Genomic DNA, 253,464 nt, shown 5'->3' with positions numbered 1-253,464 from the left:
CAGGCTATAAAATAAAAGAGGAAGGTGGGACAGAGGTGCAGAGCCACCTTCCAACGCAGATGATGATGATGAACGGCTTTTAAAAGAGAGAAGAAGGGGAATGTGAAAACAAAGCATGAAGATGGATGAGAAGAGAAAGCACGTCAAGGTGCTCCGCTTCTCAGGAACCTTCAAGGAGCTGAGATGTGTGCGTGGGGGGGGAATGAGTGATCCTACACAGCCCACAGGCACCCCTGGGGACTTGTTACAGAGCACGGTCGTACTTACAGAGACCTTCAGCCAAAACTAACTACCTGGACGGCAATTCTTAATTTTTAAACACACAAAAAGCTTTTCTCACAGCAGACCAAAACGCAACTCCTCCTGTCAACGGCCAGCCCGGAATTGCTGCAGCCTAAAGCAAAGTCTCAGCCCCGCTCATAAAGGTGTTATGTCACCTTTTCTTGACTCTAAAATAAAATACTCCTCTCCTTGGGGATCCCCACAAGGGAGTAGGGAGTCCCCTTTCACTTCTAGGACGTTGACACTTGAAGGTTTATTGCTCATTTATTTCCCACTCAGCAAAGCAAAGTTACGAGGCACTCGGGTTTAACTCAAGCTCTTCTGGTCCACGAGGAAATTCTGCATTTATTTCTGGTTTATGACCAAAAGATAAACACTCCAGAATTTCCTTTCTCACGCCTCTTTGGAAGTCGTGTGAAGATTTGTTCCAAGCACATCTTCTGCAAGGAATCACAACCTTTCGATGTCGGTTTCCAAATGGCACCACTCCAAAAAGCCAGAACCAGAGCAGGCAGCACTGGGTTCCCCAGATCCTTCCAGGAAAAAAGTACGGTGCTGTGAAGGGCCCAGGGAACAGCACGGACCTACCTGGAGAAGCTCCACAGGGCCAGGAGCTGCCTGGTTATTTTTTTTTCCTTTTTTCTCTTTAATGTATCAAAACAACCAAAAAAAGAGAACTAGCCAGAGGGGCACCAGAGCCTAAGCACTATCACTGTTTTACACAGATGTTTGGTGCGCTCAGAGCAATTGATCCCAACAAAAGTGATTATGCAGAGTAAGTGGAAAAAGAGCTGGCTATAAAGAGGTGCAGGTGTGACCCAAACTGCTCTGAATCAGCTAAACTGATCGAGCATCACCCTGGCTTTAGATCAGTTCAGGGGCAAACCCCTGAAGACCCTGCTGCAGCACCTTGGGTTTGCTTTAGGAACAGCAAATTCACCGAAAGAAGCCGTTTTTGTGTTAAAACGAGTTATCTGCAGATCACTCCCAGTGTTTTACGGCACAATTTGCAATCTGATTTTCTGCTACAGTGTGCTGCTGGGCACCTGTGCCGCTGTGCTCAGCCTTGGGGGAGGATTTCCTGCAGCACAGGAGAGAAGCAGCAGAGAGCACGGCAACTGGGCGAGGTTTGCCTTTGAGCAGCTGGCAGGCAGAGATGAAGTTAAGCCTCATGGGCACTTGGTACCAGCAGATCCCAAAGCATTTGGGGATCTCCCAGGCTCGCTCCCAGATGTTGTGCGTGATTTCTGAGTGGCCTCCCTGCCAGGTTCAGCCCAGAGCAGCACATCTTGACTCCTTAACCCCCTTTGCTTTTCCTTTCTGTGAAAAGAAGAGGATGGAAAGAAAACAGACAGCACTCCAGGAGCTCCCTGGCGGACAACCAGCTGCGGGTCAACTCCTGCAGCCATCGGTAAGAAACAGCCCCGCAGCCCCAGCACAAAGATGGATTAAAACACAGAAATCTAGGGATTTAGGCAGATGTGGAGGCAGGTGAAAGCTGTGTTCAATCCCCAGGGGAATTTGAAGCTGAGGACTTCAAATGCAAAGCCTGAGTGACAAAACTGAAAGATGAACAACAGCACCTGATGTTGGTAGGTTTCAACCAAGGTGTTTCATTTACAGGGATGCCTGAGGAGAGGAGTGTAATCCATAAGCTTCATTAAATTAATTATGATTAAATCGGTTCAGAAATCAATGTCTTCTGACCATCAGCTTAAGTGCCTTGAAGCCCCCAGAGGTTTGCATCCCTCTTACCACCTCCAGCATCTCCTAAGCAGCTGCACAGCTCCAGACCTTACAAGGCTCTTTCAGGCTACGGCTTGCTTCCAGGTGTGTCCTTTTCCTCTGGATGAATGCAACCCATCCAGAAAATTTCTGTAAAGACCATTTTATCAACCTGTACCTGAGATTATTTTAATAATCTACCTGAGATTACTTTACCCTTCTCTTTGCATTCTTCCACTGGATTCTTCCTCCAAGGTGCAAACCTTTTCTCTGCAACTTTCAGGCACTTCACAGCTTTGCTCCCTCCTTGACAATCAGCTCCCTTTGCTCTCCAGAGAGCTGACGCTGCTTCCAAGCAGCCCGTGATGCCCATCCCTGTGTCCATATTTACTGGGGGCTGAGGGAGTGTCCAGATGAGAGTGCCTCAGCCCACTTGTATGGTTGGGAAGAGGTCATGGATGTGTGTCCACCCCCCAATAAATGCCTTCATAGAACCATAGGACAGCTTGGGTTGGAAGGGACCTTAAAGCCCACCCAGTCCCAGCCCCCTGCCATGGGCAGGGACACCTCCCACCAGCCCAGGTTGCCCAAAGCCCCATCCAGCCTGGCCTTGAGCACCTCCAGGGATGGGGCAGCCACAGCTTCTCTGGGCAGCCTGTGCCAGGGCCTCACCACCCTCTGAGGGAAGAATTTCCTCCTAACATCTAAAATCTTCATTCTTTTAGTTTAAAACCATTCCCCCTTGTCTTGTCATTATCTGATTGAGCAAAGAGTCACTCTCCATCTTTTTATAAGCCTCCTTCGAGTACTGAAAGGCCGCAGTGAGGTCTCCCAGAGCCTTCTGTTCCCCAGGCCGCACACCCCCAGTCCCCTCAGCCTTCCCAGGAGAGCTGCTCCAGCCCCTGCCCACCCTCATGGCCCTCCTCTGGCCCCGCTCTCCCAGCCCCACACCCTCCCTGGACGCTGCACTCCAGGTGGGGCCTCACGAGGGCAGAGCAGAGGGGCACAATCCGCTCCCTGCCCTGCTGCCCACACTGCTGGCTGCTGCCCGGCTTTTTGGCCACCACAGCCCCAGATCCCTCTCCTCGGGGCTGCTCTCAGTGAGCTCTTCTCCCAGTCTGTGCTCATGGCTAGGATTGCCCCGGCCCAGGTGCAGCACCTGCACTTGGCCTTGTTGAGCCTCACTGGGTTCACGTGGGGCCACTTCTCCAGCCTGCCCAGGTCCCTCTTTGCTGTAGTGCCAGGTAACTTGTGCTGGGCTTACTTGGCAAAGGTTTGGTAGCAGGGGGCTGCAGGGGTGGCCTCTGTGAGCAGAGCCCAGCAGCTGCCCTGTGTCAGATCAGAGCCAGCTCCAGACGGCTCCAAAGGGACCTGCTGCTGGCCAGAGCTGAGCCAGGGAGCAACACTGGGTGGGCCTCTGGGAGAGCAGAGTGAAGAAAGGGAGAAAAAAAAAAAACACGGGCAGTGCAGCAGGAGGGCAGGAGGTGCTCCAGGCAGGCAGCAGCAGTTCCCCTGCGGCCTGTGGAGAGGCCCCTGGTGGAGCAGGCTGTCCCCCTGCAGCCCGTGGGTCCCACATGGAGCAGATCTCCACGCTGCAGCCCCCCCATGGGTGGAGGAGCCCCCGGTGGAGCAGGTGGATGTGGCCTGGAGGAGGCTGCAGCCCATGGAGAGCCCCCGCAGGAGCAGGGGGCTGGGGGTGCCAGGAGGTGGTTTTAGTCTCTCACTGCTCTAGCCTGTTAGTGAGAGGCAATAAATCTTATTAATGTCCCTATGCTGAGTTTCTGTTTTGCCCATGACAGTAATTGGTGAGCAATCTCCCTGCCCTTATCTCCAGCCACGAGCTTTTTCCATCATATTTTCTCCCCGTTCTGTCGAGAAGCAGGAGTGAGAGAGCGGTGAGGCGGTGCCACGCTGCCCATCGGTGTGAAAGCACCACGACTGCAAATGCTTACGTTGCTGCTAAGTGGGTTTGGGGAAGCTCCACAAGCAGCACCTGCCTGCTCTGCGACGTTTCCGTGCTCTGAAGCTCTGCAGAGGCTGCAGGCAATCCCAGGATGTCCCTGTGAAAGCAACAGAAAATGCCCTAGCTTCTGCCTCTGCCATAAAACCAAGGACGCTGAGGACCCTCCCAAGCCCTTTCTTCCCCTAATGCTCTGTTCCCTCTATGTATTTTCTCTTCACTGAGTTGGTCTGAATCCCTTTTGCAGCTGTTGGTGAGAAACAAGAGCTCTTCTCAGGAGCTCGTGACAGCCAGACTCCATTTTCTTTTCATTTCCTTCTTTTCAGATGCTTCCTGCCCCACGAAATGCGTATGCGTGCGAGGAGCCGGCTGTCTCCAGCTGGAAATGTCAAACGCAGTTCACCTGAGTTGGGGCTCTGGGAATGCTGCATTTGTTTCTAAAGAGAAGAACAAAACTGAATTCTTTCCTCCTTGTCACTGAAGCACGGGGCCAAACAGCCAAAGGAATCACATAAGAAGGAAAAATGATGTTATGCATTGGGGAAAAATTCAAGCCACCACACGCTCCAGATACCTCCCTCTCCCGTGCCCACACTCCAGCATCTGCTCTATCAAAGTAGCAGGCACTTGTCTTTTCCAAGCTATTTCTACAGGTTCTGTTTGTGCAGTAGCCAGGCCGTTATCTGTACCGGAGTTAGACAAATATCGCCTTAAAATAAAACACCTGGCCAATGTTTGCCATTATCCCAGCCGTTTCTCTTGCCATGCCACTGTGGGAGACATATTCATACCCTTTCCTGAGCCGTAGTTTGTAAGGTGAAATCCCATCCTGACGTTTTAATAGGATATCACTGAGTGTTTGCGATTTAAAAGTGGGTTTGTGTTCGTCAGCATCACAGCTTCAAGGCACCGTAGCAATGCCCCAGTGGATTCTTGTGCTCTTTTCACTGCACATGTGCACATGTCTGTATGCACACGCAAAAATTTGAAGGAACCTTAGGCCTTCAAATGCTTAAATGCGTGCTTAAACGAGATGCAGAAGGTTAGTATGGCTTGGTGAAACAAGTGTTCATTCCTCAGCTCCTGAATAAATACGTTCTGGGCAACTAAATCTGTGGCTACTGCAGACAGCCAGTGCATGGGCATGTGGGATTAGCTCACATAAGCCTGGGACTCACCTCCATACATCCAGAGAGCCAGAGCTCCCAGGTTCACATCCCATCGGGGCGCCAAGCCGTGGCTGAGCTGCCCATAAGCAAGACCCTATCCCCTAAAAGATGCGTGCAGCTCCTTCTTAAAGCAAAGCTTTGGCATGAAGAGACTGCCATCTTGCTAGATGGCATTAGCTTCCTCTTGTTTTAATTAATGGCATTAATTCCTGGTCGTTTGCTTACTTGATGTAATTTTAATGATTAGATTAACAGATATTTCTTCATCCCCAGCAGACTGATGAGGCTGCAGGGTGCGTCTGGTTTTGCCCGACAGCAGCGCAAAAGCTTTCTCCTAATGAGCTGTCAAAATCTGTATCAGCAGCAGAAACTCCTTCCCCACGGCTTGCGGAGATGAAAGAGAAGCTTGTTCTATTTGCACGATGCAAACAAACAGCAGGCATCTCCTATAGGAACTGAAGGGCCTGTCTGTGTTCCTGTGATGTTCAACAGCTCACTTTGATAAAACTTTCCAAGAAGAGGGCTTGGTGGTGGTGGTGGTTTGATTGCTTTTTGTTTTTAAATCCAGAAGGCCAATCAAGGGTCCTGAGGGAGCTACCGGAGATAAACAGACCCCAAATGGCACAAATTGAACACAGGATGCTCTTCCAAGGGACTCCCTTCTTACTAATCCTGAAACAGATGATCATCTTCCCTGTAGATAATTACACCACAGCTAAGACTCTGGGGTCAGTGCAACGTCACCTGCATTAAGAGAGTTAATAGCAGTGCAAGAAACCACGCTTAAGGATCTAAAACCTGTAATGCAGAGATGCAGAGATGCTGCAAAGCAGGTGACTGGGAGGCAGGAATAACTTTTCTCTCCAAATCAACCCCAAAATGTATGTAAGCAGGTGGCAATGAGGACCCTGGAAACTTTCACAATGAGGGTGTCAAAATATTTTGGTGGTGATACAAGAAGCAACAGAAAAAGCCAGGAAAAGAGCTCAGGAAATGCCAAGGAAACACAGAAAACATTACATTGCGTGGCTATTACACAGAAAGACAGAAGAATAAAATCCTTAAGCTCATGAAACAAGACAATTGCATGCTTTTGTAGCACTGAAGACATGGCGCTATTCATTCACAGGCAGAAACATGTCAGAGGTCCAAGAACCCAAGTGACATGACAATCAGAAGTGACAGCTTCCAAAGGATGTTTTGAAAGACAAAGCTTTAGGAGCAGGCTTTCTGTCACCCACCAGATCTAAACACAAAGTAGTGGCATTTTCTTTGAGTCCAGTGACGGGAGAGCATCGCCAGATGCCCGCAGAGCAGGCTGCATGGTGCCTCTCACGCACTGCATCTGGAGAAGGCCGATTGCTGGCGCCTCGCTGTGACTCGGGGCCAGGCCATGCAGCACACACGGCCGGGGAGCTCCCGGGAGCTCCTTCCAGCCTGGCTGACCCACCCAAGCACGCAGCGAGCGGCAGCCTCCTGCAAAGCTAAACAAACACCACTGAACTCTGAAACTCTGCTTTTGGCCGCTGGATAAGGCAGCCAGGATTGTTATTTTTGCAGAGGCATGAAGCATTATGGCAGGCTTTGGCTTCTTCTCGCTTCCCCTCTCCTGCTTCCATAGCAGCGCACAAACACTTAAGAGGGTGAAGTACCACATACAACTAAGCCACATTTGAGCTAAGTACAAAGGAACTAAACATGGCCCTTGCTCAAGGACCCACAAACATAACTTTGAGGGGGAGAAGACTTCCGCAACCATTTTTTAGCTGTAGTTTTCCTGGTAGAGTCCAAAAATTGAGGCAAGAACTTCTGAGACAGGGTGATACTGTTTCTCCGCTGAGGCCCAGCATCTTCAGTGTGGGGAAGGACCTCCATGAAATGTTTCCATATTTAACTTTCCTGGAAAGGTCAAAATTAGCTGCATTTTCAGATTTTCCAGAGGAAAAAAAAAAAAATATATATATATATATATATATATATATATTTTAAACAGAGTTCCCAGGGATTAAAACAAACAAACCAACAACTCTGCACCCTTGAATCCCATGTGCTTTGCCAGAGAAAAAGAATGGAAAACCCAAGTAGTAAACTAATTAAGGGGCATTAACATCACCTCAGCCATGCCTTAGATTTGCTTTCCAGTACCTTATCTGCTCTTCACCTCTCCACATCATTGTCAAAAAAAATTTAACTCAAAGAAACGAGACAAAAAGTCTGGGTGGGCATCTTTTGTGGATACTGAAAGCCCGCACAGAAAGTCCTTCTGAACAACCTCTCTTTGAGAGTTGTTTCCTGGAAAATGGTTTTATTATTTAATTTTTAATGACTGCAATGTATAAATGATTCTCTGCATTTTCTTCCCTCCAGACTCTGTCCACATCCCTTCTGGGACCATAAGACTTTATGTACTTTTAACTGATATCTCAACCACTTTCAGGGATGCACTCACGTTTCCTTCACAAACCAATGACTGTTTCTTTATAACTGTATATTTTTGGAATGAAGTAACTCCCTTGTATTAAGTTACAAAATTTCAAAGCTACTACATACTGTTGCCCCTTTTGGAATCAATAAGGATTATCCAGCTAATTACAAGTCATTTTCCCTATAATAGAAAAGATGCTAAATATGAAGTCTGGGTTGATTCTAATTTAATTTCCACTAATGTGTTAGCCCATGAACAAAGGCAGGCAGCTCCTGTAAAAGCAGCTCATCCTCCAGGAGCCCAATACCACCAGTACCTGATATCCAAGAAGGATATATTCTCTCAAATCAATGTTGCAACCCTCTTGGGTTTCTCTTTGCACCCTTCTCTCTCTGGGGCCTTGGTTAGTCCAAGTAACAACCCCAGATTGTTCCCCTGTGCTCAGCTCTGGTGAGGCTGCACCTGGAGTGCTGTGTTCAGCTTTGGGCCCCTCACTACAAGAAGGACATCGAGGCCCTGGAGCGTGTCCAGAGCAGGGCTACGAAGCTGGTGAAGGGCCTGGAGCACAAGTCCTGTGAGGAGCAGCTGAGGGAGCTGGGGGTGTTTGGGCTGGGGAAGAGGAGGCTCAGGGGAGACCTCATTGCTCTCTGCAGCTGCCTGAAAGGAAGGGGTGGGGAGCTGGGGGTCGGCCTCTGCTCACAGGTAACCAGTGACAGGACCAGAGGGAATGGCCTCAAGCTGTGCCAGGGGAGGTTCAGGTTGGCAATGAGGAGACATTTCTGCTCAGAAAGAGCAGTCAGGCACTGGGACGGGTTGCCCAAGGAGGTGGTGGAGTCACCGTCCCTGGGGGTGTTCAAGGCTGGACGTGGTGCTTGGGGACGCGGCACTACTGAGGAACGAGCGACAAAAACAGACGCGATTTTCCACCAACACCTTTATTAAGGTGCAAGAGGCTCCCCATTCGCACCCCAAGCCCCTTTCGGACGTCAAAACCCCTTTGGGTGCCATCACCGCCCTTTCCACCACACTCCTCCCCTCCGCCTCCATCCCGCCCCCTGCTCGCCATTAGCCGCGGTGCCCGCCCGTCAGCCGCGGTTGCCATGGCGGCCCCGAGGGAGGGGCCATGGCGGCCGGCCGGGGGGGCACGGAGCGGGCGGCACCGGCACCGATGCACGGAGCGGAGGAGGCGGCGGGGGCGGCCGGGGGGCCGCGGGCGAGGGCGGCGAGCACACAGACCGACAGCATGGCCGGTGAGCGGGGCTGCACGGCAGCACGGCCGGTGTGGAGGCTCAGCCCGGGGGGTGTGTGTGTGTGGAGGGGGCGTGCGCTGCGGGCGGCGAGGGGGGGCTCGCAAAATGGCTGCCCGCGCTGTGGGGCTGCGGGGTGAGCCCTACAGCCGGCACCAAGCCCTACAGCCCGGCCACATCCCGCGGGAGAGGCCTTTCTGCCTCCCCTGTAGGAGCTGTGGGGTTCCTGGTGCTGCCCTTCCCGGTTTGCTAACCCCTCTTGGGGGTGCTGTGTGTGGCTCCAGGGAGCGGGACCCCAAATCTGTGGGGGTAAAGTCGCACCCCTGGCGGGTGAGAGGGGCTCGGTGGGGGGCTGAGGGCTTGGGGCACCTCCAGGAAGCACACCCTGCCCGCCTGGCTTTGTGCTCAGCAGCAAAGAGCCTCACTGTAGTTGCTTTAAATTCTTCCATCTTCAAAAGTCCCCTGCTACCTCCTTCAAAAGGTCCCTAAGGTACCTGCCACCTCCCTCAGAAGTCCCCCGTGACACCTGCTCCCTTCATCAAAAGTCCCCAAAGGTCCCTGCTACCTTCTTCAGAAGCCCCCTGAGGTCCCTGCTACCTCCTTCAGCAGTCCCAAAAGTTTCCAGGCCGCTTTAACCAACCTTCTCTTCACTCTGTTGAACTTCAGGGAACCTTTAGCCTTGTAGATGAATAAAGATGTGGAGACATTTCCATGATACCTCTGACCACAGTTCTTTGCTTTTCCATCCCGATATCTTCCTGCTTCTCATTATACGTTTATGTCATTTCACAACATAAACGTATAACCAGCACATTCCTCGGTTTGTTTCCCTTGTGTACAACGTGTCACACTCAGACTAGGTCCAAAAAACACCAAACAATAGTTCGGACTTGTTTCCATTGTATTTTATTTAAAATCTACTCTGTCTGGAAAATTGCAGTCCAATTTAGTAGACATGGTGGTAGACGTGAGTTGACGCGAATTGTGCTGCTTGCTGTAGCTTGCAACAAGAATGAACCCAAATACCCATTTAAGAAAACAAAACCTGCTTGTTTAAATGCAAGTTGGCAGACCTACCTTTAACGTTTGTTTGTAGTATGAGTGAGGAGAAATCTTCACATGCACCTTGCTAGCAAGCATGCCTGATGGGGCTGGCTGGGTGCCCCTTGCAGTGTTTGTGGGGTAGCAGAGCCAGGCAGCCTAAGGAGGCAGCGTGGCATCGGATGGTGCTGCTGACAGGATTAGATCTGCTTTCCAAAATCCCTAGTCATCTTGTTCTTCCTCCTGAGTGAGAAAATGCTGCAGAAATACTGTCTGAAAGTGGTGTGCCTTTTCATGGGTTGCGTATGTTTGTCTGCCATCCTAAATGTTTGGGTTCACAGCCATATCATTAAACTAACCCTCTCCACCAAAACAGTCTTAGTATCTGATTATATCTCTTCTATGCTAAAAGTACTTCAATAAATGCTTTTCCTTCGTTCTGTTCTTGCATCTGCCTTTTCCTCTTCTGCAAAAATGCCATCAGCATTTGTGGGAAAGGGTAAAAATGAAAATGATACCGTTATCAAGCAGCACTCATGAGACCTGCGGAGGAATGTGTGCTCATTACAGCTCTGCACGCACCCCTGGCATAGGCACTGGAGCTTTTTCCATGACTTAATGAACTTCTTGCCAAGCGTGAGGCACAGCAGCTTTCTGGTGTAAGAGTTAGTGAGCCCTGCAGCGCTTCCTCCTCTGTTTGTGGGACGCTCGGTGGTGCTGAGTGCTGGGTCTCACAGGGCACTGTCCCCGTTTTGAGTAGGTGCGACCCCAAATAGCACAACGTGGTCAGTTAGGAAGGGTTCTCTGCTGCCTCTCCGGTTATTCAGTTGGAACTGACAGCCTGAGTAAGAGGCTTTTTTTTCTTTTTTGGTGAAAATCTAACCCAAATTTAAGCAGACCATAAGAATTGAGAAGCGGGTTTCTCCCTAGCTGGTATAGCTGAATGATTACACAATGCCTCATCCGCCCTGGCAGAGGGTGTCAGTGTAAGACCATGATGGTGCTCGGATGGTTTTGCTCTCTGTGCGCCGAGCCCGAAGTTGAATCACAAGATCAGTCTCAGATTTCTGTCAGCATGTGTGATTCACTTGGGCACACGCAGTTCTGTGGGATCTGATCTTTGTTTTTTGCCCTTTGCTTGCAAGTAGGATTAACTCACTGAATTACTGTGAAAGTTTCTTTACGTCCTCATCGTACAAATCCGATCTCTGCATCCAGGTGCAAGCACCCTGAGTTGACATCAACCCTCCCGAAGAGGACAGCGTGGATTCAGATGTTGTAACAGCAGAAGTGGTTGATAAAATAGCTTCTGTAGTAGCTGAGGTGGAAAATACTGTTCAAAACTTTTATTTGTGTCCGTGGAAAGGTTTTGGTTCACCTTCCAGCTCAGTTAGAACATGCTGGTGGTTGTGAGATGTGTATATTAAGCCCCTGAAGATGATGAGAGCCCTCATTGTAAACAAAGTCTTGCTGCATGTCGGCTTTCAACACTTCCATATCATTACACAGAAAGGAAACTTGAAAGCTTAGGTTATGAAAAGTGAGGGGATTTTTAAAACACAGAACTTGTGCCGGTTTTGTTTTTCCTTTCTAGAAGCTTGGATGTTTCTGAAAGAACTAGGATCTCAGAACTTAAAGGTAAAGAGAGACAAGATACTGCTCAGCTCCCTGGTCACATCTTGCCTCTTCTAGCTCTGGCTGTATTCTTCCAGGCATATCCTAATTTAGGAAGGAAACGTGGAGTCCGGTGTGCCACCTTGGAAGGGTTGCTGACATCTCTTCAGCATCCCTTGTGTATCTTAGTCATTAAAACATTATATTTTCTTTATGCTCTTTAATAAATATTATTTTTTTTCTTCTAATGACAGGTCAAATACCAAGGCTTTCCAAGGTCAATCTTTTTACTTTGTTCAGTCTCTGGATGGAGCTCTTTCCTTCAGCCGAACAACAGAAGAAGTCGCAGGTAAAAATGTCAAGGCTTACTGTTAATTGGTCTTTCTGAACAGATGCTAATAGCTCCTGCAGTGAGTTAACTAAATTGTTCTTTATATTATCGATGAAAGGAGGAAAAAAAAAGAGGTGATAGTTGTCTTCAAATATTTCTCAGAATTAGAAGAAAACCCAGTGTAGGGAGAAAAATAGCAAAACAGTTAAATAACGTTTTGTTTTTGAAAAATAAATTGAAAGGCAAGATCTATCCCCAACAGGTGAAACAATCAGTAAAAGCTGCTGGAGAACTTTGAAAAGCATTACACCAGAAGTATGGCATATACTGTGCATTTCCTACTTTATACTAATTATAACTTTAAGATCAGTGTGGCTGCTGATGTAGAGAGAATATTTAAAATGACCACGGTGATGATTGTAGAAGAGTTTTCTCACACAGTGGAGGTGCACAGAACTATTTTAAACAGTTGTTGATAAAAACTTTTAGGTGACTACATTAGTGACAAAAGAAATCATCCTTGAGAATGGGTCTCATACCTAGCTGCCAGTTGCATGTCAAAGTACAGGGGTATTTTCAGGGTGTCCTGGAACAGGGGTTTCCATTTGTAACCAGAGTTCTTATGATGTTCCTTAAAATGATTACTGCTTCGTGCAGAGCAGACCCATGTGCTAAGATCATGTATCAACCAGGACAAGAAAAGACAGGAAAATAATCTGAGTGACAATTAGACCTAATTTTCAGAGTTTAGTGTTGTATGTCCCAGACTAGATTGCTGTCTTTGTGAAAGAGGGAGAGACGAACACTATACAGACTTCAAATGCAGTTTCAGATTTAGTAATGCAGTTAGGAATGGGACATGGGTTATACGTAGGGCTTTGGTACAGCCTCATCTCTGTAACTGCAAAGAAATTGAATAATTTACAGACAAGTGTTCTGGTAGCAGCTGGACTGCATAATGAGATCTGTTTCACCAGCTTCATCAAAATAGCCAGCATTCAGTTTCCTCACAGCACATGGGAATCCAGATGTAAGAGCTCTTGTCTGTGATATGCAGACGTTTTCCATGGAAACTTCTTTAGAACCATGATTTATTTCTATAAATGGAGACTGAAATAAAACTAGAGAAGCAACTGGATCCCAGGATGATCAAGGTTAAGAACGAATTTAAACTCATCAACCCTTTTAGATGCTGAATGATTCAGAGGGGATTTCAGTTATAGTTGACTGAATTCTCTGTGCATCTCCTGGGTTTTGTAGTGAGCAAAACAACAACCAACAAATTCAGAAATTTACAACAGGCCTTGATATGAAGTTTGGCAGGGGCACAGCGCTCAGATATTAAAAGACTCATGTAGGAACCACCACTGTTTAGTGAAAATATAACAGATTTATTTAATGGTTGATATCAAATTTGTACTGAGGAGGAGTATGCTTTGTTCCTGGTTGATTAGAGTTACCCAAGGAAGAGCTGTAATATCCCAGTGGGCTTGATGCTAAAAATAATTATTATAATAATGATAATAATAATAATGCATTTTTTTTCTGTAGGTAAAGAAGAGTGGGCTAGTTGTGGTGAAAAACATGACGATTATTGGTCTTCATTGTTCCAGTACAGACTTGCACGCTGGCCAGATTGCACTCATTAAACACGGATCAAGACTTAAAAACTGTGATCTGTATTTTTCCAGAAAACCGTGTTCGACTTGTTTAAAAATGATTGTAAACGGTAAGCAACGACTGCCTGATAGCAGGGGGAAGAGTTACCCTTGCGATTGGTGGTATCAGAAAGCCTGTTTTCTCTTTGGATTGTCACAGATGTGAGTGCTGGTTGCTAACTTGTGTAAGCCTGCGCTGAAATTTGCCACAATCTGCAAACGGTATTGAATGTGCATTCCCTGAAGGTCAAGGTACTAAGTGTTTGCTAATGAGACCCCGTTTGTTTGTGCGACTAACACTGGTGATGGTTCTCTCTCCTGTGGGATGCAGCATGGAGATTCTCACATACCTGTTGTACTTCCCAAGAACGACCCAAAGTCTGATTACTAGGGATTCCTGCATTTTTTCCTTGCCCTCTTGTTGCATGTTAGTGGCAACGCTGTATTTTTGAGCAGAAATCACGGGAAGTACTTTAAGGCTTCCTTTTTTCCAAGTGAGATAAAAGCAGGTCAGATAATTCTCTTCCTGCAATGGGATCTGCTGGTACAGCCCATCTGTAAGTTTTGGGTTTGGATCTCAGGAGCAGCTTCTCTTAGTGCTAACTTTTTGTGTGTGGTGGTAACGTATCTGTCGTAGGCAAGATGTAAACTTAGGCTGCCACAAAGAACTTAGGAAGTTCCAATTTTTGTCTGTGGCCTGGTTATCAAGTTGGATAAGCTCTTGACAGTGACATCTGGTAGCATTCTTCCTGCCCAGACACCTTAAGCACCACTTGGGGTCTTGAAGGAGTAAAAACAGGGTTAGGCAATAGTGTGTTGACTATAAGGTTTGTGTTGCACTCTACTTAAGTGGCTCCTTTTGCTGCATTATCTTCTCTTGCAGCTGGGGTGAACAGGATTTCCTACTGGCCTGCCGATCCTGAAATCAGCTTGCAGAACGAGGCTTCCAATCCCATGACGACTGACGATGCAAAGCTAGATGCCAAAGCGGTGGAACGCCTCAAGTCCAATAGTCGTGCTCGGGTGTGCGTGCTGCTTCAGCCCTTAGTATGCTACATGGTGCAGTTCATTGAAGAAACTTCCACCAAGTTGGATTTTATTCAAAAAATTGCAAAATCGCAGCCTGACTTTAATACTGACTTTTACACCGCGTGTAGGCAAGAGAAAATAAAGGAGTACGAAAGCTTATTCCTGATTTCAAATGAGGAAACACACAAGCAAATACTGATGACAATAGGGCTGGAGAACCTCTGTGAAAATCCCTACTTCAGCAACCTCAGGCAAAACATGAAGGATCTCGTCTTGGTCTTGGCCACAGTGGCTGCCAGCGTCCCTGTCTTCGGTTGCTTTGGGTTTTACAGCACGGACTCGCAGCCAGCAAATGAAACTCACCATCAGGGTTTGCCCCAAGAAATTGCAAGGCACTGCATGATACAAGCCCGGCTACTCGCGTACCGCACAGGTGAGTTCTCACAGTAGTGGCAGAGGACCGGGTCTCGTGAGCAGAGTGAGTTCCTGATTTCAGTCTAGTTTCCTCCAAATACTTCCTTGAGCAAGCTGCTGAATTGGCGCGTGCTTCCGTTCCTACACCCGTGAGGCAGGAGCAGCAGCAGCCGTAGAAACTCCACGGGGGAACATCGTACTAGGTGTGAAAGCACTGAGCTTTTCCAAGAGAAAAATCAATGCAGGGATCTCACATGCCCACTAGCAAAGCCTGCCAACACCTGTCTGAAAATGCAGCACAATGGCTTTTAAATTCTTCTTTAAGTAGCTCTTTTTACAGACATTTCAGAAGACTGTCCCCAAAGTTTAAGCATATTGCGTACACTTCTTCAGAAAAGAGCAATGGAATAATACATCCTTGAGTAGGGCATTAAATACTAAATGTTAAATTTCCTAGTTTAGTTTTATTAGTGAAATTGGTTATATATCTGACAGGGGTGTTCTCTGCAAAGCTTCTGGGGTTTTGTTACACAAGCTTTTGGGGTGAGGCATAGTTTGGGACTGCCTTGTGATGCATATTAATTTTGTTGGGTACGTTATTCTGTCTGTGTAGCAAGGCAGCAAACTGGAAAGTTCTTCCAGAGATTTCTTAATATAAAGACTTAAAATTTGATGATACTCCTTAGCGATTTGTTTTTTAACCCAGGTAGAATAATTACCTTTTTAAATCATTGTAAAAAATAAATAGTACGTACTTAAAGCAAAACTAATCCCCGTCAGGTCAGATGCTGAATGTGCCTTTTGACTTTTTCAAATCTTCTAGTTTCAAATCTTGTTATTTTTATCAAGGGTGAGTCTTCACATTTTGGAACTTTACTAGGATTTTTTTGTTTGGTTGGCTGTTGGTTTTTTGTTTGTTTGTTTTGGTTTTGGTTACTGCTCACAACTGTAGTTACCAACAGTTGCAGAGGAGATTGGGTTTTTAGAAGTAATTCAGAGGTTGCATGGAACCAGCTGTGAGGTTTTTGTACAGTTGCTTAGAGACCAAGATAGACTGACCAAGCTTGACTACCTGTTGAGTACCTTGGTGCAGCAAACTTCAGTTTTATCTCTGCTTTTCATCCTGAACTCATGTTTGTTTTTAGAGCAAACACTTATTCCACATTAATCCCGTAATGAAGCACTAATTCTCTATGAAATTAAAATCAGTAGCAACCCTCCTGCTTGACATTACCATGCAGATGCATATAACAAAAGCAAGATCAAAAGATATTTTCTATGCTGGGTTACTATGTATCAATAACTAATAAATGTGTAGAATATAAATAAAGTCAGCCCTCATAAAACCTATATTTGGCAGGAGAAAACCCTTTTTGAGTGATTGTGTGTGGTAGTGATACCAAGGGTGATGGAAAATTGTTAATTGAAACAGTGTAATCTACAGTATTCATCACGAGAAGCCTGAAATATATATTTTTTTGACCTTGATACGTTGTTTTAAATGGTCAAGACTCTCCTTAATACCGACTGGGGAAGGTTTAAAAGATCCATAAAAGTCTTCCAAGTCATGTAATGGAAAGTTCTGTTCCAGATTTCCCATGGTAGTGATAGGAAACATCCCCCAAAAATCTGAGTGTTAACATTTTGCCTCTCAATTGGGTATAAAATAAAGCTCATTTTGATAGGAGTTCAGACTACAGAACTGTAAATGTAGGGAGTGGCAGCAGTTAAGTAATAAATATGAGAAGTGGTTTTATTGGGTTTCTAAGATCATTGTGCCTGTCTGCATGGATTCTTGGCACATTTTTTTACTGATACACATATATTGGTTGCTACTCAGCATTTGTGGACAGATGTACTTGGCAAAGCCTTAGAAAGGCTGGCCTTGCACTTCGAGCACACCCAGCATTGCCAGTAGACTCGTGTGACTTTGCAGCTCTCACTCTTTCCGCATTCTTTTCTCCTGTCCACAAAACAATGAAGGTAATTCCTTACTCTAGGACATCATATATTAATGTGTACGTAACGTAGAAGTACCTTATTTGTTACTCACTGCTAAAATGTTGTGTTTTAGAGGATCATAAGACAGGAGTTGGAGCTATTATTTGGGCAGAAGAAAAATCAGTAAGTATTGCACAAGCTGCCTCTTCTTGCACTCATCATTCATACGCTTGTATCTGCCTTGAGCTTGTTATTTTACTTTGAAAAATGCACCTGTGTATAAACACACGTACATGTAGGGTGCTATAGAAAGCTTGCCCTTCTCGTTGTTTGGTAACTAAGCTAAAGATTTTTCACTGCTATCCTGTCAAGATGAAGGAAAGTGATAAAGCACCACAGAAAGAAAACCCTGCCACAATGTTTCTGCCTGACTTTTTAGTGTGCTTGCTTCCCTAGTTGTTGTCAAATACTCCAGGTGTTCCAGCTATGAAGCTTTTTCCCAGCTGTCTGCTCTCCTCTGTTGGAGAGGTCTCACAGCAATCATAGCCTGGGGATATTTGATGCAGTTGAACTGCTGTACTGACTTCAGCAGGTTCCCTTTTGAATCAACGCAATATTTTCCTGCAAATACCATTAAAGTGCTTTTTCCCATCTAAATATATCAATTTTATTTCTTTTTGTCTCTCATTACACATGTTACCAGTCCAGAAAGCCTTGTTCTTCATGGAACTGCAACATATTCTTCTAACATCTTTTTTTTTGTTTGTTTGTTTGGTTTTTGTTTTGTTTTTGTTTTGTTTTGTTTTTTACCACTTCAGTCATCAAGTGCTTATTGCAGTTTTGTTTCTTGTTCTTATTTCAATCACTGATTGCTACCTTGCTACTTTGTCCACCCACTGGTCGATGCATCAGTTCACAGGCAGGTGAAACGGTCCCTGGCACATCAAGGACTGGCTCCACCTTTCTTTAATTTTGCACATTGCAGTCTTAATGACTAAATCCTTCAGACTCCTTGTTCCTTGATAAAAGGAACGCCTGGTGCAGTGTGTTGTCCGTGGCGTTGCAGTTTGCCTGTGTGGCTCCCGTGGAGCTTAATGGAAAAGCTCCATGGAGCTAGCAGGAGCTGCGTTTTCTTTTATCAGCTGTAACTTGGCATGAGCTGATAATATTTGCATACTAAACAAAATGGGAAAGCATATATTGCACAACTATTTGACTGAGTACTGGGTCGAAACGTCACCAAATGTGCTGATTTGCTTGCTGTTGCAGAGAAGCTGTGATGGAACAGGAGCAATGTATTTTGTAGGCTGTGGTTACAACGCCTTTCCCGTTGGGTCCGAATATGCCGATTTTCCACACATGGACGACAAACAAAAAGATCGGGAGATCAGAAAGTTCAGATACATTATACACGCTGAGCAGAACGCCTTGACGTTCAGGTAACGGGTTTGATTTTACAACAGGAAAGAAAGGAAGAGTTCAGAAACAATTCCATGACAAAAGCAGGATGTCATTGTGATAAAGTGTGGGTTGTGGTCACAGTCTTGTCGTATGCCTATGATGCAGAACTTGGGTGTGCACAGGCACAGCTCTGGGGTTGCTGCAGACAGAATCCAAGTGGACTTTGTTTCAAAAGGATATTCACCACGATGATTCACAGAAGGATATTCACATGCTCAATATGTGGCAGATACACGTCACTGTCTCTGGTTCCTGCCAGGACCATGCTATAAACTGAACTATGGAAGCGTGGCAATTGTTGAGGCTTCCAACATGATCTGAAATACGCATGGAAATGCAGGAGGGGTGTTTCATTCACTGGTAGTAAAAACGAACCAGATGTCACTGTGTACCCATGCACACGACCACAAATTAGCTGCTTCTGTGTGTAGATACTAACACAACCCTTCTTTACTTGTTCCTGTTGTCACCATCCAAAACTCTCAAGCTGTAACTTCTGAAATTCTGTTCTCTGCCTCTTTGTAGGTGCCGAGAAATAAAGCCAGATGAGAGAAGCATGATATTTGTGACCAAATGTCCTTGCGATGAATGTGTCCCGTTAATCAAAGGGGCTGGCATCAAGCAAATCTATGCAGGAGATGTTGATGCTGGCAAAAAGAAAGCAGACATATCGTATATGAAGTTTGGTGAGCTTGAGGGTGTAACCAAATTTACCGTAAGTGTCTCGACGTACTGCATGCTACAAATACAGGGAGGGAGGGCAGCGGGAGCGGTCAGCTGCAGCCAGGGTGGAGGAGTGTTTCCTTGTGCTGCTGAATCATGTGCGAGTGCAATCGAGAGGTTGCTGTGGCAGGCCTCCTGGGAGGAGCGCTGTGCCATCTGCCAGATGGCGAGGCCGAGGGCGCCTGTTTTCTGGGAGGTAATTTCCTTCCAGATCGCCCTCTGACTTGTTGCTGCTGATCGATGTGGTGTCTTAACGCTCTGAAGTCCTCCTCGAGCCCTCTCACAGGCGGACAGCTGGCGTGGGAGATGGCTGTGTGCTTTGGTAGGCTCTGCCAGCAGCTCCTGGAAGAGCTGTGCTGGGTTTTGGAGGTGGATAATGCACCTGTGCTCAGGGTGCTCACCGTGCCAAGCTGCAGCACTGGTGGTTTGCTTCCCCTTCTCAAGGGAATAAATGGCCACACGGCCCTTAACACCTCTTCCTCCTCAAAGGAGGCGTGTGTTTGAGGGGGAACCCTTCTTTCCTCACCTCACAGTGGAGGGCTGGAGGGTACTTCTTCCTCCCCTTGCTCTTTCATCTGTCTTCTGGAATAAGTAAACTTTTTCTTCTTCTTTTACCAGTGGCAACTAAATCCATTTCACGCTAATGCCCTTGAATTCCATGATCCCATGACCAGGGAAAGTAAGTGGGTTTTTATTTTCATTAATGTGTTTTATGACTGAAATAGTAAGCGAGATCAAGTTTTAAACAAACCTGAATTCCTCTGGGGATTGATTTCAGTTAGTTAAATTTTGCTGCGAACACTGCTCTGACCTTCTTGAGTAGATGAACTAATGGTAAGTTAAAAATATGAGCTGGTTTTAGCAAATGCTTGGCACTCGCATGCGGTACAAAATCTCGTAATGCTATTATTAGGAACAGCAATATGCTCTTCTGCACTGAGATCGTTTCAGACTACTTTATCATGTTTTATATTGTTTTCTGTGAAGACTTTAAGGGACCTGGTGTGCCTTTTTTTTTTTTTTTTTTTTTTAAGAGTTGGACTATTCTAAGTCATTTAAATATGCTGTGCAAGACATTCCAGTGCTTATCTTACTATGAAGCAGAATCTACATCAGTGTTTTCCAATGAATATTTATTTATATGCTTTTTTTCTTCAGTTTTTGTTAGTTTTGATGGTAGCTGGGGCACAGGTCACAAAATCCTCGTCTACCTGCACCCCTTTAGAACTGGAGCTGACACCTTCTGAAAACAGGGATTAGATGAGAGGTGCACTGAGGCCTTGTTGTGCTACAGAAGGGGCCTACCTCTTGCACCTACTGCCAGCCACCAGTCCTTAAAATGTTTCTCAGTCAGAGGGGACAATAATGTGGAAAAATAAGCTAAATAATTTGTGTGCCTCAAGCAGAAAGATGTGGAGCATAAAGATAGGGAGCTGGTAGTTGCTCAAAGCATTGAGTACCATGCTGGGAGCATTATCAAGACTGCAGGTGGTTTTTGTAGCACATGAATAGCCACCACCTAGAAGCTAATTCCTAACATAGTGAGCTAGGTTAGTGAAGTCTTTCTGTTAGCTATTTCCTTATGGGTCACGGCAAGGAATGGGGAGGGAAGGTTCAGGGTGGTGTTTATGGCATTACTAATAACTGCCTAATGTCAGGGCGTGTTTGTCCCTCTCTCTGCTAATGGCTTTCAGCTGGAGATTCATCCTGTGGTACTTCTGTTTGACAACCTTTAGCAGGCTTCATTTTTCTAACAATGTTTTCTTTAGGATGGTATGCTCACGGTTTCAACACTAAACTGTTTGAATTTGCTCTCTTTCCGTAATAGGTTTCTCTTGCTATGATTATTGCATGATCCCTATATGGGACCCAGTGTCATTCCAGTGTACTTGTACCTGTTGAGTATTTAGACTATGCTTACTATTGTATTAACATATTTACCTTTTCTTTTTCCTTTAGATGGAGTCCAGAAAACAAAATCAGTAGATGACCAGCAGCACCAAAACAAGAAACTGTGTCTTGGTCACTATTGAATAATTCAGCACTTCTGCAGTCTTGCTCTTTATTTTTTATAATGCAGCCTGTTTGCACTTTCAAATAACAAAGAGTTTTATTTATTGTTTGGAAGGTGATTTTTAGAATAAGTTTATTTATGATGTCTTAAATGTTTTACAGAATTACCTGAAGGTCTTTTTAATTTACAAGTTCCTGGGGAAAAAAAATGCTGCTTGTATTTTCTATGAAAGTAATCGGGTGGCAAATCATTGTCAATGCATAAAAAAATACTGAAGGTTCATTGGTGGTAGGTTGGAGGAGTAATAAAAGAGTTATCTCCTTGCTTGGTGTATGGATTGAGGGGATGAATTTCTACATGCTGGGTTATCAGAATGCAGAAATAAGTAGAATACTCAAGGGAATCTCCTAGAAAATGGCAGATAAATCATCGCTAGTAATTATTCCTAGTCCCTGAAAGTGGCTTTTGCCTCTCAGTCAGCTTGTATGGTGGAGACACTGCCACTGGGATGGAAATGGTTGCTAGATGAGTGATTTGGAGATGAAGCTTGTCTCTCAAACATAACTTCTTCCAGCTACCATAGCAGCACGGCTGGTTTGTTCTGTGGTACTTGTGCTGCTGCTGTGTTCTGCGTGCTTCCTCAAGTGCATCTGAATTAATCTAGACCTAGACTAGGTTTTCTTTTTCCCAGCTTCTGGATACAGGCCTGAAAAATTTTGGCTGTACGTGTATCGCTGGCCCGGGCGTACTATGTGAAGATTGCTGGTGTTTAGTTTTTGTTAAGTTTCTCTAACGGGCATCTAGGACTCGAGGCACGGATAAAGAGCCAGAGGTCCTGTTGTTCCTTAGACAGGGTGATCTGTACCAGTGGAACAGGCCAGATCTTTTCAGGTGCCAGTCTCTTCACTGTCTACATGAGGAGGTGATGTTAAAATAGCTGGTTTCATGCAGCCTTGTGTTGTTGCTACCTTTGAGGGGTGCTGTGTAGGGAACAGATAACTGGAATAGGGAGTTTTTACCCCTAGAACCTTTTGAGAGGTCGCTCTCCCTACTCTCAGCTGTTTGCTGCTATGAATGTGACCTCTAGCTGCTGTAGCAGATGTCCCAGGACTTTCTGTTCACTCCTCTGCTGAGCTCTCAAGTACAAATGCCTTAAACCTTTTTCATGCTGCTACTGGTAAGACGTGCAAACAGCCTCATCCCAGTTCTTCCACGCATCTTGTCTGTCTTTGTTGCCCTCCTCAAAACCCTGAAAGGGGAATCACGTTCTAAGATGCTGCTGCAGTTTCTGGTTTTACTTGTAGGCTTTGGATAGCAAAGCTGTGATTAGACAGTGCGCATAGTGGCATTAACGTGGCATTAATAAGAGGTAGTTTGCTCACACCCAGTCTGGATACGGCTCCCATATTTTAAGGTTCAGTTCTTGGTGCTCGGAACTGCACCGAGGAGCTGTGGTTCCTCACAGCCCACATTGTAACTCCATACCAGAACAGGGCAGTGCTTACTGTGTATCCTCTTACTGCCATGACAATTTGCTCTCACTGAAGCTGGAGAAGCTGCTGTTTCCTTCAGTCTGGTTAAACTGAAGACCACTCTGCGGCTGCTGGAGGAGTGAGGTGCATGCTGTTAGCAGCAGAAATCTCACCAGGCAAGTGTTTGACATGCACCACTGCTGCCCTGCTGAGCAGGGTGTGTACAGCTTCATTTCCCAGGAGCAGAAAGCGCTACTGAAAGAGGAAAATACAACCCTGTTTGTCAACTGAAGGAAGGAAGGAAGGTGAAATCCATTTTTTTGCATCATACTGAAAAGAAGTGTGTTTGCACTTGCTCATGAGGAAGTAACTGAACTGCTGCTTCACTAGAACTGAATTACCACCAGGTCTTCTGGTCTAAAATGCAGAACTGGGATCCTGACCTTAGTTTAGGGCCAGGAGATCTCGCTGCAAGAGGTCTGTGCCTCACCTATCAGATGCAGAGTGCAGTGTAGATCCAGTTTTCAGACCGGGGATTAAGTTACTGTTCTGGGTGTTGTACAAACCTCAGAAATAGTTCTAGTTTGTTTTTTTTTCCTCTCATCAAGGAATACAGTTCCATTGCTTGCAACTTCCATATGAGGTTAAAATTGGGTAATGTTGGTGTTTCATAAGCAAGATTGTCTTTATAGTCAGTTTTAAATCATGAATATTTTTACTTTGGCATATTTTTTCTTTCCACTTCTTGTAAGCATCTTGTGTTAGAGTAATTACTCTTGGCTTTTCCTACAGATTGGAAGAACACTGTCCAGATTAAAGTAAAAAAAATCCACTCTATTCCCTGAAACTTTGTTTCTATAATCCATTGGCAGTGCTTTGCTACTTGAGGTAGAGGCAGGGGAAAAAAACAGGTGCAGATTTAAGGCCCCTTCATGTTTATACTGATCAGTCAACTGGTATCAAAGTAGGTAAAGAAGTCTGTATCTGTGCAGGAAAAGCTGAAATTGAAAAGTCCCCAAAAGGTTGTAGGTGGCCTGGGTGCAAGGAGAGGTAAATCAAGATACCCATCAAATATCCTACATTGCATTAAATAACTACACTGCGGTGAATGCTGCTGGTAGCCTGTACTTCATGAGGAGTTAAGATTTTACCTTTACTTTTTATTGATTTTTTTTAAAAAAGTTATTTTTGTACAAAGCTTTCCGTGAAACTTGGAGCTGCTTTTAAGGCTGAAGGCTTGGAAGTCGGACTGTCTGTCATGCCGTCTTTCTGCAAATCCCTCCAGGGGTTCACAGATTTCTCTGATTATCGGTTAAAAACTACTTTACTTCTTGCTGGGATTGCAAAGTAGTGTCTTTATCCTGACCACTAGGAAGAATGTGAGCGGGGTTTCTCTCAGCCCCCAGACCCTGTAGGTGCTGCCGTGCACATCATCTGCTTACCTGAGAGAGGCATGGGAGGACTGGGCATCTCCTGCAGTGCTTGTCTTGCAAATGAACTCTAGGGTGTTTGTTTCTTACTTAAAAAGAAAACTGTATTTAAAATTACCAAATCTAGAAGTTATATATTTTATATGTATGTATGAAATTTCCATTATGCATTTTGGGTCTCTTCCGTCCATGCCGGAGCAGTCGTTTCAATTGCAGGTATTAACTACCAGTAGCAATTTGGCTTCTTGACTGAGAGTTACAGAGCTCCTCTGTTAATTATTTGCCTTACAGCAAAACGTGTTTTCGGCTAATAAATTCAGTAAGTACTGAAGTGTATTTTTAAGTGCTTTGGTGTATTAGAAACACTACAGAGTGCTTTGAAACGCGCACGCCCTTTACTGGCTGGGCGCTGTGCTTGCTCCTGCAGTCACAGTTCTTTGTGGAGCTGCATCGCCACCCTCTGCTCTGCCTGCAGACCTCGTCCCAGCCTCAGCCTGCCTCCTGCCAGCATTAAAGGACATTAATCCCATCCTTGGGAGAGTAAGAGCTGCCGCGGGGAGTTGCTTGGCTGGAGGAGATGGAAGAGGGCATGGCTCTGAGCATCCAGAAGCACAGTGGGTCCCGTGACAGTGGGAGCGTGACAAAACGCTCCCTAGAAACTCAGAGCACCGCTGTCTGCCTCTGGGGCGTGTTGGAGACGAAACCCTGTGGCAGCAAGGAGCTGCTCCACCAAATTTCTGGTGGGGCCCGGCGCAGCCAGCAGAGGGCAGCGCCCGCGGGGCCTCGCAGCGCGGTGAGGCCGGGCCCGGAGCCTACCCAGGGCCGCGGCTCCGCGGGCACCGCCAGCGGCCCGGCCCGGCCCGGTAGGGGGGCGGGCGGAGCTTTGCCGTGCACGGTGCTGCAGACACCCCAAATAAATCCTCCACGGCTCCCCATTCAGACAGCGAAAGGCGAAGGTGTGCTGGGACTCGTCGCAAAAGCCGTAGATGTGATGAGGGAAGAAGTGAGGCTGGCGCGGCCGCCACACAGGCTGAGCCGTGTTTGGGCTAGGGAGAGACACGCAGAGGGAAGGGCTGAGCACGGCTCTTCCCTGCGGTGTTTTGTGGCGTGGCATTTATCTCCTGCGTGCTGACAAGGATGGGTTTGTACCTGAAATTTTCCGCTTCGTTTTGCCAAGGAACTGGACTCCTCCTCATCGCGGGATGGTGTCCCACAGGTCCCAGGACCACTGAACTCCCACCACCATTGAAGGGATCATTTCTGTCTGTTCCAGCCATAACACAGCCGGTTACGTCTGCACCATGCCGCTCACTGCAGCTAGAGAGGCTCATTGACACAAACAAAGCCTTCATGGTCTGCCTGTGTTTTTCCTTTACCTTCATTGCTCAATTATCTTTCCTTTAGCTCTGGTGAGGTCACCTCACTCCTTTGCCAGTAAGCTTTCCCCCAGGGCAGCTAAATTTCTAACTTGGCGAAAAAAAAAAAAAAATAAAAGGTTAAAGAAGCCTGGAGGAACCATGAAGTATTTCAAAAGCTTTAGCAAAAGCCAGGCCTTGGGGATGTGTCTCATGAAGGCCAGCATTGATACATTTTCCTCCTTCCCAGTGGCCTTTCAGAAAGGCCTGAAAGATGTCTTTAAAACAGCACGTGTGCCAGGACATTCACCTGCCCACAGCCAAGCGTGGGGCAAGGCAGATTTATCAGGAGGAAGCAAAAACCAGCAGAAGCTCCTGGCTGCGTGGCTGGAAGGGGCACTACCCAGAGAGCTGGGCTTGTTGAACAGACTGATGTCTCCCTCCCTTGCCTGACATCCCCTGGGAAGCGTGGCTTTCAGTCCTGTCCCTGTTGTCTCCTTCCTTTCCCCTTTTGACAGGCAGCACGAGCCACTGCGGCCAGCCCACAACACGAACCTGCTCCATCCCATGAGCTAATTGCGGCTCTGCCCTTGACACTCCTTGGGGCGCAAGGCGAGGCCCTCTGCGAATATCATTTTTCCCCACGCCCAGCTTTAAAGCAGGGAGGCTCCCGCTTGCCCTACACGCAGAGCCGGCGGGCATCTGACCGCCTCCCTGACGTTTTGTTTGCTCCCTGCCCAGGCAGGGCCGTGCCGCCTGCTGAAACGCTCACCCCGGCTGCGTGTTTGCGCAGGGCTCCGAGCAGATGCAATGGGCTCGGCTTTGACGAGGGCATTTATTTTTTTTAATCCCTTCCAAGCCCTTGTCAAGCCAGCTGCGCCACGGAGTGCAGTGCTGTGTGTTAGTGGAGGTACCCGGCAATTTGGAAATAAAGGGCCTCTGTTGGGAAGAGTTGAGCAAGGCGCTTTCGTGGCCCACAGGACGTGTTCCTGTCATCTGTGTGCCCTCAGAAGAAACGCTCCATTCATCGGCAGCCTGCTAGCTCTCCCCAGGAGAGCTGCACTGGCCAGTTGGTGTTTTTTTGTTTCTTTAACTACAAGGAGCTGGGCGATGGTGCTGTGATTAAACTGGCTCCTGTCGTACTGCCTGCAGCCAAAGGGCTTTGCTCCTACCCGTAAGCTTGGTGGTGAGCTGCTGGTTCTGCTTCTAAAACCTCAACGTGCTGGGGGTGCCTGGCCCCAGCACACGGCTCAGGGGGTGTTAGCGCCAGGGCAACCCCCTCTGGGTGATCTTGACGATGGAAGAGGTGATTTTTGTCGTGGCTTTGCAAAGCCACTCACAGCATGCGCCACAGGAAAGGGTTTTGGTGGTTTCCTTGGTTTTCCTCCTGTCACATTCCTGGAAAGAGGAGCCAGCAGGAGGCAGGCCTGAGGCACAGGACCACGAGTCAGGAGGGCTGGCTGACACAGATACCAACTGGCCAGTTCAGATCTGTCACAGCTGCGAAACAGGCCTCATCCCATCCCTATCAGATTTTTCTTTGCAGCACAAGCTGCCCGAATCCTGGGACAGAAAATGACGCTTCAGAGATTCCTGGCACCCTGCTGTGTCAAGGAAGGCTTCGCGTGCAGGAGCGGACGCGGCCTGTTGGCAGGGATTCACTCGTAAAACCCAACCCCCCCGATGCTGGGTGGGGACTGGGTTTGTTTGAGAGGCTGCAGCCCACGCTTCCTCCAGCATCCTTCCCTCCCTGGACAGCCATCGTCTTCCCCATCCTCACACTGCTGAACGTTGTCCTGCAGCCACGCAGCTCCCCCAGGTGCTAATTTCAGAGAAATCGTCGAGTTCCTGGTGGGAGCAGCTGCCGAGGCAGAAGAGGAGCCTTGGCTGAATGAGCTGAAGGAAATGGGAATTTCTATCTTTACTTCGGAGTTGTATTAGAAAAGACCTCATTTGCATTTAATTAGGGATGCGTTCCCACCAGCTGTGAAATATTATTGTGGTGCCTCGTTTCATCTTCACCAATTCTTTTTCTTCTTTGAAGGAGCTACGCAAGCTGAGCTTGGGGAAGACTCAATTAACTAGGGCGCATTGGCAACATTTGCTTCGGGAGCAGCTTTTTTTTTTTTATGACAAGCCACACGGAGCCTGACACATCACTTCACTGCAAGCCCACCCCTTTTCCTCTCTCATTCAGCTGCATGTACAAACACACACACCTTTTCCACAAGCCCTCCTTGCCCCTTACTCCTGGGTAAGGCTGACGCTATGGGCACCTCTGCACAGGTCCCACTCACGCTGTCACACGGAGGCATTCCCCACAAACACACCGTTAGGCACTTTTTCCAAGCGCAGGCTGGAAGCCTGATGCTCTGCAACTCCAGAGGCTGAGGCAATGGCCACGTGCCTCTGCGTTAATCCAGCCCTGGAGACGGGTCCCACCCTTCAGCTTCGGGCTCCAGATCTCAGAGGATCAGAGCAGCTAGCTCCGAGGACTGCTGCTCTGGAGATACTCCCTTATCAAGCAGCGAGCATTCCTCTGATAGCACCGGGGGTGAAGGCCACAGGCAGGCGAAGCTGAACGGCAGCCTGGGCTGCCAGGCCCCCTGCCAGCAAGGGCTGCAGTTGTGATGCTCGCAGCAGGGATGGATGAGCTCTGAAGAAAGTGCTCATCTGTCTCTCTCCGTCTGCTGAAACCGCTTGGCAAAGGAGAGAGGGAATTTAGCACCGCGCAGTGCCGCTATCCCGAAAGGCAAGAGGGAAAAAAATAACAAATAGAAATAACGGGTAATCAGTAATCATGCCTTTAATAGCTTGTAAATATTTTCTTTTTAAATTCCAGGCAACTAAGATGTACATTTTTTGTGTATATCTGACATCTGAAAAAAATAAAATAAACCAAAAAAGTGACTCTACAATCTGTTCAGTTTCATTTCTTTTCTAAAGCGCATAAATTAAAGTATCAGTCACCCGAATATACAACCGCTTTACGAAGGAAAAAGTCTTGTTCTGTTTTTACAGTTCAGTTTCACCTTTTTACCTGAAGCGTTAGCTATAGCTTTAGCTAGGTAACTGCCTCACAACAAACAGGAAAACTCAGAACTTAGGCTGTCAAGAAAAACTCAAGAACTTTCCACTCCCTGCTCTCAAACTCCACTTCCCAATAAAGCATCAGAGTAACATTTTCATTTCCCCCACTAGAATACAAAAGACACCCAAAAAACTGTTCAAACACACCTGGGAAACACTGTTTGGACCGCAGAGCTTATTAAACTTAAAACGTGAGCAGTGCAATGATTTCCCTTCTGAAACCTGCCACGGAACCCGAATTCACACCTGAATGAACAAGGACAGAAAACACCAGCCACGAAGCAGCCTGAGGTGCCTGGGGATGCTAAACCTGATTTAGGTACCCAATAAATGCTCTCAGCTTTGAGAGCACGTGCAGCCCCCGAATGGCTCCAGGGGCCACTTAGGTGGCTCAGGCTGAGGCCATTTATAATCGGGAGCCTTCTTTTCAACACCCAGATGTAAAAATCTTGGCCAAAGCACTCCCAGCACCAGGAAGCACGAAGGACCAGCCCGTGACCCACGGCAGTGCCAGGGCTCAACGCTTGGTGGGGTTCAACCACACAGCTCTGGCCATCACGCACTGAGACTGGGGACAGGCTTCTTGCTGGGTTTAGTAGGAGCAGGAGCATTTTATTAGCAATGCCACACGGGCCCTGACAGAGGGAGGGGCTGCTCTTGCCTTCCTCCCACTGGTGACTACATGGTCCATCAGTCTGGCCATGAACCAGAGGGAAGAGCCTGTGCCCTAGCACCAGGTAGATCATGTGCAGGAAAACAGGAGGCTGGCAGAAACAGCTCAGCTGGCTGATGTCTTCGTCCACTTCCCTAGCGCAGACTGAATAGAAAACCTCTGATCTAGGGTAAAGAAAAACTTAAAGATGAAAGAACACAAAAATGAAGCGAAAATGTGAGCGTTTAATCTCCCGCTGTTTTGACTAAAGAACGGAATCTCTAACTGCAGTTAACTCCAGAGACAAATGTACTCTTTCACAGTCTTGTGTGTGTGCAGCACTAAACCAAAGTCACAACTACAGGTGCAAAGGAAGAGCATTAGTCCTCAGAAGACCTACTTTGTGCACTCACCAACAGCTCAGGTTTGCCGATAAAGTTAAGCAAAATAGGTTCGTCCTCCTTGAGCACAAACAGAGAAATCTGTCAAACCAGCTTCTATTACAAACAAGTTCTAAACTGACATAAATAATTATAGTCTTGATTAAAAATAATATATTATTCTAGGTTTTGTATTTATTTTTTTTTTTAGTTTCCATGTAAAACCCCTATACTCCTGACATCTAGGAACAAAGACAAAATTAAAAAAAAAAAAAACAACACAACAAAAACAGGCACTTGTGCCTTCTCAAGCACTATCGTGGTGTTTAAGGGACACGGAGGAACTTAACAGATGAGATTAATGCCTACAGTGGAAAACGAGTGGAGTTCTTCAAGCTGTTGGCTTTTTCAAGTCTCGGATTTGCTTAATCAGGTAGTTCTTCTCATCAGTGAACTGTTCGTCATCCGTCCTTTCTTTCTGGAAATTGCTCAGAAACTCAATTAGCTTGGGTTGGTTTTTCAACAGGATCTCCACGATGGGCTGTGTTTTGTTTGGACTGGCCACAAAAACCTAACATGCAAACAAAACCAGGCACGGCAGAGAGAGAAAAGAGAAAGAGAGAGAGGAACAATCAGTCACACACAATATTGCCACAAGTTATTCTCTTGTCCCAGTGCACGGGGAGAGGAGTTACAAACATGTTGGTTCAACAGCAACCTGAGCAAAGCCGTGCCTGCGTGTGGCATCGTTTCCCCTTATTTTTGCTTCTTTGTTGATCAAGTATTTGATTGCAAACGCAGCTGTTGAGAGCGGGCTATCAATTCCCAGCCTCTCCCACACGCAGCACTTACTACGCATAAATTAATTATCAGGAGAACGGAAAGGCTTTGTGTCAGGTCTGATATCATTTCCATACTAAACCAGGCCTAAAATTAGACCTGCCAGCTTTGTTTTGGTTTGGGAGACACGTCAGAGGCTTCGCTTCCCCCGGCCTAATCCATCCACAGGAGCGTGGAAATTTACAGCAGCAGGCGCAGCAGCGCCGGGGCGCATCCAGCTCCGGAGCAGGGAGGTGATGTGAGGCTCAGATGCTCACCAGTCCCGTGGGCTTACTGGTCTTGTCACGCAGCGACTTTAAAGGCTAAGCCTAGCTGTGCCTTGGTTTTTCCTCTTGTAAAACCTAAAACCTCCAGCCCCGGCCTTCCAACTGCAAACACAACCCCACATGCTGTTTCTTTAACATTTTCTCTACCTTACGCAGGAAACTCCAAGCCAGCGGTGATGGGCTCTGCCCAGGGAGCTCAGGACACCACAGAGAGTGGGGCTGTGAGGCCACCAGGCAGAGGGAACACATACATTGCACCCCCTGGCCACCACAGGAGGAGTTCCCACATCTGGCTTGGGCCGAGGTTGCCATGGCTGGTCAAACAAAACAGCGCCTGAGCGCTTGTGCAACGACATAAATAACTCGAGTTATTCTCTACCCGACAAGAAGAAATTAAGGATGGACAGGACTGGAAAGCGGCCAGTTTCCCTCCGAGCCTGTTCAAACCAGAGTAAAAACAAACATCTGCTGACAGCGCTGAATGGCATTTTGTCCGGCCGAGCGCTCGGCCCAGCCCCGGGGCTGCTGGCTCCAGACCTGGGGCTCCTCTGCAGGTTTCTCCTCCCTGCGATTTTGGCCACGTGAAAAGCTGGGATACATCATGTAATCACGGTGTTACGTGAGGGGGAACACGCACACACCGTGCTCTGTGTGGCCAGGCCACGGTCCCTGTGGTGGTGGAACATCCCCAGTTATTCACGCCCCCTGCACAGGCCTCTACATCACCTTTCTTTGATTACCTTGAGCTATCATCTTAAATATATATATATTTACATATATATGTGTATTTATGCCTACATGCCACCCTAAAAATTCACAACAGTAGCACCCATAGCCCGAACTCTTCAAGAGTCCCTTCAGAGCAGCCACCCTACGATAACAGCTTTCCTGCACGATGCTCCAAGCCTTCAAAACGTAACACCTTGCCAGGGACACATATTTGCGAGCCCATGGGGTGTCCAATTCCCAGCTCTCATTATGCTTGATGGACTGTCAGTAGCTAATTATTCTATCACTGCCTGCTACATTTGAAAGCAATACCCCTTCCCTTGCAAATAACTTCGATATTCTGCTACCGCTCCATTGTTTCCCCTCAGTCTGAGAAACAAAGGGTTTGGGAATGTAAATCTGAATGTACTTGACAGCTTTCCACTCTGTGCCTTATCTAGGGAATATGGATCTTGAAGTCTCATGGGTATGAGTGCTTGGCTCTGGCTGAGACTGCGGCAGCTCACGCTCTCAGCTCCAGCAGCCCCACGCGCTGACCCACAGGAGGCCATCGTGCTGATCCTTCTAGGGCTTGGGGACGTGGTAAGCCCCAAGTCCTGTGGACCAGCTTCCTTTGAGAAAAGCAGAACATGAGCCTGAAGGCCGGGATGAGGAAAACATCCATTACAAAGCTTTGCTGCAAGGTTTTCATTCCGGAGTTCGGTTCCTCCTCTGTGACCTTTTGGGATGTATTACAGAAGGCCTGATCCTGAAGGGCATCTCCATGAAGGAAGGTGAAGGACATCTTCCTTCAGCAAGCATTAGGCCTCGTTACAAAGATAATGAAAGGCTGACTCTCAAAAATCAACAAATCTGCATAATTCTTCTCGTAAAAACCCATCTGGTCAGCAAACATAACAAAGGTTTTGGCGATAAACCTAGTAAATGCCAGCATTTCGTGCTGGTTCTGCAACTGGTATTACCGTAGTAAATAATTAAAGGATCTAGTTTAATAGAAGACATCACATCCTGTTTATCTTCCGGCTCGATTATTTATAGATTATTATCATCCCCTTGCAAAACTGTCAGACTGAACATCCAAACAAAGATCATCTTGACTGCCAGTCTTGCTCATTGTCAAAAGGGACTCGTAAAGAGAGAACGTTAAAGGCCCAGAAAATTCCTGAAATGTTATTCAATGCTTCAGCTAAGCAAACAAAATAAGTTCTGCAAGTATCAACTGATCAGATCCACAAAAGGCCAGGATTAGGACCACCAGAACATTTTGTGGTTAAAAAAGAGCGCCCCGTATTCACAAGTCTCTTTTGCAGCTCTCTGTAAATAGAAATCATTGCTAATGCTAGCTGGAACATTTTTACTGAAATGAATTTTAACTTCAGCTAAAACACTTCACAGAAAGTCCGTTTCACCCATGGTTTTACTATAAAAGATTGTGTGTCCTAGAGTACACTTAATTCTGATATATGAGAGAGAGAGACCCAAAATAAAGAGAGCACTTGTATTAAAATTCCTACTCTAAAAATAGCCGTTTCAGCACAGTTCCGTTTTGTGAATATTTTTAAAAGGCCTGGAATGAAAATCAACTCAGAAAAAGTTGCCCAAATTTGCCTCTTGCTCTCTTCTGCATTAAAAGTCATACACTGTGTTGTTGTTTTTTTTTTTTTTTCCACCCCAAACAAATACCAAAATCGCTTGATTAGAGAATCTGACCTTGTTTCCTTACAATTAATGACCAGCAACCACCATCTTCTGGGACTCCAGCAGAACAGGGCTTGGATACCCTGAATATTTTAAGACTTCATTTGGGGTCAAGCACAATCTTACCGTGGCAGGAAACTGCAGACAGAAGTGCCTCACGGTTCACGTTGCTTGTACTGTCATGCTTTGCATTTCTTGCCCTACAAACTCTCCAGCTTAATAGGCGGAGAGGACAGACACATCCACACACACTTGGGTTCAGCTTCCTATCAAGAGGAAGCTGTCAGTACGGTCAAATTATCTGAGACCATTTGCAGAGCGAGAGGTTGCTCTGCAATGCGCAGGGAAGAGAACGGAAAAATTAAGCTAAGGTCACAAAACACAGTGTACCCGGTCTATTTTTAGTTTTAAACAGTAAAATATATCTTGCTAAATGTCTGCTTAAGAACAAGAAAGTTACATAATCCTGATTCACCACTCCGGGGTGTTTTCCTCAAAATAAGCTAATTTGTTTACGTGACAGCCAAGAGGGCTCGTTATTAGCTTTTATTTGTAAATGCATTAGGTCAAAGGATGACCTGCTCTGCGTTCATGTAAAGCTGTGCTCTCCCCTTCAGGCAAGCTGACAACAGGCTCCACTAAAAACTGTCACAAATCCACCATGGGAGGATTACATTCCTAACATGTGGTCCTCGAAGTGTGGATGCTCAAGGCTGAGAAATCAGGGCAGAGGAGACTGGTGACTGTCAAAGCCCACAGCTCTGGGTCCCCACTGGAACATCTCTGGGGGAGAAGGGAAGAGGTGGGGTGTGTATTTGCTTTTCCTAATGATTAAATGCTGGCTAATCCTCATGCATACACTGTGTGGGACACCCAGCTTTACAAAGTGCCCTTAGGATGATGCTGCAAGGCAGAAACTCCACCTTGTTCAGGCAAATGGAACAGGAGGAGGAAGCCAGGAGGAAGATCAAGCATCTCCTGGGAGGAAAATGGAAGCAGGTACTACAAGAAGGCACTCTGGTTGGCCTCGATTTCCCATGGAAAGCATTCTGGATGAGCAAATGTTCCCAGAGCTCAAAGGGTGTTGTCAGCCATCAAACACTCCTGCAAAATATTTGTGTGCATGAGGTGCTCATCATTTTAGTCTCTGCCTTACAGTTTTGGATCCTGAATAATAAGAAATTGCCTCCAGACCCGAGAGTTATATGCCTTTCTGGGGGTTGGCTGGGGCATGGGGAAAGTTGAAACCTGAGCGCTTACAAAACAAGCACTTTTTCATTTCAGATGTGTCTAACTGGTGAAACATCTCACTCAGGTAATTTAAACCCCAATCTTTTGGCAGCTGAGACAGAGCAGCGAGTATCTGCTTCTCAGCAGGCCTTTGATTTCAAGTAACTGTGGTTAGTCTGCTGTAATTTCAACCAGGGTTTTTTCAACCAGAGGTGTTTTGCAAGCTCATTTTAAAAATGCAGACACAGTTTAAAATTTATGAGATTAAAAGCTGAGGACCAGATTCTTCTCCCAGTTACATTAGTACAGCATTATTACAGCTGACAAGAGAATTGGGTTCGGGGACAGTAACCCAGAAAGAGCAGGCAGGGACACACTGCAGAGCAGGGCACAAGAAAGGAGAAATGTTTTTCCCTCTTCTCTTGAATATCTAAGGATTTCCTTTATTAATTCTCCAGAAGTTAGAGTAAAAAGTGAAATCAGAGGAAAACACCCTTCTCTGGCCTTCTCTACCAAGCTGGTTCACAACAGGATTTCCTATAATATATCCTATACCTCCCCTGCCCACCTGGGAGAAGCTGAATGCTTCCAGATAACCCATGCCCTCAGTGAGGACCTAGCAGAGGAGCTTTGCTGAGCTTCTAGAGTTGCTCTGGTGTGCTGCTGCTAGGGATAAAGAAGCAATTTCCAGCTGATCAGCTGCTGCTCCAAGCCTGCAGTTCCCACACAACGAAATTTATGGATATGAGCTAGAGTAAGGCACCACTTAAATGCTGCTGATGGGTACTACTGAAAAAAAACATCAACATCCCATGGAGGATAGCATCTGAGGACAGAGTTTGGTGCTTTGAACTGAAGAGACACAGCTTTATCATCACGCACTGTTTATTTTGCCGGGCACCTGAAGGCCTCAGCATTACATCCACGTGGCAGCAGTTGTGGTTGAGCAAGGCTGAGCCTACAAAACCTGCACTCTAACGGGAAATGGGACACGGCCTGGTGGTAAAGGAAAAGAAGGAAGGAATGGGAAGGAGCAACATCAACACAGTTGCACAATGGAATCCTTACAAATTACTCAAAATCCTTTCAAATGCTTCTTACAGTAAGTAAAATCAGCTGTTCCCAAGGCCCAGGCCATGCCTATCATTAGTACAGGACCAGCAATTCATCTGTTTCATACACAGAAAGCTGGCATTTGTTCACAGAGTGGCAAGCAGACCCCAATCCTCTGATCCCTTCCCTCCACAGGCATCTCAAAGGCTGCAAGTGTTCTGAGCCTGACTGCTCTCTTATCTTGGAGCCACAGACCTCCTGATAAGGAGGAAGAGGAGGAGAAGTTGCTCACAGTGGTTCTGCTGATGACGGAGGAAGTGAGCAAGGGAACAGCTTACCAAGCTGCTTATTTCAGAGAGGGATTTTTTTTTTTTTATCTTAATCCTCCTTGAGACTCTTTTTTTTTTTTTTTGGTAAATGAAAAGCATTTTGGAGAAGCTGTACATCCTCTAAACCTCCATGCCAAAGACCTGAAAGCTTCTTGCTAAATGAGAGATGGCAGAACTACAGAACTCAACAAGCCATCCTGAATTTGTGGAGGGTGATCTGTGATCTGGTATCTTCCCTAACCATCTTGGGGAAGACTGTCCTCACACACTCCCCTCTTCTGAAAATTATTAGCAGCTCTATTTGCATAGTTTGAAATGAATACAGTATCTCCAAATTAAAGGTAGCCTTCCACAGTAACAATTCAATTCACCTCTGATTGAGAGCAGAGCTCTTTTTTTTGAGAGGAAAACAGTAAACTATTCACCTGTTAACATTAATCAGTGAAAAAGAGGATGCTAGATGGGTCTTGTAATTGTTTAAGACTGTGCTAATGATCAGTGCAAAAGGAAGGAAGGATTAAACTTATTTCAAGCTCAGATCTATCAAATCTTTTCAATACCTTTAAAAGCAAATTGTGTTCACATTGATGCACAGTGCTAGCACTGCCTACTTTTGGTCTTAATGTAGAGTTGTAAGACACTGTTGTTGTTTTGTGTTTTGTTTTTTTTTTGGTTGGTTGGTTGTTTTTGTTTGTTTGTTTTAATATACTTACCCAGAATCACACAGTAAAATACCTAAGAGCTGAGGAAAGGACCCTAGATAATATCTAGGAACTGTGTATTTTGGTATGTTACCATCCACCTCACCCCTGTGTGAGGGACTACCCTCAGCCCAAACTGAAATGATGCTGCATTAGATCTCACCTGAAAGTGAGACAAAACAGACAGAGGCTGTGTGATAGAGAGGTTTTCAATAAGGATGTTCTCAAACAACTGAGACAACTGTAAACCCTACCCTTTAGCCTTATTTTTGAGGCATTTCTCTTGCCCTCTTTGAAAGATACTTTTCTGAGCAGAAAAGAAAGTCTGCCATCTGCACAGCTCCCGCTAGCTCACCTTGAACACGTGGAATGCTTCAAATTGAATGTTGGGGCTTTTATCTCGCAGCAAGTTCATCATCAGCTTCAGATTCTCTGGTTTGCTGATGTATTTTGTCATGATGGCAAAGTTGTGTCGGTCCAGAATCAGTTCACCCAGAAGCTATAGAGAAAATTACACAAAACAAACAAACAAACAAAAGGTTATCACTTGATTATTGAAGGCAAAGAAAGCAACAGCATATGTTAATGTTTGTCTTAAGAGTTTTTGATGTCAATACATTAAAAAAAAACAAACAAACTAGACTTGTGCTCACGTAGTAAGTTACTTAATGCCCATTTTCCAAACATTACAGAAAAGGTTACCACATACGGACTGAATGTAATAGGAGCTGGTGTGAGCCAGCTGGGACAGAAGCAAATGTAGTGCAACTGTCCCACAAAGACACCTTTAATTTCTCTCAGACTTTATGTTAACACATCTATTTGGTCCCATCTGCATTCCATATCAGACGTGGTGCTGCGGTGGCCAGAAGCAATGAACAAACAGGGGCCATGATGTTACTCTCAAGTCCATTTTAACTTATGTTCTGAATTGAAGTACAAATTTGAGGTCAGAGGAAAAACGATGGTGCTTGTTGCATAGGAACAGTCCAATGCTTCCATAGAGATCCAGGAAATAAAATTCACAGCAAGCTCTTGTGCATTGTATGAAAAGCGTCCCCAGACATTCATTTCTTTTTTGTTAGACATTACATGATTACTTCATTGCCATATATGCATTTAGATATTTTTCATAACACAAATTACAAATTTTGAAGGGAAGTGCTGAAAAGTGTTGCTTTACCTTCAAAGATTGTCTCTTTGTTACGTAATTCTCAGAATTGATGAGTTTTTCATAATCCTCAAAGATCTAGAGTAAAAAGAAAACAAATGCATTCAATTCATGCCCATCCTTCCTTCTTGTCCTTCCACCCCGGAGGAGCAGCAGAGGCAGCAGCAGTGCCACCCTCTCACACCTCACCACAATGGCAGGCCAAGCTCTTGTGGCCTTTTTTCTCTGCTTGCTAGCACGTAGTGAATTAATGCCCAGTAATACTCATCTGCCAAATGCTACACGGAGCGATACCACATATGGACTGGATGTAACAGAAGGTAGCATGAGCCAGCTCGCACAGAAGTCAGCCAGTGCCTGTGCAGCCTTCTTTTACGAGAGAGTAAATCTGCTGCTGGGACGCGTGGCTGTGTTTTACTTTTACTTGCAATTTAATGCAGCAGCCCAAACTGGTGACAGTGCATCCCATACTGGCATGTGCCAAAAGCTCTTTGTGAGCTGCCCCCTGCCTTCAACACCATCACTCATTAAAGTGCTTTGCAGAATGAGGATCACCAGAAGCATGTTGGCTTTTTGCAGGTGGTAAAAGAAATTTGGAGGTCAAGAAGATGTTCATTAACCAAACAAGCAAAATAAACCCACCACTGTCCTAGAATCATCAAAAAAAAAAAAAAATCCTAATGCCCAATATTTATTCTTCAAATTTTAAACCTTCAGTAAGCGTAGAAGGGAGCCTGTTCCACTGTAGTCCTGTAGTACTAACAGAGGAAAGATGAGCAGAAACACTAAATTTGCTCCAGCTAAGCTGCATGTGTGACTCAGCAATAATCAGCCTGATCTTTATTTAACCTTCTTGGTAACTCTAGAATGAAAGAAATAGTCATCGGCCTTTTTACTTTGGCAATTAAATAAAGAATACCTGAGGTAACACAAGAACATAACCTCTAGCCTCGTTCCATTATCCGTATCAGACCAATTTCAGTTGATTCCAGTGGAATTTTTTTGACTGATATTTGATTCAAAATGGAGTCAAAAAGTCAAAGTGAAAAATGGCAACAAACCAAGGGACTAATTGATTTAGGATGGTAAGGAGAATAGTGGCATCTCTGTCTCCCACTTAGGTGCATGTAATTTTCAGCAACACTAAAACTTCTCCTCTGTCCCAGAGTATTGCAAGTTGCACTGCTATGGCCCTACCAATGCTGGAATACCACAAAACTGTTTAGAAATGTAAACACTTTTCCCCATGGTCTACCTAAATACTGTTTGTGGCTCCATTCACCTATGAGGAGATACAGTATGGATATGAATAAAACTTGTTTTTAAACTTTGAGTTCTCCTGAAAACTTGGCACCTGTCCCCTGTGGATGTGAGCTGTGCGGATACCTGTATTTCAAACACCACATTTAGTAAAAGCAATGCTTAGTTTTGCAATCCTGTGTGACTGTTTTATGTGGAGCATGAAATCCTCCACTACTGAAAGCACGCTTCTTCTAGCTAAGCATGACGAGATTTTATAGAGTTCTTCTGTCATTTGTACTTACTGTATCGTAGTTTTGTTCCAGAAATTCTGCTACCAGCAACTTGTGTCTTGTTAACAGGTCCTGGAAAAGAGCAGAGAAAGGTTCCCTTAGAGAGTTTGCCCATTCAATTGTCCCTTTATTCTCTAATATGTTTTAGTATTTTTTTTTAGCACTTCATCTTTCAGGACATATTTCCAACATGATTTCCATAAACAAAAAGCATTTAAAAATTATGCTGCATGGAATTCAGCTGTGTGTTTATTAGCATTTTATGGAGAATTCATTCGGTGTGAACAGAATCAACACAAAGCCATTCCAAAGCTCTTTATATTCCTTCTTCCTCCCACCCTTTACCCTTATGTTTTATGGTCATTGTGCACAGTACTTACAATAAACTGGGGTGAGGGAAAGGAGGAAAGTAAAACAACCCTTTATGAAGGGATCAGCTTAGATCCCACAACCAAAAAGGATCTCCATTCTGACCCATAACTGGAAAATTATGAAGTTTTACCGATTGTTATTGCTCATCTCCACTGAATGTAAAAAGGCAATCTCAAATTCAGCTTCTCAAATCTCAAATTCAACTCCAGGTTCCCTCCACGTCCATTCCATCCCCAAAATGGGAGGCCTCAGGTAGACGGGACGCATTCCTGCTGTTTTTCTGCCTAAGGTGGGCTTCCCAACACAAGCAGCAGCGGAGACCTTTTAGACAGCCGAAGCTGCACAGCAGGCATCCCGTCCCAAAAGGTGGCTAACCAATTCAAATGGGAGCACCCTCTCTCTCAGAATGGGAATGCTGCTGGTGCTCAGCAGCAGAGATGCAAATGTTCGGCTCCAGATGAAATCAAGTCTCTTTACTGCATGAATAGCTGTAACTGAAGTGGCCAGTTTGAGGCATTTAAGTTTAATTTGTATCTTTTTTTCCTCTTTTAAAACATAACGCTGATGACAATAAATGCCTGATGAGGTCCATTCAAGTTGCTATTTTTTCAGTGAATCACTTTCTGGTATCTTTTTCATCATCTTTTCCTTGGTTTCGTTAACCACCGTCAGAAACCTAAACAGCCTTGTGTAGTGGGTTTACGTTGCAAGGTTTTGGTAGCAGGGAGCCATAGGGGTGGTTTCTGTGAGAAAAATCTAGAAGCTGTCCCATGTTTGGGAAGGGCCCCATTGTTTTCCAGATCCGAGCCAATAAGCGATGTTGTTTTGCGCCTCTGTGAGAGCATATTTAAGACAGGGAAAAAACGCTGCGCCACACAGCAGCCGGGAGAGTCAAGGGAGTGAGGAACAGCCTTTCAGGTGCCAAGGTCAGTGTAGAAGGAGGGGGAGAGGTGCTCCAGGCGCCGGAGCAGAAGTCCCCTGCGGCCTGTAGTGAGGACCATGGTGAAGCAGGATGTCCCCCTGCAGCCCATGGAGTACCACGGTGGAGCAGGGTTCCACGCTGCAGCCCGTGGAGGAGACCACGGTGGAGCAGGTGGCCCTGCACCGACGGAGGCTGCCGCCTGTGGAAGACCCCTGCCGGAGCAGATTCCGGGCCGGACCTGTAGCCCGTGGAGAGGAGCCCACGCAGGAGCAGGTGACCTGGCAGGAGCTGCTGCCCGTAGGGGAGCCAGGTTGGAGCAGTTTTCTCCTGAGGGATGGACCCCGTGGTACGGACCCATATCTGGAGCAGTTCTGGAAGAGCTGCTACCTGTGGGAAGCCCACGCTGGGTCAGTTCATCAAGGACTGCATCCCGTGGGTGGGACCCCACAGCACAGGGGACGAGAGTGACCGAGAAGGAGCGGCAGAGAAGAAGTGCTGTAGACTGACCGTAACCCTCATTCCCCCGTTCCCCTGCGCCGCTCGGGGGGAGGAGATGGAAGAGGGTGGATGGGGGGAAGGTGCTTTTGTTTTTTTTTCCCTTTGTTTTCTCACTTCTCTCGCTTGTTAGTTGTAGGCAATAAATCTTACTATCTCCTTATGCCGAGTCTGTTTTGCCCGTTACAATAATTATTGCGTGATTTTCTCGTCCTTATCTCAATCCTTGAGCCCTTTTCACATATTTTCTCCCCATTCCTCTTTGAGGAGGGGGAGTGAGAGAGCGGCTGTGGTGGAGCTCGGCTGCCCACTCGAGCGGAACCACGACACCTTGTTGAAGTAGATGCACCGCCACATCCTCTACAGCATCACAAATAAAATGAATTCTTTACATACTAATCCTTTAATTTATTTTTACCATCAATTATAAGAGGAAAGCAGGGTACATTATGCTTTAATACATCCCTTTATTTAGCAGGATTGCAATGATACCGGTTTGAAAGGCTGAGCACAACAAATGTGGCTCACAAGCTTTGATGCAGGGCACTTAGGAGGCAAGTACAACATTTTTCAATAGGGGGCACAAACGGAATGTAATCCAAAGTGAGTTTTTCATAGAAAATCACAAGACAGTGTGGAGCAGCAGTATTCAATCAGCACTCTTTCCACCCTCTCCTGGTACCCTCTGCAGCTGACTCTCTAAATACAAGCTGTTTTCCTCTGCATTTTTAGCAGCTCTGTTTCCCCTCTGCTGCGCACCTGGCTGAATTTAATTAAGAAGCACATCTCAAGTTCATCAAAAATTCCAATACTTTCCTACTATAAATATCCTCAGACTTTAATGCACATTTAATTAAACCCTCCTCTGGTGCGTAGACTATCCAAGGCTTCCAGCTCTCAACAAGACACCCTGGTGGCAACACTGCAAACCCAAAACAGGGGAAGCAGAACTGAAAACACTGAGTTCAGTAATCCAGCCAGTAAGCAATCATAGACAGCACTTATTTATATGGCATTAGAAATGAGTTAGCTCCACATTTCATGATTCAATTGCTTCCATATCACTTCTTGCTGTTCCAGGTATTTTAGAGTAATAGTCAGAGGATGAGATGAACAGCTGGTTTATTTCCAGAACTGGCCATGTCTCAGGTGCTAAAAGGTAATTTTAGAAAAATGCAGTTTTATAGATTGCTCCAAGCACTTTATGAGGTGATTTCTCACCTGTGAACTGCCCTCTCACTCCTCTCTTTCCAAAGCACGTGAGGATGTAGAATCCTATTTTTAAATCCTGCTAAAAATACGCTTGGCTCACAGGGGGGCAGAAATAAGCTCCACAGCTGTAGATCCATGAAGGTCAATCAATCCCTCTTGCCTTGGGAGGGTCACAGCAGTCTGTAGCCCCTATTGCAGCTGAAGTGACCCATGTCCACATCCTGCCTCCTGGTTGGGGTAAAAACCATCCCCAACACTCAACCACATGTTCTGCTGTCATGCTCAGAGCAGCACCTGGGCAAATGATGCAAATCTCTCCTGTCAGGCTGGGAACAGAGTCCAAGAACACTTTTCCTGACCAGAGACAAAAACTCCTCCAAAGATAGGGTAAAACTCCAGAGATGGAGGATTTAAATAGTGCAGATGTGGCTCAGCATTTTACTACAGTCCTATACACATACTTTTATTTGTCTCGATTTCTGTGCTACTTCCACTTTCATAACATTTACCAAATGAACACAAAGGCAGCACAACTTAAAACAACTGAAAGATACTGCTATCAATTAGTGGGTGGTTTGAATTTTGAATCCTGCTCCATTCATTACTTGAGAATGCAACACTTTCCATCCTGCAAGTCTCTACCCCACTCAATAGGTAAGTGAAAACTGAGGCCGGGTCTCAGCATGTGTTAACCTGCTGAGCTAAGATTTCTTACAGTTGTTCCCAAGATCTATCTAATCATATTTCTAATTAGCTCTGAGAATGAAGAATGAACAAAATGAACTACTCGTTTCTATGACAGCAAAGAACCCAATAATAAAGGGGGAAAAACAAACAAACAAACAAACAAAAAGAGTTTTATCTATATTTAGATGATTCTTTACCTGAAAATAATTTTCTCATTTAATTATTTTTCAGAAATTAACCAGTTTTCCCTGTATATTTTGGCTCAACAAGTATATTAGCATGTTCCACAAAAGATGATAGTCACATACAAATTCAAAGAAATTTGGCAAGCTTCACCCAACTTCATTTTTAGTACAAAACACAGACTCTGTGAAGAGCGTAGGCCACCTGGATCCCAGCACTCAATCCTGCAGCAACAGGCAAATCCCACCTACTGCTTTTGGACCATTTCTGCTGCACTGAAGGGACCAACAGAGCATCACCGACAGCCACAGACTTACCAGGAGGCCAAAGCAGGAAATGGCAGCTGGCTCCTTTTAGCCTTCCCTCATGTTCTCCATAACAAACTTATTTGTCACTTGCAAGTAGGAAGGTGGTAAAGATTTAATTGTGACTAGAAGTGTTTCATGACTTTTTTCCTTTATCTTACCTTTCAAATCGTTCAATGTTACCAGTCTCAAATCAAAAGACAGAAGTCCCTGTACCACCACACAAAACTAGGGCCACTGTAGTGTCAAGGCCTTCTTCAAACACGCACCTTTGCAGTGCTTGTACCTAAGACCTCTTAGCACAATGGTCCTTACACTGAACCATGGGCCACAAGTGTAAGCACACAGACGTGTAAAAATAACCAAGGGCACAGCATTAGTCTAAAGAAACTGCCAGACTCAGAAGGCTCAGCAAAAATTACAGGATTTCAAAAGTGAACTAAATGATTCCTTCTATTCACTGCTTGTGGTTGTGATGGGTAGTGGTTTTACTCAAGGGGAAGGTTAGAAAGAGATGAAAGGTTATGTGGTCTACGATAACTGTACATAATGCATGATTAATTTGAGCTTTAAATGGTTGTATTAAAGGCCTCAGGGTATCAAGATGAAGAACATCAGTGAAATGTAAATCTGTATTGAACTAAAGTCTTTGCAGACTCAATCGCTGCTGTGACTCCTTTTACAAACTGACCAAGGACTAATTATATCTTTTACTGAACAATAAGAAAGCCAGTTTAAAGGCAATATAATATTCAATGATCACTACTGATGCAATGCCATTTTTGACTCAACACCAATGTGCAGGTATCAAATAACTTACCTTGAATGTAGCAAAGGCATCAGAAGCTATATCAAACGTTGACATTTCCACATATTTGAAGAAGTCTCTGAATTGTTCCGAAAAAAGTATGATTTTGGCTAACGGTTCATGCCGGATACACTCTCTCAGCATAATTCCACAGCGTAAGGCAATGTTTGGGGATTCGTATCTGGAGAATGGAAGGAAACAAAAAAGATCAAACCATAGAAGACCAAAAACAAGCAGGCGATTTTATAGCAATAGGGAAATTTGTAGCACAGGAAATATGTGCCAGAGAGGGTCCAGCACAGGCACAGTGTGTCCCTGAACCAGAGCAACTTCAGGACTGCAGCTCATAATGCCAGAGCTGCCAGCATTTCCCACTCCTCACCTCTGTCTTTACAAGCCAATGCACATTTCAGTGTAAATGTGCATTACACCTCCTCTCTGTGAAGACTGTGGGGAGTGCCTAAGGTTTCAACAGAACTCCTTCACCCTTCTTTCATTTATGAGAAAGCAAAGCCCATAAAATACAATAATCTCCCTTTTCAGATGTAATTCTGAGCTGCTTGGTTTATCCAAGAAAAATACAGCACCTCATGGCCACCCAGCAACTCCCACTCTTCTAGAGAATGTCACTCTCAAATATTAATGCCTAATGAGGAAGGTAAGAAGAGTTTAATCTTTCCTGCAGTTTGGGAGGAATTTTGCTCAATCCCCCCTCTGCAGAGGCAAAGGGTTTGCTCAGGAGTTGAATATTTGTTCCTCAAGTTACAATCCCATTACGGCACATGCATAGTCACAGAGAGGAGCCAGCACACCTCGCAGTCTTGGGAAGGGAGGCAGAGGGGAGGGAATTCAGATCATCTTCTATTTCTATAAAGTCTTGATGTCTTTAAAGTTGGAGTTAATCCAAAACAAAGCTGTTAGAAACACAATTTGGAGAAAAAAAGAAAAAAGAAAAAAAAAAAAAAAAGCAATCTAACAGTCAGGAAGGAATTGAAGTGAACCTCTTCCAACAATATTTAGTCATGTGAAAGTGATGAAATCCAAGGGGACAGAAAGCACACACTGTTTCAATAAGCTGGTTATACTATATCAGAACTGTGTATTATCACCCAGAGCTTATCAGCATCATTTTTCCTTTTCACAATTAATTCCCAGCACTAGGCCAAAAAAAAAAAAAGAAAAGAAAAGAAAAAAGAAAAGAAAAGAAAAGAAAAGACAAAATGCCATCTGTGCTGTGAGTGAGTGGGCCCTCAAATTTACCACCAGCATGCAATTTAAAAGAATTGTAGTGTTTTGAGAGCATACCAGAGCTGCATACTTCAACCTGATGTCAACAATAGTTGGCTTAATGAAAAATGAACCACTATGCCAAAAAGGCAAATGAAACTTCCCACCCTCACAAGTAAATGCACGTGGTCAAGCCCCTGTTTGTTTCCTTCTGGGGAGCATTTGCAACCATGAACTTGAAAGCCTTTAGACAACAGGCGTACCACTTTCAGTTAAGGCACACCTCTCCTCTACTCCATTAACAAGAACACTAATTTTCAAGCAGAAAGAGGCGGAGCTGCTCCTACGAGAGCAGCCAGGAAAGTATTTAACACTTGGCTAAGGAATATTTTGTTTGGAATAAAAGCAAATTACATTGTTTCCAGCACAATAACTTCTTAAAACACCAGCATCAACAGAATCATTCTTAGTCAAATGCTCCATTATCTGGAGCTGGGTCATGGACCTTTGACTGTTCACATAAGCGAGGGAAGTTGGGTTTGGCTCCTGGAGTATGCCTGGAAGAAGCTTATAGGCTGCCCAGTCATAACCAACACGTTATCTGCACCCACATTTACATGCAAGCCATCAGGCAGAAATGATGGAGATGTATTTCAAAAAAAAAAAATAGAGTTCTGCTATGATTAGCTTACAACCTAAAGAAACGCCCACATACTGACCACTGGGGACAATCAGAAAGGGAAATCATAGACTTGAGATATTTCAAAACACTTATTGTGGAGGCTAAAAGAGGCATGACTGAGAGCAGAGATGCACTGTGGAGCAAAGAGAATTCTTCTTCTGTGGCTAGTGCAGAAGATGGTACAAGATATGGATGCATGGGAAGGAGATTACGAGGACATCAAGCCTGGAAGACAAAAGGTCTTGACAGCCAGATACACTCTGATCTTCTTTTACACTAACTTCTGTAGCTTGAGTTTATCTTAACTCAAGGAACTGTGCAACTTTAGACAACAAACTATTAAAGCTTTACCTGCACTATCATATGAAGGGATCAACACAGATCTGGGCAGTGACTGAGCACTATTGCATGCATCGTGATATGTATATTCACAAAAGGTCCTATAAATGTGTAACTTATGAGAAACGATGAAAACAGTGCCACAAACATAAAGTCTGCTATCATCACTGTACTAGAAAGGAGAAATATTTAAAATTATAAAGGACCAAAGGAAAAATATTTTAAATTATAAAGGAACAAAGGAAAAATATTTTAAATTATAAAGGACCAAAGGACTCTATATACCAAACATTGTATTCATCTAAAATCCTATTCATACACAGAGCCTGCTCATAGAGAAGATACCATAAAGGCAAGTATTCATGCAGAAGCAAAGTCAATTCACTTACAAAAACAAAAACAAAAAACAGTAGTAAGTAGTGAATTATGTGCTACATGTTTTTTCTGAAACCGAGAATCCAGGAGGGAGTAGCCAACAAGTAAAATGAAGCCTAAAAGGTAGGAACAATTATCTCAAACTGGCAGTGCCACTGGAGTATTAGGCAGGAAATACTGGGAGGGAGCCCTGATTCAGGATCCTTCCCACTCAACAGAGCTCACATTATGCAATGAAAAAGCAACCTTTTGTTGATACTGTTGGGAACTGACTGTCAGGGGGCAGAGGAAATTTTGCATCCAATACAAGTAAAACAATGACAAGCCTTCACAATAGTCCCGGGCTGTTTCTTTTACGGTCATGGTTGGAATATTTTTTTTCTCTCTGAGTAATGTCATATAACAAACACTAAAAGGCACAAGCGTGCCAAATCCACTTTCCTTTAAGCAGATTTCAGTTTCATATATATTCACCTAGTATTAAATAAATATGAAAACATGTCCTCAAGTCACATTTTCAAGTGGGGGTGTTTACCACTAAGTACTCACAATTCACTGGGCACAAGCACCACGCACTGCCTGCACCCAGCAAGCTGCTTGTAAGGAAACCTACCCTTACTTTAGGTATGTATTTGAAGTACTGTTTTTCTAGGCAGCCCTGGCAGTGGACCTGTGTGGGTTAGGTAAGGCAGAAGGGTATCAGACATTATTACACAGCAACTTCTCAGATACCATTAGTGCTCAGTGACCGTCTTCTGGAGTACTGCTGAAGAATTTGATAGCACTTTCATAGGAAAAACTTGTAAAATGGCAATTCTTTTACAGTGCAGTGCTGTAGGGAGATGGCCAAGACATTAAGAAGGAGCCAGAGACACAAACTAACACGGACACACTGCTGCACCCACCTCAGAAAAGGACGTCACTGATGCCACTTAAATACATCCACTGGCTCAGGTCACCCTCAGTGACATGTCCATCAGCAGCACATATGCATAACGTGAAATTTTTACTATCATTTTAATATTCCTGGTTGCTACAGATGCCAAGGAATATCTGGGACGTGGTCCAAAAATATTTTCTAACTTTAAATAAAGCCGAGACATATGGCAGAGATGCACACGCAATGTGCAAAAACAAAATGAGCGAAAAGGAGAGAAGGAAATCTGAAAGTCAGGAAAGGGAAGAAACTGATTGCATCTATGTATGAAATTGAAAACAGTTGTACAACTTAACAATGACTGAGAGAATTATCAACACTGTTTTGAAATAAATAGTTTGAGGTTTATATAAATGTTGAATTTTAATGAACAAATGAAAACAAAATCCATTTAACTAGCTTACTGGCTTCCTTTCCAAAGATGCTGGTGCTTAGTAACACAAAACAAGCCAGAGTTTCAAAATTAAAGCAAAACCACAATGAATCACAATACTTGTAAGAGAAAGACTTAGGTCAGAAGAGCGACCTGCCCTGGTTCCCCACCACCCTGCTGGTGGGAAGAGCAGTGGATCCAGACCAGGACCTCGTGTTATCAGAGCAAACAAGAGTTTTGACACCACATTCAATGACAGGCTCCGACTCCTTTAAATCCCTGGTAGAAATTAGTTCACTCGATTACTTGTCTTTTCCTGCTCAGCTGCACTGGAACGTCGCCAGTTTTGAGGCAAATAGCTGGTTTAGAGGAATCAGGCTCCAGACGTGCCTATTTCCCCCGACTCCAAGGGAGGCCGGGATCACTCACTCAGGTCTGTCCTTGGCAGAGGGGAAGGCTGGCTGGAAGGGATTTTACCCCTGGGGCTGCATTCCTGTTATGCACAAATCTTAGATAGGGCTTAAGTATTTTCCTAACACCGATTGCAGAGCGAATGGCTAAAACACCAATCTAAAGCCTCAAGAGCAAGAAACACATTAAAAAATATACATATTCTTGTAAGTACCATTAGTTTAAAAGGCCTATACCATATTTTTCAAATGGTTGTTACTAGTATAACCAGGTAACTGCTGTGAGAGTCCTCGTTGTTTCATATTGGTCAGCTAATGAATGCACTTATTTCAACATTAGCTCTTTAATCCCAATGACATATATTCTTCTTTCCTTAGAGAAAAAAAAAAAAAAAAAACAAAATCCTAAGGCCAAAAGAAAACCACAGAAAACAGTAGACTAAGTGTTGGAAAAGCAGATATTCTTGCTAAATGGGAGGCACTTTTGGCCAAGCAAAGGGGACAGAAACCTCAAGACTTTAAGGCCAACATTTGTGCGTTCTTGAATGCAACTACAGCTGATGTCTTCTCCATGCTTCTCCCCCTCCCTGGCCAGCTTACCTTGGGAAACACCAGCTGAGCACTTATTCCCTCATAGGTTAAAAAAAAAAGAAAAAAAAAAGATTTACTACTGAAAGACATGGAGTTCATTAGTGACTTAATTTAAAGTTGAAATTCACATGTGGCTACAAGCATTCGAGAAGTCTGTCCCACAGACACAACTATGCATTTTTGCTTCTCTGTGTTCTGCCACATGGTGGTCCAGCATTTGACTGCAGTTATTTATAGGGAGCAGTGTAACTCCCCTCCTGCAACGCAAAAGGGTCTAAATGAAATTCAGCAGTTGTCAACAATACTACATAAGAGTTCAGGGCAAGAACTGAAGTCACATGTCACATGGTGAGCAGTCAAAAACAAGCAGCACATAATTAGTCCAACATGACGTTTGGTGAAGAAATAATGGCTCAATAAAATAATCCAGTTATTAAAAAGTGTACATTCATGTAGAAAGAAAGTCAATATAAAAGAAACAAAAGAAATCTGGAACAAAGTCTGAAAATCCTTTCTTTTTAAAAAAAATAAATAAATAAAAGTGAGACAGTAGATCAATTGCAATGCCAGTATGTTCCAGGCAATGCTCTTTAATGAAAATCAAAGTCAAATGAAAGCACCCACCCTTTTAGAAGCATGAATAGGATATGTGGATGGGCGCTAATGTATTCCACAGTAGGGCTGCGTGTGCCAATTTGTCTTCTCAAGATGTTGTTAAATATCTGGGAAACGTCCTTTTTGCCCTGTTAAAGAAGCAAAACATATCTTCAACTGTAAAAGCATGAGTAAATGACCATTCACTATAATATCCATTTAAAGCAGAAATGAAATTTAAAACAAAAACAAGTCTGTCTCCTTTTGGGGCCCCCCATAGTCCCACCACATCACACTTGCACTTTTCTCTATGCCACAAGAAGGTTTCCTCCCTTGGGTGGCTCTGAAGAATACTTAATCCCACACACACCCATTTATACCTTTTTTTTTTTTTTTCTTCTCTAGATGAAGATGTGTACCCTCTTTATTCTGTTGAGCAACTCCCTGGCTATTTCATGTAACAACATTAAAAATAATGAAGCAAACAAGTACCCTGAGCCAAATGTGCTTTTGCAGTGTGTATTATTGCTCCCATAGCCTCCAAATATAAGTTGTCAAGCTAGAAGCTGGTACAATGAAACACAGCCTGGCTTTCTAAAGCTGAAGATTTTCATTATTTGGATGTCATCAATGCAAATGCAACTGCAGTCTTGAAAAAATCAGGGTTAAATTTAAAACTGTACCCCTTATTTAACCATGCAGAATGAAATAATTGCTATTGATAAGAAGGCTGTGTCACATACATGTCCCAGCTTCATTCACAGCTAAGATGGGAAGGATCTTTAACTTTGTCCTAAATTTCTCCTCTCTCTAGGCCTACACACATCTGTACAATCATCTTTTGTCTTTGCATACTTCCCCGTGCAGATAACTTTGCGGAAGGCCCTTCCAGATTGTGCTCTATCCAGCTACAGAGCTTGCCAACGCATCTTGCTTTCTAAGTCCTCTTCCCCCCCACCGCTTTCTCTCCCCTGGCCGCAGGAGACAAATTGATGGGTGCAATTAATAGAGGGGAGAGACCGCCGTGCTAATGGCCAGTAACCAAGGCACTGAGCAAACAGCAGGTCACTATGCACAGGGCGAGCTCAAGCAAAAGGTTGCTTATAATCTCGACACGCTCATTGATCTGTCTTGAGAGGACAAACATTCCTTGGCGAAGGAATTATTGAATGTTTTAAGCCAAGGCACAGACAGTTTCACACAGAGAGAAATTCCCTGGTTTCACCTCTGCAAATAAATCACTGCTGAGAAACACAAAATATTCTGCTTCCCTACTCGTTCCAACCCAGCTGGCCTGGGGACTCAGGGACTCGGGGAATTAAATATGAGGATCAAATCAGACCAGGCCAATCCACCTGCCTTTGTCTGCAGCACTTCTGACCTCTGGACATTCTCTTAATGAAGCTAATTCTTTATAAAGATGCCCCATTCTCCCTATCTTCACAACACCCATAACAGATGTCTGGAATCCTGCGATCCCCAGCGACTTCAGCAGTTACTCCAACATGAAAGCAATCCAGAAAGAGAAGAGCTGTCGAAAGGGGAGAGATAAAAAATGGCCCCAAATTAAGTGATTCTTTCTGCTATGCCAAATTTTATACTAGTTACTTAATGCTAGGTGTACTACAGCATTATGTCCAACAGCAGCATATTTTCCAGAGACCAGTGATCAGGAAAGAAGCTGGTCTCTCCGAATTCTTCTCAGGAAAACAGAGGCAGATAGAAGGAAACCAAGGCAGACTTCCCTCACCATCAGACATCCATAAAAATTGTAGGAATGCTTTTGCAATGCTTCTCACTTGGATCTGCAATTCCAGTTTGCCTTATAATGAAATACATATGACAACTGAAGCAAAAGATAAGGCAGCATGGAGAGCACGACGGCTAGACGAGAACAAATTAACAAAGAAAAACCTCAGAAGATGCCATCATATGAATAACAAATTGCATAATACTACATCTACTGCAGTTTACCTCCTATCTCAAGATAAAGTGAGAGAAACCGTCCAATGTTGCCAGTCCTGGGCTTGTGGCTATTTACTGTCCTTTTTATGGGCTTTACAGCTTGTAAACCATTAGGCTTCTATGCAGTTAGTAATATCTTTATTTTGTTTTTAAATAGACTTCTTTGGAACGCACCTTTGCCTCAACTCTTCAAAGTTCAACAATAAATTTCACGTTCTAAATTTGCAAAAATCTACCCAGTCTGATCTTGATTCTGGGCTCCTGCTCAAACCCAACTTTAGTGCTTCTTAACAGTATTATCAACAAAATTATATAGAACCAAAGAATCATCAAGGTTGGAAAAGCCCTCCAAGGTCATCTGGTCCAACCATCCCCTACCACCAGTGTCACCCACTAAACCACGTTCCCAGGCACCACGTCCAGCCTTTCCTTGAACACCCCCAGGGACGGTGACTCCACCACCTCCCTGGGCAACCCATTCAAATGCCTAACTAAAATCATATTGTTTCTTGAGTGGCAGAAGCAATAAACCTCTGTTTTTTATAGATGTGTGATGGAGATACGGAAGGACATGACAATGCCCTCTATACACACACATATACCCCTGCCACGTGCTGCAAAGCATACTGGCAGATGAAACACAAATGAGACAGGCAGGACTTCAGTCTGTGCTTCTGCCTTTTGCTAGGTGGGGGCATTAGCTCCCATTTCTCTCTTCTAAACAGCCAGCAAGTTTCACAAAGTCTTTGAAATCACATCTTCAAAGGCTAGTTCAACTACGCAAAAATTAAGTTCAAAGTGGCCAGCAGGTTCAACAATTTTGGGGATGGCAAGGGGTAGTGAGGAGAAGAAAGGGAGTCAGGACAAAATAAAGTAATTTACATAAATATTATCTCCTTCAGAAATCAGATTTTCAGGTATTGGTTATTTTAATTTCTACCATGACATACAGATCAAAAACCTAACTTGCATGTTAAAAAGTGTTTACATTGCTTGTTTAATGAAGAAACCTAAATATCAGCTGTGGACAATATAACAAAATAAGCAGAAAAGTTGAAACTAAAAATGTCTATGGGAATTTAAAGACAAGGCAGCATATTCTCTTACTACCCTCTTATTCAATGATATTTCATTTCTACTGGTTTACTAAAGAGTATGTTGAATAGTTTTGCTAAATGACTGAACAGGTTTTATCATAGAAAAATCTGTTTTTCAATAAAAGCTATTTAGGATTTTTTTTACTAACAGATTTCTTTTTTTTTGCCTGACAAAAAAATGCAGATGATCAGGCAACTGAAAAAAATCCAGTAGTTTCCCTTCTCTGTTGTATTTGCTAACAGTATCTTCTCTTCCCTCCCTCTCATTTTCTTCAAAAATATATAAATATAAAATACATGTATTTTTTTGGGTTATGGTTTTGCGTGGATTTTTTTTTGTACTTAAGGCATCTAACAGTTACTGGGGAAAGATGACAGCTGAAAAGATCTGAAGAAATTCTAGCATAAAAAATCTCCTGAACTCAAGACCTTAAGAAGAGTGAGAGAACTTCACTAGCAACAACATTTCAACACCTACTGGAAAATCAATCAGTCCCTTGAATGCTGGCTTTACTGGGGACAGGAGGAAGAGGAGGCAAAAGCAACCATAAAACTCCCATCGTTCCTCCTTTTCATTCATTTTCAAAATGGAAAGCGAAATGAAGTAACAACAAATGACTTCAATAATGGGATAACTCTTACAGAAGAAAGTAAATGTCACAAAAGGTGACTCTGAAAGCATCAGGTGATCTCTCCAAGGAGCTGCTTTTTAAAATTCAAAATCAACCCTGCCCTACACACTGTCCTGGCTTCAGACCTTAGTGGAAGAGGTTTGATTTCTGGGAACCAGGGATTTCGATCTGCTGGGAGATCCTCAGACACTTCTGACAATTCATCAGTGCCAGCGAACCATAGAAAATGCACAGAAGCCCTCAGAGGCCAGTATCCCAGCTGACCTTGGACCACAGAAATACTGTAATGTCCTGGCAGTGATGAAGTTTCTTCCCTGACCATATTAGCTAAAGTTCAGTTAAAAGGGTTTATATTTATTCTGAATTGCTGTAATCTGTTTTTACTAAAACTCTTCTTCTCCTTAATTATACGGAACTTCAGTTATCTTAATTCTACTAAATTCTTAGCTTTAACAACAGAACTGGCCATAAATTCCATGGACTATATAATTATATAATATTTATTTATTTTCTGTTGAAAAATAATATATATATTCTTTTCTTCTTTAATCAAAAAAAAAAAATGTAAGTGGGGGCAATCCAATTTACCTTGCCACCTGCTGGCAGTTTTCAACACCTTTTTCTACTCTTTTCCTTTCAACTAAACTACCTTAATTTTTTCAGTCTTTTTCATAAGAGACTTTCCCATGTTTACAATTATTTTCACTCCATGTCACTGAAACCCTTCTCAAATCAGACACACTTCAGAGATAGTGATTGACTCCTGCTGCAGTCTCCCAAAGTAAGAGGTTAATAATCACTGCAGCGTGCAAGGTCATAAACAGTATTCTCATCATCATTTCCTATCTTGTTCGGATTCACGCAGTAATATTTCTTTCTTGTTTATAAAAAAAAAAACGAAAAGGTTAAATCAGATGCACTGCATATACTTCTAGTATATGAACACATCTGTCAGTATACTGAACAACCTACAACTACCTTCCTCAGCGTGGGAGAAACGGTGCAACCATGTGTCAAGTGCAATAAAATTATTTAGGCTTCAGAAAAACACAGCTATCATCACAGCCAACACTGAGACCAGGGAGATAAGGTTTATGTACTTTGACCCACCTCAAAATCTATCAGCTGCAGGTTGGCAATAAGCGTCACCAGAAGGCCACTGTTGTACAATTCTTGTGCCAGCTGAGCCACTACTTCTGTAGGCGGCTCCTTGTCCGTGGTCCCACACAGAATTTCCTTCATTGCTTGCAGGGATTTTGACACTTCCTCTGATGCCTGTTGACCAACAGACAAGGGTTTGGTTTGGTTTTGTAAAGAAAGTAAGAAAATCAGATTGTTTTAAATTTAAAAAGACGAACAGTTCAAAACAAAAGCTTCTAACTGCACCTGTGATGATCACAGCTCTTTAATACTCTGTTGTAATTCCCAAGGCTGCAATGCCCACACCAGATCCTGCAGGCCTTACACTACACATAGATATATTCAACTTAAACATGGCATACTGTCACTTCCAGGCCATGGGCATGAAATAGAGTCAGAAATACAGTTACCAACCCATGATATCAAGATCCTTTGTGAGTGCTCCCCCAAAGAAGCGGGGAGCAGCTCCGCTACCACTCCTGCAGTGGGCTCCCTCAAGACTTGTGGGGCGAGAGGCACAAAACTGGGGCACCTGGAGGCTATGTTGCCCCCATCCAGAACTGCTTGCTGATGGCCTGTCCTGGCTCCTAACAGCCAACCTAAATAACCCCTGTAACCCTGCCAGCCTTATGTTGCCACCACCTATTTCTCCTCGTCACGTATGCTCCAAGCCAGCATCTTCAGCAAGGGATTTATCTGAAGAGTGCACAGGCACTTCAGGTTCAGGTTGGGAAATTATTTAGCAGCTTAACTTGCTTTCAGTAAAGCTCCACAGCTGGCTCCCAACAAACCAAGTCTTTCATTTTTACCCCCACCTAGTGTATACTAATTCAATGCAAAGTTTCAAATACCGAATGTATAAAAAAAATAATCAAGAACTGTCTTATGAAATATTTGGAAGATAAAGCTTACAACAGAGAAAAATGAAGGAGAAAAGCACAAAACCAGGTAACAGCTCAGTGTTGGTGGCAGTCAGCTGGTTTCAATGAGATGTGAATTACAACATCCCAGTTTCAAAGGGGAAGCAACCATCGGTCGCAGCGAGGTAGCTCTGTCCTCACAGCCTCCTCCTTTCCATCCTGTATAAGTAAAGGCTCCTTGGAGCAAAGGCTTGATTCGTGAGCATGTGTTTGCTTTAAATCCTACCTGCTGTAGCCACTGGGCTGTGCAGGCAATAGCTCCTTCTGGGTCAGGGTATATTTAATACACGCATGACCAGCAGCCAGCACATATATAAGGCTGGTTGGATTTATATTTTTTTTTGGCAGGGTGTGGTAAGCAAGTAAAGGAGAGGTTTGAAAACAAAGATGGTGAAAGTTTCCGAAGCTAGGACAGCATTTTATGTCTAAATTGCAAAACACTTATTTGAAACGAGTGTTTCAGTAGCTAAGCAGGAAAAAAATACAAAACAATACACAGAGAAAAAAACAAAAACAAAAACAAAAAAACAGTCATTTGTAAAAGCTAATTGGACATTAATGGATGTTCAAAGCCAGATCGATAATTTCAATACGTCTCTCACATAAACTGAAAGGGAAAATGTCATGCTTCCAAATGTCACCACATCAATCTCCATAAAACAACCCCGCAGTGCTCAGGAGAAACATCTCCCAAGTGCTGCTGATCTCCAAACACTTCAATATTGACTTACATCACAGAATTTATTCACGTTAGTATAAACTGAAAAAAAAAGCCACCTTCACATCACATCTACCTGGATGATTCAAGGTAGATGATCCATTTTGGACAGCAGAAAGCATCTCCCCCAGTCTGTCTGTACCTATTCACAGTTTTCTAGTTTAGACAGGCCAGCATGAGTGGCATGTAAATGAGTATGACTATGTGGTAACTTTAACCACAGCAGAAGTCTTTTTTGTTCCTTAATGCAGTTCAGTAGAAGAGCCTATTTTTATCACAAACACTAGTGGTATGTCACTAGAGATATCCCACAGAGTACAGATGGGATTAACAACGGGGGTGCTATCTTGTAAACTAAAGCTCTAAATCTTTATAAGAACTGTGCAAATATTTTCATACCAAAGGAAAATCCATACGTTTTTGGCTTTTCACCCATTCTTCTTGGTAGGGTGTGAATATCTCTGGCATTCTGTGGGTAAAAAAATTAATACCTCTCCTTTAAAGCATAAGTAGTCCTTTCTGATGTGTAGAAAAAGCCTGCAATACTCTGCTTTTTGTTTTGTTCTCAAAATGAGGCCAAAAAGTAAAGTGCTGAAGGAGAAAGAAACGACAGAACATCGTAGTGTTGATGGGCACAACGGGGCCCAAATGGAGCTGTGTTTCTCTGATCAATCTGCCATCCCATCCACTCACCTTTTTTGCTTTTGTACGTGCAATTTACATTTCATATTTAACTTCCTCCTTCTTTATATCCTCTGGATATTCTGTGGTTTGACATTCAAGCCTCTACCAAAAGCTATGGTCAAATCGAAGGACTGCTCTTCTACCTCTATCCCTTATAATCTACCTGTAGCAAAATCATAGTCCCAAGCACAGATTTGTGAATTAACAGCCACTTCCACTCTCCACTTTGACATTTCCACTTAATCTTACTATTTTTTTTAGAATAATACCCTAAGTAGATAAGCACTGTGTCTGGGATGGAAACTTGCGCAAGACTCTGAAGAAAAAGTCATTCCAAGATCCAAAGATCCCAGATTTGTCCAAAAGAAACAATAAAGCCAAATATATTCACTTGAATACATTGAACATAAATGACAACAGAAACATAGCTACAGAACTTCTCATACAAAGCCAGACTGGTCCTGACCTTTTTAAAGAAAACATGAAAAAAACACTAACCAGCAAAACCCTCAGCAAGACGTTCTTCCCCCCAGCAATGCCACAAACATAAATTTTGTGACAAAAGGAGAGATTTGATAGAAAAACTGAAGTCTACTATGCCATATGTACTGCAATTTACCTTATATCAGTGGCAACAACAACAAAAATCAAGTACTGCAGCTGTCACTTCAGAAGTCCCAGAGCAAAAGAAAAGGTTTCATGAAACTTGTAAGGATGTTACCCATTTTCCTCATTCTTGTAACTAAGCACAATCAGTTTTTCAGAACTATTAGATCATTCTCCTCTAGGCATGAGTCCTGTACATCATGATTGAACTTATTTCTTTATATTTTAGAGATGTTGGTGTGGGAGTATAGGAAAGAGAGAGAGACAACTGAACACAAGTCCTAAGCTTATATACTTATCGCATGCAAGTGTCAAAAGTGGCATGTGCTGAACTTTGGACAAATAAGTTGCAGACAGGAACAACAAAGAAAAAATTAAATGCAAGCTGATTCCCAGCATGTGCATCAATTTAATGGTTGTGTTGCTGTCACTGCACAGGCATCAGGATCTCAACCTACTAAGCAAATTGAAGGCTTCTAGTCTTAATTTCTGCCATGCAAGCACCACTGTCATCTCAGTTCACAACATCCAAACTTGGGAGGATCCAGTGCCACTCCAGAACATTGTAAACTTCAGTGTGGGTACATGGACAAGCCATGAGTGAGTTACAGGACTGATTTGCAATAACTATGTAAAGGAGATGAAGGAGAGCACAACCTGTACTGACCTGTGCAGTGAAGGCAAGTTTTCCAGCAATGGCCATTTCTTCTCTACTTTGGCCCAACATAGGACTAACAAGTTGTTTTTTTTTCCAGCAAAAAATAACTTATTACTCATACAGCATAGTTTTCTGTGACCAGCAACTCACAGGAAGTTTGAGAGTCCATTTAGAAATAAAATGTTTTGTGTAAATATTGAAACATAACAGCTCTTGCTTTGATCAGCCTACTAACCTTACTGGGCTGTCTAATGGGCAATAGCCTTAGAGATGGAGAACTGACAGAAGAGATAAGCATACATTAATTCTCTAAGTTAAATTATAAACATGCTCAACCTCTCCTGTTGATAAAGCTGGGGTTTTGTCAGCATTAATGTGTCTTTCCAAACCTATCAACAGCTTCAGCAGTGAGACCTGGAAACTTATGTGTTGAAGATGCTTGGTCTTAAGCTTGCTTCCCTTGTAGAATGAAGCCTTGTTGTTGTTGACTTAACAGGACCACAACATAAAGAAGCTCATGAACAAATGATTCCCTGAAATTCTATAGGGAAAAAAAAGTCTTCCTCTCCTTTCTTCAAGATCTCAAGACTTTCTCTCCTATCTACAGCTTAACAGAAGTCTGAAGACCAGGTGACTTTGTTGCAGAGGTTCACTCCTTATTTCAGAATGGGTAATGCTACTATGCCTATAATTAAATATTTCAGTGCTCCAGTGTTATGAAACACGTTAATTTTCCTTTGCCACAGAACTAATACTGGGTTCTTCAGTCTAACTTGCTTTGCCAGATCTAGAAGACTATTTCTTAGTTTTACCTATTTTGGACTGATCTCTGTGGGAAGGCCAAAGTGAGTAACAATGTTCTTAGGACAACAGTTTAACAGGCTTGGAAAAGCTGGGAATGCTGCCTGAAAAGTTACATATTTATCTATATTTTACAGTTATACAAGACACTGCAATAAGGAGCGCCTTGTGTTTTTCATTAAGGGATTATGAAGAAATCCTACAGGTCTTAAAATTTTTCTGTTCTTGTAAAATCTTCCAGGGAGATTTTAAAGGGTAGCGTGAAAGGTTAAAACTAAAGTCTTATCCGTTGTTCATGCAGAAAGCTGAATTTTTATTCCTGTAATCACGTAATTATGTATTTTCCATACTCAAAGGGTAAGCTGTCTTATCTGTAACTGCTTGTGCATAATATAGAAAAAAAAAAAAAAAGCAAGTCTTCCGCTTCAGAAACAAAAACTTCACGAAGGCAGTTTTTGAAAAAAAAAAAAAAACAAAGCACATCACAGCAATGTTTTATCAGGAATCCCTAATTTTAACAACTTTAATTTCTAGCCCTTCCAATATGGCTAATAGAAATTACCTCTGCTTACAAACCTTGCCCTTTGCTTTTTCTTTGCTATTTACACCAATTTCACTTTTATCCTAAACATGTCCTATTATGCATTTGTGATCCAGATCTGTTATGCTTGTCAAAGAGGCAGATGGATCTCCCATTGTGCAATGTGTGCTTGCAGCCCAGAAACCAACCATATCCTGGGCTGCATCAAAAGAAGTATGGCCAGCAGGGCGAGGGAAATGATTCTCCCCCTCTGCTCTGCTCTCATAAGACCACTTCTGGAGTGCTGCATCCAGGTCTGGGCCAAACAGCACAAAAAGAACATAGAAGTATTAGAGAGAGTCCACAGGAGTGCCATGAAGATCATCAGAGGGCTGGAGCACCTCTCCTATGAAGACAGGCTGAGGGAGTTAGGGTTGTTCAAGCCTGGAGAAGAAAAGGCTCCAGGGAGACCTTACAGTGGCCTTCCAGAACCTAAGGGGCCTCTGCGAGAAAGCTGGGGAGGGACTCTTTGCCAGTGGAGTGACAGGACATGGAGTTATGGCTTTAAACTAAACGAGGGTAGGGTTTAGATTAGATATTTAGAAGAAATCCTTTACTATGAGGGTGGTGAGACCCTGGCACAGGTTGCCCAGAGAAACTGTGGATGCATCCCTGGAAGTGTTCAAGGCCAGGCTGGATGGGGCTTTGGGCAACCTGGTCTGGTGGGAGGTGTCCCTGCCCATGGCAGGGGGTTGGAATAGGTGATCATTACGGTCCCTTCCAACCTAAACCCTTCTGTGAATGTAGATTCACTGCATCTTTTTACTCCTCTTCAAGGAAGAATACAAAAACCACAAGGGGAAAAAGCATCAGGCCTTGAATTAATCATCAGTCTGAGCTGCTCCTCTACCTGAAATGCAACTTTCAATGCTATCAGTGGATTGTCTCTGTGTTACCTGCTTTACAGGCAGGTCAGAGGTTTCACACATATGTACCTATGTTACAGGTCAGAATGGCCTATTCTTACAGGGACTCAACATAACATTCATGACCAACTGTAACAGCATAATGGAGAATTCAGGAACATCTGAACTGACTTACTCTTGATGCGATTTCAAGCTAAAAGGATATACAGGAAGAAACTGTAGACTTCAGCAGAACGTTTTGGATCAGGAAGCTGAATTCTGACATTTAGCAAAACATTATGGCCTTTTACTCAAGGAGGCTGGCAAGGACAACCTAGTAAAGCAGGCACAATAATTAAAGTTCTAAGAGGCAATATGATTACATGAAAGAGATAGGGTCGCCCCACCTGGACATAAATTCCTTTCCCATTGTTAATCCTGCACTTAAGGCAGAACTAAAGGTTGTAAGGTGCTTAGAAATGGAAAAGAAAACGGAAGAGACAAGCTTTAAGCTCTCAGCACTAGCGCCTGATAGTATCTAGAGTTTCTCCCACCTCTAAGAGCAACAACAGGCCTTGGCAGAATGGGGAAGCTGAAACAAAACATGCCACAAAGTCCCAGGGCATGTGAATTTTGTGCAGAGTTAGAAGGAAGGGGCGCCAAGCCCTTCTTATCTTATTCGCTTTGTTTCAGTGTACAGCAATGAAGTCAAAGGCAATTTTGCAACTGGCTTTGGCAGCTGCAGAATCGAGTCCACTGGTATTAGCATTTGTGATAGTCATCCAATCGCTTGTCCATGCAAATGCACATCCTGTCCTCTGCATGCACATCATCTTACACACAGCTTCCCCGTTGCCCTATCAGTGCAGGAGGAAGATGAAAATGCTCTGGTAATGGCTTCATTGGTCCTAAATAAGACAGCAGGAAACATTTAAAAAAAAAAAAAATGTTAAAAATTTCCATAAGACTCTTAACTGTAGCTGTATTAAAATGCTGCTGTCCTGACCCTTCTGAAGAGCAGTGAATGTGTTACAGCACATGGAGATGAAATGGAGGTCAGATTACACTGACCTGAACAGGCAGTCTCGTTAGAAAAAATGTAAGTGAAAGGGGAAGAAACTAGATGCTTTGAGTTATTTTACATCTAGCTTTACTATATTGCTGAATACCAATTAAAAATGCTGAAGCCTGTGGCTCTGCCTGTCAGAAACCACTCAATGCAGAGCCCTGGATGAGCTCTAACTCATCGGGTTTTTAGGGTCCATGACAAACCCAAGGCTTGAACCAGCTACCAAAAACTGCAAATCTTTCAGGACAACTAGGCCAAGCCCAGACAGCTTAGGGCCAAGCACACAGAAGTCTAGGCCAAGTTTCAACCAACCCCAGATCCGCTTCCCATCCTGAATTAAAAGCATGTGACACTTGGAAGGCTTTTGTTGAAGCGTGGGTTCAGAAAATGTTACCAAACCTGTAGGCACTGCAGATGGCACTGAGTCAGGGCTGCCACACCCCAGCGTGTTTGGTTAGCAGCAAGAGCGGGATGTTTTCAGGGACATGCCTCGGGGACATCTTGTGTGCAACCTGAAGGGCTTTACACTGACCAGACTTGTGGCTGAACACAAGGCTTCAAGGAGATGAGATGTCACCCTCTTTTTTTGTGAGATGGATCAAGCATCTGCTCCATTAATGTCATTTTACAATATCCATCGACAAAATACACAACAGCATTCATGGTAATATATTAACTAGTATGTCACCGGTTGTCTTTCCTTAGGTTCAACAATTGTGCTGACCTCTGTGCTGCTATCAGGGTTTCTCTTCCGTGCTCCCTGTTTACGCACGTCCTCTGATACAGCAGTCTGTGCCAGAAAGTGGGAAGAGGTACAGGGTCTAAACCCCAAAGGCTTCCTTTCCTAGGTTGTTCAATATTTCCTTGCTTTTCTAGTTAATTCCAGAATGGATATTTCTCATTAAATACAAGCAAGTTTGATTCAACATGACTGAGAATAACTTTTCATGAGATTTATAGAATTCTGTAATAACATATAATTAATTGTTCTTCACTGCATCAAAGTCTGAACGTGATGTCAGCAACTGTACATGTCATAGGAATACCTCATTTATTGCAGATGTTGGAAAAGGAGGATGCTTCACAAGGAAGGCTTTAGTATGCTTTTCAGCTGTCTTAGCCTACTTAATCCTGTAATTGTTACATTTGCTTTTCCATTGCTGCAATACCTTCTATAAAGTAGATGCTATTAAAAAATCAAAGAAAAAATAAGGTGTTAGAAAAAGCACTTCACAGAAAGAGGAGCCATGCGTGGTAGCACTTCTCGACCTGTGCTATCAGCTTTCAGAATGCAGCTTAGAAAATGGCAAAGCTTTAAACACACATGCAAGCAAACAAAAATAAAACACCCATAAAATAAAAACTAAGGAAGGAGCATTCCAACTTGGCCTACTTTTCAGTTGGGAATGTTTAAAGAGCATTATGGCAACACTGCACACATTAATGGATTAAAAAAATATGTGGAAGAACTGGGTCAAACTCAATCCTTATCTAAGGAGACAGATGCTAGTCCAGTCAATAGCTCAGTCAAAGTCTGAATGGGCCCTATTCTACGACTAACAATAAGCATCATTAAGAAAGAGGGCAAACTTCTGTATATTATGTGTGTATGAGGAAATGTATCTCGGAGAAGACATATAATTGCCTTTACACTTCCAAGTAGCCCTATCTATCAAGTTGTGTCTTTGCCCCTCTTCCCATTACTCAAAAAGTCTTCCCCAGTTTGCTGACAGGCTCCTTCTACCTGAGCACTGCAGAGCTTGGGAGGAACGATCATTTCTGCATTATTTAAAAATAGCCCCTCCAGAGCACAGATGGCTCCTGCTGAAAGTTGCACGAGGCTTTATTTGAACTGTCAGCCTCGTACAGCCCCAGCCCATGGCATTTTCACCTCATACTTAAGATTCTCAGCTCAGGAAAGGGAATGGGGAAGTTCTCCTCCAGGCTTGCAGTTACTTAGGCCTCGCCACTCTTCTCTGTCAATTCGAAGTTTATTAGCAGCTTTTAGCTGTCTCAGCCCACATGCCACATTTGCTGTACTACAATAACAACTGAACTGTCACAGGATACATCTTGTTTAAGTATCTGAGGCAAGTTCTAGTTGGAAGCAGTTTTGCAAGCAAGCAACGCCAGGGATGCTGTGGAGTGGCATTCCTGCTAGTCCTGGGAACCTCAATTTTATGATGAGGCACAGTGGCACCTCTCCAGTTTTCTCAGAAATCTGAAAAAATGGGAGAGCCCTGACCCCCAAAACTTATTTGTTCATAGGCCCACGGGGTCTAAAAATCCTTGGGCAGCTTTTGGATATCAAGGGTCTGTGGGTCTTGCAGGAAGGAGACAGAACTCTGGGTCCTTTTATCAAAGTTTAAGACTCTTCCTTTGGAACATAAATCAGAGAGAAATTTCAACATCTTACAAGCCTCTGAAGAGCACAGAGTACAGTATTATACTTTTTCTTTGCTCTTGTTTTCATTAAATTTTCTATAATCATATTTAAGACAAAACAACGTTATCCATTAGTATAGTTTGAGTGAGTAAATTTTGAAAACTTGTGCACCATTGAAAGTGCCACCACCTTTTCTTTCCCAATTCAAAATCCAACCAGTATTCAAACACAGGTCTACTGAGCCCACAAACCCTGTATGTCTAGTAAGAGACATTATAGTGACTGTTTTAGCAAGAATTACTTTCCCTAACATTTTTTAAACTTATCATTGTCACAGCACTGAAAATATTTCCTTACGGTTTACCTTCCTGAACTCAGAAACATTAATCAGGCTACCTTCATTAGCAAGTAGGATGCATTTTAGAGCAGCTCATTGCAATGCTTCGGATGCATGGTAGCATTACTGATGAACCTCTGATCTTCTCCTCCAAAGGGAGAAAGGCCCTTTGTGCTTCCTCTGCATCGGAGCACAAGGTCCTGATCCAACAAGCCATGTTGGCATGTGTGTAAATGCCATCCAAAGCAGGGCTGCTTTCTTGACTTAATGTCTTGAAGCTGAAGTAACACCTTGTCCCCCCCCTCCTCTCTCAACCTAGAGAAAAATGATGTATGCGTGGCAGGGGGGACATGGACAGAGTCACCAGGCTGAACATTTCCCTGATCCTGACACCTCTCATGGTCACACGAACGCCAGCCAGGCACAACCAGTAGGTGAGACAAGTGGGCTGTGCAAGGACAGCAGAATGCTCCCCTCAAAGACAGCATGGACTCGTCAGTTAAGCTGGCTGCCAAAGTGGATCAAAGTGGATCAAAGCACACAGGATCATTCAGATGAACACAATTCACAGAATTCACAGTTTAGGAGAGTCTGCCAGATTAGGACTTTTAGATATTTTAAATGGCCTGTTTGCATCCCATTCAATCACATGTAGAATAAGCATCATTAGTAAATTCACAAGCTGTCTCCACCCTAAACAGCTAGGGGAAATCTCCCACATCTTCCACTTTGTGAGGAAAACACACACCAGCTGTTATGAGTTTAATGAAAAAATTACATTCAGTTCTCCATTTTCTAAGAAGTCTGAATTTCTCCTACTTTGTCACTAACATCCAAAATAAAATAATAATAAAAAAAAAAAAACACCACCAAAACCCAGCTCAAAACCACAATTCAGAAGAGTCATACTGCAAAGCAAATCAAAAAGAAACCTGAGTCTAGAGCTTCTGCTTTGAATGTCATCTTTAATCAGGTTCTGAAGAATGAATTCAGAAGGGGAGGACAGACACTGCCGATTTATTTATTTATTTAAGTTTTAGTTCAGAGTCAAATTCTCCCAGTGCTTTTTCAGTTAACTGAAGGTATTTCAGCATGAGACATCAAATACCAGAGGCCTCACTGAAATCCACGTGACTGATGTTACATAATTAACATGCTCCGAGCTACTTGCTTTGAACCTAAAAGTTTCCAGAGAATTTCACTTTGGATGCAGAGGCAACTGTGCTTACCTTGTACTTTTGGCTCATTCTAACACAAACTCCTGTGCAAGGTGGGAGGAGGACAACATGCAGACACAAACATCAGCTGCAGAAGAACTGTGCTAATGCAAAATTGTCAGCTACTTCTGCTCCACTGTCACTCAGATCTAATCCAAAAGTAGTTTGTTATTAATTAAAATCATGTTCTATAGTGGGGTGTGCCTTCTTAACTGGTCATTGAGTAGTAGAGTAGTAAAAATAATTCAGGTCTGTATCACAGAGATAAAGGACAGCAGTAATATTATCAAAAACCCAGCACTATAATTAGAATACAAAGAAGCAGAGCACATTTAGGAAGTACTGATACAGTGAGACCTCATACATACAGGTTTGATGCTTTATGTGAACAATGTTCATCAGAAGTAAGTTTTGCTCTGGGGGTACCTACACATTAATTGGCAGTCTCATTCGTTATCCTGCTAGAATAATTAATAGGATAATAACTTTCAAATAGTCCTCCATGCTGCTTTGCTAGATGCATTGCTATTCAAAGTAGTAGATCTTTTTGGATAAGGCTTCTGGATCTCAATGTTTTCTTTTTGACCCCCAGATCTGTTGTCCTCTACTTATGCAAGCTCACTGGTTTCAGTAGAACTGTTCAAACATAAAGCTACTTACATGTGGAAGTGCTTGCAGAATCAGGGCAGTGAGCGAACACAATTTCATTCCCTTCATTCTGCAGTTTCCCCAGCATAAAACCCTTATCAGTTGTCTACAACATTACCTCATACCTTGTCTGTTTTTTTTTCTTGTTTTTCCAATATGGCCATGTTTTCTTTCAGAATTTTCACAATCTCAGCAGGATTTTTGTGCGATTTACTAAACAAAGGCATGTTTTTTCTTCACCTGGATTTCTTCTTTCAGTATAGAAGAGGACTGCCTTAAACCAAATGAGAAACAAAAATAGCTTTTAAGGTTTATACAAAAAAAAAATGCAATAAAAACACACAAACATTATGAACAATAAAAGGTTATGCCTCAGTCACTATATTTTGCTTCAGCTAAGCAGGTAAAAGTCCTCAGATAGTCATTGCAGGTTCATTGGGAATTCAACAACCAACATTAGCATGTGGAAAACTACCCAGCACCTATGCAGGAGCTGGATGCTTCCTAAAGCCTCAGACCTACAGTTCAGTGCTCCACTGAGTCTGTATGCATACATCCAACATATTTTGGACAATGAATATCTGGCAGACTCCTAGATTTCTGATACTGGTTTCTTTCAAGCTTTACCAGTTCCAATGCGATGCACAGTAACTAACTTTAGACCCCAGCACACTAAAAACATCCTTTGTTTAAAACATTGCAAAAAGCTTATCAGCCATCACTCATTCTTCTTCAGCTGCTTTTCTTTTTTGGTCTAAAGGTTCTTGATACGAAGCAGTTTAGGCTACTCCCTAAGTCTGACAGACTTCAAGAATCCATCAGTACCCGTGGGTCAGATCTCACTTATGTAAAGCATTGCCTGAATTAAGTAAGAAATAGAGGATCAGGCCCAAACATGGACACATGTTTTCCTGACATTTAAATGAAAGACTGAGCATTTCAATGAAAATGTTTGCTTGTTTAATTTAAAGCATTCCTCCTCTGGATGGCTGGAAAGGCAAACACTAAACCACTGTATTTATACATGGAAGAAACCAAGTAGCTTAGTTTATGATCCTACAAAGCATTCAGTGGTAAACTCCCATAGCTCTGGCTTAGAGTCTGATACAAAGATCTACTGAAGTCAGCAGACAGACTATGGATGTGCTCTGGTTAGGCCAGTAACACTTTACAGGGAGAGCACAGCCCTATTCTCCATTTCAGCTTGTACAACATGAAGAGGAGGAAAAAAAAAGGCCAAAATAAGCTCATATTTTCATCTCTTCCCACAACAAAAGACAGCCATTGTCATCAACCCTTCTCTCACACATTTGTAAGATTAGCTGTGAAAGCACAAATACATACACAAATCACTTCCATTTCCTTGTTCTTTTTCAACTCTTACGATAAAAAAGCTTTATCCAAGCAGTTTTAAAGGAGAGAATTAAATTAGTACAATACACGACATATATTTTTAAAAAAACAGAACTGTGCAATGACTTCCCAGTAGTCCCAAATGAACGCGATCCTCTTGTGCTCTGTTGTTACTACCAAAAAACTTCAGAGTCTAACATGAAGTATGATCCCACTCGTGCCATATATCCATATTTTATTAATCCCAAAATTCCTATGGAACTAATACTTCGATTACATATACATTCTTTTACAAATATAAATAGCAATCACATAAAACAGTCAAGTATAAAATTCAAACCACAGAGGAGTATTAAAAAAAAAGCTATACAGATTCTGTCCTAACATCTTATTAAAAACATTTCAAAATATTTGCAGATTATCTTTACAAGAACAGTTTCTATGACACAAAGGAAATATTTTTAAATATCATCTTTGAACCAAAAGTTCCTTAATAATGTCAAGAGTACATGAATTTGTATATAGATTCTCAGTTGTTGCTAGGTTAGTTTCACAGAAATATTTTCATGTTCAAGTTCTGAAAGCTCTCCTCCTTCAGATTTCCATTTTCAAACTCATGGTTTGGTTCAAACTAATTTTTATTTTTGCAGTTTTGGCTACATAACCTTCAATACTTGGCTGAGCTCTCAGCTAAGGAGTCAAAACGAGCGCTTAGCGCTGCTCCCATCGAGCTCAAAACTGTGATTTTTGGCAGCAGCATCCGATTAGCAACAGAGCAGAGTCACACCTCAACTTGCCAACGTGCAAGACTGAAGGCTGGGTATACTCGTGACTAACTCATTTGGGCATGTTCAGCTACACACAAGCACCGGAAAAGACTGGGCCTCTCACCAGTTAGCTTACTTCATACTTGTAGGCAAAGGCAGTATTATACAATAAATTTGTTTGTAAGCTGCTAGCAAGTGCCAAGCACCCTATAACCACCTCACACGTTCTGCAGTCAGATTAGTTCTTCATGACATAGCTACAAAAGGGCCTAAATCTGCATGTTTTTATTACCCATGAAGACAAGGCACGAGGATATGAAGATGTAAGAGAGATTTGGAGAGCAGGAGCTTAGCTGGCATGCTGCATTTAAAAAAAAAGAAAAAAAATAATCACCAAGGTGTGGTAGGTTTATTCAGATTGCTTAAGACATCCTTTCATCTTCCCCTCTGGCAGGTCTCCACACAAGGAAAAGCAAAGGGGAAGATATTTTGATTTTTTTTTTTTTTTTTTTTTAATTGAGGCAGTCATAACCTACATGTTCTGAGATTTAAGAAAATTAAGTCCACACTTCTAACTGATTTTGGCAACGAATTACAAGCATGTCCCCCCAAAAAAGTAACTTACATAGCTGTCTAAAGTCCAGTGTATTTAAATAATCACTGATGCTGCCAAAACACCCCAGTAGCCAGGCTAGCACTTTTCCTCTGTATGGTTCATCTAACTATTGAGTAACCACAGCACTGCTCAGTGACAAATGATCATTCCTATTCATCTCATAGCCTACCACTGTCCTAATCACAACAGCAAAATTTCTGATAATATGGCAGGAAGGGACTCAAGAGACTGTTTAGTTCATCCCTCCGCTAAGCAGAGCCAAGTCTCTGCTTCACTTCATTTATCAGTCTTACATACAAAGCAAAACATCCACTGCTTGCAAGTGGAGGGAGATATGGAGAAAAAGGGGAAATTATGGCTGTTTGGATTTACCCCTTTTCAGGACATGGGTTTTAATCCATATCAGCATCTGGCAAGAGATGCTCCATCACTCCAGAGAACACTGGCAGCTGCAGGTTACAGTCAGATTCAAGTCCCTTTGGCTTTTCCACATAGGAATGTCTTAGGGGCACATGCTGTTCACAATTACAGACAGAAGCAAGTGCTGGTAGAAGTGCTTTGCTGACATTTGGAAGCTGTACAACTTCGTCTTAGTCTAGCTATTCCACAGGGCACATGGCAAAACGAGGACTCCTTACTTCCAGATTTGTTTCTCATGACTGGATTCTCCAGCATCTAAGAAAGCATTACATTAGCTCCTGCAGCTGCAGCACTTCTGCCCTGTCCTCTTCTTTATACCAACTCTCTGTTCTCCAAACTTTACTTGGAAGCTTTTCTCTTCAGTAGATGTACTAATCTGGTTTAAATTCCCTATTCCCTTTATTGCTTATTGTCATTTTGGGATTTTTTTCTGGAACTCAGTATTTTCAAGACATCTATCCCTTGGTCAAAGTTACTTGAAATTGGTTCCAAAGTTGCAATGGGAAGAGAAGTAGAAAGAGATAGACACTGTGACCATGCAAAGCTTTGTTTTTTTCAAGAAACCAGTCTAAAAATAATTGAAATATGAAGATGAATGAGAACTGAAAAGAAGGTAATACAAGCTTACTAGAAGTAGCTCATACTACAAACCATTATTAATAAAGGATATTTTTAGACAAAGAAAATACAGTAGACCCCATACATCTGACATAGAAATATGCTAAATTGAACATAATAGAAAAACTAGAAAGAAAATTACCATGTAAGTAGAGATTGATCCTCTGAGAAAGCAACAGTAATTTGGGGACTGAACTTTATTTAGAGAGGCATTGCAACTGAGATCCTACCAACAAACTGTGATGACTCAAAATGTGAAGACATCATCAATACTGAAGAAGACTGGAATATCACTGCTTGCAAAACTGGAGAGCCTGACATAATAAATGTCATAAATAATAAATTGATAGACTAACATAATAAAATGGGATAAAAAACAAGAGTAGAAAGTATCAGATAATGCAGAACGGGAGAACAGACAGAAGAATATCTGCTTCAAGATGAGGACTACCATAAGAAATGACAGACACCTGGGGACAACACTGGTATTTTACAGACAGAAGAAAGACAAACACAAATCTGCAATGAATTAAGGAAGTAATTTCCAGTAGAAAGACAAAAGACATTCATGTCTGTACAATGTCTTGATGAAACTTCAGATGGAACTTCAACGTACACAAAACCAAACACCCAAAGTCAAATAAAATCAACGGGGTAAGCCTAGAAGAAAAATACAGGGAGGCTCAAGAAGTTATTTCAGTTAAAATAATAATAACATGTTATTTGTGCACAAGCAAGTGGCTGTAATCTGCCAATGAATAAACGTAAGCTAAAAATGTAAAGTTTTCTAACCATTGGAGCTCTGAGATTTGGAAATAACTTGCTCCAACAGGCACACCACAGAGCATCTGTTCATAAATTTTTGACACTGTTGTCTGGCAGCAAGGGACAGAGCTGAATGAGCCCCTTTCTTTCCTACTTTCTAGGAATAACCATTCGATGGAAAACGTTTTCAACAGCATATGTTTTTATAACATGAGAAATCCATTGTAGTCACTTCTGAATTCCTACCAGGGAACAGCCAACTTCTGAAGCGTTAGTTGGGATGATGTTATTTCACCGGTACTCTTGCAAGAGGCTTATGAGGCAAAGGAAAGAAACAGCTGTATCTCACCGGCCTGACTCTCACAGCCTCCAAAGTTGTCTCTCCCATTCACAGGGGAAATGCCCTGGCAGCACTGAACAAGGATTTGTGGTTTCCAAAGTCTGCTGTTGCCATCAGTATAAACACAGCAATTCAGCCTCCAGTGCTGTGGAATCCAACACTTTTTACGAGGTTTACCTTTATAAAAATACTTTCAGAGTATGCTTGTTAGTGGGAGAAAAAAAAGGCATCGATTTTATTTCAGATAAGTGGCAGAAACACCAAAGGACGATTTTAAAGCAACACTTCCTAAATGTTTAGCTGTGCCTGTTCAATTCTGATAAAAGAAAAAATGTATTTCACACAGACCAAAGCAGTAAGTTGAATCCAGAGGTATATAAGGCTTACAAGAAGAGAGATCTAAGATATTCAGCAGCCTGTCACAGATAACATAACATCCCTTTATACTCAGAGCATGCTTGCCCTCAGAGGCCTCCAACTCTGCAAACATTTAATTAAGACTGAAAACACAATTCCAAAACTGCTTTATACATGCTGTTACTCCCTCCCCTCTGCAAAGGGAGAAGCTGAAGCACAGAAAGATCAGAAGACTTACAAAAGGCCACATTTAAAACATAAAAATTAAAAATCAGTGGCTTTGCCAGGAATGAAACCTAGATCATCTGACACCAAAGCCTACCAGTCTTCAAAATCTCTCTTCTGCTAATTTATCTGCCCATAAAGGGAATGCACTGAAAAATAAAATCACTGCAATTTGAGCTCTCTGATACAGCTATAAAGCACACTAATAGATCTAGTTCTGTTTATAGGCCCACTCCCTGAATTCTTTGCTCTATCATATGCTTTCTTGAAAGATTACAGCACAGCTGAGCTTGTAAGAGCAATGAGGGGAAAATGCAGCCAGCAACATCACTCTACTCATCAGCCAATCCCACTATAAAGTGACTCAGTTAAGTAGCTCAACAACAAACACTTCCTCCTGCCCACAAAGGCAAGAATGAGAGCATGTGATCCTGTTAGTGCATTCTTCTCAGATGTTACTCTGGACAAGCAATTTGCTACTCAAAAATGAATGAGAGAATAATTTCCCTTCCCTTAAGTATCAGACATCTGTCTTCTCTTAGTTCCTAACCTTCATCTGCTTATTTATCAGAATAAAAATATTTCAGTAACTCGTACTGAGTGAGACTTTCTTCTGTGGAAAAAGAGGCTTCATTTTCCATTTACTTCAGTGTGCCTAAGCCCCCATGTATTTTGGGCATGAATCAGCAGACTTTCTTCATAATTTTGCCCAATCAGTTTCTATATAGTGAAAGAGATGCTTTATTCCCTCTTCATTTCTCCCTCCCACAATATTTGGGAAGGCTGTGGCAATTACAGAGTCAAGAACTCAACGCAGGAAATAGAAGACTTTTGATCACCTGGACAAATCTGAGCTGTCCTCCCCGTGCAGTCCCCTCACACAATCCACGTTTCATTTGGCAGGCAGAAGGAATCGGGGCTACACGAGTAACTTCTCTTGAAAACCCTCAACAAGTTGCAGATTTTGAAAGGTGCATTGCAAAGCAGACAAAAGATAAACAGATGAAAGGAGAGGGCAGTTTTGTGTCAGGCTGAATGAGTGCTGTCTCTGCTTGGCAACAAAATGATTCCAAAACCTCAGGAATTTACTCATAATAAGCCTCGCTGTTGGCTACTTGTTGAATTCCCAGTCTTGAAAGCACTTGGCACAAAGATGGATATTGGCTGAAACTTTACCTGGAACCTACAAAACCTTGCGGTAATGCTTTCTGCTTTCCCCACAAACACCTCTTCTAACAGGTGGTAAGCATCCTGAAGATCAGACCGAAAATCACTAGGCAGTTCTGCCCTTAACCTGCCTACCTCTATAGAATACAAATGAGAATAATAACAACACTATTGAGCAACTACATGATATTATTATGAAACTGAAGGCACCCATGGCGATGCTCAACTCAAGTGGTGTGTTAAAGCTCTGTAGAAGCACTTGAAGAAATTAATAATTGTATTTTCAATTGCATGTCCATTCAATAAAGAACAGAACAAAACAAAAAGATATAGTCTTTCAAATGCTGAATAGCTATCAGGTCACTGAGGCCACAGTTTCATGAGCTCTCTGCTCCCTGACAGCGCCATCCTGCTCCAGATCTATTCACACACCTACAGCACAACCTCTGCCAGACTCGTACAGTTGTTGGCTGGGCCATGTGGTAAGCCAGATCAGGGAACAGATGCAGGTGAACAAAAAATAGCCTGGTGGGGAAAAAAAAGAAAAGGTCAGAACTGGTTTCCAATCCAGTTCTCCACATGGTCTTACAAACAGCCCTACTAGCACAAGATGGGAAAGAGGGGATGGAAAGAGGCCAGAGAGGCAGGGCTTCTGCTGAAGTGCTGAAGCAGACACCACAGCTCAGATGCTCATCAACCAAACCCAGAAAGATATGATGGAAAAGGAGGTGTAAATGCCTGATTATATAAATCAAGACTGAAACTTTATGAAAGTATCCTGAGTAGGATAGAGAGAACAGACTACATCGGTACAGAAAAATGCCAGAATTAAAGTTAGGGACTTTTTGAGCGTTTGACTTTGCTATCTAGCATCCTTCTAGTGCAGCAAATCCTGTGCTAATACATCTATCATTAGAAAATATTTATTATAAAACAGTGTTTGCACACAGCAATCTTGGGTAACATTCAGATTCTAAAGCCATGCAAAAATTGCATCCTGTAGTACCATACTCATACTTGCATCAATCATTTTTGTATCACACAGACTCTCCCACTGATGCTAACAAACTAGCCAGAAGTAGCATTTATATTAAATAAAACTAGAAAGATAAGAAAGCAGCAGATCTTACAGCCACTAAGTTTGACAGGATTGATGAAAAGAATATTTGCGATCCCTATTGCCATTTATCAACGTGGGAGTCTTTCAAAGCTAAAAAATTAAGAATTCAAGTCTATGCCTAACTGTAGTCCATAGAAAAAAACTCCCACAAGCTCAGATGTGCAGAAAGACATCTCTTAACTAACGTCTCTGAAGTACATACAATCCTAAGATAACAGCCCTTAACAGCTTTACAATTACTTAAGTGAAAGGGAAACCAAGTTACATTTCCATTTCTAGTATTAATAACTGTAGAAATAATGGAAAATGGTAATATAATTTAAAGAACATAGGCAGCAGCCAAGAGGGAATATACTTCCTGTAAATCCATTAGTGAGGAACATTAATACCAGTTTTCTTTATGCTCCATAACTGTGTTACCCCTCTAAACAGCAATGACTTGAGCAAGCCCGATCATTAAAATAGTTCTTTGTAGTGGTAATTTCGCCTTACTGCTAAAATTAGTCCAAGAAAGAGTCGTCGTTCAGGACAACTTCCCTAAAGCTCAGTGAAAGTTCTGCCTGAATAAAGACCTGAGGAACAGCCCCTTTCACGGAGTTAGAGTTTCAGGTTGAGAAGACCCACCGCCGATGAATAGCGAGATGGTTAATTTACATACGCAGTTTCTTGTGACACTTCACACACACGCTCATCTTACATGCATCCCTAGCAGCTCCGGGGTTTCTTATGCAAGTGGCTGTGCTCTCATTCCTCTGCATCTCCAGAGCAAGCCCGCAGCTGCAGGCAGTCAGCGGAGAGGAGCAAAGAGAAATGATATATTGCAGATATTTTATTTTTGGAAACCGCACTGTAAATAAACCCATTTCCAGAGATATTCCATGGACACGGAGTGTTTGGCCACGGAGCCAGCGCCTTATGTAACAGAAGGCGTATTGTTTAGGATTGCCTTCTTTAAAAAGCCACTCCTGGTAACACAGTTTACAAAGCTATAAAAAGCTAACAGCGTAACTATAGAGAATAAATAAATGAGACGTTTTATTAGGGAAAACGCTATTGCTAACTAGAAAAAAAAAAAAAAAAAAAGAAAGTTCTGTCGGATTACTTAACTTTATGTAATTCCAGCGAGACCATCTCGGCCGATACTTACTGCGTGCAGGCGGCCAGGCGTGCCTAAGCGGCGAAGCGCAGCTCCATGGCGAGGTGCTGAAGACAGCTCTCTGCCAGCGCGGCCAGCCAGAGGTGCTTCTCAGTTATCTCCCATTTAATGGCAGCTTCTCCTTCTTGCTGACACGTGGCGGAGAAAGCAGCTTCCAGAAGCCAGCCTCTCCTGCCGAGCCACCGTTACCCTCTGCAAAAGCGTTAGCAGCAATGAACAGCCAAGCATGCACACGCATGCACACACACACACACACACGCGCACTCAAAGCAGCTGTAAATTTCCACTCCCCTTTCCCTTTTCAGCCGGGCTCCTTCATGTGCCAGGGGCAGTTCTGCTTCTGGTCCGACTAGCTCCGTGTCCGGGTGTGCATTTTTCCCACCGCCCTCCCCTGCTTCCCACTCCCTGGCTCGCCTTTCTCACGGGCTCACTCCCCTCCTCCGTCCCTTCCCTCTCTCCACGTCAGAGGAATGCGTGTAAAGCAGAAGAACACGTATCTAGCCCCGCCGAGAGATGTCTCTGGGGTTAAAGGAAGAGATGCAACAATTTCACATCGCTCCTGTAAGTTTCCATTCCCCTCCGAAGTCTTTCCGTGGATGGGAGGCATCTTGGACGGGTCCACTCACGTGGCAGGGGCTGCTGGAATTAAATTATTCACCTTGCCTTCCCGCTGAGAATGCAAATAAGGGAGCCCAACAATGGTTTGTTGTTACAAGATAATAACAAAACCAACATGCTAGCGCACGGGATCTTGCAGCAGGAGGAGTCCTGCCCAGAGGAGCCGAAGTTGCTGCTGTTTCCTGCCTGGCTGCGTATTGTAACGCCAGGATCAGAACACTTTTTCACATAACACTGAGCTGGGGGGGTGGAAATCTCCAGTATACTCTAAGCAAAACTTCAGAAAATGCATTAGCCTAAAGCATTTTTTCCAAGGGCTAACTTCATCCAATTAAAATATCCCCAAAGAAGCACTACCAGCTATTACCAAGCACACAAACGCAGCAAAATGCAATTAAAGGAATTGTTAATGCTTCGTTTTTCGCTCTCAGCAGCTACTCCTCGGTGAGTGCCACATCTATCCAGAGGGAACTGCAAGTGGCTTTCCCCCCCAGCTGTCTAACACGCATCAAGAAACGAAAGGCAAAAGGCTTTACCAGGCACCATTAGCACTGCAGGATGTTGAAATCCATCCTCACGCAGACCTCAGCCAAGCCCCAGCACGGGTGAGAAGCGAGCGTGTATTTATGCTGAGGTCACCATCTCGGGGTGGGATTTCACCTCCTGTCCCCTCTTTCCTTAGAGTTAAGTCCAGCCAAAGTTATCAAAAATAATTCTGTATATTACAACATTTGCTTGAGGAAGCTAAACTCAGCCCCCACCGTGGGCCAGCGTCACAGAGCTTAATTTAGGGCTCACCTGTGGCAGCTATTCACAGCTCTACATTACAGACAACAACAAAAAAGCATGAGAAACAACTCAGAGAGGTGTTTTGGAGGAGCACAGATGAAACATCAGCCTTTTAAAAGGCTAACATCTTTTCCTAGCAATCGTAGTTCCTAACCAAGGCAAACAAGTACCAAAAAGCATCCCTTTGAAGAGGAAAGCATCAGCAACATGCCTGACTTCAATCCTTCTTCTATTTTAGGCAGAAGCAGTCTCTGCTCCCTGAACCTTGCTGAGCCACCTTCAGATTCATGCCTTCACGTCTCTGTAAAGCATGTTGTGATTTGTGCTTGTGCCTTATAAAACACATCATCGGGACACGTCACCCCCCCTGGTTTTGGGCAGCCCTGAGCAGCACTGGAAACGTATTAGCGCTGCTTTCCTTGCACCCAAAAAAGCTGCTGCAAGTGACACCAAGTGGCAATTTTTGCTCTAAACCAGGACTGAAATATTCCTCCAACGTGGGATTAAAGGCTTTGTGTTAGGGGGTGTGGCGTGGTCAGGCTTCCTCTCGAGGCCACGAGCAGAGAGCTGAGCAAGTGATGCTGCCAACACCAAACTCGAGATGAGATGGAGAGGCCTCTGAAGCACAGAGGGCACGTGAACAACCAGCACAGGCTGTGGTTTGTTGCACTCCTGAACAAAATTGGCCTTAGGCACTACCTGACAGGAGCCTGCCCTCCAGCCAAGCCATCCCACAGCACCAGGCTCTGCTGCCAGCTTGGCGGGGAAGGGAACGGGGCGATACACCATACAGCACCCCGGCACCTTACATCAACCATGGTGTTGACCCTGTGTGTTTGCTATTTATTTTCAATCGGGATACCACAGCCTTTGAGTAAACAGCACAGCTAAAGTCAAACGATAAGAGCTCTGCCCTTGGGCTACAACAGAAGGTACCGGCTCTTCCTAAGGAAACACACAAACCTAAGCATGTTATGTCATTAGTTTCCACTGTTTACTTTTCTTTTAAAGGGAATAACTTTTTTTTTTTTCTTCTTTTTCTCCCCTTTATCTGAACTCTCCCGTGGGAAATTATACCATTTACATACTGCATCCATCAACATTTTAACAGGTAAAGATACCTCTGCATCTACCTGAAACTGCTTGAATAATCACCAAAAGGCCATTTTAGTTGCACGCTACAAGGCCCCACTGGATAACCATGCATCACTAAGTTAACAGAAGTATTCACAGCACATTCTGAGTAAGCAGTGAGCTATAAACATAAAAACATTATCTAGAAAATAAACTATTACCTGTTTTTAACTATATATGTCTGTTTTCATGTTTCCAAGGAGTAAATTGAATATGTACTCAATTTACAGATCAGCTTTGTCTGTCTCCTACCTGAGGAAATACTTTTTGACTTGAATAGGAGCTTTCTACAAGTGGGGGAGTAAGACACATGCCTGCCACCACCTTTGCATTGCAGCTGAGGGAGAAAACTCAAAGAAGGCTGTCTAAAGGGGCAGGGAAAAAATTCTCTCTGCTTTTCCAATTCTGTTTAATCATCAGTGCACTTAACTCTCGGATGACAGGAAAAGGCCTTGCACCATCCTACGTGAATTAAGCTATAATTACTTAATGCTCTTACCTGATCTTTTTTTTTTCCCCTCTCCAAGATGTTATTAAATATTTCAAAAGAAATAATGTTTTCTTCAGCTCGTGCTTTGTAGCCATCTACATCATCTAGAATGATGTAATTAGTCAACTACTCCTTATAATCTCAAGATACACTAAAAAACAATCTCTGTGCACTGCTAAGGGACTCCAGCCTCCACATATTTAAATTCCATTATATTTGTTTCCTTTAAAGTGAAAAGAGATCTTAGGCAAATTTATGGCTAGAGTACTTTTGAGAAATGCTTGCCCTTGTTTTCTTAAGTTGAAATTATGCCGTCTAATGAAGACCAAAGGGGGAAGAAAAAAAAAAAACACATTTCATTATTCCTACCCTTTCCATTTATTTTCTAAAATGGAAAAGAGAAGTTATGCAGCTTGAACAATGAGTGTGGTAGCAATAAATTACAGAGGCAGATGATAAACATGTAGTACATGTATATTAATTCTGCTCATTTAATCACCCACTTACAGTCTGTCTACCTCCTCCAAGATTACTTCCAGCATTCCAAAGCCCTAAGCAGCCTCAGATGACGACCAAAAAATCCCTTTCTTCCCCCAAAATTGCTCAGTGCCAAGGCACTGGGTAAACCCAAATGGAATTCTACACAGCAACTGGTTTAGTTGTATAATACCACGTATCAAGAAGGGAAACTTTTAAATACTAAAAAAAGATTCCTCCTCCCCCAAACCTAAAAACTAAAGAAACCCACCCACGGGATTTCTTCCTACTCTTACAGATCCCAAGATACTGAAATTGTGGCAGTTTTTTCAGGTGGGTAGGGAGGGAGAGGACTAAAAACAAATCACTTATATTGTTATCTGCCCTATAAAGATGCTACCCTTTAACTCAAGGCATTTAACTTTACAATAAAGCAATATGACAAGTGTGTCCAATAACACTTTCAAAACCCCATAAGGGAGATTTTGCAGTAACTTCATGCTTGTATACTGTTCTAAAAGCCTGCAGATGATCATTTTTCTCAGATCCCCTGTAATGTGGCCATTCCAAATTAATGCCATTAAAACTCTTCTTCATCTAGTCTCCCTCCAATACACATACACACAAACACCCACACTTTGTCTCTCTCCTATAATACTGGGGGGAGAGCAGCTCAGGACTGATCCCCCAAAAACAGACACCTGCACAGAAAGACAAGTTAACATCTGGCTGCTCATCCAGATACAAAACAAGGTAAAAAGGGACACGATATGTGAAAACAGATGGTTTTTCTTAAGCCAGTCTATGCCATAGCTGTGTTTTAGCTGAAATAAACAGCAAGGGTTACCTGGGTGCTTTTGTACCAGCTATTTCTGAAAGTGAAAATGTCTTCAACGTTTTGCCCCCTCTTCTTCTTCCTGGCTCCCTCTAGCGACCTTTAGCACATACTGCCTTTTCTTCCTGCTTCGTTTAATGCAAATAAAAACAAATGCTAGAGTGATTGTTGGTTTGTTTCGATTTTGAAATACCTGCACTAAATCTTATAAAGTGCTCATAAGTTTTTACTGAACATATAATTCCCATGAACTTCACTCCAGCATCACACAACCAACACTGGCCTTTCTACCAGAAATGACACCTTTTATGTATGAAACACTTAATGTATGTGCCAGCATATTTAAAATTTTACTCCTTCTAAAGCCATCCATCAGCTCCATCCTTTCATCTAACTAGAGAAAAAGAGCAAAAATGAATCCCTTTCCTTGTGCATCTTCCCCCCAAACAAGAATTACGACCCTAAACACTTATAAAATGTCACATTCCTTATCTGTTGTGTCCCAATATAAAACATATTTAAGGATGATAATTACACTCCCACTTTTATGAATGGACAACATTACCTTGAGGGACAGCGAGCACACAACAACATCAGGATTTTTACTTGTGGACTTGAACAAAAAGTAGCCCTCCAAAAATCAGTAGCTTCCTGAAGAGCTAAGCAGGTTACTTTTAATGTAATTGCTGCCTTCACCCCTACAAACTGCTTCTATCCCATCATTGTATATTCAGTCACTTCAGCAGCCATTTTTGTTAGTTTTTTAAAGAAGTCAGTGGTTATTCCATTTATAGAACTAAAAATGGGAGGAGGGTAGCCTGAAATGGTGCTTTGCAATGAAAATATTAGACAGATGAACTGATCTTTGATGACAATAATTATACGTAATGTGTGGCTCTGTTTCTAAGAGGAGAGGACAGATTGAGAAAATAAAAAATGGATGAAGACTTTTCCTCTATTGACCACCTCTACAGAAGCCTAAGGCATTTGTCATTAGATGCTCTCAAGATGATTTGCAAACAAACAAAATTAAGGTTAATTTAAACCAAAAGTTAAATGCTCCCATGAGTAATATCCACTTTTGTATGAGGAAACTGAGCTGGCTCTGAGCAAACACAGACAGATGTGCACTCTGAAGTATATTTTTAAAGAATGTCAGTAGATAGGAACCGGAGCCATCATTCTGGATCAGACAAAGCTCCATCAACTCCCATGTCGAAGAGCAGCTGAGGCCAAGCACAAAATACAAAAAGAAACATGTACCAAAAGAAAGACCATCCTACTCTTCCAGCTTCTGGCAATTAGCACCTTAGAGATTTCCTGAAGCATCATCCAAAATCACCAGGCTAAATAGCTACAAATGGCTCCATAGCCACTCACTTTAGAGTTCAAACCAGCAAGTATTATTCTCGGGAGATTGTGAAATCGTATCTGTAATACTTATATTCCTCAGACTGAGCAGCCAAGAGAGCTGAGACAGCTATTCTCTCTGGATGAGAGATCAAACAAGAAATCAGCAAGATCGGTGATTTACTGCGTTCCACTCAATTATTTCTTTAGGGCAGCAAAGCCAGAATTTACCCACAGAACCACTATTTTTCAAGTGATTGCCTCAAATAAGAGAATAAATACTACCAGAAAGCCCAATACAGAGGCAGGGTGTTGTACCGATGAAGAAATGAGTTCAGACTACAGAAACCAAGAGTCAGTTCCTATTTGTGTCACACATTTCTGTGTGAACTTGGGAAGGCCATTTAGTCTCCCTATGGGAAAACAAATGCATTAAAGAACGTAAGATGCTTTGACACTATAGTGATAGAAACCAAATAAACATACTAGGGAGTATGCGGCTTGCTGTGCCCTTTTCTGGCAGATAGGTATGATAGCCCTACATCACTAGAAACTATATCCACAGATGGAACAAACTTCTGAGACTCTTCTCAAACTAAGAATCCTACAAGAGCAGACGGGCTAAACCCAAAACGGAATAATTCTAGGCTGAAAGTCTAAATCCGCTGCTTTCAGATGAAGAATTACTTTTTTCCCCCCCAGTGTCAGACAATAAAATCTAAGCATCACAATAATTCATGAAAAATAAGGCTGCTATTTTTAAGCAAGAATTGATCTGAATTGGCTTGCCCAAAGTCACGCAAGAATATTTCTGGCAGCCAACAGTTTTTCCTCCGGACAAAAGTGAACCTAGGTCTTCTCACATCTTTGCTCATTACCAGATCCTGTCCTACAATAACGGCAATTTAAAATATTGGATCAGAATAGGAAACCGCAAGAACAATTCACCAAGCTCAAGTTACACACAGAGTCGTTGTCCCCACAAGTACCCCAAAGTCCTTCCTCTTGAGAAACAATTAAAGTGTACTCATCACTTAGCAGACTAAATATATTTGCCCCCGTATAACAGATAGACAGTCAGTCATGCAACACTGGATGCTTGCCCTTTCTGGCCCACAGGAAGGATCGCAACACAACTATAACGGGATCATCCCCCGTTACGTGATGAATGGTCCCTGTTGTCACAAATCCCCTGACACTGATTTTAGTCACGTATTCTTCTGGTCCCAGGATGGAGCACTCCAATACCTCTCCAGAAAGCTATGTAGACCATTCTGGCAAAAAGTTTACTCTACTGAGCCAATTAACCTTTCGAGTATTCTATGTAATTCAATAACATTAAGCCCCACTGGGGAAAACTTAACCATATACATTCCCACCCTCCAAAAAAGCCATCCACTGTTCTCCCTGTCTGTGTTGCCCAACAACAGACACTACAAATGAATTATTATGCCAAGCACATACAACCACAAAGCGCCCAATTAAGGCTTGAGTTCCTTTATTTTTAATTAACAAAACAGGGTCATTCCTAGAATTCCTTAAGTGGAAGCAGGCCCAATGAATGTTGGCATTTTTAGTGCAAGAAGCCTGGCCTGAACAAGAGTTGACATGCAGCAGAGTGCTTGTCTTCAGAATAATCCCTGTTTTGGAGGGAGAGCAGCTGAGGCACCTGGGCGTGCTTTGATTCAACTCTGCTCCTGGGCAGCCTTCACAGTGAGGACCCCTGACACGCTCTGGACACTTGGAAGAAAATAACTCACCGCATGGCATTAATGGCAATCTCTAGATACATAAGTTGCATCAGGTCAAATGCAGTGATGGACATCTTCTTGGCAAACATCAGTCGTCTGCATCTCTCTCAATGAAATCTGACAGCTCCTTCTTCCTCAGCATACAAATCTACACTTCCAAGTATTGTTATGCCCTCTGGAAACACTTCAAGCAATGGCAGTTTTCTCATGATAATGGTACTGTACATACCTGCTTTCATCCTACAGAAACAACTTAAACATTTTATACTCTGAATGGTTATTTTCTTTTCAGAATCCAATCACAAAATAATTACCTGCCATGAAAATCTACACTTTGGAAGGGTAAAAGGCTGCTACTGTTCGATACAAATAATAATAATTATGATTAGCACTGAAAGGAATGAGGTGTACCCACTCACAAATAAAAAAGGAGTCTCAAGCTATATCAGCCCAGGAATGAGAAGTTATCCAGCATCTTAGGAAAAAAAAAAAAAAAAGACAAAACAAAACAAAACCACCACCAAAAAAAAATGCATTATATAACTTATCTGAGCCTGAATATCCACAGAACACATTTTCTAATATCAAACGTGCCTTCAGGAACTCAATTCTCTCTCACATGACATTCCTCAGTGTCATTTCCAAGCCTAATGTCACAAGGAGACAAAATATCGTCTACCAAATTGAGCAGAGATTCCCAAACCCAAGGAGTTGGAACTGAAAGCTCCAACTGTAGTGAGAGTATGACAGCTAAGTCCTGAAACCACTTCTTCAAAGGCAGCAGTGCTCGTAAGGACATCAAATTATGTCCTGCATTATGGTCGGGTTTGAAGTTTCCATCTAAGCACAAGTAAAAAGAAAAGGGTTATTTTCTGGGAGTACAGAATCCCGTGAGAAGGTCATGTAGTGAGAGCCACACCACTTTAACTTTCCATGACCACAGCAAGGCAGTCTCTACAAGCTGTCATCATGGGATGAAATTACTTTCACAAGCACAAGAACTTCCATTGAAAGATTTCAGCACACAAAAGACCTGTATCCAAACAGCTGCATATTAGCCAAGTAACTAAAGACATAGACATAAGCTACTTAATACCTCATTGTTCAACACAGCAACACCACCGTCTATTTCTAAATTCTTCTATTTAAAAAGTAGTAAAGATGACATGGTCAGGAACTTTAAAATTAACACATAATGATAACCTGGGACAATTTACAGAGAACTGGCTGTCCTTCCAAAATTGCAGAGTTCCAATGCTTCCTGGAGACTTACAAAATAAGACACTATTTGGAGAAAAAAGGAGTTTGAAACAGCGTTTTGGTTCCCCTCTTGTCAAAACAAGAAACAAATAATACTACTAGCAAAAAAAAAAAAAAAAAACACCCAACAACTGAATATCACAAAATTGTATCTGAATTCCACCATTCTTCATCAAAGTGTAACATTTTCAGGAGTCAATTTCCTAGACAGCAGATCAAACCCTTAACCTTATATACTAGACTTTTTATAATGCCTGTTTTCTATTAATCATATTGAACAGCAGTTGCTACATCTCAATACTTAAGTTCTTGGACAGCTTTACATTTGCCATTTAAAAAAAAATATTTTCTTCAGTCTCCATAGATTTGTAATAAAAATTTTCAAGTGTTCTTTCAGACTTTATTACTGTAAGATGAAGGATTTGCTCATTGTTATATGATTATCTCTAATATTCAGTTTCATTTTTCCTACAGATGTACGTAACAGTTCTGCCTTTTCAGCATCACTGTCGACAACTTCAGCACATCCATCAGCCATATGTCACTGCTCTTTTTCTTCCTGGTATTTTTAGAACAGCTCCTTAATTAGCCCCAAGAAGCTCCAAAGAAAATCTAGAGAGTTGTCTTTAATCATTTAAACATGAAAAATAAGTAATTTATACTCTTTCCTACAAACTGGCTGCTGCCCTTGAACCACTTCTAAATCAAGATGGGACTCCTCCATTTCTTCCACCACCTTTTAGCATTCAGTTTTGCACATTCCAGCTAGCCACGTGTTCTCACACTTTTTCCCCTCCACTTTGAGAAAGCTCTCGCAAGCTCTCTTAGAAATGTATTAGGGATGTAACAGCAGAGCATGCAGAACTGAAGATTTGTTTAGTCCCTCATGTTTTGCAGCTTCAAAGACAGGAATGGCACGTAGCTTAGCAGCCATCTTCTCCCATGACCTTATGAACTGTGACGAGAGAAGACAGTCGGTTCACAGGATGGAGAGTTCAATGACAGGGAGGAAAAACAATGGGCAGAATCTCTGCGCGTGTTTTCTTAGCATTTAACTCCTTCCCAAGAAACTAGAATAGCATGAGGGTATCTTGGGAAATCCTCTGGTAATATTTTCCTTTCCCTGACAAAAGAGGGGTGAACACAGATGAATCGTCGGGGCATGTATCTTCTTATATTAATGCTGGTTTTTTGAAGGGAAAACCTTTTCTAAAAAGAGAATGAACTAGCAAGCCAGTTTGATCTCAGAGTTCATTCAAACCTCAGCACCTTTGACCAGAAGCATTTTGCCTTTTACTTTCGTATTTTGCCCAAGGCTGTGTGCAATGCTTGCAGTAGAGGAGTACAAATGTCTCAGGCAGTTACAGACCTAAATACATATTGTGATGTAAAAGACACAAGACCTATTAATGGCTTGCAGATGAAGAGGATTAGGAGCAAAGGTCAACACAATTTCTATGTAATGGGCTTCTATTCAGAAGGTTCAGCCTTACTTAGCTAATTTGCTAAGTTACATGAACCGTTTTGTCAAAAAAAGAAAAGAACAGTTTTCCCAGAGACTGATTATAGGATACACACAACATATTTGCTTTAACAGATATTTACAAGCACCCCACAGCTCTGCCCTCAGCCTATGAAGTTCAATTTGGTGCATTATTTGTAACAATAAATAAACCAGATATTGCAGAGATCTCCTGTATCCAAAAGCAGCAGGTAGTCAATGACCACTTGGAATTGGTAGCCTTTAGCTTATTTGCAGAAGTGAAAGAGCTGTTTGATGCTGATCTGTAGGAAATGAGAGTGCACAATTAAAAAGGTACACCTGATGAGGGAAAGCTGATACAGCCACGCCTCCCAGATGATAAAAGACAAAGGCATAACAAAGAGCTGAATGTTACATGTGCTAAGAACACTACAGCTGCTGGAAGTGAATTCTCATTCCACATTATCTCATTCTCTCCATATTCAGTAATCTCCAGTGCTCTTACTTAAAAAGTCACACAAAATGTCTTTCCAACACTTCAGAGCAAGCAAACTGTATTCTCTGATGCAATAAAAAGTTGCATAAAAATTCGCACATCCTTTTTTTTCTCACGTGCTTTTGTGCTGGATTGACAAGGGGGCTTTAACAAAGATCAGCCAACCCAAAAGCTATCATATAACTGGCCCCACATTTCAAAGTCCGGTTTTGCAGCATTGCTTCTTGATTATCTATCAGTGTGTGTGTGGGGGGGCGGGAGTGTTAAAAACACAAAACAAAACATACCTGCTTGTTTAACACCTTCTTTCATCTAAATTAGGGCCTCTTGTAACAGGAAAGACAAGGCACAAACATCACTATCAGAGGTTAGTTTGTTAGTTTGTTTTATACTGTAAAATAAACTGAAGATGTAATTTCACAATTATGTTGTTCTAACACCATATGGCTGCCAATCTATTGTCTAGCACCACTCAATTTTTTATTGTTTATTTAAAAAAAAATGATGTCATCTTCATGCAGTCCAAGTTTGTTTTGGTACTGTTTCATAACAAATACTATATTTATTCTCTTCTGTGAAAGGAGTGCCAAATTCATACATTACAATTACTTAAGTTCAGCCAGCTGGCACACTGCTGGAAATGTGAAGGATGTTTCTTAGGCGAAAGGGTTGTAAAGGTTTGGATCCACAGTTTACTTTGTCTACCCAGGGCTGCTGAAAGAATGCCCTTACACATTTTCACTCCCAAAAGAAGCCCACCCACCTCTGCTGTTCATAAACTGAAGGGTTTTGGGCCTGGCACAACCTCGAGTTTGAAGATTATGACAGTTCTGCTGTGAAATGAAGACCAACCACAGTAACTTGGATGCAGTAAGTGTTCTGCACATACCACCACGCTGCTCATACTAAAGTAGCTGCACACTTTAAGCAGGGATAAGTGACAGAGTCAATAAAGACAGAAAGCAATTGGTCTATCTCCAGATGCTAATTTTTGCCCCTTGACCATCCGCAATTCCCTAACAGAAGCCGAAATATCAAGTGGCCGCACAGTGAATTAGACGAGGGAAATTTATTCAGATAGAAAGTAGCTGAGACAAGCACGTAACTTCTTCTAAACCCCAACCAGTTCCTTGAGCCTGTTTCACTAAGCAGCCACACAAATGAATAAGGGAAGACTGAGTGGCACAGTGAGAGAATTGATTTTTTTTTTTAATAATGCTGAATTTAAGTGTCCAGTGGACTGTGAATTCCCTGACCCTTCTCCATAATGCTTTCTACCACAGAGAAGCACAATATTAATAGGACAATACTGCTTCCCAAGCTTGCTCCTGCTGTTCTCCACACCTTACTGCCACTTTTCAAACCTCTACCAGTACAAAATGAAGCCGAAACAACTGTTGATGCAGCACAGTGAACTGTATCAGGAAAAAGAAAAACAATAATCAAAGGTTTTCTTCAGCTAAATCAGTTTTCCCACAGGAGGTTGGGACTGAGGACTATTTAGTCCAGAATGTTTTTTTAAGAGCCCCAATGCTGAACCTCTATAGTAGTCTGCACCTTGACATGTATTTACATCATTTTCTATGGTTGCAGTCAAATTTCTTTTAGCATACTTAAAAATTTGCACATTTCAGTTTTATCTGAAACTGGTTACTCCATCTACGCACAATAATTACTTATCTTTTGCTATGTGACTCATTTTGATAAGTTTTGTTATGTCAGGTACAACTCTATGTCAGGCACTCACTGCTGTGTGTTTGCATAGCTGTTACCAGGATCAGAGCTAACCTATCAATCACTTGGCATCACAAAGACAGCTTACAACTTACTCTTCACTTTGCTTTAAAAAAGCAAAGGCAAAACAAATGTTGTGGTGCACCCTCTAATACATCTTTGAATAGTGTGAACACTGCAAATTCACTATATCTGGAAGATTGCTTAGAAAATTTTGTCTGCTACGTCCTAAGGAAAATATTTTGTGCACATACTTTAATTTGCATGCAAACCCACAAAGGCAATCGGTAGGGTCAGAATATTTTACAACCACTAGCTTTACTTTAGAAAATAGCAGTGAAAACTTATTTCAGATAAATATATAGTTATCTTCTCATAAAGAAATGAAGATAAAAAGATTTTGGGGCATCCACTTATTTTAGAATCCTTTCATGTACATCTACAGCCTGGTTTCCAATGACTGCAGGCCCTTTCAATTCAAGCACAACCATAATCACAGGCTCTCAGGGCTCTTCAGTCATCCCAGTCACTGAAAATTGGAGAACACAGTTTTAGACCTCATGTCTTGATTAAGGAATTGTAAGGGAGCTGTGGCACAGCAAAGACAACGCAAGCTGCTTGATTTCATCCAGCATTATCTAATATTTAAACCAGTCCCTTATTACTGCGTTCACACAACTATCTGGAATCAATGCTGGCAGTCGATACTGAGACTGTAAGACAGAAATGTATCTAAAAAAGAACACATTCCTACTACATAAACAGTCCATAAAGATGAAATCCATTACATTACCAGTGTCCAAACGCAGACCTTGAAGGATATGCCAGCTCGTGGATGGTTAAGAGTTTCAGCAGATTGGGCCAGGCTCCAAAATCCTCAAACTAGTTGGTAATTAACAGACATCTAGGTCCTCCACATGAAAGAAGGCTATTGTTTAAATGGTGACACAATTTTTTCCTTTCCGTTTCATAGCCAGTCTCTGTGTTTTAAGATTCCCTTAGGACAGTAACAATCTATGATTTTAGAAGTTCCACTTTTCAAATAGACAGTTTTTCTGACTTTTAATCGTCAAGAATGAGAATATCCTTAGAACACAGGTAGAACAAAATCATTTTACAGGCTTGGTGGCTTCTCTGAGACTCTAATCTGCCTTTTCTTTGGTTAAATAGTTGGAAAAATTAATATCCAGATAACCTAATAATACATAAAACCTAAGGTATCTACAAAAGCAACAGGTACAAAACGTAGCCCTATGGGCCTGTAAACAGTCTGCAATAAGTCCAATTAGTAAGCAAAGTACTTGCAAAGAATATTAGTATGCATCTCCATAAATAATGATGTGTTGCAGCCAGACTTCTAGGATAAGCTGAAGGATGCTCCACTGAACATGTTTTGTGAAGAAGCAATGATCTGCATAAAATTATGATCTGCTCTGTGATCCATTATCTTTGCCAAAATGGATTAGATGGGTGAAAAATAAAGGACTATATATAATCCGGATTTAAACTAATCAATGTAATAGAAGAGAATGCTATGTTAAAGTTACATTTTGAAAGAATGAGGTGTGGTTATCTATGCTTGCTTACTAGGGAGCAAGTTAAATCACAAAGGATAACAGGAGGATGTAGCAGAGGAGCAGGTAATAGCACTCAACTGATATGAAAATACTTTAAGAAGAAAAGCATCATGAAAACAGAGACAATCCAGATGGAAAAGGACAAAAAAAGTAAATGAGAATTATGAAACATAAAACCATCCGCGAAGAAATGGTTCATTATGGGCCAACTTCATCTCCTCCCATTCAAAGGAGCCCTTTATGGTCTGCCTGCCTATGCAATCACTCATCTTACTTCCCTAAATATGTCAAGAACTACATAACACAGAAGTGAAATTAAGCAGCTCAACAAATTATACCATTCACTTGCAGAGTCAACCCTTTCATTATCATCTTAACAAAAGCGTTAAGAAGTGCACAAGCACATGGAACAGGCTGTCCTCACCTTTATATGCAGTTAGTCCATCCAGGTGTAGGCTGTAAAAGCTGGTGGCAGAGTCCCCAGAAGCTTATGCTGCTGCTAGAGGAGTGCTGTGGGCAGGTCTCCAGGATGTCAGATCAGCATCACTTGTGAGCTTCTGCCACCTAAAAAGTTTGGGAAGAACTGAGCTTACCTGCTCAGCAGTAGGATTTGCTGCTGTGTTGTAGAGTAACTTACAGCACTAGATGAAAGAGAAAATGAGGGAATTCAGATTACTTCACAAAATTGCCTCCTTATAGTCTTAAAGCCAGGCATATTTCTATTGCCTTTTGCATCAACTAAGATGCATATTGTATGACTAATTTCTCATTTGTCTGAGAAGTATGCAGTCGTGCTTCTGACTTCTGTCACTCCCAATTCCTAGCTAAAAGCTTTTGAGTGCTGCTAGTGCTTTACAGGGAGTAACACCGATAACAGCATTGTATCTTCACACATAACTGACAGGTATTGGGCAAAAGAGCCCATTGTGGCAGATGGAATAACCTCTAGCAGATTGCTCAGAGCAAAGGGAATGCTTTTCTTAGCATTGTGTTATAACTCCATTTTACTTGCTTCCAACTAAAATTATTCCCAGATTTCTAATACTTGCATTTCAATGAGTGATATCTGAATAAACCCTTGAGCTTATCTGCTGCTGGTGACTGTGAAGCATATGGCAACTATGTCATCATAAAAAAAACATTAACTTCCTAAGCACATCAGGCAAGCAGACATATATAGTCCCGCTAGCCAAGCATAAATATGATTATTTAATAACACTCATTGTTTATGAGATTGCTGTACCATCCCCATTTTGCTGATTAATGCTTACCACAGTTTCAAAACATGTATACAAGCATTAGAGGCCATTTTGGAGACACTTATGTAAGGAAGGAAAACTTTATGAGGAAATCATCTTTTAAAATAACTTGTCATTAACACAACTGCTATGATGCTTGGCTTCATATTCTCTGCATTTGGTGTATTCCTCATATACAATTCGTAATGCCGCAAGCGTTTCGTAATGTTCAGTAGTCACTCGGACATGTATGTACACCAATAATTCAGTAAAATAAAATTAATCTGCAATCATCAGCTTGTAAAGCAGTATACCCCAGAGGCAAGGAAAGCTTGTGCTAAATTTTAGAACAAACTATTACAGGGCAGAAATCTCTCTTTTTAAAATGTCAACGACTATTTTTATTTGGAGATCCATCAGCACACTAGCAATGCTGAGCCACCCTGTTCCCAACGATGTTTTTGTTAGTTGTCTCATTTCTCTCTACACAGCACTCATGGGCTCATCGGGGAACTTCAAACACAGCCACATATGCAGGCATGCCTGTGTAAACATTTAAAAGGTTTTACAGAAGTACAAAGCAGATGCTGAACATCAAAATCTTCTGGAAGATCCCAAATCTAACTGGAGCGCCAAGTCACATAAACAGAGCATTCCGCACAGACAGCTTACGTTTCTATTCTCTACCCCAATTGGAGAAATACTTTTAATAACATCCATGGGACTGGATGCACTTTGACAGGGATTTGAACATGTTAAGTTCGGTTCTGTAATTTAAAGTGGTGACCAGGAAAAAAAAAGGTAAGAAAAAGTGGCAGTGACAAAGAGCACAGCACTATGGTACCTTTCACTAGCACATGTTCAGCACTTAAACAACAAAAATAAATAAAAGAACCGCATCCACAGCTCCTAAAAAATAAAAAAAATATGGAATAAAAAGAAAGAAATGGGTAATTATAGCCTCTGTAAAAAAAAAAAAAAAAAAAAGAACAAACTTGCATTGCCACAATGCAAATACATTCAGGGCAATGCAAGCTTCTGAATTTGGTTGCTCTGCATCAAAACGGTATCGATGAGGAAGCAGCAGCAACCAGCAACGGCAAACAACAGGGGCCAGCAGTAAAGTAACGCAGTCATTAACCAAATCTCTTAATTTATTATCTGGGCTGGAAGTAAAAGCTCAACACCCCTCCCCCCCCCCCCAGGCACCCTGCCCACCCCGGGCAGGCCACGCCCACACCCAAGATGGCGGCCGCACCTCCCACCTCTACCCCCTCCTTCCGCCCTCTCCTCTAGCGCGGTCCCCATTGGCCGAGGCCGGCTGCGCGCACGCGCAGTAGCGAGGAGGCGTCACCTCGGCGCCCTCCTTCCGTCATTACGATGGGGAGGGGCGCCCCCTAGCGGCCGCAGGCAGGCGGGACGGCTGAGGGGAAGGAGGAGGAGGAGGATGAGGAGGGGGAGGAGGAAGGCGCCGGCATCGCTTCGGCGGGGCCCCCGGCGGGCTCTGAGGGGGGTTTGTGCCAGCGGAGCAGCGCCGTGAGCTCCTCCAGCCCTAACGGTTCTATGGTCTGCTCCTGTGCCAGCCCTCGGCTGCCCCCCGCAGGAGGAAGAGGAGGAGGAGAAGGAGGAGGAGGAGGAGGGGAGGAAGGCTCGAGCAGCCCCAGCGGGCGCGAGGCGGCAGAAGTAAGCCTTAAATCAACACACGCGGGCTCCCACAGCCCCTGGGCACGGCCCGTGAGGAGGAACACGGCACCTTCTGCGGCGTCCTGCCTGGCCTGACTGATCCCTGCTCTGGGTTGCGTCTGTTGGGAAGCTGATTCGGTTCATTTTTTGCCCAAAACAGCCGGCTTTCTTCCCAAATAAACTGGTGTAGCTGTGGTACAGCTGCAGTGACAACATTAATTAAAAAAAAAATATATATATATATATGAGCTAAGGGGAAGCAGATGGGTTTTAGGTTCAGCTGAAGGTGTTGGATCGTGTGGGCCGCCTCATGGCAGCTTGGTGTTTTAGGGGTGATGAGTTAAAAAAAAAAAAAAAAAGAAAAAAAAAAAAAAGGGCCTGGCCGCTTATTTCCTGTGAATGTGCTTCTGCTGGGTTGTGGTGCGTGGCTTTGGAAGCGGGGTGGCTGTGCCACCACAGGCTGGGTGCCCAGGGAGGTGGGGGAGGCACCGTCCCTGGGGGTGTTCAGGGAGAGGCTGGACGTGGTGCTTGGGGACGTGGTTTAGTGGTGACACTGGTGGCAGGGGGATGGTTGGACCAGATGGTCATGGAGGGCTTTTTCCACCCTTTATGCTTCTCTAATCCTTTCTCCCACAGTGTTCTCGCTGTTTCCCGCTGTAGGTATCCACTTGGATAACTTTTGAAAAAGTACCGACAAACGTTTTCATTTCTTATCTGAGCTCTCATGTGTCCATTCTGCACCTCTTGCAGTGCTGTTCAGCTGCCTTGAAGAGGAGAATCGTACCGGTGCCAGGGAAGAGACAAATGAAGGTAGTGTAATTGTGACTTATGGAGAGAGAGGGGGAGGTGGAATATATTTAGCACCGCTTCTAGTATGAAAATGGTATGTGGGTGACAACAGTTTTACCTTTCATGGTGTATAAATAAGATGTGTGTGAGTCCTACAGGTAATTCATAGGGATTATTCACCCAAGTATTTTTCTGGTAGCTGGCATAAGGAGCCCTGGCTTTGGCTTCTGTTTTCCTGCTCTAACATCTGGCTGCTCCCACACGATGCTGGGGGGGAAAAAAAAAAAAAAAAAGAGATGGCCACAAAGATCCTATAGAAGGGAAAAGAAAATCCCTCTAGAAACACCCTAAGTCAGCTTTGGAAGTATTGCCACCAGATGTCAGTGCACACCCTGAGTCACCAGCTGGTGAGACCAGTTTGAAGGCTGACAAAGCAAACCCATCCTGTGTATGGTTGTTCCCTGTCCTTCTAAATGGTGTGGACATATTTTTTTTTTTATTATTATTATTTTTTTGTGAAAACTATACCATGAGCTTCACATGCGGTGTCTCCATGCACAACCAAGTTTTTGCTGCTGGAGTTTCAGAGCACTTTGAAGAGAAAGCAGAGCACTTTTGAGAGCCCTTTTCCAGAGCATTTCCAAGGTGAATGACTCGAGCATGACGTGTAGTAGTGGTACAGGCTGTTTGCTGTTGGCCTACACAAGATGAGAACTGGCCCAGAAATGAAGGACTCTGTTCTGTCACCCATCCTCTGAAGTGCTCTGCCCACCAGTGCTATCCAGATACGATAACCACATTGCTGTGTCTGAAAACAGATAAGACATAATGGCAGCGGTTTAAATTTGCAACGGTGGAACTTTTTACTGGTATTTTACTGGCATTTCTGAGTGTGGTTTTTTTTTTTTTTAACAGGGGTATTACATACACTTGTTTCTCAGGACTTTAAATTTGTGATACTGTTGTGCACGGCAAAAGGGTGGGAATGGCCCAGGGCGCGCTTTGGTTCTTGGAGCAGTAAAGTGGGATTCCAAGAGGCACTGTGGCCTTTTTCGTAGTGAGACTTTGCTCTTTCCACCTTTTTTTAGTGAATATAAAAACTTGCTAAATAGTGTTGAGAGTTAGTGCCAGATCAATCATTTTGCAAATAAAGTACTTTGTAAGTTCCTGATTATATTTAACGTTAAGCTTTTAATTGCTGTTGACATCAGCAGCTGGTGGCTGCTGACAGAAGATTGTTACTTTCTTGGCTTTGTCATGATGCTTCTGAGGGTAACCACTGGCTCTCTACTGACATAGTGTTGCTCAGTTTCTGTTATACTTTGCAATGGAAGTCGTTCTCTGATAAGAAAAAATGAAAAAATACTTTGCAAGCTTTACAAGAAAGGCAGATCTCATTACAGTTGGGGTGGTATCACAGGTCTGCTAGCCAAAACTTGCCATCTTGAAAGCAGACGATAAACCTAGGATGGTGACAGTGGGTTCTTGAAATGGAATGGGAAGACAGTTTTATTTACTCTTTTGTGCTTGCTATTCAAAGATGAGAAATGTTAACCACAACGGAGAGCACATGTCATTTTCTAGCATGGTCTGGTGACACACTGAATCATATTCTCTTTTTAGTGTCCTTGCCAAAGACGTACTAATACTTTAATAACAGCTTTCATGAATAGGCTGAGTACCACAAATACGTATGCTTGGAAGAGAAGAGGTGTGATGAATCAGGTTTTAATCAGTGGTTTAATTTTTTAAAAAATTATTTTAGCAAAGCATTCTTTTAAATATTTCTAATGGAGGTATGATATAAGTGGAATATTAATTATTGCAACTAATGCAACTTGGTAAGCAAAATTTATCAAAACTGCTTTTATCTGAGAATATGTTCAGCATTTTTTCCCCTAGAAAGCTTCCTGAAGAGACAATCAGGATAATCATCCTATGTAGATAAGGAAGAAAAGAAAAATTTTTCTTTAAAGAAAAATTTGGATTTTTTTTTTTTTTTTTTTAGTAATATGTTCATTCAGTTGAAAATATTTTCCTTTGACACTTCTATGAATTTAATTGATGACTAATTTACAGTGGAACTAATTTGTTAGTATTTGGAGAAAGGCTTCCAGAGCACCCTTTGTAGACATGCTTGAAAAATTATTTGAAGGAGCTTCATGGACCATCAGAATTTACTCCAGTTCATCACTAGGTGATTTCTGTTTTGTTTTCGTGATTAGGTTAGGAATAGACTTTCAAATTAAAAATAAAAATAAAAATAAAAATCCCACTGAAATGCTTTTGAGCCTTTGAAAAAATGATTGAGCTACTCTTATTTTTAGACTTTCTGGGAGCTGTACAAACTTGTAAATGGAAATTTGTATTTCAGGTGATGTGAAGGCATTTTGGACCCAGCTGGGAAATAGAAGAGTAGACATCATATTTGAGCAGGTGCAAGAAGTCCTGCTGCTGCTAAAGGAAAAGATCAAGAACGGAACTGCCACAAACCAAGGTTTGAAACCCTTGTAATGGTTCAGCAGGACTGCAACTGAGCTGTAGTTTCATTTCAGTAGTAGTAGTTTCATTGTAGCTTCATTTCAGATGCATTTTGCCATATAATTGTTTTGCCCATGTGCTTTTTTGAATTATTTTTTTGTGTGTGTGCATGCAGAACCGGAATGTTTGTTCTTGAGAAGTAATGAAATATCTCCAGTGCCTTGTGCTTTGTTCATCTTCAAAAGTTTTAGCCTTTAAGGCTGATTCAGTGAATTGAATGGGTTTGTAGTGAGTTGATAATCTTTTAAGTACTACTTCATGTTGGAGAAACTGGTAACAGTAATGCATTATAAGATTGTTCTTGATTTTCGTGGAAATAAGTTTTCTTTATCTGTATCAAAATCAGGAGTTTGGTAAGTCTGGAGCAGTACACAGGCGTTTTTGTTTGTTTTCTTTTGTTTTTAACTGGTCTATTTAACTTAGTAATTATTTAATTTTTATTTACATCGGTGATTTAATAATCTGTGCAGTTTACTGTTGCTTCTATGCAAGAAAATGCACAGCAGTGTGAGACGCTTTTAAACTCTGCATTTTGGTGCTTGCTCTAAATTGGTGCTGTGTTTTTTTTGTGTGTGTGAACTCGCGTTCCTGTCTTGATTTTTGGGAGGAAATATTCCAGAATTGCAGAGCTAAAAGTTGACCTTTAATCCCCAGATGATGCAATGAGTCTGTAATGTACTTAAATTTGTACATTCTATGCTTTGTTCTGTAAAGATTCCAAACTAAATTGTTAATATGGATTTTCCTGTCGTTTCTGTCAGCCTGTGATATTTATTGCACGGAGCAACAGGTTGAGACAGAGCAAGTCACTGCTATTGTGTTTTTATAATCGCCCAGCAATTTATGAGTTGCATTAATTTGTCCTGACAAGATCCAGCCCTTTTTTGGTGGGAGATAACTAACCCAGTAACAATGTAAAGAGAGAAACTTTTAGTAATTTATATTTACATCTATTTTTGCCTCTGGAGGCTCCAGGACTTTGTGTGTTTAAAAGCATTCCAGCAGCTTTCCACAAGGCAGAGGATGTCCAGTTCTGGTTCACAATTACTGATAGGAGCTGTGACTTCATTCCAGCTTCTCGATGTGTGAATTAGGATGCATCGTGCTAGGGCTGCAGTGCAAAAAGTTTCCAATAGTCTGAGTGTTGCAATGCTCCAGATTAACACAGGAAATGACGTTTCTGGAGGACTTAAGCCTTCTTTCCCCTTTTAGCTGTCTCTATTATCGTTGTCCTTACACTTCACATCTGATTTTTTTTTTTTTGTTTTACATAGAATGCTGGCAGGCTTGGGCACTGGTGAACGAAGCTAATCTAGGGGATCTTTTAACTTCGACAAGTGGTATGTGCATCTTGATTGCATTTATTTGTTGTGTGGCTTTAATTTCTTTTGTTTCACTTACCAGGAGTTCATTTCCTGGTTTCGAAATGAATAAAATAGATCTCAGAAGCCCCTTGGCATTGCAAACAGAGAAAAAACTAAATCGTGGCATCCTTTTACCTCAAATAGTGAAGAAAAATCTGTGTGTTTCGTATCTCTGTTATCTCCATGCACTTTGAAAGCTGCTTGGGAGATTTTAATGCACAAATCATGTGGTGGCTGGGGAAAAGGGGGAAAATCTTTGCAATGCATTTCTGTCTCAAATCTGTCAATGCACACCAATTTAGATTACCGATGTTTGTTTGTATTCCATGTTTTTTCAGCAAGCGAAGCAGTTGATGGAGATGGTGCGCAGGAAATCGAACCTAAATCGAATCAACTTCTTACAGATGCCAGAACTGCAAACTCTGCAGGAGGTTCTCAAAGGTCAGTGTGTTTATTTAATACTTCCAATTTAGCAAAGCTCATTATTCTACGTGTCTTTATTGCACTTGACAGGGTATTTAATCTCACTCTGGTATCTATACATTCATTGATTTAAAATCAATTTTGAATCCTGACAATTTTCAAAGTAAAAATATGTTTAACTTGGCCTACGTGGCCAAGATGGCTTTCATGGTCAAAACCTGAGCTTTTGAGTAGACTTGGTTAATGTACCACACGAGAACCTTCCAGAATCAGAGTATTTAGTTCTGAATGAAGTTCCATGAGCATTTCCAGGGCTACAAGGGCTGGGACTCAAAAGTTTTGAGTTCAGTTCTCAAGGTTTCAGACTCTGGATCGTTAGGCAAATGAGTCTTTGTAGTTGTGCTTAGGTAGTAGCTGGAAGATGGAGACAAAGGTACTGTTCTTGTGGTTTCTTAATTCTTTTTTATAAATGTTGTTTCTGTCTTCTAGTATGTAAGCTGTTTCGGGGCAGGAGCTGCTGCTGTCCTTTATTTGGGATGGCACCGTGTGTCTCCATATGGTGTCAGGCCACGTTACACAATGCAAACAGTCACTCAGTGAAACCCTGGGCCTTCCAGCAGTGGGCTATTACTTTCCTACAGTAATAATGCTAAACCACAAGAAGATGAATTGTTTTACTGGTTGTCTGAGATGCCATTTTGTCTTTTTTTCCTTTGAAATAGCAAAAAGGAGAAGATGGAAAAATCGGATTCAGGGGGCGAAGAAGCATCTGGTGAAATTGGACGTGTCCCTTCAAGCCCCCAGTATCAGAACCACAAGTGCTCAAGCGCGTGTCTCACCAACAGAGCAGCAAGCGCCTACAAGGGTGAAAATCCTCTGCAGATCCCCATCCTGCTGCACTTCCAAAGACGCCACGCAAAAGCAGACTGCCTTTCGAAGTCGCTGGACGTGAATTACAAAGCTCCCTGTGGCAGGAGTCTGAGAAGCTTTCAGGATGTGCAGAATTACCTGTTTGAAACAGAATGCAATTTCTTATTTATTGACCACTTCTCTTTCAACACCTACGTACTGCTGGGCAGGAACACTGTAAATCCCAAACCCCTCGTGTATGACTTCGATATCAGCAATGGAGCCGAGTCTGTGCCCGTCTCCTTCTGTAACGATATCGACTGCGCGCGGTTACCTTATTTTAAATACCGGAGGGCGTCGTGGCCCCGTGGGTATTACCTCAACAATTTATCCACCATGTTCCTTGATTCGTGTGACTGCACAGACGGCTGCATTGACAGGTGAGTGCAACAATCGAATCCCAGGCAAACAATGGGGAAAACATTTGGGATCTTATCAACGTGTGTAAATACCTGAGGTGTGGGAGGCAGAGGGATTTGGCCAACCTCTTTTCAGTGGTTTGCGGGGACAGGACAAGGAGTAATGATCACAAAATGGAGCCCAGGAAGTTCCACACCAACATGAGAAAGAACTTCTGCACGGTGAGAGTGACGGAGCACTAGGACAGGCTGCCCAGGGGGGCTGTGGAGTCTCCTTCTCTGGGGATATTCAAGGCCCATCTGGACGCCTACCTGGGCAGCCTGCTCTAGGGAACCTGCTTTGGCAGGGGGGTTGGACACGATGATCTCTCAAGCTCCCTTCTAACCCCGTCAATTCTGTGCTGGGATATCTGCAGTATTTGTCTTGTGCTCTGCATGAACTGAAACAACTGGGGCTTTGTTTCATCCAGAACTGGGGTGCTCCTGCCTGCCCAGCATCTGTTGTAGGAAAAGAATCGATCGAGAGAAGGATTATGTTCCTTTACGTTTCCTCCCAGATGGGCAGTGCTTCTTCAAGTGGAGCTGGAAGGCAGATCTCTCAGCTTTGGGAAAGGAGTAGGGACGGGAAAGTTGGAATTTTCTATCAGAAACTGCCACAGTTTTAGCAGTAACACTGCCCACTTTCCTGTGGGGTATTTGCCCACTTCCCTGAAAGGTGTTTGTCTTTAACCTGATCTCTGCCTGGAGGTGTTACCTTCTCCTTGAATCCATTTTGTGTTTTTGATAGCTGGGGCAGTTGCTGGTACTGGGTGTGCAGTAGATTAATGAAGCTGCAGAAATTCAAATTACGTAGAGCAGTGGGGACCAGCTAGCACACAGCATGCTCCTGCTGTGTGCTGAACTTCCCCAGGAGCTGAGACACAGAGTAAGAGTCTTTGGATTTGTCATAAGGTGTGAGAGTCAGCATTACTGCTGGAGTTCTGCAATGGGCACTAAGGAATTCTTCACTTTGGGGGGGCTGGAGTGGGAGGAAGGTGATGAAGTAGTGGTGAACAGACCAGGATGCCGTGCCAGAGCAGGTCGTTCTCATTCCTTCATTCAATCAATTTAACCAAGTCCTGTTTGTAATTAAAAATAATAAAACAAGATGTTTGTGCATATAGTCAAGTGCATTTTAAATGATGTAAACTTGATTTACAGTGCTTCAAATGGATTCTGTTTTACTTCTAGGTCAAAATGCGCGTGCCTACAGCTAACTGCAAGAGGCTGTCATAAAGCTTCTCTGTCTCCAAGTACTAAAACGTCTCGTGGATACAGTTATAAAAGACTGGAAGGGCCTGTTCCCAGTGGGTAAGAAAGAACTGTTAATTACTATTTTATTTGTATACCCTTGTTTTACTCCTGTAGTGTTTCTGGATTACTGAAACCTTCTCTTTTTGTCCCACTGTTACTGGCAGGTCAGGATGGTTTGGACAGAAATAATGAATGACTTGAGTAACGATGGGGAAAAACACTTTGGTACTGCACATGACTACAGCTTTTTTTACAGTGCTCTGTGTGTGTGCACAGGTGATGGAGGAAACAAGTTATTGTTCCCAATAATATTGTTCCTTTTTCAGTTGTTGTTGCTGTGCAGCGTTGACTTATGGTTGGGGTACAGGATTAAATCTGCCAGTGAACCTAGAAACAGATGGAAAAAAGCACAGTTGTGATTTATTCTAGTGGCATTTATTTAAATCCAAAAACTCCTGACACAGTGATGTCTCAGAAGATAGGTTGTCTTTGCTAAAATCTGCTCAGGCACAGAATGAGATACTTCATAAAGATTTCTTCATCTGTGTGACTTGCTACTTTTGTAAAATAAGAAAGTATTTATTTTTCTCATGTCCTTATAAAAAAAAAAATCTGTCTGACTCTTAAAATCGATGAATTGGTAGTCATGAACTTCAGAGCACTGCACCATCAGTTTTAGCCAGGGTCTGTCTTTTCGTTCAACTGCCTCATTATTTAGTGCTCAGGAGGGAAATTTATAATGCCAGCTGTGCTTTGGTAACGCATTCTTTTACGTTGTGCTTTCTTTTGTTTTCTCTGGACAGAATTTATGAGTGTAGCGTGTCGTGCAGGTGTGACAAGATGATGTGTCAGAACAGAGTGGTGCAGCATGGCATTCAAGTTCGCCTGCAGGTGTTCAACACGGAGAAGAAGGGTTGGGGCGTCCGCTGCCTGGATGATATCGACAAGGGGACGTTTGTTTGTACTTACTCAGGTAACAGAAGGTGACCTAGGGAAGATTTATAGCATAATTCTCCCTCCCCTGTGGCCTGTGCTCTGGAATTTCTTTGAGAACCCAACAGGGAAATAGAGTGTTGGAAAAGAAGTGAGCCAGTATGATCTTAACTTGCAGGTGATCAAATGGACAGAAGAACTTTGAAGAACTCTGCAAAGTAATGGTGCCAGACAGATTCAAAAGGTTCTGGAGCAAAGCCCATCTCAGACTTGATTTTTTTTCTCTTCGTGGGTCTGTGCATCCTATGCCAGGGCTAGTTTTCTTTCAGTATAAATGCATTCATATTTTGCTTTTCAAAATAATGCCTTTGGTATAAGTTAGAACTGATACAGTGTGACCCATCTTAGCAAAGAAACACTTTTAAAAAATGTCATTTTTATTCCAGGCAGATTAATGAGCAGAGCCGAAGCTCAAGTATTGGGAGGTGCCAGTCAAGACAAAAAAGAGGAGAGTGCCGTGAATGACAGCAGGCACGGCTTTTTTTCCAAAAAAAGGAAACTTGACAGTAGTTGCTCAGATTCTGAGATTGAACTAGTGCAGACTGGCAAGGATCATGTTCTTGAGAAGCAGGAGTCTTCGTCTCAGACTGTGGATAATGAAGATGAATCATCTGAGTAAGTTTACCAAAGGAAATGTAAGAATAACAAAATCATTATCATTATGCTAATGTGTAAAGAGTGAAGTGATTACAAAATATTTGATGACACCAAAGGATTTGATAACAAATTAGCCACTAACTGTCCTGTGCTTTGCTCTCAATTTCTAAACCTCTTGTTCTTTGTAACATAACCTGGCCTGCTGGTTTTAACCTTTTCTGTAAGGAGTCTGACAGCACACTTCTTGCATAATTTACTGCAAAAGGAATTCTAATCCTGTTTTCAATTCATGGTCTCAGCCTGTCAAGACTCCTAAAATAAAATTACAGCAAAATAACATGTGGCTTTGTCAATAGCATGCTGTAGTCTTTTCAGAAAGAAGCGGGGAGCTCGTCTTCTTAAATTTTGTTCCTTGCTTTGCCACACTCCTTTGTAAACTGTTTCTTTTTTACTGCCCAGAAATGATTGCAAACACTTGCTTATTTCATGAGAAAAGATAAAAGCCTTAAAAAATATCTGCCACTTTATTCTCAGTTGCATTTCATTATCTTGTAAACCTAATGAATTAATAGTTTTGTAAACTACATAATTATCGGTGATCTGTTTTTTACTTCTACTGACTGCTTCCCTTCTAAATTGTAGGGCAGCATGATATTAAGTTTGTTTTTACTCCACTGTTGCCTTAAAATCTCATTTTTACTCTTAGGAAAGGAAATAATGTTTCACATGGGGGCTATATAAAAGTGTGACACACAAAGAATTTGCTATTCCAGCTCCTGAAAGAAAACAAAACTCGATTTGCTGACCTGAAAAAACTTTTGAGAGGATATCAGTGGGCTAAGGCCTACATGTCATTCACCCAAGCAAGTTGCTTTTAAAAGGGTGAGCAGTGTAATCATAATATTAAAATATCACAACTTATGGCTATTGCAGCTTCTGAATTTACAAAGGGGTTTAAATCTTAAGAAAGACTTCCAGAATAGCATTTTGTGGCCATTATTAGTAGACCAAAGAAGTATGATGTTTTTTCATTGCAAGAAAATGCATGTAAATATTTGAGTTTGAAAAACTTACTGAGTAGGAGCTGTTACCTATTGCTACATGCTGTGTGGATACTCAGATTAGGTTGAAGCTGATATTTTCTACTGCACTCTAAATATAATCAAAGTAAACGTGACTTCTGATGTTTTAAGTACATATGGCAAAGACTGCTTCCCATCCTTCCTCAACCTTCTCCTGATGTGAAAGAGCAAAGTCCTGTTGTGCGAGAGTATTTTCTCTATCTGCCATATATTGATTCCCTCTCTCTATCTTTTGTCCCCATGTCTTTTTTGTTTCCCTGTTTGGAAGCTACAGCGTCAAAACTGTTGAAAGCGATGGCAGGAAAAAAGCAAAACTCTCCCTGTAGGTGCTGTGTTCTGAGGTGATTTGGTATAATAGTTAACAGAAAACTTGGTTCTTAGGAATACTGAAGGAGTGTGTAAAAGCAGCTGCTTCTCTCTCAAAAAAAAGTGTGCTGAGCTGTTTTTTATAAACACTTGAGAACTTAACCCAGATCATCAAAAAGCAGCTGGGGTGAAAGTAAGACTGCAAGTCCTGGTGTGGTCTGCTGTTAATGTGCTAGAGACTGTTGGAGAAATGCGTGGTGTGAGCGTTACTTATTCTCATGTTGTCTTTTGTGATTTCCTTTTGAACTTTCTGCAAAGAGTTCACCCAAGGAATTCGAGTGTGGCAGCGGTGAGAAGGCCTGGAACGAGAATAGCTGTTGTTCATAATCACCAGCTACAAATGGTAATAATAAGAAGTGGCTTTAAAAGAGGGATTTTTTTTTCACTGTGCTGAATATATGCATCAACTTTGACCTTTTCATCTTACACACTTAAATTCTACCAAACTTCCTTTGCGAGATTGTCACGCTGTGAGCTAAGCTGGAAGGTGTACCCCATCCTTTCTCCAATATCATCCCTTCAACATCTTCACTGAGACGGGCGCTAATTACATCCCTCCTTGCTCCATTCTCACCCTTCACTCTGGTGCTCCAGCCACGAGTCTCAATAAATGATTCTCCATCTCCCATTGCAGCTAATTGCAGGGTTAGGGGAGGCAAAGTGCTAATATTTTTGTGATGTCTCCCTCAAAAGTGATGCAGCAGGAAAAGAAGGGAATAAAATCTCACGAGTTGGATGGAGTTTGTTCAGTGGCATAGCTGGGAGGATCTCATCTGCCCCGGGGTGTCAAGTGTTGCCTGTAAATACTTGCAAAGGAAGGAAGCTGGTGTGAACTTATTCTGCAGGTTCCATTGCACATGATGATTGCATGCAAAAATGTGGCAGTTCTGTGCATTTTGGTGCTCCCATAACTGATTGCCTTTTTGTGCTGGGAGGCGAGAAATCTTGCCACTTCTGTTTCATTAAAACCACGTAAAAAGCATATTTGGGCTTTGGTTCGGCAGCTTATACCAAGACATTTAAACCCTGGAGAGATTGTTTGCACTTATTTAAATAATGTAAATATGATATTGAATGAGGAGTTCCTTCCAGGTTATTCTGAAGGGTGACTTGAAATTAAGATACGTGTTGCATTTCAGGAAATGTTTGGACCTTTGGAACTCAGTCGTAGCCATGGAGGTTTGAAACTTAAGTCCTAAAATCCTTTTGTTATCCTGTGTTGACCCAGAGTTGCATACAGCAACGGTTCGTCACAGCCTTTTCACTTATTTTTTATTCTGTTTAAAGGAAGTTGATACACTGGTGCACAGTGCCAGCTCAGACGAAGACAATAGTTCTCAGCCTCATCAGTCAAGCAAAGCAAAACTAACCAGTGGAGCAAAGAAAGGAAAAAGTAGGTTTGCGGAGCTGTAAATACTGCACTCTTAGCGTGCTTGTAAGCTGTGGGCTTGGCATGTGTGGAGGCCTGTTCGCAGGGTAGGGTGGCGATGTCCACGTAGTGCTTGGGCTGTCTTAACGGAGCTCGGCAGTACAGAAATTATTGTCGTACCCACTGCGTGTACCAGGCAACAGAACTGGAAAAGGATGTAAGGGGGAGGGTGGGGGCGCTCAGCCTTGGAGACGATGTGAAACTGATGCTGTTTGCACACGCATCTTGTTTCTGTCCTAATTCCAGTTTGTGATTCTCCCAGGAATGAAATTAAGGAGAATGATCTCTTCTGCATGACATTTTATCATCGGTTTGGAGTGGGATTTGAGAAGAAGGGAGAGACCCAAGTCACTCGCAGGAGCCTTGGGCAAGTGCTTCAGGCACTGCAACGAGAAACAGTAATTGCAGGAGAAGTGATGAAAGGTGTGGAAAAAAGCAGTTACGTTAAGGCTTTGTAGCAAATAGGAAGGAAGCTGAATGTATTTTGGACAACAAAGAAAGCTGGGTGGATAAGAGGCCAGGGCCAAACAAGGGAAAGGCTTTTGCTTCAAAGCAATACTGAAAAATAACTTAAATTTAACTTCCACGTCCATTGACAGGATCCAGCCAGCAGCAGAAGGAAGACCACGCGATGAAAGCTGGACGGACAGAGCCTGCTGACACGGACAGTGCTGAATGCAAAAAGAAGAGTCTGTCTCTGCAGGGTGTTGCTTGCGGCAAGTCGGATGTGCTGAATGACACACGTGTTAGGAGGCCATCCAAAAGTGTTGCCCAAAAAGCTAAGCACAGCGAGGAGAATCGCAGGCAGTCAAAACAAGGCACGTCTTGCGAGGAGGCTGACGGTGATGGGTCGCTTCTGAACGCTAACGAAGGAAATATTTATATTCTGGATGCCACGAAAGAAGGGAACGTGGGTCGTTTTCTTAACGTAAGTAAGAACTTGCACGTGTTGTCCTACTTGCCTCAGCATAAATAAATAAATGATGGATTTGCGTGAGTTGGAAGGCTTTTGCAACAAAATCTGTCCTGACGTAACCCAAATGCGTGGTGGGTGCGTGTGAGGGCAGCTTGTGGTGCTCCCTGCACTCTGAAGTGACAGAACAGCAGGTAGGCTCCTGCCAGCTGTGACTGCTTCTGTGAGATAATGCATGGCACACGTGAGCTGTAGGTTTTGGCACCACCAGGTTCCACAGCGAAATATTTCCAAGTAGTGAGTGATAGCTGTTTCCTGAATTTTAGTATAGCACCTCTTTTTTTGGGGGGAAAGGGGTTGTCCAGGGATCAAATGGCACTTTTTAGTGAACTACCAGCCTTCTCCCAGCCCCATTTCTTGTTCCCAAAGCATTGTAAATTCAGGCTTATGCTGATTTAAGGTAAGTGTTGGGATTTTGTAGGAAACTTCTCTATAGTTCAGTCACAGGTGAAGGAAGTGGTCGGTCGTGCTTGGTTAGTAAGTCTCTGAACTTTGACTTTTCAAGAAATAGCAATGAATTCCAACAAAAGCCCAACCAAGGTGAATGTTTTTATACACACATCTGCATGTGCTCAGCAAGTGATTTATTCCTCCACTGGCATGGGTGTGTATCTCCTTGGAAAACCTTGCGTATACTTGAGCATTTCCTCGTTGCAGAGGCAGTATGGTGGTAAGATTGGCATAGCTCATCTCGCTGACACCTTCCTTCTTCACCCATCGCCATACCTGTGTTCCTACGTGCACCTGAATGACCTTTAGCATCTCATTTCATCTTTTAATTGCTCCCCGACTGCCATCGAGATACATCTGTCATGTACTGGTTATTTGTGGTACGTCCCAAATCAAAGATGGTTTCTCACCACAAATTGCTGGAGGACAGCTTGGTAAATGACCTCGAATTTTCTGGGCAAAGGTACTTGCATGATATGATGGAGATTAAAAATAAATAAATAAAAATTAAATTAAAGAGGTATAGTTAAAGCAAAAAAGTAGTGGTAGTGGCATTGAATAATAGAGACTGTGTTGACTGGAAAAGGGGAGGAAGGAACTACCCATAGCAGTTACATACTTGACATAAACCAGGTCTTTTGGCCAAGGACCGGGTGACTTACTCTTTCTAATTCCTATATTCTGTTTCACAGCACAGCTGCTGCCCAAATCTGTTTGCACAGAGCGTGTTTGTAGAGACTCACAACAGAAGTTTTCCATGGGTGGCTTTCTTCACAAACAGGTGATTTCTATTATTTTTTGAAATGTAATTTTTTTTTCAAGGCATTAGGGAAGAAAACAGTGCTTAATTATTAAGAAACAGTTGCACGCTAAGGGTGCAGACATTTAGATCATGAAACTGTAGAACTACTTTCTTACTATTCACTAAAGACTGAAGGAATACAGTTGTTTCAGTGCAAACTGAATAAAAATAACTCATTAGCAATAATCAACGTGAAGCATGGAAATGACTTTTGATGCATCCATTTTGGTTATTGTCATCTTCAGTGGAAAAATAGGTTAAACCTATTTTTCATGGTTCTTTAGAAAGCCAAAATTCGTTGGTCTCAGTGTTGTGCCTCAAAGAATGCCCAGTAGAGCTGTGTCCCAGAGGGCAGGGTTGGAGTCTGTGGGTTTTTAAGGCTGATGCACCTCCTCTGTGGGCCCAACAAGCTGACTCCAGACCTTCTCTTCACGGCTATCAAGAGAAGCTGGGTTCTGTGTACTCCAATGTGTCTTGGGGAGGTGGCAGTAAAGTCCTCAGGTGGAAACTTCCTCTGAAAGACAAAAAAATGAAAAATATGGCCATCTCCTCCTGGATGGCAGAGAGCTGGCACCAGTGAGATGAAAGAAGGAGGAGGGCTTCCAAGAGCTCTGAAGGCAATGTTGCTGAAATATATCAGGAAAAAGAAAAAGATTCTGGTTTAGCTAGAATCTTTCTTCACAGAATCACAGAATCACAGAATTTCTAGGTTGGAAGAGACCTCAAGATCATCGAGTCCAACCTCTGACCTAACGCTAACAGTCCCCACTAAACCATTTCCCTAAGCTCTACATCTAAACGTCTTTTGAAGACTTCCAGGGATGGTGACTCCACCACTTCCCTGGGCAGCCTGTTCCAATGAACTTCTTGCTTGGGTACTCAATAAAAAACGTGTAGTGGGGATTGAGGCCAGTGGATAGAGGTGGTAGCGGTCAGCAGAAGACGCTTAGGGAAGGCGATTGTTGAAGGAATGCTCCCTTGGCTTGTCCTCCGGCTTTCTGGCAATCACCCCTTTGCAACTTCTCTACGTTAAGGGCTCCATCTGGACCATTGAGCTTAATTTTATATCTTCTGTGAACTTTCCCAGTCACCTTTTTATTTCTTTTACGTCTCTGGCTTCCAGAACATCTTGAGGTTAACAAGTCCCAGATCGCAGTTACGCTTCACTTGGAAAGTCCTCACTTTGTTTGTTCTCAGCCTGCTGCCTGGCAGTTCACTGGGCTTCACTTATATCTTACCCTCTGAGAAACATCAGAGAATTACTCTCTTGTTTGTAATACTCATATTTTATTGTATTTTCCACTTGATTGTGCCTCAGCATCTTAGTATTTAACTTGGCATTTGTTTGGGACAGTGAATTTCCAATATTTGCAATCGCCTCTCTCATACACTTGTCATAGGGGCTGGTTCTTGAGGATCATGGGTTTGACTTTGAGTCTTAGGGTTTGGGCACGTAAATGATGCAGTTGCATTAAAATGTAGTTTATCACACCAAAGATGATCCCCTTCATCCTCAGTACACCTAGAGATCTATTTGAACCACAGAGATGGGCTGTATATAGTAAAAGGAACAAAGCTGCCTGTGCCAGGGACTCCTTATAGCTCTTGGTTCTCTCCAAGCTGCACGCGTGGTGCTTTTGCCCCACGCACTTTTTGGGGTTTGTGTGTGGTGACAACTGGTGAACGCAGCCCTGTTTCACTTAATTCAAATGAACTGACCAAATATTTTACTTCGTAGGCACGTGAAAGCTGGAACCGAACTCACGTGGGATTATGGTTATGAAGCTGGAAGCCTGCCAGAGACGGAGATTTCCTGCCAGTGTGGAGTTCAGATGTGCAGGAAAAAAACCTTATAGGTCAAGCTTTTCTACTGTCAGCGCTTCGTGTACCTGGACATTTATGTGCTGGGAGGGACTACACAGCGAACAGTGCACTTAAACAAACCTGTGGTGCTAACTATTGAACAAAAATGTCTTTTATCTGATTGTTTTTTAAACGTAGTTATTTTTCATTTTTATGGTTTACAGGAATAGAAATATCTGTCTTAAAACCAGGCATCAGACGTTTCTTAGATTATTTCTGTGCTCCTCATCTTTCCCCTCCTCTCTTTTCATTCGCAAGCTGGAGGAACGCATGCTTCCTTATAGGCTGAAAGAGAAACATGATCGGTGCAGAGCAAGGGTTAGTTGATGTTTTCCTGGGCCTTTCTGCAGTGATGAGTCCCAAAAGTCCCAAATTCCAGCGAAGGTCCCAAAACTGCTCACAATATTCAAGGTGCTGCCTCAACAGAGCTGTATACAAGGGGACAGTCACTTCCCTGTGAGTGTTTTTCTGCTGGGCAGCTTTCCAGCCACCCTTCCCCAAGCTGCTGTGTGGGGTTGTTGTGACCCAAGCACAGGACCAGGCACTTAACATTCTTAAATGCCACGCATATAATGATGTTCCTGAAAAAGAGCAAGGCAGGTGTGTGCCTTCTGAATATTATTGGAGCCTTGTGCAAAGAAAGGGGAGTTTAAGCTGGTGCTAGAATTCATCTTAAATTCCTGAATTTCAGAAGCTTGAATTGTCTCGTTGTTAGAATACTCTGGAGGCCATGCATGGCTGATCACATATAATTTCTGTTGCTATTTGCTCAGCCATTAGCAGTTTTGTTTTTTATTTTGTCAGTGGATTTCCTGGTTTACTGGCTCCAGAGCAGGGCTGAAACTGGCTCCCTGGCCTGTGGGGCAGCATACCAAACAGCAGCATGGCCTATATCCCAAGGTAGAGGGGCTGGATAGGTGTAATATCTTGGCCTTATAGTGAGGAGGAAGGAGGGAAGGGAAATTTGTAGTGGATTTTCTTCAACTTGAGAAATGCCAGATAGGGAGAGAGGCTCCGTCCCTTCCCTCACCTCACGGTGAGGGAGCGCTGGGACAGGCTGCCCAGGGAGGTTGTGGGGTCTCCTTGTCTGGAGCCACCTTTGGGACTCCCTGCCAGCCCTGTGCCCTCAGGAGGAGGATTTGGGGTGGAGGCAGGGATGGGGCCTCACCCCCCTCACAGGGACTGGCGGGGGCGGGACTCGAACCCGCGGCCCCAGCGCCTCCCCGCCCACGTGACCTGCCTCACCCCGTTCTACCCCCTCCCACCGCGCCGCCGAGCGCGAGCATGGCAGCGCGCATGCGCGGCGCTCCGGCTGGGCCCGCCCGCTTCCCCTCCCTTCCCCCTCCCCCGCGCGGAAGCGGCCGCTGGTGCGGGCCGGCCCTGAACCCCCGCGGTAAGTACCACCGGGCAGCCGGGGGGGGGGGAGGGAAGGGGGCACGGGGGCGCCTCCACGCCCTGCGGGGGGGGGGATGCCCGGCAGCGCTACCCACCCCCCCCCCCACGCGCAGGGCGGCGGTGGGCGAGCCCGGCTGCCTGAGGGGAGCGCGGGGCCGAGAGGGGCTGGGGGGGAGGGGGGGTCTGTGCCCCTCGGCAGCCCTGAGGGGGAATGGAGCCCCAAATAACGGATCACCTGCTCCAACCGTCCCCCTGCCACCAGTGTCACCACTAACCCATGTCCCCAAGCACCACGTCCAGCCTTTCCTTGAGCACCCCCAGGGGCCGTGACCCCACCACCTCCCTGGGCAACCCGTCCCAGTGCCTGACTGCTCTTTCTGAGCAGAAATGTCTCCTCATTGCCAGCCTGAACCTCCCCTGGCACAGCTTGAGGCCATTCCCTCTGGTCCTGTCACTGGTCGACCCCCAGCTCCCCACCCCTTCCTTTCAGGCAGCTGCAGAGAGCAATGAGGTCTCCCCTGAGCCTCCTCTTCCCCAGACCAATCCCCCCAGCTCCCTCAGCCGCTCCTCACAGGCCTTGTGCTCCAGGCCCCTCACCAGCTCCATAGCTATTCTGCCCCAGCAGACCATGCTTTATTTAAATACTGCACAACCTCCGTCCTTCTGGGAGCTCCCAGTTCCACTTCAGGCAGTCCCCCTCCAGTGCTGGGAGCCCCCAGCATCTTGGAAGGGGTGAGAGCTGAGGGCTGGTGAGGAGCCCTCCTGTCATCCGTACCACGTGTCTACCTTTCAAAGAAAATACCATTTTCACGCCTTATACCCATTAAAATATTCCCCCTGTATCAAATAAAAGGTGAAGGGGAAGATGGATTTCTGTGGTTTTACTCTGAAATCCTTGTGCTCTCCTCACGCTGCTACAGAGGTGTTGGGTGATCTGTGCCCCTGGCTCCTGTATAATGTGAGCTTGTGAGCCTGCAAGGATGCTTTCAGAGTCAATTCTGGAGAGGAAATGCTAAACAAATGAGTAAAGTTTCAGTAAGGTGTGCTTGGAAGTTGCACAGTCACCCTTTTTCATCCCCCTTTTACTTTCTGTTTCATTTACTGCTTTCTCTCAGGTTGCCATTGTGGCAAGGCTGACAGGGCGTGTTGGTAGGAAATGGCACAGGGTTAGAGAAGCATCCTGAGACACGTGGCTGCTTAATTCCCGTGACTGCTTCCCCTCCACCTTCTGTTTTACAGCTTTATCCCCTCCTCCATTAGCGGAGGGCAGTGGAAGAGCCCGTGGCTCTCACAGATGAATTAGTTGCCTTACTTTGTGTGAAAGTTGCAGCAGGACTCTAAGTCATTCGACTGTAAAATAAAGGCTGAGAAAATCCAGCACTGATAAGTGGAAGACGATGAGTGTGTCAGATCGACAAACGTAACGCTGCCCTCCGTACCGACTGTCAGATACCACGCAGGAAAGAGGTCTGAGGTCTGCAATACCTTATCCTACAGCGGGGACAGCTCCATGCCCAGAAGCAGTCCGATATGTGAATTATTAAGAATTTTTCAGAAAAAAAAAATGAATACAGAGAGCTGCTCTTGAGCTATTGCAGGAGTAGAAAAGAGACTGCAAAGTGATGAAGGTGATCAAAGATGTGGAACAGCTCCTGCACAAGGAATAACTAAATAGTTTCAGAGTCTTGAACATGAAAAAGAGGCAGCAGGAGACAGAATAACAGGCTTGTGCTATCATGGGTGTTACCGGAGGAGCTGAGTGAGGAACAATGATTTCTTGCCCCTTCTCGCACATACCTGGGGTGTCAAAAAGTGAGTGGTTATTCAGGCAAAACGGAATTAAACTGAAACTGGAACCATGCCCTTAGCCTTTCCCTCCTTACTTAGGAGCAGCCAGCTGGATCCACAGCCCCAGTTAGCTCTTTATCCTATTCCTGATGGTAATCAGTAGCCAAAACCTAGGGAAGAGCACAGGGACAAAGCAAAAGTGTAGTTGGGGGCGGGATACTGAGCTGAATGGGGCACTGGATTCAGGCTGGCTGCTCGTGCAGTGAGGAGCAGCTGAGAGCTGTCCTGTTGCTTCAGGGGCCTGGCAAAGGCCCTGGAGTAACCCAGGGGTTGACCTTGACCTGGTCCTTGGTTATCTTTCAGCAGCAAGATTCCTCCGCAGAGCCTGGAAGAGCACCAGGGACTGCAGGCTCCAGCTTCAGCACCTTCCTCACCGGCTTCCCGGGGACAGATCCTCTGACTGGGCCTGAGCAGGGCCTATGTATGCATCAATTCCAGGTACTGACCTGCTGCAGGGAGCTCTGCCCGACCTGGGGGGCCAACCGTTCAAACCCTGGCTTATCCCACTCTAGTTCTAATATTTCTGTACATTTCCATTTGTTTCTGTTGCATTTATTTAATGCCTAACCTTTGAGGCTGATGTTATGATGCTCGTTGTTCAGATTGGACAGTGGAAATCGATCCCTACCCCACCTTGCTTACAAGATAGAGAAGGATGTGGGGAAAAACAGATGTGTGTGGAGGCAAAGTGGCTTGCCTGAGATGAAGTCAAGTTTCTGTGGCAGAGCCAGGGGAAAAAAATCCCCTTATACTCTGATGTTCTCCTCCCTTGAGAGCATCTCCTCCATTTTATGGAAGGGAGGTGGAACCAGGGAAGACAGAAGTTGGCTGTTGAAAGCCACAGAAATATGTGCAAGATTTGCTGGGCTGTGAGATTTCCTCCCTGTCTTGTACTTGGGCCTTACTCTAGTGACAGAGAAGCAGCAATTTAACTCCAAATCTTCTTATTTCTTAAAAGTAAACACAGACTTTTCTTACTCTTATCCCACAGGCTTTTGGGCTGTCAGAGGTGACGTCTCCGGCGTTTGGAGTATCACGCCTAGAGGGAGAGGGAAACTGAAGATTTCTGCAGTGGGCTTGCGCAGAAACCACAGACAAAGTAAAGCTTCTGCTATTAATGCGTGGAGGGATGCCCTAAATTCCTGGTGGGGGGTGGGGTTAAAGGCTTTTTCAGCACCATTTAGGCTGTTTTGGGAACGAAGTAGGAGTTTTGTGTTGAGGGCATGACTTGCTGGCCTGCTCATGGGGCTGTCGTTGGAGCATGGAGGTGAACAAGCTCGACAGTTCTTCCGTTAGCTCTGTGCCTTCTGCCATGACTTGTTAGTGACTGTTATAAATCGCTCAGTCCCAAAATAGGATTATAATCAAAGTTTACAATTTATTAAAGGAATAGAGGTAAGCAAACAGCGCTGGGTGTGTCAGGAGTCTCTGCTCCACCAGGACGCACCCCAGTTACATCAAGTAGCTGATTTTTATGCTCCTAGGCTAATACATATTCATTACTACTTCTAAAAAAAAATGGGTTATCATAATTAGCTTCCGCGATCCAAACCCTCCTACTGGAGCACGCACATCAGTCTCCGGTGGTCCCCCTGGGGGTCTCTGGGGGTCTTTCATGCTGAAGGCTCGTAGTCTTCCTCTCAGATTCTTTTTCTTCTCCTTCCCCTTTGTACTCCTTGGCAGCACGTCAAAAGCCTACACAGCGTCCCCTGCAAGTTTTGTCTCCCAGCCGTCCTTCGGCTTCTTTCTTTCTTCTCCTTAATCTCCTGGCCACCTGGCCAGATATCAGGGGCTTGCAGTGTCCCGTTCAGAAGCCATAACAGTCACTCGTTGTTAGCAGTTGTTCTGAAACCCCCAAACATCAGAGACTTCAAAGAAAGAGCACACAAACACAAATAGCTCTCTACTGACACTCCACGTGTTGTTAAAACACTCCCCACGGGCCATTCACAGGGACACTCCAGTCACATCTACGGCAGTGCTAAATCAACCACAAAGAAGGCAAAAAGGCTGTAACTGTTAGGAATAAGAGTTCGGAATAACAACAGCAAATAGGCTCGTGGATTTGAGGAAGATTTCCGAAGATTTGATAAATTGACTATAATGAGGGGGAGACACATCTGTGGAAGAATTAAATTGCCAGTGCAGGACCCAGAGACAGACAGAACTGCTCTCTGTTGACACAAATTGTTAAAATATTCCTTTGCAAGGTGCAAGAACTCTATACATTAACCATTCTGTTTTTCTTAGAGTTGTGGTTATACACGGGTATGTAAGACAGAAGATCACATTCATCATACCATGTGGCCCTAGCACTGTTCCATACTGACACGAATCAGATGAACGTATCTCACAGTGACTTTTCAAGGGCAAACAAACCCTTTTTCCCCTTGCTCTAACTGCTGGGAGCCTGTTTCCCACCACCTCTTGTCCCAAGAGCAGGCTTTGCACATCCTGGCTGCAAAGAACCAGGCTTCAGGGGCTGCAGGTGAAGGAGCAGCTCGAGCTCAAGAGCTCACGAGCTCTGCTTTCCTCTGCTCACCCTGCCTGGCATAAGACAACCACGTCAGTCGCTTTGTGTTTCCTCCCAGCCTTCCTGCTCTAGGTGCTTTCCAGATAATGGCGAAGATGGTGAGAAGGACGTGTGCGTTCTGCTCGGAGGGGGAGTCTGGCTCCATCATGTACATTGCCGAAGAGCAAAACATTGCAGCTCATCGGGATTGTTTGGTGAGTGGTTTTTTTTTGGTTGGTCACTATGCAAAGGAAACGGAGAAGCACAAAAGTAAAAGTCTCCGCTGCCTGTTGATTTTTTTGTAACTTGACAATGGCTTTTTGGGTCTCTCCTTTTTTGTTTCGGTTGAGACATAAAATAGTCTTCATGATATTCTGCAGCTTGACTGTGGAAAGTTTGGCTTCAAACATAACAACAAAAATAGGTACATTGCTAGGCAAGAGGGGGCAAGGGAAATAACGCTGGATTTGTGGTAGAGTGCACAAAATTTGTGAAAGTGGAATGCTTTTCATTGCTGCCTCATAGTTGTACAAACAGCCCAAAGTGGCTATTGTGTGTTACCTGGTAAGAATCCAGACCTACAGGTCTGGTTCGCGCTGGAATGAGGCCCAGTCGCTTTCCTGAAACAGGCACAAACTTGCTTCTCCTCACAAATTTCTCTTTGTCAGTGTCACTGGGTACCCAGCAAACCGAAGTGCTGGGGGAGAGTAGAATTGCCACGATGGGCAAAAGGGCGCGTTGCACGTGCTTGATGTCTGTAGGAAACTCAGCTAAGTAATGACCTGGGAGAAAAATGGCTTCTAAATTCAAAGGCTGGTTACCCAAACCAATCTGAAAAGCCGTGGAAAAACAACGGGGACCGGTCAGGGTTTTGGAGAGGGGTAGGGCCTGGCTGCAACAGCTTGAAGTGTCGATCTCTGGTGTTTCCTTCTGCCTGTTCCTGGTCAACCTGAGTTCTAGATACATGCAGTTGGTAGGAATCGATGGACTTGAGACACCGAATTGAGTGAACCATGTAAAAATAAAAATGTCTGTTAAGCTCTGAGTGATCTTAGAACACATTCACTTATTTATTTGGCTGTCAAAATGTCTCTCCTTTGTTCTGGCATTTTATTGAAGCTGGCTCTTGGTGTGCAGAACCAGTTACAGATCTCATATTCTCCCTTCAGGGAGAGTTGCTTAGTGCAGGAGGGGCGTCCGCTCCTTTCTGGCTTTCACTGTTCCAGCCTTATCCTCACGGGTTTTATGTTTACATCCTTATTTTTCTTCAGATTATTCAACAATCCTTCAAAAACATGACTATTTTACTGCGTTACTTGGCTGTTTTGTTGGGAAATGTTTTTTATTAGGGCTCTAAACTTGGTTAAATGTTGGAACTCTTGGTTTGGTTTGTTGTTTTTTTTTAACCCAACAACTTGACGAATGTGCCTGCTTTAGGACGAGCACCCTGTTTGGCTTCTCCCAGCTATCACCTTCTGAGCAGGCAGACTGTGGTTGCCAGTTGATAGAAGTTGTTCAAGGTGTGGAGGTTTGTCAGCCAAGCAGCTGCTGCGCCTTACTCTGGGCAGCCTGGAGCTTTCTTTGTTCACTCTTCTTACAAATTCACCTTCTCACCTCGTCACCTTTCCTTGGTTCAGCTTCAGGTTAGGTGAAAATGTGCAAGACCAGATGTACCCTGCCCTTCTTTTCTCTGTGATATATTGATGACCACGTCTCTCTGTTAATCCTTAACGTCGTCTCTTTGTCTCTAGCTATTTTCCTCAGGATTTGTGGAATCTGAAGAGTATAACCCAGAGAATCTGGACATCAGGTTTGACGTGGAATCGGTATTGAACGAACTCAAGAGAGGAAAGCGCCTGGTAAGGCAGTTTCTTTCGGAATCTGCACTTAGTCCTGCCCCGTAGCATGCACCCTGCCACCCTTCAGTACCGAGCTGTTTGGTCAGTTTTATGTTTGAAAAAAAAAGAAAAGCAGAAAAATACTTGGAAGTTACAAATCTGGAAGTTACAGATTTAGAGTTACAAACATTGATGGGACGTTACACTTATTGAAGTTTAGTTCTTTTGTTGTTGTTGCTAATTGGATTTTTTTTTTTCTGGCGCTTTTTTCCTAAGATAAAAGAGTAAGAAGAGACTTTCCAAAGAGACTAAGCTAGTGCCAGAAACAAAATGATGCATTTTGTAAGTGTGAAGGGAAACACCTTCTTTTTTTAGCAGAAGGGAGGTTATTTATATGAGGTTTTCTTGTTGGTTTTGTACTCGGCTCCCCTTCTTCCTGGATGGAAGTCTTTTCTTTATGAAGTTCGTCTAGGGAACATTTTACAGTCATGGAAACAAGCAGTTGTGGAAAACCATGCCCTGGTTGTTATGGGGGACCTGAACCACCCCAATATTTGCTGGGGAGACAGCACAGCTCAGAACAAACGGCCCAGGAGGTCACTGCCGAACACTGCAGATAATTTTGTGATTCTGGAGGTAGGTGAGCCAGCAAGGAGAGGGGTGCTGCTGCTCCTGGCACTCACAGAGATGGTCTAGTTGGAAACGGGAAGGTTGTGGGCAGTCTTGGCTGCACTAATTGGAGGAATCCCCTGGGATGGGGCTCAGCACAACGTCCTCCAAGCTCAGGATCAGCACGTCCCTACAGGAAAGAAGCTGAGCGAGGAGGGCTGTGTGGATGGGCAAGGAGCTCTTGGGGAAAACTGAAGAAGAAAGTGGACGTGATGGGGAAGAAGGGACAGACCGCTTGGGTGGCATAGGGGAACGCTGTCAGAGAATGCAGGGATGCAATGAGGAAGGCCAAGGCCTGGTTAGAATTAGATTTAGCAAGAGACAGCAAGGACAACAAGAAGGGCTTCCTCAAATACAGCAGCAGCAAAAGGAAGACTGAGGAAAACGTGAGTGTGCTGCTACATGAGGCGGGTGACAGCAGGTACAGAGAAGCTGGGGTTACTGAATGCCTTCTTTGCTTCAGTCTTCACTGCTAAGGCTGCCCCTACGCACTGCTGAGCCCAGAAACGAGAAAAAATCTGGAGAGAAGACTTTCCCCTGGTTGAAGAGGATTGGGCTAGAGGTTATTTGGGCGAGCTGCACACCCACAGATCTATTGGCCTGGGTGGGATGTACCCGACGGTGCTGAGGGAACAGGCAGGCGTTATCACTAAGCCTGTCATCTTGGAAAGGTCTTGGGGAACAGGAGAGGTGCCTGACGATCTCTGGAGGTCCCTTCCAACCTCAGCCATTCTGTGGTTCCGTGAACATAAAGATGAGCACCCACTCCAATGGGCATTGGAATAACTTGATCAAACTTGGGATAAGAGATGAAAGTCGCCCAGTTCCCTCCCGTGGCTCTTTGCCCTGCTTCATTTGGGAAATAGAGGTAAAATACCAGAAAGGTGACTGAAACGCTGGACGAGGTGGGAGTTTGCTGCTGCGAACCCGCCCGATGCCTTCCGCAGAGGAGGCTCACGGTGAAATATTTGATCTCCCTACGCTTGTTTTGTAAGCCTCCTTTTGTTTTTTCAGTAGCTATCTGAGATGCTTGCCTGCTAACCATCGTTTTATCGTAGGTGTGCAACTTCTGCCGCAAGAAAGGAGCCACGGTGGGGTGCGAGGAGAGGGCCTGTCGCAGGAGCTACCACTACTTCTGCGCGCTCTGCGACGACGCAGCGATAGAAACCGACGAAGTGAACGGAGTCTACCGGTACTTAGCCAAGTCTTTTCTAACCCCTTATCCTCCCGGTTTTGGTTTTATTGCTAGGAAGAGAGACTTAAACTGTCAAATTTTTAGCTCCTTATTTTTAGAAAAGAAGTAGGTTCTCTTCCAAGCGTTGAAGAGACTGAGCTGAAAGACCACTAGACCAAAACTGAGGAAGCCTGGCTTTACTGGCCACCTAGCTAGTCTTCAAGGAGAAAGATTTTTATTAAACTTCAAATGAATGATTGAAATTCTCAATTTCTCTTGCCTCAGAAGCTTCAGTAAAGGTGCTCTCAGCACAGACCAGGCTGTCGTGCTTCTGGATCTGTTCATGTTAGACCAATGCTAGCAACTTCCCATCCACGTGCTAGCAGAGAAGTCTGTATTCCCATCCAAGATCTTCTTACATTTCAAGTACGTTGCTAGCATTAACACCATTAAACAGATTTTAAGTAAATTTCCTGCCCTCGGACTGCTTACATTGCTGATAGCAGACAGAAAAAGTTGTTCAGAGGAAGGAATGATAATCTGCAGAGGAAAGGGGTTGAGAAAGTAGGACTCCAAAAGGAATGAGGAAGTTAGAGGAAGGGTCTGAGGCCCGTAGACACAACCCAGAGCATTCACTGCTGGGTAAGGCCAAAGAGGTCACAAGCTACGTTAGTCTTAGATTAATCTGGTAGACTGTCAAATCCTTAGTAGCCCAAGATGGGCTCTTTTGTACCCAAAGCTCTTAAAAGTCTTGGCTGCTTTGGTAGGGCTCTCACTCTGACATAAACAGATCTTTCTGTAGGGATGTAGGGCCAGCTCTGTAGGAAGATGTGTTCAGTGAGTGTTTGTAGAGTTCCCTGGAGCCTGCAAAGCTGAAGGAAAGTAGATGGAAAGGCAGGAACTTGTGTGATCGCAGAATAAAGGGCTCATCGTAGTGCTTTAGGAGCACCTTGGGCTTAAGCGTATCTAAAAGAAAGAGAATTCCTTCTGTGGGGGAGAGCTGGTGTTTTTAAATGAATTGCCATCACTGAGATCAGCAGCAGTGGTTATCAGAGCAAACAGCAGAATAAAAAGGAGAAGGCGTGCAGTGCTTTGCAAAAGGCAGGTCATAGCACAGGTGGGGAAACGAGCACCATTTCCAGTGCCACCTCTCAAAAATTATGGTAGGGAAACCAGAAATTCAGGTACGTAAGTAATGTGCCTCCAGTATGGAGTTTTCTGACTAAATTCTTAAGCATTTATATATCTTTTTCGTGCATCAAAATGAATTTAATGCAGAAACCACTGGCTTGTCAAGGAAATAGACTACTTTTGTAAGGCCAGCACTTCTATTTTTTTAACAAAAATGCCGTTCCCTTTATAAACTGCTTCTAAATACTTGAGCTTTAGTCTTGGCAAATAGAGATTGGTAATGAAGAGATCAACTAAACCACACTCTTGACAAGGCAATTCTGTTTAAAAAGTGATTTGGGATCCTTCTGTAAGAAAGGCATCTTAGAGAAGCTGGTTTATGTTCTCTACACATTACAGTATCCAAAGACAGGGAGGATTTCCAGCTCTGTTTGTTGCATTTTACCTCTTCCAAGAAATTCAAATTGCTCTCCTAAAAAAGGAGGAAATATTCCCATCTCGTGTATAGAGTACTCGGGGATTTTATCTTGACAGCATTGATTGAAACAAGTTACTGAATGAGATCAGAGTACCCCAGATCAAACGCTGTCCTGGTGTTTGGCAGCCAAAATGCACCTGATGTGATTTACACCATCCAAACACAGCAGAACACCAAACAAAATTGAACACCAAAGCTTTGAATTAGCAGTTGTGAGCCTGCTGAGGCTCCAAAAGTAAAACCAGGAGCTTGTGCATGTGTGAAGCTTCGCAGAGGGTGCTCTCCCAAGTGGATAATGCTGAACAACCGCCCTGAGAGTTTTTTAGACCATCTTTCGATTTACATTTACTGAATAGAGGGGAAAATATTTGTTGAAATCAGTCAGCGTTACTCTGTTTACGTATTTATTAATCCTGTCTCTCTTTTTCTTAAAACCGAACTTAAATTGTAGAGTGTTCTGCCCAAAACATGACCCAGGCAATAGGACCAATCACTATGGTGAGTTTCTTTGATGGCTTCCTTGATTTTTAACTGTTTTAAAAGTTTGTATCCTACCGTTGGTAACTCGTTTGAACAAAACAAATGTTATTCCACCCTTCTATCGAGCGGTGGACTTCGAATCTTGCAGGAGGGGTTTGGCTGAAATCCAGGGGTACGGGCAGAAAGCAAGAAGGGTTTTTGAATTAGGAAATGTTGGTGTTTGAGCATCCCCAAATCCCCTCCGAACCTGACACGGAGCTGATCCTTTGTGGAGTTATTCTGTAGGTAGGCCCAAGCAGCTCTTAAAAACGAGTGTGAAACGGGAGGCTCAAGCTAACGAGGGGTGCAATTAGCAAAGCGAGGGCTGTTACAGGAGTGCTCGCCCTGGGATTTGTGCCTGCAGTCGTGTTGAAATGTTCACACTTGCATCTTCCGTACCCGCTGCGGTACGTGGCAAACCCAGCCTTTCATTCTGAAGGATCCCAAAGAGCTTTTTAAGTGCAACCGAAGGGTTATGCGCTCCCTGCTTAAAGCTTGCTTCCTCTGCTGGAGAAATGCAGTTTGATTTGGCTGTCCTGGTGCTTGCAGGCTGAGGCAGCTGGGAATCACCGAATGGACCATGTGGGTTCGGGTCTGAGTTAGCCAAATGCGGGTGCTCGAAATGGGGTGGGTCCTAGAGGAGCCTTTGCTTCCAGATCGCATTTAGCTCAGTCAGCTGAGCAGTAACACCAACTCTGGCTGACCGTTTTGGGGGTCTGGCTCCACCCTAACACCCCCTAAGGGCCAGCTGGGGCGGTTGTTGGTTTCCAACGTGACATGAGCCCAGCCCTGCAGACCACCTGGGGCAGGCTAAGCCAAGACTGGGCTGTGTGGGAACAGGAGCTGGTGTAAGAGGGCTGTTTCTCTGGGCACGTTTTCCCTGGTAGCCTGGAGAAAGCTACGAGACAACATCCCCTTGTTCTCCATACCTGCACCAGCAGTTCCTAGCTCGCTCCAAAAGAGGCCGCCCGGCTTTATTTTGGGTGCTGTGGCAGCCTACCATTTCCTTTCAGGCCATGAAAATAGCGAATGTAAAGCACTGGCTCCCTCACCCTCACAGAAAGGGGAAAAAAAGAACTTGTGACAACCTTTTCTGCGCCCGCAGTAACATCCCATTCCTAAGGTGATTTCTAAACAGGAATTAACTTTCTGTGCATTACCCAAGGCATGGAGGGGGGCGTGCAAACCCCCTGAATTTAAAACCCTCTGGCTTTTGGTGGCTGTGCTCTTCTCCAGCTTTCTCTGCCCCCTGGCTTGTGCTCCTTGCCAGTTTTCCTTCTCTGCTTGGGAGGCTGCAGCTATTGTCAGCAGCCGCCAGTTACGGAGTTGGAAGGAGCCGGCTGCGTGCGGATAGAGGGCAGACTGAAAGCAGAGATCTCCATGCAACGCCAATAAAAGGGCTTTGTAGCTGAAATAATAAAAGCTCACGAGTAGAATCGTGTCCTATGAGGAGCTCCTGAGGTTATCCACGAGGTAGATGTAGCAAAGAAACATTAATGCTGCTTGTATGCCTGTGGGACACCTGAAATAACTCCTTGTGGAGCCTTAGTTCTGAGAGTGTATTGACAGAAACAAGGATTGATGGGGAGAAAAGTCGTCTTTCATGAATTTATCACGTTTTGCCTTAAGTTCTTACCATGCAGAGGTGCTGCTGCTGCCAGGGAGGGTCCGTTCCCTCTGCAACAGCCAAAAATCTTACGTTATAATCTGGGGTTTGCTTTGTAACGGGTTTAAAAGACAGCGATGTCCTAATGCTGTGGTGATTTGCGCTTCCTGGTGATTCAGGCTTGTCCGTTTTCTTAGATGGACATAAAATGGATTCCACTGAAAAATCAGGGATTTGGGAAAGCCGAAATGTATTCTTGTGTGGCTGCCCAAAGTGCCTGAGCTCTGTAGCCTGCTGGGGAAGGGGAGAGCTTCAGCTGTGTGAAATTGTCGGCCTAAGGCTGACGTGTAGTGACCTCGCTGTCTCTTGGTTTGCAGATGCAGCTAGTAAGAGGAAAAGGCACGCACTGAAGTCTTCCACCATCACGGAACAAATGGTAACTCCGGATTTCGGTAGCTCTAAAACAAATCCACATCTGCCACAGCAAAGGGCTTCAGTGAAGTATTTTTGGCAGTGTATTAAGGAGGAGACTTTCTCACAGAGGCGGTGACTTTTCCTTCGCAGCTGCCTGGTTTTGATCTTGTTGTTTGGTCAGAACAAAGCCATTTGCGTTCCAAGCTGCTTCTGGCAGAGCCAGCGCTGCCCTCAGGCTGCCTGGCACAAGTGTGATGGGAGCTTCTGAAGCAGTGGCTGTGCTCTTGACATGCCAGAAGGAGCTTTTTTGAGGAAATCAGGCCAAACACTGCAAATAAAGAAGCTGGGGGGTTCCGTGTGTGTTTAGGCACTGCAGGATAAACTGCTTGCCCTTGTCGGAGTGGTGCAGCTCTTACACTGGCAGGGATTTGTAGTAGAGATAAGAATCATTTGTGGTACTGAGGTATGATTTGGAGCAGCAGAGGATGACTGCATCCCATCCAAAGGAAGAGAAAAATATTCCTCCTCTCCTCTCAGATCATTTTTAGTATTATATCTGGCCTGGAGAATTAGGTGTCACTTAGGCTGGGAGTCAGCAGCAGCCATCAGGTAACATCTGTGCTGTTTGCATACACGGTGTGAGGGCAGTCATAGTAATTGGGCAGGGTGATACCCTTCAGGGTGGGCTTTTCTGAGGAGATTTTGCTTTGAAATGATTTTTGCTTCCCTTTTTAAAATCCTGAATGTCTGGAGAGGAGTGTTGTTAAGCGTGTGGGGAAGCTGACTTTACTCACAGAAATACGGGCTGCTTTTTCTCTCTGCTGATGTGGAGTTAAGACACTGCAAATGGAGCAGGAAATGTCCCTAGGATGCAAAAATGCGTTGTTTTGATTTTCTTCCAGAGCACAGACAAAACAGCAGAAGAGAACAGACTACGAATATTAAAAAGAAAAAACAGCAGGCACAAAGGTGGGACCGGCTTCCCGGACAAGCTGCGTGATACCGCGACCTGTTGTGGCGATGCTCGGAGCTTGGGGGTGTTAGGGAGCACTGCTGTTGAAAACGGCCCTTTTTAGGATTTCCCTGAGACAAATGGCCCGGTATTCTGGCAACAGAGCAAGAGCCTGGTTTGCAGAACAGCCATGCGGGTTTTAATTGCCCAGCAGGGTGTTCGGAGCGCCTTGAGCAAGAGCCTTCTGGCTCCCTGGGCAGGAACCAGGCTGTGTAAACGCTGCTGCAGCTGCTGCTGCCCCTGCCTGCTGTTTTGTGTTCCCTTTCAGTCCCAGGCGTGCGCAGGTTGGCTAACACAACGTGTAACGGTGAGATCTGTTGATGGCTCGAGCCATCCTTCAGCTCCGCAGTGTGTGTTACCCCGAAGTCCTGCTGTAATTGCTGCTCAGAGTTACACTGCTGCTCAGAAGTTTAGAAAACTTGAAAAATGTTGTTTTTAATGGAGGCTGGTGGATTCCTCTGAGCAGTCTGGCAGCTTTTTGCTTTTGGATAGCCCGCTGAATTCCCACAGTGGTCCACAGGGGCTCCCTACTGAAACCTGTCGCTGAGCTGCTGTTCTGAGATGAAATAAAAATACCCATTTCCTTAGCAATAAAAATCTGACAAAGCAGCACCATAAAATGGACTGTAACAAAGTCACAGAAATACATGAGGTTAATGCCTGGATCGCTCGCAGTAAATGTAACCTCAATTCTCTTACCAAGTCCAGTATTGGCTCACTTCTTGCGCTGTTTTCTGTCCTTTAGCCTGCTCGGTCCATGGTGTGGTCCAGAGGATCTGAAGAAGAAAAATAATAATAAAAAAAAAAAAAAAAAAAAAAAAGCAAAGCAAATTATCTGCTTTTCCACACCAGGGGTTATTAGGTGCTTTAGGAGTGATGCATTTGGAGTTGGGGAGGCAAAGTTTTAATTTCTGAAGTGAGTGGGTGAAGCCCACGCAGCTGTGCTCGGGCCCCCTCGTGCCTAAGAGTGCGTGTGCTCTGTTTTCCCAGTCCGAATAGACTTCCTCAGGAAATGCAAGCAAGCCGGGCTGCTGGATGACATCTTTGAAGAAATGCTGGACACACTGCACTTGGCACAGGAGAAGCTGATGGATGACAACACTTCGGAAACAGGTACGGGGCTTTCTGAAGCCACCTTTTAGCCACTGGCGTAAGCACAGACCTCTGCTCCCAGGCTCTGAAGGAGGGAGCAGTTACAAAGAGAACAGGAAGGGTTTTTTTTATCTGGATTGTAAGGAAGGACTATCTGCCTGTTTAAATCTGCGCTCTTTTGAGGGAAAAATCCTTGAGTATGAATGTTTCAGCACTTTGGGTGATTGCTTAAAACTTCAATGTCAAATGTTAGCTTGTATTTGTTTTTTTGGGAACTGTTTGTATGAAACACTTTGTTCTTGGAGGATTGTATAATAATCCTACTTTGTTCTCAGAACAAAGTAATTAAAGAAAAAAGAAACAAACCTTCCTCTCCTGTTGTCCTCCCAGCTTTACACAGTTTTGAACAATGCTTTTGGTTAAGCAATGCTAATTTTTGCAAATAACTGAAGCACGTGCATGGAAAGTGAAAGCTCACACCTGGCCAAATCTCTGTCGTGAGCAGCTTGGGTGTCGCGGTGCTAGGGGCAGTAGTGAAGTCCAGGACACGTTGGGGTTTCAGAGCACCTCAACGTTAGGCAAACCTCTAATGGTCATGCAAACTGTGGGCTTCCAGTGAGATGAAACACAGAATGCCTCACTTAGGAAACGGAGGCATAAATCTGGGGTGGCAGTGAACGTGAAACACTGAGAGCCGTGTCTCGTGAAAACAGTTGTACAGAACTAGAAGTGATACAGACATGAGTGTCTTTATCTTAAAATCTTGAGCAATTGCTGTAATTAATTACTGTTTTGTGCTGCACTTAGCGTTGGGCAGTGCGTGAACTCAAGTGTTCTGTAAACCTTTACTCTGTGGTATCCTCTCCTCTTCCAGAGTATGAAGAGACAGTGATGTCACTCTTCGACTGCGGACTGTTTGAAAACATCCTGACCAATATTCATTCAGGTACGTGAGGTGAGCTGTCAGAACAGCAGCACTCGGTATGGTTTGGGGCACTGACATTGTTCTGAGGATATGGATAAAATCACAGAACCATAGAATGTCCCAAAGTGGAAGGGGCCTGATGCACCCCAGGGTACGGTTGGCCCTCCTGGCTGCCAGGGCACGCTGCTGGCTCCTGTTCAGCTTGCTGGGACCACAACCCCCAGAGCCCTTTCTGTGGGGCTGCGTTAACAGGATTTTCCCCTCATGAACCCTTGTCACCAGTGACCGTGTTGTCATTCAAATCATTTTAAATCAACTCCCAGAACGATCTTCACAATTTTAAATGATCACAAAGTGACTGTTTTACAATCGAGCACTACAAACAGAGCTTGCCTGGAACTGAAGGCAATTTTGATAGGTTTTGGAAAGGGAGGTGGGAACGCTCAAAGAAGGCAATGGAAACGTGCAGGAGCAGTCACTGGGGAGCACCAGAGCGGAAGGAAACTGTAGGGCATGAACTCAAGCCTCAGCTGCTTAAGCAGCATTACAACTTTTTAGTTGTCATGTCCCAACTACAGCCAGGTGGATCTCTTCTTACACCTTTCTGACTTTCAGCAGAAGTTAGAACAAGGCTGATAGCTGTTCAGAGAGGGAAGTGAGAGCAAGTCAGCTAACACTGAAGTTCGGTGCTCGAAGCTGGTGTTTGCTGTTTCCCCTCGTTTCCTCTTTGCTTGCCTGCAGGAAGCCAGGCTCCTCCCTCGTCTCCTGTTCTTCCTTTTGAATTCCTCTTCTGGAGTGGGAGTGCTGCTGTTTGCAGTTCCCTCAGTGCAAGGTTCTGGCAGTGCCTCATCAGAGGGGAACTGATGCGTGGCTGCTCGTAATCCCTGGTGTGACAAGACCTTAGGTCACACTTGCTTCTTGCACAGCTGCATCGATTATTTCATCCTTCTCTCAGCTTACAGGAGAAATTCTGGTGCTGGCATCTGGGTACAGCCCTGTGGTTCTGCTGTGTGGAAGCTGTCCCCCTTCCAGCTCCCTGCTGCTTCAGCAGCTCAGTTCTTCCTGAACCACACACTTCTCTGATACAATCGAGGCTACTTTTAATTTCAAGGTCAATATTGAAAACACATTGAAGCTGGTTCCAAACCTCACCCAGGAGGAGCCAACCTCTCCCATCCTTCTCCCCAGTCTGTATTCCAAGCTCTAGCTACTAAGCGTCTGCCACAGTGGATGAAGTCTGGAACTAAATTTAGTTGTCAGGACTCCTACAGATACTAGAAACAGGCATTCTCTCCCTTTAGGTTCTCTCTTCAGCGATGTAAAAGGTCTCCAGTCTGTTACCTGCCTTCTTGGGGAAGCGCTCCCGTACACCACTCGTTCTCATCATTGAGATCTTTCTCTGGGCTATTTCTGTTTTTGCCGTATCCCTTTGGAATGAGAGAACTGGAGCTGAGGGCTTCCACCTGTGCTTCACCCCTAAGTTGAACACAGTAACGCAGTGCTCACAGTTGTTTGTTTTTCTCCAAGATATTTTCTCCATCTCTCACTTCTAGCACCTAGCCAGAAACAGGTGCATTAAATGCTCCTAAATTGTGTTTTTGAGAAACTAGCTGGTGACTTCTGTTGTCCAAACCGTCCCTTTTTAAGCTTAACATTTGGTTGACTAAAATCCATTGGGTTTCTAGATTTGCTTTATGTACTTCAGGGACGTTAATTTAAAACATTTAAAATGCATGTTTATGGAAAGTGTCCCTGTGCTGTGTGCTCTGAAAAGTTGTTAGGAACGCAATGAACTGGCTTGTAGCTTTTTATTTGGTGGCTAACATTGTAACGCAGCTGGTTTTGAGATACAGTAGGATGGAAAACAAATGCTGTGCCTCTGTGACTTCCAGCCTGTGTTTTCTTTTGCCACTGCAATTCTTTGTCTCCCCACGTGTTAGTGAAGAGACAAGGGCGCAGAATGTGAAGCTGAGGATTTGGCTTCTGAATATTTGCATATAAAAATAAATAAAAGCTTTTATCCCTTTTTTTTCTGTAATAGGGACAGAGGAAAAAATCCAGGAGCTTCTAGAAAGCAGGAAACGACTGGATCACCAGATTGAGCTACTGCAGGATTTAAAAGAAGCCGTCCTTCCCCCCCAGGAGAGCACTGCCAGTACCTCCAGTACAGCGTCTGAATAACCCGTGGCTCTCTGTAATGGTGTCAATACTGAGAATTTTCTAAGGATAGAAAACATAGAGCACGTCAGGTCAGTGTGTAAGTGATTTCCTTTCCTCCCCAAAGTTAGGGACACAAGCAAAGACTGGGTGTTTTACTCATTTTTTATACCTCACTGTTGCAATAACTTTAAGTTGTCCCTTTCTTTAAATTTTATTGTGGATATACACCAAATTTAGCTCTTTTGAAGCTGAAGAGAATCCCTTCCCCCAGGACTTTCTTTCCTCAAAGACAAGGGAGCATCAGCTGCCAGAGAACACACTTCAAAGTCACTTTACTTGCAGCAGCCCTCTTCTGCCTGTGGGAGGTGGCTGCATCACTGTCTGCATATAGACGGTGCTGTTTTAAGAACCACAGTGCTGCTTTGGCTTGCCAAAGAAGATAAATTAGCAGAAGTTGCACTCAAAGACACCTTCTGAATTAGAAAGAGGAGTTTTTTTAAATTGAGCATACATTAAGCAGTCAATGAGGACTTAGAGCTGCTGTAATGACAAGGGTAAAATGGTGTTTGCAAGCAGGCCGGCAAGGGCTGGCTGCCATGCTCCAATCAAAATGGAAACGGATCTCAATCAGAGGGACTGTCTCTTCCTTTCTCCATTAAGGAAGGCTGTAACTTCTGTGTTTTAGCTGAAAAGCTACTATATTAAAAGTATTTGAATACAGAAAAGCATTGTTTAGCTACAAAAGGGTAACTTAATAAAACTTTTTTAAGAAAGCTGTGTCTTTAGGACTGTCTGTTATTAGGAAACCAAGATGTAAATTCACCAATACAGGAATGAAGTAAAAGCTCACGTGACTTAGACCAATTCTTTTTCCCTTCATGCTGCAGCAATCTGGATTACTGACAAGGACATTTGCATACTTTGCTCTTCCCCCTGCCACCCTCACTATCCAGACCTTTAGTCTAGAGCTTGCAGTCCAGAACAAGTTGTTTATTAAGAACAATTTCTGACACATGTGGAAGCATTTCTTCACATGCCCCTTGGCTGAGCTCTTACTGTCATGCAGTAGGAGATCCCTGGCCTCTATCAGCGCTGCAGAACTCCAGGCTCTGCAAGAAGAAGAAGATCTGTGGTTAATCTCATCCTAAACTTTACACTTTAAGTTCTAGTTCTCTGTTCTTCCCTGCATTGAGGGGGGAAGATGTGACACCTTTAAAGAACAGAAAGAGTAGCAGGTATGTTTATGTAGTCACTGTGAGGTTACAGGCTCAGCATTTCACATATGGACTCAGCATAAAGCAATCAGATACAGACTGTAAAACCCTCGGGACTACATTAGTACCTACAAATAAGGTTGCTGCATTTGGAAATTGGGATTACAGGTATTGGTCAAGCACAGTCAGATCAGTAAAAAACAGTAATAGGTGGTGGTGGGAGGACAGAGTAAGAGCAGAGTACTGGCAAGGAGGAAGGGATCAGAAACAACACTTACTGTTTACTCTTTGCATTACCTCACCAACTCTAAGTTTACTGTTTTTTTAAGCTGGGGTCTGGGGTTGTTCCTGGTACTTGCCTGTGCTGACTCACATGCATGGTCTGGGAGGATCATGGTGTTTTTGTTCAAATCAACATACGTGCTGCACGTAACACAAAAACTTGACATTTTCTTCAAAGAAGTTGGCTATTGAACATGTACAAAAAAGTGAATTTTATTACATTTGGTTTAAATTTATACAATACTTAAACAAAAAACAAGCTTTCAGAACAGTGTGCCCCTTTCCCTCCAAGGGAACCAACGCAGTCCGACATCAAAGAGGGAAACCTTCCATTAATCATTATAAACATTGCTTGAACAGATTACGAAGTATACATTACAACTCGTAGTAAGACAAGATAGAGCTTTACTTCGGATTCAGTCTGCTAGGTACCCCTTTCTTCAGGGTTCCTGCTGCAGGCTTTGAGGATCCGTCATTTTTGCACGCTTTTCTCAGCACCGAATGCGCGTGGTTAATGACACACAGCAAATGGCGATGTCATTCACGATCATGCAGCTGCAATAAAAGATATCCATGCCATTTGCTTCTTCATAATCCCGGGGAGTTAAATGATTTCAGTGACATCGTTCAGTGGCTCATAATCCCAAAAGGCCAGTGCCTCAAGTGGTAAATTGAAAATATTAACAGGTAGCTCTACACGTGTGATTACCTCACCTAAAAGTCCCTACGAACACCTGGTGTCCTCTGCACACGGCAGTCTTTCTGTCTGAAACCTTGCACTGGTTCCACCATCCAGATTTTCTAAATGCAAGTGAGTATTTTGCTTAACATTTTAACAGCTCACTCTTGAGCACAGACAATTTTTTTTTTTTTTTTTTTGCTGTGGCCTTCCACAGCTCCTGGTGCAAGAGGCCACTAACACTTGCTTCTTCCACCTGTGCAGTTACACCAACCCGTGGTAACCACAGAAAACCCTACAAACACCCGTAACTTACAGCCTTGATTCAGTTCCTAAAGGCTCCGCATTTACTGGCTTTAGCAATGAATTCCTTTAGCAGGGGACCATCCATTTGCCAAAATGCTGTAGTTTGTGTCACGTCTGTCAAATGATTGACACAAAATTTAAAGCAGAATTCCTCTAAGTCCTAAACAGAAAAAAAAAAAAGAAAGAAGTCTCATTATCTTTCTTCCATGACAGAAAGTTACATTCAGTCAGGCACTGATGCCTTTCTAAGCTTTATTTTTTACAGAGAACCAGACAAATAGATTAACCCAGTGGCTTTCAACCTCCCCTCTCCCAGTGTCACTACGTAAATGCAACAAGAGAAGAGTAATTCTACTCACATAACATGGCTACAAAGACAGTTTGGTTCTCCCTATATAGCTGCAGTCCCGAGAGGCAGCTATTCTGAGCAATACATGTATGAATTTTTCAAGTTTCCCAGCCTGAAAAGTTCCATCTATATTCACTGACAAGTATTAAAACCCAGTACAAATAGATTTTAGGGTAATGCAATACATAACCAGGACAGTGGATTAAGAGAACTCGGCTCTTCCATTCCACATTATGAACTCCAGTCTCCATACAAGCCTGCTTGACTTCCTATTTAATTTATGACTTGTATAAAACCTTGAAGTGCATTCACCCGGCTCAATGGAAGTGGCCACTGGGTAGTCCTAAAGCAAAGGGTAGGCTGAAGGCCTTTCTGTGCATTAGAAACAGACCCAGGTTACAAATGTGTTTCACACACATCCCAAAAATGATTCAAAAGAAACACACTGCAGTACAACGCAGCAGAGCAAATTATTGCAGAAAGAGGGCTCTGGGTATGAGCCCACTGGGCAGTGCCTTCCCTTTAAGGATTACAAAGGCCTCACAGGCACCATCATTGCACCCGCATGACGTCAAAGACAAAGGATGTCCAAAAACCAAGAGAATGCAGTTGCCAATAATATAACATTGCCCAAAGAACGCTTCCGCTCAGATTATTTGTTTCCAGCTCCGCTGTTGAGGAGGAAACCTATTTTTGTGGTGCAGAGCTGAGTGAGCTGCAGTACGGAAGATGCCACGGCCTTTCCAGAACAGCAACTCCCCAGCCTGCTCTACTTCCTTGAGCACTTCATAAATTCATGGAGCTAGTGCTTCACACACCAGAACACAGCTTTCCTTAGCTTTGGCTGCTCAGCAGACTGGGCGCTGCCGTAGGGCATAAAAGTTTGCAGAGCTTTTAAGCCACATGAGGTATGAAAGACTGATTAGTGTTCATATTGTCACTTAAAAGTAATTATTGAAAGCTAGAGCCACTGCGTGCCAGTGAGTTCTTGACACAACAGTGATGTAAAAATATGTCCTGGCCTAAAACCAGGCTTTCTGAAGCTGCAGATCTTGACTTGTATGGCATCTGTGCAATGAAAAGAAGACAAGCTTATTAGAACTGAACACTGAGGGTTTTCTTTGTTTCTTTTTAAGAACAGAAGGAACTGGCATTTCAAACAAAACTACATCATACGCATTCCAATATTTTGCACTGCTTTATTAAAAACTCAAATACCAAGTCAACGCAACAGAAGCATACAGTAAACAGTAATATTGTATTATTGATATGAAACTCTGGAAAGTTTAAAACTCAATATTAAGAGCTATGAATTTTATTTGCAGATGGATGCACTCCCAGCAAGCTGTACTTAATATAGACTTAAGTGAAAAAAGGTACAATGTACATCCAATGATTATTTTTAAACTTACAGTAAGAAGCCAAACCTGAACTAGTTTTAGCCACTTCAATCCAGTCAATCACCAAAGGAAAGTACAGGAGAGTTTCATGGCATGGGGGTGTTTTAAATCAGTGAAGTGGGTTCTTCTAACTGTTGTCTTCCAGACACACAGTCCCGTGAATGAACTACATCAGCCAAGCAGTTTCAAACCCTGACCTACCATTACTACATTCTTTTTAACTTTTCTTTTTTTAACTAAAAAGTTAAAAATAAAAATATAGAAAAAAAACTATAAAAAACATCTCAGCACCACCCATTCTCTCCGCATTTGGGCCATCCATTCTCATTTCACTTCCAGCTTCATTTAGCTAGTAAGGTACAGCCACGGCTCAGTAATTGGATTTCTTCTACCCTTTACAGGCACAATCAGTGATATACTGAAGACCCTTTGCACAAACAATCTTCCGTAAGGCTAAAATATAGAAAGCTTCCTATTTTCCATGAACTCCCACCAATGAAATCTTTATTCACAGTGGTGCCTGAATTATGACTTCAGCTCTAGGGCAGCCCTTCAGATAAGGAACATCAAACTAGCAACAAACTATTAGGCTCTGAAGTAAGTTAGAGCATGATAGATATTAAGTGCAAGAAAAAGCACCGTATTCATTTTCCGATTACTAAAACTGCTTTAAAGTAGCAAGTTGAAACCAACCAGGCTGAAAATATGATGCGCAGATACTATTTCAAACACAAAAGGCTGAAGAAATCCCTGGAATATCTATTTGATCACAAAACTGCACATATTAGTGATCTAGTTTTGAAGTCAGACATCCGGCAGGAAAGTTTTGCTACCCTTTCTCCCATTTCACAGACTTTCTCCATCTTCAAAGTGTACTAGGTCCATAAAAGAATTCTTATCCTGCCATTTCATCAACATTCTTTAAGGACTGAAAGTGTATTTGACTGTAGTTAAACAAGTAAAAAAATAAACCAAAACCACACACCAAAACCCCAAACCTACCATCATGACATCACACACAACCCACAACATTACAGAACTGCTTTCCATAACATTGTGATTTTTGCTTTGTTTTTAAACCTTTCCCTTGTTTAAGATTTAGCATTTTAACCTTCCCTTTTTTTCCTCCGTCACCCTCCCCCCCCCAGAAATAATAACTCACGAAGCTTGGCATAGCATGATGACCTCTTACCGTGTATTAAGCAACACAAACATTCATAGATAGTGAGTCTTTGTGTGTGACTTAAATCATTTTTTGATATCTGTGTACTAGTTCACTTTCCCAGTAACAGTTTATGGGAGGGGGGTTAAAAAAAAGATATAAAACCTGTATTTGCAATGAAACTCCTAATTCCAATGTCAACATTGTTAAACTCTGAGAATGGCAGACAGCATTATCTGCTAGCAGGTTAGAGAGTTTATATAAAAACATGACTGACTGCTTTCCTCCAGATTAGGGTCAGAAAGCAGCCACCTATTTAAGAAACTGAACTTTGGAAGTTTACCTCTGCATCGTATCTGACAGCAGCAGAGAGCAATGAAAAAGCGTTTTCCACAGTAATTCCTCTCTTGATAATATGTTGACACAGTTTTTTCAGTCTATTTTCACAGTACGAAGTAGCCAAATCCAGAAGTCCTGCAATTACAATGCCATCATATTAGTCACATTAGCCTTTTCAACAATTCATATCTCTGGGTACAGGTTTTGTCTCTATTCTGCGTGCAGTAACATGTTTTTTGCAAGTAGGTCACTATTCAGAAGTGTATTTTATCACCACATGGGAAGAAAGGCCTTCTAGTACTGCACGCCACAATCCTGTTAACCTCTGTAAACACACAAGCTGTTCCGCTGCTTTGCATACCTAAATGTTTGAGTGGAACTGTTGCAAAACAGGCACAGCACGAGCAAAAAATTACCACTATAAAAATCTGTGCGTGAATTACAGCTTGTTCTTCGCTCTGCTCCCCAAGTTTCCTTCATTACATCCACACAGATTCTTTCATATTATCCAATAACTGGTTCAAATCAGTAATAACCACAAGTATTCTAACCCAGCGTTTCTCTCCCAGCTAATAAAACTGCTCACGGTTTATTTCTTAATATGTATCACTTCTTTAAAGACAGCTTATTTAATCACCAGTAAAAAGCATTACAGGCAGGACTAGAAGCCCCCATTAACACATTTATTCTTCATTCCCCTCCTCAGTTTGCCTGGAGGCTGCTGTCTAACACGATCAGACCACGAGCAATACCTATCGCGTCTTCAGGCGGAAGGTCAACACAGTCTGTGTACAAGTACTCCAGGAAGGCACGATACACAGGGTAGGAAAACTGGTCAATTTCTATCACTTCCTTCATATCCTCATTCCAGTACGACTGGAACATGGTTCTGAAGTGTTCGCACCTAGGAGACAGAGACATCATCTGGAGCAGCTGTATGTGCACATGAATGTTACATTACAGTCCCCCTGAACTATGTATCTGGGGCACTCTACAACAGCCCAAAAAATTTTACCATACCCCATCACAGCAAACGGTCCACATTTTGGTTTTGGTGCTTTGTTATGCATCAAGATAAAACTCTAACTTGACCTATGCTACAAAACCATGGGTGTATTCATTGCAGACTAGTTTAACATGACTTATTATTCTCAGAATAACATATAGGCTCAGTGAAGACTAAATAGGGACCATTTTAAGGCAGAATTTTGATTTAACTCCTTCCATAATCATTGGAAGTGGTTACAGACACACAGATAATGCATTGCAGGTTTAGGGTCCCTCCCCACCACTTCCTTCCTTCCCTCCCCTCACACGGAACACAGTTTTTGTGTTTAAACAAGAGCTGTGGAACATGACCTCTACCTGATTTTCAGAACAGCTTTGTGAACGTGGATGTACTTCCCATCGACACGGAACTTCAGGTCTGAGGTTTCTGGGCTGTCAAATTCTCTCCTCAGAGACTCTGCTACTGTTAAGTAGTCTTCCTGCTCTGGAGAAACAATTTTTAAACAAACAAATCATGTCAAGCATCTTAAACAGAACACACGCGTCACTGTAATTAAAGCTTGCTGCTCAAGTAACAGCACATGAAGGAAAATAGGGTCAGGACCAGGGTTCCACTGGGTGAATCTGGAAGAATGACTGCCTCCATTACCCTTTTCTGCTGGCAAGGACAACTTCCCAACAGCTCCACGCAGCAGTGGTCAGCAGTCCTTGTTCCAGCTCATTACCCAGGACCCAAAGTACCTGGAGAACTTGCTTTCTCACTCTCCACATGGAGATCACCAACGAAATCACCAGCCTTCCGGTAGCTCAGGGCTATTGCCAGGTCAGCACCACTGCCTGGATTACCCTGAGAGAGACCAGTCTGCAAACTGGTGGGAAACAGAGTCTAGAGCATCACCCACAGCTCACTTGAGACAGTGCACAACTGACGTAGCATGACCCAAGCCTGAAGAGTAAGAAAACGTCACCAGTTGGCCACTTCTGTGCTGTCAGAGTAGACTCCGTGTTAGTGAGCCCTGGTAAAGACCTTAACAAAAAACCTGCAGGCTACCTCAGTTTGTCAGCCAATTATGACAGCACAAAATCCAACAGCAGTGCTACAAGAAGAGAGACTGTAGCAAAAACGCAGATCTGTGTCTACTATCAAAGACACAGGACTTCTGCAATTTTGGAAGTGCATTAAAACTGTGATTACAGCTCTTTGACAGTTCTTAACGTTAAGGCCAGAGAGGTCCTGTTCTGTCTCTCTAGAAATCCTAGATTTGCAGCACAAGCTGGCTAAGACTTGTAGTAAAGCAAGAACTCCAAAGTTTTAGGAAACTTAACTTTAACCCACTATTTAATGGTTTTGTTGATGCATCTCACAAGTGAGTTTCAACATACAGCCTCTAAGCAGCATAACATGAGAAAGAGGGAAAAAAAGGCAGTTCCAAAAGGCAGTTCCACTCTGATGGGATGTGGCCTGTCTCCTGCATCCTTCAGGACTGCAGATTGTTCATCCATATACAACACCACTGCTCTTCACCATTAGGAGCAGTTAAATTAGCTGGCACTTTATATACACACACACAGTTAAAACAAATTGCTTTAACAGACAAGTTATGTTTCTGCCAAAAAAATCCTTTGTGAATGATCCATGCAGAATGAACCAAACTGGCATCTCATCAGAGGTGAACAAACCATGCTCCAATCCCCCTTCACCTGCTCATGTGACTTTCTTCTAGGTCATCAGCTTATTTTAAGCTATGCTGATGATCAACTTTCACCCCAAATACCTTAAATTCATTCCTCAAAGAAGGCTGCAGATTTGAACTTCACCACAAACAATTCTGAGTGGCAGGTTTTTTGTTGTTGTTTGGTTTTGGCAGAGCCAACATCACTGAAGTAGAACAATAACCTTTATGCAGAGTTATCTCCCTCTCACTAAGAAAAAACTGTCAGAAGAAAAATATTGTTGTTTTTTTTTTTTTGAACCTATAAAAGAGATGGAAAAGATATATAGGATGGAGATTGAAACTGTCCCTAGAATTAATGCTTTTGATGTAAATATTCAATAATTAGGATTATCAGGTTAAGGGATGAATAATCCCTGAAGGCCAATAAGAATTAAAATACAGAAACAAGACTCAATTACCTTGTTATGATCAATCTGGGAATACCTCATAAAAATTAAGGAATTGAAAGTGAGTAAGTCTGGGAAGATGCCATTTAAAGAGCCTTCACTACTATCTAAAGACAATAGACCAAAACAATCATCACACCTCTAAGGGCACGAGTGACACACATTCCCTAGGATTAGAGAATTGAAGAAGTAGAGGAAAACAAAAACAAACAAGACTTGGATTTACCCTGAGGCAGATCATTTCAAGCTAATCTCTCTCTGGTAAAATTTTCCAGTTTTCCCCTACAGATGAGATGCTGTTATCTGGACCCTTATACTTGTGAAAACAAGCTAAATGAGAAGTTACAATGGAAGAGACCAATTAGGAGAGGAATTCTGAGCTACAGACAGAAAAGCCACATGCAAAGATAAAAAGTCTGAGTTTGGAAGAAAGTTACTTAAGATCTAATCCCTCCCCAGCACTGGCTCTCTACAGGAACTACCTAAGTTTGGATTTGTCGTCATCATGGAGACAGATTAGACGGCCCAGATGATCTTCAGGACTGAAGTGGAAGATCTAAGACAAAAACCAATAAGCACGATGTGCAAGCTAAGCACTTGATGGCATATTTTGGGTCAAGTAAGAATTAGCAGCATGTGGATCAAAGATAACCAAGAAAAATGGCTTGGGCATATGAGCTGGCCATAGACACTGCCTCACGCAGGGTAATTCAAGGCTGCATAAACAACAGAATTCGAAAAGAGAAAATGGTATTAGGATCTTGTTATACGCAATTACTTACAGGTCTGATTGGCTTTGAGGAATATCAAGCTAAATCAGCTTAAGAAATCATCTCACAGAAAGGACACCTTGAATCCTGTCATTTTACTTCCTTAACAAGAAACACAAAGAGATTTGGTCTTCCATGTTCATATTGGAAGAGTAATTACTAAGAAGGAAAAACTAAAGACAACACCTAGAACTCAAAGTTACTAGAAACCAAAGAAACAAAAGTCAGGAGCAGCATTCCAAGTAGAAATAATTTTAAGAATAAGAAGTTAAATTTGATGATCTAGGAGTCCTTCCCTGTCCTGAGGCCAAACAATATAAACAAAGGAAATGCACAATATTCATAGTACAGTGGTACAACAGGGCTCTCTAGTTGTCTGCAAAAAAAATTAACACTGTTCCAAATCCTTGGTTGAAGTTGACTTTTTCTTCAGAATAAAAAAAAAAAATAACCAAAACAAAGAAAATCATGAAGACCCTAGCTAGAAGAGCTAGTTTGAATTGCCAGTTCTCCTAAAAGCAAGAACCATCCTGCCATAGAAGTGGTATGCTGTACTTAGCACTATACACATGCACAGAGACTATAATATGAAAGCACATTTTATAAGAATAATTAAACCAAAGTTCTTTGGCTTCATCTCAAAACTTGTTCTCACCTACTGACAGAAGACGCCACATAACAGCAGGGGTAGCAAAGCAAGCAAACACATCGTCAGTGCAGGAAAAGTGAGTGAGGTGGGGAAGGACCACAGACTGGCCGCGGCACTGGCCCCACATGTACACCTGGCCGCTCTGGGTTCTGGCAGCCGAAATGTGAGCAGAGTGGCAGGCTGCGATCTCCACAACCCTGTGAACAGAAGAAATCTTGTAAGACACTTACAGGTATGGAACCAAGTGACCTCTCAAATGCTGCACCAAAATAACAGCAAGTAAGCTATGTATCTACACTCTGGTACTTCTTTATCATGCGAGAGTGTGATTCTGTTTGAACAGATCAATATTTAAGAATTGCAATGACGTTTTCACAGTACTTGTAGGTTTTACTGTAATCAGGTATTGCTTTGATAATGTCATTTTCTGTTGTCATTTCTCCTTTTCTCCTATAACCGTAAGAAGGAAAAAGTCTACCCCACCTTTAAAACCTATCAGATACTTATTCTCCTTAATAAATGCTTATGGAACTTAAAGCTTCCAGCTAGGGAACAGTCTGCAAAGCTACGACTGTGATTATAACAGAGCATTTTACAGAACTTCTTTCAAACGGGTGTAAAAATTTCTCTCATTTTGAGATTAAAGTCCCATGTATTTTTCAATAAACACAATGCTTCTGCCCCTCCTTTAATATGTTTTTTCTACATAGGCAGAAATTAATCAACCAAGTTTCTGACTTTGTATTTTGCTGTTAATTTCATCTCATCAATGCTGAAGCTGTTTGGAACATCATTTTTGCTTGGACAAAGTTTCACGTGAGGAGAGGTGAATACACACACTTAACTCCTCATTCCTGAAGATCTATCATTACTTTTTATGTAAAATCCTCCCTCCCTCTCTCCCCACCCCAAAGATCCTTAAAATACTAGAGCTATTGATGCAGACTTACCTATTTTGTTCTCCCATTGTCCACGCAATCCCTACCTCACTATCTGAAGCATTACAAGAACCAAGAAGAGCCACATTCTGTTAAAAAGACTGCCAAGATGCTTCCAGTGTCCCTGTACAGATACTAAGCAAAATTCTGGAGAAGTTCCAGAGTTAACTCTAAAGTAAAAGCTATGCTTTCCTGGTTTTCCCCACGTGTTTAAAAAGAGAGGATTCCAGGCTTCTGTGTGCTTTGTGTTTATATTTAGTAAATGAACAAACAACACAGATCAAGCACGACAAATGTCTTTCCAACCAGTCTAAGTGCATACATATAAAAATGCTTATTCCCTCACAGAACAGTTATCTCTATCTCTAAGCAACACTGAGATCTTCTACCATCGCTGCATGAAACATCATAAAGTCATGATTTTACAGGCAACTTACATTTCATTATAGCTATCCAGCAATACGAAAGCGTTCCTCTCCGAATTTTCTTCCCTCAGCAGAACAGATTTTTTTTTAAGAATAACTATACTATACTTGATATGTAGAGCTAAGTGTACAGCACATTAAGTACATACTCATCAAAATTCAGAAGTCTACCTTCATAACTATGCCTCCAAGCTAACGCAAAGCTAAGTTTAGAAGGTCCTTTTAAACGATATGTGCAAAATTCTTTAAAATAACATGGAATGCCATCTCCCAAGGAACTGTCAGATACATTATGCATAAATGTCAGAATAGTTATAGAAATGAAAGGACCAAGAGAAGCATTAATATGCTTCATGGGAAATGTCAGCTCACCCACTTAATAGCACTGTTTCCAAGGGAGTCAAGTCAAGCAAGATGAGTAGAAGTTCAACTGCCTTATCTCTCCCTTGGACTCCAAGCAGAAGTTCAGTGATATTCTCTCTCTCCTTCAGTCACTGAACAACTGCCACTTTTATTAGAATTGTACGTGAAGTCAGATGTGGGATTATAAATGCAACAATTCCCCTTATTTCACTCAAGAAATAAGTCATTAAGAAAGTTGAGCCATTGCAAGTATACACATTTCCCTTCTAGTATTTGAAAAAACATAACTTCATTTCACTTTCCTAGTGTCACTTCTTCTACAGACAAGGCAGCCTTGCCTTGGTGGTTTCTACCATGACAGTTTCTTTTGTTATTCCAACTCCACACCTCCCTTCCCCCCAGCCATTTATAAACCCTTAAGTGATCTCAGCGCTGTGCAGCTTTTCATTTAATGCTAAACACAAAGAACAGGAAAAAATAGGAATGACTTCCCAGAAAGACACTTCAGATCTATAAAATGACATCTTTCATGAATTTTCTATTAATATAAAACTGGAAACGGAGTAGAAAAAACAGCCACAAGTGTTTCCTAGTTAAAAGGAGATTATAACGGGTAGACAAGGGTGAATCTTCTACAAGTCTGGAAAACTAAGAGGATATATACATGTTATCTAAGAAACTGCTAACTGCTACCACTGATGAGTGGTACTGTCTACCCATAGCTCTAGCAATCTTGCAAATTGAGTTCTGTTTCTATGGTTTGCCGTTACCCAGAAAGCCTTTCAGAAAATTTTTTGTCATGTGTCACTCCTCCTCCCACCACCCCTTTAATGTGGGCCTCAATACAGCTTACAAGCTTGGCTTATTGATTTTATAGATCAAAAGTTTTGATCGCAGGAATCATATTTAGAATAGCCTAATGGTCATTCATTATTTTCAGTGTCAGGTAAGTATAAAATGTTTACATTCAATCATCATTAGCAAAAAGCACTCAGTCTATAGTAAACAGTAAGTTACCATCCTTTCCTGAAATTTTACCATTATCAATAAAAATACAGCCCACCAAACCCCAAATTCACATGCTTCCAACACTATAGACTGAGTAACACACACCCAGACATATCAACCCGGAAACAGCTTCAGGAAGATTACCTTTCTTTTTCCATCATGATCTGCAGTGGACTGAGCTGGTTACTTTTATTGCCAGTTCCCAGCTGCCCATAAGTGTTAGCTCCCCAGGCATAGAGCAAACCCTCATCTGATAGTGCTAGAGTGTGTGCATAGCCACAGACAATCTGAAAGTAGATATATAAGCATTACTACTGAACAAAAAAAAAGATTAGACACAATTATTGCACACATACCTTAATGTAGCTGATGTTAAGATACTCCAGCCATTCTTTATTTAGCACTAGAATGTGTTATTTCTCATACTTAAAGCTTGCATCTTTACTAGCTTTAAGAAAGCAGTAAGAACTGGAAAACTCACAGTTTCAACTTAATTAATTTAGCATTTGTTGGTTACTCCTCCTAAAGGATTTACGGTATGGACTAAACATATATAAAATGTAGTAAGTCTTTTCCTACAGGAATTGCCAATTTATTTTTTGAATCTCAATTTTGTAATATTCTATAGAAATCCTGCTAAGCTTCCCCAGACTTTACTTGCTTTCAGCTGCAGACTCCTCACACAAAGAACAGTGAACTTCATTATCAACTCTGAAATAATTTGGGAATTTGATATTCACTATATAAGCTTTGAGAGCTGCAGTTCTAAAGCTAACAGAGCCCTTAACCTGTTCAACCTTGCAAAAAAAGTTGTTTTTTTAAATGAAATGAAAACCACTGACTGTCATCAGCCCTGCCTAAAGAGCTGATTAGAATACTGATGTAGAATCTAATTTGAACATCTTAGTTTTCTTGCTCTCCTTTTTATTTTTATTTTTTTTTAATTTGCCTAGGATATTTCATTCACTTTGTAACAAAAATGCAATTTTTATCCATAGCATAATTTTCTTAGTCACACTAGCCAAATTAAATTCATTCAGATTTACAAAAGCAAATGCTTCACAGCTTACTTGTAGTTTTATAAGCCTAACATAGTCTGAAGGAGCCACATACATTCAGTATTGAAACTGTGAAATCTAGAAGCTGGTATAGATTCCAAAGACACAGTTTTAACAGATGCTAGAAACGTAAATGCATTCTCTGTTTCTGCATTAGACATACCTGGAGTATACACACACCGTGTAATGCTGCCACTCTGCACGGTGTTAGCTGGTTGCCATTGTTTCCAAGACCTAGCTGACCATTACCATTGTAACCCCAGCCATAAACCTGATTGCAAAAAAAGAAAACAAAATTAAGCCACCACTCTAGAAGTCCAGAATATTTAAGACTTAGTATTAAGCACAAGTCCAAATCACACAGATTTTTAAAAAACTATACACTATTTCAAGAGATATAAAGACTGAAAGATATTAAGTACACTGCAACGATCAACTCTATTCAACTTCACTCCTGTGCTTTTAAAATAAGCTTTCTAAAATATATTCATCTTTGAATTACTAAAACTTTTGCAATCAAATTTACAATGCACCAAGAATGTGTCAACGTTTTCAGTTGACTTTTTTTTTTTTTTAATAAAAGCTATTCTAACCAGCTGATCATCTATCAGATTAATTTAAGTTGAAGCCCCCAGTTTAGCTCCAATTTTTCCTTTAGCTCTGCTATGGTAGACAAATCAAGACAGAAATAGATACAATGAAAGCTCATCTCAACCTCAGGGACCTTTACAGTCCCTCCTGTCACAAGAAAATACTATATGCTCCAAGTGTGGTGTGCTACAGTAAATTTGAGGTTACAGTTCATACCTAGAGGCAAGTTCAAATCATAAATTTCTTATGTGGAATGGAACAGTTGCACAATACTAGGGCAATGTTCGAAAGCTTGCTTTGTTTTTGTAGCTGGCAGTTCAGCAATGTGCTCGAGAACCAGGATCATTCATTGTATTCTTGCAGAAAGATTAACTACTTCTTTGTGCAGCTTTCAAAAATCTAATCAAGACGTATGTTCAAAAACCTACTGAAATATATTGAAATAATGCTTAATGACTCATGCTTAATACAACTGTTAAAATTCTTGCAGATACAGACCCAGTAAAGATCTTTTTAATAGTCTTTACCATAAGAAGCAAGGTTTACTGCAAAGACAGGATCTCCAGTTAATAGCATAGTTTCCCTAAGGCGGTCTCACAGTAGTTACCAATACATACTAACTTGAGTAATCTGTATCAGCACTTACTCTGTACTCAGACATTAACCTCTTTAATTTAAGAGGAAAGAGAATGTGAGCACACAGCAATGCTTACCTCGCCATTGTTTACTATAGCCATGGAGGAGGTCTGACCACAAGCGATGGAAACTACCATTTTACCCTGTAAACAGTTTGAAACTCTACGAGGAGTTGGCTGGTTTGCTGTAGATCCAGATCCAACTTGACCACAGTTGTTATAGCCCCAAGCATATAGCTGTCCATAAAAACAAAGAAAAGAAAAAATAGTTTAAGCCTTAAGAATAGTAATGACAGCAATAAGTTATAATCTTATTATAGTCAGGATGAGATTACATAAGCTGTCCTATTTAACTAACTAAAATGCTTAAAATAATTTTCAATAGTTGAAAATTAATGAAGAGCAATAGGACTGACCTGGGAAACATGACCATAGCACTTTCTCAGCTTCCAACTACAGAACTGGAGCCTCTGACTACAGGCAACACAAGGAATGTACTTCCATATAAAACATAAGTTGAACTAGAAGACAGTACAGTGAGTGGACTTCCTTCATGCTTGTGTGAAGGTGGGAAAACAAATGCAAGCACAAGTGTTATTTGATATGGAAGTACCTGCTTTTAAGGTATTTCATTCTCTTTAGAAAACTCTAATCTAGGTTATTGTGGTGTAATGACCACACCAACACCAGAGTCTGTTTAGGGATCAGTAACTTCAACTACCATTTTATCAAGGACAGGCTCCCTTATAGTTCTGCATCAACTCTACAAGTGGTACTTTCCCATCCCACTAACTGTTCACTGGTTAACAACTTTGCCCATCAACAGCTAACATTTAGCACCTTCCATATCTTCATGGTCGGAGAACAAGCAGTTTGAGACAGCAAGGTGTCTCCTGGATCACACTTCTTTGTTCCTTCTAACTTTATGTTCCTCATCTAACTTTATGTTCCATCATCACGAGTCCAACATTATCACCAACCACGGGGCCCCCTGGTGATACTCCCACAGGTTACAGCCTGTTAGCCACAGGTTATATGCCTCCTATCTTTCTATCTTTCAAGAGTTGTTAGTGGCTAGTTTTTATCAGCCCATGTTTCACAGTAACAAAAAACTTTGTCACACAATGGCATTAAAAAAAAAAGTAGCATCTCCAACACTTCAACACTTGCCAGTGGCAAACAACTAATAAATAATATATATATATAGTTTGTTATTAGTTGTTGTATATTGTTGTATGTTGTAGTATATCTATATATCTATATAGATATATATACACACACACACATATATGTTTTTCATCTGAAAGTCCAAAAGACAAGAAAGTAGTTTGCTGTAAAAAAGTTTATAGCTTTGCATTTTCAGTTCCTTCAGTACTTGCTATATATATACACCCATACATACTGCCATGACATTAAAACTGTTTCAGATAGTTTAACTCCTGACAATTAAAGTTTGTGCTCCTGGAAATACCTGCCACAGATGTGCCAGTCAAGTGAAAGCTCGCTGACAGAGATACCCTTAAAGTCTGCATATCCTAGGGTGCCAGTTTACCACAACACCAAGCCAAAATTCAGACATCAGAAACAAACAAAAACCAACCTTCCCTCCCACCCTCACCTCCCAAAAAAACATCCCACAATTCATTTGCCATGTCTAACATGAAAAGAAAAAACACCATTCCTTTGTTTTTTGTTACTTGTATTTGCCAGGTCATCATCCCTACTGAATACCCAACAAGGGTTATAACTACTTTGATCTATAAAATGTATTTTAATAACAGGAAAACAAAATAAGGCAAAGTTAACTCAGAAGGTAGGTCAAAATGCCGAACAGTTTATGAGTTTCCTCTTTCAGAGGAGCATGAATGTCTTAATGATTTTTTTTGTTTGCATTGCATTAAACTTGGATTGACCCAACCATACAAATCAATTATGCCAAGTATTTCCGCGACTACTTCCAAATTCACTGCCTCTCTAAAGGTCCAGATCAAGTCACACGGCTTTCTGCAGCCCAATGTTTCCGTAAATAAAACTCCACTTAAAAACATTTCACCGCTTTCAATGTAATTAATTTTGAAACAGATAAAACCTCCCAGCACAAACATGCTAAGATACTGCAAAGTACACAAGGGATGGATTTATAGTACATTAACTAGCCACCACAGCTAGCCAGCTGCAAATATCAGCTCCATGGTAAATACAAAGAAGCTTCCCCTCTTCCACTGAGATTTCAAGCATGTTATATTTATTAACAAAGACAGCACGGCCGTTGCAGGCAGCTACCACACAGCAGCTGACAACACTAGTTAAACTAATACATGAATATTCTTGCCTTCCCACACAAAATAAAATTTGATCATTTCACCATTTGTCATCAAACATGACAGCATGAAGATCTTTCCAAAGCACAGGCTCCCTTGCAGAGATACAACGCAGACTAATAAAACTAACCCAGTGTCTCTTTTCTACCCTCAAAACACCGGTTACTGACTGCACTGACCAACGCAGTATGACTCCATACCGCACCATAGCACTGATGTGCTCCTATTACCAGCACAGAAAGAATTGTTTCCATTTTCCTGCTTAGGAAGGTTCCAAAATTAGCTTTTTCTTTTTCCATAAGAAAGGAGCTGAACCAGGCTTTCTCCCATGCAGTAACATACTTGCAATCAGACACAGGCATTGGTCAAATCTGACTGACTGGAAACCAGCCGAACGTGTTTCCCATGACACATAGCCTTAAACCACATGAAGAAATAGCACCAAGCAGATTTGGGATATAAAACAAATGCTCTTTCAGTAGCTATACACAAAAGTATTCAGAGATGTGCAAGGCAACATTCTTTCCTCCATACCAGTGTGGAAATCACAAAGACTGCAGGAAACAGACTAAAGGCTAACCAGAATACAAACAACTCAATATACCCCTTAAATATTAGATTTGCAAAGCAAGCAGTAATCCCAGGTTTGGCACCTTACACTTGGAAGTGGCACAGCTTTCTGGACTCAAAGAGACATGCAACAAATGAAAGATAAACATTTACTAGCCTAACATTCCTCCAATTTGTTCAGGGTTATTTTCAAGTCTGCTCTGAAGAAAACGACGCCCTAGCTTGAGGCAGCAGTAGAAAAGGTTATCTTGTAAGTACGCTGTAGAGAGAGCTTCAGACTGCTGTTACCTGCAGTATTCGTTCAAGAAGGAAATGAAGAGATTTGAACAGGTTACAACTTACATCCCCATCAGCGGATAACGCCATGGAATGATGCGAGCCACAGGCTACTTCCACCACTCTCTTTATTAACAGATTTGTGCAGACTTGAACAGGAGTAATGCCCTGGTTGGTTGCGCCATTCCCAAGCTGGCTGTAACCATTATGTCCCCACGCATATACTTCACCATCTGCAAAAAAACATTCAAGTTTGGGATAAAAATCACAGATTCCAAGGGAATTATGATAAACAGAATTCTACGAATGTAGAGAAGGACAACTTGAAAGTAAAAGGGCAAAAAGAAAAGTGAAAGAATCCTCTTATTACAGGAATCCTTCACATGCTGAAAGATTACGTACCTTGCGTGCAACTATTATGTATCACAGTATGACCAGATTACTGAAGAAATACAGGAAAGTGCACAGGTAAGACCAAGTATAAGATCAAGACCATAAATGGTATTGTAAAACTCTACAGAGTTGCAACATAACAGAGGTATAAAGGAAACTTACAGTAGTTATTGCAGAATACACGTGGCTCCACCTAAGACCAATGAGGACCCCTTAGTGTGCATTACCCAATTAGAAAATTCATGCAATTGCCTCTTAATGCATTCTTGTTAAGTTACAGATTAAAGTTCTGCTTAGCTTATGATTCCCTATTAAACACTGATTTTCTACCTTCAGTACAAAGTAGAACATGTGGTCCACTTCCGTAACTGAGACTGGAAATCTTCTTTCCACATAAGGCTTCTAATTTCTTTGGTACTATCGTGCTCTGATTATCTCCAGTTCCCAAGCAATTACTGCAGTTCAGTCCAAAAACAAACACCTGAAGAACAGAGGAAGACTGATTTCAAGTGAAGTGACATATATGCAGCTATGCACAGATGGGGCGATATCCAGGCCTTCATAAAAACACAGCAAAGTTTTGCCATGGACTCTTCAGAATCAAAGACTTCACTCATGGAAGTTAACAAGCTCAGGTGTGAGCACCAGGACACTTAGGAATTAACTAACAAGTCTGAATGCTTCAGATCTGTGCTGGCCTGAAAGGAACTACACTATAAAAAGTACACAACTATGAAACTGGAACACTACTGTCTTTTAAACATGGATTGTAAAGAGCAGCTATAGTTATACTACAGGGGACTCAATCCTAAATACTCCATCTCTATTATCCCCATAAAAGACTTAAAAAAAAAAAAAAGTTATAAATTAAATCCAACGTGTTTTGAAATACATGAAATTTATGCGGTGCTTCTACCAAGTGATTAACTTAAATACTCTGCAGACTGTGAAACCAGCTAATTGGGAGTATCTGTTCCATTTTCTTACGGCCTTACCTCGTCGTTGTGCGTTATGTATATAGCCTCGTTGGCTGATGTACCAAATACACATGCTTTCCGAATAGATGCTATTTCTTGAGGTGACAGTAAGGTAAATATTGGCCACTTTCCCACATCCACCATGATGTTACTGTGTCTCATGAAGTTTCTACAAGTAAGATGACAACGCTGTAAGAAAAAAATCTTATCAAGAGATGTATTTTACACTTTCATCAACAGGAAGATAATCTCCTTTAAATGAAGAGATGTTCATCAGTGTCTCAGAGCGTAATATTCTCTTCCGTATGAAGTATGTAATTATATTTACATGTATGAAGGTGAACAAATAGCAAGTCACTGGGACAGGACATCAGAAGACATCAGAAGCAGGACAATCAGAACATTCTTTCCTTAACTGGGTATGTAAGGAAACTGCATTCAGTAGTACTGAACAACCACCATTATGCAAGCAAAAATAAAGTTTGTGATACAACAAATACCCCCCCGGTGGCAGAGTGGATATCAGAATTTCAGCTGGCATTCCTGCATGTACTACATACAGAAGTTGTTGAAGTGTATGCAAATAAACAAAGGTAGGACTGTTGGGCATATGAACCAAAGATGTTTCATCTTGTGTAATCAAAAATTGCTGTTACAGTCAAAAAAAACTGTTTGAGAGGCCATGAAAGCACAAAGTTAACTTACTACTTTGTACTGTTAAGCAGTGAAAAAATTGAAAAAAGTGATTAAATGGAATTGTCATCATTCGTTACCTAAAAACAAGCTGGACCACATTAAATGCTAGAAGGAGATGACTGTAGATAGACATCATGGCTCAGTGAACATACATGTGTATAATCCATCCTTACACAATGCTCCCTCTTCCCAGTTTCCTCAGGAAAATTGCACCAGCTCAAGAACAAAGCTGCCAATCACCATGACCTACAGAGCTTATTGAGGCCTTCAATCCTGCACATAAAAATTGCAACCACTTAGAGCCTCAAGGGATTCTGCCACTGACGATCTAAAAATCCTTTTTCAGGGTCATCAGCAAGTTTCCTGAAATCCAGAAAGCTCTCAGTGGAGAAACCCACAGAATGTCAGTAGCGTGATGCAAATCACAATAAACCACCATAAAATGGAGGCCAAGAGATTGATCAACAATAAAAAACACAGCTCTATCCAGGTGCAATCCTCTCCAAAATTCAGGTCTTTCCTTTTCATTTATTTGCTCCAGCTGCTTTTGTTTCTGATGCTTGGTTCTCAGAACTGGGCTGACAACCAAGGCAAAGTTTCAGAAACAGTTTCAGTTCAGTTTCTTTATTCAAGACCAGCAGTCAATCCTGCAATGCAAGATGTTCAGCGCAGTGTTCTCTCACATTGTCTTTGTTCATTTTGTTTGGTTGGTTTGGAAGGAGAGGGGTAATTATTATTAGAAACAAAAGAAGTTTGTGAAATGCCGAGATCAGTGGAGGTATGAGTAGGAAAAAGTAAACAAAAACCTGACTTTGTGTCCTTATCGAGTTTAACTTTGCTCCAACAACTCCAGCTCTGCTCTCTAGGTACCCACCTCTCACTAAGAGCGTAACTTCACTTTACATTTCACAGCTGAAGCAAGTCTTGAAAACACCTGGAGCCTCCAGATGGTACATTCCTAATAAATGTGTCTGTAGAGCAGCATTTGAAAATCTACTTGATCACATCACCTTCTACACAGATTTGAATGCATTTAAGCCTTTTTAATTTCTAGTCCAGTAAGAAACTCAGATGAACTAGCTGTTAAGCTTTGTCGTCTCACTTTGGCAAAGGTTTAAATTAATTTTTAGCATAATGTTACATAAATACAGCATTTTTAAATACAGCAATGTCTTGTTCTTCTGAGCTTACCAAGTTCTGACTTGGTCCATTCTGACCGTACCTACATAATTTGCCCCACTTAACACTCAACAAGGCCAAATGCATCATGGAAAAAAATATTTTCTTCATTGAAGTTCTTTTTAACACATGCTGTCCATTTAAGGCAGGAATACAAAGCATTATTTTGGTGGATAACATCCTAGTAAATAACATCAAAGTTTTACGGCACAGTTAGAACCTCTGCTGCTGTAGAGGTAGCCAGATTAAAATGTGCTCCTTTATCTCTCCCTTTCTGACCTTTGCACTAGGTGTTTAATCCACTTGACTTATTTTCCATGACTACATGATTCAATTAACCACTCCTCTTCAAGGAGATTTTTCCACTCGCTTCTGAAATCTAGGGTGAGTTATACTGTACTGCCCACATCTCAAAGCTCAGCTGGGGACCTTGTCAGACAAACTCATACCATTATATAAAAAAGAAGCTTTCAAGACTTGCCAGACTGAAGACATGAGCAGTGAACTCTACCCACAGATGACGAACCTCAGGATTTCTGAAGGTATAACACTCCTTTCATACATTCATAGAATCATTAAGGTTGGAAAAGACCTCCTTTATCTATAAAAATGTTGTACATCTGCAATTTAAATATACCTGAAATGCAGCTTAAAAATACAGGTCTATAATGGGAAAAAAAGTATTTGGGGAATATACATGTGTATACAGTACAACACATCAATAAAATAACTGTGTTATCAGAACAGAAGCCCAGTTAGTTTTACCATCCTTTAAGACCTACTACACGCTTTTCAAAAGGATACACCTCACAACGAGCTTCTCACAGCTCACAATCAAGCCTTCATTCCTGTCCAACAGTTGTGAGAGGGAAAAAGTGCCCGTGGAGCTTCTTCTGGGCATCTCCTTGCTGTGAAAGGCTGATCTAGGAGACTTCAGCTGTGCTGTGACACAAAGGGACGCAGCGCCCGTCCTTCACTCACCTTCCTGTACTACATCAGCACGAGAGCTAAGTTTATTATTTACTGCTGCTGATAGTCACGTAGAGGCCTGGAGCCCCCTATACCACATACCCTGCAGAAACTGCACCTTAATGGAAAGTTTAAGTGCAATGGAGTAGCAAAGTACCACCTGGAATCCAAAGTACTCAAGCTATTTTAGTCTCTACACAAATAGCTCTCTCAATATATTAACTCACAAGCTATCATTTAGATTCCGTATACAACACGGCAGCAGCATTTCCAAGGAATACCTGTACACACCAACACCTAGATTAAAATTCATATTCCTGAGAACTTTGCAATTAAAAGCCTTGTAAGTATAGACATCAAACTTAAACTTGGTGCTCCGGGGCAGGTAACTGCTCTGTGAAACACTCTGTACCACTGCTCTTAAACGTCTTTTCACTTCTACTGCATGAGCCAGTGCTAACCAATACACCCCACGGCTTTACCTAAGGTTTGTAGCTCACTACTGCAGAAGCAACCAGCAGAGGGAGCTTGTGTCAACACCAGCTCCTCTAACTACTTTGACATCTTTGAAATTACCCAACAATATCGGTATACAAACAGGAACAGAAACAAAGATGTTTGTTTGAATTTCAGTGATGCTAAAAATAAGCAAGAAAGGATGACTTGCAGAGAAGGAAACTGAACTGGCCACGCAGTGTGGAAAAGAAATTTAACTCCAAGGCATCAGCAGCACTGGGGGAGGGGAGGGTGGGAATCCAGGTCCGCTGACAACAAAAAAGCCCCATGCTTTCAGAAACAGAAGCCCTTCAAATATTCTACGCTAAACTGCTGCCTGTGCATTCAGCATCTCACTGGGCTGCTTTCTAAAGAAACAATGTGCAGGCTGATTCTGAGCAGTACATGCATGCACGCACAAATCCCTGCCTGAAAAAGAAAACAAAAAACAACCAAACAAAAAACAAAACAGAAGACAATGTTTACAAAGTGTTTTGTTTTGTTTTTTAAATGGTGTTAGACAAAGTTTTACAAAGTTCAGCTAAACAAACCCATGCTGGAAAGAACAGTAACCTAGCAAAAATGTCCTACCGGGAAAACAGAACCAGTTGTCATTGCAACAAAAAACTCGAGTTAGCTACTCATCCCCTTATGGTAAAGATTATTTGAACACAATTGTACGTTTGTTTCACTCTTTCCTCTAGCTCCAATTTTGCAGCTGATTTTAGCTGGGCAGACTTAATTCCTGCGCAGAAAGAAATCGCAGGCTCAGGCCTTAATTTCCCCTCCTGGTCTACAGGAATCAAACTGCAGCGCGAACACAAAAGCTGGAATGTCTAGTTCAAGAAAAACAAAAAAGAGGGATTAAGTTCACTGATCTTTTCAAGTACACCCCAATTAAGAAACCATCAAATCACAGACATACAGGCAGTCTTCCCTATGCTTTCTCCTTTTTTTTTTTTTTTTTTTTTTTAAGAAAAAAGCTCGTATTTCAGTATTGAGAAAGAACAGGGAAACAATACATAACTACTGATGTTAATCAGATGCAGAAACGAAGTGACTTTCTCCCTGCCAACAAAAAGACATTACATTCCCTGAAATCATGTGCCTCAACTTACTTTCCTAAGACCTTACATAAGGCAAGATTCTTATGACAATATGCCCAAACCTCCGCATGCTGGTGATTTATTTTTAGATGCCTTTTATGCGCAATACAGGGAAAGACAAACATCCTAATGCAAGCTCTGCGAAGCACTCCTCCTGTTCGCTTTGAGCGGCTGGCTGGAAGGAGATAACATGCAAAAAATCAGCACATAGGTGAGCTCTATTGAATATCAGATTGCTTTAACCACACCAAAACAAACAAGCCACTGTACAAGGATGACAGCCATCCAACCACCTTAACAAAAGTACAATTATAGCCACAACATGCTTTTTCTTTTTTTTTTTTTTTAAATAAGGAGCTGAGCCATTACTGCAACTTACTGAAGCCATTCACCCTGTACATTTAGGAAAACCACCTGCATTTCAATACGATGCATACAGAAATAAACGTTCAGAGGAAAACACACATCCCACGGCTCCAAAGGCTTCCTGCCTCTCCCCAAATATTAATTTTCCTAACCAACTTCGTGCTCCAAACCCGCTTCCATTGGCAGTGCCTCTCTCACAGCCCTGTCCCCAGGCGCTGCGAGGCAGGGCCGTTTTACCTCCTGTCAGCAGGCTGCAGCATGCTTCCCAAAAGAGGTCATTTAGGCTAAATCGGAGCACCGACAATCTTTAGGATGAGAAAGCGAGGGCTCCTTTTGCCTTTAGAAGCGCAGCAACGCCTGAAGAGATTAATTATTATATAAACCCGGGGGGGGGGGGGGGGGGGGGGAGGAGGGGGTTGAGCCCCGGTTATTCCTCCACGCCAGCTCTCCTCAGGAAGCGGATGAGAAGGATGGAGGCACAAACAGCGCTCCGGAAACCCAACCGAGATGGATGCCCCTGAGGGAGCCGAGCCGAGCCGAGCCGAGCCGGGCTGCGGCAGCCCGCCCTGCCCGCCCCCTCGCCCCGCGGTTCCACACCGCCTCCCAGCCCCTCGGGGCGCCGCTCACCGGGCTGCCGCATCCCCCGCCAGCCCCCCCGCGGCCCCTCCGCCTCCTCCGCTCGCCACAGCCGCGGCCGTTGGAGCCGTTGGAGCCGTTAAGGCCGTTGGAGCCGTTACCGGAGCCGTTACCGGAGCCGTTACCGGCGCCGCCGCCCGGCAGCGCGCAGCGGAGCGCGGCCGCCGCCGAGCGCTGCCCCAGCCCCGCTGCATCACGTGACGCGCCCTCCCCTCCCCTCCCCGCTCCCCCTCCATCTTGTCCGCTCAGCCCGGGGGGCGGCGCCCCCGCGGCTCCTCCTCGCCCTCCCCCGCTCTCCCGGAGGGGGCTCCCCGGCTCTAACGTGTGATTAAAGCTGATGTTTTATATCCGTGTGCGGCTCCCTGTGTGTTTGTGCCTGCGGGGCGGGAGGGAGGTTGGGGAGGATGCGGGAAAAGGAAGGTTGGCGAACGCCCCCCCTCCCGAGGAGGACCTTTTGTTGCTCGGAGCTGCTGCCAGGAAATGGCTTCCGCTTCTCCTAAATGTTACTTGCTTTCCTGGCCGTGCGCAGGGTCATGAGGCAGCTGGGGCTTCGTGCCATGAGCGAGGAGCTGGCTGATCTGCAGCATGGAGCAGTAGGGTAGAGCCCGCTAGAAGTGTCAGCCTATCTTTGGGGGTAGCCAGTGTCATAAAGCCACAGAACCATTGGGGTTGGAAAGGGCTTCCAAGATCACCTGGTCCAACCATCCCCTACCACCAGTGTCACCACTACACCATGTCCCCAAGCACCACGTCCAGCCTTTCCCTGAACACCCCCAGGGACGGTGACTCCACCACCTCCCTGGGCAACCCGTCCCAGTGCCTGACGGCTCTTTCTGAGCAGAAATGTCTCCTCATTTCCAGCCTGAACCTCCCCTGGCACAACTTGAGGCCATTCCCTCTGGTCCTGTCACTGGTTACCTGTGAGCAGAGGCCGACCCCCAGCTCCCCACCCCTTCCCTTCAGGCAGCTGCAGAGAGCAATGAGGTCTCCCCTGAGCCTCCTCTTCCCCAGACCAACCCCCCCCCAGCTCCCTCAGCCGCTCCTCACAGGCCTTGTGCTCCAGGCCCTTCATTAGCTTCGTAGCCCTGCTCTGGACACGCTCCAGGGCCTTGATGCCCTTCTTGTAGCAAGGGGCCCAAAGCTGAACACAGCACTCGAGGTGCGGCCTCACCAGGGCAGAGTACAGGGGGACGATCTCCTCCATGGTCCTGCTGACTACACTATTGCTGACACAAGCCAGGATGCTGTTGGCCTTCTTGGCCACCTGGGCACACTGCCAGCTCATGTTCAGGCGAGCTTCAATCAGCACCCCCATGTCCTTTTCCTCTGCAGGAATTTAGGACAAAGCTGTTTGAAGAAAAAATAGAAAACTCAGTGTCACTACCCACGGAGTTCAATCCGGATGGGTTGCTATGAGAGGGAATCAGCGATGTTGAAGAAATTCTGCCCTGGAATATGAGGCAAAGAAGGCCCAGCGGTAGGTCCAGGGCAAAAAGAGATTTTCCCTGCCAAGTTTCTGCTTACTGCACTGCTGAGTGGCCACTTCAGCTGGCCTCAGGAAGACTGCTGAATAGCTTGTGCAACAGCTCGAGCTACAAAAATGGAAAGCACAAATAAGACGTTATGTGGAAAAGTGTAGTGAGAGCCTCCAAGGGAAGAGGCAGAAGGGGAACTGCAACTGAAAACCCAAACATACACCAATGGTTTCCCTTTTGCCAGAGAAATAGCAGTGCATATCTGCTCATGCAGTGCAGAAATGCAGTGCATTGCATTTCTGCTCCTGTTGGTGGCTCTGGAAACAAATCATCTGTTTAGAATAGGTGCCTTCCCTGACACTGCTAGGAAGTGGTGAGAAGGTGGAGCTGTGTAAACAGAGCTTTGATCCTATTTAGTACTGTATCAAAGACCCGCTTATTTATACTATATGGAAACCCAGTTGTTTAAACATTTACTGATACACATCCCCCAGTCAAAGTTTTTATTCACATGGGTTTAGGTTTCTTGTCATTAGTTATTGCTAACGTCAGCAGGTAGATTAAGTCCATAAACACCTCACAGTAGTTGCAGTTAGTTTATACCATGTCTGAGCTTTACAGCTAAAAAAAGTGCTCTGAGTGGAGCAGAAGTCACTGTATAACCTAGTGAATGCTACTTACTAGTCTTTGTTCTTTTTCTTTCTTCAACGCTTTTTATAGAAGCCAACAATAGGAAAAAAAGTCTTCTCTCTTTTTTTTTTTTTTTTTTTTTTTCTAGAAGGAAAAGGGATATGAAATCTTATATCCTTCTTGGAAAAGTTGTGACAGACTGGAAATGTTACGAAAGCACTAAATAGCTCAACCAGGCAAAGTGCTTTCCAGAGACTTTTTATTATTATTTTGTAGCAATTACTGCTTATCACAACGTACTGCCAATGTAACTCATTGCTGACTTGGATGAGTTCGCTCAGATGCCGGTATCTCTCTTGCACTGACCATCTCAACCTCCGTCTCACGAAGTTGACAGCAGATGACTAGGCAGATGTCATCGCAGATGACTATGAAGTCCTTTTCTCAAGTGACAAAACTCAAAGCATTGGAGATACAAAACAATAGCGTGGCATTGAATTACACCCTAAACCGTAATGTAACTCGAATCAGCAGATTCATTCTGAGGTGCACATTGTTGAAACGGGATCTCAAAGTGCCGTAGTCATAGATAAATTCAGGTTTAGTAGAATTTATAACCTTTTGTCAGTTTTAGATGAAAATGCCTGCCTGCATCTGCAGCTCTGTAAGCGACCACAGTGAGGAGAGTGATGCTGGCAGCTGTCAATGACCTGTTAAAGGATGCTGAAAGAAAGTTTCAGAATGCTTTTCTCCTCTTTGTTCAGCGTTATGCTTTCCACCCCTGGCTTAGCTGCTTTCATTCAGATGCAGAGTCCTAGCACATGGTGCCAGCTGATAGAAAAACAATCTGGAGCTGGATATCCCCTATGCACAGCTGGCGCCTTATTCCACTCTGTTCTGCAGACCTCACCATCAGCTTTTTCTAGATGTGAAAGCATAGGCTCACTAAACACACCTACAGCTGTTCAGCAAAATCCGTTTTGAAGCGATCCTGCCACGGCAGGCTGCCAAAGGAGGTCCTCTCCTGATCCAAGCAGGGATCTCCAGCCCTGGAGGTTTGGCAGCAGCTGTTTGATGCCTCTGGGGATGGGCTGTCCACTGCGAGATGTGCGAGCTAACAGTGACACTCCGTGGAGAGCCAGATGCAATGCAAGAGAGCTGTAATTTTGGCTTCCTGTAGTATTAACAGATTCAGGAGAGATATTACCTATAGTATACCTACTGCAAGTAAGTAGGCGGTGTGGTTATGCAGCACTAGATATCCTGTGTAGGGCTGCCTCAACAGCAACTGAGGAAATACTAAAAAATAAAATAAAATACGGACGGAGGAGCAAACACTATAATATGTGAAAGGATGGAGTAAGAGCTTCGTATTTTTGTAAGCGTACCTATTTTTGCTATTTTTTTTTTGTTTGTTTACACATAGAAACACTAAGAATAATGGAAGAGTTGAGATTCAGGCACTTCAAGATAGAGTTATAGATAGAGTTTTAACTATTTTTTAAGGTGAAGACTGCAAGTATGCAGCACACAGCATGAAATGCACGACCTGATCTGAGATAGAGGAAGGGCTAATAGATGGTGTCAGAAAGGGGAGTGAGAGCATTAGGATAGGCGAGAAAGCTGAAGAAACTCAGTCTTGAATCACCCTGAGGAGACAGATCTGAGGTGTTAAGGGTCAAGGAGGAAGAGATTGGTGAGTTTAAGAGGTAAGAAGAAGGACCTGGAATGAGAGTCACAGTGGTACAGACAGAAAAGTGCAGCCCTGTGCCAATTTATGGAGGAAGAAGGCAGCTGGGGATGGTCTGTGAAGGGGGCAGCCCCATCGCAGCAGCACTCATGGGCTGGAGAAACACCAGCCAGTGCTGAGCAAGGAAACCCAAATTTTTGGGGATGTGCTGGGTTTTGGGGCCAGGAGAGATTTCAGCTGAGGTAGGAGCAACTCTCCCAAATGCTTGATGGGCATGTGAAGGGCAGGTGCTCAATGTCTGCTGTGAACTTTATCGCGTGAATCTTGTCACCAAACTTTTGGAAGTAGGTCAACGACTTTGGGAAGCCATATGTCGTGAAGAAACATCACCACAGGCTTTCCTCCAGCCTGTCAAAGCCTGAGGCTGCGTTGCAGTGCTCTTGGTGTGCTGTCAGCCAGCTTTTGAGCCTCTGGGACCCTGGCTCAGGAAGAGGCACCTTGGCTTCGGCTGCTGGTTCGTGCAGCTACCCATCAACACTGATTTTCAACACCTCAGGTTTGGAGATGGAGGCACAGTCTGCTTTTGCTGGGCTGAGATCCTCTTGTCTATGCATGTCTACATCTTGGCACGAAGGTTACCTGGACAGCCATGCTGAGGGCATCTTCGTCTAGCCCTGAAGCGAGGTGGTCTCCAGAGGGAACCATCAGCAAGGCGAGACCATTTGTTCTGCCCACACAAGAGGTAGCTGCAGTGAGGGCTGCCCTCTCCTCAGAGCAGAGTTTGTGAATTATTTAGTGTCTCGCCTTTCTGCTCCAGCAACAGGACCTCTCGGCGCTCATCTCGTCTGCTTTGACTTTCTTTTCTCCCAGCCTTTCTTGCACAAAACTGCACTTGCCCCCATGTATTATTTACTGGAAGATTATGCTCTCATAACGTAGCTGTGGGTGGAACAGACTCTGCAAGGATCTTCTGCACCCCGTCTCTGGAACAATTGGCAGGGGGAAAGAAAACAGACTACAGTTCAATACCAGGGGTATGAAAACGTAAAAAAAAAATTAAAAAATAGAGTTCCCTCTATCTCTCTATTTGCCCACGAATTAATCTGCTCTCTGTCACACAAAACCTAAAAGCAATCCTCAATAAAACTGCACCCGGGTTGCGTTAGTCGCATTCTTTATTCTGCTTTATTTCTTCTTCTTCCTTTTTTTTTTTTTAATATACAGAAGAAGCCTATTTCTGTGGCGTGTTCGAGGGTGATGCAATCAAAGCCCATTGCAACATCTTCCAAATCGCTGTTTGTCGGATGGCAGGATCTCCGCCCTTGATTCCCGTATCTACATCCCAGTTTACTTTAAATAAATCAGTTTTATGAATGAACAACTCAAGCCTCGGAGAAGATCAGCAGCGAAGGCAGGAGGAGCGGGGCAGGTTCAAGGGGCAGCCCGCTGGACCCACTGGGGTTTCGTGATGGGTTTCACACAATACCCATCACGAGGACCTTACAGCCCCGTGCGATGCGGGGAGGAAGGCAGCGAAAGCCGATGCTGGATCGGATTTGTGCAAGCCCAAGACTGAAAACCCGTCGGTGCTGCCCACACCCTTGAGCTGTGATTCAGCAAATTCCCGGAGCAACCCCGTGCTTGAAACCCGGTTTCCTCCTGCCCGGCCGGGGGTGGATTTCCCCTCCAGAAGCCAATGAACAAAAGCCCGTGTCTTTCTGGCGGCGATGCGGAGGAAACAACGTGTCCCGCTGCCTCCCCACCTCTTCCTGCACCGCGCCGAGGCCCTTGCTGAGAGCTGCGGGTGGCGATGGAGCCTGGGAGGCAGCAGGCGCCTGGCTCTGCTCCACACCTCCAAAATAAGAGCTCTGCCTCGTCCTAGCTGCCAAGAGGAGAGGAGCAACAAGCTGCCCGAGCCTTTGCTCAGCAAACGTAAGCAAAGCACAACCGAGTGCTCTGTTATTGACTGATATTACCCAGGAAGTACCCTTTTTATTTCCTATTTCATTTTATTTTTTTATTTTTTTCCTTGTTGTTTGCAGCAGGATCTCGATGGGGAAGCTGATCTCCAAAGGCCGGCGCAGGAGAGAAGCACGGGTGGTCATGCTGGGGCTCGACCTCGCCGGCAAATCCACCCTCCTCTACAGGCTGAAGAGCAGCCGGGCGATGGAGACGTGCCCCACCGTGGGCTTCAACGTGGAGTCCCTGCGGACGCCCTGTGGCCTGCCCTTCACCCTCTGGGACGTCGGGGGACAAAGCAGCCTCCGGGCCAGCTGGCCCCACTACCTGGAGGACACCAACATCCTCCTCTTCGTGCTGGACAGCACGGACACGGCCCGGCTTCCTGAAGCTTTGGAGGCTCTGGAGGAAGCCCTGGACCACCCCAGCCTGGCCGGTGTCCCCGTCCTCCTCCTGGCCAACAAGCAGGAGGTGCCCGGGGCGATGGCTCCTGCCGAGCTGGGGCAGCGGCTGCAGCGGGGGCGGCTGATGGGGCACCCGTGGGTGCTGCGGGGCTGCAGTGCCCTCACCGGGCAGGGCTTGCAGGAGGCTCTGGGGGTCCTGGGTGAGCTGCTGAGGGGCGCGGGGCAGCGCTGCACATCCCTTGTTGGGCCAGCAGAGAGGAGGCAAGCCCTCGGGTGAGCCCGAGGTGGAGCCAGCAGGATGCCAGGCTCTGGGCGCCCCCTGAAAGGAGCAGACCTGCAGCTGGCACACGTCGCGCTGAGAAACACCCAGCAGGAGCATTTTGGGATCCGTCTCTCAGATGCTCGCCACCTGCATGTTTGGCAGGGAAGCCCACGAGGGATTTTTATCTTTCCTCCCAGCCCTGATGCAGCTATCCTGATGGAGCAGGACTTCCAACAGCGGCCTCAGTGCAGCACCCACAGGTGTAACCTTCAAACCATGGAAATGAGACAGGATGAGACGTTGTGATGCTGTTCCAGGATGTGTACTTACTAATTCCTTGTCTTTCTTTCCCATTCCTTATTTTTATTGAATACCGTTTGCAGGAAAATGGTGCCTAACTTCCCTCGTGTTCTCTTTAAATATAAGGAAGTCAAACCCAAGTTCTAGGTGCGTGGAAACACAACCTCTGAATATCCTCGCGGTGGTCGAGGGGAAGCCCCCCTCTCAGATGGTTTGAAATCAGGTGAAACCACTCTGCAGGCGGTGGCCCAGCGTGGGCAGGCTGATAGCCAAAGGGCTCTCCATGCTCACCCTGCTCCAGGCAGCCAAAATTCCCAGCCCTGGAAGCTCACAGCAGGGCCAAGGTCCCAGTGGGGTCTGTGTCTGATCACACTGAGCCTGCTGGAGGAAGGACCTATGAAATGTGTGCCTGGAGGGTGCCCCACACCCAAAATTCTCTTAATTAGGGTTAAAGTTAAGAGGCTTAGTGGTAGACCCTACTCCACGATGCAATGAATGAAAGCGGTGGGGCAAGGAGATCGAGAGAGGATACCACATTTACAGTCAGCAGCAGTCGGCTGCTTTCGGGAAGGAACTTATTCAGCCCAGAATCACCAAAGAAAAATGCACAAAGAAGCCTTCTGCTCTTCATACCAGTGCATTTCATGGCTCTTAAGGCATTAACCATCCAGCTGCCTCTGGTGCTGTGATTAGCCTCACTTCGTAGCAGGCAGCAGCCGGGACACAGGGCCTGTCTAAACTCCTGAAGGAGCAGGGCACAACAAACCACTCAGGGGAAGGTCTCAATAAAAGATGTCCTTCCAAGTGAGTCACAATTTGTAGCTGTGTTAATACATAAAATATAATAACTGTTATATGTGATAAAAGAGTGCTCCAGTGTTGGTCTGGCCGGAGTGATCATGAGTAGCCGTAAGTAGCACTGAACTGTAAAAACCTCTATCACAAACCTGTGTGTATGACAAGGAGGATAAAATCATGTCTTTAAATACTTTTGTATTTAAATACTTGTGTATTTGTGGCTAATATAAGCGCACTGATCTGCCTCCGGCTTGGAGGTGGCCGCCATTGACTTCTAACACGTTTCCCAAGCACTTGTTGTGTTCTTGACTGTCGGAACCAGATGAAGAGGTTTTTGTAAGGCAAAAACATGCACTTGTATTGAGATGGAGATGAACGATCCCAGGTTATCCGTGCAGCCCCATCTCCAGTGCATGGAGAGGACGAATCTTCTCAGGGGCCCCTCCGGCCACGTGGAGCAGCGGGCCTGGAGGTGCAACACAACAATCCGATTGCTGTGTCAAAAGTGACTCCTCATTCAGTCTGCTGGTGTTTTGGTCACACATCTCACATGGTACCAAACAGAGTATCGATCATTAGGGGCTGGGATCTGCAATATTAAACTCAGCATGTGTCGAAGAGTTGTCGTGCTGCTGCTTTACTCTTAGCTGGCTCTTGGTGCGTGCATTTGACTCTCCAAAACTGTCTGCTGGTGGTTAAAAAAAGGCTCTGAAGCCTTCCTATTCCCCCAGGAGTGTTTTTTTTTGTCCCTTTCAAGACACAAAGGGGGCAGCAAATAGAGGTGACCACGAGCCTTTGGTAGAGCTCAGCAATTACACATCAAACTATCAAAGTGGGAAGTGGTGAAGGAGGGGTTCTCGTGGCAGGGCCCGAAGCAGATTTAGGCAACATCCCCGTTCCCGACAGCGTCCTCACGTCCCTTGAAGGAGGGGTTTGGCACAAGGCTCCATCCCGTGGGGCAGCATGTGACTGCCTGCCCTTGCTTTCTGCAAGCAGGCGTTGCTCGGCTCTCGGTCACGTTGCCCCGCTCGCTCACGCCCTTGTTGGAGCCTGACGAAATGATGCTGGGCCACGCTGCTCCAAACAGCAGCACAGAGTTCACTTCTAATTATCCTCTCTTTCCTCCCGTGTTGCAAAGCAACTGAAAACAAGCAAATCTACCCACTCCTGCCCTGTCCTAATCCAATGCTCACACAACAGCAAGCACCAAATACTTCAAATCTGGTGGCTAAGAACTTCTGGTCAGAAGTGGCCAAGTCATAGGATAGCAAGGTTTGGGAGACCTTCAGAGACCTTCTGGTACATACTGAAGCTTACAAGCGACTTCAGTTAACCAAAATTCATAATTGTGCATCCATCTGCTCCACTGAGACAAACCGTACTGGTGAGTGTGGTGGTCAATGGCTGGTGGCCGATGGCTCCGTGTCCGGGTGGGGGCCAGTGACGAGTGGTGTCCCTGTATCGCAGACATTGCTGCTCACTGAGAGCAGCCCTGAGGAGAGGGATTTGGGGTCGTGGTGGCCAAAAAGCCGGGCAGCAGCCAGCAGTGCGGGCAGCAGGGCAGGGAGGGGATTGTGCCCCTCTGCTCTGCCCTCGTGAGGCCCCACCTGGAGTGCTGCGTCCAGGGAGGGTGTGGGGCTGGGAGAGCGGGGCCAGAGGAGGGCCATGAGGGTGGGCAGGGGCTGGAGCAGCTCTCCTGGGAAGGCTGAGGGGGCTGGGGGTGTGCGGCCTGGGGAACAGAAGGCTCTGGGAGACCTCACTGCAGTCTTTCAATACTTGAAGGAAGCTTACAAAAAGATGGAGAGTGACTCTTTGCTCAATCAGATAATGACAGGACAAGGGGGAATGGTTTTAAAGTAAAAGAAGGGAGATCTTAGACATTAGGAGGAAATTCTTCCCTCAGAGGGTGGTGAGGCCCTGGCACAGGCTGCCCAGAGAAGCTGTGGCTGCCCCATCCCTGGAGGTGCTCAAGGCCAGGCTGGATGGGGCTTTGGGCAACCTGGGCTGGTGGGAGGTGTCCTTTCCTTTATTTTTTCATTTTTAAATATATATTTTTCCAGATACAACACAGAAGGATAGATTGGGAAAAAAAAAGAAGTTAGAAAATGGGTTACATAATACAGTGAAATGGCATTGCTATCACTTCAATATGCCTAGCAGCTGTATATTAGTTTCCTCCTCTTAAATAAACCCTGAAATATCACCTATAAAGATTCACCACATGTAACTCACTGAGATGAACAGGGGGTGAAACCACATGTGCCACCACCTCTTGAAAATGCTAACACCGCTGCCAAGTGGCATTGAAAACAGCCGTGCAACTGCGATCACTGCAAACGACAACTATGGTTAAAAACACTCTGGCATTTACAAGGATTAATTAATTGGCTCTCCTCTAATCTTCTTCCTGATGCCTGATCATGGCATTTAAGCCATGATCGACCTCTTGTCTGATAATTGCTATGAGAAATAACTTCCCTGAAGTTCACACGGCTGATGAACTATTCTTAAATTCACGTTTTTTTTTATAACCAAAGCACCGTCATGCCAGGGTCACGAAGCCACCAGTTTCTGCAGTGAGAGGACAAAGCCGTACAGTCCCAAGCCAAGTTTCATAATGGGGGAAAATCTCTTTGGAAAGACCAAACGGGAGGTTTCCTCGGGAAGAAAAACACCACCCCAGGGCAGGCCGGGACCCTCACGTCCCAAGCAGGAGCAGGTCTAACAGCCACGGCATTGCTTTGAGAGCATTTTTCTGTCATGTACCACTTCTTCCCAGCCAACAGACTGACTCAAGGGCTTGTTCTGCTCATGGAGAAAGATACACGCTTCGCAACTCGTCGTTTTCATTGCCTTCAGGAGCAAATGTTGCCTATATCACAAGCTTTGTCCGTGTATTGCAGACATTGCTGCTCTCCATGAGCTCCCTGCTTGAGCAGCACCAGGGATGGATTTGCAGAGAAAGCCAGGCTTGGGAAAGCAAAACGGACCTGAGGTAGAGAGCAGAAATAATGAGACCAAAGACCTTGAAAATGGAGGAGAAACCAGATGGCAAAAGCTGGTGAAAGGATGGACTTGGTCGTGATGCTCCCCATCAGGCAATCTGCAGAAGGGGTCCCAGCATCCAGTGACTGGGAAACCCATCAGATCTCACAAAAAAAACATTCAAGGGTGGAGGAGGAGAGCAGCACTGCGACTAGTTGGAAGGGTTGAGCATTCACAAAAGTGGAGAAAGCATCGCTCCCTGGTTTGGGTGGGAGAAGGTCAACAGGGAAGCAAAATGTGTCTGATATTCCTGTTTCTGCAAGACAAGGTGGGACCCATCCCAGAACCAGAGAATGGCTGAGGTCCAAAGGGACCTCTGGAGGACATCTGGTCCAACCCCTGCTCGAGCAGGGTGCCCAGGTCCATGCCACGACCCCAGGACCATCACCAGCAAAGAGCAGATTTGGGGCTGCAAGCATGGGTCCTGAGCCTCCAGAGCTGCCCTGAAAGAGATGGGGACAACGTCTACGGTGCCACCAAGCTCTTCAAGACACCTCTGGGGGCTGTGGATGTGTCACCAGAGCCTTGAACGGTTGCCATCGTCTTCTTCATAGCAAATTTATCCTAATTAAATGATTGCTATTCAATTTTGGTGGTGGAAGTTCATGGAGCTCATTGCTGTCTCCTTGAAGGTGATGGGCCCCAGGAAAGAAAACGCCCTCAAGGGAAGGGCCTCCAAGAACATACTTGGTGTGGGGTTCGGGACTGCATATAGTGCAAGTACTGCTATAAAAGCAACATCAACCTTTTAAGAATGAAAAAGTGATAAAGGAATAAAATAAATAATACATCCAGAAGAAAAAACACACCCCAAAACCCTAAAACCCAAGGGCAGTGCAGGAAAGCTCAGCTGTGAAACAACAGCGACGGAAACAGGCTGCCTCGTTGAAGGTATCAACGATGGAGTCAAGGAAATGAAGAAGTCCACGTGTTTTGGTTTTGTCCCATCCTGCCTGGATTCCAGTTTATTTATACACAGTCTGTGATTTTGATTTTTAAACCAGATCAGGTTGCCCAAAACTCCATCCAACCCTTCCTTTCAACTCCAGGTTTGAGAAGGTAAAGAGGTTTAGGGGAGGACGTGGCTCCTGTGGGAGTTTGTTCTTTACCCAGCTGGTGGGAAAGATGCTTTCCAGCAGAGCTGGCGGTGCTGGAAAGCCGGAGATGTCCCCCAGGAGCTGTGCTGATAACTACCACGATCCCTGCAGGGCCATGGTGAGGCTGATGAACCTTCAGGCAAGCTCCGGGCTCTTTATAAGGTGGTGTCTTGGTGCTGGGGCCCTGCACTGCACCACAGGGAGCTCCAGAGCAAGGACATCAGCAGCAAGTGTCAGGTTTGGGAAGCAACCCACAGGTTTATGCCAAGAATAAACCCAGAATTTAACAACCTTCGGTTTTGAAGCCTGTAGGATTTGCATTTTCAGATTTTTCTCTCCCATCGTTAAGTACCATATAGCTTTTTTTTTTTTTTTTCCTTTACATTATCATCAAAAATGCAACTGGTTAAGGGAGAGGAACTCCTGCAGTATTTCAAGAGCTCAGAAGTTGGCTAAAATACCAAATAGAGCTAAAGGTGTGAAAACTGCAAGGAGAGATTTCTCCCCTTTCCATCAGTTTTCATAGTACGAGTGCAGATCTGGGGCTGAGCTCTCCCCAAAACTCCTCCCTGGGTACCGATAGCCCTGCAAAACAGCACACGCGGACGTTTGGGCTCATGCTGCTGTCAGCAAGGTCCAACCTGAAACCACGTTGGCTCATTTCATCGGGGCCATGGCATGTGGAGATTACTGGGGCTGAGGGATAAAGGAACTGGAAGACCACTTTTTTTTTTCCTCTTTTTTTTTTTTTTTTAAATATATTGACAAAAACAATATATTGACAAGCACCTCCAATATTTGGAGGTGCTTGATGTAAACTTGAGAATTTGACAAGCCCTCCAAGGACTCCCCCAACACAAATTCATGCCCTGAGATGCCCCAAACAACAAACCCAAGGGCACAGGGGCTGCTCCTGGAGAACTAATTCTGAATACTTGTTTCACGGTGACAGGGACGGGGCCAGACCTCACTGTGGTTTATAACACTGTAACATATGTAATATATAAATACACAGCACTTCACTCCTCCTTCACATACAGGTAATTTATATGGGGATCATCGGGACTGACGGATGAAGGCAGAGAGCTGTAAAGACGAACTTTTCTTTAGCCTTCAGTTTAAAACACAAAACTGATGATGTTCTGAAGTATGATGCACAATGCTGCAATGTCCCTAACGCTTTTTAAAACTCAGGTAGGAAAAAAAAACCACCCTACGATCCTCTGTCAACATGTAGGCTGCTCAGGAAGGATTTAGGACAGGGCAGCATCAATGTTAAGCCAAAATTGTGAAAATGGAAGCGTTTGGTCCCAGCTGCTCCAGCTCCTGAATTCTCATTTGTTTTCTATTTTCCCCCCTTTTCTTCTTGAAAAGTGCTTTCTAATGGTTTGATTTGTTGTCCTACATGTCTGAACAGAAGTGAAACTGGGCAACTCATCTACGTTCACCCACTGGGCAATGCAGATCCAATCTCCAACCCACTCCAATGGAACCCCAAAGAGGTCAGGGACACTGCCATCCATCCGTCCTGCCACGGAGAGCCACGGGGACGTCAGCCTCCGGCCTAGGGCTGGTCTTGGTGCAGACCAAGGAGCAGTGCCCACCTGATTATAAAACCAGTGTGGTATCAGCAGCTAGAGCCCAGCACCGGGACCTGGAAAACATTTCTGGAGCTCCCTGATGCCATGGTGCACTCCACGCCTCTACCAGAAGTCACTCTTTCCCGTATAGCTGTGCAGAATGGCTGCAGCCCACTTACCACGGCCTCCCGTACACGTTTGGGAAACATTTCCCTAAAAGAAACATATAAAACTCTGTAGTAGAACAGTACCCAGCGTTTCAGAGATGACTGCGTTAGCTTACTTTATTCATTCTTGTAACATAGGTCAAACTTTGAGGCGGAGTTCTGCTAACTAAAATCTAGTCAAAGACAAAAACCCCTAAGTCGAGATCGGTGAAGACTAAGCAGTTTCATAATTTTCAAAATAAGTTCTTGAATTTTTTTTAATAGTATTTGATAGCAGCTTTTTATTGGTTACAAAACCTAAGCCCATATACAAAATTAGGAACACATTTAGATGCCTCTTTGAAAGAACGTTTTAGTCTATTTTAACTGATAGTTTAAAAAAATAATAAAAACAATGCAATTTTAAACACTGTTCTGAAAACGTAAAAGTGCAGCAATATACTTTGTTTCCTTTATTAACTATGAAATGGTGCAATCCCAATCAAAAGCTGATAAGGTCACAACAGAAAGAACTGAGCGAACGCTCTGTCTTGCTTTACCTCAGTTCTCCGATGTTCACTTTTAATGTAATGCATTGAGTGCAAGAAAAAGATCCGATCTTCACAGTAGTGGAAAACTGTTGTTTTAATATCAATTTGTACGTAATCTGCAGGATAGTAGTGAGTGCAGGCTGAACGGGGTAACCGTCATTCTATATGGCATATAGGGAAACTAAATCGAGTCAGGAGGGGAAATATTTGTTCACAATAACACCTGCTGGAACTCTAATTTCACAAGAACTTTGTGACCTTACCTAACTTTGACTTTTTATTGTTTAGTTTTTTTAGCGAACACCACACAGTTTCAAGATTTTAGACTATAGTGTGTGAATAGGATGCAGTTACCATATGAAGCTTCAACTCAACTTTTGGGAAAAGAAAAAAGGCACAATGAACTTCAACTCAATTTTATGTGCACAAGAGTTGAAAAATCTGAGCCACCTTAAAGAGAAATTGATTCTAAAATTTATAAAACCTATAAATAATCAGAGGCCAAACCACTATATTAAAACAGATTATCTAGCAAGTAAAAATCTTGCAGTTTAAACATACGCTTGTATCAAGTTAAGATACAAGACAACTCGCTCTTTAAAGTGGCTCCACCTTGGCAGATATATATTTAATGAATGCACACCTGCTATGCGTTGTTCATCAGTGGAAAAACAGCTGATCCACAAAGCTCTGATGGCATCTGTCCTTATCTTCATCACAGTAAATACAACCCACATCCAATAACTAAATTAGTTTAGATTTTTCTATCCCTTCACATCAATGCATTGGGAAATTACACCCAGTAAACAACAGCAACAAAACCAGTTTGTGTGATAGCTTACAGAATTTCACAAGGATCGATCTCCGCTCCAGCAATACCAAAATCCCTTTGAAAATGACTGGGTCAGGCGATTTTCCGAAAGCAATGACCTCACATACCTCACGTAAAGTTATTTAATGTGCGCTGCACATCGGGTTTATGCTGAATCATGGCAGCTTCCATCCAGCCTCACACATCAACCAGTTTGCATCTTTTGTAATCGTGTGAATAAGATTTGAGACTAATTTCTGAGTTACTCTTCCAATACTCCAAGAATGAAGCTTTTATGACGCTTCTAAGTAGTTGCTGGTTTGTTGCCAACCACATCATCATAAGCACTGGTTACTAAGTAAAAAATAGTTTAAGACTAAATTACAGTAAACATGAAAGCTCCACAGTTTAAACCCAATATAAATCAACCATATCCAATTATCAATTTAAAACAAAATATATTGACTACTGAAAGTTGAAAGCAAGATTCTTTTTTAACTAATACATTTTTGGACAGATTTTTTTTTTTTTCTACAGTCTGGGATTCTTGCTTTCAGCTTAAACAGAAGTTCAAGTCCATAACAGGTTTGTAGCTCAGGTAAAATACCATGCACAGCATTTGATTACTTCAAAACAGCAGGAACACACAGGCTGAAGTGAGTGGTCAAATAGGGCTCGCTGTTCTCAAAAATTAGGTATAATGGCAAAGCTTTACCAGTCCAAATCTACAGTTCTTTCTCCAACCCTGGTTTCTGAGGCAGTTAATGAACACACATCAATTACTGATAGATGAAGTAGTTTTTTTGTTTGCTTTAAACTTAAGTGTTTAATCAATTGCCAAGTGTTTGTTTTTGTTTTTGTTTTTTTTTTAAGTTACTTTTATTTCAGTTTCACCAATGAAATTCATTTGGCTTGCATTTTTTAATCTATTCTTCCACATAAAGTATATGAAAATATGTTTGTGGAGGACGATGATGGAGGCTCAGAGCAAACTGGGCCCCTGTAAAGTCTTCCAAAATGTACGCATCATACCAAAGTGTCTTGATCCACAGCGCACCATTTTCCAAAGAAGCTACTTTTCCGTGGAAAGCCAATGTGCCACCACTATGGAATATTCTTAACAAAACTGCAGATTGCGGTTGTCAGCATGTGGCACCAGGAAAAAGGCAAAAAAAGGTAGTTGGGACTGTTAAAAAGAATTCTGAAACAGTTTAAGAGATCATGCATATGCATTTACAGTCCATGTGATAGTGATGTTTGGCAACTGCAAAGTGACCGATACATGGCTTGCTTTAGAAGCATCAAAACGAAGAGGCATGTGTGTCTTGGAGCCTTTTGTTTCTTCACTTGGTAGCCATCTGGTGGTGCTTCATACTGGTGTGGGACAGAGAAGCTGCACTTTTTTCAACTTAAAAATTAAATTCTTTTGTTTGAAGGTTGGCCGTTGGGTCAAAATTGTAAGTACCTCCTTGAGTGGCTTCAGGAATGAGGCTGGGATCTTCATCGATCTGCGAAATAAAGCAACAAAAATGCATCAGAGGCCGATTCCCAGCACAATCCAGTACACGTAAGCGAGATTCTCAAACGTTCGCCTATTTATTAAGGTATTATTGCAATAAAATTAGATTAGTTTTTTCAATTCAATTCCTCAGCTTTGTTTAAAAAGATCAACACATCAACTCTGTTCTAATACCACTGGGGAAACAGAAAATCAACAGGGCTAGAGACTGGGTTGCTGCTCAGTCAAAGCTGTTGCTATTTTAGCTGTGCAATTTAATTTTCAACGCCAATTTCCAGCACTTCTTCAGTTGGCTGATCACTAGATGTAAATTCCAAAATTAGTTTTGTGCTTTCTCCCATTTATTGCAACACGAAAATTTTTATTAGCAGCTGATAGGAAGACTTGTATAAAGCTTAACAGAATAATTGGCATCTCCTATTAGGATCTGAAGGATTTAGAATAACTCATTTCACAGCAGTTTTACGTAATTCCCGTAAGTGCAATCTGAAATATTTTTAAACCAAAAATACTTTGTGAATACAGAACGAAAGGCATCTGCATCCAACTTTATCCAACTTCCTCAGAGCTGTGAGGATTTAAGCATTCACTGCCTCTAGAAACCAGAAGTACCACTGGCAGTACCCTCAACGTGCACAGCTTCAACCCCTACCTGGTTCAAAGTGTGCGTCATTTTGGAAGCACATAAGAGCCCTTGTGGGGTCTGAAGAGGTTTCTGAGGTCTGTCACTGGAGTAGTGCAGCCTTCAGGACTGACTCACCTCAAATCTTTATGTTTCTTTTTACTTTGGGAGACTTAACACCTAAATTGCAAGGAGGGATGAAGGCATCTGGGGACAGCAACAATTCGCAGGAGGAAGGCTAGGGCATGTCACTACTAAATGAAGATTGAATCCGGTTTCAGAATGCTTTGCAAATGTCTGTGAGTTGCTAAATTAGCACTTCTGCCTTCTGGAGGGGTACTGCAAAGTAATGTTACCGAAGTTTTCATATCTTTAATGCAACAAATAAAAGTCAGGAAGCTATCAGTGCTGGTCCTAAAGTACCTGCCAACTGCCTGTGCACTTCACAGGGCTCACTCAGCGAAGGAGCAGATGGGATTAACAACGAAGGGGTGAATATCTAGTGACCAGCAGCATCTTAGGAGAACACAGAAACTTGAAAGCTCCTGAAGTGACAGAAGGCAGGAATACTCCTGGGCAGTCAAGCTTAACACTACCAAGCAGGCAAACATAACCACTCCTGTCTCCTTAGGGCAATTTGGACTTCATTTCATTATTATTTTTCTTCTTGTTTGTTTGCCTTGGTACTAAACTGACAAGGGTTCATTTTGCCACTTACAGTTACTGCCTCAAAATTTCTTTGTTGTTGTGTTTTACTTCCAATTATGGAATTTGTACGATTCCTAGTTAAGTTTCAGAAACTCCAGGACACGTGCTACCAGTATAAGCAATAATGTGAAGTAAAGTCTCGCTCCCAAGTAAAGGAGGTAAATTCAGCCAATTAGGCACAGACTAAATCCCATCAGTTTATGTAAAAAGTAAATGCACAAAAGGGAGTACTAACCTCAACAAGGGGTATTTTTCCACCCACACCAACCAGACTGTGCTCTTCAGTTAACTACGGAAGTCTCAGAACCGTTATGGAGATTATTAGACACTGCCCACAGAATCATTAAAAGCATAGGGAACTTTGCACAGATCTTAACTTTTGGTGACTAACCTCACAGCTGCCACGATGGGACCATAAATGGAAAATTAGGAAGTCATAAAATGAGAGCTGATATCTGAAGAGTTCAATTTATGAGGCTTGTTAGCCAAAAGAACTGAAGACATCAGTACTGGCAGGCTGCAGAAGTGCAAACACCCTAGAAGGCCTAGAAAAGGCAACCATTAGTCCTCCTCAAATTATTTGCTGAAGTGTTTCTGAGGCACTCAACTCACAAGCAGCCAGCAGCAGGAAGAGCTGGAAACCAAACTGTCAAAATGTCTACTCGGGATGCAAGAAAATATCTGATGGTCTAGATCAATCAGCTGCAGAGAGTTTTCTGGTTTTAATGACTCTTTTCAATGCAGAATCCAGACTGAGCAATTACAGAGCTAAAATACAGTAACCTATCTGAAATTAAGGATCTGCTCCCCCATCTTTAAGATTGATGTATGAGAAAGTAAAGCAGGAGAGCCAGAGAACTGTTTTGACTCTAATCACAAGTAATTACATGTCAATGTACATGTCAATATAACATTAGGTCAGCATCAATCAACGTGTTCAAGTAAAATGAGATCAGTCATCTTAATGTTGCTACAGAAAGTTCTTGGTATCGAGAAACTCTTCAAAGACTTTCAATTAAGGGAAGGTGAACTGAAAAAGGAACAGGAAAATTGACCTCATGGCCAACCTATTATCACAAGAACTGGAACTGAGCAACAGTGGCAACGTACTTACAGTAACAGATAACAACACATACGCTTTTCAATCCTTAGCATACTTACATCATCACCAGAGAAATACTGATCTATGATTTCAAATGCTAGTTTATAAATGTCTTCGTTCTCATGCTGTTGCAAGGCTTCAATTTTCTCTAGCCCTGGATAAAAGGAAAGGGAGAATTTTAAGTTTAAACTAAAGTGAGTAACTAACTACTTTTTGAAGAAAAAAAAAAAAAAGAGAACAAGAAAAACCATGAGAGATTACTACAGAAACATAATAAAAAAGATGGAGCTCAGTTTCCAAGTATTATCTCCACAATAGCTATCTTTGTCTCCAAGATTAAAAAAAAAAAAAAAGGTTGTGAACCTTTGCATGCCATGGAACATCCCATTTTATGAACACAGGACAAGGGAATCTTCTCTCTTTTTAAATAAAATTCTCTGTACTTCTGTGTTTGTCTTTTCAATTTTTTATTATTTTTGTAAGACTTCTGCTGTCTAATATGTAGCTTTTGTCCCAGTCATTGTGCTTTCTGCATATATGAATAAGGAAGTGGTATTATTTGTGTGTTGCATACAATTTTTAAACAATAAGGCAACAAAGTCTCATGCTAAGAGCAGCTTAAAACTATAGTCCCTTTTTCAGACTGGATGTGGTATACACAAGGGAAAAGTTTCCAATACACTAAGTTCTCAAACCTCCATTTAGTGCTACTCTATCAATTAAAATTGTAGGCTGAAACTGGGAAAAAAAACAAGGAAAACTTGGAGAAAACAGGGAGGCTTGTAGCTTGTTAATACTAAGTTTGCAACACTTAGTTAATACTGAGTAAATACTAAGACTGCAATATCCAAAAGCCCGACTCCTCATCCTATTTTGGTCTTACTGGAACTGTGATCCTCACATCTGCTTCCAAAGCAGTAAAATAAAGCAAGAAGTGTGTTTTACCACACAACCAACTAATAACCAAATGAAAAGAAGTACAATTCTCATTTACGTCTAGAAACACCTAAGCTACAGAAGGCTCCTCCACTGACTGCCTCCAACATGACCATCCCCAAAACAAGCTAAACAGGAAAGGCTGTCATTTTTCTCATTGCAAAAGTCTCGCTTGCTTATTTAAATAGCCCATGGTCACAAAAATGCTGTACTAAACATCAACAACAGCCAGGAGACAGAATAAAATTCAGTAAATTAATTTTTTAAAAAGCCTAAAAAGCACTTACCTCCACACTCTTCTATAATTTCAGCTATTGTGCTGGCCTCATCACCAGCCATTATCAGGATGTTTTTCAGACCATCCAGCACCACCTGTACCACTTGAGAATCCTTTACTGAGAGTAGATTGCAGAATGGCGGGATTACGTTTTGCTGTACAAGGTATTCAACCTAAATAATAGGGAAAAAAATCCTTTGAACAAAGCATCCAAAATGCTTTGAGCATTTTGCTTCTTACAAATGGCTGCACGTACAATGTTTTCGGGACAATCTGAAATCCTACTACACGTACCTGATCTTTTCTCCCACTTATTGTCAAATTGCTAATTGCCCAAGCAGCTTCCTTTTGTGTTCCAAAGTCCCCCTGAAGAATAAAATTAATCGCTCATTAAAATCCACATGGAAACATCTGTCAAGCTTATTATTAAAAATCACCGACTCCGCATGTCAGGTTTATAAAAAGAGGATGACAACTCGCATAGCTGGTAGTTTGACTGACCTTAGCCAGCTGGTGTATGATCATAGGGATTAGACCAGCATCTATTACAGCCTGAACTTGTTGTTGGTTTCCTGCTGTGATATTGGAAAGGAACCAAACTGCTTCCTAAAAATGGAAAAAATAAAAAAGCAAAACACTTTTCAAAAACAGCCAACAGATGAAAAAAACAAACTGAAAAAACAACCTCAAAACCTCAACTCATACAATGACCAATCTCTAAACACAGCCTCCAGGCTTCCTCCCCACTAGCACTTCCAGCGCACAACCTTTATTGCACTGTGAAAGCCAAACATGCAGGGGATCAATACAAAACTGATATGATTAACTCACTGGGCCAGATTATTACTTACACAAGGAGTGTTTCCATACAATGGGAGCAATACTGACTTAAACCTTACATCCACTTTGTGCTGCTGGAATCACAGTCCTGTTTTAAAATTTTAATCAGTTTTGCAAAGAATATATAAAAAGGGACTCCTCTAATATTTGACCTGACAGCTCAGTAGTAGCTTTCTGTGCTTCCAGCTCCCATTTTGTTCCTGAAACACGAAGTAGAGCTTACAAAGCTCATTCGAGTTTTCCCATTAATTATCAGACAGGACAGGACTCTCAGTCCTCAGACCTTACTCAGCAGTTATTGCTTTTCCTCAGCATAGATAACATCTAATGGCAGCAACAAATTCATGGTTACAATGGGGAATACTTGTTAAGACAATTCAGAACATTGTAAAAAATCTATACTAAAACCAGATTTTAATAAGCCATCAAAGAGATGATTACAAAGTACTGCAGAAAACAATGGGTTCCATTTTTTCAGGGACATGTACCTGACTTTTATTTGCTCCTCACAACATTTATTAAAACAAAAAACTCAAAGGTGTTTATACACTCCCCTTATACAATAATAGCTCATTTCTTGGCATTCAAAAGCACTGAATCTTAGCATTTCTCGTTCTTTCCTGAGTGCTAGAAGCGCAGGCAGAAACAAATCACAGCAGTTTGAACTGTCAAAGATTAACTTCTTCAGTGCTCTTGGCAGTTGCCAGGCCCTGAAGACACAGATTCCTCTCTAACAGATTTCCCCTCAGTGGTAAGCTAAAATAGGGAAGTCGTGTAAGATAAACAAAAGGCGAGAGAAACAAAAAACCCTTCCTCCTTAACCAGCCCCATCTCTGCAGGGAAAGATGGCATGATGATTAACAAAAATTATTAACAAAAAACACCATCAACTACAGTTCTGGAAAAGAGGTCATTAATCACATTCTTTCCTCTAACTCTCCCTACACCACCCAGTCCTTTGCAGAAGCAAGGTTCCCTCTGTTAAAAGGAAGGAGAGGAAACCCAGGGATAGTTTTCAAAAAAGGGCAGTGATATTCCCTACTCCCTTGAAAGCGAGGACTGGCAATAGAAGAGAAAAAACTCCGCTACGAAAAAGGTGTTACTTCATCAAGCTTCTTTAATTTTGTTGAGTGGAAAAACTGGATCAATCTTACCCATCTCATTGGACTCAACCCAAAGTAACAATCCTTATATATGAAAAACCCCAATGCAAGTTCAGCAATTACTCACTTTGCAAGCAAACTAAAAAAAAAACACTTCCAAGCAAAAACCATCAGGCCTCCCAAAAAACGCTGGGCATCGACACCAATGCGCAGATCCCCCGTATGCCTGGTTGGCTTCAGCCCTAATTAAGCACCAGCCTCAAAGGCTGCATCTCAATACAGAATTGCTGACATCCCAGAGATAACAGCCATAAGAAGTTCTTCTGTAACATGCTGCAGACTACTGTTCTACTTTTTAAGCAACAAGATTAAGTTAGGGAGAAGCAGATCATAATATACCTTGTTTATCTTCTCTTTTGGATGCGTCAGGAGGTTTGGGAAGTAAGACAAAACATCACAATTGAGAACAACTTGTGTCTGTTCATCAGTACCAGTTACTATGTTGCCTACTGCTCTCAGTGCTGCTGTCTGAATATCCAAAGTGGGAAGGAAAAAAAAAAAAAGCACGTTAAAGACGTTGCTGTTACTTATGCTAAAACAAAGATCATTTTAAAATGTCTCGACAAAAACACTTTGCAAAACACAATTTAGCACTTCAGCCTCCAAGCTACACTCTAAAAAGGGTGCTGTTCCACCAGAACAGAAACACACAGTACAGAATTTTACTCAATAGATGCAGTGCAGCTCAAATCCAAAAGTGTAAAGACCAGAAAGTAAAAGGGTATTAAAACAATAAAATAATTCATTGTGTATCTGCTCTGATTTACAATAAATGTATCTAGCTCTTGACTATGTCTGCCAATATTGCTTACTTTTCCATTCAGGTCTCCACTGCAATATTTAAAAAAAAAAAGAAAAAAAAAAAAAAAAAAAAAAGGACTACTTTTATTCTTATTGACTCTTACTTGACTTTCAGAAATGTACTTTATACTCTTCTGTATTAGTTATTAAGTGCTTTATACGTGACAGAATACTGGAGGGACTTGTTTTCATCAAATGAACTGGCCTGACAAATTTCAAGACAGCCAAGTCTCATCCAAAGTCCAAACTAAACAAACATGACAAATGCACAGACATAGGAAAAAAAACAAACCTTCCACATTCCAATGGTTAGTTTATAAAAATCAAGGACATATTAACTAACCTTAAGTTTCCCTTTGTTTTTGAAATTAATCAAACAAGGTCAGTTACCCTACCTTTTGTAGATAACCAGAAATTTACTCTACTAAAAGGACTGAGAATCTGCAAATATTTTAACATTCAGCAAGTCTCAAAAATCATGGCTGATTTCCATGAGCTATTCAGAAGCTGCAACCATACATGCAGCAACAGAAAAAAAGAGTATATAGAATTTGGAAAATGTAAAACCTATTGTCATTAAATATTTTAGGAAAACAAAAGGAATGTACCCCTGGTAATCATCAAGTGGAAGTTAATGTTTAACCTGTTACTAACAAAATCAAAGGAATCTCAAAACAACTTGAATATAATTTTAAGTGATCTTTTTTCCTTAGCGTAGGTAACATTTTTGTTCAATTAACCTACAACAAGTGTAGCTATAAATGCTCATCTCAGAACACCACTAACTAATAAATACTCGGAAGCACATTTTTTAAAGCAAATAGGTTACAAAGGACTTTGCAAAGACACTGAAGCAGACTTACTTGAACTTTAACCTCCTGATGACTCAGAAGGGGAACTAGGAAAGGTACAACTCCTGAATCAATCACCATTTGTATCTGCTCGTTACCACCGTCTGTTAAGTAGGACAGAGCCCAAACGGTGTCCACAAGAATCTACAAGTTGGAAAGGACATGGATTATAGATTGAACAGCAAGATCCGTGTAACCAAGTCTTAATTTAGCAAACAACATTGCACACATCTGGGTAAAAAAGGAGCATGCAATTTAGTTACAGGAAAAACACAAATACAATAATGTAACCTAATTTGCAGAATTTTAAATTGTTAGGTACACCTATGATAACTGCGACCATCTGTACCATGAAAATCATTTCCATGTCCTCTTTTTTTTTTTTTTTTTTTTAATTAAACACCACATTTTGGTGCATAAAATTACAGCACGCATCACCTGACAGAGGTAAATTTTTTGGCTTGATTTGCATTTCACAGATAGATGACCTACTCAGGTAAGTAACTGCTAGTAACTTTCTGAAGACAACACTGAGCCAGCCCTGCCCTAATCTGTTAGATGTTCTGTTTAGAATACCTAAATTCCCACAGTATGCAATCCATCTATCCACACTTTAACATTTCTGACCCACAGTGCAGTTTTGAAGTTAAACTGCAAACTGTCCTCGACGTATCCTCTTTGGCCTTCATATCCAGATTAAAATCCGCAGCAAAGGAAAGAATTTCTTACACCAGCTAAAGGAGTAACAGCTATTGTAAGGTGGCAACTGTTCAAGCAAAGGGAAAAAACACAAAGGAATGGCCATCATGCAGGGCACTCTCAGTATCTTAAAAGTAATGACTACGTCATGGATGACTTGATAAGGCTCGCTTGAGAGCCCTCAAAAAAAAAAAAAAAGGAAAGGAAAGGTACAAAAGTTACAAGTTATTTTAAGGGTTGTATTTGAAGCAGGAACAAAGCTAGCAGAAAGAGTGGTAATATCCCATCACTTAGAGATGATGTTAGGAAGAGAAATCTGGACCCCACTGAGGACATCATCTGTTAAGGTATCTGGACCTCTGCATTTCTAAGTAAATGTCCACTGCTAACTAAAGCAAGGCAGTTTAGTATTAATGGAGACTAAGGCCTGAATTCATTGCACCTAAGTCAAGTGCCTAAATTAAGAGCAGAATTAGCCTACTCTCCCCCTATTTTCTGCGTGCTAAGGCACCTTTTACATTCTGTGAACGGAAACACCTTTTTGACGTGGCTCCCATCTGATTTACTAAGAAGACCTTAGAGCAACAGGCTCCAAATCTAAGCATCTTATTTATATTCTGAGATCAGATGGTCTGAACTTGTGTTTGAAAGGCTTTGCAGGCAGAGCTTGTGCCCAGGCTGAGTGCTCCACGGTAAGCAAAAAGGAGCCAGCGGCCCAGCTCACTGAGATTTAAGGGAGCTTCAAATGGGAATGGCTCAACTTGCACCCAAATAGCAACCTGAGAGTTGGCTTCTCCTCCCTGACAACTTAACTGAAGAAACCTCACCTGCTACTATTAAAACAGATACCCATACAAATTTTCCAGCTGTTAAGACACCTAAATAGTACTGGAGATACGGAAGAACTGTAAAGTCCTGTCCCATAGGCTGTTTCCACCCATTTCCAGGGACCAGACAGCACAGACCTAACTCTCCTGACACAGCCTGCTGCTGCCCTCACCCACTAACGCCACGGGGACAGCAGAACGTGCTGCAGTGGAGCCGGTATCGCAGCAGAAGCAGTGAGAGATGGTGCCTCACCAGTTTGCTGCCCCACAGCCCTGTTGGTGACGAGAGCAGCAGCCGCCAGAAGTGCTCACGGTACTGTTGGCTGACCTACCTGCATCACTGCCTCATCGCCAAAGATAGGTTTGCTGCTCCAGTACTGGGAGGCTGGGACCACAGTGGTACCTCCAAACTAGCACCTGACTCTCGAGGTCAAAAAGATGGGCACCCTAATTGAGATCAGTCAAAACCTGGCATCACATAGTCTCATATCTAAGTTAAGAAGCTCTCACACAACCATTGCTTGCAAAAAGCTTTCAAATTTGGCAGGAAAAAAAAAAAAAAAGCCTATAGGTTAGATGTATTTTGGTTTTACTACGAGTTTCCATTCAGGTTTGTCCAAATCACGAATTGCAAAGTCACCATGTGCTGTCTCCCACTCATATTACACTGGGAAAACTCTGGCAAAATCCCAAATTAAACTGTTGGCAAATAGTTGTGGAGCCATGCCCACTACACCATTAGAAAAGCAGCAGAAACACCACTACCTCGTTGTGGAAATAGATCATCAGACATCTCCACCAACCTTCTGTCCTACCCCCAGACCCAACGCAAGGGTTCAATTTCTGCTTCCCTAATTTGGAGGTCACTACAGGGAGCAACAGTCCAAAACATTACAAAGTCCTGACAGGAGGAGGAGTAGAAAAGCAGCTCAGTAACCCTTAGTTACACAGATCCTGGTTCTTGAAGTCATAATGTAAGACCTCAGGAGGTAAGCTCAGCTCTCTAGGACTTTACTTTGAAAATGTATGTAAAACCATGGCTCAGGAATGTGGGAAGTACTGAAGGTTTAACATTAAAAATCTGAAGTGAAGTTGTCAAAGGTGCCACAAAACAATAGCTGATTGATGCTTATTTAAATGTATTTTTACATGTGATTTCTTTAGCTAAACAGGTTGCAAATTCAGGCACCCAACAGGCTGTAAAAATCAGAATTACCCATATAATTACAGTGTTTGATTCAACTAATACATAGAATTACACATATCTTTGCACACATGTATTATATATCAGCTATGCAAAATTACAAATCGGGGCAGAATTACGTAAAGTCAACAGTAAAGATCACAACTCTAAATTTTCAGTGCTCAATTCTGCAAAATAGAATTTTTTTAAATGTAGTTTATAACGTAAATGTAAGCCTTTTAGAAAAAAATATTTTAAGAATGGTGCTTGCACTTCATTTTTCATGCTCTGAATGGCTAGTGATATTAATCTTAGTATTTAATTGTCCGTTTACTGCTTAAGTATATGTAAATTAACACAAAAACAAGTTACGACCAACGAAATCTTAGAGCATTTTCTCTTAATAGAAAAGAAAGAATCTAAATATCTAGAGCTTTAGAAATTACTTACGTTTATATCTGTATGGTAAATGAGAACACACAATGCTGGCAAAATCTGAAAAGAAGTTCATCAGTCATTAGAGTAGAATAAAATTTGCTGTGTAAACACGAATCCAAGTAGTGCAGTCACAAAACTTGAGACTCAAGACTAATGCTTAAGACCGCATTAGTACATTACACTCATGTACTTCCCAGCGACTGCTCATTCCCTCCCCCAAAGTATGTATAAAAGTATATTTTATTTTAAATTTGTGAAAATACAAGAAAGTAATTTATTTCAAAGACACATAGAGAGCAGACTATACTTTGAGAGAAAACACGCAAACGCTATGGATAAGACATCTCCCTGCTATTTATGAAAGCTTAAAGTTACTGAAAAACATAGTAAAAATTATTAGCCTAAATTATTACATAAAACCCTCTTTGGATTGAAATAAGATTATATATTTTTGTATTCATGTACAAAGAAAGTATATAACTGAGTAATGGCAAGACTGCTTAAAACAGATTTTTTTTTTTTTTTTTTGTTTGTTTGGTAAATTCTTACTTCTAAGAGTTTCCTTGTTCTCTGCTTCATTTTTGAGATTTCACTGAAGTTTACTCACTACCAACCTTGCACTTCCAATCTTCACACAGCTTCAAAACCTGTATCTGTGCTTTGGGATTTAGCTTAAAATGAAGTACTTTACTTACATTACAACTGTAGTTCTAGTCAAATAACTTTACGAGATGTGCCTACTCCAAACACTGTATTTGTTCCCCAGTTTAAAAAGATTTGCAGATGCTTCTCAAGTGAGGACTTGACAATGACTGCATGTTCACAACTAATCAAACTACACTACATTCAATATATGTATTTCCTCTTACTGAAAATAATTGTGTTTAAATAATCCTCCATACAGAATATATACAGAACCCTGTTTGTAGTCTTTTTTGATAAAAATATTAAATGCTGAGTACATTAACACTTCCTAGAGTGTTAATTTTTGTTGCGTCCATTCTAATATATGGGTAATCAGACAATGTTCAGTTTCAGATGTTATGAGTAGCTTTGTTATAATCTCAGTAAGAAGCACCAAATTGGTCAAATTACTTCATTTAACAACTGGTAAGTGACAGAAGACAGTGGCAAAAGACATACATAAATTCATAGTATGACAATGTGAAATATCTAGCTTCTAGCCCGGAGTATAAAAAATTATCTCTCTTGTAATTCTTTATTTACCTCCTGAACTGTCTCCATAGGCGGTGGGGGGTCCTTATTCCTGCAGAGATTTACAATGACCCATGTGACGTTCCGAAGGAAGGTGATGGGAATGGAGGGATTGATGAAGGACAGAAGAGGTTTGACAACTCCCAGTGATATGACATAATCTCTACACTGAGGACCATCACCTACAGAAATGAAAATTGTTGTAAAAGAAATTACATTAAAAATGGAAAATCTTGAAATGTATGCAATGACATGTCGGGATACTGAAATTCTATGTTTCCTCACTGATAGTTTACTACTAAAAGTTGGTGTTCAATTAAATATACATACGTACAGATATGTATGTATATTTTAGAGACACGGAATTTATCCTGTTAACATTTTGTGTAGCAAGTGGCACTACTCTTTAGAAAAAAATAGCATGTACAGATGTAATTCTGGCCACATGAAAAATTGTATTCGTCACAGAATTCAGAGGAAACATAGTCTCACATGATAATGCCAATGTTCAAAAGTCAAATTCGAAAATGAAACGCTCCCTGAATTCCAACCATTATAAGAAGAAGAGTTACCTATAATATTTCCGAGAGCCCAGACAGCCTGCTCACAGACATTCTGGTGTGGCGAATGAAGTAGTCTCAAAAAGAGGGGTACTGCATCTATAGAATGTAAAAGATCGGATTTGTTTTTAGTGGAACATAATATGCATCATAAGTTCATTGATCCATATTAAGCTTTCTCTACCATGCCTTATACTAAGATACAGATTTCTCTTATGAACAGCACATAAAATTTCAGTTAAATATTTCTGTAAAAATCTAGAGAGGGAAAAAATAGACTCAAGAACAAGCAACTATTAAACAACGCTGCTCCCCACATTTAAACATTGCCCCATCATTCTCCAAGTGCTAGGGAAGAGCCACGGATCTGTAGGTGCTGGGTTTAATGTCCTGGTGATTCAGATTTCCCAGTTATCCAAGACAGCAATACATACCTAGCAGAAAGACATGCCTACTCATGCAAATGTGCTTCAAATCTTGACTTTAAGAAAATAGCTTCCTCCCAAGAGGTGGCTATAGTTAGTTTCCACATGCAGTGAAGACTTGCATCCATCTGCCATACAGTACTAAGATGAGTTTTTATTTGTTCTTATATAACACAGATTAAGGAAGTGGCACTGATTTTAGATTTCAGTCTCTGATGAAGTAAATACATTTAAGAGATCTAAGCTACTCCCATGTGCTATTTCTCTCAGACAATCTGTATTCTTTGAAAGATGGGAATTTTTACAGCACTTTAAAAAATCTATGTATTATCATACTTGTCCTATAGCCTTTCTAAGCAAAGTAAAATACATCAATTTATATACTCTGGAAGGCAGGAAGGAGTATTTTATCTTTAGATACCGCAAGAACCACAATAGCTGCAGAAATTTTAAAGAATTGCAACACAATTTGTGAGCAGCTATGGATCAATATTCTGTTGGCAATTTAGGATGCAATAAGAAGCCAAAACATGCTGTTATTCTCCTGGAAAAAAAAAAGAGAGTGATGAAGAATAAAGAGAACCTAAATTTCTTTCCCCAACCTGGATGCCTACATCCAGGATGTCAGTTGTAGTAGCCTACAACTGACAAGTCGGGAGGGAAAGCAATATAGCATTGCTTAAGAACACTCTCTCTTTTCTTGTCACAATCATCCCACTTCCGTTAGCTCACGAGGAATATTCAAGCTCCCTTTTCCCAGTGATTCCTGAGATCACATTTCAGCCATACATGCATTCAACATATTTCAGAGAGAGGAGGGTCAAGTACGCAGTTTATATTAGACTGCACTCCTGGTATGCTTTCAAAAGCAGAAATGAAACTATTTCTCATATCAGCACTCAAGCAGGACAGTCTGAGAAAGCGTGAGCCGCACGTTATCTCATCCACTGCTCTCAAAAAATTAATTGCTTCTGCTTCAAATTGGCTGGTGCCAGATCTGTGCTGTGAGTACAGGACTTTCCCTCTCTTGCTAGGCCCTCCAACTGCCATCTGTCCCTCTGGATTGCAGGAAACCTTCTTCTTTTGGATTTAGGCTGGAGCAGCCTCCTCTGAAGCTGGGACTATCAAGGGTCTATCGCTTTGCTTCCTCAAAGCCTTCCTTATCAAAAATAGAGCAGAGTTCAGAGTCCCTGAGTCACCTCCCAGCACAAGGCAGCCAGACTAAACTTCTGCCCATTTTCTCTTCAGAAGCAAAACTTAGGAAATTTTTTGCTTTGGCAGATCATTTTATCATGCTTCTTTTCAAGCATTAGCTGAACAGATTTGGGGCGGGCCAAATCCCAGCCTGAACTTGGAGTAATTCTGCATCTAACAGCAAGGCTTTTAACTTTCCACTGCTGTACACATGCATTTCTTCATTCTCATTTTAATTTTAATTTTCACATTAAGATCTTATTTCCACACTTTTTTTTTTCCAGCAAAGCAAATACTGTAAATAGCCTTTTCATTTGGATTCCTTCACCCAAAGATGATAACATTGCAGCTTGAAAAAGGACCGAAGAAATGCTTAACCAATTAACAAGCTGCTGGGAAGGATGAAAACTTGTAAATACGTTTCCAAAGATATTTAGATACTTGTAAAGCAATCCAAAAACAGAGGTGCCCAAATCATTTAAAGTGTTTTTTTTTCTAAACAATTTCAAGATTTTTACAATTTTCAAAGGCTTTGGATTTATACCCAAAGCTCATTTTGATAAGCATTTTTATTCTATTGCTCCAATACAGTAACAGTACAGAATCTATTAGTGGGATATTTTATTAGCCAAAAAAAAAAACAAACCTGCATTTAGATTTGAAAGACAGGTTCAAATATTTACAAATAAATAAATAAATAAATAAATAAATAAGTCACCGTTTTCCCACATAAAAACACTGACTTTGAATAAACTAAGACAATTTATCATAATTACTTAGCTATAGCCTCCCATTTAATGACAACACATTGCATTTAGCATAAAGGTGATTGTTTGCAGGAAGCATGTTGATACACAAAAGCTACATGTAAAACCCAGAAAAATAAGAACAGATTGATTGAAATCAGCACACATAAATGATCTTCAATTAGCTTTAATTTTCTGTCTCTTCATAATGGAAGTGTCAGTGGCTGGTTAAATAAGAACCGAAGCCAGCACAACAAACACAGTGTGTACAGGAGAGATGAATCATATGGTCAAAGGAAAAGATGGTAATTTTCTTAACTGTGTATTTAAATGGGCAATCTTACATAACTGTGTATTTAACAACTTCAGTAAGATTTACGAACATACCTTCGAGGTAGGAAGAATTACTTTCTAATGAAAGGTTTAGCTGAAGGCGAATTAACAGTATATGAATTCAATAATCAACCCCAGAATTAGAAAGGACTAACGTTCTTGTCAAACTCGTATCACCTGTCATTCATTCTCTATCTTCTTTAACGGCAGATTCAGTTCTGTGATCATTAATATTAATTGTTACTGACAAACAGACCAACCTTCAAGAACAAAACTAGAAACTTTCGAGAAAGACCGATATATACAATTTTATAATTTTAATAGTTTTGATAACAAGTGGCATGTTATCCAAAAAGCCCCTTTTTGTCCTTTACCCAAAATATCCACAACCCCCCAATAAACAAGTTTTCATACTTACTAGACTGTACAACAGCTTGAGTTTGTGCAGAAGTGCCTGATGCTATGTTAGTCAATGCCCATGCAGCTTCAAATTGTAATGAAGGGCTGTAAGGAAATAATTTTACAGTAATAACTTGAAACAATCTTCAGATCATTTTATGGATGACTTCAGCATGAATAGCTGCAAGCGCTCGCAAATGCTACATTTAAGCAGCGCCACCAAGCTAAAAGTTTTTCCAAAATACTCTGAGGCTGGACATTTCAGAACAGAGATAGAGAAAAATATTAACTTTACACTCTGTGTCTTTTTTTAAACTGCCAATCATTCCAACTTCAGATTAGTAAAAACTAAAAGAAAGAAAAGAAAACCAAACAGCAATACTTGTTGAAGCACACACCAGCTAGTGAAGCTGGCCGCTACTCTAATTAACTAATTATCTCCAGTATGAAAGATTTCAAGTACGCATCATCATCAAATTTAATTATGCCTCTCTAATGGGTAACAGACACCTCTTCACATCCAGCTGACCCAAAGGCGTACTTAGTGAAGAAGTGTAACTTTCCTACTGTCGTTAGCAGTTCTCAATAAATTAACCATGGCTGGCCATAACTAATAACACGCTTGTGGCCCTTCTGACATCACATCCGAGAGGCAGTGCAAGCAGGTACACTGGGACAAAGGCATTTTTCTGCTCCATCACAGACAGGGTAAAGATCTAGAATCAGTATTGAAAGACTGCATCAAAACCGTGCTAAAACCAACCTACTAAATGCAGATAAAATTAGTTACAAATACTATAAAAGCTGGGGGAATGTCTAACCCAAGATGGTGTCTATCAGCTGCTGTTGTCTATGCCACCAGAAGTACAGTAAAACAGCTTGCAGGAAAACTTGTTCAAGCAAATGTTAAAGGTTAAAAGTTGTAAAAGCTATAAAAGGCTTTATAGCTTACAGTGGTTGCAATAACAGCAAGGTGTCTAGCTTCAGGAGGAACAGAGAGTGTTTACTATTAGGTGACTCTTTCATTTCTGTGCTTTTTGCTGTCTTCACCGTTATGTTTTCTATACAGCCACGCCACTCGTTTCCCTTAAGCTTTTCCTGTGCATTAGTTCCAAGGCATTTTAAAAGTATTATTGGGGATGGGATTGCGAAAGAAATGGAGATGAAGGCCCAAGAGGTGTAAATAAGGATTTGTAAAAACAAATAGTACCTGTAGGCAGCTATCTATAAGCCTTGTGTTCTAGGATCAAACGCATTAACATGCTAGTTCTGTGTTGGTCCTCAAGCACACAAGGAATTTTTCTTCCCCTTGGGACCTGAGCGGCCTTGGGGTAAGTTTTCAGTTACAACATGAACATCAGCTTTAATGATCTGTTAAACAAAGCCTTTGCAGAATTCACCTCTACTGAATATTATATAGCAATCACTATTAAAAGGACTGCTTAGGAAAATGCTATGTTCAGTTTCAAAAGGCTTAATAAACATTTACAAAGATAAACCATACAAACACTATACATAAAATTCAAATTAAATGAATTTTCTTGGCACTGAACCATCTACTTCTACAGCAGACAGACATTTGTGACCCATTTTAAAATGCTATCCTGATATGAACATTATTGCCAGCTGCCTTCTTAGTAATTGTTTTGCTAAACAAACAAGAAAGCTCCTCACGCTTCATGTTTTGCAACCATCAAATTATACCCAAAATGTCAGTTTGCATTTTCTGAAGTTTCTAGCCCTTGCGGTTGCAGAAATAACCTTGAAAATGGAAATACTGTAAATACATTTATGGCTGCCCCAGACCAAAGAGAGCCTAAAACATTTACTTCAGATGTATTAATCCCCATCTATCTTAAGGGGCTTGTGGATCGTGGAACATGGCAGTTTTCTGACATGACCTGAAATCCGTGCAACTACAGACTCAGCATTCTCATTTACTGAAGCTCGTTTTCCAGTGACTAATCAGAACCCAAAGCGTGCTTACTGTTTTGTAACATCACATGAGGGAGCGGTACAGAGCCAGAAAGAAGCCCACCTTGCAGTATGAATGAAAGGAGCTAGAAACTTAAGCTAATTACCTTAATGAAAGAGATGATAACTATGATCTGGTGCAGAGAACAGCCCTGTTCACAACCAAGCATATGCTCTGCCTTCACAAATACACACAACAAGCCTGAGACACATTTTTTAAAGAACAGTTAACAGAAAAGTCTGAAATATTCAAAACCAATGAGAAATGTAGTAGAGTATCCTCCTTTAGCTAGATAGGCTCAAGCAAGCACTAACAAAGAAAGTGACATTTCAGTGGCAGCATAAATACTCCTGGAGAATTTAGGGTCTATTGTCATGGAATCTGCTCCACTGTGTAAGATTTTGTGATGCTGTGGATCCCTCAGTTCTATTTGCAATAAGTACCCAGAGCGTTTTGGTTTCAGTTTTTCAGTAAAGGTGAACATTTTTAAAAGTATACTTACTTATCATCTCTTTCTAGGCATTTTACCAGAATTGGTAAAATTCCTGATTTTATTAAGTCATCAATAGGTGGATTTCTGTCACTGGATAGGAGTTTTCTGTGAAATTAAATGCAAAAGTAAAATAAGTAACTTTCATCATGAAAAAATGCGTAGGAAGTGTATTTCTGTGCCTTTACTGTTTTTTTTACCTTGCAGCTTGGACAGCACTCAGCTGGATCACTGGGTTGTCACTTGTGGCATTCTGGAAAAAAAAAGGACAGTAAAAAATATAAAAAAAAAATCCACAGAACAATCAATTCTAATTAAAAATAAATAAGTAAATGTAACGTACCTGCAGTATAGCTTCTAGTGTTACATTTTGCTTGAAAAGAAAAAAAAAAAGTGTTTTAGTAATCTTGTTGTTGAATTACACTGTCATTTTCAACTTTTAGTACGATCAAACTAATTTTAATGGTGTACCAGTTCATAATTTTCCTTTCAAATAACTTCAAGACTTCCAGTGTTAAAGTAAAAACAGAATACAGTGTTTTGAGACACCAAAGTTTCAAAAGTAATTTCCAGAATCAAGGTACTTACTGCTTTGAAGTCAGCATCAACATCAGAATCTTCTAAACTTTCTTCCTGGGGAACATTCCGTTTTTTCAAAAGATGTTCGTCTCTTTTGTTCTATAAAGGAATAGCAAAAAATAATGACATTCAATGCTAATTAGTACAGGGTGATGATATAATGGCCCCTTTCAAAATAAAACTTTAGATAAGACCACTTTCATAAAGCCATTTATAGCTGCAAACAAAATTAACAGTATTTCAGGTGTTAACCTAGCAGCTTGCAAATCACAGACTATGATGATCCATGACATTTCAATGAACTAAAACTTGCAGTTTGGGTAGCAATTTTCTAACAATTTTACAAAACACATAGATCTGGGTGACATTAACATTTAGACTCAGAGAAGACAAATTATTTTCCAGTGAAATATTAATTTTCAGGTAAACTTACCTTCAAGTTCCCTTGTTACATGAATTTACACCTTGTGTGTAAAGTAGCATGCGTCCTACACACTGACACCTGCAGTATTTCCCGCTCACTCACATTGTTAGCCTAGTTTCTGAAGTAAAAAGCACCATCCAGCCATAGCTCCTTTAAGGAATTGGTAGAGAAATGCTTTTTTGGTGATAAAGTTCCCATTTAACATTTCTACCTTGCTTAATTAGAGTATCTGAACACCTAAAACCCTAATTAAAAAAAGGAGGCAGTAAAATCAGGAGTTGTGACTGCATCCACACACACAACTTTACAAATTTAGAGTGTCTTAAAAGTATCATTATTATATTTCAAAGGTATAAAGTGGCATTTTCCCAATTTCAGCCTGGATTTCTTGTTTGCTATATGTCTAGGTGTACAATCACAGATAGAAAGTGCAGTGGATGAGGGTGATGCAGCGTATCTGAACACTGCTGTTTATACATGTAAGCACGTTAAGATTTCAATCTCCAATGAAGTAAAACCTTGAAAAGGTGTATTAAACTGCAATAATATCTAAAACAAACCTATTACCCTAGCAATGAGCAGCAGGCCTTTCAGTCTCCAAACAATTATCTGCTAAACAAACGGTAGTGACTATGGAGATTGTATCACATCACGCCTTGCTTGTAAAGGATAAGAAACCCTCTAAACCGAATCACGTTTGTTAAGAGTCTCCCCTCAGTGTTTCATTTTATCGTATGTTAGATAGACAAATAATTTCAGACCCCAAATTTCTGACTGTCACCGTTCAGACATTTGAAAATGAATTTAAAGTGACTTTACCGGCCTCGGTGTGAAAGGCTCCAAGCAATATATTAAGATTTTTTCAGATACAGAATGCTAAAACAATAACCCAGCACCAAAATGAAATAGCTCTTTAATGCAGAAGAACGTATTTCACAGACTCAGCTTAGCTTTTTTTTTTTTTTTCAAGACCAAGAACAGAAACCAAACCCTCGGAGAGCACACAAGATCACCAAGATGAGCTACAGCAGCCCCTCCAGAGCTGTACAGCGATGCCAGGATACTCGAGCACACCCATCCAGCCAAGCGTTAGATGTTTGTTGCTGTCAAGTGCTTTTGGAGCGAGGGAAGATAGAAATGAGCAGGCATCAAATGCTGAGAAGAAAGTGTCACGCAGACGAGCTGCACCGGGCAGACACTGGAGGACGGATTCGCTGTGAAGACCGATGTTATATTCCTGGTGTTCTTCCCCACCAACTGCTTGGCACTGCCATTTTAAGCAAACACCATTCAACCCCAGTCAATCTGGCTTTGCTCAAGCACAATTCCTTTTCCTCCTGTTTGTCTAAACCACGGCCCGTGCTTTGGCAACTGCAGGGAGCAGATCCCATTTCCCCACGTGCAGCTCGGCGCTCCTACGCTCACATCCCCCTCTGAGGAAGCAATTCGTCCTGCCTCTGATGGACGCGAGCAGCTCTGCCTCCAGGGGAGAACAAACCAAAACTGGGAGCAGGATTGATGCCTGATGTCTGACGTCCTGATGTCTTCAGTCCTTCTCTTTCCACCCGGAGATACCACTGCAGATCACATCGGTCCACACCGGAGTTTGCATACGCAGAAATAAACGTATAGGGAGAAAAATGTCATTATTAGGGTGCACGCACGGGTCCAGCAGTTGTGCCCTCTTTGCAGAAAAGGTGCAGCCCGAATAAATTGGGATCCTGGTGCAGAACTGTTGCTAACTGTCTGCTGGAGCAAGTTAACTGATTGACAGTAAATCATTTACTGGGGAGGATTGAGTTTCTTTGTCGCTAGCAGTAAACCACTGCAGTGCAAGGCAGGGTTTGCAGACCGAGTTCTCCTGAAGTATTTGGCTGGATTGTCATGCTCATAAAACTCAGGGAAAGAGCTTTATGGTTTTTTTTGTAAAGCATGTTTGTTTCAAGAGCTGTTATCCATACCAATTCAACCGGTGAGATTTACTGATTTTTCAGTGATTCGTTATCAGCGGCACTCAACGACGTATTGCAACACCCTGCAGGAAGACAGGTGGTCTTCTAAATTTCTGTAAAAATCCTTTTAGATGCAGGACTCTTGCAGATTCCTTGATTCAAATGACGATGAAATACCCAGAACAGCCAAGAATTTAGCAAATGTGAAATATTTTTATTGAACTTACTGAAAATTTCTAGTCATATTGCCTCTTTTGTTATTTTCAAGTTTCTTATTCCCAGAACTCTCCCATCTGCTGAAAGAATAAAAGTTCAAGTCATAAATTCTTACATACAGTGGTGTTTTTTTTTTTCACCTCTGTATTAGCAGATTCCCCCACTGCTGAATCCTCTGACCTTCAGGAACTGTCCCCACATTTGGGGAGAGGAAAATGGCACACCGCTGTTCCCCAGCGCTCCACACAAAGCATCTGTGCTGGCACAGCGTGGAGGCAGCTCAGACAGCTTCAGCTGAAATCCCTCCAGGACGTGGAAGCTATGCAAGAGACATTTAAAGTCAGGTTGCTTCGCTCTTATCCTAAGCCCAAATTGAGAAGTAAGGGCAACGTCTTGCCAGTTGCGTTGATTTTAAATAGATGCCATCCGTTTGCAATAAATATCACCTTATTAAAACTGGTAAGAATATTATGATGATATCCACACACATGTGGGCTGTATCTGTATCTCCTGAGCATTACTTCCACCCTCTATTTTTTCCTCCCAAAGCTACAGGAGCTAGAAACAGTTGAAAAGTGCATCACGTGTTTTCTGGCTTGAAAGATTTACAAGTTTTTGGATGCAAGAAGCAAAGCCATGCTGCAGCAACTGTGGTACTGCTATTAATGTTTATCCCACGATTTATACAGTTGCAGTGTTCTGAGATCAGTGCTCTCCAGGGCTGTACCTCTACAAGAGGTAGCACAGAGGCTGTGGTAAGCAGTAACTCCACAAAACGAGACTGCAGATGCATCTTGGTATCTCCTCTCTAACATCCTGAAAGATGATCCTGGAAAATCACCCTCCCCAAACACCAGGCAGTAAGTCCAGAGCATGCCAGTGGACGAAGCACTGGATTATTCCCCCTCTCTTCACTTAAGGACTTCGGAAAGACTACCTGCCTGTAAGCATTACTCTTTAAGATCCACACTTCATGTTTATTCACAGGGAGTGAGCAGCTATGCAAATGCTGTAAGCTGATGTAGTTTGCTTGCAGCATCTAGAGAGACATGCACAAGTTTTCTCTGCTTGTGGCCATAAAATGGGTGGTGAACACATTTAGCTTCTTCCAGTTCCCTAGAAATCCTTCAGGGACTTGGACAAAGAGGGAAGAAGGAAGGATGTGAATGAACACATCATTCCAGAAGAACAGGGATTGAGAAGAAACTTCTCTCCTTCAAGCACCTGTCCATGCAGAGGTTAATGCAGTGGCTATCTCCAAGCAGTACTCCCCAAAACTTCCTTTACCTTGAAGGGGACTCCCATGAATCCCTGAACAGCCCCCACAGGACTGCTCTCCTACCAGCAGCAGCGTGCCCAGCTGTGAAAGACAACACAGCTCCCCATGAACAGCTCCACAGAGAGCAGGAACGAAGGCACATCACTGTGAGGTCACCAGTGATGCTGTTCCAAGCTCTGAGCCATCACACACACATGATGGCAGGTTTAAATCTTCCCTCAGAGGGTGGTGAGGCCCTGGCACAGGCTGCCCAGAGGAGCTGTGGCTGCCCCATCCCTGGAGGTGCTCAAGGCCAGGCTGGATGGGGCTTTGGGCACCCTGGGCTGGTGGGAGGTGTCCCTGCCCATGGCAGGGGGGTGGGACGGGGTGGGCTTTGAGGTCCCTTCCAACAGAACTGAACTTCCCAGGACAAAACTGACCAAGTTTGATACCAGAGTTCCTGTGACTGCAGGCAGCATCTTCAGGCTGTCAGTCATATGGTGTAAGAGGCTCCAGAAGCTTTGACCTTAGCCAGGAAAAGTGAGAAAGAACAAGAATGTTCCTGTAGCGCCTCGCTGTTTGCAGATGGTTGGGCTGAAAAACAACTGGCAGGAACATATATGCACACTGAGAAGCACTACAGATTTCTTAGGAAGGAAAGCTATCCTTACTAGCACTTCTTATAAATTCAAAATGTCCGTGGAACCTCCTGGTCCTAAAAAATAGCTCTAAGGCTCTTTGAAACAGCTGTGCCCATTTTGAAAAGTATCGAGTTTTGGGTCAGCTAAATCTCTGAGCTCTGTATACAGGAATTTCATAGAGTGAAATTCCCCTGCATAAGGTGAAAGAATATGATTTGCAACTCAAAGAGACTGTAAAATGTTTGTATTTTGTCAAATTGTGACAAATCTCATTTTTTTTATGGCCTGTATCACATCATCAGCCTCTTCTGGAGGCTCCTCTGGTGAAGCCGAAGGCAAACGAGCATACTGGGACACAGCCATTCTCTTCAAGGACCGGTGAGAGATCTTTCAAAGGGAGAGGCGTCAGGCTGGGATCCCTGATGAAGGGAGTTCTCGTCACCAAGGAAACCAAGCAGGTCTTCTCCTTCCAACTGGATGATTCTCAAGGGAGGGAACACACCACGGCAGCCTACAGATGTTTCCATACAAACAACAGGTTTGTGGACACGCCTGCCTGGCAAAATCACCAAATAGGAACAACAGGAACTGCACCACGAGTGCTCTTTCTTGCCCACCATGATGATTCGTGTACAGTCTTCGATGACAGGCACCCAAAATGTCTGTTTCCCTGGCAGGGGGAGGGCTAAGCATCCTGACCAGTAAGCATGCAAATCCTGCAGATCCCGGTACTTCTTGTTTACTTTCTTGGATGATGGCTACGGGATTCAAAAAATGCCCATCAGTGCAAGTAAGTTTCTAAAGCGACAGAAGAAGAACCCCTGTCATATGAAGAGCAACTCCTGTTTGTTATATGGGAAAATTCTACAAAGGGCCTCACCTCTGTTGAGAAGCTCTAAGGTCTGAAGTGAGAAATAACAATAAAATACTCACCTTCAGGTAAAAAAACATCTTTATCAACTATTTATTCATGTTAGTGAAAGGCCTGGGAACTCAGCCTCTAGTAGGAAGAAACTCTTTTGGCACTGAAGTTAAGACTGAAGGGCCAGGCCAGTGGTGGAGGTGGATCCAGCTTGCCTGGCTGTCCCTTTTAAGTTGCCCCTGTTGTGACAGAACGAGCTGGGTTTTAGGTTTCACTTAAACGTAATTCCTATTTTATTTTATTTTTCAAATTTGGGGGGAGCGCCTGACAGCACCTGACGCAGTCCATTATAAAGGAAATTCAGTGCCTAATGCTCCAACCTCAGGGTGGTAAAGGGATCATCTAAAAACCTTTACCTGTGGCTCTACCCACTGCCACAGCGCTCCTCAACACCTACAGGGATTTAAGAATGTGACAAAGGAAATAAAACAATCCAAAAGCCTTGAGATGATGACACAGGAACATGTTCGCCAGCCATTTGGTCAGCATATAAGGAGGCTCTCCAGGCGAATACAATAAGCAGTGATCTGCAGAAGGGAAGAAAAGTAGATCTACATCTTTCCTAGGAGCTCAAATAGGACTTTTCCTACAGTAAACAGGCCTTTATTAATAAACTCCGTACACATCTGGACGTGCTATCGTGTCTACAGGAGTCCCTCTGCAACATTTCTCTACTTAGCATCACGTACAAGGCTTTGCATCTTAAGGACAGTTATTACAATGCTTCAAGATCAGACATCTTTTCCTGGGCCCTGCTTGCCTGGAGTGGCAAGTAAATATTCCAAAAATTCAGTTTGACTTCCCCACCCCACTCCTTTCCTGCAATAATCTCCTCTCCATCCAGACTGTGGCATAAACTACAACAAAGCTGTGCAACAAACATTTATAACCAATTACACGTTGCCCATCTGGGAAGTCAGTGTGGGTTTTCTGGTCCCCAAAACAACACCCAGATCTTAAGCTATAACCGTAACAACAGCAGCCATACACCCAAAACTTGACAGCTTCCTAGCAGAGATGATAAAGCATCCACCAGCACAGCACCACAGCAAAACTGTCTACTGCTAACAGCACTGTAAAGCTTTGAAAGCCATAAAAATGCTTAAAAAGGTCAATCTGATTGTCCTACAACTCAAGGGTATCAACACGAGAGCCTACATCCTTACGGATGTACAGTCCAACAACAAACAATTTGGGACTGTGAAGGTGAAAGGCAGCTTTGGACCTCAGGAGAGCAGATATTTGTCTCTTTGAGGATCTGCTTGGAAAAATATTGTGGGATTAGGGCCCGAGAAAGCTGGTTAACATTCAAGGATCACCTCAAGGGTTGTCCATCCCAACAAAGAGGTTTGTAGGAATGAACGAAGAGCTCCCAGCAAAACTCAAATGCAAAAAGGGAGCATACAGAGGGTGGAAGCAAGGATGGGAGGAATACAGAGACATTGCCCAAGCATCCAGGGATGGAGTTCGGAAAGCTGAAGCCCTAATGGAACCGAATCTGGTCAGTGATGCCAAGGGCAACATGAAGGGCTTCTGTACGTGTATCCTTATCAAGAGAGAAGGAAAATGTGGGCCCACCACTGAATGAAACGTGAGAACAGGGAAAAGGCCAAGGTACTGAACATCATCTCTGCCTCTGTCTTCACTACCAAGAGTGGTCTTCAGGAAGCCCAGGTCCCAGAGACCAGGGGAAGGCTGGAGCAAAGATGACGTAGGAGGAACGTTGCCAGAGATGCGATCTGTCCCCTCTGTCCAGCACTGGTGAGGCCACACCTGGAGTGCTGGGCCCAGTTCTGGGCTCCCCAGTGCAGGGGAGACCTGGACGTGATGGAGGGAGCCCTGCAAAGGGCCATGGAGATAAGGAAGGGACTGGAGCACAGGGAACTGGGGCTGCTCGGCCTGCTGAGGAAACAGCTCAGGGGGAATTTCATCAAGGTCTATAAATACCTGAATGAAAGGTACAAAGAGGATGGGGCCAGGCTCTTTTCAGTGATGCCCAGCTCCTGAATGATCTTACAGAAGAGAGATCAGGCTGGGGACAAGTACAGCATGCCAGAGAACAGAAAGAAGATGCTAAAGAAGAAAAAGGACATGGCCATGGCTCCCACAGTCCACCCCTCGTTTAGGAAATAATTGCTTTGTCATGCATCAATCTTAACTGGCAATTAGGGCTTTCATGAGCTCACGTCTATGAGCTCAGAGACAGCTGAATTTGCCAAGAAAGTAAAAATAACCCAAACACCTTGTGAGGGACCTGGATGTTTATAGGATTCTAGTTAGCTGGCCTTAAAAGATGACAGCATCCTCGATTTCTGCTGAGGTTAGGAGCATAACCCTTCAAACGAAGGGCAGCATGAAACCCAGTGACCCTACTGACTACACTTCCCAAAGCACACAAATGACCCAAGGTGAAGTTGAGTTTCCTCCTCACAGAAAGCCAAACGAACCAGAGAATCCCTAATAGCAGACTCACTGTCTTCATTCAGGCATGCAGCCTTAAACTGAGTCCTAACCCTTATTTCTCCCCCCTCCGTGTTTTAGATTGACACTAGCCAGCTATTTTTGCCAGTTAATTCCAGGGTCCCTGTTGCTAACAGAGCACTTTCGGGGTGCTGCTGTAATGCTGACATTAAGCACTGAGCCTTCTCACTCCGACCAGGCCATGACACGCTACATTGAGCAGTTTAAATTCTGAAGACAGCCTCCAGAACCAAAACTGACATCGTTATCTCGTCTGTCTGGAAAGAAGGGGCTACTTTTTAAGCTCTTTGGACCATCACTGCACTAACAGCACAGCCAGAAATCAAACCCATCCTTTCCAAAACGTAGCAGCCCACTGCCACAACGCACTGAGCGTGCAGCAGGGCTGATATGGAACCGGAGGACACCTGACAAGGAGGAGTGTCATTTGACTGCCTCACCGTGCCAACCCAGGCCCGGGCCAAGCTTCTGCCAGACGCTGCTATGTCAGAGATGGCCTCATTTGCTCAGTTCCTAAATGAGTAACAAGCGCTTGGAAAAAAATCTTGAAAAGGTAAAGATGCTTTCTGAGTGGGAGCTGCAGTGTGGTATGGGAGCAGCGAACCTCACGGGAACACACACAGTAATTGTTTAGTACTGTTCAAAGCGGTGATTTATTTATTCCATCTTCCAAAACAGACATGTAAGCAGCTTCATCAGATCCAGGCATTTAATATTTATACACAAGTTGATTCAAAAGACAAACTTGTTCTTATGTGGTCCTTCAGCTGCACGGATGAACAAGATGCTCAATTTGCCTGTTTCCTTCAGAAGCCAGGTGCACGCTCAGCATCTGGAGCGCTGGGACTAAGAGAAGCTCCCTCTATGTCTTGAAGAGGCACAGACGGATTGTTCAGGTCATGCCAACACAGACGTTACCCTCGTGCTGTGGTAGCGGTGTTCGTTGTACGGATGAAAACCGAAGCAAGCCAGGTGCCACCCACCAGCAATGTTCCCTTGCTGCAAATGAACAGCTCGAATGCACACTGAACCTCTCTTATTAACACAACTTCTGGAGCACGCAGTGGGAGACGCTGGGCACACACTCCAGAAGAACACAACTTCCCGTGTGGAAGGGCTCTGCAGCTGCTGGTCACTCTTGATTTACAGCCTGTCCTAAATCCAGTGCTTAGGCTTCTCTCAGCGTGTAACTGATCTGTGTAGGCGCAGCTTTTAGTGAAAAGAAACCAGCAGCTCACTCACAGGTCTCATCGTCACTCACGTATTACCGGTCCGTCACAGATCCCATCCCCACAGAACAACCCACTGCCTTGCCTTCAGCACATCCCCTGGATTTCATTTCAGTAGCAAGTGCCTCATTTAATTTTTCACTTGCTCCCCGCCACTGCATGCAAAACCAGCGTTCTCCACACCTTGGGCTCTATCAGGCCTAATGAAGCCATGTTAGGCTACACAAGATTTCCAGGCATGTTCAGCTGGTTTCTTTGATTAGGAAAATAGGAAAGCATTAAAAAAAAATCTTTAGATTATACATGATGCTCATGGAAGTATTTAAATAAGATATTTTCTCCAGTCATGTGGGTTCAATCACATTTCTTTAACTAATTCTTGTACTCTCAGGATGAATCTCCCAAGCATTTATTTTTGATATTCTAATGAGAGACAGAAGTGGTTCTGGGAGAACTCAAAAAAGCAACTCTCTTCTTAAAAACAAGCAGAAGGAGCCCAGAAAATACTAGCGAGAGATTCTGGGTAGCTCCTACACAATCAAGTGATAAGTAGGGACAAGATTTCTCAAAAAAAAAAAAAAAAAAAAAAAAACTCAGAGCTTCTATCTATAAGCTTCTATCTTCACCTTGCTTTTAGCAAGGCTTCTGGTTTCTCTTGGTTTGCAAATAATTTGGGTGGGTGTGTACTCTTAAGAAAGCCCCCGGTGATTCAACTGGCCAAATGGGAGATGCATCAGATGGAGACCCAAAGCAGCTTGGCCTGTAGCTGGAATATTCAAAGCACACGCTTCCATTGAGTCACTAAGGGGAATATTAGGAAAGATAGAGCATATAGAAAAAAAAATGAGGTTGCCCTGAAGCACACTGGGGAAGAGAACAGGAATTCAAGTCAAGAAACCATCTGGAAGAAGCAGATGCAATTCACACGACGAGAAGGAATCAGGTTTAAAACTTCTGCATTCACTCAACTATGCAAATAGAGCCCAAACCACTGCCCTTGTTTTGCAGCACTGTAGGAAGTGTCCGAAGGATGCACTGGATCACAGGCTGAGTTTGAGTCAACAACATGCCCAATATAAATAGGAATACTGCGTTAGGAACTGCCCTTCACCGTCCTCAGCGTCACGTGAGCCTCAGCTGAGGCCTGTTTTGGGCACCACACTTCCAGGGAGATCTCAGTTTGAACCTGATGAGCAGCAACAAGTCAGATCTAGGACACAAAACATCCCAGGAAAGAGTGAACAACTGAATTTGTCTCATCATGACAGAACTTCAGGGGACAGCGTCAGTCCTCAAATATACTGAAGGTACCCAAAGGTGAAGAAAGCTTCCTTCTTCTCTTTACACGTATAGTCCAAAAGTTGTTTAGCTTGTGGACACTTTGCCCAGCCTTTAAGGTGCCCTGAAAAGCTGTTGGAAATGTCTTATAAATGACAAGGGTGCAACAAGTCCTGTATTGAGACAGCACTGAACTGGATGACTTATTGCCACAACCTTCCCAGCTATATTAGAATTTACCCAATATAACCAAAGTCTGACCCTAAAATTAACTGCCTCTACAGTACAGCAGCAGTAACTTCCAGAAAGCAAAACATGCTAACTGTGGTGGTTTTACAGCGAGAGGAGGCAGCTAAACTACCACAACATTCTCTCGCTCCCCCTCCTCAAAGGAACAGGGGGAGAAAATACGATGCAAAGGGCTCAAGGGTTGAGACAAGAACAGGGAGATCACTCACCAATTACTGTCATGGGCAGAAGAGACTCAATGTAGGGAGATTAATAAAATGTATTGGCTATTACTAACAGACTACAACAGTGAGAAACTAAAAGCAAACTAAAAACACCTTCCCCCCATCCACCCTATTCTACCTCCTCTCCACAAGCAGCGCAGGGGAACAATGGGCAATGGGGGCTGTGGTCAGTCCCTGACGCTTCGTCTCTGCTGCTCCTTCACGGTCCCTCCCTGCCCCTGCTCCCCGTGGGGTCCCTCCCACGGGATTCTGGCACCCCCAGCCCCCTGCTCCTGTGTGGGCTCCTCTCCACGGGCTGCAGCTCCGGCCCGGGGCCTGCTCCTGCGGGGGCTCTCCATGGGCTGCAGCCTCCTCCAGGCCACATCCACCTGCTCCACCGGGGGCTCCTCCACCCATGGGGGGGCTGCAGCGTGGAGATCTGCTCCATGTGGGACCCATGGGCTGCAGGGGGACAGCCTGCTCCACCAGGGGCCTCTCCACAGGCCGCAGGGGAACTGCTGCTGCCTGCCTGGAGCACCTCCTGCCCTCCCGCTGCACTGGCCTGGGAGCTGCAGAGCTGCTTCTCACTCCTCTCTCCCAGCTGCTGTTGCACATTAGGTTTTGTGTTTTGTTTTTTTTTTTCCCCCTTTCTTAAATCTGCTCTCCCAGAAGCACAATCAGCATCACTCCCTGGCTCAGCTCTGGCCAGCAGCAGGTCCCTTTGGAGCCAGCTGGAGCTGGCTCTGATCTGACACAGGGCAGCTGCTGGGCTCTGCTCACAGAGGCCACCCCTGCAGCCCCTCCACTACCAACACCTTAGCACATAAGCCCAATACAACAACTTCCACACCTCCTAAGTGCTAAGATTCTCCCCTTGCCCATTCATAGACCCCAAGCATTCAAACAGCTAACAGCTTCACAATAAGATGAGAACTGGTACAGAAACCGAATATGGTTTATTCCCAAGCCATACCCTGGAGTAAAGCGGTGCTCTTGTTTTGCTGTAGTGAGCCTAATGAGTGACAATAAAACTAACATTAGAAACCACAATTTGTAATCTACAAATACACAAATTCTCTATTTAAGTTTGGGGCTAGACAACAAACCTTATGGCAAAATATCTAGCAAAGACACCAGAGCATTTTAAGCACAGAGAAGTACCAAAGCTGATGAAGAAAAGCAGACTCACCTTCCGCAACTCAATCGTAACTTCATTTCTGTGTCTTCTCATAGTCTGTAAATAAAAAAAATAAGAGATTTACATATCAAGAGTTTTGTTTTGGGATCAGCTGTTTCTAGGTCAAAAGTGCAGTAATTCACCAAAAGAGAAGCAAAACAGTGTGCATAATTCACAACCCCAGCTTTGCGAGCAAGATGCATGAATTGTTTTAGGTTGTTGTTTTTTTTTTTTTTTTTTTTTTTTTTTAAAAAAAAAAAGATTCCATGCCTCACAGAAGGCTTTGTTACAAACCACAATCAGTATCCCAGAGGCAGAAAACATTTACTTCCCCCCGGTTTCACTGGGATGACTCTCCTGAGGTTTGTGTGCACACCAGAAGACGCGGTAAGTGCAGGTTTAGGCAGCCCCACATTCGCATATGCCCACACGCCCAGCCCAGACACAGAACCCACGCCGACTATCTGGCCACCATCGACCATGAGGAATGGCTGAGCTGACTGAGCTCAATCCCAACAAGACAGATTAGGCTCGTAGCAAAAGGAAACAAAGCAGTACAACAGCACAATGTCTCCTCTGAATCTATAGCTTGAACACTGTAAAGGAAAACCAACCCATAAATGTCTCAGCTCCTCAAAGATACTGGGCGCTCAGATGTACTCCCTTCAATAGTTATCACCCCTCTTAGCTAAAAGAGATCAGAAGATTCAGAAAGAACAATTTTTGCCTGCTGAAATTGATTCCCTAGCTCCATTTTCAGTGGACATAGCATCGGAACGCAATTCAGAAGAAAATCAGGACTGGATGGCTGCTGGCAGCCTAGGAAGATCACCCACACTAACTAAAATTAGCCTTTTAAAAGGCTTTCTATGTTCCGTCCTTGCTACTGACCTTCACTGCCACTATCGTGTGCTTCTGAGTTGGGGCAAATCACTTCCCTACGTCAACAGGTATCAGTGAAAAGCAGGAGCACACAGAGAAGCCACCAGGACTCCCCCATCAGCCAGCAACGAAAACACCAAACATCCTAAAGCTCCGAGATGGGTAAACGAAAGGGGCAGACTTCATTCACACCATCAATCTGTACGGGACGTGGATTCAGCGTGTAGGATATAAGCTTGGCTTCGCTGTTCTCAGCCAGTTTGCATAGCAGGACCCATTTAATCATTTAATTAGCCTCGTCTGACTTACCCAGCAGGCAGGCTTCTCTTCCCGTTCGGTGCTTGCTTAACCAACCCCCTCAGGTACACGCAGCCACTTTGCATTTTACATCCACAAAGAGCTGTGCGACTTCAAACAAGGCAGGTCCTCGTTGCAGGAACGGGACACCAGCACTGCAACACCCACCAGAAGCACACCTTCCCCCACGCTCATCGTTTTGCTAAATCTTTGGATCCTTGCGACCACCCGAGCCTGCTGCAGAAGCTCGCTACGACAGGACCAGGCTGCTGAGGTACGGGAAGGAACTGGGCAGGGAAGAAATGGACAGGAGGCGAAGAACCTGTAAAGTCACTGCAGGCAACTAGCTCGGCCAGTCATTCCAGTTTTAAGTCCTATTAGAATTTTATATTTGAATTATCTTAATAACTAAGGCAAATCTAAGGGCACTGAATAGCCTAAAACGATTTTCAATACTTCTTCCCCGTGATAACTCTGCACTTCAATGACAAACGCAGTTAGACAGGTTTGTCTCAGATTTCTGCTAGAAAAGCTCCTTTTCTGCATCCGTCTGAATGTGCTGGACACCAAAAATCTCCAGGAGACCTCCCGCTAGCAAGTCTTTTATTCCTACTTATCTTAAATTTTAAGGCATATCCCATCACAAGACAAATCCGTTAACCTCAGTGTCCTTTAGGATTCCCCCCCAGCCAGATCCAGTGCTCTCAGTGCCAGATTATGAAATCTCAAAGGTCTAACAGATGCAAAGCAAAACTTAGTTTCAAATTTGCTCTCTGCAGCTACCTGAAAGGAAGGGGTGGGGAGCTGGGGGTCGGCCTCTGCTCACGGGTAACCAGTGACAGGACCAGAGGGAATGGCCTCAAGTTGTGCCAGGGGAGGTTCAGGTTGGCGATGAGGAGACATTTCTGCTCAGAAAGAGCAGTCAGGCACTGGGACGGGTTGCCCAGGGAGGTGGTGGAGTCACCGTCCCTGGGGGTGTTCAGGGAAAGGCTGGACGTGGTGCTTGGGGACAAGGTGTAGTGGGTGACACTGGTGGTAGGGGGATGGTTGGACCAGGTGATCTTGGAGGGCTTTACCAACCCCAATGGTTCTGTGTTTCTGTGAATTCACTCCTCCATTAAATCTATGTGATAGCACTCCAGAGGATTTTCTGTTGAGGAGAGAAAAAAAAAACAGACCGAATTTCAAACTCTTTGGGGGACAACGACGACACTTGCCACCTACCATTCTAAAAGCAAGGGAAATGGAAGAAAACCTATGTGCTGCGTTCCACAGTTCAGCAGCTTAACATTTGCTTTAGAAAAGACAAACAGAGTGCAGTCCCAGGCAAGTATTACTATTCATTTCATCAATTTACTGTAAAACCTCCTCGAACAATACTTTGACTGAAGATGGTTACTCGGAGTCAACCCTCCACAAAAGCTCTACTGGGAATACTCTGAGCTTCTTTCTGAAGGCAAATAATTCACTCAGCTTTTCAGTCAGTGTTTTGCTTCATGCTCCCATTATTTCAGCCCCACTGATCCTATCCTATTACAATTCTGTCTCTATTTTTCTTTACCAGTTGTTTCTTTTATCCAACTGCTCTTCGAAACATTCGACTACTCCATTATGGTTTTACATTTGATGTGCAGGAAGCCTCCCATCTTCTCCTCGTTTAGAGCACCACCACTCTTTAGAAAGATTCTTCAAAGAGCCTCTCAGCTTTGGGGACTTTTTCTTAGTAGCCGCATACATTTTCTGAGCTTTCATGTGCGTCTTAAATCAATGCCTGCGCTACCTGAGTTTTATCCTTTTACCTGTTCTTTTGTATTTCCCTTTAAACTTCTTGTACGCAGTTTCTCTTTCAAAGCAGCTCTGCTACATTTTCTTTCTTTCTTTCCTTCCTTCCTCCTTTAAAAGGCACCGCTGGCTCCAGAGCTGCTTCTCCATTCGCAGAGCAGGTGGGCTGATAACCGGGGATATCGCCCAGCCTCAGCTTCATGAATGGGTTCCCACTCTTGGAGGTTCCTGTCGGCACTGCATCTTTAAAAATTCAGCATGTTGGGGCAAATTTTTCTTCTTATTTGGCATTTCTTAAGAAGCAGGTACCACGAGCAGAATGTCATGGTTTCGTAGCATCTGCAAGGCCCAGCACGTATGGAGGTCGTATGTGTTATCTGAAGGAGATTTATACCATAACACACAGCTTAAATGTTTTCCCCAGCTAAAACAGTGAGTAGAGACAATTATCCTGCATCCCAGCCCCGTGGATTCATTACCAGCTTTCAGGCTGGGAGGACAGCCATCTGCTAACATCTCTCTAGGCACTATTAGCTGAAGCCTAGCGAGATGTTGGATGTAATACCATGTTCAACATCTCCAATATCCAGCAAGTCGTTTCTGAGCTCAACGTGCTCGAACATGTAACTTCACGTCACGCTGAAGCAGCGTATCCCAAAACTACCCCAAGACAAACCCGAACTGTCTCACCGATTGAAAAGCCAGGCTCCGAATCTCAAAAAGGGAAAACTGCATAAGCACAACCCTACAAAACACAAGCTGATGCAAGCTGATTCCTACAGAATCTGAACTAACCCTACCCAGCTCCTAAGCACAAGGGTATTAATGCACCATTCTCAAGGTACAAAAGGGTTAAAAAAAAAATAAAAAATCAAGTCAAACACAGATGTTTAGCTGTATTTTTAACATCAAATTCCTTGCTATTTTATAAAATCATCCAGGGAAAAAAAAAAAAAGGTCTACTAGATGTTGTTAGGTAAGTTACTGTTCTCGCTTCCACCCTGCATTTCTGAATGCTCCTCCAAAGGCAGATGCAAAGTGTGCCATGCCAACAGTCTCCCCCTGACATCTTCCACTTCAAAGAGAAATAACCTCCAGACCCAAAGGAGCAAAACCAAAATTGACTTCAGATGGGAGCAAACAAAGTCACTGTGCACATCAGGGCTGCTGTGTTAAAGATTGCCACTGCACCGCCCCCTAACAGAATTTAAATGATTCCATAGCTGCTTTTTAGGCTCTCCCATCCTTGTGACAATGGCCAGAAAGAGCTGAGAAGTCAAACCTAACGAACTGAGGAACCTTGTTTCAGGCTGATACAGAACACAACAATGCTAAGCTGACAGAAGATCAAAATTTGTTAAGAGATCACGCCTTGAAAATGAAGCAGTTTACACAAATCAGTGCCCAAAAATGTGGCTTCAGAGAATGCCACCGTTCCTGAAAATGTCTTTGATACACTTAATGGGCAGAAGCTACAGAAAACACACCGGTTCTCATTAAATCAGTGTTTCAAAGTTGGTTTCTCTCCTCCAACAAGATGTCAAGCAACCTCAAAGCTTGATATCAAAGACACCTATGGAAAAGGAAAATTTCTCCCAATTTTTCAGCTGATCGATAGCCCATGATGACAAACCAGACGTGGAACTTTTGATACCAGGATGCAATGCCTGAAGATAATCCTACAAATTCCTGAGTTATCATCGTAATAGAAACCCTTGCCAGCAACACATTTAAGGAAGCATTTTTAAGTGACTGAACGCTTGGGACCCTCTGGCTCAACCACGTGTACTTCACTAGCTCTGTTTGTGAAACCCTGTACAAAGGTGCACAGGATGCTCGCTACAGGTTAAAAAGCAAGCAGCACTGCTGCAACACCACCTCTGGATGCCTTTATGATGGCCCATCCACACTCACGTGGCAAAGAAACAAAAAAAGTATTTTGAAGTTTTGGATAGCATTTAGATTAAGCTTTTAAGGGAAATTAAGTCTCTTAAGCAAGCTTCTTTGGCCTCTTAACTTCTGCTGAGTTAAAGCAAAGGCTCAACTGCACAATAAATTAAACTACTTGAACAGGCAAGGAAAAAATCAAGAAATCCAGCAACTAATCAGTTTAGTCTAATGTATATCAAAAATTAATACATTTTCCAAATTCCCTCTAGCAAATTTGTAACGTGGTGTGTTTCTCCTGAAAATAATATACAAATGTGACACTCCTACCAAAGTTGTACAAGCAGAAAATTCAGGCTGATTCAAAAGGCCAAAACCATCTGAGACATGGCAGTCGTGGCTATTCTGGGGAGCAGTATTGGTCTTAAAATTTTGGGACTGTTTTATTCAAGTTAGATTTTAACACACAACGAAATACTGGAAATAGTCTTAGGGTTTCCGTTAATCTCAAGTTCCTACTTTGTACCTAAAAATCGATCTTAATTGATTATAAGCAATCTTAAATCTTGATTATAAGCACTTTGAAGTCCTTAAAACGTATCAGTCTCAAATAGAAGAAGTTCTGGATACTTGGTAAGATTACCTCATCTCCAGTTAAGGTACAGATTACAAAACCAAAGCAATTTAAATGTGTGAATGACACAACTAGCGAGGAGATGAGTTCACCACTTTCCCCTTGCTATTCAAGGATAAAGATTTTTTAATGCAAATTAGAAATGAAGTTTCAAGAGCAAAGTGTTTAACAACATACATCCTCTTTACATTAAAAAAAAAATCAAACTGCCATGGTAAACGGTATAACTTTTAAACTTTTTAACCATTTTTAGCTATAACTATCATGTCAGAGGGGAGATTAAAGCGCAGCCAGCATTTAGTGACTCAAAATCTCCCTGCCACTGTGACCACGAGATCTGGAGCTGTGTGGTGCTCCCCCAGACCAGCCACCTCGTTACGTGGGATACCTGAGGAGTGACAGCTTTTAATCAGCGCATTTACACACCACGTCCATTGCTTGCAACAGGAGCAAGGGCAGAAAAACTCAGAGATGGAGAGCGGGACGCAGATGTTTTTAGGCAAGCCAGAGCAGCAACACTGCCAGCTGCCCCACAAGCAGCCAGCTGCCTGCTCCTGTGCTCCTGCACGCTTCAGCATCCCTGCAAGTCCTGGAACAGGGCAGCCAGCTTCATCTGGACAAGACAAACACCACTCACCAATATCAATTTTGGCAATTCTGGGGACACAAAACATATTTTCAGGAACTTTGATAAGACGCGCATTTAGTTGCTTTTGAACTTTCAGCTATTAAGTGGAGACGAGGGAAGAAATTCATTGATGCTAATTTCTCTGGGTCTACAAACTTCATTAAAAGATAACTGTTCATTTAAATTCTTCCCTTCTGCTCTTGCCTCTCGCCGTGAAAGGAGCCAGCCTCGGAAAACCAGAATATAAATGCTGATGGGCAAGAGCTCCCCTGAATGCGTAGCTGGGAGAGTAAGGTAGCTTGATTAAGCATACAGGGCAGCAGAAAAGCTGAGCATTTGCAAGTCAATTCCAATCTGCTTCCACCTGCCTAACTGAAGAAAAACTGGCCCAGCTCCAACAGCTGGACTGGATTTAACTAATACCTCCCCCCCTTGCATAGGAGCAGACCCTAGAGCAGAGTTTTAAATAGTTTACAAGGTAGCTGTGGGTGCAACACAGTGAGAAAAGGTGTTTGCACTGATGAAGTTAAACGCTGTGCTTCCCCAGAATTTTTGCTAGCCTTTTTTCCCCCCCTTAATCCTCCTCGGACGGCTTTTAGCAAGCATGAATACTGTGATGCAGATGAAAATGCACAAGCCCCACGGGCTGGGCTGGTTCTGGTCAGAAGACAAAAAAATTCAAATATTTGTTTGTATACAGCCTTTGAGATGACTAAGGTTGGCAGCTGCCTATCTTTGGTTAACATTAGAAGTTAAATGTTCTGTATTTGCATAGGAATATCGTTAGTTGGTGCGTTCAAAGTTGAGGCTTAGCCTGATGATGTTGTTTTTACTCATTCTGGCAGAGCTGGCTTCAGCCAAATCAAGTGTCAGGCAGAGAGACGCTGATGAAAGGTGATGCTGCTGTTCTCCTTGTTCACATTTTAAAGGACACAGAGCCTACTCCAAGAGCTGCAAGCAAAATTAATACCCTAAATCGAAGTTTGGGGGATTATTAAGGCAAAATTTTTGGATAGCATCACAGTGGTGTGAACACAAGTAGTTCAAAGTGGAAAAACTGAAACCAGCGATGATGTGGACGCTGATCCCCCGTATTTCTTTCAGACACACAAAAAGATTGGCTATCGATGCCAAACTAAACCAAATGTTTGGTCAGAATTAAGCCCTCCTGCTAGTTTTATTCCTTTAGGTAGGAGTAGCGTGGATAATTGGCTAACCTCACGCTCCCACACCCAGTGCATAATGAAAGCAGACTTCTTCCTCACACCCAATCTGGAGATTTAACTAATTACCGAGTACTCCTATAAATCTCCAAATTATTCTTTGAAGAAAAAGTGATTTTTTTTTTTTTCCCCAGTCATATAGACTGCAACATCAGCACATCACCACCTCTGGCTTTATCACAGCTCCTATTAAATTAAGGCCACCCAGCTGGTTAGAAATGCAGGCAGGGTGCACGGATTCCATAATACAAGCACCAGCTCCACCAAAGCAACCAAATAAGACAACGGACCCGCACACTGACCTGAGACTCCAGGGGTTTTAGTTCATTTGATGACTGTTGTGCCCTAAAGGTATTTGTTCCTCTTTTAAGAAAAAGATTGTATTACTTTGCAGAAAGTGTTAGAACTTGGTTCGGATTCTCTGTGCACTGCAGAATCTTACAAGAATGAAGTCTCCTTTTGGCTCGGAGCCTTTCACGCAGCACTAGGGACATCAGGAGCAGAGTGCAGTGTTCATGCCACTCTATTTGATGCCACAGCCCGTTTTGTTTGGGACTCACAAAGGCCACTGAAGAAAAATCGCTTCTTTTTCAGTTGGAGCTACCACGCTGTTTTATTTTATACTTTTACTCCCCAGTTTGGGGCCTCTAAAATGAATACCAGCTGCTTTTTGTTAGCCAGTCTGGGGCAAGATAATCCACGTAGCTGAACCTGGACAGTCTCAGCGAACTGGATGCATCAGATACCCACTGACTCTTTCACTTACCGATGGGCAATGACTCACTGAAGTCAGACACACGCATGCCAATATGAAAAGCCACAAGCCTCCAATTATTGTTGCTCACGGTGTTGAGTCACCTGAAAGCCCTACGGAAGCAGACAAAGCTGCCCATCCACGTTATCTCCTTCTACTGCTCCAAGTGATCTTGGCAGAAAAGCGGTTGCCAAGTTTATTTGTTAACCGCCTGTGTTGTGAGGAAACTCTTCAAGGTCCTGATATCCCCTCTCTGCATTTAAGCTAGGTACTGAGCTCCGACCAAAGCAGTGAGTTGTGAGCGCTCCTGTTTTCATTTCCATACACCAATTACCTGGTTTCCAAGTACAGATGTATCAGCGTTCTCAGGAGAACGGACCCAAAACAATTTAGCTGGCTGCACGCAGCACAAATTGCACTGATATTGAAGGACACGAAGCGGCCCGGAATACAATCAACGTTATCTGGTGTTTTAATACAGCATCAAAGAAGAGCTGGAATTCTCCATTCAACATCACCACGCACCTATAGATTTCCAGGCTCTGCTGCAGGGTGAATCAGGCTCACTATGCCCAGTAAAAAAAGTTTTGCAGCATTTCTATTCAGATGGAAATCGTAAGGCCGCTAATCACACCTCTTCTGACATCAGAGGAAGATTGAATGCAGCCACACGGGCTCCACCTAAGTCCACCTGAGGTTTCCAGGTAACCCCAAGCTAACTCATCGCTGCACAATGCCTGTTTGCTCAGGCCAACGGGATCACCAGCTAATTCACAGCACTAGTTCTGTCCTGTGGTCCTACCAGCAAAAGCGATCTGCCCACGCAGCGCTCCAAGGGACTGGGGCAACGTCTCGCTGCGACGAGTCTGACTTCGTGAAGGGCCAGCCTTGAAGAACATAACTGGAGTTTCGTCAGCCCAAAAGAAGCTGCTGATGTGCAGGATACCTGTAGCGAGCGTTTTGTCTTTTCCTGTATTTTTTAGAAACAGAAGGGCATGCTGAATGAAGTTTAACTCCGATGAGTTGTCCCTTCTCTTCTTGATTTTTACAGTGGTGCCAGGTCTGCCTTATCCGGACACCAAATAGACACCCAGAACACTGGGTGATCAAGATAGGCTAATTACAAGTGATTCCTATTCAAATTTTTTAAAAATTTGGAAGATCAAGGCTTCTGGACACACTAAATACATCCAGTGATCCATCAGTACAGGTTTAAGTTATGGGAATCTGCTCTTGCCAGCATACAAATTCCCGTGCAGTTGTGCAAACACCGAGAAGATATTTATGATTTCCCTGTGTTGCAAGAACCGTGTATCAGATGCTTTAGGGCCTCCTGGAACCAGAAGCACACCCTCTCCTTGAAGCGAAGCATCCCTGCTGCCCCGGTCTCTCTCCACATATAACCCCAGCTCTGCCCTCCCCTGGAATTTCTAAGAAGTCATCATTGTAGATGACTACGTTCAATAACCAGTGACAAAATGAAGTGTTTGGTCAGAAAGGCCTCACAGACTTCTGTGAGGACTGTCCTAGAAGATAAGACATCCTTAAGCTTGTCCAGTATTTATACTAGTTTCCCCTTTCCCCTCCCTTAAATGAAAAAAACCCAAGCACACAGAACAACTCTCCCCAGCTGCCTTCCCCTTTAAGCCAGAAAGTGGCAGACCCCTTTCTGGGGCTGCTCTGTAACCTGGACACGGAATTTACAATTTATTTTCTTACATCCCCTCCAGAAGCAGCAAGTCAGGCTAAAGACAACAACCTAGCTGTCTTGTAACAGAAAGAACAGCCACCAGGCCAAATACCAGCCAGGTACCTTCTTGTACAACCCGTGTTTGAACAGTGACACTCCCTCTCCAGACACCAGAACAGCCTTCAGCTGTAATCTCAAAGTACCTCACACGATACATTTATAAACATCCTCCCTGTGAAATGAGGGAAAAAAGCCCAATTATTCCCATCTATAAAATGGGAAACAATAATTGCAATTTGCATACATTTACAAGGTGCAACAACAAAAAAAATCAGGTCCCTGGAGAGCTAGACTGTATTCAACCACACTAAGTTTTTTTGGTCTGTTACATGACTCAAATGAAATGTTTGGTTTTTTTCCCCCCCTATTTTTGAAAGGCATAATCAAAAGGCACAAAAAAAATTAAATGTGCAAGCTGCCTAATTAAATGTACAAAGAGATCATTCTGCTCAAGATGCAAGAGAAAACAGCCCCAGCTGACAAGCCTGGAAGAAAATGGAGCACTGGGAGCTGGAAACCACACTCCAGCAACATCCCACGATCCTTTAGGAACCCTATCGGCAGCCCCTCCGAATGTTGTCATTGCAGGGTCACAAACTCTAGGTGCTTCTACCTCACTTTTTCCATGTGACATGAACCCTGAATTCGTGTTTCTACTGCCTGAAGTCTACCTTTTCATAAAAAGCTAGCCCTAAAAAGTTGCTTAGACCAGCAGAAGTGGCCTGGTTCTGAGGGACTTGTGTCAGAGCCCCTTAAACACCTCTGCTTGCCTGGAAGGTTGTTCTCAACAGCTGCTCGTTCCATGTTATGGCAGTCTGTGCTGTCCTTGCACATCTGAAGAACGGTGGTCATCAGGCTCCTGCTGATTCCTGGCTGGGATCTCCTTTCAGGGTCTGCTCTTGGCATGGAAAGCAGTCTTTACCTGGCCACAAGTCAGCTTTTCGGTGCAGAGATGTCACCACCTCTGCCTTCGCATCCGTTTGGTTGTGAACATGCGAAGAAGCAAGAGACCCTGCTGCCAAAAACCCGCACACAACGATGGTGTTTGCTGGTTGAGGTGCCCTAACACCTTGTCTGACCACCTTATCCTCATGCAAACGAGCTCTGACTGGGTTCTGCACCAGCAAGTTTGCAGCGGGGCTCGATTGCTCATTAAAATACGCCTCCATCAAGGCTAACAAGTCCAGCGATGAGGAAGCCACTTCTCCGAGCTGATTTTGCAAATCACCTCTTCCATCACTGCCTCCAAAGTCCATTTGTTACCGAACTTGACAATGACCAAGGTTAAAAACGTGGAGGAGACCCTGAGCCGATCACAGGCGTTACAGAATGTGAGGGAAATGAGTAATGTGGCAGGAGGCGGCTGAGTGGGGAAGGATACTCATTTTGCCTCTGGTTCTGCAGCCATCCATGCAGCACGCAGTCCTATTTTGTGCTTGCTCTACTTTTATTAGACACACACACCCCAAATCAAGCTCAAAACTGACGGTAACATTTGCTTAACCTGAGCGAGGAGCTGAGAGCCAGCTGACCCAGGAGAAAGGGCACAGAATTTCCTCAGCAGATTCAACGGCACCAGCCTGCCTGCGAAGGGATAAGCACCCCACATCAAGCACCACCCCAAACATGCTTTCTCCCTCCACGCCAACAACACCTTGAGCCACTGCTTGTCTTCTCCTGGACGTGAGAGGCCAGCAGAGGAAGCTAAAGGAATAAATCAAAAGAAACATGAAGAGCTTTGCACCTAGCCCACCCCACTGCACCGCCAGTTCTGGGGCAGGAGCAGTTTTTTGGAAGAAACCAGCTCTGCCTACCAACAGAAACAGACTGCAAGGCCCACAGCTCCTGCTCTTACAGAAGTACCTAGGAATAAATACCAATTCAGCATCAGTATTTCATATTGCTAGGTATTTTAGAAACAATTAACAGCCTGTATTCTTGGAAAATATATAGGGCTTACAGCTCTTTTGCATCTCAAGTCAGTTTACTTGGCAATTTCTTCACATGTCCCATCAGCTTCAGCCACCCTGTTGCCTCTTCAGGCATTAATCTTGTACACTAGATACCTAATTCCACTTCCAACCCCACAGTAAATACAAATCTGATCACTCGGTTGTAGCTGGCACATCCTCCTAAGCACTGCCTCTTCAAATAACGCAGTTTTAGATGAAAAAAGTCAAGCCTGGATTTGTGCTAGAACTGAACGTTATGAAAATCTCAAACAACTTATGTAAGAATAGTTAGAGAGCTCTCAGAACTAGTATGGCAGTTGTATTGCTCCTGACACTTTACAAGTTAAAAACCTACTCTTTAATAGAAGAGCTTTTAGGGATACCAGAGCAACAGCTATAGTTGCTGGACATACTAAAGAATGAAAAAAAAAAACAAAAAACCACCCCACCACACCTAAATCTTGGTATATCTCTACAACCACTAACTGCAATGTCACAGAACCACAGCACATCCCAGGTTGGGATTACCCACAAGGATCATCAAGTCCAACTCCCGGGTCCCCACAGGACCACCCCAAAATCAGGCAATCCAGCAAGCACAGATCCCAATCAGCTTACAAAGATGACGTTCATCATGAGCTGCCATCTCCAAACTGCTTTCTCCACAGGTATTTCTGAAACCAACAACGTCCTCCCAAGGTATCTGTGTCTTTAAACATTTCTAGGCAATGCATAAAGTAGATTTGGAGTTTCACAAGGAAAATATAAGACAATATATCTAAGCGAGCTTGTTAAGTGTTTGTTTTCTGCCTCAAGTGACAAACTTTTGACAGCACTGTACTTTTTACTTGCAGACTAACTACAGTTTACAAAATTCCGCAGCAACAGCAGGCAAGGAGGCTTCCCACACATACCTCCTATTTCCTTCCTACCCAAGTAATTCTTTCCAAGGTGCAGACACGTACACCTGCATTCTCCCAAGGGCACGCTGGCCTGAAAGGTTAATAAAGAAGCTGCAGGACAGCTCAGAAGCTCTGCACGGGAGTATTAGATCTTACCTTAAATGCGGTGCCCAGCAGGAAGCTACCTGATTCCTGTGTTTTCACTGTGACTGCTGAGCTTCCCCGAGCCAGCGAGGCTATTAAGACAGCAGGCCCACGGTCACCTAAACCAACCTAAATCAGCTGGTCCAGCCCTATTCCCTCCCAACCCTTCTTTTGCCAGCATTAGATCCTGTGCCAGCAGAGAGAGAAGCAGAAAGCTGACCAACCTGTGAAAGCGAGCTCTGGAAAGAACCCGGGTTGTTGCAAAATAGCTGGGAGTAAATATACCGAAGATGCCCGAGCTGATGATGAAGATCCAGGCTAAGCCCAGTATCCTCCTCTGCCTCATACAGGATCAGGAGGCTGAAGGTAAAGAGTAAGAACGGATCCTGCAAAGTCCCCGGGCCAAGGGTGATACAGACCAAAAGGTGATAGAGCTGGCCCCAAAGCACTGTAACTGGGGAGAAGACATCAGTGGCCATGACCTCTGTAGTTTCAAATCAAATACAGCACCGGGAGGTGGAAGATGACAGGGCAGCTCTGCCTCCTTTTGGTAAACAGCCTCTCCCAAATCTCAGCAGGTTCATCCTACAGATCAAGCAACAGAAGTTCAAGATACCAAAGGTTTGTGTTATTTTGCCTTGCAATGAGAGACATGACAAGGATACAAAAAGGAAATTTTAACCCCAGTCATTAAGAAGTTTTTACAGGTAGTTATTTAGGCTGTAATGTACTTGTTCCTCAGTTGCTGCCTCTTTTTTTATGGGAGTACAGGGAACTTCACTTTTGATCCTGTATGCATTTTGCTAATTACATGATCACAGTCTCACTGCACCACACAAAAACTAACAGTAAGTCACACAGACAGTCCTACAAATTAGAGCATCTCAGTTTATCTAGAATTTTTCTTCAGTTTTAGCCAAAGATGCTGACTGATCCCGATAAAAAGAAATTGTCTGAATTGTTTGATCTATCAACTTAAACATCACGACGGGGAGCCAACAGATTGGTGCCTGCTATTTGTAATACAGAACAGGTAACAAGTTTCTGGTCCAGGAAGTCACAGGAGTAAAAAGCTGCAGGAAGAACATTACCAGGGAAATATGAAGCTGAAGAACCGCAAACAGAAAGATCAGAAGGCTGAAGTTCGGTTTTATAAAAGCTAGGTTATCCTGGATGTAATTATAAACAAATAAAGCCAGCAGTTACAAGGGGGTATTACAAATTAAGCGATTGCAACTGTTCAATCTTTTCCTGCAAAGCCCCAATTGTATTGGAATAATCAGCGCTGTACATTTAGAAAAACACCCACTGAGACTTGAGGCTACATGCCTGTGATCAACACAGGAAGGCTTTCTCACCATCCATGGGACAATTTAAAAAGCCCTTTCATATCCCTGGAGAATATAAAAATTGTGCAGGCTGTGAGGAGAAACTGTTGTGGCAGTCGTTGGTCCAAATGAAGCCGCGTGGCTGCTCATCGCCCAGCTCTGCTGGTTCAGGTTCGCTCTGACTGCTGCTAATCACATCTCAGGGCCTATAAAAACAGAAGAGCCTCGCTAATAAAAGCGAGAACACAAGCTAATATTAAGTGACTAATGCTTTGTTTCTGGCATTTGATTTTGCTTGGAGATAAACGCCTTTAGTATGAATGCTTCAGAATCACAATTCCAGCTCTACGTGCACAGCTCTACCTCATTTACACAAGAAGGCAACTAAATGGTGGGAAACTTCCACCCAAACCTCAGAAGGGCAGAGTGGGACTGGGCAGGTCAAGGAGTCCCAGCAGATCCTTCTCTTTGGTCCTAAAAAAGGAGCCCAGTGAGAAGTAGCACGGGGTATAAAGGTCTGTCTTAACGTGAAACCAGTGCTTACTAATCCCTTGTTTCCCTTACGGTTGCATTAACGAAAAGCAAAGATGATCATGGCCTAGCAAACCCGGTAATAAAATATGAGTTAACTACAAATTAAAGGAGTGTTTTGGTCTGCCATAATAGTCTGTACCCAGAGGGGATCAATAACAACTCATCAGCATTTATTAGAAGCCAAAGGAAGACTACCAAGGTACTCTTAAAACGCATTCAAGGCTGATGAGTTCAAAGGCAGGGACTGTCTCCAGGCACAAGGTGACTCAAACAACAGTTTTCAAACCGAAGCGGAGAGCACACGGCCTTGAATATTTGAGATTTTCCAAAGGATATCATCTAGATACCAGGCCATGATTTATTACTCCGTCGTTCTAACCACTTTTTTCCTCATTGGTGGAATCTGACAAAAAGCAGAGATGCAGATCAGCGATAGCACTCCTCAGCTTGGCTTTCAAAGTACAAGAACATTGGAGGCAGCAGGATCTTTACGTAACACTCCTCATTGAGGCACAGGCACCAAAACTAGCGTATTTTATTGCTGACAGTTGAGAATTATGTATAAATACTTGATTTAGGAGTGAACTGTTTGGGGGAGAACTGATAATTTTCACTAAATACAGACACAATTGTCAGACTGTGCAGTAGTACCTCCAGAGAAGCACAGCAAGTAATGGCAACTATATAGTCCTGCTGGGCTCCTTCACTCTCTGCTATGAACTTTATTTACCTGGTTTTACTTCTAGATACCCAAGTTACCTCAAGTTTACTTTGTAGAATACTCTGAGCTTTTCAGTACGTACCATGATTAGAAAAAAAAGAGTCAAAAAGGAGGTATGGTCAAAAATTTCACACATGACCTGTGTTGGAAAACATGAAAGGCACCGATTCATTTCAAGGCCTGTAAATGATGAGAAATGCACCTAAATTCACTTAGCATACAACTTCTACTCACTCCTGAGTTTCACCTGTTTGGCGCCCCCAGAAGAAAGATGCTTCTTGAATTTTAATGCTTTTCAAAAGCACGGGTGAAAGTGTGGGTTCTAGCACCATTAACGTGGTTATCTGGCGAAATCTTAGGCTCAGCTACAAAAGGAAGTCAGTCAGCACACTGGAAGATAACCCTAGAGGATGCACTCCTCCGTAACAGCAAATACCCTACTCCAAAATAATTACTCCTCTTCAGGAGGAACTGCTCTCCTGAGAGCTAAGGTACCTTCGCTGGTCCGGTCTAACTGATTCCAGAGGAGCTTAGGCAGCCGATTCTCCTCCTCCCCCCCGCAGAGGCGGATATTTAATTCCCCTAGTCTTGGGCATGCTATAACATAAGCAAGTACGGGTGACAGATCAGTTCGCACCAGGCATGAGCATACCTAACCTTTCCCTGTTTAGAGCTCCGATGGACTCGGGCCAGTGGCTGGGGAAGCGGCAACAAAGCCAGCAAGCAACACGGGGAGATGAGACAAGGACAAAATGAATGAGGAGCAGCAGGAAGAGCCTGGCTGGATGAGAAGGGGAAAAAGAAACCCACCACGCCTCCTCCTACCCTGGAAAGCGACGGCTTGAAGGCGAGATGGGTAATTTTTAGCGGCTTGCTAGCCTTTACCAATGTCAGCCAGGACTGTTGAAGTTAACACGCTCCTCGCAGACGACGTTACCCGTAAGAAGGACCCGCTGTCACTAAGTTAGGCGAAAATTAAGAAACAGTTCACGCGGTGAATGTCATCTTAAAGGCACTGCCGCTGCCGAGGCTGACCCGCATAGGACCGTCTCCACCCAAACAATAGCAGCAGAGGTGTGAATTCTGCTCAGCCCCCAGATGGGCTTTGGGGGGGGCTCTGGGCGATGCCAGGGGGGTGTCGGGGTGGCGGTACCACGGTGGGTCACCAGCAGCTGGGCGAGCCCCCTGAGGGGAACCCAGCAGGCAGCTGACACACATTTCTTCTCCACCTCCCCACGACCCCTCCTCACCAGGCTGGGAGGGGGATTCCAGCACCACCCCTACACACCCCTTTTATTATTTTTCCCCTAAAAAACAACCATAACGCGAGGGGTTTCCCTGATTTTGCGCGAGGCCAGCACCGGGGCCGCCCCTATGGAGGCCGTTGGGGCCGAGGGGGGGCTGTGGGGACCCCTGTGGGCGAAGGGGACCCCCGGATGCCCCCCCAGCCCGGCGTTTTGGGGCCGGGCAGCCTCCAGCGCCGGCTGCGAGGCGGCGCAGCGGCCCTCAGCGGGGCCCGGGGGCGGCCCCCCCCCGGCGGCGGCCCCATTGTGCTCCTCGCCAGCCCCCGGGGGCCGCCGCCCTCACGACGGAGGGAGCACAAACCTCAGGCCTTCCTCCACCCCCCCCACGGCCTTCCTCCTCCTCCTCCTCCTCCTGAGGCGCGGCGGGAAGAGGGCGATGAGGAGGAGGAGGAGGAGGAGGAGGCCAGGCCGCGTCCCCCCGCGGCTGCCGCCCACCTCCACGTCGCGGCCCTTGTTCTTGAAGCTCTTGATGCGGTGGTTCTCCAGCCCGGCGGCGGCGTTGTCGGTCATGGCGGCTCCCTCTGAGGCGCGGCTCCGGCTCTGAGGCGGCTCCGGCTCTGAGGCGGCGGCGGCGGCGGCGGCTCCGGCTCGCGCGAGGGGCGGGGGACGCGCCGTGACGAGAGCGCGCGCGCGCGCGCGGCGCCGGGAAAGGAGGGGAGGGAGGGGAGGGAGGGGAGGGGGGGGGGGAACCGGCGCGGGCGCGCGCGCCGTCGCCTAGCAACCGCGAGAGCGGCGGGCGCCGCTCGGCCAATGGCGGCGCGGCTCGGCCCCGCGGCGTGGCGCGGGGGGTGATGGGAGGTGTAGTTCTGTGCCGCCTTTCCCTCTTCCCCCCTCCCCCTCCCCACCACCATCCCCGCCACAGTCACGCTGGGGGTGGTGGCCTCGCACGAGGAGCCGTTGGTCCCGGCATGGCCGTGGCGGTTGCTGGCTCCTCTGGTGCCAAAAAATACCCCCCACACACAGCCGTCTAAATCACTTCATCCCCCAGGCTGCCTTGAAAGACTGTTTCCCAAGCATAAAACCCAAGAAAAACCGCCCCCCGCACACAAAATACCCCAAAATGTGTCACGTTCACACCCAGCCCGCCTCATAATGCCTCACAACCTGCCTGATAACACCTCACAACCTGCCTCATAACGCCTCACAACCTGCAGTGTGTCCCTACAAACCCCGTTTTCAGAGCGTCCCCCTCTCGTCGCTCAGCTCCTTAATGCCCCCAGCCCTTCTTCACGTCCCCAAAATGGTGGTGACCCCGCCGCTGCCCGCCCGGCCTTAGCGAGGCTTGCAGCCTGCTGCAGGGGAATAAAAATAAAAAAACTCATGCTTTGTCACTGCCTTTCTGCTGTGTGCCAAATGTGTGTATCTAAGGGGCCGGTGCAGTGTTTCCATCATTTCCATCCCTCCTGTCTCCACGCAGTTTTGACACATTTCCCTCTCAGCGTGTTCCTGGTGTTTTTTACCTGGGTAAATTCACCACCACTGCGAGCAATGGAAGAGAGCAAGGAGCCCAGAGCAGGCAAAGCCCACGTGGCATGAGCAGCGTGACGGTGTTTGTCGATGCTGCTCATGTCAGAGGTGGCTTTGGGGCCCGACGCTTGGAGTTTTGTAGGGGAACTGGACCCAGCTGCCCAGCTGTCCTCGGCAGAGCTGCCAAAGCAGATTCAGGAGCTGATTCAGGATTCTTTGCTTCACCCGCCAAGAAAGGTGGCTGCAGCTGCCAGCTGTGGCTTACTCAGACCCGCTCGGACATCAGAGCGACGCTGGCTCGGTCGCTGCCAGCCGGGGTGTTGCAGCCATCCTCCGCAGGAGCTACTGGCCATTGGCACGAACAGAGGAGCTTTGTTCAATATAACCTATGAAGTAACATGGAAAACTTACAAATAAGAAATGGAAAGCGCCCAGACTGCGACAACTCAATTTACTGATCCATAAATCTATACCCGTCCCACCAGATAGATAAAATTTATAGACGCAATCGTAGCGATGTCTTTCCTATCCCATTTCTTCCTCCTCATGATGGAAGCCTATCGAAGTGTCTGCGGTGCGCTTGATTCCTCTTAGTAGACCCTCAGGTATTGAATGCCTCTTAGACAGAGCTACATGGTAGTTGGATCAGCTTTATTGCCTGAATAAAGTGGTGCTCATGACTGCATAATTAAACTTGCATGTACTCAGAGAGAAAACATTTTGAGGTAGTTAAGTAAGTACTACTTTTTGGCACTGTCATTAACAGATACTACGAGTACTTCACTACTTTGGAAACTGAGTGAACCCCGTAGTTCAGGGTAGCCATTCTTCCTCAGCACACGAGCTTCATATCAACATGTTCCTGGCCACCAAGACCTGAAAAGTACACGTCAAGGCCTTGAGCACACTGATGGGATTTACTGGCCTTGTGCTGCCCCCCCACACTCCTTTTCAGCCCCCTGGGGCCATCAGTCCCTGCCCTAAGGATGCTGCAGCAGGGCTGGTCTCCAGCTCCACCACAGCCCTGCCTGGCCACGGGCCCTGAGGTGGGCTGAAATGGGGCTCCTGGGCCACTGGAAGAGATGAAGGGGAAGGAGGGAGGCTGCTTGTGGCCAGCAAGGTCTGTGAGTGCCTTCAGTGCCCCAACGACATAAATTTTGTCACTTAAGGGCCATGGGGAGGAAAAATCTTTCATAACAATTCAGAGATGCAGGACTGTAACAGCTCTTTGGGTATCCCATGACTGAATGGAGTTGAGCTGTGCTTATTTCTGGGACAATCTGCTGGCTTCAGCTGAACAAACTGACCCAGCTGGTGATATTGCCATATTGTGGAAATCACCTCAAGAACGCAGTGTCAGAGGCTGCTTCCTCCTGTGATAGCCAGTCACTTGCTCTTCTGCAGTCCATAGTTTTGTCTATATCTTGTCTATATGTCTATGCCTGTCAATATGGTTGCAATAAAACCAGCACATGAAGGAAATGTGATGAATCCGAGTCACGCTTTTGCTGGCTGTCCCTGCAAGAATGCTTGGGGAGATTTAGGTGCGGTGATTTAAGACGCAACCTGTTGCCAGTCCCACCCTGCCAGTGGCTGTCAGAAAGCAGGAGAGGTGAATAAACGTGTGTCAGCTCCCCATTCTCTCTATTCACAGTCACAGGTAGCTGAAGCCAAGACCCATGGCACAAAGGAGGTGTGGGTGCCTCCTGGTGCTCCCAGCAGAAGAGGGGGGCAGCTGGCAAGGTGACAACGTCAGACCATCATCACAGTGGAGCAGGAGGGGGCTTTTCTCTATAAAATTTGCTGCTTTTCAAGTGCTTCCTAATTCCCAGCAGATGTTAACTTTTGGAGCTTGCTTTCCTTTGTCTGATAGAGGGAGGCTATTGATGCGTGTTTGCAGTACTTTCTGTCACTGAACTCAAAGTTTGTCTTCATAGGGAAAGTTATGTTCTTACCTCACGGTGACTAAGGCTTCGTAATGAACGTGAAGTAAATCCTGGTAAAGACTCAAGCTTTGTTAAAGGCTGCCATGAAATACTGTGGATGCTACGAGTCAATGTGCCTGAAGGAGAGGCGAGAGATCCAACAAAGAGAAGAAACCCAATGAAAGTTGCTGTCAAAGACACACACCCAGGTCAGGAAACCCCTCATCTGAAAACGAACCTGGGGAAGTGTTGGGGGAAGCATCACCTTTTTTTCTTGTTCTAGTGCTTTTCTGATGGACAGGAGGAGGAGATCTGTGCCAGGACAGTCCCAGAGGGTTGGCTTTGCTTCTGGGGGAACATGAAGAACTGATGGAGGAGCTGGCATGAGGCCGGCTTTGGAAGAAGCAGTCCAGGGGTTGGGTTTATGCAGGCCTTGGTATCCGCAGATCAGGAACAGCAGCACCGATGGGACAGCTGGCGTTTACACCAGCATTTCCAGAAGCTGGGGGACATTTCTAGTGAAGGAGGAACCGTAACGCCTCCGGTTATTCGCAGCCCCCCTGGGTTCAGTCTAAGAGCCAGACTGCTGCCTCAGCATCTTTGTCTACACTCTGGCAGGACAATTAGGGCAAGTTCCTCCTGGGACAGAGTATCACTTTCATCCTCCGCTATTCTCACAAGAAACCCCAGAGTTTCCTCATTTTGTGCTGTTTCCAACCACCAGCGAGCAGCTCAGTAAGAGAAGGTGGACCAGGGCCAGGGGTGGACGTGGGGTGGGGGCTTCGTGGACAAGGGCCCACTTCCAAGAAGAGTTCATCAGGTGACAGCAGCCAGCCAAAAGCCCAGATCACCAGACAAGACCACAAGTGATCAGTCCCAGCTCAAATCAAGGTCCATACTGGTGAGTATGTTAATTAATTAGATAATGAATTAATGTTAATGCTTCATTTATGTTAATTAATTAGCTTGAACACAGGCCAAGCTTCTGAGATATAGCTGGCAGAGCCATGAGTCCATCACCTTCCTGGGGTATGGCATTAGGAGGCTGGGCTGTACCACCAGCAGCAAAAAATGGTGGGCTCACGTTTTTTTTTTTTTTTTTCTGGTGGAAACAGCTCTTGGAGGTCTCTTCCATGGCCCAAACCCTCCTGCACCCACAGCCTGGGGATGCCAAGCCCCAGCACCTAAAAGAGCCGGGAAATTCCTGACACAGACTGAGCCGTGCCTGAAGGAGACAGCAAAGGGATTCTGTTTACAGGAAAGGTCCCCGAGGACCTGGGAGTGACTGTCTGCAGGATGGCTCTCTTAATTTATATTTCAAAGTGGATAATTTAATTGGCATAATTGGGAGTTTGCTTTCTTCTCCTCATTACAGATGTGCAGAATATGGCAGCGAGAGGGAAGCGTGTCTGGAAGGGAGATAACTGCAGAAGAGCTCTGTAACAAAGCAAATAATGTCGTCAGATTGGGGAAACTTTCTCTGCAGGGGTAATGAAGACCTCCTTTCAGTGCTCTGGTCGCAGGGTGTGGGGTACCACACTCCTCACCCTCTGGAGCAGGAGTGGTTTGCACTGCAGGAAATTGGCTTTATTATTATTATTATTATTATTATTATTATTATTATTATTATTATTATTATTATTATTATTATTATTATTTTCTTTTTAATCAGAAATATCTCAGAGTGGAATTGCAGTGACACCAAAGCAGTTTTCAGCACTCACGTCATCCAGGGTTATCAAGAGCCTTTGAGTGGATTCGATGTGATTTCACTAAGTCAGATTAAGAACTTTTCCTATAAGCAAAGGCAATTTTAGGTGAATAATTACTGCAGACGAGGCAAAGGGTTCACTGGGGTGGCTCAGGAGGCTTCTGCTGCCCTTGGTGCCAGCAACACAAGGCGTATTTCCCTGTTGCATGCGTGTTGTGCAGGCCGTGCCTCCCGCGCCCTCCCAGATCAGGCTGTTCCTGTCCCTGGGTAATGCAGCTCTGATGACAGCATCCTGAGAAAGGCGGATTTTCTTTCCTGCTCTCATCTCCAAGTATTAACCTGCCCTGACTTCGCTTCATTTGTGCGAGCTGAGATCAGTTCGCTGCAGAGGTTACACCCAGGTGTACGACAGAAGAGGAGGCAGCTTCCTGCAGCTGCCGTTCTGCAAAACAAGCCTTAGCTTCTGCTCCTATATGTTATATACATATGTAAGTGTATCTCATAGAAAATAGCACAGATGCGGTGCTGGGGGACCCTGGAACAAGGCACGCTTCCCTTCGTGTGCCTCGATGGGAGAAAATTCAAGTGCAGTTCTATTTCTGCTATCACCACGTACCACCAGAGCTGGCTATTGCCACCGCGTCCCCTTCGTTGGAGGAGAGGTTCTCCATATTTAAAGCCTGTAAATAACTGCGCATTCGGTGCCGTGTTGTTCCAAACAAATGCAATATTGTTGTCTCAGTAACTTCCATTTGTAGGAAGTCAGCAAAGCAGCGAGCCCCCAGGCTTACACGCTGAAACGTTTTGCCGGTTTCACGTGATTATTGGCAGAAACGGCGATTTTATTTTAAAGCCTCTCGTGATCTGCTCTCCAGATCTATTTGGATCTCCGGTCCCCATGGCAATAGCGTCCCAAGCTCTGAAAATAACAACGTGCACAGCTATTTTGACTGAAGGAACCAGACGACACACGCGCATAAAGCTAAGCAGATGGGGATGTGCCTTCAGCCAGAGAGTTTCGTTTCAGTCACGAAGGTAAGCAGCTGTTTTCTGGGCACACGGAGAGATCTGCTCTACGTGGCCAGACGTGTCAAACCAGAGAGTTCTGTTTTTACATTGTCACTTTTTAAAGCAGGCCAGCATTCAGCCTCTTGAATGGCTTTCTAATGGTACCAAACGTGTTTCGTGCACCGCGAACCCGTTTGGCATTGCTCTTCTCAGCAAAATGCCACTGAGATGGTGACACAGAAGAGGAGAGGCAGGGAAACAGATCCTGGCCTCATTTTCTGTGTTTCCGTGCTCCCCCTTTGGACCAAAGCCATTAATCACTACGGGAAGCCTTCTGGGTTGCTTTGGTTAGGGGCAGGAGTTTGTTTTCATCCTTGATGCTGCCTCAAATGTTTGAAAATAATGGACGATGATGCAAAAATCACCTACATGGGACATTTCTTTACTCACAGCTCTCTCTGCCTTTACGTTGAACCTTGGCTTCACCCTGCAAGGCTGCCTCAAGGATGGATGGACCATCAAGGCACCACGTGGACCTCATCTCCTGGTCACCTGGAGCCCATCCCTACGTGATCCCCAGTGCAGGAGCAGCAGGGCTGGAGGATGTTGAGACAGGTGGAGCTGCACAAAGATTCGGTCACGGGATCTGGAGCTGCTGGAAAGCTTTGACTCCAAAGGTCGCTTTTGGGGAAAGAGAAAAAGTAAAAATAGAGAAGCAGAAGGGAAAGGAAAACTCTCCCCAGTGGCCAGCTGGCAAGAGTGGGAACAGGAGATCCCCAGAGGAGCATCCTCTGCTGGGCATCCTCCACTGGTGCCTCAACCCCAACAAACTTCCCATAGTAACCATATATTTTTCATATATATCTATCTTGAGCATATATATATGTAGTTTGAGCATATATATGTGCTCAAAACCCTCTTGGCAATGCTATATCGAAGCTGACGCATGATGACGACAACACAAGACGAATGAAAAATGTGGTTGTGCAGTAATTGAGAGGGGAGGGAGCTTTCCCTAAGTATTTGCTCACGGATCGTTCGGTGATGATTCAACACAGTTGATGTAAAATCTGGCTGAGTTGAGCCAGGTGCGAGTCAGCCTGGTGTGGGTACTACAATATAGCTGAAAGTGGGATTTAATACCAATTTATGTGGTTGGGAGGGATGGGGAGAGGCAGCAGGAACGGGCACAGCCCAGTAACTTGTTTCTCTTCCACAGCCACGAGCAGCACACGGGAAGGCTGCAGGCAGGGCTCGATGCTCAGCCTTCCAGCATCGCCCCTCCAGCCACAAAGCTGGTGGCGAGCCGGGTCAGGGACCCAATCCAAGGTAAAAAGAGAAGGATGGATGTCTATATTATTCTTTTTCCCCGGCTATTTTTCATGCTCTGCCACCAGGACCTCCCAGAAGCCCTCCAGCAAAACGGCAGCGCCGCCACTCGATATTTCCTGCCCTGCCAAGGTAAACATAAGCAGGGAGGGGAACCACCAGCAGCAAAACCAGAAGCCCTGCAAAGCTTCTTCATCCCTTTGGAACAACCAAAGGTGATTGGGGCACGGTTCGGAGGCAGCCTTGGGTTGGTCACCCTTAGAAAGCTCCCGGGCTCCGCACTCTGCGTGTCGCTGTGGCCACCATCAGATTTTATATAAATATATATATAAATATAGGTATATTTGAAGTTGTGTAGAGGATACTGAGTGAATCCTTGCTCCATCAGTGTAAAAGGAGTAGAGCAGCCCCGTGTTTGCAGAGACAGCAGTGCTGCAGGCTACCAAAGATAACTGCTTTTTCATTTATGCTCGCAGCTGTGACGGCAGCGCAGGGGGGCTCTGAGGCTGCCGTGGGGAAAGTGCCAGAATAAACATCCTGCTTCCTCCAGAGATGCAAGAGGCTGAGATGCGTTTAGGTGTAAGTACCTGGTTCGATAACGAGCACGTCGGGGTTTTTGTTCGGGCTCTTGCTAGGTGCTGCTGGTGGTTTGATAATAATTACGGTCGCTGCTTTGGGTGGTATCAAGCCCTGGGAACACACGTGGGGATGCAGAAGCCAGAGGAGAAATCCTCACAGGTTACGAGGGGTGAGGGAGCCACCCGCTGTTCACCTTCCCTTCGCATTTAACTTCCCCATCTAGCAGTTAAGCCGGTGATGATAAGATTTCTATGCAGATCGTTATGGGCAGGGAGCGAGTGAAATATGAACACATTTTGTAAATCTAGTAGAAACGCAATTCAGGAAGACAAATGGAGCTATTAAAACTTCATATCTTAGATATATCTGACCAATATACACATGTTATTCGGAGCTGTAGCTTTTGGAAGTTACTTATATAACATTAAAATAGCAATAAATCCCTCAGCGCGCTCATTATTTAGCACCCACATTCCACTTTATTCCCCTAAAGGATGCCGAGAAGAGAAACAGTGAATTAGGGGGCAGATGCCTTGCACAAGCTCTCCTTAATTGCTGCCCAGGTCGTGTTTCTGGTGGCTCAGCTCTCTGGGAGCTCTGCAAGGCCACTCAGAGCCGTGGAAGATATTGTGGTGATGGGCGTGTGAAATGCCCGCAGCCCCAGAACGACGATCCCAAATGTTGGTCCAAAGCAGCCTGTCGCAGCGGTGACATCCCAAGGTGCCAGCCCTGTCCACAGCACAAGGAATTGTCTCTGTAAGCAGCAAAGGGGAGGAACAGCTGACTGAGGAACCCGGTACAGGCTAGGTCACTCATTTCCCAATCATCATTTTCTGTCTTTAGATGTAGCCACAAGTCCTGTAAAAAGCGCCGGTGGCTGGTTCTGCTGCACTTGGGTTTCTTCACAGCCAGTTTAGCTCAACTAAACATTTTTTGGACCACTCTGTTGGGCCCTGACAGCAGGTTTCACCATGGGTTGTACCTTGCTGGGCTCTCTGAAGGTGTAGTGCGGGGCAGCGCCCCACAAAACACTGTCCCTGCTTCCCATGATGTGCAGGAGCTGTGTGCCAGCAGCCAGCAAGCCCTGGGGAGAAAATAGGGAGATTAAAGATTAAATTATCTCCTTTATCCATCTCACACCAGCCTGACAGGCAATGTGCATAGGTGCCACACGCTGTGCCTGGTACCTTCAGACACACACAATGCGGGGACAACGACTGATTCCACATCCCAGACCCAACAGCAAGCGAAGCACACAGAAACCATGAAATTACTTGCCGTGAATCAAGGATTCGTCATTTTAAGGAGGTGACAGCGTCCTTGAGAAGTGCTGAGGGATGCTAGTCACCCGCTTAAAGTCGTTTGTGGCTCTCGGTGCAACGCAGGAGGGAAAGGTGAAAGGAGCAGCACGCAGCACCAGGTGCTGAGCTGTGTGCCAAGTGGTTTCCCAACACCGCGGCTGTTTTGGAGTCCTGGATGTCTCCTGGGGACTGACACAACGAACTGCTGACAGCATCGGAGTTTAGGCAAGCTTACAGGGAGCAAACTGGAGCACGATGGTGGTTTCTGGTACTCAGCAAAGACCGGTGGGTCTGGGGAAGAAGATGGGGAAAAATACTGTGGTTTTGTGCCTCTTCTGGGTGAAAAAAAATCACAGAAACGTGGATACCCTGGGCTGATGTGCTGAGTCAGGGTCAGCTACGGCACTGCCACAGCTTCAACGTTATTTTTTCAGGTACCAGGAGCATCATCGGGGTGTGTAGGGCTCCAGATTTCCCACCCAGAGCCGTCCTTCCCTGCAGTGAAACACCAGGACAGACAACGGCAGGCTCACCCCGTGCAGGAGCTGGGACTGCCCAAATAATTCGTTGTGTAATTTAATTGTGTTAGCTAATTCCTTCCATTTTTTTTTTTTTTCTAATTCCTTCCACATATTGGCTTTCTGTGTACCGAAAGGAGCATCAAGACAAACAGCAAAAAAGTTGGAGGGATGAATATTTGCACTGCCATTTGCCACACGTTACTCACCATCACGGTGGCAATCTCAGAAAGCCCTTGTTAAATCCCATTTTCCTGCTTTTTAGCACCAGATTTGCCTGTCTTGTGCCAGGACACCCCCCAGCCTGCAGACCCCACTCGGCTACAAAATTGTCGTGCACTGGGGGGTTAATGCTACAAAACTCAGCTACGGATGATGCAGAAGAATTTAACAAAATATGGAAATGAACTCCAAAATGCACAAGTTATGAAGATGAGAAAATTAGGAGCGGGTGAATCCGCATTCAGTGAAGATAAGACACTTGTTAGCATTTCATTACGACTTTCCTCTTCTGGAGGGCTTACAGATGTAAGACACCCTTGTTAGTAGGGCTGCATGCTTCAGAAAACAGGAATTGCAAAACGCAGCTATTTTGGTCCTGGCATTTTCCTCTCTTGCTCTCTATTTAGGGGGCTCGTTTGCCTGTGTTAATGCTAGCAGCTTTAGGGCCGGGCCAGCACATCCAGCTGCACACTTTCAAGGCTCAGACCAAGGGTAAAAACCCTTCCTAGGTTCCTGAGTTTATTTTCAGGTCTCACAGGACCCCAGATGAATTCTGCCAGGCAGCCACGCCGCACTCCAGCCCAGGTCCCGTAGCACCTGAGGTGGCTTCTCAGTGGGAAGCACCTTTTGGGATGCTCCTCCCCAAGGTCCTGCTCCAGAGGGGGATTTTGGTGCCTGCTGCGAGCTCAGCCAGCAGCTCCCGAGCCCCAATCTGGCGTTGTGACCCCCAAACCACCAGGTTACCTTTCCATCCTTCCTCATGGCTTCAGCTCGTCCCCCTCGGGAAGGTGATGGGAGCCCTTTAGGATCAGGTCGGGTCATCCCGCATGTCCCATACTGGGCACCAGAAGTTGGGGTGAAGCGAGGAGGCACCTTTCACATAAACCCGACAGTTGCACATAGAGATTTATCTAATCAATACCATTTTTCTTTACACCTCCACATTGTGTACATGAGACGTGTTTGTCACAGACTGGATGAGGTCGGAAGGAACCTCTGGTTGCCCAGGACCACGTCTTTTACATGACATTTTCTCTTTTACATCCTATTTTACGTTATATTTTACATTTCACACACCCAGCAGCTCTGAGACCCCACAAGGACAGCACATTCCCATCCGGGTTTGTTCCTAAGTTATTTCTTACCTGGCTCCGAAGCTGGACGATGCTTTTGGGACAGGAGGTGACTGCGTTGAAGCCCCTGTGTCCACCCCATCCTCCAGCCAGCTGTGGCTGTGCTCTCAGCAGGAAAAGCCGACGGGGCCGAGCATCCCCTCCGCTGCCCACAGCCACGGGAGAGCTCTTGGCTGCCTGGCTGATCCTGCTCCTGTGAGGTTTCCATCCATCTGATGGAAATTTATCCGTGCAGAGCTGCTCAGGAGGGCTTTGCCGTGCTAGGAGGGAGCAAACGGTTATTTCCCCTGCCGGCGAGTTCTCGGATGCACAGATATCCCCGTGCTTGCCCCCAAAACGAGCTTTTGCAAAGAAGCTGAGTGCAATTAAGGCTTCTGTCGTGTGGCTAACCTGAGAGCAGAGAGCCAGATGCAGTCACGCATCGCTAACGCGCTCCGGCTCAGTCAGCGGGGAGGGCAGCGAGCGCGGCAAATTATTTGGGATAAAACCAGCATCGGGTACGGCGGGATTAGGAAACAATGGGGACTGATGGAGAGCCGCAGGGGCGTTTGAATGAGTCCTGATGGTAAAGCAGTTACCAAGATTAGAAAAATTCATTAAAATATAGCGAAAAAAAACAGGCATGCTTCTTGCAAAGACCAACAGCATCGCTAGCAGCTATTTTGCCAGGTCTCGGGACCTATCTGAAAGCTGACAGGCTTGCAATTGGTTTCCTGCGAGTCAGTGGAGGAAAACTATTCCCGTTGCTGGACCCAGAAATCATCACCACGATGAGCTCCCCCCCAAGCGACTCTTCCTTGCTGCTGGACTAAAAACGCTCGACAAAGCTGAACTCGGTTATCCTGTGCAGCCTCAGCAGTCACACTGCGCTGAAAGAAAAAAAAAATAAAAACAAAGCAAAACAAGGGTTTGGTTGCAGGCAGCCTCGAATTAGCCTAAACCACACGGCTCAGCGAAGAGCTCTGGGATCATGCAGCTTCTCCTCTCAGGCACCGTGGCCCCGTCCGAACGCAGAAGTCGTTTCCCTTTCCTTTCTCTCGGGCTGTGCAGCCCCCACAAGCTGACTGCTGCTGCTTTGGGGTGGAAATGTGCTGATGCCTCCTGCACTATTTACATATTTATACACTAGCTCTGCACTTGTAACTTTTGGCCAACAAATAGGTAACGAGGCTCTTCTTCACCTGGCAGAGACTCAGGCCACCTACCTGCAGGACAATCCATTGACCACCAGGCTCCTGGGTGCTCGTGGATGGAAATGCTCTCCCTCCTCCTCAGCTTCAGTTTGGAAACTTCAGAAAATAAAGAGAAGCGTGGCTCTGTGCTCCTGAGGTTACTGATCTCATCTGGGGGTGACTGTGTCACAGGTTTCATGTTGAGAGTTGGTTTGTGATTTACACCCCACCCGTGTTGGATAACCACCGGGTGTTACGCAGGATGTAGCACGCCGAGCTAAGCCGACTTCTGGCTTCACCCAACGTGGGCATTTCATTATTAAAATGTCTTCTTTGTGGCATCTGAAAGAACACGGGACAGCTGCTGGTAGTTAAAAGGAGGCTGAGAGCAATTCAGGATGCCCTGAGCCACCCTCAGGCATCGTGTCCTAAGGGAGAGCCACAGGAGTGACTTGGACAAGCGTGTGCCAACCCTGCCCTGCTGGCAGTCCGACACCAGGGCTTGGTTTTACATTATTTACCTGCTGCCATCAAGGTAAAGAAGCCAACGAGTGTGTTTGAACCTTTGTGTGCTGTTCAGCACTGCTGGGAGCAGCAGTTTGGGGAAGGAGGAAGGACCAAGCAGCGCCTCGTGGCACCGTCCGAGCCCTTACGCAACGAACGCCGCTCTGCGAGGAGCTTTAGGAGTTAACAGCACTTGGAGCAGCTGTGCTGAGACACCGGGACTTCTCCGAGGATAGAGACCAGGAGCAGGTGAAAGCAGGTATCAAGCTATCTAGAGAAACACACCAGCTGCAGTTTCTGGAGCTCACGGGCACCAAGAAGTGGAACCTGGCTGCCCGCCAGCGCGACTCGCACGAGGACGAGACCACGCAGACCACAAGAGGAACTGGGCAGCCAGCAGGGCAGAGCAACTCGCCCTAGTGCAAAACATCTCCGGGCTCTGGGGAGTCCAAATCTCCCAGTAATTTGCCAGTCAGGCTAACGAGAGCAGCTGCAGATCCTTTCAGGTCAACACGGCAGGGCTTGCACTGGTATAAATCATGCGTGCCGCTACGTCTGGAGGCAGGAAAATAAGGAAGGAAGAGAAACAAAGGGCAGAAACAGAGATGGCCCTGAAAGGGAACTTAACTTTCTTACAGAGCAATCCTGGAGGCAACAACAAGGCACTAAACAATACGGCCGGGAGCTTCACTGCTGCGCTAGGTCGGGGTCTGCCTTCCCCCACAGCCCTGTGCTGCAGCGATGGATACGGAGCTGGGCAGACTGGGGGGATGCAGCCCCTTCCCCAGGGTGAATCTGAAATCCACGTCTCTTTGGGTGAAGATAAAAGAGTGAGAGGGAAGAAATACCTTGACTTCGATCCTACAGAGGGCAGACAGCATTCAGGTGCCCTGCACAACGGGACGGCTTTATGGCTACGGGCAGAGCAGCGTGCTGGCCTCTAAAGCTCGCCTGGTGAGGACAGAGCCGTTTCCGTAACTCCTCATTAATTTATTTATTTCAGCAATGATGCCCCCCCGAGCAGCTACACGCAGGGCTTCTGACAGTTCAACACTCAGCAGCCCCGAGCTCCTTCCCACCTGCGCTAGCTGGGGATGCCAGCACGCTCACACGGCCCTGCGAGGAAAAACTTCAGCAACACGTGGGGCTACACCGGCCAAAACGCCCGTCCGTCCATCCGTCCGTCCCTGCTGCTGCCTCTGGCCGAGGAAATGATTCACGCGGCATCAGCAGAGCACCCGTCCTGCACGCCACACACCTTTGCTTTCTGAATAGGGACAAAAAAACAACAAAAACGCGGCTGTCTTATTGCTTGTGGGGGAAATGGGCCTTCAAAGCTGATAGGAAAGAAGCTATGTTCAAATGGGAGTGATTCAGACTGCTCTGACTCGATTTCTCTTGATGGAGAAAGGAGTTGTGTCAGGCAGTGGCACACAAGCAGCCTGAGCGTGGCCCCAGGTTCGTCCTCCTGACATCCCGCTGGCAGAGGAGGGACTGCTCCCATCCTAGACAGAAGTTGACTTTGTCCAGAGCATGCTGCCGTGAAACAAGCCGCTTCCACCAGCTTATCTCTATCGCGCCAGGGTTTACTTTGGCTGGAGACTGCATTTTTCCAAGGCAAAATCCTCACCAAACTTCTGAAATCGTTGCTCAGCGTGGTACCTTTTTACTCACGGAAAGGTCATAAGCCATCTTATACCGAGTACGGATATTTTGAGGCAGAAGGGAGTTCAGATTTCTCAACAATGGGGATTTTAACTTGCGCTGCTTGCCAATGAAATGAGCACATCCAAGAAAAATGACTCAAGTCTTCATGTTTCTTGAAGCTAGGGACTGTCTTGTCTCTTACATGTGCCAATTTTTTTTCCATGGATGTGACTTGGCTTCTATTTTCGCTCTCCTTGCATTATCTTGAATTAGATTGCGTGTGCAAGGCAAACTAAACACACACACAAAGATTTTTTTTTTCCTTGACGGGTTCTGGAAGTAGGGAAGAGTGGCATTAAGTTTATTTGTGCACATCTCTTCACACCAAATTTCTTCCATTTTAGCAGACGTCTCCTCACAAGAGCATTTTTTTTTTTTTTCAATCTCATTTAATCCCCAGCCCACCTCTTGACTACAGCAAAGGAAATTCCAGTGCCAGAAGTGTCAGACGTTTGTTCCTTGTGGGGAGATAAAGAGCTCCTCTGCTGACTCATCTGGGCAGCCAGATCAGGTAGGCTTCCTTAGGTCCAACACAGGGCTAGAAAAGGGTCTAAGAAAAGCTAAAATGTCTGGATGGATAAGAAAAAGAAAAAAAAAAAGGCTCTCAAACAAGCCAGCTCAGGAAGGAACTGGTCCTACCAACTGTTTGTTCTTGCAAATACTCCGCTTGTATACATCCACCATCCAAGCAAGCAAGATTTCTGCCACTGTAGATCTGAAAGCTCTCCCAAACCCCTTCAGTTTTTGTGTAGAAATCGTTCTCTAAGATGTCAGTAACTAGAAAAGCACTTCATTGGGGAATTTGGGACAAAACTGATTAGTGAAAGGCTCATTTGGCACTGAGATTTGTTCAAAATCTTTAGCACTTCCTTAGGCTTCCTGCAAATACCTTAGCTGCGTAGTTTGGGATATATTTACGCAACCAGGTCCCTCACTACAGCAAGAGGTGATGGTTAACCCCATTTCCAAAGCCTTCCAAAACGGTGTAGCTCAGGGGAGCCTTAGCCTCGGACCTTAAATCCTGGAGTGACGAAGACACACGGGAACTCATTTCACTGATTCAGCCTGTGAAGCCTTACCTCAGCCACGAGCCTGAGCAGATTTGAGTGTACAAAGCCCCATCAACACAACAACCTGATGACAGAGCCGAGCGAGTACTGCAAAAGCAATCAGCGAGCTCACTCGTACGTGGTTAAGGCGTTCTTGTTAATGACTAGGAGTCTGTTCCTTTTATTTTTGCATCCCTCTACATGCACGGCCTTCCATTCCCAAGAAAGCCTGCAGAAAGGGGAAAAAAAAACCAGCACGAATAGCCCTGCCCGTCTGTTTTCATGTGAACGTTTGCACCTGCACGGATGTACATGGATGTTTTGAACCCTCATCTTTTCAGGCAACCCTCGAAAGGTATTCCTGGCTTTACAGTACCTAATGAGGGCTTCAGGCTCCTTGGAACAGGATTACCAGGCTGCATCTATCCCGGAGCACCATAAACAGCTCCAGCATGATCAGAATAACAACTCCACTGATTTACATGCAATCCGTATGACGTGCCCTGTCAGTTCAATTTATTTATGGATACACAAAGTCTGCTTCAGACTTCCCATCTTGCTGCCACCGTGCCATCTCAGGAGGACTCATAAAATGTACAGTATCAGTTAAAATAAAGTTTTGCACTCTGATAGTGTGTTCAAAATGTAACATTCAGAGATTAAGAAAACATTTAGGTGCCAACAATTAGTGGAAATACCTCGACAATTTCACTGGGAAGCATGATTCATGCTTATTAACATGAATTTTGCTACTAGGAAATATATCGTTAAATCTTTAACTGAAAATGACTTTAGAGGGAAGCTTTCAGAAACATTTACTGCACCTCGTTTCTCTGGGCGAAGCTGGGGCTGGGAACACAGTACGCTGGTTTTGCTGCCAGGTGCTGAAATGCCACGCTGGGACACAGGCTCATTCATTTGCTCTCTCTGTAGCTTCTTACCTGTGCAATGGAGTTAACTGCTCCCTTGCTTCTCTTACGAAGCATCTCCACAATATTTATTTCCAGGTGAAACCTGTGGTGTCTTTCCATTTCCATAAATGGATGGTAATCATCTTTTATTCACCCCCCTTACTTTAGACAGTTTCCCTGTGACACCCAAACAAGAAGTTTTCCCATGTTCAGACAAGAGGCGTAGTTACACTGTGTAGTTTTACAAAGTCATCTTACTCAGTTTACGATGAGAAATGAGCAACTTGCAGCTGTAAGAGCAGGCTCCTCTAATATTTTTGGCAAATTTAGCAACTATTTTGAACATTTTGTATTAATCAAAACGTTTTCCATTTCAAACCTTCGACTTTGAAGACAGCCCTCTCTGCACCTTCAAGGAGAATGAGAACTCTGTCACCAAGTCTACGTTAAGCTCAAGATAACAGCTTTTACTGTTAAATATTCTTAAAGAGATCAGGCTTCAAAATCAGTCGTTTGCTGGATACACTTAGATGAAGTGATAAGAGCTTCTTTAAATATTTCCTCCTTTCCCCGGGAACATAAGAAACTTAATTCCACATGAAGCACTTTCATCTGAGTAGTCTTTGATGGCAAAGAAACACTGTTGAAGGCATTGTTCAAAGATACCAAAAGGAAAAAGAGGGACACCTTCCCTCCCCTTTTACATCTAAAGAACAAAACTGTGTAATAATCATTCCAGAAGTTCGAAAAGCTGACGAACTTGAACAAACAGAAACATTCCTATCAAATGGCAGAGCAAAATCACCTCAAGGATGAATGTTTTGTATAATCTTTAACACAGCAGAGCAGATTTCAAGGGGAACCAAAACTGCACCACTCCAAGTCTCCCTGGTTTATACCCCGTCTTTTCAGGCTGAAAAGTTCAGTGCTTTTACGTGACAGCAAGGCGAAATGGAAGGAAAACGTGGTCCACTCAGAATGCAAAGAAAGATGCAGAAAACCATATGTTGAAAGGCTTTGAGAAAGCTGTATTTGAAAATTTCAGAATCAGGTCATTTCTAAAAAATATTTAAATAAATTATTCCTTTATGCAACTGCATCAACCCAGGCAAAGTCAAAAACAAAAACCAAACATCCAATACGAAGATTTTCTTTACAATAAAAGTTCTTCCAGGAAGTATATTAAATACATGACAACAGAGGAGAAAAAAAAAAAAAAGCATCTCAATTTATACTTACGGGCATCACATTTTAGAACAATGTCTTAGCCATTAATCATTTATCAATGATTCACAGAGAAATTAAATAAGTTATTCCGTAAAAGAATAATCTGATTTACAGTGTAGATGTAAGGCTTCACCGTAACAACTCACACCCTTCACCTGTCTCTCTGCATACCCAAGCTGAGCAATCTGTGCTGAACTCTGCTACCAGAGCGACACAGAGCCGTGGTCCTCAAAAAAAACCACACAGGTGGCGTTCAGCTTTGCTTTGTTAAGGTTCAACAAGATAGCGTTTGAAGTATCACTATACAGCAACCCATCATCCATCACAGTCAAAGGGAAGGAAAAGCTAGGAGCAATACACATTTGCTGTTTGAAGACGGAGGGAATGGATTAAGCTACACCTTGCGGAGGCACACGAAGCCTAGCTGCTAGTTACGCCATCGTATCGGCACTCATACAGTACTTCCTTTTAACAAGGTATAAAGCTTCTGTCTGGAAAAAGCTGGGAAAAAAAAGATCATGAGAACTATCACTCTCCATAGCTATCATATTACCGGCTTTACAGAGCTCCAGTTCATCCAAAATACTGACTTGAACACTGATGTCAATGATAACCCTTGGTTTCCTTAGGCATCGAGTACAGATCAGAAAAAAACTGGCCCAAAACATTGATTTTCAACCACAAAACACTGCCAGAAATCTAGTACTTGCAACACAATTATCTGGTGTTGCAGTTAACACATTAATTCCGCAGACAACAGTCACAAGTACTTACTAAAAATACGGATATGTTTCCTAAAGGTAATGTGAAGCTTTATTTAAGATGACAAAGCTTTTTCGTAACAGTGCAGGGTGCAAATTTCCAGTACGAAGACACTCAGAAGATCTGCTGCTCGAAGAGGATCTTCTCAAACCCTGGGGGAGGCGTGTGGTAAAATTCACTGAACTGACAATCCAGAATGGCACTGTCATCAACTGCGGGAAAGAATCAAACAGAAGGAATTAGAGAAGGAACATTCAGAGTTTCATCCTCTATTACACCACCTTCCCAGATCATTCCTTACCTATGCACAGGAGAATTAAATGAAATCTCTCCAACAAATTTGCTACAGCCCTGTACGCATCCCCAAGGAGAGCCAGTCACCTCTCTCTGCTGATATTTACTTTAGCCAGCACCAGTCCTTGATTTACCCAGAGTAAACTACCTCTGATTTCACGTTAGCAGGGCTTCAGACAATTCCATTCAAATTTTCTACTCTGTTTTTCTGTAAATCTGTAGACCGAGGACACTACTAGATGCACACTGCAAGGCTGTCACCTCCACAGCTACATATTTTTTCTGTCCACTTCCTATTTTCCCGGAGTTTTACAGGGTTTCAGCTGTCTGCAATCATTTCTCTGGAGGTTACCAAGATTTCAGAAGTCTGCAGTGGCTGGTGTCAGACCATCTGTTCTAGGATGTAATACGAAGAGAGCTTCCTTGACTGCTTCTTTAAGTTGGAAGTTAATGCTTTTTACAAAACCATTCCCAGTTTTGGACCCCTGCGTAAACTGTGGCACATGTGTTGGTAACCTTCAGTACAGAAAAAAGAAACTCCTGAGGACTGACATAGGAAAAACTTTCATGTACTGCACAAACAAATAGAAATGCCCTGCTGGACAGCAAAGCTCCCTTTCAAAGATATTTTTCTCCAAATAAACCAGGTATATGAACAATATTAGATCAAAATAGGGGAGATTCATCCCCGTAGTTCGGTTTGAAATTTAGATAGCTCAGAACCAAGGTAGGAAAAACCTCTTATTAGCACATTCATACAGTCCTGCAGCATTTATGCAGCGTTTGCATCGCCCTTGTGCAAAGGTGCCTCAAGTACAGCAGCTGTGGGGAGCAACCTTCAAGTTCACTTTCCTGTTTTGCACACTTGACACTGTGTTCACCTACTCCATCAGGTTTCTTTCAAACCGATATCCATAGTTCTGCTCTGAATTCTGGAAAGGGAAATGCTTAAGAAGCTCTCTTCGCTGTGCTCAGATCCTTTCCCGTGACTAGAAGTGCACATTAAAATAAGGACTTTGGTATTTAAAATGTACACCAATGTTAAGTGCCACGCAAAATCAATTTGGAGGCTTCAGTTGTTACAGCAACATGTAAGAAACATGATAGTTATTGTGAAATTATGCCCACTTGCAGAAGAGGAGAATAAGAAACTGGCAATGAAAGGCTGCTGCATTCCCCTGGCACAGAACTCAGAAAAAAAGATGATTTATAATAGGCTAACAAGCTACCGAGTGCTTTGTGAAAGCAACCTGCTTTCTCTACCACCATTTCCAAAATAAAGGGAAGACACAAGAATCAGCTATCACACCGTAACTCCTCTCCCACTGCTCGCCAAGCTTTTCACACGAGATCGGCCGTGCTGCGGGGCAGCTCCTGGCGGCCACAGCACTTCAGCAGCGCCATCATGTGGCTTACAGACACACCACAAGATGACAATATTTCCACTCCTAATACCTCGGAAAGGTGCAAGTCTAAATTTATTGACCTCAAAGGTTCTACAGCATATCTATGAGTATTTTCTTCCTGCTCATAAAATGCAGTATTATGAATGTGTCAAGATATAAATGGGAACATGCCAACAGTTCATTGGGAACCAACCGTGAAATGAAATAATTATCCACATCATATAGCTAATGGTATCTCAAGAAAATGAGATAAATGAGCTTGGGGGAAGACACTGCTTAGACAAGACTCTCACGTGGGAACAAAGATAAAGCAGAGAAAGCTGGAGGTGCAGTGGTGGGGATCCAATAAGCAGTGATCGTCTGCTGTAAGTTGTAAGACAACTCAGAGTGCAGCTCAGATTATGTGCTGCCTTTCGGATGAGATGTTAAACAGCCTTCTGACTGCTTGGGAACTACAAAAACACCGCCAAGTTCTGGAAGGGTAAATTGTTAACACACGCCTTGGCCAAATTCCAGCTCCCGTAATTCATAAATTCGTTCTTAAACTGCCTACGAGGGGATTAATCAGACGTGGCATTGGTTTCTGCTTCAAAATCACTCTGCTGTATCGATAGGCGCTGGCAAGAGCAGCCACCACAGCTCACCCACAAGTTGCAGCATTTCAGCACCTTGGTGCTGCAGCAAGGAGCTCGCCCATCAGACAGCAAGCTACAGGACTATGTTAGAGTTATTGTTTCCGTAAGAGAATACAAGTGGCAATTCAGTATCTATTCATATTTAACACCGAATACATTTATGAAGTGTGAAATTAATGGGCATAAATGCCAAGCTGCAGAGATAAACTAGATTAGCCCACATGTCCATACTAGGTTGAATTTTTGTTTTTATTTCATCTGCTTCAGAGTTTTTTTACCCCGCAACTTTTAGATTAACTGCAGGAACTTCCCGGCTTGTTGGATGTGGATACTTTGTCAGCAGTGCTCTTTTTTTCTAGCTATTAAACAGCACTAAAAAATGAAGTGAAGATACCTTTGAAGTGAAATACCCTTGTATTCTCCTAGCTTTGTGTCTCCAAGCAATTCTTCATTGTAGTTGCCAGAACGAATGATTGAGGTGTGACTGGAAAGACGTGTGCTCCATCCAAGTGAGGAGGAGAATTCACAAGACAGACTTGGGGCAAAAATACTTTATGTACTACAAAACGGTTTGAAAATCTCCTACTTACCATAGACCACTGGATAGACAGTCCCTCGGATTCCTGAAGCTGGACAATGCATGTTCTTCCCATTTAAATATACATTTAATTCTACATGGTCATATGTAATGCCCTACAAAGCACAGAAAAATAAAAACAAACAAACAAGCCATCATCAACAAGTTGATACACACAAGATTGCTACTTTAATTAGCTTTTTCAGCCACAGGCAGATTTTAACACCATTATGCAAACCACAGCACTCCAGAAAACTTCACTTGAAATAGTTCTGCACAGGCCTAGAAGTTAATAAATGATCAGGAACATTTGTATTTTCAAATACTTGGGATTCCTCAATGCTCGTTCAATTTAGATGCAATCAGTACTGTACACATCTTACTAAGGCCAGTTTACAAAAGACATTTCCAAACTATTCCTCACCACGGCTCAGAATCACAAAATTTCCAATGGATATTAAGCACTTTGCAGTCTTCTTTTTTGTACCTTCCCATGGAAATGACTTCCCTAACTAACGACACTATGAGCTCAGTTATTTGACCACCGCTCCACACACATCATGACAAACATGCTGACCAGAGAGTAGGAAGCAAACATTCACAAGGTAATAAATGACTTATTTGTTAGACAAGGGATTTTTTTTTTCCTGGCTGTTTTGGTGTTGCTGAGCGTGGCACTTGGTGTTGTCATTTGCTGCCTCGGAAATCTCTTTTCATGACAGATCACAATGGCCACCTATGAAAACTGGGGAGTCACCAAAGTAACACATCAGCTACATTTTTGTGACTGATTGAAGTTGTTGGAGGCTACACTGTCTGACCAAACCCTGAAACAGCCTGCAACCCTCCACAAAAACAACTTCAGAAGGGGATTAAATCTGAGGTAAAGGGTGGAAGAGTCAGCTTCAGCTGTTTAGGGCTTCTAGGGATGAAATTTCTAACCATTGCTATACAGAAGCAAGGTTACCCAGCAAGAAAAAGCAGCAGGGATAAATGGTCTACATTTCATGGCTCCCACGTGTTTTTGAAAATAAGTCTTTAACAGGACATTGAGAAAACGACGGTAATAAGCTGGAATCCTCTGAATGTCAAGCCATAAAGATATTTTGGGAACAGTGAAGTACAAACATCTTAGGATTCTCACTTTGCTCTCATTCTTCAATCATCTTCCCACTGAGCATTACCCTCTCCTCATTTAATCCGCACTTAATATTTCTTTCATTCCCTATGAAATTTTGGCTAAAAATACAATCCATCGGTCAGCCAGGCCCTCTCTCTGCTCCCTTCTAATTATTAACTGGTCAGCTGAGGGATCTAGAGTTCAGCTGGGCACGGAGGCAGGCCACATAACACATTCCAGAGCGTAATTTGTTCAGGAAAGTCCCATCTCAAACAGCGCAGGACCCTTCTGACAGGAGTCATCAGCCAGCTGGACACAGCAACTGGGCTGTGACACAGCAGGAGAGGCCACTTCACAAACCCTGGTGAAGTCTGTCCCCCACTCAGCATCACACAGATGCTCAGAACAAAGTCTGCTGATCCATTCAAACACAACAGGAGTTTACATCAGCACTTTCCAAACTGGGAGACGACAATAATCTGACTGAAACGGTCGGTCTGACCACACAGCAGCTGTAAGTAAAGAGAAATCCGGGACCAGCTGGAAAAGATACAGCAGCTTTAGGAAACTCACCACCACGTCGCCCTCCTGTGGCAAGTTGTTTGCTGGTAGTCTGTTTTTCTCCTCGTTGTTGTAATAGAGAGCTCCATCATTCCTCATCACCAGACTGTGCGCGTCTCGACCCAGGGGAATTTGATTCAAGTTTGCTTTCTGGGTTGCAACTCCAATACCCCAAATCCCTAAAACATGAGATTAACACAATAAGAAAAAAAATATATATATATATATTTATATACGTGATTTTGATATCTGACTGAAGCAGGACACTATAAAGAATATAATGTGTTATAACTAGTGCCATGGAGGTATTTACTACCAGTCAGTATCTATTGGAAATACCAGCAGTCACAAAAGATTGGAGATAAACAGTATCTATCCCGAAAATATAGATCCAGAGAATTCTAACCACTTAGTTTAACTTTTACTCCTAAAAATACTAGAAAACAACTCTGAGAACCCAGGAAGATGTAAAAAACAAATCCAACTAGCACGGATTTGCGAACAAATCAAGTTGAAACAACGCAATTTTATTTTTCAGCTGGTTAGAGCAGCCCTAGGGAAAAAGGAGAAATGGTAAATATGACAGATACTGATTTGGTAATGTTTTGGGACCTCATACAACATTCAAATACTCAAATGAGTAAAATGTGGTTGAGGTGAAGATACAGCAAGGCAAGTGCACAACTGGTTAGGAAACTGTACTCGGAGGCTACTCATCAGTAGCACTCTGTCAGATCAAAAAGATGATGTGAGTGGGGTTTCAGATTTTGCAGGGAATGCCCGAGGTCAGATGCTGTTCCGTATGCACATGAGTGGCTTGAATAACACGACAATTTGCTTGTTAAACGTGCTGCCAGTATCAACCTGACAGGAGTGCAAGCTCTTCAGAGGCCAACTTTTAAATAATCCCAATAAATTGGTTAAGATGTCTGAAATACTGAGAAAGCATTTATTTCTTTCTGAATTACAAAGAGCAGCAGATAAGGAGGAATAAGTAGCAAAAGTACAATAGTGCCCTGGCAACCAGTTCAAAGAATATAATTTGAGTGTTATCACACAGCACACGCCATATTTGAGTGTGTCGTACTGTTGTGAAAAGCTTCTGGATGTCGTGTATAAATTAAACATGTTGTATATGAAGTCCACAAAGGACATCGACTGCTGCTGCAGCTGGAGCAGAGCATCCATTTAAAGCATCATCCCTCACAAGTCAGGTCAATTAGGGACAGTTTAGAAGAAACAAGAAAACCAATCAAAAACGTGTAAAAATATCGTGTATAAGTAGACAATGAAAAAACTGGGGCTCGTTAATCTTCAGAAGACTAAAACAAAGCAAAAATATAAGAAAATTAATTTCAAAAGACACAATTGCAGAACAATTCATTCTAATATTTACAAATCCAGAGTGAAAACAAAATTCAGACTGGGCTTTGTAAAACTTTCCCATAGTCAGGTTAAGTGACCCCTGGTAGACTGCGCAGGGAAACTTCTGTGAAGTTTTAAGCTAAGCAATCTGTAACTCTCCTGCCCCGGGGCACAGGACGAGATGAGGCCGGGCTCACAGAAGAGTTTATTTCCTGTGTTTCTGAAGCGTAACAACGCAGATACAGTACTTGTGTGAATGATGACAGTACATGAACAACAGCTGCAGCTGAGTTGATTCTCCCCCTCAACAGAAAGGATGCTAAAATCGACAGATTAAGACTGAGCTGGGGTTTATATGTCGTTTAAAACCAAGCTGGTTTAAGAACAAATGGCTTGAGTGTGAGGTGTTTTAGATGGGTTCATGTTCACAGCGCCAGCACTCCAAGCCAACTGAGTGCAAACAATCCTTACCCAAAAAGCACTGGGTTCAAGCTCCAGTATTGTGAAGCCAGTCTCTGGACGAACACCTCCCTTCTTCCTTCCTCTCCCTATGCTTTGAGAAAGAACAGCCTCACCTTTAATGTCTGATGTTTTTAAAAACACAGGCTGATTTCTAATATTGTAATACAAATAAGCCTGGAGTGCCCTCTGTACGAGTGAAGATGACTGGATTAGTAAGAGTAAAATGTTCCCAAATTTATTCATTTTCTGCTACCTTGCACTGCAAATCTGTACAAAACAGGGTGCTGAAAGGCTCCGCTTGATAAAGCAGTGTTGAAAAAAGTGCTACACACTTGATTTGAAGTGCAAAGCATAGCACGAGGCACGTTACTAGTGCTCAAGCACAGTACACCTTAACAGCAAATCAAGGTAGACAAATAGCCAGAAATATTGCTGGATAAACTGCACTATTAAAAAGCTAACACTTCATAGCTAGCGTTCGATGTGGTCACGAATATGTACTTACCAAAATACGTTTCTAAAGTGTTCAGTGAAAAGCACGCATACAGCAGCATACAAAATAATATGGTGTTTTAGGATTTGCATTCACCATTCTTTTCAGTATTGCAGAGCCACAATTAAGGATAAGAATAATAAGAAGAAAAAGATTTCCTTTTACAGAACGACAACTTGTAAGAGTCTCCAATATTCACAAAGTTCAAGGATGCAATGTGAAAGATGCACGTGCTCAGCATTTGAGATACGACCAACAGCAGGCAATCCGACATACCTTCCACGTTTAAAGTTGTACATTTTTGCTGACTAACCTGTGGACTGGATTTTAAACTCAAAATAGCTCTTGTTCTGATGCAAAGGTGCGTTGGCTAGGCAGCCTCCTGTGCCACATATTCTCCTGCCGTTTTTAACAATGACAACATCTGTTCCTGCAAGAAGAAAACAAAACACAGAACTTCAAAACATTTTCAGAAGTCTGGAAGCGGCCCTTAAAAGCCCTAGACATGGAGAAAAAATTTTGTTCTTTCAGCCCCAAGTAAGAGCTTCATTAGTCCAAGAGAATTACGACGACGGGCCATGCTTTGAAGTAAGAAACGGGAGGCTGTTTATGGGCTGGTTCATCTTTCAAGTCGGGTTTATTTATTTAAAACCTATACGCTGCTCTAATTTCACCTCCTGGGCTTCGAGGCACCACGCTGATCACAGCCTTTGCTCAGCCACATCAGAGGCATAACTTACAACGTAGTCAGAGGGGTTCGCCGTGAGGAGGACCTAAGCCCCGTACCCTGTACTGGAGAAAAACGTTCTGCAGGGAGAAGGGAAGGCACAGCAGGTAGAAACGTTTGATGGACTCCTGAGGCGTTCAGTTATTCTCAGGTGAAGCCCTTTTGTTAGAAAGATGCCTGCCAATATGGAGAGGGGGGAAAAAAAAATACAAAATGTTTCTTCTTCCAGCAGAAGACTTCACCTACAGATACCGTTGGCACGGCCATGAGTACAGTTGACTCCCCAGGTCCCAAACAGGCCAGGAATCGTGCTCAAAAGCTGCTTTTTCCTCCTCGCTGGGCTGTGGATGAGGGGCTGGGCACGGCTTGGTGTTAAAATCACCTCAAGAAGAGTTTGGGCAGGGCTGCGGTGGTCCTGCTCCTTCCCAGGTGCTGAGGAAGGCGGCCGCGTACCGCTCGCCTCACCTGAACCTAACCCAAACCTCTTTTTATTTTTATTTTAATTTATTTTTATGTTTATTTTTATTTTTTTCGGCTTCCTCCGCCAACTCTCCCGATGTGAAGCCCTCAGAGTGGGCTGCACCCCCCAGGCACCTGCCGCCGACCCCTCCCCGCGCCCTCCCACCACAAGCAAGGCGAGCGCCCCTTGAGGCTTCCCCCTCCCCTCTTCACGCACGGCGACCCCAAAAAGACACCTTTTTCCCCAAAAACAACCCCCGTGGGCGACACCTCCCCGAGGCTGAGGGGCAGCCGCGCCCCGCCGCGCTCACCCATGCGCTGCGTGTCGAGCTGCACCGCCGGCATCTCCTTCAGCGGGATGTGCCCGGCGCCTCCATCCCGGCACCAGCGGAGGCAGCAGAAGACGGAGGCGGCCATGGCTTGGCCGGGCTGAGCCGAGCCGGGATGGGATGAGCCGAGCCGAGCCGAGCCGGGCCGGGCCGGGTCGGGCCGGGCCAAGCGCGCAGCCGCCGCCAGAGCCGCGAGATGGCGGCGGGGCCCGGCGCCCTCTGGCGGGCGGGAGGAGGCGGCGGGAGGGCGCGACATGGCGGGGCGCTGAGGGGAGCGCAGGGAGGGCGGCCCTCGGAGGGGACAAAACACGGCCCTCGGGGGGAACAACCGGGCAGGTTGGGCTCGGCTGAGCCTCCCCTGGGGCTCCCCGGCACTGAGGGGTGGTTATCCGAAGGGGGGAGCCCCCCCGGACCCCGCTTTGCTGCCTTCACCCCGCTTGCCGCTCGGGTTTTCTGTCAGAGAAACTCCAGTAAATGTCATACTGCTGGTCCACAACGCTCTGCCAACACCAAAATACATGCGTTTAAAGCCATATTTACCTCCCATTTGGGATAAAATTGTTCCTCGTGGTGCTTGTCTCATTTCTTGTCTCATTTCTTGTCTCATCTCATTTCGCTACGTTTCACCTAGAAAGCTCCCTTAAGTTTTTCCCCCATACGCACCTAACGTAACCCGTGTGGTACAACATCACCTGTCTTGGGGACTTTAGCGGGTTTTCACATCCTTTATTAAAGAACAGCTTCACAGCAAGAAATATCTTACTGGTCTGGATGGGCTGCATCAGTCACACCTACCCCTTCGCTTGAAACATGAGGTGAAACGCTGCCTTCCTCCAAACTGTGCCTAAAACCAAGCTGATTTTAAGAGCGGCTCTAAAATACGCTTCCTTTCTTTTATTGGACTTACTGTTACAGCCCATAAACATTTGGGGTCAAGAGCTGACTTCCTTAAAATATGCCAAATGGGATTATTCTTGGACTTCTAAGAAGTAAATATTAGGTGGAAACTGATGTTTATTCATTTCGTGTGTAGGGCACCGTCATTCCCGTCGGTAGCTCGTTGTTCACATAATTAGTCCCATTTAAGTCACTGCGGGATTTTTATTGTCTGTCGCACACTGCGGGTTTGTTACAGTAAATGCTAAATGACAAATGTTAATATATTATTAAAAAAAAAGACTTAGGAGGAGATGCAACCTCCGGATGACTTCCCATCCTATTTCTTCTCTGTGCCCCAATACTCTCCTTTCTTTCCTCAAAAGACCACTGGGGAAACGAGTGCATGTTGCCAGCGTTGCCAAAGCTGTCGGACTAAAGGGCAAAAAGGCTTTAGGGGACAGTCGCTGGCACTTCCCCACTCCACTGCTTTCTTACTGGAGATCCCAGTGTCACCAGTCTCCAGCTCCCAGTGGCTGTGGTGCTGGGTGTCCCCCAGAGCCAGCGCCAAGCCCGGTGCTGGTGACAGCTCAGTGTCCCCATGGGATGCGTGGTAAAGCCACAAAGCCCCACCTGGGAAAACTAACAAGGCTGGTCAGGTGGAAAAAGGGAATGTCAGCTGGTAATAAATACAGCTTTTTGTATGCCTTTTGTGGAGGAGGAGGTGAGAAACACCACCAAGATAGTACCATATTTGTAATTTTTTCTTGACAGCCTGTTTAGAGCATACTTGAACAGCGAGATTTCACAAAATTTGTTCAATGCCCAAGCAGCTGCCCCGAGGAAATGGAGATCTGGGCTCCAGCATTCACATGTATAACTGTGGTTGGCAATGAAGGGTTAATGCGGCGTCTGCTGAATTTCTTGAATGTGCATTTCTTTCGCTGGGGAGGCCAAGTATTTAGGGCCCTCCCACACTGGAAGCAAAATTATGCTCAGCATGCCTAAACATGCTTGTTGCTCGCAGGGTTTTAGCTTTTTTTTTTTCTTTTTTCTTTTTTTTTTTTTTTTTTCCTTGAACAGTAGCAGCAGAGACATTTTGTCTGGGAACCATGTTAGAAGAACGGGAAGAAGAACGGAAAAGAAGACCAGGTCTCATCCATTTCACAGACGTGGGAGTGCTGGAGATTGTGCTGGAAGAGAAGGGTGGTCATTGACTTGCTTTGTTCCCTTGCTCTGAGCTTCATTCACAAAACACAACTGTCCCTCATTAGCCCTGCAAAATAGCTCCGCAGGCTGCAAATACATCTGGATAAGGTTCCCTGATATCACCAAATTTGCAGGAGAGAGGGGAACTATGTATCACCCGTTGTTCCAGCATGTAATACAACATCACTAATCAGTCTCAGCACAATAATTCCTCTTCATAGAGCACTAGGCCTTGCTCCTCCACTGCCACAAGCTTTATGGAGGCGTTTCCACCTGTGAAAACCAATTAAAAAAGAAAAAAAAAAAGTTATTAAATATGCTGGAATAGATGTAGTAACATCTTCGTGGGGCTTGCACAGAGGTAAATGATAGCGCAGGACTGGAAAATCAAGGTTTTTTTACTGAAAGCAGTCCTTCCACTCACAGGGTCAGGCCTGTGGTTTGGAAGATGATACAGACAAGGTCTCCGATGAAAAACAGGTTGTGCTCTTACTCCTCAAATCTTCCTTACAACGTCTTCTGGGGAGGGTGTACTTTCTGTAGGAAGTCTCCTGCTTCATGCAGTCAAGCCGACACTCGCCAAGTCACAGCAGAAATTGTGTACGAAAATTAATTTTGTTCCCAGTTGTTCTATTTGCTTTGGAGGTCACTTCCCCTTTCCTTTCTATGCCGGAGAAGCAGAACCCATCAGGGCAGGGCTTTGATCTATAGGCAATCACAAACCTCATTAAAGCCGACAGGCGCGCTGGCCAGGAAGGAGCAATTAAGCTCTTTTAGGGCGTAAGATAGCGAGAGCCTAGAAACTGCTGCCCAGGGCACAGGGCTGCACGGCCAGGCACTGGGATGAGCTAATTCGTGTGAGCAAGCACTAATTTGGGGAAAGTCAGAGCTCTCCGGGGACCGCTTGCGAGCGCGGCAGCAAGAGCGCAGATTGGTTGCAGCTGTGTTTGCCTGCGTGCATGTCAGGGAGCGGAAACACCAGGCGAGAGCCAGCAGACAGTGGGAGAAGCAGTGGTGCATGGCCCTGAGAAAAAGCCAGGGGACAGCTTCTTCTGGGCAAGCATCCTGGCGAGAGCAGCAAACTTGGAGCGCCGCGCCGTATTCCCTCCCATTTGCTTCCTCTGCGTGCAAGGAAATGGGACGTGGCTGCACGTTCTCCATAAATAAATGGGATCACACTGCGGAGATAACTGAATTCACCACCATGTTAGTTTTCCTCCTAACGGGAAAATCTGGCGACGGGCTGAATATTAGTTAACTGTGCGGGTCAAAGTTCTGCGCGGAAAACTACGGAGCTTTTCGGTGCTGCTAAAATATTCATCAGGGACCCTGCAGACACCGAGGCAGTCTCTGACATTCAGACCTCAAAACTGCAGGCGATCGTTTCGGTTGCTGATGGTCCTTTATGAACTTTTAATGCCCAGTATTTCTACAATGCCTATGAAAAGCAGTTTTTATGGAACAATAACAAGCAAGTGCTTTCTCTGATCCCTCTTTTGGAGTGTTTAATACAGCCCAGATGTATCTGTTGAAAAAAGAAGTGTGGCCAGATGCAATATACATGTAGCTGTGCGACGTTTATGCACGGCTAAGGTGTTTGACACACAGGGCTGCTGTGAATAGTTGATTTGTGTTGTCTCACAGTGTCTTCTTACTGAGCTGTACTGGCATCGCATCTCTGGCAGGTTTATTTCCATTTTTAGGTCCTGACAGCAACCACACAGCACATCTCAGGTTGCCTCTCTCCATCTGAGGATACGCTCACGTGAATAAAGCAGCGTGCTTCGAGAAGTCATCATCCTGAAGTCGGACCCGACTCTGGGAGTGCTCTGACACCTCTGCAACAGGATGTGAAGCCTGAACCTCCTTCAGTAAATGTAGACCTGGAGCCCAGGATAAGTCTGAGAAAAGCTCTCAACTCTTCTCTTTTCTTTGGTGTTTCACCCTCAGAGACAAGTGCAATCAGACAAGTCTTTGGTAGCATGGTTTTGGAAAAGCTTTACTGATGGAGAAGCCAAACCTGAGGAAAAGGAGAAAAAACAACAACAACAACAACACACAACTGCTACTTTTAGCTCCTGCTACTTTTATCCATCAGTTTTGTGATAGATACCTTCTCCAGCACGGCACAGAGGGTGGCTGGGGCCTGCAATAAGCAGCTGGTGTGGCCAAAGGGCAAGACTCTGTTACTTTTGGCAGCGGTGCCAGCAAGAGCTGGCTGGAAGCATTTGGGAAATTATGGCCGGGGGGGAGGCACTTCTGTTTTACGTTGACACGTGTGCAGGCTGCCACTGGAACAGGCCCTGTTGCTAGATCCCTTATGCTGGCATTAATGCCTGTTTGGCTGTGGGATCAGCTGGGTGAAGAGATTGATCCTGCTGAAAAACTTTTTTTTTTTTTTAAACTGGATTAGCTTTCGGCTCCATTGGCAAGTGAGTCTAACCTGACATGTGGCCACATGGATGTCAGAGCCAGCAGAGAGAAGGCATCAGGAAAGCAAAACTAAGGGAAAGGAAAAGGATAGAGCTCTCTTTTGTCAGCAGCACAGTTGGCTTAACTCTGTCAATCCACCTCTCAGGGCGAAAGTACCTGTTACAGCTTGAGTCAGTTTAATGGCTCGCATCCACAGAGAGGAAAAATCCTTATTCCTGTTTTCCTCCCTCCTCTTCTGTTAGGCCTGGTGATTGCCTAACCGTGTACTGAGCTGGTTCAGCTCATTGCATCAGCAGGAAACGAACCCAGGCACAGAAGGGAATAGCGTGCTGCTGGCATAGCGGGCTGGATCACCTCGGGAGAGTGTCTGTGAAGCGTGGTGGAGCTGGTACGAGCAAGGCGAATAGCAGCAGGGTGCTGTCAGGCTGCAGGCTGAAGCCCACCACACAGCTTCAGTCTCAGAAATCTCCCCTCGCAATGCTTAATGCAAGAACCGTGGTCTAGGTCCTCTCTGGAGCTGGAAGATGCCAGTAGGTGCTGCTGCCCTTTGCCTTCCCACAGATAGATAATACCGCTGCAGATCAATGCTCTTTTCCACCAGCCAGGATTTTCCTCTGAAACTTCAGCAAATGGCCCCTGCTGCTGCTTCAGGAAAACACTCCGTGCTCTCAGCTGTGAGAATGCAAGCTCATAAGCAACCTGCCTTTGAAAAACCTGCGTTAACAATCAAGGGATTACAGAGTAGAGGAAGATGGACTACATTTGTGCAAAACGACTGGTTGTGTGCAGTTTCCTAAGCTGTATTACATATTTTGCATGTGTAATAGAAATAATCACTCGGATTACTCAGTAGAAAAGTACCCCGAGTATGTTTGATCATGTTGAGGACAGCCGTGGTACACTTGAACACAGAAATCCCGTGACTGCTTAGGAAATGATATGGTGGCTGCTGTGTTTGTCCTGGGGTTTAACCTTTCAGCTCTGACAGAAGCCCAGGAAAGGAAAGAAAATAAAATTTTTGGATGGTCCAGATGAAGAAGAGATACTCTAGGCAAGCCAGTCTGCGCTTTTATGTCCATACAACTCCCTCTTTGTTTATAAGGAGACAGAGAAGGACAGGAAAATGAGGAAAAAGAATGAACAGAGAATAAAACATACTCTGAAAATACATGAGGAAAAAAAGTTGTACAATGAGTTTGTAATGAGTAGGGAATCTAAATGCCAAGAATGACATCTTGTTAATATCTTTAATCAAAATATTCTAGAGAAGATGAGTAGGAATTTTTTAGTATGAGGATGGCAGTTGGGAAAGCACAGACACGGGGAAGTTAGAAATGTAAATGCACAAGCATTGGATATCACTTGAAAGCAATTTGGGGATGGCCTTTATTACCAGTTTTCAGAAACTACCTGGAAATGCTTGCTTTCAAAAATCACAAAGAACTGGGCACCAAAGATGTGAGCTCTGGAGCGCATCCAGCGCGGCTCAGCAGCCGCTTCAGCAGCACCCCCTCAGGCAGCACCCCCGGCCACGCACCCCCTTCACCCCCCCCGACCACCCCTCACATCGGGGCGGCCTCTCCCGCACCCCCCGACCCCTTTTTTCTCCCCATAACCCAGCCTCGCCGAGCACACCCCGCTCCCTGCCCGCCCCTCGGCGCTGCGGGGCGAGAGGAGGGGCGTGCGGCGGCGGGGCCGGGGCATGGCGGCCGGGGGGCCGCTGAGGTGAGGTGAGCTGAGGCGGGAGCGGGAGCGGGAGCGGGGCTGGGCGCCGCGGTGCCCGCCCGTGAGGCAATGTCGGCCGCCCGCTGCCCGCCTTTTCCTTCCCTCCACCCCCGGGGCCGGCGGCTGGGAGAGGCGGCCCCGCGACCATTTTCTGTGGCGCCGCTGCCATTTCGGGAGGGCCCCGAGGGTGAGGAGAGGCTGGGGGTGTGTGTGTGTGTGTGGAGGGGACGTGGGGGACGGCCATTTGTGCCGCCCTGCCTGTGGGGCTGCGGGGTGCCTCGGCTCTCCTCACACGGCTTGGGGACGGGAGCCTCCTGAGGAAACAGCGCTCACCCTGACTAAAATTACCTATTATTTATTTATTTATCAATCTATCTATTTATCTATTTATTTTTACAGGCCTTTCCGAGAGCTGAACGGCTTTGGATCTGCCTGGCGCTCCTACGAGGAAGAAGAAGGAAAAAGAAACGCTTTGGCTGTGAAATAATCAATATTGGAAGTGTGGCCGCTCGCTTCGGCTCCTTCTTGCTCGCCTGGATGCTAGGGGAGATCCGGAGGTCGGCTGCTTTAGCCCTAGGTGCGTGGTCAGGCTGTGGTTTCCCTCTGTGGGGTGAGTGGGATTGAGGTTGGTGCTGCCCCAAAGAGGAGCGCCCACCTCCCTTCCTCACGTCCTTGTCTCGTGGGAGCCTTGTTTGGGGTTGTTGAACGCGCTGACCTGACAGAAAGCTGGTGAAGTAGCTCAAAGGAGGTCCTGACGAGGTCTGGTGGGGTCCTTGTGAAGGAAAGGGGGCAGGATCCATCCTCACTGCTTCAAATGCTTGTGGAAATACAGCCCAACTTGGTAACGTTTTATTTAGACTACTTACATGTCATTGAAGGAAACGTGTAACTGAGGGAAGCTCGCTTTCTGTTTCTGTTTTCTGTAAAGTTTGGAGAAATTTCGGTTTTGCTTTCTGCCTGCTAGCTCATAAACCCAACTGTGCTGAGACACGTGCTAGATGAATTTGCGTTTGGAGTGCAGTAACGAGCTACGCTGCTTATTTTCATATTTACGGTTAGATTTGTTTTACCATTCATTCTTCTGAACGGTAGGGCCGTGCCAGTCGCTCTTTCTTTCAGGTGGGTGACATCTGCTGGGTTTGTACCCAGAGAGCTTCCAGAGCTCAGGTGAAGGGAGAAACCATTGTGCCTGTTGGTGTGTGCGCTACAGGTGGCGGGCTCCAGTTCCTTGTGCACCTGTGTCAGAAGTTACACGGAGCTTCCCCACAGAGAAGTGGTGGTGTTGCTGCGTTTTAAGCTGTAGTTAACTCGTGCAAATACCAGGTTGCTGGTACAAAGGGATGCGTGGGTACAAAGGTGTGCTTCAGTCCGCAGGCAGCTTATTCTCTGCAATTGGCCTCCTAGAGCAGAAGGAAGTTGGGCTCTTCAAACCAGTCCTTCAGGTTTTCAGTATTTTCAGTTTGCTCTCCTTACTGTTGCTATAAGAGATTTTTTTTAAAGTAAGCTCATAGCCTTGCCAATTTCTTTTTAAAATTTAAATCCTAAGCTTTTAATGCTATCGTACGATGATTTTGCAGTTCACTTGCATTTATGAAGTGTAATTATTTAATTGGATAAGCAGGCCTGGAATGCACCAAGACAGTTTTATTTGGATCGTGAAACCCTTTTGTATACGCTTTTGTATTTTTAGGAGCTTGCAAGTCTTCAATGTTTGTCCTGCATTTTTGATGGGACACGTTGTAGTAAGTGTGTTCTGCAGTGGTTTTCAGTGCTTGCTGTCAGGCATACCAAGCTTCGCTTCCAGTTCCTAACTAAGAAGCAAAATCCTCCCTGGTAAAGGAGATGGACCGGGGCAAATGTTTTCTGCGCTGTGGATTTCCAGTTACTAAAAGACGGAGAACTGGCATTTCCATTTGGCAGTTATTGTCCTTTGAATGCGTGGGCAAAACTGATCTTTGTGCTGCTACCATGGCTAAAAGCTACGAGTCCAAGCTGGAAAACAGAATTGTTCATACAGAGGGACTCAGGAGTTTAGGGGCAAAATCACCCTCTTCCCTTCATCCCATTGTTTTTACCATTAGGAAGAGGAGGCAAGAGAGAAACCTTGTGTGTGCCAGCATTAAGAGGTGCTTCAAAATTACTTTCTTTTTACAGAAAATGAAGTTTCTGCGCGGGATCTGTGGCCTTAAAGGAAACCCTTGGTGGCACATGGAGTGATTCGACCTTTTTTCTCCAGGGCTTTTTCCCTGGCTTTAACGGGTGCCTTCTTCTGCCCGATGACCTCAGTGCTCAGGGTGAGTAGAAAACCTGGCAACCTTTTCAAACTTTGCTTACCAAACGCAGGGAATCCCTCTCCTCCTCGGTGCTGGAGGAGCACGGAAGGTTTGCTTACACCTCTCGGGAATGTGAAGTCTCACCGTGGCTGTATCTGTCCTCTCGTGGAGGAGACTCAGCGTTGACCTTGCCTTTCTTCCCTGTAGCTATCAGTGCTTTTTTGGGATCAGTGCTGCGCTATTGCTCTTCTTGTCCCGTGCAGCATGGATATTTCTTCGCAGCTCTTCTCTTGGCTCTCTTTCTCTGCTGCTTTATATTTCCTAGAGGGGACAGAAACCTTCGTAATAACACCAAAACTACTTAAAACAGCTCATTTGTATGCTTTGCTTGTTACGGGACTACTTGGATGCTCTTTTTTTGCGATAAATCTTTTAATTTATAAAAGGAATTTTATCATATATTTTAAAACACAGTATGGGATGACTACACAAGGGAAGCATCTTTTTAATTACAGCTCCAAACTAAGCATTTGAGAGTTTTGGCAAATACAAGCTGTCACCCTGTTTGGTCTTTTATTACTTGTGTGTTTTCTAGAGCACGCTGTAATTACAAGGTGCCTGCACCTGAGAGCTTGGCTTTGGTTAGAGGCATGGGGAGAGCAGTGGGATGTGTCCTTTCATTGAGACTTCCCATTGCGAAGGAATGTGTGGTAAATCCTTTTCTAGCAGGTCCTGCCCACGAAAAGGAGTTGCTGAGGCATTAATGCTGTGAGAATGGAACTGGAAATAGAGATCGGGGATGAATAAAATAGTTCAGAGCTCTGTTTCGCTATGAATTATCAAGGATCATGGGCAGCTGTTCTTTGAAATATGCTAAGTTTGTGCTGAATAGCTCAATGATAACGTTCACTTGGCTGCTTATAAATTATTGTGGGAGAAAATGGAAGTTTTTACGTGATTAGAGACTCACCTTTGTCTTTGCATGTAGAATAAAAAAGCTCTGTAGTTGAAGAACTTCGGAAATGCGTTCCCTAAGTTGTTACCGTCTTTATTTTCTTTCCTAGGATACGATGGAGCTCCTGGAGGAAGACCTCACCTGTCCCATTTGCTGCAGCCTGTTTGATGACCCTCGCGTCCTGCCCTGCTCGCACAACTTCTGCAGGAAGTGTCTGGAAGGCATCCTGGAGGGCAACGTGCGGAACGTGCTGTGGAGGCCGGCCCCTTTCAAGTGCCCCACGTGCCGGAAGGAAACACCCGTGACGGGAGTCACCAGCTTACAGGTCAACTATTCCCTGAAAGGCATCGTGGAGAAGTACAACAAAATCAAGGTGGCTCCCAAAATGCCCGTCTGCAAAGTGCACAGCGGGCAGCCCCTCAACATCTTCTGCCGGACGGACATGCAGCTGATCTGCGGGGTCTGCGCCACCCGCGGCGACCACACGAAGCACGTCTTCTGCTCCATCGAGGAGGCCTACTCCCAGGAGAAGCGGGCTTTCGAAACCCTCTTCCAGGGCTTCGAGACGTGGCGCTGCGGGGACGCGCTCTCCCGCCTGGATACGTTGGAAACCAGTAAGCGCAAAGCCCTGCAGATGCTGACCAAGGATTCCGACAAGGTGAAGGAGTTCTTCGAGAAGCTGCAGCACACGCTGGAGCAGAAGCGCAACGAGATCCTCTCCGACTTCGAGACCATGAAGCTCGCCGTGATGCAGGCCTACGACCCGGAGATCAACAAGCTGAACGCCATCCTGCAGGAGCAGCGGATGGCTTTCAACATCGCCGAGGCCTTCAAGGACGTGTCCGAGCCCATCATTTTCCTGCAGCAGATGCAGGAGTTCAGGGAAAAAATCAAGGTGCTCAAAGAAACCCCGCTACCTTGTTCCAACGTGGACGTCAGCCCTACGATGAAAAGCTTCGACACCAGCCAGTGGAACGGGATCAAACTGATTGACGTGGACAAACTGGCCTTGCCTCAGGAAAACAGCACCCTGAAACTGAAGATCCCCTCGGTCTTCTCGCGCCGGTTGATAGTAACCACTCTTATTTGCTTGCTGCTTCTTGCTGTCACCCGGATGTCCTTCGTGGAGTCTGTCGTTGACAATCTCCAGGGCTGGAAGTCTCAGCTCTTTACAATTAGCTTATCTTATTTGGCAGATACGGTGGAGATAGCAGATCACGCCGTCTTTTACTGGGAGCAGATGACAGATGGAGCTTCGCTTCTGAGGGAAAAGTGTAAAAACTACACGTTGGTCGTACTGGATAACGTGGCGCAGTTCGTCTGCAAATATAAACTGTTGTGAAGCCCCTACCGAAATGTAGGAAGTAAAAGAGATCGGGTGAAGGAAACGTAAAGCTTTGTAAAACGAATTGTGCTTTTTTAAAAGGCTTCCAGTGAAAACACTCAAAATGTTCTGATTCAAAATGTTGAGTGATGGGTCAAAATGTTTCCGTGATGGTCATGTAGTTTGAGCGCTGCTGACCTGGAAGGTGAAGGGGAGCTTTGGAAAAAAAAATCAGGATTCTTGTTGTAGTGGTGATGAGGGGAATGTTCCTCATTTTAAATCATTTTCCTTACCGAAACATAGGGCTGAACTTAGGGGGGTGGTAATGTATTTGTAGAATTACCATTAGGTAATGGCTGTCGTTTACATGTTCTGTCCAAAAACCTATCTCCAGGGCAAGCAGCTTGAATAAATCCTAGGGGTACAGAGAATCCAGCTGAGGCTGCTGAG

The 253,464-nt window shown here is 43.9% G+C and overlaps 9 protein-coding genes and 2 long non-coding RNA genes across 22 annotated transcripts; 6 read left to right on the top strand and 5 right to left on the bottom strand.

Moving 5' to 3' along the window:
• Nucleotides 1-8,671: 8,671 nt before the first annotated feature.
• On the top strand, nucleotides 8,672-24,272 carry CDADC1 (cytidine and dCMP deaminase domain containing 1; the record flags this gene model as incomplete). Of its 2 annotated transcripts, XM_082782559.1 has the most annotated exons (9): nucleotides 8,672-8,811; nucleotides 11,718-11,812; nucleotides 13,346-13,523; nucleotides 14,336-14,914; nucleotides 16,970-17,019; nucleotides 18,106-18,275; nucleotides 18,823-19,012; nucleotides 19,639-19,699; nucleotides 20,980-24,272. In XM_082782559.1, the coding sequence occupies 9 exons, from the start codon at nucleotides 8,685-8,687 to the stop codon at nucleotides 21,051-21,053; spliced, it is 1,524 nt and encodes a 507-aa protein (XP_082638685.1). In that variant the 3' UTR covers nucleotides 21,054-24,272. The 2 variants fall into 2 exon arrangements, with proteins under 2 accessions (XP_082638685.1, XP_082638686.1); XM_082782560.1 differs by lacking the exon at nucleotides 8,672-8,811 and having other exon boundaries at nucleotides 11,711-11,812.
• A 3,815-nt stretch (nucleotides 24,273-28,087) lies between these two features.
• Nucleotides 28,088-75,039, bottom strand: CAB39L (calcium binding protein 39 like). Of its 4 annotated transcripts, none has more exons than XM_082775606.1 (9): nucleotides 74,673-75,039; nucleotides 65,903-66,047; nucleotides 54,279-54,443; nucleotides 49,505-49,623; nucleotides 43,959-44,127; nucleotides 38,975-39,034; nucleotides 37,443-37,508; nucleotides 36,615-36,758; nucleotides 28,088-29,984 (listed from the first exon to the last, which is right to left on the bottom strand). In XM_082775606.1, exons 2-9 carry the CDS (start codon nucleotides 66,002-66,004, stop codon nucleotides 29,805-29,807), a joined length of 1,005 nt encoding a protein of 334 aa, XP_082631732.1. In that variant the 5' UTR covers nucleotides 66,005-66,047; nucleotides 74,673-75,039; the 3' UTR covers nucleotides 28,088-29,804. The 4 variants fall into 4 exon arrangements, with proteins under 4 accessions (XP_082631732.1, XP_082631731.1, XP_082631734.1 ...); XM_082775605.1 differs by having other exon boundaries at nucleotides 65,903-66,051; nucleotides 74,673-75,038; XM_082775608.1 differs by lacking the exon at nucleotides 65,903-66,047 and having other exon boundaries at nucleotides 74,673-75,038.
• Nucleotides 75,040-91,396: 16,357 nt separating this feature from the next.
• On the top strand, nucleotides 91,397-108,010 carry SETDB2 (SET domain bifurcated histone lysine methyltransferase 2). 3 transcript variants are annotated; one of them, XM_082751440.1, is made up of 14 exons: nucleotides 91,397-91,596; nucleotides 92,347-92,406; nucleotides 94,760-94,882; nucleotides 96,201-96,266; nucleotides 96,629-96,731; nucleotides 97,436-98,002; nucleotides 99,212-99,331; nucleotides 100,105-100,247; nucleotides 100,654-100,882; nucleotides 102,571-102,655; nucleotides 103,600-103,705; nucleotides 104,341-104,669; nucleotides 105,857-105,945; nucleotides 107,705-108,010. In XM_082751440.1, coding segments are annotated over exons 1-14 (2,139 nt in total). In that variant the 5' UTR covers nucleotides 91,397-91,595; the 3' UTR covers nucleotides 107,823-108,010. The 3 variants fall into 3 exon arrangements, with proteins under 3 accessions (XP_082607566.1, XP_082607567.1, XP_082607565.1); XM_082751441.1 differs by having other exon boundaries at nucleotides 100,078-100,247; nucleotides 105,862-105,945; XM_082751439.1 differs by having other exon boundaries at nucleotides 100,078-100,247.
• A 1,143-nt stretch (nucleotides 108,011-109,153) lies between these two features.
• On the top strand, nucleotides 109,154-127,434 carry PHF11 (PHD finger protein 11). Its single transcript, XM_082756001.1, has 12 exons — nucleotides 109,154-109,222; nucleotides 111,376-111,510; nucleotides 112,064-112,171; nucleotides 113,664-113,799; nucleotides 115,336-115,443; nucleotides 117,150-117,283; nucleotides 119,326-119,372; nucleotides 121,377-121,435; nucleotides 122,316-122,382; nucleotides 123,416-123,538; nucleotides 124,392-124,463; nucleotides 126,484-127,434. The coding sequence occupies exons 4-12, from the start codon at nucleotides 113,692-113,694 to the stop codon at nucleotides 126,621-126,623; spliced, it is 858 nt and encodes a 285-aa protein (XP_082612127.1). The 5' UTR covers nucleotides 109,154-109,222; nucleotides 111,376-111,510; nucleotides 112,064-112,171; nucleotides 113,664-113,691; the 3' UTR covers nucleotides 126,624-127,434.
• Nucleotides 127,435-128,290: 856 nt separating this feature from the next.
• Nucleotides 128,291-151,999, bottom strand: RCBTB1 (RCC1 and BTB domain containing protein 1). Of its 4 annotated transcripts, XM_082777407.1 has the most exons (13): nucleotides 151,486-151,611; nucleotides 146,456-146,606; nucleotides 145,791-145,941; nucleotides 145,134-145,300; nucleotides 141,979-142,137; nucleotides 140,838-140,945; nucleotides 139,761-139,903; nucleotides 136,889-137,079; nucleotides 133,699-133,825; nucleotides 133,086-133,237; nucleotides 132,338-132,468; nucleotides 129,094-129,243; nucleotides 128,291-128,653 (listed from the first exon to the last, which is right to left on the bottom strand). In XM_082777407.1, the coding sequence occupies exons 1-12, from the start codon at nucleotides 151,506-151,508 to the stop codon at nucleotides 129,103-129,105; spliced, it is 1,644 nt and encodes a 547-aa protein (XP_082633533.1). In that variant the 5' UTR covers nucleotides 151,509-151,611; the 3' UTR covers nucleotides 128,291-128,653; nucleotides 129,094-129,102. The 4 variants fall into 4 exon arrangements, with proteins under 4 accessions (XP_082633533.1, XP_082633534.1, XP_082633535.1 ...); XM_082777408.1 differs by lacking the exon at nucleotides 151,486-151,611 and adding an exon at nucleotides 151,876-151,999 and having other exon boundaries at nucleotides 128,291-129,243; nucleotides 146,456-146,626; XM_082777409.1 differs by lacking the exon at nucleotides 151,486-151,611 and adding an exon at nucleotides 151,876-151,999 and having other exon boundaries at nucleotides 128,291-129,243.
• Nucleotides 152,000-157,060: 5,061 nt separating this feature from the next.
• ARL11 (ARF like GTPase 11) lies at nucleotides 157,061-160,013 on the top strand. 2 transcript variants are annotated; one of them, XM_082751571.1, is made up of 2 exons: nucleotides 157,061-157,611; nucleotides 157,725-160,013. In XM_082751571.1, exon 2 carries the CDS (start codon nucleotides 157,732-157,734, stop codon nucleotides 158,317-158,319), a length of 588 nt encoding a protein of 195 aa, XP_082607697.1. In that variant the 5' UTR covers nucleotides 157,061-157,611; nucleotides 157,725-157,731; the 3' UTR covers nucleotides 158,320-160,013. The 2 variants fall into 2 exon arrangements, with proteins under 2 accessions (XP_082607697.1, XP_082607696.1); XM_082751570.1 differs by having other exon boundaries at nucleotides 157,722-160,013.
• A 5,377-nt stretch (nucleotides 160,014-165,390) lies between these two features.
• Nucleotides 165,391-215,877, bottom strand: KPNA3 (karyopherin subunit alpha 3). Its single transcript, XM_082784630.1, has 17 exons — nucleotides 215,702-215,877; nucleotides 198,557-198,601; nucleotides 186,524-186,613; nucleotides 186,279-186,308; nucleotides 186,136-186,188; nucleotides 185,948-186,043; nucleotides 183,490-183,575; nucleotides 180,386-180,472; nucleotides 179,826-179,995; nucleotides 178,611-178,655; nucleotides 175,464-175,595; nucleotides 174,139-174,267; nucleotides 172,298-172,402; nucleotides 172,091-172,162; nucleotides 171,807-171,969; nucleotides 170,643-170,737; nucleotides 165,391-168,140 (listed from the first exon to the last, which is right to left on the bottom strand). Exons 1-17 carry the CDS (start codon nucleotides 215,774-215,776, stop codon nucleotides 168,042-168,044), a joined length of 1,572 nt encoding a protein of 523 aa, XP_082640756.1. The 5' UTR covers nucleotides 215,777-215,877; the 3' UTR covers nucleotides 165,391-168,041.
• Nucleotides 215,878-219,442: 3,565 nt separating this feature from the next.
• Nucleotides 219,443-222,001, top strand: LOC309874717. The gene is made up of 3 exons (XR_014316896.1): nucleotides 219,443-219,559; nucleotides 221,245-221,404; nucleotides 221,830-222,001. It is a non-coding gene; the product is annotated as an uncharacterized lncRNA (long non-coding RNA).
• Nucleotides 222,002-226,775: 4,774 nt separating this feature from the next.
• Nucleotides 226,776-229,394, bottom strand: LOC309874715. The gene is made up of 3 exons (XR_014316895.1): nucleotides 228,153-229,394; nucleotides 227,665-227,973; nucleotides 226,776-227,018 (listed from the first exon to the last, which is right to left on the bottom strand). It is a non-coding gene; the product is annotated as an uncharacterized lncRNA (long non-coding RNA).
• Nucleotides 229,395-232,709: 3,315 nt separating this feature from the next.
• Nucleotides 232,710-242,401, bottom strand: SPRYD7 (SPRY domain containing 7). Its single transcript, XM_082784507.1, has 5 exons — nucleotides 242,202-242,401; nucleotides 241,018-241,134; nucleotides 238,397-238,563; nucleotides 236,717-236,819; nucleotides 232,710-234,003 (listed from the first exon to the last, which is right to left on the bottom strand). The coding sequence occupies exons 1-5, from the start codon at nucleotides 242,305-242,307 to the stop codon at nucleotides 233,906-233,908; spliced, it is 591 nt and encodes a 196-aa protein (XP_082640633.1). The 5' UTR covers nucleotides 242,308-242,401; the 3' UTR covers nucleotides 232,710-233,905.
• Nucleotides 242,402-248,446: 6,045 nt separating this feature from the next.
• Nucleotides 248,447-253,032, top strand: TRIM13 (tripartite motif containing 13; the record flags this gene model as incomplete). Of its 2 annotated transcripts, none has more annotated exons than XM_082782625.1 (4): nucleotides 248,447-248,467; nucleotides 248,862-249,039; nucleotides 250,617-250,756; nucleotides 251,800-253,032. In XM_082782625.1, exons 3-4 carry the CDS (start codon nucleotides 250,739-250,741, stop codon nucleotides 253,030-253,032), a joined length of 1,251 nt encoding a protein of 416 aa, XP_082638751.1. In that variant the 5' UTR covers nucleotides 248,447-248,467; nucleotides 248,862-249,039; nucleotides 250,617-250,738. The 2 variants fall into 2 exon arrangements, with proteins under 2 accessions (XP_082638751.1, XP_082638750.1); XM_082782624.1 differs by lacking the exon at nucleotides 248,447-248,467 and adding an exon at nucleotides 248,526-248,649.
• Nucleotides 253,033-253,464: the final 432 nt, after the last annotated feature.

Source organism: Aythya marila (genome assembly GCF_965140915.1).
Source record: "Aythya marila genome assembly, chromosome: 1".
Taxonomy (NCBI): domain Eukaryota; kingdom Metazoa; phylum Chordata; class Aves; order Anseriformes; family Anatidae; genus Aythya; species Aythya marila.
Note: the sequence above shows the minus strand (reverse complement) of the source record. Positions and strands in the feature narration are given on the sequence as shown.

Bases quoted from the DNA above. Each gene is read 5' to 3' on its own strand.
- KPNA3 (XM_082784630.1), bottom strand. From the start codon at position 215,776: ATGACCGACAACGCCGCCGCCGGGCTGGAGAACCACCGCATCAAGAGC. The intron at 172,163-172,297 runs GTCAGTCAAACT...TTTATTCTTCAG, and splicing joins TCATACACCAGCTGGCTAAG to GGGGACTTTGGAACACAAAA. The intron at 170,738-171,806 runs GTAAGTGCTTTT...CCTTTTATCCAG, and splicing joins AATTATAGAAGAGTGTGGAG to GGCTAGAGAAAATTGAAGCC.
- RCBTB1 (XM_082777407.1), bottom strand. From the start codon at position 151,508: ATGCTGCAGCCTGCTGACAGGAG. The intron at 140,946-141,978 runs GTAAGCATTGCT...TTTTGCAATCAG, and splicing joins CTATAGTAAACAATGGCGAG to GTTTATGGCTGGGGTTACAA. The intron at 133,826-136,888 runs GTGAGAACAAGT...TTGTTTCTCCAG, and splicing joins GTGGCGTCTTCTGTCAGTAG to AGCAGGAAGACTACTTAACA.
- CAB39L (XM_082775606.1), bottom strand. From the start codon at position 66,004: ATGCCTTTGTTTAGTAAATCGCACAAAAATCCTGCTGAGATTGTGAAA. The intron at 39,035-43,958 runs GTAAGTTATTTG...GCTCTTTTCCAG, and splicing joins ATGCCTTTGCTACATTCAAG to GACCTGTTAACAAGACACAA. The intron at 37,509-38,974 runs GTAAGTACAAAT...TTTTTACTCTAG, and splicing joins TGGAACAAAACTACGATACA to ATCTTTGAGGATTATGAAAA.
- SETDB2 (XM_082751439.1), top strand. The intron at 103,706-104,340 runs GTAGGTTTGCGG...GTCCATTGACAG, and splicing joins TGGAGCAAAGAAAGGAAAAA to GATCCAGCCAGCAGCAGAAG. The intron at 104,670-105,856 runs GTAAGTAAGAAC...TCTGTTTCACAG, and splicing joins ACGTGGGTCGTTTTCTTAAC to CACAGCTGCTGCCCAAATCT.
- SPRYD7 (XM_082784507.1), bottom strand. From the start codon at position 242,307: ATGGCCGCCTCCGTCTTCTGCTGCCTCCGCTGGTGCCGGGATGGAGGC. The intron at 238,564-241,017 runs GTTAGTCAGCAA...CTCATGTTTTAG, and splicing joins GTTTAAAATCCAGTCCACAG to GGATTTGGGGTATTGGAGTT. The intron at 236,820-238,396 runs GTGAGTTTCCTA...TGTGCTTTGTAG, and splicing joins CACAGGAGGGCGACGTGGTG to GGCATTACATATGACCATGT.
- PHF11 (XM_082756001.1), top strand. From the start codon at position 113,692: ATGGCGAAGATGGTGAGAAGGACGTGTGCGTTCTGCTCGGAGGGGGAG. The intron at 121,436-122,315 runs GTAACTCCGGAT...ATTTTCTTCCAG, and splicing joins CCACCATCACGGAACAAATG to AGCACAGACAAAACAGCAGA. The intron at 124,464-126,483 runs GTACGTGAGGTG...TTTCTGTAATAG, and splicing joins CCTGACCAATATTCATTCAG to GGACAGAGGAAAAAATCCAG.
- ARL11 (XM_082751571.1), top strand. From the start codon at position 157,732: ATGGGGAAGCTGATCTCCAAAGGCCGGCGCAGGAGAGAAGCACGGGTG.